We start from the raw sequence: 288358 nt of genomic DNA, 5'->3' as shown, positions 1-288358 counted from the left end.
GGGAGGTTTTTTTTCCTCCTGAAGCTCTCTGTGCTGAACATAACTCACTGTTATTTCAGCTATTCTTAAAAGACATCGCCAGTAACTTTCTGTGACACATTCTACATTTGACTGGCTCTTTCTTTACTATTTTTTGTTCAAATTCTTCTAGTATATTCATTTCTTGAGAGCCCCAGTTGGGGGTGTAAGAAGGATTGTAAATCTTCAGCAGGTTCTGCCCTCAACTTCACTTGCATTTTTCCCAGTAATTTTAGAGAGACAACACAGTCAAGCCAAGCACTGATTACTATGGGACACGGCAAAAACTCATTTTGTGAAAACCATATCCTGCTCTCAAATATATTTATCAATAAAATACTATTTGTCATTAAGTAAACAAAATGAAAAAGCAGTTTCTCTGCCCCAAGCTCTGTTTTAAATGCCCGAAAGGACCATTTCTCAGAGACAGAAGTCACCATGCACTTCAAATTCTGACTGCACTAATCTGAAGCACTGAATTTTGTATCTCACTCCATCAGTGAGCATTTTCTCTACATTCTAGCAATCAACTAAAGTGAAGAGATAGACAGGATCTTTTTATGGCAAGGGAGTGAGTGCACTGGCATTCAGACAGCGAAGCTTAATCTGGAATTAAACTCCGCAAGCGTGCCTTAAATGCCACTTCCACTGCTCATTCACATTATTTTCTCTAAAGGTTTTTCCCCTGAAGCAAATATAATACAATTTTGAATCATCTACCAGAATGTCAGAGCTAGAGTTAAGTGCACTTGTTTTGCATCAGATTTTTTGCTGCTGTTGTGTTCTGATCATTCCAGAGCTCACTAGTGAAACCATCCCAAAATAGCACTGTCAAGAGCTTACAAGGGCAGACGGTCATCTCAGCAATAAAAAGGACCTGTTGAAGAGCATTTTGTGTTGAAACAGAATTCTCAATTTATGCTACACAAAGCACTTAGTTTGATTTGGAGCCACAGGTGCTTAGCACCTGAAAAAATTGTTCCAGTTAAACATATGGGGGAGGGAGATAGCGCATCTTTCATTACCAGATTAAATGGCACACAGGAAAAGATCAACAGTGCTGTCAGACAGCTGAATTTCATTTTAGTTCATGATCAAAATATATCCGACTGTTATTTTTATCACAGAGCCCAGATATGGATTATTTTTTCAGGTCTGGATTTGACGAAATGTCTGATAAATAATACTCTTACATACTTTAATCTATTAGAGCTATGTATTATTTTGTAGGTATTACATCTCATGTATTTTTCAAAAAGTAGATCAGAAGATGGAGATATATGCAATAAACTGTGTTGATTTAATCTACACATATTTAAAATTTTTTTTAATAGAAAATGCTCGGCAAACCATACACTTGCATGAACAAAAGACTGCAAGGCTATAGAAATGTATATGCCATAGTAGGCAGATGAGATTGCAAAATAAATTGCTTTTTTTGGTTATTACAACAGAAATATATCCTAATGCTAATACTAACATTTCCAACTGCAGTGACTGACTTTTTTTTACAGACAGCTTTATTCTGCAAGGCCCTTTCAGAGAGGAGAGACAGATGAAGTTTTAACTAGTTCTTTTCAATAACTTGCATATCAAATATTCTTAATCTGTAAGAAAAATTCTGTGATGTCACATTTAGCAAATAAGCCAAAGAATGAGGTGAGCACTGCTCTAGCTGTTAAGTCTTGGTGCACCTTCAGTATTCTTTCATCTTTACATGAGGCTTCAACTGCTCACTACCACTATAACAGACATGGACTTAAGCACACAGGCAGCCACAAGTGAGCTTAGTACTAACAGACAATTAATACCTCTGTGTTAGCTTTCCAGATCCTTGCAGAAAACCACAATAGGCATGACTTAATTTGACTGTATACAGGGAAGATGTCATTAATAAAAGATATTGCAGCAAAGCAGCTTCACACAACAGAGATTTCCTCTGAAAAGCAAATTAAATACTTCCTCTGCCTATCTGACAGCGAACCCTGCACTCCAGGCACCAGTGTGTTCCTGGGACTGAGCCACAGTTTGTAAAGCTCAGGACTATGATCAAATGGAGATAGAAAATATATTCAAATGCATAGATTTCAAGATAAAAACTTTGTATCTTTAAATTGCATAGATTTGAATGTAACAAATTAGCACATCTGGCTAAAAAAGCAAAGTTTTTGCACAATAATACAGGAAGTTGCATGAGGTCATAAATATAAAAAGATAATGGAATTCAATTGTGATTCCAAATTATTACAACAGGGAATTATAATGGAAATATTTTCTTTTTAGAAACTATATTGTTTAAAATATTTTGATTGTGTTTTTATCTCAATACTAAAACAGATACATAAGACCTGGCAGCATTTTTTTAAACTTCAGTGCATGAACATTCTCTTGTGAGGACCTATTTGCAAAACAGATTTTTTCAGGGTCACATATACAATGTAGAAAAGTTTACTGACTTTGCCACCAGCTACATAATTTTTTCAGCAAATAATTGCCTTCAGAAACACAAGAAAAATGCCAACTGAAATTTTATTCCTACAATTAGAGCTACCACAATTCTTCCATGATACTCACTACTCTGATCTCATGTATTTCAGAAAAGTTAATACATGGAACAAGACTATTTTTCTTTAGCTAATCATAAACCATCATTTCTAAACAATCATAGAGCTCTAAATTAGCCAGGTGGGACCTTCACCCATCATCAAGAGAAATTGAGTTCTGGACTGACAGTGACAACTTGAAGCTTAAAAGACACATTTTAAAAAGTTACAAAAACCAAATACAGGGGATTTATGGAAGTCTCTTGTCCACCCTATTGCACAGATAGCACAGTGTTGCAACTAACACTGTCATTCCAGGCAACGTGCAAAGGAGTTTTGTGCCATAGGCTGAATTGATGTTAAACACACTCACCCAGAGTACACTAATTGGAATTGTAAGAGGTTATAATTGGAGTTCTTGTTCATCTAAAATGAAAACCTATTTCACCCTGTTAAATTCTGACAGTATGACATCTGCATGTACAGAGATGCTGACAGCTGTAACATTAGAACACATCTCAGAGCCCTCCACCTCTGCGCTATTGTGTTATTACCTTCATTTTGTATTTCACAGGGAAATTCAATCTCATTTTCATCTTACTAACAAGTGCATGATGTTGTATTTACAAGCACTGCAGAAAATGAGGAGTTTGACATTGCCCTACTCTGGTATTTTACATAGAGAAGCTGCTATTTAGGATTCTGCTTTCACTTCATGGAAATGCAACTTGAACCATTTTTTCCCTCATTGAGGACAATGCCTGCCTTCCAAAGGTTTTTTTGTGAGGACCTGACTGCACCACAGTCCTCAGTGAAGACTTCAGTGGGAGCTAGACAAGATTCTCCTGCGGCATGGAGAGAACTGACAATGCAGAAGGAAAAACACCATAGACAGGATCCACAACGCAGAGTTGCATTACTTGTGTTAAAAGCACACCTCTCTTTTCTAGCTAAGCGCTCCTTAAGCTGGCTTGTGGGAGGAAGCTTGGCCCTGATTTGTCACTGCGTATTGATTATACAATGTTAACATCTGTACCCACAGAGCAGAACTTCATTCCACAGGTCTAAGGAATGAACAGGTACTTCTTTTAAAAATATTGATAAAAATACCACTCAAAATACTTGTAGCAAATACTTACCACAAATTATATTTCAGCTACTCTAGACCATCAGCTTTCCTTTTCTACTGAACATTATCAAACATTACAGTGAGATAGACCTATATGAGGCTATAAACCTATGATATTTTTGCTAGATCACAAGCATTCAGTGGGAAAATAAGAATGAACAGAAGTAAAATTACCCTATCAAATAAAATCAAATAATTAAATCGTGGTGAAACAGAAAAGACCTCAAGAAATACCATAATCTACTCATGGTCTGGTGATGATTCCTGTATTGACAAATATTGCAAGTTTTTCCCTTCATAACGTTTTCTCCCACATCTCACACTCCTTTATTTCTCATCCACTTCTTTTTCCTGTTATGTGTTCTTTCTTTTGCAGCTCCTGCACTAGTCTTCTGGCTTTCCAAACATCTGTAGCTTTTTGTCATTTCTATTTCCTCTTCTGCAGCACTCATCCTGTTCGGAGCTCTGAATAGCTCCAGAACATGCATGCCTGCCTTTCCAAGAGATTGTTCTCCTGGCATTAACAGACGAAGCACAGTGTTGGCAACCAGCCTCTGATGAGTCAATGAAACTGTGTGAAATGATGGCACAGCACATGTAATTCTGAGACAATGTGCTACACAATGAGGAAACCTGGAAACTTGTTATTAGCCTCCTTCTGAAGGCTTCTTGTCAAAGGCCCTCACACAGTAGTGCACTTGATCAGTGACCAGCTTGACTTGTCTTATGCCCAGCCTTAGAAACAAGTTGTCTTTGACTTGAGGCAGGACCATTTCAATCCCGTTCCAGAGGGAGCCATCCCAAGCCAAGGTATGTGTATTGGACAGTAAACTGCACTCCTCATTAAGTTTAAACAAACAAAATAAACAACTGTCATAAACTGAGCCATAAATTGTTCTCTGACAAGTAGATATCTGAGCTGTACACTATGCCTTTTTTTTTACTAACACTGCTTTCCAGCTGGTGATGGAGAGCCTCACAATAAGCCTATACTGATATTAGAGACTGTATTACCAGCTTTTTAACTCCTCATCCATCTTCACTGACCTAAAAGGCATCTCATCCCACTCTGTAACATCTGATGTATTAAAAGCAATATTTAATGAAGATGTCTGCTGTTCTCCATTGTCCATTACAGACCTTTGTGTAAGTTTTCTGAGTACAAAAAGGTCCCTTCTTAAATGCAATATGAGCACATATTTTAAATCTGAAATATGTACTGGATTCTGTGAGAGACCCAAACAGCCAAAGAAATAACAATCCATGTTTATGCAATACTAAGACCAAGTACTCTGATGCCACACAGATCTTCTGTTTTGCTTGATGACTATTCAAATGAGATGTGGAAGCATATTAAGTTCCATTTTTAGCATATTCCATCTCCCGTCTACAAAATAGAATAAAAACCTTTTCATTTGCTGAGAAAAATGCTTTCCCATTCTTACTGCAATCAGTGAATACCTTCTCATTTTATCTCCCAACTGCTACAATCTTCACCTTTGCCAAGTCTGCTACAAATAATTAACTATTAATGAATTACAATACATCTGTGACAGGGAGACAACACAGGATTAAAAATGTCCAGAATCCTAACCACAGACAGGTTTATTCACCAAGTCTTATTCAAAGAAGTCATATTCAAAGTTGGGTAACTACTTTAGGTTTGAGTTCCTATTTGTTTGCAATGATTTAATATCAGTTCCATTAAGGTACAAGAAAATACACAGAGATGTGAAAAATGATAAGAAGATGCTGTCCACAGCCTAGACAGTGTGAAACAAATGGAAACTTAATTAGATAATTCATTTCCATTGAGAGATGTGCAGTTGGGTACTCATAAACTAGACTTATCAGATAGAACTCCATAAAACAAGGTCTACCTTTATCTTAAAGACTGAACTATACCTGCTTGGGTCTTTGCAGAAGAGAAAGCTAACAATTCCAGGTTAGTACTAACCTGGACTTTGAGTTTCAAGCTCTTCACAATTTGGACATGATTTGCAATGTTCAGTTTCTGTGATTAGGTCTGAAGAGCATCTGATGATCTGAAAGCCTTGTGACTATAGGAGGGTAGAGCAGAAAAGCATAATGGTTCTTTGAAGCTACAATGGTGAAGTAGGTAATTATGTACACAAAAGAAATGTCAAAAAAGCCTGTTTCTGATTTTTCATTGAAGTCATAAAGTACAGAAGGAAGATGCATAGAGAGAAAGATGCAGCTTTTAGCCTTGATGAGAAAAGCTTCCTTGAGAAGACTTGCACATCTAGCTCCTTCACATCTGACAGGAGATGACCAGTCATGCAGCTGTCGCATGAAGAATGAGCATGAACTTTGTATGTGCTCCTGAGAATTATGAACATCCTCACCACCACAAAGAAGCCACAGGCAGATTTACCCAACATGTGTTCACAGATTTTCCAGTGTAAGTAACTGTTCTTCCCTGACCTCAGCTGTCTTTCTTTGAGAATCCTCCCCTGCTCCTTAAAACATTTTGGATAGAGAGACGGACATTCTACATTTAGTTCCACCATATGTCAGAATATTACAGCAGTTTCAAGAAGATGCAGCTAATGAAACTGTGCAAGAAGACCAGAGACCACCCTTAGGAAAACCACTAATTAAACATGATCAGGCAAGCACATAGCTAAGAAAGAGAAAATGCATGCCCTGGAACAGTGTGGCTGTGACACGACTTGAAATCACAGTCAGAAGAGAGAGGAAAGAGACAAAGTGAGGGTGAACTGCTAACAGGACAGGAAGTCATCAAGGATATGATAGCTATTCTACAGGAAGAAATGGCTCTGTGGGAACAGGGAATATCATTGGGCCAGCCAACCCACAGGGCATGCCAAGACCTGGAGAGTGGGAAGCTGCAGCTGATGTGACAGAAGTGCTGTCAAAAACCAGTATAAACAGCCTAAGGATGTATGGCAGGAAAGGACTGTGTCAACAGTCTGAGGCTGGAAAGCTGGGGCACACACATTACAATGACAATCCCGCTCCCACATGTAAGTTATTTACATTAATTCCAGGCCCTTGGTCCTCTAACAAAGACATCAGATGGTTTTCTTTAGCCCAAACCATTTCAAACAACATTTCAGTGTACAGAGGATTTAGGTACAGGCCCTTCCTCTAAACTGGAAGTTGAACCCAGGAATGGGAATCCTTTCTCATCTGACCTCAGATTAGGAAGCTGCTAAGGGGCTTTTGAGCTTTGCCTGCACACTGCTTGCTCTATTTTGCAGATGGTGTAATAAAAACAGCTGCACTTGATGCTCAACATAAGACTTAATCCATATGCAGTTCCACCCTCCGCTTTTTTTGGGAACAAGGCCATTTTACAGAGTTTTGGCCCTCCTCACCAAGGGATGCCATTTCTGCCACAGCACTGCCACTCATCAAGCCTTCAGCTAGGCCAGCATGGAACTATTGAACTGCAAGGTGAATCAGGTCTGATAGGGTCTAGAAAACAAACAAGACTAGTTTCTTTTTTAATTTTAAAAGAGTCTTTTTGAAGCCCAACTCATTTTGGAAGAACTAAAAGGGAAGAAAACAGCAAGATGGGAGTGGGAAACAAGTAGCTTGAAGAAAGACAAGGAAGGAAGAGAACAAGAGAGAATGGGGCACTATTACCATCTTCACTGCTTCTCTGTAGAGCCTCCAAAGTTAGAACCATTAGCTTAAAACTGACAATCAGCACCTCACAGCACCTGGCTCCTTATAGAGGGAAGTTTTATGAAGTGCACGAGAGGCACCTGAGGTGGTTTCATTCACATTACAGAAATATATTAATCTCCCCTCCTTAAACTCAATGGGCTGAGTAGTTCTGATCAGGAAGCAGATTTGTAACGCTAATAATCCTGCGGTTCCTTTGATGTGATCCCAATCTAGTAATTGAACCTGTTACAAGTCACAGAAAATACTTTGTAATCATTGAGCCCAATTAAATCATTGCATTTGTATTTTCAAATGCTTTTAAAGTAACAAACTGCACATGGGAAGCCAGCTTCCTAACACTTGCTGCAGAGGAAAACAAAACCAAACCAAACCAAAAAACCCCTGTACTTTTAACCTGGACTTATTGAGCTTTCATTTATAACCCTCCCAAAGAGACCTGGAGGCATCCTCACACTCAGTCATGATCTCTGTCCCAGCCGGCCTTAAAATTAGCCATCCTAGGTGAGTTCATGTGTACCAGATAAATTGCACAAGTATCAGGATATCAGCAGGTGAAACACCATTCAGTGGCTGGGGATGTAAAAAAAAAAAAAAAAAGTTTTATTAAAATATTGTATTTAACATGAAATCTATTATTTCACTAGGAGGGAAGGGGCACAGGGAACAACATTTGGTCCAACTACAGTTTGATATAAGCATGTTTAATGTAATTGCCTGGATTATTCTCCCCCTTCAGAGGTATGTTTTCTTTTTTTTTTTTGAGATTTACAAAACTATGAATTGGTAGATTAAAGCAGAATTTCAGAATGTATATGAAAATGATAACATTTAAAATATTAAATTACAAGAATAGCTCATGAAAGAAGTGAATACAAATGGACTTCAGTTGAAAATGGAGGAAAATTTCAGTCTTATTAGAAAAGAAAACCAAACCAAACCAGTCTTGGTGGGAGTTCAAGCATATGAAATGAGTAAACATATGGAACCAAAACTAGCAAATAGGAAGCCTGGAGGAGCAACGTGTTGTAGGGATGGGAAGGATCTATTCCTACAGAGTGAAGAAGACGCTGGAAGGTTGGAATCCGCTCCTGGCACACGGTAAGGTTTGGCTACTCCACCCTTTTTGCATGTTTCTCCATTCTCAAAATTGAATGTTATTTATTTATCCTTGTAAAGAAAACTATTCAAAACAAAAACAAAATAGCTATTACTAGCAATTTTGAAAGTTACAAATCCTTCTTGCAGAGAGACACCATAAAAAGGTCGTAAGTATTGTATTAATTGTGAAATGTCTACTTAATTAAGTATATTTGTTTGCTACCTGGACTCTTGTCCTGCACTGTGATCTTTAGTGTGAACTGCTGCTCAAACACACAGTCCAGTGAAATTTAAGGAGCACCACCTGGGTAAAAACATACACTGAGTAAAGCTATAAATAGATCAAGCAAATTCATTACATCCATGGTACTTGCCTGTGTAAGTATTTTCAGCATGACGGCCTACAACTGTAAAACTACTCTCTTGTTTTCCTACAAGGAACCTTGTCCTTTTAGATGAGGATTTTAGCTAAGGATCTAAACACGTCTAACAGAATTTTTAAATTTCATATCTGAGTTTACTAGGGAGTACACATGTCCAGACGAAGAAGAACAGAGATTGCTCTCTGACTCATTTCTATTCAAGCAGTTGGAACAAAATGGGAACAACATTTATTTCATTTTTCTTCTCAGAAACTTAGAAACTCTTCTCCAGATGGAATCTCTTGCTTTTAGTATTCTGAAAAGCTAATGAGTAGAAGACAAGTTCCTGTCCCCAATCTGTTACACCTGTGCATATACAAGCTGCAGGATTGTATTATGACTTGTCTGTATCAAATATTTTATTTACATTTCAGGACAACGGATTTTATTTGCATTATAATACCTGAAAGGTTAAGGACTCGAGTTGGCTGAGACATAATTTTTTTTCCTCCCTCTCTCCTGAGTCCCCCCAAATCAGAGAATTGCACAGAAGAGGGGTTTCTTAGAACTGTCTAGACATTTTTAAAAGCTCTTTTTCTTTCTTTTTTTTTTTTCATGTCCTCCAGAACTGCAACTGAAATGAACCCCAAAGCAAACCAGCAAAAGTACTACCACCATGCCATGTGCACTCAAAAATAGGGCTGTTTATGTCTATGTAGATCATTCATTGGCCAAATAATGACATGGGATCTCTACACCCTTGGCTCTTCTGTGAGTTCAATACCAGGTGTGGGTTACCTGCTGTAGCTGATCTCCCTGGAGGAAGTTACCATTTTTTTAGATACATGTATGTGAATAAGGACACACAGACAAACATCTGTACCCACAGGCAAAGGATTCATGCTATCTACCCCTAAGTAAAGGTATTTAGATGCCTGCATGGGAGTCATATGCATCAATGAGTCCAAATCTGCTTTAAACAGGCAGAGTCCTTCCTCTGTACTTTTACAAGAACATGGCAATGCAGAAATAAATTCAGAAATAAATTCCTCTTCAGTCAGAAATACATTCCTCTTAGCACATACTTCTCAGGCAAATTCATGATACTCTGCTGAAACAATCTCTTCAGCGTGTGTTGCACGTGCTCACATTTCTACAACAAAGCTTTTGTCAGAGTTACCTGTCAGTATTTTCAGGCTTCACCAAAGAGTACATTTTTGCCCACACTACATTTTGTACAGCTGTTACTGATTTTATGGCTGATTATATCGTTTTCCTCATTTCTCTCCGAGATTTAGGCATGCTTTGAGGATGATGAAAACAAAAGCACTTAACATAATGCTGATACCATAGTCCATTGCTAATAGATTCTTGCTTTTTAATGCTCAAATGAATACCCATGCAGATCTTTTTACAGTACCTACTGATTATAAGAGTTTTCCATGCTGGATCTATCTGCAATAAATAAGGCAAAGGCTGTATTTCCCTACTGAAATCTCATTATCTGAACATGTACCAGAGCCAGAAGGTTCAGAGTTTGAATATGAATTTCCTAACTCTTTAAATGACTTGAAACAAGAATTTAATATGAAACATTTCAGATCTAAGATGTTCAGAAGCTACATCTTGCCCCAAATTTAGCAAGTTTTAGTATACAAGACAGAGCTGAAGATATCAAGGCATATTTTTAAGTTGCACAGTTGATTCCAAAGCAAGGTTTGTTTTAAGCCAATCTTCAATGGTAGCTTCTAGTTATTCCCTGATGTATCAGATGTTGCATCATGCAGTTTCAGATACTTACATGCTATTTCACATGCCTGTTTCCTCTCATGTTAAAAAAACAAACCGAACCAAACCAACCGAAAAACCAAAACCACCAAACCCAACAAAAAAACCCACCAAACCAAAAACACCCAGTAAAGCCCAACAACAAACAAAACACATGCTGGCTCCCAGGGAGGAATGCTAGTCATAACTATTGAAAATTTTTCTCTGCTGGTAATATTAGTGCTGCTCATGTATTTCTGTGTTTGGATTGCATCAGAGATGAATTCAGCCCATATGTGAGAGGACATAAAAGGCAGGTAATTCTATTTACCTTGGTTCTTGTATGACGGCTTATGTTCTCTCTCCTCATTTACTTTTCTGTCTTGGATGACTCAGTGTCTACATATGAGCAGATCAGAACTACAAGCTGAAATAATGAACTTCAGCTACCCTGTTATTTCCATGCTCAATCACCTATCTGAAACCCTCCTTTGATTTCTCATAGTTTTATGTAATTGTAACATTTCTGTTAAGCATTGCTGTGCATTTGATATTTCTGTCTGAATTCAGCCTCCTACAATTAATCTGGATCAAGAAGATCAAAAGGCAAGATGTCTTTAGGATACAGCAGTGCCTCTACAGAGCGAGAGAGAGTCTCTCATTAGCAACCACCTTGATTAGCAGAGAATTTCACTGTAATATGGCATGCTGAAGACTTACAGAGAGGTTAAACAGTTACAGATTTCCAAAATGAAGGTGTAGTGAAAACTGAAAACAACTCATTTTCAGTACAAAACATCCTTCAGTATCTTGTAATCAGACCCTGAAAAAGAGAGGGTGATCTGAAGCATGTTAGAGAACCCAAATGAGATTAACATAGCAGTGGTTTTGAAAATCCCACAAGCTCTCAAAACAGATCGGCATCACTCAAAACACAGTATGTGTGCCAGGATGAAGGCACTGAAATCACCATGTGGTATTGCCTACATCGTGGTGTCTTCAGCTGAATGGTATTTCCAGAAAACTTAAGGAAAAAAAGAAAAAAAAAAGATTACCAACCAGCCGTGTATTTGAAGATCTAATAACTAATCCTCTGTCTGGAACAAATTCAGCCCATATTGAATGCCATCTCAACTTGGTCAGACAGGAAACAGTTTAGAAATGACCTCTGCTAGGCTCATTGTGGAGAGACGTTGTCTCTGTAACTATTTCTATGACAACTGTCCACATTTATTTGGTATATAGATGGATGGCATAAAACGCAGATTCCACTCCTTCACTGGAGACTGTGAATGCTAATTTTGAGCACTCTCCTAACAACCAGCACGGAAGCACTCCCCTCGTGATGAGGCTGTCATCATTGCCATTCCTTCTTAGTATACCAGTTAGTGAAGAAAGGTGTGAAAACCATACTGTTCTCTCTCTCCAAATTTAGAGCAGGTATTTTTGCAGTGCTTCCAGCCAGTACCTGCTTGAGATTCAGGAGGTTTTATCTTGACTATGACTTTTGTCAGGCAGTACCCTCTCTCCCTGCCCTTGGAGACAAGCTAGCAGGGATGTGCATCTTGCACAGCAAGCTTCTCAGCCTCTTCCAAACACAGCTCTAACAGTACCACACCACCCAATTCCTTTCACTTCATACGAAAGCCATAAGCCTTGTAGGTACCAAATTTTAGCTGTCAGTAGATTTCAGAAAAAAATGTTTTGAAGCCCACTGTCAGAAATACACAGAAGACATGACCTACTATTCTCAAGCTCTTCAAAATGTAAGAAAATTAACTTCTACCTATATAATAAATATAACAATGACTACCTATTTTATACATTCACTTGATGCCAGGTGGACCCTTTTTAAAATGTGCTGGAGAACTACTGCCACTTAATATTTACAGGTTCAAGGCTGACCCATCATTTTACTCAATTACAAAATAATCTTAATGAAGCCCTGGTGTTGTCTACTGTTTTGCCTGGATGGAATCCAACAGATATGTACAATTCATATGAAATGCTGGCTGTTGATACTTCACTGGCAATGCTGGTGAAAGCCTGGTATTATGTTTGTTGGTGGCTCTTCTGTACTTGACAAAGTGTTAAATACTATGAGGGCAGCAGGAGATATTACAATGAGTTCAGGTATTTATTTTCCTGATTTAACTATTTGGCGATGAAATCCTTAGGAAGTTTTGGCATTGACTTCAGCATGGTTAGGATTTCAGAAGTGAGGCTACAAATTAGTGGCATAGGTAAGTGCATTTCTGGAAATCAGCCAGAATCTCAGAATGCTTTTTCTAAGGGAAAGATTAGGGAGTTGGAATTTACAGGACAGTTATTGGAATTCTTTTCATAACATGCAAAAATATAATTAAATTAAATGGGAGCTTTGGAGACCCTTAAATAGTGACTAACCTCAAAGTTCAGAAATCAGCACCTGAGCTTGTCTGAAAGCAGTCTGCATATGGAAAGTATGGCCTGTGAAAAGTCAGCTTAGAGCCCGGTCTAATCCCAATTCTCCATGTATGAACTACTGAGATCAGAATATCGTGGGTGGAGAAATTTTTCCTTCCTATGAACTTCTTGTGACTTTTCCAGCCAAGTCATTTATGTGCTTCTTCAAAGTATCAAGGAAAGCGGACCTAAAATTCACCAACCTATTTAAAATTTCATAAATTCTTTCAGTTTTCATGCTACCAAGGCTGTACAGAGCAGCACCCTTTCCCAAAACAAGGTACAATCTCTTCAGTGCTAGAGTCTGGAGGTGCTTGCAGGCTGTGAGTATTATCCATTTCAGTGACAGGGACATTCTCATTATTAAAGATGGAAACGAAAATAAAAATGTAATTTTTTTTTTTAAGTTGACTTAATATCATGAACTTTATGAATAAAGACTTAATGCATTTTCTCAGATCCTGAAACTCTTGCCCACAAGTGGAGACAACTGTTGGGTAACAGCATGAACATCAGGTTTATTTACAAATTAATCAAACCTGCAGTAATTCACTGATGGATGGATTCCAATTCTGTTTTATTAAACAAGGAGACACAGGAGAAGGTAAAGTATGGCCCAGGCCCGTGAAGAGCACAGCACTCACAAACAGATACTAATCACCTCCACTCACAATGCAGGCCATTCACTTTATGGATTATGAAACATCTTTGAGGTTTGTGGTGATAAATACAGGTTTGCAAAGCACTCAAGACACTACTGAGTGTGGAAGGTATCTTTTCATTGGGCGCCAAATGTGGAAGGTATCTTTTCAGCTTTATACCGGCTAGCGCTTGTATTTCAATGCCTTAGAAAGCCTCGAGCAGCCTTGAGAGGTAGCACGGGCGATCTAGCACTTTAGTAGCTCTAAAATCGGTACCTGGATCAGCTGCAGAGCAAATACCATCAGCAGAAGCAAAGAGGGAGAAATATAGCTCCCTGCTCACTCAATTCCCTGCAGTTAGAAGCTTTCAAATGAGACAGACGACCAGAGATGTTCACAGGAAAGTCGCTGAGCTGAGAGAGGGCATTTGCCTCCCCTCGACCATCTTTATTAGGAGAAGGGGAAAGGGGAGGACTGGGGGTGGACCTGGGGTGAGCGGCCAATCAGACACTGCTGAAGAGCCTGAGTTACATTTGGTTTTGCCCGTGCTTGGAACAAAGGAGCTCGGAGCACGTCTTTGGGAGGGGGGAGGGGAAGCTCGTAACAGGCAGCAACAACTGAGTCACCTCAGGTATTCATTAGTACTTGTGTATCCTACATTAATATTTGCCTGGTCTATCAAGTCTTTCTGTGACATTAACACAGTTGTTGTGGGGCACCCGTATGTACTTAAAGGTTATTAAAAGTAATAATTGCATTATTTCCAGGCAGAGCCCTTTAACTAAATATGGCAGTTAGCTTTTTAGGAATGTCTAAAGGAGGAACATCTGTTAATTTTACACTTCCCTCCTCCTTGGTTACAGTTTCCCATCATCTCAACATAACCCAAACAACTGTCTAAATGGCTAAAACTCCTATCCAAAATTGATATGTACCACTGGGAACATTAAGGAAACCTCTCCTGAATTTCTCAAAACAAAATGAAGCTGACAGACTGGTAAGGCCACAAGGGAGGATGCAAAATTTCATCTCCTGGAACCAAATCTGAAAAACATTACCATTATTATTCCCAAACTGGAATGGGTGTAAGGTAAGGAGCTGCTGTGTATCAGATTGGCCTCAGATATATATGTATTTCCAAATTAGGCAACTCCCTGATTGGCAAAGAAATGCTGTGTGGCTATTCTAAATTACATAAACTCCCCTAGCTGACCTAGCAAGTACAAATGACTGGTTGATACACATCTTTAAGCCATCTGCAAATATCTAAACAGCTGTCCACGCTTCCCACAGCTGTGATTGTTCCTCTGCATGCAATGGTGACACACAACAAGTATAACACAGTGGAGAACAGACAGCAGCTGGGTTTTAAAGGGTTTGGGTGCCCAGCTTTTCCACAGATGGAAGGGGCACAGTGTTCACTGGAAGTTAAGAGGCACCTTTGCTTCTTAGTCAAACTATGTGGAAAAAGGAAAAATAATTAAATCATCTCTTTTAATAGGTATTTATTAAGCATCTCTTTTATTAAATACATAAAGTGTATGTATCTTATTTTTACAATTCCAAATAGAAGTGCTTATTGTAAGGATCTTGAGTATTCACAGTGCTATAGGAGGGCATAAGCTGCACCTGAGGTGACCACAGTAACATTCTTAGTAAAAAGCCTCTGGGCTATGTCAGACACTTCTACATCTTTCACAGATGACATTTCCTCACAGAACCATTTTCAGTGACATTTAGTCAAGGTGCTCAACTTCTAGTCCATTCTCAGCAAGAACTAAATGTGAGCTTAACTATAACCATTTGTGCAAACATTTTCCTCAACTGGGACATGAACTGTTCTCCGAATTAATTTAATGTAATGTATACATAAGAAATAATTTAAAAATACCTACTACTGAGTTTTAAGACAGCCAAATCACTGCCTTAGCAAAGTGAGAAGTGGTTTTTAAGTATTGGTCTCATTTGCAAGGAAGACATTTTAGGAGTTGCTGTATCAGTCCAGTTGAGACCCCATTAAAATTGCCTCCTTGCTATTACTACCAAGGAGTCTATTGCTTTACATACGCACAGTAGCTCCTGTTTTGTGGGCTAACCCACAACAGATTTGGCTAGTCAGAGCCAAAGACAACAGCTTTGTGATAGAATTTGTAGAGCTGTCTTTGCACTGGCAAGAAATACTCCTGGTCTGCGGCTAGAAAATGAAAAGACAACAGTAATCATTGTGCTAATTCAACACAACATTGGTTAAGAACTAAGAACAGATTCTACACTTCAAATGTCCAAGGTACTCAACAGGAGATGTTCTACACTAAAAGTTCAGTGCTTGCTTTGTTATTTTCTGCAAGTCTAACAGAAGAAAGATGGCTACATAAATTAGTTAATGGGAATGAAGCCCTTAATTGTTGCAGAAAGAAGTGATGTCATGCATATTTAGAAACCAGATAACATAAACTCTCTGGCACCAAAAATTTCTTTGAACTAACAACCCTTAGAAAGCATAATTTTGGAAATAAATAGTTATGTAGTCATATTTTTGTTTTAAAAATTGTCTGTGGACTCTCATAACTTGCATCTCGATAAGTTCTGGTTAGTAGACCAGGACAGGAAAAAAAAAGGGGGGAGAAAAAAGGCTGTCTGGGTATTCAATAAAGAAAAGAGAATGTTTCTAGGTGGAAAAAAAAACCCAAACCAAAACCCCACTAACACTGAACAAAGAAATGTTCCTATGTATCTTCTTAAGCAGGGGTCAGTAGGTCAGGGGAGTAAAGATGACAGAGGAGCTCCCTGAAGAATCAATGTGCACTAGATGATCCCGGCTGCCTTAGATAGAGCTCATGGCTTTCACCTGCACTTCAGCTGTTTGGTAGCTTTCCGTATCTAATTCACCTGTGGATCCAACTGGGCAGCACTCTGGGAGCAATGCAACCCGCCATTCCCAAACTGCTAATGGCAACGAGAGAAAAACATACAAGCTCAAACCAGAGCTGACCAAGAACCTCGTCATCTCAAGGAATGATCCCACCACCTGTGAAGCCAGCAAGCAAGGACTGGAACAAACAGCAGTGAGGTAGCAGACAAGAAAATGTCAAAGATCATGACAGTGGCTGCCAGTGAGAAATGGGAATCAGTGCAGAACTGAAATGAGGTTTAAGATATATGGGTTAGTCAAAGACATTTCACAGTCTCTGAGAGGAAAACTTCCCACATGATGGGGAGACCACAGGGGTCACCACCTATTTTAATGTCTTTTCTTATCAACATGAATTCACCTCTCCAGGATTCAGGTTCATCCACATGACTTTTATCTAATGGCTATTTCAGCTGTTTCTCTGGCAAAGCAAATGATGGTACTACTGTCTTTTGAACTATTTCATCCTCACCTGTGATAGTTTTGCTCCTCTAGGTTGCATTCCATCACAATATTCCCTTGTGCTGGCATTAAACAGTTAAATAAAAGTTTTAGAATATAAAGGCTTTCACATCTCTCATGCTGCAAGACAAGCTTGGTCGGTTGGTGGAGGCTTATGGACACCTCTCTGCATTTGTTAGCTATCTTCAGACACAAAAAATAGAAGTGGCTTGGACTGTTTTTATTGCAAGTGCCTTTTCTTGCAGTTTCCTCCTCTATGAGCAACAGTCACAAAGAAATATCAAGCTGACTTTGGTTCATCACTGTCACCCAGCTAAGGGCTTTGCAGAGATCCTGCTGTGAAAAGCTGATGTTTCACTCCAGAGGGTTTATCTTTGCCCACAGTGCAGAGCTTCTGCCAGAGCAGTTTTGAGTCTCCAAGCGTGGAAGAGAGCTGGGTCATAGTTCCAGAGAAGTGTCCTAAAACCGTAAGAACTACTATGAACACCTTCTCTAACCTTCCTTGTACAGATGCCACCATAATTTTCCCAGAGAATGGGGTATTTTTCCCAGGATTTGACATTTAGAGAACTATCCAGTCCCATGCAAATAACATTAAGGTATGGGCAACCATTTAGGAAATTGCATCATACTACAAGCCTGAATTTATCTCACTTCCATTGACAGCTACTGATCCCTGTTATGCCTTTGTGAGAGCAATCTTTATCTCACACTGAGTGTTGTTCCCGTGTGCATCTAGACACAGTGCTGAAATCTGCTAGTGAAGACACAAAGCAAGGGCTAAAGACTCTACACAGCTTAGGGACTGCACTGTGAGAAGACAGAAAGCTGCTGTCACACAGTCACAGGGAAAAGAAATTCAGCACTGCAAACTGAGGTCAGTATCTTTAAATAAAACTGATGATGATCAGATGCATGCATTGATTCCTGGAGAAAAGTGAGTTGGGAAAAAGTCAGGTCTGTGCTCTGGATTGGAACTAGTATCTAAAGCTGGTAGAAGCTGATTAAAATGTAATGTATCATCAAAAAAAAGGAAAAGGGAAACCAAACTGCTTCTGAAACTGAAATTCAGAAACATAAAATATTTACTAAAATAAATTTTTTATTCAAACCAGACCTGTAAGATCTTTTCCAGAGAACAAAAACTTTCCAAAACAGTTTTCTGTTGAAAATCCATTTCACTACCTAAGAAAAACAGTTCTGATAGAAAAAAATCCCATCAGTTTTTCTAGCATCCGGAGAGGGGGAACTTAATCTTCTTCCATAAAAGCATGAAAGAGAGGGGACCATAATTTAGTCCATTAAGAATTCATGAAAAAGACTTAGGAGTGCTCAGCACAAATGCTTCTATGCACAACAAATGTGCTATGCCTGTCCCTCTTCTGATGACTTCCCAGTTGCTGGTGTCCCACTCCTCTGAGCCCACCCTGAGCAGCAGACAGCAGATGCTCTTTAAAACCAGAGTCAGCTGCAAAGGAAAAACCACCCAAAGAGCATAATCCTGCACTGCTTCCTCTTACAGTCAAGGTTTTTGCAAAGCAAATAGCATTTGGCTCCTTTTGTCAACCTGGTAAGGAGTGGGCAGAAAGGAAAAAAAAAAAATTCAAAATAGAAGAGATGAAAAACAGGTGCAGAGCACATAAAGGGAAAGGGAAGAAGGCAAGAAAAAAAAAAAGGGTGAGAAGTCCAAGGAAAAGATTTACAGGAAGCAGGGATAATAAACAAAAAAACCCAACAAACCAAAGGAGAGAAAAAATTAGGCAGAAAATAAAGAGGGTATACGATTGAAGGAAAGATAAGGCAAGGCAAATATATCAAAGGCAGCACTATAAAAAGACATAATGTATTTTACTCAGACAGCTCCTCATTTTCCGGCATGAGAAATTTTGATAAAGTGTTTAGTAAAGGTATGAATTTGATGGACAACCAGATGGTACTTCCAAACACATGGACACATGAAGAACAATAAGAGACCAGGCACAGAGATTGTGTAATCTTGCAAAAGCTGCCTCTGTCAAGGAGCATGATAGTGGCAGGTAAAACTAGGAGACAGCGAGCATATAGCAAAAGCTTAAAAAGGCACAAGAGGGGAAAGCATACTCCGTGCAAGTGTAAAAAGCAATCATGAATGTGACTGCAGCATCAGACTGTCCTGTTTTAAAGACTGATTTATTTTTGAGTACAAACAGTGACATGTACTAGAAATATGGCCGAAGATTTAAGATTCTCTAACACAGAGATTTTCAAAAGGGCAAAGGAAAAGCAGAAACAATTTCTGTCTTCTAACAGAAACTACTGAAATGGAAAAGGAAAAAGAATAGGAACATTTTAGCTAGCATCACAGGATGTAACACCAGAGAGATCTTTATCAGATACTGATAGAGAACTCCTGCCTAATTAGAAAATGCAAGAAATCTTTCATAGTGAAACTTGTTAGACACCCAGAGCTTCGATCCTGAGGACCTGGAAATGCTCTGCTGCTATGAGAATAACAATTAGGTGCAAAAGCTTCTGAAGTGCTCCAAAATCAATTTAACCAAAACAATAAAACCATAGAGCTTATCATGCTGGGTCTGAAACCAGGCAACCCACAACACATATTCAGCTAATGCTGACACATTTTACAGCAATCTTAAGATTAGGCATATACGTTAATTAAAGATTAAATTACCCACTAGGGTCTGGAGTCCATTCTGAACACGGCTGTGTAATGTCAGGCACATTCAGTGTAACATAACAGTGGCCATGCTAAAAAAAATAAGAATTTTTTGACATGGACTGCAAGATGAAAACAACAAATAGAGGAGCACAGTTTAATGATGTGTGATTTATAAAGCTGGAAGCCAGAGATTAATGTGATGTATAATTCCCTTTAAAATACATATATTATCTGGTGAGATATTCTTACAATGACTTTCAGAAAAAAGATGGCTTGTAAGCAGAGTCTGGAACAGTGAGAAGCAAACCAAAGAGCATATAAGAAGGGAGGAAGCCCAAGATACAGAACAAATTACGAGGAAGAGTAAAATCCTGTATCATTAAGTCCATTTCAGTGACAAACGATGATGGTTTGTAGACAAATACGTCAGTAGTAAGGGGTTGTCTTGGCAGAAAACTATACAACAAGAACTGCTTTGTTATGGAGCATCCCACTGCTGAGGTCCTCTCTCAGGATAAAAGCTCACAACACTATGGAATACAAATTAATTTTAAAAAGCTATGTCTCACTAAGTGTGTAGCACAGGAGAGCACTTGCCAACCCACCCTCTTCCATGTATCCCTGGAGGAACTGCATTCCTGTGCAGATGTATCTATGTTGCTTCTATCTGGGTTTAAGAAGTATGCAAGACATACTCAATCCAGGACTCTATGGAGTTACAAGGCTGTAATTTTCGTTTCTGGGGTTTGGGAACTAAAAAGATAAACATTTTTTTCCTTTTAATTTTGTCTCAAGCTGAAAGTACCTCTCCAATTTACAGCAATTTATGTACATAAACACAGTTAAACACATCAAATTCAAGACCAAAGTTCTGACAAGACCCTCAGGTCTAGCAGTATAATTGAATATCACTATGATTATACTGTCAGAGGCAAACGAACAGGCATTTCAATTCATTGACATTATTTATTGGCCACTCTTGAGAGGGAAAAGAAATGAACAATTATTCCTTAAAGCTATTATCTTTGAGTAACACAAAATAAAGTATGCTAGCTTTTCATATTTCAGTGTGGAATAGCAATAAAACAGTTTAATTTTTTCATTGTCTCCTTCATTGCTACTGAGTTCAGTTTTCTAAGGGTTATTTCAAATAATCTATAGGAGACAGAAAGTAAAGAATGCCCTTGTTAGGCCTCTCCTGTAAAACACAGCTGCATAGTATTGTTGTTTCATATGCAAACAATATTTATAACCTATCTATTAGAACTGGTAAAAGGTGTTTCCCTCCCATCCGTTTTTAAACTAAAAACCATTGTTTCCAGCAGGTGGTAAGAATCTAACTCAGTAATTTTCAGCCTAGCCTGGCTGAAGAATTACTTCTGATTACACTAATATGGCCAGTGCATCAGATAGTAGATATAGAGCTGGTAGATTTAATATGGTGAATTTTTTAAGTTAAGGTTTCACCTAACAGGTTTGGGTTTTCTTCTCCAGGTAACAGAAATTGTAGTTCTCAAGAGAATTACATTCTGAGATACTACATCCAAATGCACTCATGAAAAGCAGGATACTCTGAGGGGTCCTTGATCCCTGCTCATCCACATCGAGGACCTGGTCAAACTGTGCAGTGCCTGACCAGACGCTGAACCATCCAGATTTCTTTTCCAGAGAAACCAAAACACTACACAGTGAAATGAGGAGAGCGCTGGTCATGAACAAAGTCCAGGATCACATCCCACTGAGGAATCAAGACATAGCACTGTAAAGCCTGTTTGGACACAACCAGTTGCAAAATATTTTGCCACTTCCTTCTTCTTACAATTGCCATATAACTCCCCTAGACTGTGCGGCACAATGGATACAGTTGGCTTTAAACCTTATTTATCCTTTAGCAGCTATGCCTTTGTAGAAGGTATGAGAATTTAATATTACTGCAAGGTATAGAATTACTCATTAACATTTTCCTACATTTTGTATCGCTTGCCTCAGAACCATTCTCCTTACACAGACTGCATTTGTTTCTGAAGCACCCCGAAATTCTTTCCTTTGCAAGATGCTAAGCAAAAAGCACTGTGATGATACTGGATGGTAACACTATAGGAAGCAGCCCTGCATTAGTAAGGTGGCAGATTACATGGACTACTCAATCTTTTCCATATCTGATTTCTGTGAGTCAATGATTGTATTGTTCACTCCCTTCTGCACCAAAGGAGTCATCAAGTGACTGTTACTCAAATGTAGCTGAAAGGGCAGAAGTGGGGCTTCTCTTGAAATGAATGCTGTTTCTGTGCAGGTTAGCTATGTAGAAATTATTGGGAAGTGGAGAAGTTGTTGGCCTATCTCTTCATAAATGCCTAACTCTTCACCAGCCTGGCTCGTGGTGTACGGAGGCAGACGTCACTTGAAACTCAGTCATCTCACATGACAAAGCACCATGAGCTCCATCAAACAAGTGCTGCACAATAATGGGTTCTTTTAGGCCTTTGCTTACATGAGAAAAGTAGAAAGTGTCCTCCTCTCTCACCAGGAAAAGACTCTTAGGAGTGCCAACACTGAACTAGTTAGTTTTCTCTCCCTTTTTGCTGAAAATGTTCCTGTCCTCTGTGATGTGGAGTGAAGGGAGGTAGCACAGAAATATATCTGCATCAATTAATGTGTTACACTAAGCCACAGACTGCCACAATATTCTAATAACCCAAGCTAACATTACCATTTTAAAGACAAAATACCAATGGAACTAGGACAAACCACTGCTTTCTCAAAAGCAAGCCATTCTCCTAAGGACTATATATCAAAAGGAGGTGCTCCAGATCACCAGTCAGCAGTTAGTGTGGATATGGACACAGTTTTGTTCCTGAGGAAGATTTTCTTCTTGCTGTGTCACTTCTTACTGCAGAGATCTAAGGACAGCATTTGTATGAATGCCACTGTATACAAATGTTGCCGATAACCAAAGCAGAAATCTAACTGCTTTTGCAATCAATAAGCTTGGAGGATCAATGAAATCTTCAATGAATCAATACTTCACCTCTTTGTAGGGAAAGCTGTACTTTATGACTTGATCCAAAGCTCAGTGGACTCTGTGCCCTTCCACTATCTTTCTTCCCACTGTCTGCAGTGGGCTCCGAAGGAGGTACATGACCCAGCCACGAGGGTGAAAGATGGTAGACTCAACATGACAAAAAAGCATCTCATCTAACGACAAAACTCAGTGCCCCAGCTGAAGTGGCTGTCCCAAGTAGTACCAGGGACTAATGGTATTTTGTTGTTCTAGTCCGTGAAGGTCAAATTCATTCCTTTCAATTCAGTTTAAGCTAAACTAGTTACCTAACAGCAAGTGCCCCCTCCACCTGGCATACCTGAACACATGGGCAGTAAAGCAGTCTAGAACCTCACCAGAGCAGAACTAGCAAGCAGAAGTGTGGCTCACTAGGGAATGCAGTGGGACAGCCTGTCAGCTATAAATCCTGAATTTTGATAAACACAGAGAACTAGGTTTTCAAAAACTGCAGAAAGCCAGGCCTACATGATGGATCCAGGAGCCCTTCTAGTTCCTGAGGATGGCAGCACATCCCAGCAATGCCTCAATGGATAGGGCTCAGAGATGCACTAATCTCCATCTCCCTCCCTCACTGAGTTTCTATTAGGAATCAATCTTGGGTGCCTGGAACAGAAAAAAATTATGGCAGACTCTGGAAGGCTGAAATCTCCAGCCCTCAATTAATTCACACTTATCCATATGTAAATTCAGTGTGAATGCTCTCAGCACATTTTCCTCATTAGAATTCCACAGAAGTTTAGGAAAACAATTGTTTTAATAAGGAAACAAATGTAATGTAGCTACAGTACTGAATCAAGTTTGTAAAGAGAGAAATCTTCAACTCTGGTGTTTAATTTGCACATCACTACAAATCTACAGGGTAGCCCAAAGCCCAAACTATTACCATCTTAAAATATGTAAAAGGTAAGACTAGTCACTGATCAAGGAACAAAAATCTGAGTACAAAGGAAGAAACTCTTATTGAGCTGAATGCTCCCAGGTTGAGGCTGGCCCCTTCACAGCACATGTGGAAGGACACATCTGAATTTGCAGTGGGATGGCCATGCCTTCCTCATGCAGTCTAGGACACACACACTGCACCTGAGGGCCAGAGAGGGAGGGGAGAAGTCAGAATCATCTTAGACCACTTATGAGGTTCATGTCTCAAAGGTACAGCTGCTACTTGCTGCTGTGTATATGAGCCATTACAAAAAAATGAGGCATCTGCCCTTAAGGGGCTGTCATAGGTGAGGCACGTGACTTAAAATTTTTCATGGGATGCACTGGAGAAGCAGAATACAGAGAATGCAAACCTGCCTGACTAACACATGTTCCTGGTGCAAAATACATAGGATGCAATTTACTTCACATATTAACAGTATCCATTCTGTGAGATAATCGGATGCACCTCAGAATTCCAACTGAATGTTACAAACTACGTAGAATATTATAGATTTGATTTTTACCCATACATGAATCATGTACCGTCACAGTTAACATTCTTCCCTCACCCCAAGCACCTGACAGGTTCCCAGGCTAGAAGTGGTCCATGTAGGTTCCCTCAAATATGAACTGTAGAGAACGAAGTTCTCACCTTGAATCACTTTCTGGAAGGCTCTCTTACTGTCTCTATTCAGAGCTCAGAGGAAATGTTAGGACATGCTACAACAGGTAGTAAGACTACTTCAAATTAATACTAAGTTAATAAATGTAGACACAGTGACTAGGGCCTTTTCAAACCTAGATAATAGCTAATGTGGTCTGAATAAGAAAAAACTTCAATGAGAAACTCCAGCCAACACCATGGATTATTCTTCTGAAGAAAAAAGAACATCCTCTATATTAGTAGAGTACTTTTCTGCTAGGGAAGTTGATATTGTAGAAGTGCAAAGCACATGAAATAGAAATACTAGATGCTTTTGTTCCTTCTCTGGTTGGATCCTACTTAGTCAAAAAGCAAACGAAGTCATACTCACAGCTCCTACACCATCCTTCAAGCCAACAGAAATAAAGATGCCAGTTTGCACAGGCTGTAGCAAATGATATACAAGCTAGGGACATCCCAGCAGGGGAATCCCAGAGCTCTGCATTCCCTGTGAATGCAGATGTCAGAACTCCACCTCACCCTTCTGGGTGTGCAAGCAGTGACCTCAGTACAAGCTCCCTGAAAACAAAGGCTTTCCATGGGGTGATGGAACTGGTTCAAATTGCACACTTTGTGTTGTATGGGGCTCTATAAATAAATCCTGCAGAGTCATATTTTAAGATTTCCGCAACAAGCCTTGATATAATACTACCCTGGTTTTGATCTGGGGGTGGTGGGAGGGAGATCTATGGACCCTCCTTCAACTTCATGCACAGTATCTTGCTAGAGTTGCCTATAGATTTTAAAATCAGGAGGCACCACATGAGCAAAGGGTCATTGGCATGCACTGTAGCAGAAAACAGGAAATATAATTAAACACAGAGCCATGAGGTAAGTTCTTTGGCAGGAGAAAGACACCATGGGGAAGAAAGTGGCAAGGGCAAAGCACTATGAAATGGCAAAGTAACGTGATTAAGGCAGGGAATGAAGCACAGGGGTAGAGATGAAGAAACAAGGGTGAGAGGAGCAGAAAAAGCAGCACAAAGAGGTAAAGTGACAATAAGAGAAAGAAAGCAAAGCATACAGAAGAGAAGAACATATGTAAGGGAAAAAAAACTGTCTTAGGGGTAGTATTACTCTTAGGAGTAACAGTTATTTAATAAGGGCAGAAGCCACATTGTTATGCAACAGGATACACTTTTCTGTATAGGAAGAGTTTGTTTAAGCATCTATGAAACCTCAAAAAAATCTGTGGGAGGAAAATAAAAAAGTGAGTAACATCATATTTCTTTTGACTTTTAAATTGCTTTTTTGGTCATATTTCACCCTCCTCTCTCAACCTCCAAGTATTTTCCAGGATGGAATTCTCTTCTTCCCACTCCAGGATTTGGCGTGGGCAGAGCACTGCAGATGCTGCTGAACTCAGAAACCAAGAAACTGATTCATTTTTTCCTTGAATCTTGTGCTATCATTTAGACTAGGAACAAGCAAATGTCAAAGGCTGCAAGTTAGAAATTTGCAGCCACAATTTTACACAGCTTGAACATTTGCTTTGTCCCAGAGTAAGAGTCGTACCAGAGGGAGAGTAAAGTTCTGAATCCCTGCTAGATTGCTAAATACCTAAGAATAATTATTTTTCCTTCTGTTCCATCAGACTTGTGCTCTAAAACTCCTCTCAGTTTTGACTATGTGCAGAGGACAGGTCTTCTCTAAGGTAAGCCCAACAACCATTATCCAACTTCGCTGAACAAAAATCCTCAGAATGAGGACAACCTCCTCAAATCAATGAGCAAAGTCCGTCAGTTTCACTGATCATGTTCCACAAGTACAGATTAATTTCTGCAAGTTTCCTTTCATTTCAGCCTCCGGTGCTGTACAAACCCACTGCTAGGTATCAATTCAGTACTCAGAAAGGATTCTCAGAACAAATCCTTTGGAGTCATACGACATAAAAGAAGCTGCTCCCAGGACAACTGATAGTATATTTTTTAAATCGGAGGCCACTTTAGTAAGAAAGTTGCCTTCCCTACTTCATCTTAGACTTTAAAACAAACTAAAACTCTAACATTTGAAAAGGTTAGACACATTTTTTACTCCCACTGTTTCTTAATAAAACACCATTTGTGTGGGAAAACAGCTTAGTGCATACTTTAAAAACAGCCAAACCATTAATTGATCCAACATGTTGGCAGTTTTAGAGAAACTTACTAGAGAAGAATAAACTATGCTGCATCTTAAGTTTTAAAACAGCCTGAGCTTTACTTTGAGGGTGCATAAGTATGCCAAGCTCCTCCTGCTTTATACTGTTTAGTATATAATCTGTGATACCTAAAGTAGGAAGAAGTGTAATCTGAATACTGCTAAACCATGGGCAGATAATAAAGCACAGTTTTAAGAAGCTCAAGAGCTTATGAGTTGCTTGTCTCACAAAACCAAAGGAAAACAATACAAAAAACCCCAGCTTCCACCAACCCTACCAAAGAAACACTAATTTGCTCAATACAAATGGTTAAACTCTGAAACAGGCTGGACATAAGAGCTTCCAAAAGTCCTGCTTTTGCATCAGCAGTATTTTAGCATTATAGTTAGGCAACAAATTGCTTCTCAGCACATCCAAGCCAGCTAGTTTACTGTGGAAATTTTACATGTCATTAGAATAACATCCTGTTTTGCAGCATTTCTGTGTTTCAGTTTACTCCAACTCTACTAAGATTCTACTGGCATGAAACAGCTGGGCATGATTAGTTACTGGAGAGAAACCAAACTGAGATTTCACAATAGGTGGCATTTTATCTTCATGGCATAGAGAGCTGGTATAAAAGACAAGTGACCCCTGGCAAAAAACACTGTCCCTAAATATAAATCTGGCGAACTGTTTTTAAGACGTTTTTTCAGATCAAGCGCTGGTACAAAAGCAGTGGGGGTTTTTTTGTGGTCATAAGCCAAGGTTTAGGCTGTTTCAAATGACTGGATTTTGACTGGGTCCTAGTTGACAAGCAGTATTGGGACCCGACCACGCATGTGCTGACACTGCAAGCACAAACTCCACCAGAACATTCACCTGGGAGAGTGAAACACTGTCCCCATCCCAGTCCTGGACGACATATCTCATGTTCTCACCAAATCAGATACTCGACATTCCTACTTGATCTCACAGCTTTTACACTATCGCAGCCAAGACTGTGGACACCGTGTTCTCTACTTTACTGCACCTCCTGATAAGCCTGCACCACAACATTACAACTTCTCCTCTTCCGAAGCCCTCAATCACACTCGATCCCACACGGCACCTGCCAGAGGACTCTCAGGACACAATGAAACACCGGTGCTTCACAGTGGGATCAGCATCCCATTCTAGACCCAAACTTTACATATTCCAAACTTTTCACCCCTGGAGCACCGGCGTGCATTGCTGTGGATGTGCTGCTAGCACATCCATCCTTTGCCACAGCAGCATGGAGAGGAGCTCCATGTCCTCCACAATGGGCACCCACCACTCAGTGACGCCTACAGCCCATCCGCTCCCTGTCAGGAGGTGCGAGGACAGCTTCCCGCAGTAGCTCCCACCCCAAGAATGTGGGACGGCAGAGCGGACTGGAAAACAGGGTCCATCTGTCTGCCCCTCAGCACACCCCTGGGGGTGGCGCGGCTCACCTGCGTGAGGCATGGTGATGGTCTCGTTGGCGTTGCTGGAGCCCAAGTTATAGATGACGACGGCGGAGGCGTTCTGGGCGGCGGCGTGGCGGATCTTGTCCTTGTAGGTGCAGTTTCCCCGCGGGATTAGGGCCACCCAGCTCTTGCCCGGCGCCGGGGCGTTGAAGCGGGTGCCGGGGTCGCAGGCGTAGCGATCTGCGGGCGAGGCGGAGAGGGCCACCTGCCCGCGGGCGTCCTGCTTGGGCGACTGTTCGCCGTAGCGCCCGCACTCGCTCTTCTCGCTGCGGAGCTCGGCGCTGCCGGCCGCCGGGTCGGCGTAGGTGATGTTGACGAAGGCCGTGTACCACTCTTCCTTCTCGGCCACAGTGAAGTCCAGGCACAGCAGATGCACGAAACAAAAGGACAGCAGCCATGTTGAGAGCGCCAGGCTGCGGCACGCTTGGATCACAGACATTGCCATCTTCATCTGCCGGCCCCCCCGCCCGGCCGCCGCCGGTCCGTGTGTGTGTGCGTGCCCCGAGCCGCCGCTCTGAGCGGGGCGGCGCTGCTCCCGCCGGCACCGTGCGGGGACCAGCGAACGAGGGGGGAGGGGGCCCTCCCCTCTGCAGCCGCTGCCTAATTCATGTCGGGGCCGTTTGATTTCCTCGGGCTGGCCCCGTCTCCGCCCTCCCCTCTCCCTCCTCCCTCCTGCCCCTTCCTCCCCTCCCTCGCCCAGCTCGCACAGCTGCCTCCCCCGCTGCTGGCAGCGCGGCCGGGGACGGCGCGGAGGGGGCGGCGCGGTGCGGGGGGAGGTTCAGACGCGCACACGGTGGCGCGGTTCCCAATACGGACTCGGTCCCGGCCCGGCCCCACGGACAGACGCGCTGCCGGCGGAGGGGGTTCCCGGCGGAAGGGGCTGCCCTCCCCGGCCTTGTGGAGGGGCTGCCGGCGGTGAGGGTTCCTGGCAGAAGGGGCTCCCGGCGGAGGGTGTTCCTGGCGGAGGGGGATCCTGGCAGAGGGGGCTCCTGGCAGAGGGGCTGCACTGCCCGGCCCCGCGGAGGGGGAAGCGCCGGCGGCGGGAGCGGCGCGGCGGCGCCACCTGGCGGGAGCACGGGGGCCGGTCCCAGGGCCGCCCGTGCCGGGATCCCGGCATCTCCCAGGAGCGTAGCCTGGCACCTGTGAGCGCCCGCTTCAACTGTTTTGCTCTGGTTTTCCCACTTTTCCTGACTGCTGCAGGCGACGCTAAGGAATTTGCAAATGTCAGTGTTAGAGTGTAACGATGGGGCGCGGCTCAGAGGGGTGCTCGCTTATACAGAGGTTTTTAAATACACACCCAGTGCGTTTCCGGCTGTACTTTCCGGAATGGAAAGGACAGGCGCGTTTAATAAAATCAGGTGTGACTGACAGGAGCACAGAAAGCCTCAAAGAACGATGGAGCTGCTCCCTGGAGGTAGTTAAACTATGTGTTTAATTTTGGTTCGGTGAAAGCCCAGACTTGGGGATTTTTAGTGTATGAAACACCCCAAAAGAATTTTGGCCATGACTTGACACCTTTCAGAAGGATCAAAACACAGCTGGACTCTATGTCTGTCCATACTAGTGCAAACGATGGCCAAAATTCCACTTTCCTATCACTATGTTTCTATCACTTCTGTTCAGTAACAGAAGAATTTCTTACAAGATTTATAGATAGTGCCTATTTTAGCCCGTGAGTAAAACCTGCCACTGGAAATGCCATTCACTTTCATTCAATTGTACCTGAGTATCTCACTGGCGTCAATATTTGCCTCTTTCCAGTTTATGTTCATAGCTGCCCATGATTCAAGCAAACAAGCCTTAACCATGTTTTACACACACACCTGCTGCTTTGAAAAAGTTAATTCCCCAAAGCTGAAAAAAAGTGCATTTGGGAGAAAAATGTGAATAGGGGAATAAAAGAGAGAAGTTTACAGGGAAATACGGTAATTTTACATCAAGCAAGAGGAAAACTTTCCTTGAAAGCCCATTCTTGAAAAAGCAAAGTCAGCAAATGAGAAGAAAATATTACCATGTAGAACTAACATTGAAAGGCAAAAGTAGATTGCAATCAACATTTATTAGAAAGTGTTGAGATTTCATCTGGGAAGCAAAAACCCTAAGGGGAAAATCCATGCCTGGAAGGGCTATGGGCAATAAAGCATTTGTATACTTAGAAGTGTAAGGAGTATTATTAGAAGAGAAGGCTAAAAAAAGTTGTACTAGTTTGAAAACAAGCTAGTGGGAGACACCAAGTCAGAATAACAATTTAATAGGAAAACAAAAATAAAGGCAGAAAACACTGGTTCAAACTGACAGAGTCAAGATACAACCTGACTCTCTGTTAATCAGGGTGGTGGTAGCAGTCCGATAGAATGGTGGCTGCAGTCTTCTGAAGTGGTGATCCTGTAGAAAAAGGGTCTGCTCTTCCTCAGAAGGTCCAGTGGTGGCTGTGTCGCTCCTGTCCTCTGGAAATCCAGTGGGAAGGTTGCCTCTGGTGTTCAGAGTCTCAGATTATATCCACGATAGAATGCTTGATTCCTCCCTCTTCTGGGTGGAGCATCTCACAATGGGGTAATGAGTCATGAGGCCAAGTGTTGATTAGGCTCATTAACAGAAGATAGTCCGGAGGGAGTTATCTCTGAGTCATGTGGCAGGACAATGATAGGCCATTAACAGAAAGATAGTCTGGGGCCAGGAGGCAAGGAAACACTGCCCCACCTGATTTCAACAGCTCATGAGGATGGTAATAGAATACACTGCAACCCAGGACAAAAGTACATATTTTTAATAAATGCTTCAGGATTGTATTTGGAAAGAAAGGGAGGACATGTTTGCTAGATAATGGACTCAGAAGAAGCATCTCCTAGGGACACATGAAAAACAGCAGACCCAGAAAAATGGCACACATGTACCAATACAATACCAAAAGAATGGGCCATGATGATTTTTTGCCTTTTCTTTTATACCCCTTTTATATACCTTTTTATAACTCTTTGTATTCTTAGTGGTTTTTAGCCTACATTCTTAGACTTATTTGTCAAGCTAGGAGACTAAACATCTTGTAGTTAGGGATCAGAAAGCCCCAGACACCAAGGTCCTCTCCAGAACACTTTTTGCTAACTAAGATAGAACCATCGGGGGGAAGGTTCCTTGGGGGGGGGGGGTCACTCAAACCTCTCACTGGGGAATCTTTGAGAGATATGCTAATTAGTAAGACCTATAATGTTATACCCGATCTGTTGTGAGTGCGCATTTTGGCGCATTCCACCTGGATGTGGCACACCTGAGGATCCTTAGAATAAATAGAGGTAAATCCCCATTCTCCCTTCTAGCGATGTTTGATTCTTGATTTTAAGACCAGGAAAAGGCATCAGCAGGAAGACTTAGAGAGTAGCTATCTTTCTGACACTACTTTAAGTAAATATTGGCATAACAGGAAAATCTTGAAAGATTTAGTGTTCAGTTTCCTGATAAGATCCAGAAAAACTAATTATGGCGACCAGTTAGTTGCAGGCTGATTAGGCTGACATGAACCAACCCCAAGAAAAACAAGAGAGAAAAAAATCCAATGTATGGACAAAGTGTTTTTATGGGAAGTGGCCTGCCAAGCAAACTTGATTCATGTTTTTGTGAGGAAGTTATCAGTGTGGTTAGTAAAGTTACACAGCCACGTCCATAACAAGTTTTTGAAAAGTGTGCTATTAAATGATATGTTCTCATTACACTGTAACCTATTAGGGACCAGATAAGATGAACTTAGTTGAAACAGAATGTGCTTTAATAGAGCTTCATGTAAAAACACATCTCCAGGTGACAAAGTGCCAGCCACTTTGGAGCAGTACTGGAGAGTGCGTGGTTTACTCTGCACACAGGGAAGGGTTTGGGAGTCAGAGTAGGAAAGAAATGTCCTATATTCCTAGGGAAAAGGGGCCTAAAGAGGATACAGCTATCCTTGGATGTTTCAGAGGAGCAACAAGTAGGAAGTAGTAGATTTTTGCTCTCCCTGAAACAGCAGTGAAACAAATGTTGAAAGCTGTCCAGTTTTGGTATCTGCATTTTAAAAAAAGATATTGAAATGCTTGAGAAGGTTAAGAAAGGAACCCTAGAAATAATTTGAAGTAGTTCCTCTCTGGGGAGAGATTTCAGGTGCCCAATCTATTCAGCTTTTCAAGAAAAGAGGTGATGTGATTATGTTGTGTAAGTACCATCACAGGGATGTAACAGCAGGTACTAATAGGCTCTTTAAGCTAGTGGATAAAACATAACAGGAAACAAAGTTTAAACTAGACAGTGTAGCTCAGAGAAAAAGTAGCTGATTAAACAGTACTTGTCTACGGGAGAAAATTCAGAAGTGAGATGGTCCTGGGAAGTGAAAGACAAACTGCTCTTATATTCAAATTAAACAAACTAACACCGATCGAAAGCATGCTTCATGTGCAAGATGTGAAATTCTTCACAATCAATCTAGTGATCACTTCTCACCTTGAAAATACTTCTGAATAAAAAACCCAAGAATACTTGATTACTTTTGTTGCTGAAAGCTGAACTACAATTAACTAGGTCAGTGCTTTGCCTTAAAATCACCCAGTGTGGTGTCATAGTTGATGGTGGTTCTTCCCATGTTGTTTCTGTTCATGGAAATACCTGAGGCTCCCCAGAGTTCTGTTCTGGTCCTGGCACAAGAAAACTATGCTTTCAAGAACAGCTGTAAATGTTTCTTCTCAGGTGTACTAGTTTGAAAACAAACTAGTGGGAGACACCAAGTCAGAATAACAATTTAATAGGGAAATAAAAGGAGGGGGGAAAAAAAATAAAGGTGGATAACACTGGGTTAAACTGAGAGTCAAGATACAACCTGACACCCTGTTAGAGTGGTGGTAGCAGTCGGGTAGAATGGTGGCTGCCATCCTCCTGAAGCGGTGATCCTGTAGAAAAAGGGTCTGCTCTTCCTCAGAAGGTCCAGTGGTGGCTGTGTCGCTCCTGTCCTCTGGAAATCCAGTGGGAAGGTTGCCTCTGGTGTTCAGAGTCTCAGCTTATATCCACGATGGGATGCTTGGTTCCTCCCTCTTCTGGGTGGAGCATCTCACAATGGGGTAATGAGTCATGAGGCCAAGTGTTGATAAGGCTCATTAACAGAAGATAGTCCGGAGGGAGTTATCTCTGAGTCATGTGGCAGGACAATGATGGGCAATTAACAGAAAGATAGTCTGGGGCCAGGAGGCAAGGAAACACTGCCTCACCTGATTTCAACGGCTCATGAGGATGGTAATAGAATACACTGCAACCCAGGACATCAGGCCAGCCAGACATTTGCCACCACTCTACCCTATGTTCTCTCCTTCAAAAAAACCCAAACCCATAGAAGCATACAAGGCATTGTCACAAATCTCGTTGCCTGAACACAGAGAAAATCACAATCTCTACTTTTATGTGCTACTGAAAATAATTTTACAGTATCAGTAGCATTGGTATGAGGGGTGTGTTTCTGGATTTGGAATGTTAACAACATATTACAAATTCTCCTCCCCATTTTCCATGTTTCTGAAGTGACAATAACTCCAGCTGAACTATACCTTGCAGAAAGCTACAAGACCATCATATTCAAACTTGAGTGTGTGAAATAGGGTTAATAAGTAGAACGGAAGTGGCACGTGGGGAACTCCAGCTCCAGATCCTTGATATATAGAAACTCAGAAGCTGGATTTAGGCAACAGCTGATAATGAGCAAAGGACACATTGAAATTCACTGCATGACTACCTCTAGCATATGCCACAACAGTTTGCCCTTTCACAATGTAAAATTTGTTAGTTTATACCCTTTTTGGTTTATACCCTTTTTTCTATGCTTACATTGTGCTGGATTGTGTGCCTGTACCAAATCCCAAATGATCTCAAAGGAAATAGCAGAAATTTCTTCAGTTAAAAGTGAGGAATCTCCACCAGGTTACTAATCCCCTCTGTAATGGAATCCCATAGTGTTTTGTGGACCTCTATCTGAGCTTCTTGGCACAGTCATCACCAAGAGGTAAAATGGCAAAAGGTTTAAAAAGTAGGCATTAAAAGACTAGGCTGCCTAAATTCCGGTGAATTAGCAGTTTACCTGGAATTTAGGATTCTTTATCCAGAAGAATACTGAAGGTGGCATTGCAGGATATTGAAAAAGCCTGTATTAGGTGTGTTGGCTGTCTTTATCACTAGAGGGAAGATAATCCAGGCAGCAATACAGAGCGTGCAAACTTGATGCCTTATTGTATATAGGACCTATATAGTCCCAAAATAGAGTCAGTGATTCTGTGTTGAACTGGGCATAGCAAAATTTATGGAAAATACACACCACAGGGTAGGTGAGAAGTCCCTCCTCTCGCTCCTCTCAGGAGGTTCTGGTCAGTTCCCTCTGTCTTGGGTGTGACAGTCCCCACGCGGTTAGGGGCCTAGCAGGTGTGACTGGGAGAGGCTTGGGGTTAGTGCTAACTTCAGTGCAGCCTGAAGGTTTCTTGATGCTGATGGACAGCAGGAAAGCTGACTGAAATATGATCTCTCTGCAGGTGCTCAGGAAAAGAAGTTCTTTTGCCTTCCCTGGCTATGAGACTGAAATTGATTATTTTTTTACTGGAGAAGAGTAGATGTTAACATTGGGAGACCATGCAAAGGATAAAGCAGTACCATCCCCTCACCCATTTGCTGCCAATACTGTGCTCTGAGTTACAAACCCCACTGTGTCAGTTCATTTAGAGAGTTAATTGAGCAATATATCTTTTCTTGTCCTAACTGACATTGATAATACTCCATCCATCTTCCTATTCATATGCTAATAGCTGTATTACCTGTCACTTTATTCCAGAATCTTGCCTTAGATTGGGATTCTGCTTCATTCTACTGTAATATTCTCTGAATTACTACAGTTGCCACTGTAGTTCTGGTTTCATTTACTTAGGTAAATTTGAAGTGTTCTTGAGAATGCTTTGACACTCTAAACAAAGTTTCCGAGTAAAGTCCCAGAAAAAAAAGATCTGTGTTACAGCCAAAATAAACTGCTCACTGGAGCTATAGGAAAACTTCAATAGAATTTATAGGGAAAGTGATATTTTCATTTAGACACTATGAAAAGAGTTTAAAGGAGCCTTAACTTCTTTGATCTCTATTAGGTTTTCATAGTGAGATAGTGCTCCCTGTGTTCCAAAGGCAAAACCTGCCATGTCTCATCATATTTGTTTAGTGTCTTGCTTTCATTAGAGACTTTTTTGGTGAAGTACAACACCCCAGGAGATGGCTACTGATGAACACTTTTCTGCCTGTTCCTTATACTATTGTAGCTTCCTAAAAATATACAGCATTTGAAAGAAACAGTCACCTTTCTGCGATTTCTTTCTCTTTGTGATAGCTCATTCAGCTCCCTTAAATTTTCAGCATTTTCCACATTTCTCATTAATCTCATCTAGAGGCTTATTCAGCCCTTAGTCAAAATATTGTCTTTTCCTTTGCAATGTAAAAATATCAAAATGTTAGTTTTCTCCTGTTATTAGATTATTTCCCTTGCTCTCCTATAAAGAGAGGTATTTAAATGTCTCACAGAAAAGGTGAACAGACCCAGGTCTGCAGGGCAGCCAAGGTGGCACTTCCTGCCATCCCGGCCAGGTGGTTTCTCCTGCAGGACACAAGGAACTTGATTATAAGTTCTCACTTTACGTACTGCTCCTTTCCTATTTGTCTCCCTCTAAGGCAGAGCATGTGTAATCAAAAATATCAAAGGTTGACCAGGACCCCCCAAGCTTCTGTTATTAAGCTTAACATCTTCCACAGTCCACAGCATGAAAGAAAATGAGGAAACTACTGTGATGAGCATCTCCCTTAAACAGTCACCCTGACCATCTGAAGACAGCGCTTAGCTTAAGTGTGGAATGGTGCTCAAATTTATATTTCTGAATCTATGCTGACTGCTCTGGTGCTGACAGACACAAAGAGAGTGAAGCACAGTCCTGCTGAGGCAGAATATCTTAACACACAGCTCCAAAATGGTGTCAGTTTCTAGTGTTTTAATCATCTTCCAGGGGAAATATTGTGAAGAACCTAAACCAAAATGTAACCAATAAAAGAGATTCTTTTGTAAAAAACAGACAAATTGGAAATGTATTAATCAAGACTGTGTAATGAGTAGAACCTGCTGCAGAAGCTGCAGAGAAATGTGTGATTAGAGATGATCATGCTGGAAGTTCATGGGATCTGAAAAGAAGAGGGTCATGCTAAGTGCTCATTAGGTGGTAGTACAATGATAAATCTTGGAAACAGAGGTTGCCAGCTTCATGCAATTCTCTAATGCCTAAAACAAACACAGAACTGAGTCTCTGTGCAGAAAAACCACACTGTCTATTGTGGACAATATATATTAAATATTACTGCAGTTTTCAAATTAGTGGCAGAATCGTGCTTTGCACTATTTTTGTTGAAACATATCAGTGAATATGCTGTAGGACACTAGTCACACAGACAAAGCTACTTGCTCAACAGACATCCTGCATCTGGCCCCTTAAGCAATGACCAACAAGCCTCTGAATGCAAAAATGAAAAATAGGTGTATCCAGGATAATGGTGGGAAGGATTTTATGGGGCAGTTCAAATATATGCAGACATTCCTGGTTTTGCTTGAGAAACAGGACGCATATACCTGAATTAATTGGGCATTCTGTACTAAGTCTGCTTATGACCTTAAACAGAGGATTTAAACAGTGTCACAGACACTTGGCCAAGTGGAAGACAGTAATACGTTCTCCTGAAAACAGATGTGTGAGGTTACTAACAGATTTTCCCAGGAGAGATTCGTGGGACTGATCACCGTTGACATGATTGTAAATGACCACTGTGCCTACAAACAAAATGGAAAATTAATTGACAACATAAAATAAGGTGCCACTGGCAATAGAAAGGTGTGTATTATTGATCCAACCGAGAGAGATGTGATGAAATTCAATAGCGCATAATGCCAGGTCATAAATTTACAGACTGAAAACACATATTTCTGCTCTTAACTGGAAGCTTCTTGGTTGGGATACTGGTTCATGAAGACGACAATGTCACAAAGATCCCATTAACACCCCCTCCCCCTTCAAATGTGGCCTTAAAATGCATTAGCAGACAGGATCAGCAGTGATGGGGGGCATGCAAACCTTTTCACATGAGGCCTCAAGAAAACCCACCTGGAGCTACCCTTGTAGAAGATGCAGAAAAGGGCAGGTAGGAGACTGAGGGAGTAAAGAATTATTTATGAGAAAGTTAAAATCTTGACAACAAGGGGAAAACTGAACAGGATTTGATACTCTCTGTTGGCATATCAGGAAGACTAAATGCAGTGGAAGGAAAACACCAGTTTAGGACTTGGCCCTTAAGAAAAAGACTGCAAGTTAATCATATATAAATGGATACAGAAGAAAAGAAAAAGAGGAAAGCTGTGAAATTTTCTCATTACCTAACTGGAATTAAAGATGATGTGATAAACTGATGTGAAAGAATTATTAAATGATTGCATGCAATAGCAAGGTTTGGACTAGATGATCCAGGAAATCCCCTTTTTCTATATCCAAATTTAGCTTTAAAGGTTGTAAGGATATTTCTTTCCTTCCCCTAAAAACAGCATAAATAGCCTTATTGGAAGACACCAGACGGTGCTGTCACAGAGAATTTTACAAGCTCTGTACTTCCAGACTTTCACATCTGTAGGTTATGGTCAAAATGCTGTGGCACATTAAGCATAATTTATGATGTTCCCACATATGCTACTAAAGATTGTTTGCTGGTCAGAGCTATGACTGAACAGGTTCTTAGAAGCAGTGCTACTGCTCAAGGGAAGCACTTTCATATGTAGATATTAAAATTCCTCTTCAAATGGTATTTTTACCACCAGTTTGAATGAAAATGGCTCTGAATCCTAGGGATGCCAAGCCCATGAAAAAAATGAGAGCCTACGATTTTGCTGTCTCCTTTTCTTATTTCCTTCCTCGGATCTTTCTTTAAATTATGTGGAAGGGTATTTTTTTACCTGGACTGTGGCTCAGAATACAGCCTACGGAGACTTTGAACTGAATTAAAGGAAAAAGCGTGCAGAGTGTTTACTTAAAAATTGATAGAGCTCAGATTTTTGATTTTGGGCTATTGCCACTTCTCATCCTCTTTGTGCTTTAGATTTCTGCCCTCCTGTAAGGCTAGTTTTCAAAAGTAAGTGTTCTGAACTCATCACTCAGATACTTCAGACACTGCATTTTGGGTTTAGATAATAGCCTTATACTTTGTATTGCCTCCTCTTACCTCATACATTTATAAACTGTTTAGCGCAACAATTACAGTGCCAGAGAAATGGTCCATGCTGGAGTGACAGAGAAATGGCCCATGCAGGGGAAGAACTGATGAATGATTTATAAGTACACTTTCAGCAAATAAGTCATTCAAGGAAGTTTGCTATTCAAGTTCTAGTTCTAATCTCTGATGTGGACCTTTTTTTAAATAAAGGATTGAGCACAGCAGTTTGCAGTAACATTGCTGTTTGTCTGACAGAGTTAAATTACTCAAATCCCTTTATTACATTACACCTTTATTTGGCATATGCCTTAGTCAATATCTTGTCTAAAAGCTGCTTTTTGTGAAGAGACTGAAAGTTTTGTTGTCATATGAGTCAATGTAATGGTTCATTATAACATCGCCTTGGGAGAAGAAAAGGCTTTTTTGGAGTCAGTAAGGGTTTGTTTGTTTTTGCTACAGATAGCAAAGACTAATTAGGGCTCCTGTAAGAGAGTCCATTATGATCACCTACTCTGATTTCCTACAACGCTAATGATGTTATTAACATTTAAACTGTTAACATTGTTTTTAATATCAGGTGTCATTCCTAGCTCCATGTTTTATGAGGCATTAAGAAAAAAAAAAAGGTAAATTTTCAACATGTTTGCATCTCAAGAATGTATATAGAGGTTTATATTTCACTATGCTTCTCAAATTTTGCAAACTAATTTTTGATCTTCAAAGTAAGTTTGCAGAAATTCATTAGTTGACTCCTAAGCTACCCACGAACATAGAAAAACTTACTTCCACTATAAATCACTTTCCTCCTGCTATCCGCACCATCAATAAAAACTAGCAAGATATTTCAGTAGGTGGCAAAGCTGCCCCACCTGTACTGTGATTACAAGAAGTAGACACGCATGCAAAACATGCATTTAGTAAAAAATTGTTGTTCTTTTCTCTAGGCACAGCATAGCCTTGTTCTGGTTTCTCTACCTTAAATACTTCAGTTCTAAACAGAGTGCTTGGTTTAGTACTAGTGGCAGCTACCTGTCCTGCTGCATGTTAGCCAACAAGAAGTTTTCTCCCCAAATGCCTTCTTGCTTCCAAATAGTCCAGAGAGTTCTAAGAGAAATATTTTACCGTCAAGCCTTCTAGGTTTTAGAAAAGCAGCCTTTAGGCAAGTTTTTGAAGACAAAAGGCTGAAATTATTTTTCATGAAGCCCTCACCCCTTTATCTTGTTAGGACATCCAGAGAAGTCAGAGAAAGCACAGGGACTTCCTCTCCATCTTGAGGCAGGAGAAGCCTCCAGCCTCCTCTCCTCACCACGTGGGGACAAGTCAGGGCTCTGCACTACAGAAGGGAAGGAAGGCTGTGGCTGAGAAACATTACTTTCCACTCTTGAGAGTGGTGGAAGATCCTGCGATTGGAAATCCGTATGTTTGCATGCAATTTTTACAGAGATAGATATATATACTTGTGTTTTTCTGCTAATGTTCTGTTTTTATTAATAATAATAGCTATTCTTATTTTTATCATCATCATCATCGTTGAGGAACAGGAGATTAATTGGGCACCTCTCATGTTGCTGAAAGGTCTTCTGGGTAAGTGGCCTCTCTTGGAGCAGGTATCACCTGCATCTTCCTTCTCTTTTTTAAAGCAGAAAGAGAAAGCATACCAAAAAGAAAATGCTCTATTTCCTCTGTAAGCATATGAAAAACTTTATTTATTTATTTAGTTATTTACTTAATTATTTATATTTAAAACTTTTAAGACAGTCTGTGGTACTTGGTAGGTAGCTGTATTGGTTTTGCATGGCCTGGTTTTTGGTAGAGGTGGGGCCACAGAGGTGGCTTCTGTCAGAAGCTCCTGGAAGCTTCCACCATGTCCAGCAGAGTCAGTCTCCGATGGCTCTGAAAGATGGACACTCTGCTGGCCAGAACTGGGCCAATGAGAGAGGTTGGTAACGCCTCTGTGATGACATATTTAAGAAGAAAATCAAAATGAAATGGGGCACAGTTTTTTTTCTAGTCAGAGAAGAGGAGGAGGTGAGAACGTGTGAGGGAAACAACATGGAGACACCAAGGTCAGTGAAGAAGGAGGGGGAGGAGGTGCTCCAGACACTGGAGCTGAGATTTCCCTGCAGGCTGTGGTGCAGCCCATGGTGCAGCAGCTGTGCCCCTGCAGCCCATGGATCCATGGGGGATGCAGAGATCCACCCACAGCCCATGGGGGAGGTGCCCGTGCCGGAGTGGGTGGATGCCTGGAGGAGGCTGTGATCCAGTGGGAGTCCCAGTGGAGGGAGAGGGTCCTGCTTCCAGGCTGGAGCAGCCTGTCCTTGGAGCACTGCACCCCGTGGAAAGAGAGACCCATGGCGCAGCAGTTTTGGGAGGACTGTTTGCCCATGGGGGGGAATTCACATTGCAGCAGTTTTGGGAGGACTGCTGCTCGTGAGAGTGGACCCACGATGGATAAGTTCACAGAGAACTGTGTCCCGTGGGAGGCACCCCACAGTCTCACAGGGGAAGGACTCCTCTCCCTCAGCAGTAGCGGAAGAACTCAGGTGATGAACTGACCAAACACCCACACCCCATCTCCCTGCACTGTTGGTGGGAAGGAGGGAGGGGTTGGGGGAAAAAAGGTGTTTTCTTAAGGGCTTATTTTACTTCTCATTATCCTCCTCTGACTCTGTTAGTAATAAATTCACTTTGTGCCTCTAAGCTGAGCCTGTTTTGCCCTTGGAGTGTTTTCTCCTGGTCCTTATCTCAACTCATGGACTCTTTGTTATTTTTTTTCTCTCCTCTGCCCAGCTGTGGCAGGGGAGGGTGAGTGAGCAGCTTTCGTGGGTGCCTGGCATTTGGCCAGTGTCAAACCACAACACTAGCCAATCCCTCAGCACAAGGAAGCACTTGATTTTTCCTCCCATTACTGCCTCCAGCTCATACTACACTGCCTGCCAGAAATGACTGGCTTAGATACCAAAGCGTAAGATCTTTGCTTTGTGCTAACATCAACCATCAGATGAACGCAGCCTGAAACACCTCACACTGCAGTCTCTGAGTTTTCCAAGACTCTCAGTTACAATGACATCTCATGGTAATGAAGTCTCTCTGTTTTTAATCAAGCCTTCCCAAGGTTATTGAGAAGTTTAGATGTGCTCCTTCACTGATATAGTGAGTTTAGAAATTTTTTTTGTACTGACTTCCCAATCTTCAAGATACAGATTTGACAGTAACATTGGCAACACATACCCAAAGAGAACAACAAACCACAGGTTTGTCCACAGGCACTGAGGACTTCTTGCACATCACATTTCACAGCATTTTGCACTACCTAGCAGAAGCAAAAAGGAGGTCTAGCAAAGATTTTGATGTTCTACAAAAGACAAATTGTTCCCTCTCTCAAACGCACAAGCAGGTCAGTCAATAGATTTTGAATTTCCAGACTATGGTCAAACATAAACAATACAATCTTTAAGTTTTTACATGACTAGAGATAGTGGTAACTTTAGAAGAACCTTTTCAGCATGCAGTATCGTTGAAAACACTAGCCAGTGTGAAAGCAAATTAGATTACTTATAAGCAAGACATTTTAGAAATAAATTTTTCTCCAGCTGATGCAGAATATTTAGTCTCTCCCTCAGCATAAACAGCGAAAATATGGTACTTTCCTGTATAGCACTACAGTGCCACAACTTCTGTGTTGTACCCATTTAGACTGACAGGAACATTTACCTGGAAGGCTTTAATTACACAAAGTTTATTTACTTTTTTGTTTTATTTTTATGGATTATTAAAAAAAAAGCCATTTCAGCTTGGAACATTAACCTCAACATGACTGAAATTCCAGCAAAGAGGCAAAACCACCCTCTCTGACAGTATGTTCATACTCCCCACTTAAATAAAAGATTGCTATAGGAATAGTTAGTGTATGTTGTAACTCTCCCTCATTCAATAGAATCCAAACTCCTTTAGGCATGGGCCAAGTCTGAATCCTTACCAGGGAACTAACCACAAGAGGTCATCCTTGCTCCATGAGAACCCTTTCTCTGCAGTCTAGGAGAAAAACTGTCTTCACTTATGTACTGGATTTACCCAATATTTTCAGGAGTTATAGAACTGAGCATAAAACTGACACAACTGGGATAGTTTGCTTTCTTTATTTAAAAAAAAAAAAAAATCAAGTAAATTCAAAGCAATTTAAAAAAATATGTACCTTTAATACATCTTTTCTCACTTTCCTTAAATGTCTTTCTTGAACCTTTCTACACGCTCATAGTTCAGCTTTAACACAGGGATCAAGGAAGGGGATATTGTTTGGGACATTTTTCTTGCTAGGAGAAACAGCTACTTATCAGTCCAAAAAAAGAGATAGTACAAATCACAGCTCGCATCCTTCCTTAAGAGATCTTTTGACCTTCAACAATCAATCTTGTCCCTTGTCTTGTTCTCAACTTCAAAAGACTGTTGAAATATTACAAAAATGCTTCTTACCTACTGTTATCTGATCCAAGACTGTCTCACTGGAATAAGAAGGTAGAAAAGTTTGAAAACTGTTTTTTACTTCAAAGATTCTCTTACCCTGATTACTTCCAAAACTTGCTATTTCTTTTCACATAATGTCTTGAAAATGATAGACTTTCTTAACCACACTTGCACATTAAAAGTCTTACCTAGGAACCCATTTCATGTCCTAACAGGAGCTTCACCCATGTCATATAGCTTCCTTCACCCATCTCATCAGCTTCCTTTTGTCTTGTCCTGGCACTTGCCATGTTTAGGCCAATTCAGAGTACTGTTAAAATGAGATCATCATCTTATCTTGGCCCCTTTCCTCCGTTTCTCTATATTCACCCACTAGCTCTTCCTTATTGTTCATGCCATACTTTTGCTTCCAACTTCCCCTTAAAATGAGCACTGCAATCCCTCTCAAGTTTGCCACTGCTGCATCCTCACCCACCGTGCCACCCTCTGCCTGCTCAATTCCCAAAAAGCACTGCCATGCTTTCTTCCACCTGCTTCACACAGAAGAGCAAATCCTTTTGCCTTCCTTCAAAAGCCTCCTTAAAACCAGTGTCAATTATTCAACTGGCAACATATCAACCTCAATGTAGCCAGGCAACCGATTTGCTTTGATCGCTGCCAATTCTCCTTTCCCTCTTCTTTCCCAGTCTTTCTCAGAAGCCCATCCATATCAAGATGCAAGCTCTTTGAAAAGAGAACCATCTTCTGTACTTTCATGATCCCTTACACCATATTGTCCCACTCCATTCAGAGGGCTTCCATGCAACTGAATCAAATTATCCCAGAGGGCTTAAGTTGTGAGGGAAATGGCTTGCATAGCTTATTTAATGTGGAGGGATGGTCAGTCTGGGAGTGGGTTTGAATGCCAGCAAATCCCATCTGGTTTCAAGCAACACAGTGAACAGTTGAAACCAGAAGTATTATCTTGACTACAGACTGCCTTCACTTGTGACCTGTATGATTCCAGAGTGGTTTCCAGACCCAGTCACGATAGAGACAACACAAAATTCACTGAAGTCAACAGCAAACTCACACTGATTCAGCAGAGCTGGGATTTCATCCTCAGCTAGGTGGGCACTTCAGAATCACATCAGCACAAATAAATTGTAGTGGCCATAGTATCATCTGCAGATGTCACCATGGAAACTTCATCACAGATCAAACCTAACAATCCAGGAACATTCAATTAGCACCAGTTGCAGGCTATCCTCATAAGCAGCTACAGTTTATTGAAATACTAGAAGCTTGCAGGACAAATACTGCAAAAGGAAAGAAACCCAATTCAATTACTTCATGGAAATATTACATGCCAATCTTCTAGATATAGAGTTTATATGTCACTGTACTTTAAATTAATTTTTAAATAAAGAATTCCACAATTAATATTTACTTCATGTTTTATCCACAACTGTCCTCATCTCACTTTTTGTTAGCAGCATTGATGTTAATTAACGTTAGAGAAGCAGACTGTCAAACTGAAAAAAGAATTATGTTGGGGGAATAAAGACAAAATATGTTAAATATTCTTAATAATTGCACACAAGTACTGTATAAGGAAATCACTGTACTGTGGCTTACACTTGGACACTGCAATACACTGAGTATCTCTACCAAACAGATGACTTTCTGCTCGTGTAGAAAGTTATTTTTTTATACTACATGAATCATAGTCCAATTTTCAACTACTCTGAATATTCTAACTAGATTACTAGGCCTGAAAAAATCCATTTTTATGTTGTATCTAGAGGAAAGTGATAAAAATATACCATATAAAATTTTTGAACTTATTATGGCTACTTTGTGTAGAGTAAAAAACCAACTCTGATTGTTTTAGATTTCTATTGTATTTCCCATGAAAATTGCAACATACTTTATGCAGGCAAAGTTCTCTTAATTCTTATACCAAATATTAGCCTTAATATAAGATTTCATATCTTCCATCAAATGAACTTCGTCTGCTAAATAATATTATGCATATGCAAAGATATTCTATTAATTAATGCCCACAGGTTACACCAGCATGCCAGCTTTCGTTTGTCTGCTGAATCAGTTATTTTATAGCCAGACAGATGAATCCAGCATAACTGGGCAATCAGTAGCAAATCCAGGCCCTTTTAGGAAGCTCAAAGTTCAACATACCCTGTAACTTTCATGAAATTAGGAAAAATTGATGAAAGAATTTTCACTCCTTTTTATCCACAAACTTCGTACAAAACCTATTACAGTATCCCGCAGCTGTAGGGAGGAGAGGAGAGATCCAACAGGCAGGAATTGTGCAGCAAGATTGAGTTATTTAATTATTTTACAAACTCTTTTATAGACTTTTTTCTTCATCGTCTAATTGGTCAAAGGATCAGCCACCCCTTGGGGTGATTGGCTAAAATCCTAAAACATCCATTGTCAAAATATTTTCCTACTGTACCATAAACAAAGGTTTGCAAGGTCGCCGGTGTTCATAGTTTATAGAACTCTGCTATTATCTTCGTGAGAGAGAAAAATATCTCACGGGACTGGAAAGAAGCAAGAGAAATTCTTGCTAACAGCAATATTGTATCCACAAAAACCTTGATTCCATCTGTGTTCATGGGAATCTCCTTTCCCCAAATTTCTCTGCTCATGGTTTCAACCCAGCATTTCAGCCCTACCCAAAGTCACTGCCTTTCCTGTAACTGTGTGTAGTAATCCTTTGTGATATCTTCTCTCAGCTTACCTGTTCTGACTGCTGATTCCCCACAGATGGCCAGGTAAAGAGCCAAAAAGCATAGCTGGGGTTCTCTCTTTAAGCTACACAAGCTTTTCCTGCACTATACAGTTTTACAGGTGTAACCACACCAGGGAATGTGTTACAGCCATACTGCACTAAACCACCTAGAATATTCTTGGGACTTCCTTCTCTCCCCTCCTGCTCCCCCTCCTCTCACAGTTTTATTTTGCTCACTTTTGTTGAACGAGATCCTATTTCAAAGCAAAATAATACTAATATGAGATATTTAGCAATTTGAATTTCTGGCATAATAAGGACTGCAATTTTACTTTTTCTCCAGTTTATAGGAAGCAGCTCCGAAACAGCATGAAAGGTATGAAAAACTACAAGAGGAAAGGCAAGTGCCAAAAACACAGAAAAAAGATTAGGTGTGCAGGCCAACAATTCTGACCAACAAGGGACCAGGGACTACAACCCTGTGATATGTGGGCTGAGAGGGGATTGAAGAGCCGACCTTAAGCTGTGCAACCATCTTGGCTCATCTCAAGGTCCTTGTCCACTTGTCCACTTGTCCACTTGTTAGGGCCAAGGGCTGGAGCAAGGATGTATCTCTGAGGACCAGAAACAAGATAACAGTCAACTCCCACAAGCTCAGGACAGACACCAGAATGTGAGCCAAGAGATATGTCACAGCCACCACCAGCTCCAGCAGCTGCCCAGCCAGGACATCCCTACAGCCTGCCCTGTAAGAGCCAGACACAGGGGGGACACTCCAGGATTACCTAGGGCTGGCCAAGAGGCTTTTCTTATCCATCAATTGCCAACAAGCCTCCACCAGGGCAAACCTTGCAGCCTTGCCCGTCAGTGATCGAGTGGGCAGCAAGGATGCTGTCTTTCAGTTCATAATGAACAAAAACTTGTGAGGGCTCCTAATGTGTATGAGACTATGGAAGGTGCCACCTTCTATCACAGGATGAAAGTGGAAAGTCTGTGTCTGCAAAATTCCTCAAAGGAAAGGCAGTAAGAGCTGTGTAGCAACCTATTTCCAAGCTGGATAATTGTAGTTTATGTTTGCCTGCATTTATCTCCTCATCCTTCTTTCCCAAGGATTTCTGTAGTACTCCCACTCCCTATTTATGAGCTGCAATTGCTCCACAAGAGGGGTAGCTGCACAACAGAGATAGGGAAACAAACTCTCTGAGGATAATATTTGACTAGCTTCCAATAACTGCTTTTATTTTAGCACCTCAGCTCCAGCTCTGTTCTTAGATGGGCTGTATCACACTGCATTTGTTGTGAGCCTCTGGTGGGCATTGCTACACAGCAAGGATAAAATATCAGCAATTAAAAATCACTCCAAACTTTACATCCACTTCACCTCAGATGCAAACAATGCTATCTGCTACATACCCACCCGTTTGGGTGAGATCAGCACCAGGCTGAAGAGCAACTGTTGAAGCTGAATCCAGAGAAGTCTGATGTAATGGCAGATTGGGTTAATCAGAGGGAAGAATGTGTAATTTCTCTAGCTTTCTTTCAGAACAACTTTCCAGTGCTTCCACTGCTCTTTAAGAGATGCAGGGCACAGATATTCCCTGAGACTCCTTATGGTTGTGACTGTCCAACTGTGAAATGAAGAAATTGTACCACTATCTAACAAGGACCATTGCCCCATTCTGTTCAAGACCTTCTCAAGGTCAAACTCAGGCTCACTCACCAACTTCGTGGTGAAAAAAATAGCCTTTTAGAAAGGTCCTGGTAACTCCATAGCATTCCTGGAATGTCTTTATATTCATTCAGAGAATGACACACTCACCTCATTTGCCTTCGTTTGTGCCCCACCGGGGGTGTGGCAGCATCTGAGAGATTGAGATGAAAGAACAGACCTGCAAGTGGGGGAGGCTGTAACACAAATGTTCCCCTGGGTGCCAGCATGGAGCAGAGGTAGGGTGAGGCCAGGGTGACAGTGGGGGCAGTGGGACGCAGGGGCAGCCCAGGTGAGTGTCTTGCTGAAAGTGCCAGACTCAGCAGGTCCATGTGAAAACGTGTACCTTTACCTTATGTTCAATGAGGAAGCTCCAAAATTCTGTCCCTTCCCTTCTCCCAGCACCTTCAGCAAGTACGTTCAGGCTGTCTTTCCCATTTTACATGCTCTCTCCTCATTGCCAAGTACCTTCAATCCCCAGTCAACACCCGGTGCTGTGCAAAACTCGACAGATCCACCAGTGACCACAGAGGCACTTGTTGAGCTTGAAAGCATCCCACAAGAGGGGAAATGTGCACAGCACTCTGAACACATCACTTCCACCTTTCATACAAGTGATCCCATTTGGGCTTCACATTTTCAAAGATCTTAATTAGAGGTCTTCCTTTGATCTTTCTGGGAACTTTAAAAGACCCAGGAGAAACTGCTGGGATGCTGAATTTACTTTAGTCCCTGAAACCTCATGAATAAATGCAGCAAGTGATGTTTTTTGACAATCCAGTTATTTAATAGCCTTGATTAAACCTTTTTAGAATGTCTAGAGGCTCTGAGTGTTATTTGTTCATATCCGAGCAGAGAAACAGTCACTCATGCATAGAAATCCTCAGTGACTCATGAAATGACAGCAATGCATTCGATATGCGCAGCAATCCTCAGTCAGTGACACACTCCTGCCCAGATATACTTGGTAACATGCACAGTGACAGCCTGGCTGAGAGCACTGATTTTAGAGGTCCTTGCAGGCTCCCACAAGGGCCTCCTCTCCCTTGAAGCTGAAAACAAAACTCCCCAATGACTCCAGCCAATGGTGTCAAAAGAGGCTCATCTACCTTCTCCTCTGAGCTAAGCCTTTTCTCACCACTGTGGCATTTCCCTACTGAGGGTTCCCCTACGGTCACTAATGCAGTTATGAAACGAAATCTCATTTTCATTACCTTCACATTTTAGTATCTGAATGGAAAAGAGCTGCTGTTCGGCATTTCGGGTTTTATTTTGTTTGGCTTTATATGGAAATTTTACATTAAACAAACATTACACAACAGTAAAGGGGATGAGATGGCTCAGGGGATCAGTAATGGGCTGCGAAGCCTTTCCTTTCTAGGCCAGTGCTCCAGTTCATTCTAGGCTGTTTTAGCTGGATTTAACATAGGAAAACAGTGAGCTCATTTAAAAGGTCTGAGCTCTCTAAAACAAAATAGATTTTAAATTAACTGACCAGTGACAAAAATACCACTACGCAAATAAACTCCACCAGGCAGCCACTTGCAAAGAACAAATGCAAGCAGCATTTTACTTTACCTGGGTAATGATACAAATGAAAATGCTCTGGAAACATACTGGCTGCCAGGGGCATCCCATCCATCTTCCAGCCCAAATCTGTTACACAACTAGCTTTTGTAGGATGCCTGGAAGGTCTTCAGGCTCAGAGTGGGTCAGACCAAGAGAAGCAGGCAGTGACCAAAAATTATTCCTTTCTAACTTCACTCATCATCATGCAAATTGCAAATTCATAGCCTCAAGGCCCTTGTAGACAAATATTTAACTTCATATAAAATACATAGGCACATCCTAGCTGCAGATGACAAGTCTGTCCAGAGACATGACACCAACAAGAAACATGATAAAACACACTTAAACATCTTGGTACTTCCAGTGACCCATCAGACACACACTCAATGCAGGGACTGCACATCTACAGTGAGTTAGAGAGAACTCTATCTTGTCAAAAAGAGATATAGCCTAGTAAAAATGAGCAAAGAAACCAGCTCCCAGCCCAGAATGCTGTTTTCAGAAACTGCTTGCTTTTTTTCTGTCCTTAGGTACAATGGTGTTGCAGTTTTCACTAGTGTTTTAAATAACATGTAAATACAGTAAAATAACTGGAACAAACTCTTCAATTCCCCCTCATACTCCATCAAAAAAGCTTTTGCTCAGCTTTTTAACAGCACTATGCTTGAAACAGCTATTATAAAAATGGAAATGTATTTCACAATACATCACCAGTTGATAAGCTCTAGCTCAGAGTAGGACTACAGATTCATTACTCCACAACAAATAAAATAAGGAGTTTAGTGAACATGGTGAGCACATGTCTATTTATAGTGACATTTCAATAAGTCTAAATGTACAGGTACTTGAGAAGCAATAGAACTGTTATTACAACTTTGCACTATAAATGAAATCTAATAAAACACAGATGAGAATGAATAGAAACTATTTTCAGAACATCAACTAACAGTAGTGGAACATAAACAAATGGGTTTTCTAAATCAATCACAATACTGAGGACTGATGCCCACACCTAGAAATGGTTCTAAGTGTCATTTTTCATAGTGCCATAATCATCTGATTTGACACTCGATTACCTGCATTCAAACATCTTATTTATAATACAGGTATTATATCACCTACACTGTGAAATTCAGTATATGATGAATTGCTGCACAATGCTATGCTACACTGGGTGCAATCCTGTTCTTTATCCACAATGCTTTTCAAAAACACAGTGAGGGCAAATAAGATGGGAGCTCATTAATTTTGTGAAAGAGATGACAAGAGAGAGCTCCTTACAATGTCAGGGAAGAGAACACTTGATGCAAAAATTCTCTTTCAGTCCTCTGAATCAACAGCTAAGCCACCCATGTTGTATGCCATAAAACAAACGATCTGTCCTTCAGCTTTCATTAGCTGAATAAATTCAGTATTTAATTCAGCCAGTGCTCAGTGCCACTGATATTAATGCCATCTAAATGGAGCTGTAATTAGACAGGAAAACCATTCAGTTCATATTTGCATAAGATTTCTACAAACAAATTCTACTGAACAAGGAAAAGCCATAATTAAAGGAGAAAAATTGCTACCTAGATAAGAAGTGACACCAAAGAGGAACATGTCACACAGCTTGATAACAGAAGAAAAACATGGAACAGCTGAAATGTTGAATTTGTTAGAACAGTTATTTCAGAAAAATATGGCAAACAAATATTCTACCTCATCTAGGACACAGTCCAGCTGCCTTTGAAATCAGTAGGATCCTCCTCTTCAGGATCTTTGCAGGCAGGGTTGTTAATCCTGGGAAAAGGGTGTCCAGAGCAGTTGCACAATCCCCATCCATGGCAACATTTAAGATTAGACAAGGCCTTGACCAGCTTTATTTGATGTGGAAACTTGCTTCAGGACGCTTGGATAGGTGACCTCTAGAGGTCCCTTTCTACTTAATTCATTATTTTAATAATGTCCATTCTATACACAAGAGAGTTTCTTGACATCAATGCTTGGGGCTCCAGCACAGATTTTCCATTGCTTAACCACTCTCGCTTCAAATAACTTTTTTCTGTATATCAGCTGTAATTCCTCTTGCTGCAGCTTGTGACTGTTGCCTGTCATGTTGTCACTGGGTACCCTTGAGAAGAGCCTGGCTCTGTTTTCTCTATAAATTCCCTTTAGGTCCTCGAAGACAGCAATTAGATCTTCTCAGCCTTCCCTTCTCCAGATTAATCTGTGTCAGCTCTCTTCATACATCACAAAACTATGTCCCCTGAACCTTGAAGCTCTCCCACGGTTGTTCTCTCTCTCTCCCCATGTGGCCCCAGGCTATAAAGTTTCATACCCATTTGCTCTTGTGCCACAATAGGCATTTTGCTCACCGCCCCCCTCCCCCCCCCAACTGGGCACACTGATAGAAACCCCACTCTCCCATTCTAACCTTTCATTTAGCCAGATGCAGCACATCCTTTTGGCCTCCTCCTATGGGACTGGCTCCTCAGTTTCCTGATCACCTTGGCAGTCTCCTGATCACCTATGTGAATTACTCTCATATCCTGTGACCAATTAAAACAATCACATTTTTCATTCTCCTCTGCCACTTCCACCTGACAAGCCTCCAGCACTGAGAGAGAAAATCTTGTCATCAGTCATCCTCTGTCTGACCTTGTTTTTTTTTTCTTTTTACCTTTTTCATTTTTGTCACACAGGTGCTGCCATTTATCAGGCATCTCCCTCCTCTTCTTCACAAATGATGCCTCCCAGTGTCACCTATGCAGCAAATGTATCACTGTGTGCCAGCCTTTTGATGGGATCAGAGGGATGAGAAACAAGGTAATTTATAATATTACAATCTCATCATGGAAAAACAATACTAATAACTTGCCACCAGACAAAAAGTTCTTTCTCCATAACAAAAATTTATAGCTTCCCCCTTTTGTTATAAAATGAGTAACTGATCAGTCTTGCATTATCCCCTCACCTCAGCAATCTTAATTAAAATATGGTAATTAACATATGATGACACATTAATTGTGCACATAAATAAAGTATTACCTTTACTGCATATCTTTCATCTCAAAAAACAAAATGAAAAAGCCCCAGTAAAATACCATGATAAAAATGCTCTTCAGTATTTTGTTGAAGTCATGGAAGAAATGTGAAAAAATGCAACTTGAATATCATAGGAAAGATTAATAGATTTTAATGAAGAAGATGACAACTGAGTGAGCTCCCTGAATCAAGACTCTAATCACTTAACAGAAAAATCTCTCTTTTTGTTTTATCTCTTATGTTTCTTTTCTCTCTTGATACATTCCACAAACATTGACCAGACAAAATAACCATCTAGAAACTTCTTGGGGAATGACTTTCCAGGGCTAAGATTAATGACTGCAAGTATCAGGTATAATAGCAGGGGGAAACAAAAACACACACACAAAAAATCTTTACAACATCTAATTCTAGGAGGCCTACTTTAAAATATTATATTTGAACGTGCCAATTCAGGAGACGTCAGTAAAGATTTTTGCCTCAAGTTATTTTCTTTGCTTCCCATTTCTTTATGTAGTTAAATCATCAAGTATAAATGTCTTCAGACAAAATTATCTTACATCAAACAAATATTGACATGACTTTTAAGGTCAGTTGCTGCAAGGCCAGGATTTAAAAACAAATTAAATTTGATGTATGCTGTTTCAAAGGTCATTTAGAAAGGTATATGCTGCACCTATTTTACAATGCAATCCCCATGGAGGCAAACATATTGAATGCTGCAAGGAGACATTGCAATAAGGAAGATAATTATGGTAAAAGGCAGGTAGGTAATAGAGGCTTAATTAGATCAGAACAAGCGTATTATTTAGAGAAAAAGAAATTTCAGTTCATTCAATTGAAAGTAAATGACAACAACTCAGGTCAGTATTTATTTCAAGTTGAGAGATAATATGCTTTCTTGTATCTTTAAAGGGACTGAGACATCACAGCAAAAGGCAGTAAAAATATTTCATTGTCATCCAGCATAGTCCAGTGTCACTGCATATGAAGGTCTTATCTGCCCCAGAATATTGCCATTCTGATAGAGGCTGTGCACACACCTAATTTCCTGATTTTGCTTTCTGATCTCAATAATTTTCTGTAGTAGAAGTGAGAAGGCATGAATCCTTTGTTATTACGTGAATAGCTGAAGGAATAAATAAATATCCATTCCTGAAATGTCCCCTCGCAGCAAAGGAAGAATTTTTATGACATGAGCAGGGGAAGAAGTGAGCACAACAACTCTGAAGATGGTCAGTGTCCATGTGAGCTGGTACACGGTGCTGCAGTGGCACTACTCAGCTTTGCCACTGGAAAAAGCAGGCCCACCTTCCATCAGACAACTGTTCGCAACACTCTTTTGCTGAATTATTCCCATATGTGAATTAACTGCCTTAAAAACATATGTCTGACCAGCAACCAGTATGTAATCCATAGTGCCACTGCTCTGCCTTGCCACATGACTCTGAAAGGTGAACAAAAAAGAGAGTGAGGTGGAAAGATATTGCTCAAAATTTCATTGTTCTGTACCCCAGACATCCATTTATTTTTGAGAGATTCTGATTTATTGGTATCCTCTGGCCCTTTGTATAGGCAAAACTAACTTTATGAGATGTATGATGACACTGCAGAGTGGAACAGAAGAGAAAACCAGTACATGCTGCTGCAGGGTTATGCCTTTAGCATGGGAAGACTATTACCGCAGGCCTGGTTCCTACGGTATATCACCATGTCCCGCAGCCATAGGGAGGAGGAGGAGAGAAGATCCAGCAGGCAGGAACTGTGCAGCAAGATTGAGTTATTTAATTATTTTACAAACTCTTTTATAGACTTTTTTCTTCATAGTCTAATTGGACAAAGGACCAGCCACCCCTTGGGGGTGATTGGCTAAAATCCTAAAACGTCCATTGTCAAAATATTTTCTACTATACCATAAACAAGACTTTTCAAGGTTGCAGGTGGCTTGGTTGCTTACATTCCCTGCTACCTCTTCTGTGAGAGAGAAAAGTCTCTCACGGACTTAGAAAATAGCAAGAAAATCCTTGCTAGCAGCATTTTTGTATCTACAGAAGACCAACAGCTCTGCTGTCATTGCATCATTTACTTTACGGAAGTGACTTTCACTTTTCTCTCTAGTGACATCTGAAGGTAGCTCAGCTTAGAGTTAAGACAGTCACCAATAAATGTGCTGTCTTGAAAGCTCTTGACTAGACAAACACCGTTTTCAGGCAGTGAAGGGCGGCACACACAGAGTCTTGTCCTGTTATCTTGGCCAGCCAGACAGTAGGCATTAAGCAAAGACATGACAGTTCTGGTCCTCTGTAAGGTAATGTGGAATGATAACAGTTCAGAGACACACTCACTGTCCTTCCACTGCTTCTCTCACAAAGGTAACTGAAAATTCCTCTAAAAATGAAGCTGACTCTTGTAACTTTCTGCATTTTCTTTGAAACAAGTCTGCAACAACTCCCCAGAGACTAGTTCAGTACTGCTAATGGAAATTCTGTAAGCTCTAAATTGGCTATTCTCATCTAATTTTTTTTTTTTAATTCACTTGTATTACAGCCCTAGGCCACTCTATTGGTTCTGAAAATAAGATGTTTACTGTTTTACTGCTCATGAATGAAGTGACAGACTCCTGCCATCTAGAGGGTGGTTCCTGGAACATATTCGAGGCAGATACTGTTTCACAGGGTAAAATAAACCTAAGATAAATATCTTAGTGTCCACATATCTCCTTGGGGTTTTTCCAGATTTCTCCTTCTTTTTCATTCATGAGGTTGTGTAAAAATGCCCAGTTACATCTGTGTATGTATACTAGTCCTTCAACAGCTCCATTCATTCATGAGAGCAGGTTAGCTGATGAGGCTAATGATTATAAAATAGATTAAGACTTTCTGTTCGTATTTTTTTCCAATGCTACAACATTTATCCTCATTGTCTTCTTGCATTCATGGCTGCCTAAAACAGACTATGATGGTCACAAGCAGAATACAAGAATATTGGTGATAAGTGGCATTCATTAAGAAAAGTGAGGCTTACACAAAACCCCTTCTAACATCTCTGAAAAGATGGTATTTTCTACTTAGGTTGTTAGTTAAACAGTGTGTGGCCATGGCTACTGACAATAATTAAAAATTACTTCTCCCCACACTTTCGCACGAAGAAGTGTCCCATTAAGTGACCACAATGATTTTTTTGTCTCTAAACAATAATGCTGTTTTCTGTGCATCCCACTAACCTGCTGTGAAGATCACTTCTTGAAGGAAAAGTGTGACAAGAAAACAAATTGTTGTGGGAGAGTCAACAGTGGCCTCACGAAAGTTAAGTGTGTCTTCCTGGAGAGGCAATGATGGCCCATGAAAACCTGTGTCTCTCATTAAGCCAAAATCACATTCCATAACCAGCAGCCAACTTTCAGGAAGAATTACATGACCAAGTACAATGTGAAGCAACACAACCTCCTCACTCGAGTGAATCGGTGATCAAAGCACACAAAGCAATGCCCTAGGTCTTACTTATAGGAAATAATGTATCAAACCCTTCCTAGGTGAAAGACTACGAAATACACTGGAATGCGATCCATGCACTCATCTTCCATTAAATATATCTATACAATACATCTTATAATGATTTTCACAGAGTGAAATATTTCTAGGCAATATACATCTGTGACAGTGACTTGCATAACCTCAGATGAGACAGAGCTGTGTGCAGGGTTTTTTAATAGCTCGGGTATAATTTCCCTTTTTAAGCTATATTGTATTCCTACCATTAAGATTAATCAATACTTCATTTTAAAAACAGCTCAAGCCACAGATGGAAAGATTTCAGAGATAACTTTGCAGGTGCCAATTACAATCACAACTAATTGTTGCAATTACTCTGCCCAAAATTTGGTCTCTTGACAAGTGAAAGCTGAGGTGCAGTTGCCTCGAAAGCAAACAAAATTTGAGGATGGGCCATCCGCTGAGCAGTAGCACCCATGCAAACAGCTCGTAAAAGACCTTTCTTGATGCCCACGCCGCAGCTCCCTGAGGAGAAAGGGGCAGAATCGTGCTCGGAACGTTCCCGTCGGGCGGCGCGGGCCGGGCGGGCAGCGCACTGCGGCGCATCGCCGCTTCCGGCTTCCGCGCGGCCGCCCGAGCCAGGTGGGAGCGGGGGCGGGCATGGGGGGGGGGGGGGGGGGGGGGGCCGGGGGCGCGGAGGGGGGGGCGGGGCCTCACGGGGGCCGGGTTGGGGTGCTGGGGGTCCCTGTCCCTTGCGGCTTCCGTGCTCGAGCAACCGAAGCGGTGTCCAGCTTCCCCCATAGCCAAGTGCCGGGAAACGCGGAGCACGGCGATCCAGGTTGGCAGCGTGATGCGGCACGGTTTGGGGGGCGAAAATACTGAAGATGAGGGAAAGCGCTAAAAGCTGAACACTGGCAGTGTGCGTGTGCACGCGAAGAGCAGCCCTGCTGTCGGCGCTTCACCTTACAGCCTCGGAGCAGGTGTCGTCCGGCTCCCGGCGGGACGACGTGCCGTTCCTGAGGAGGGAGTGGGTCAGAGGGGCGCCTGAGGAAAGCCCCGCACACCTGGGCACTTACAGCACAGCAGCTCCCAGATGCTGCGGGCCCACAGTGCAGTTCTTAGCCACCTTACTTCCAAAAGATGGAGTAAGTCATGGGCATCACAGTGCCTGGAAACTGATTATTGCATAATTAGGGCGTTCAGTCCATGATCCTTTTAAGTATGAACTACTGTTAATACAGTTCGTTGGTTTTGGTTTTTTGGTTTTTTTTTTAAGTTGTGGTTTTGTACGAGTGGTGAAACAGATTTTGAATACACGTAGGGTAGAAGCTGTTTGATGGTCAAGCACAAGAAACCTTGAAATATGGAAAGCCTCTTCTGGGTGTTGGTATCTGTGGCCTGACAAGGGTAGCCCTACAGTTCCCTGCCCTGCAGTGAATAGCTCGTTCCAGCTGTTGACGATGTCTGTGACAGCAGGGTGGGCTGTGTACCAGCTAATAAGGCAAGGCACTGTCCTGCTCAGCACAGAAGATCCAGGAACCTGCTGGTGCAGTCAGGGTGGGTCTTTGGGACCTCACCAAGGACAAGAAGCTGTGACTTCAGCAGAACTTAGATGCCAGGCATTGTTAATGCACTTCACATAGTACAACCACCAGTTAAAATCCACCAGCAGTCTTTGGAGCTCTGGTGGGAAGTTTGTGGTCTTTTCCCATAGTTGCCTTAACAAATAATGCAGCAGGAGACGAACAGGAGGTGAAAATTTACAGAATAGAATGCAGTGGTGCTGACCCAGTACTCACATAACATGTTTTAGGGCTTTTCCTTTGAACTGCTGTTCACCTCATTCCTCCACAGCCTCCTGATATCTGAACTCTGCTTCCTTGTGCCACAGCATCAGCCATTAAGTTGGAGAGCCACGCTCACTCCTGCTGCTGTGACCCAGGCATGCTGCAGCATTTCACTCCTGAGTAGGAAACTTCAAATGGAGAAACAGCCCTCATGCAGAATGGTCCCAGTTCAGGAGCTCCAGTGCTCTGGAGGGCAGCACAGTTGTACCCTCTGGAGCTGAGGAGGGAACCAGGCATGGACCTACAACCTCTTATTTTAAGTCCTCCAGGTGCATTTTTCTCTCCCACACACCCTTCAGGCAAGCTGGACTGCAGGCAGATTCCACTGGGTCTTTCCTGCCTGAGCATTTGGTAACAGTGTGCCAAAGGTGGAGGTAGAACACACTGCAGAGGCATTTGAATACTAATTAGTGGTTTCAAAGGGGGTGATACTCTGATTTGAAAGGAATTGAAGGTAGACAGGGTTTATGCTGTCGTAATTTCTGGAATCATAACTGTTAAACTGTAATCCAAAAATTAAAAAGATGGTAAATTTCTTAAAAAATTTGAGCTGAGGATGGAGACAACAAACAATTTAAATGAAAGCCCAGAGGGAAAGAGTGATAAGAATATTGATCTCTAGGATGTTGTTATTATTGGATGGTGTTTGAAAGCATGGAGTTACTCAACAGCTTTGCTAAAAGGACCTGACATTGCAGTTCTGTCGTTACTTAGTTTAGTGTGACTTTCTGAAAAGTGCCATCTAAAATTACTCGTAATCTGTGTCCTCAGTAGGCACTGGGGCAGTGCTTTTCCTGAAAACAGTTTGTCATTTTGGTGCTTTCCATTATGAGGGAATGTGAAGAAGTCAAGGTATAAATACTAATCATTAGATTCTGCTGTTAAATCAGCATTTGAGTGGTTTGAAAATTAGTGTGGAGCCTCATATTGGACTCCCAGTGTCAGGAATGTCACACTCTAGAATAATGACCGTTGCCAGTAGGCAGCACAGCAATACAATTTTGACTACAAAATATGACACTAATACAATTTAAACGGTGCAAAATGCTGCAGGATAAAAGAACTGATTTATGTGTGCTATCAAAAGCAAATTTTAGTATCTGGTCAGGACAATATATTTGTGTTCAGAAAAGTTAGGATTCTTTGATTTTTAAGACCTTTTGAATGAAGATACAAATTTTTCTTCTAAGTTGAAGCTGCTAGAATTGACTGCTAGAATTGATGCTGCAATTGTCCTTACAGATGCTTATTAAACAGGCAAGGCAGACCAAAACCAGAGGTCCATCACAAATAAACCTACAGATGTAATGGTTTCATTTTTTAAAGGCAAAACGCTTCAAAGATCGTTAAACACAAAGTTCAGGACAGCAAAGTTTTCCAGATCACAAGATTCTTTATGGTTCATCACATGGCTCTTCCTCGTGGATTGTCCCCTTATTCTACATTTCAAAAGAAACTTTCAGGCAAGGTGATGAATGGAGATGAAGGACAATTAGCGTAAGATCCAGGTTTAGTGCTGGATGTGTCATGTGTATCCATGTATTTACACACAGTTTTGTGTGCATTCATTCCATACCTACTTTTCTCCCCACAGATAGTGAAATATGCCTAAAAAAAAGACTGGTGCTCGTAAGAAAGCTGAGAACCGTCGGGAACGTGAGAAGCAGATAAGGGCTTCAAGAGCCAACATAGACTTGGCCAAACATCCTTGTAATGCTTCAATGGTAAATGAACCTAAAGTATTCTGTATTAAAATACCTAATTTTCAATTATGTAAAACCAGTGGTAATACCTTGACTGCATTTAATGCCGCTAAAATATCATTCTTCCCACTATCCTTCCTTTATATTTAAGGTTATGTTTGCACCAGACAGAATATTGATTAAAAGGTTTGGATCCTAATTGTAACTCCCTGTGGAGGTCTGTGAATTTTATATATTTTACCTAGAATGAAAATAATTACCAGTGTTTTATTTCTTCTCTTTAGGAATGTGATAAGTGCCAAAGGTAAGATTTTTTTACCCTTCTAAAAACCAGAAGTTTAATATTTGTTTCAGACATTTTATAGGTCTTCTTCTTAATACTTTCTTTTAAGCTTAATACTTTCTTTTTGTTTTTTCCCCTCCATGTGCCTAGACGACAGAAGAATAGAGCTTTTTGTTACTTCTGTAATTCTGTTCAGAAATTGCCCATTTGTGCACAATGTGGTGAGTAGAAATAATGAATGGAAACAAGCTGTCCTCAGTCCTGTTTGTGGTGTTAAACTCGCAGTACCCGTGTTACCATAGCTTTATCTTAAAGTACCTCTGTGATGTGGAGCAGGTTCTTTTGAATCTGCTGTGAATATCCTCCTTGAGAAGTGATCTTACTTGAGCAATATATATGTCTCTAACCCCCACAGGTTTGCAAGCCTGGATCATGGCTTGTCTTCTTTGGAAAACTTTGTCTCACTTCCTTTTAGGTTTGAGAAATCTGACTTTTTCCGTAGATTGACCATGTGAAGCGTTGTTTCATAACAGCAGCAAAACTAAAAATGCTCTGACTGTTAGCAAGGCACTAATAAACACTCCTTTTTTAGGGATTATATAATTTCTGATCAATATCAATTAAAGCAACAATATATTATTCACCTTGCATGGGGTTGTAATGTAATCTGCAATATTGTTGTTTATGTGAGCTAGAGGGCTGATGCTTTGAAATTAGTAGAGAAGGACTCCTAGTGACAGAACTTCTCTGAATCAGGCTAAAATGCCCTTTTTTTTAAACAGCTGCTGGCTTGCAGGATATTCATTTCATACTGAGGTGAATTTTGTTCCACTGTTTCAACACATCATTGCAGATTTTCACTTTGTCATTAAGCAGTTTGGCTGTTTTGGAGTTTGACTCTCAGAGCTGCTGACATGCAGCTTCCAGTGCCTTTGTTGTGACCCACAGATACTGAGCATTTCTGGAAGCCAGGCTGTTAGTGTGCAGTGGCAGTGTGTCACCCTTCATAAGTCTCCCTTCTGCCACCATGCAGTGAAGTACTAAAAACATGCTCTCTATCTTATGGTTCATATCTCTGCTGAATTTATCTTAATCTGGAGTATGTTTCTAGAGGAAAAGCATTCCTATCAACAGCCATACTATATTGAGACCCAGGGTTTTCCAAACAAAGACCATTAGAGCTGTTTGATGCTTAATCAAGCATTGGGGATTATAAACCAACAGCATCTTTCTTAGAGGAGCGTGTTAGGGATGGGAGCAAGGTAGCTGTGTTCCTGTGCTCCACACCCAGTAATGCCCCCACCACTTCTCACTGCCCAGCTCAGCTGCTTTTATGGTGGGACAGAACTAGCAGCAGTTTTAAACACAACTCTTTAAGGTGTCATTGCTGGACTTTGACCTTAGTTTTGTTCTTTGTTTTGACATTTGAAATTTTTGCCAGTGCCTCAAAACACAGAGCAAGACCAACATATTGTCTTACTATCAGTCCGGGGGTAAGAGATTTGACTGAAAACAGACAATAATTAATTTAACCTAAGAGAGGTGTGAAGATGGGTTGCAGAATGCAGGAATAATGCAAACATCTTTGTTTGCATTATTTTTACCTAGATTTATGGCTGAGCACAGGCATTTAGTTGAAGTGTTGTTCTTACATGAACATGCATTCTATTTTTTTCTATTTTTACATAGTTTTCTTATGGTTGCTTGCCTTTTTATTTTCAACAGGAAAAACCAAATGCATGATGAAGTCCTCAGACTGTGTTATAAAACATGCTGGTGTGTACAGTACTGGACTAGCTATGGTGGTATGTATAGAAAATTACAGCCTTTTGCACTATGAGGATATTCTGTGCAAATCTTCCTGGAAAAAAGGATAAAACAGATTTATGGAATGACAGCATGTCATTGCCAAGTTTGTTTTTTTCCTTGTTTTTCTGTAAGAAACTGATTTTTCCCTTATACTGAAACCCCCAAGTTTTTCGATTTTGCATTCAGCTCCTGCAAACTCCAACACATGTCCTGGATGCTAATGGATCTGTGTTGGTGGCAGGCCCTAAGCACATGCATGAACAGCACTGGACCCTTACATGTCCCATAGACAATTCTCATGATAATAAGCCTTCATTAAAATGGATTATTCTGCAGAAAGCTGCAGACTTTTGTTGCTGTTGTCTCAGTTACTTCAGAGATCATCAGCATCACAGAGAGGAATCTATTCCATTAGGGGAGAATTTTAATGAACAAAACCCCTCATTTGGGCTCTTAATTAGAAATAATCATAGCGTCAGGCCTTTGAAGTTTTGCCCTTAGAAGGACAAGTTAGTGTCTGCATTCTGGAAAGCAAGGTGTGATATGTCACAGCCTCTGGATTAAATGGACTAAACCTCTGTCCTGTTTCTGCCTGTAGCGGGCTGTCAGCTGTTCTCAGTAACACACCCAGCCTTTACATGCTGGCATTCCCAAACTCATCCCATGCATTCACTGGTGCAAGAGTGAATGCATCAACAGTTAAATTAGGATTCATCATTGTTTTCTAAGCTTTGTGTGCATGTAGTGCTCATGCTAATTAGTTACCTATGGGCTGAGAAGGCTTCTTAAATGCTACAGTTAAGGATAGCTTATATGGAGATCTTGTAATTTAAACAAAGTAAAAGAGTCTAACTTACTTCTAATGAGTTATTCGATCTTTGCTCTCTGCAGAGCTTGTCCTCTAATATAGCAGAGTTTAAAATCCAAATGAGTGATTTCAGCTGTAAGAGTCTAGAGGCATTTTTCAGGTCTTCTTTGAAATTTCATTTTTGTTAGAACATTGTTATTGTTTATGGATCTCAGATTTCATCTGGAGAACAAAACTTTCCATATGCATAATGTGAGATAAGAAATGTAAAAAACCAGAATTGAGATAGATAACTGAATTATTTTGCGTCATACTTAATCCTGCAGAAATGGATAGCAAACAAACATGAACTGTGGAGGAGTTTGGTCAGAGCACAAGTTTGGTTCAAAATTCTCTCACTAAATCAAAACGAGCCCACTGAGAGAATGCATGCTAGGATACATTGAGGATTATGGGATAAATCTCTCTCTTGGTATTGCAGAAGTCCTGAGATGGTATCTTGCTGTGATTGCAGGGTGCAATCTGTGATTTCTGTGAAGCCTGGGTGTGTCACGGGAGGAAGTGTCTCAGCACCCATGCGTGTATGTGCCCTCTGGCAGACGCAGAATGCATTGAGTGTGAAAGAAGTGTCTGGGACCATGGTAGGTTGCTCACATTTAAAAATAAGAAAATATAAATTACACTTCTTTCCTTGCATTGCTTAAGTTAGTGCACCTGTATTGTTAACACAGCCTTTTTAGTCTTCACTGATTAGTCCTTACAGTATGTTTGTTCAAAGCAAGGATTCTCCCTGTTTTAAAAACAGACATTACGCAGTGGGAAAGTAAATGACCTGCTCAAGAACATACAGTGCTCAATTTAGGGATGATTTTGTAATCTAAATTACAATGGTTCTATCAGCTTAATTATTCACATAATTAAGCACTGCATCAAATTGCTAACACAGTTTTCTGCCATTCTCACTCCATTCTTCTGCACTAGCACAGGTATTTGGACTCCCAGTTGCTTAGTGAAACCATACTGGTCTCCATTTGTGGAATCCTTTAAAGTGTTTACTTCAAGTGTGTATCAGAGGTGAGGGGACAAGAGTGGATGAGAATGTGATCTGATTTAAGAAAAATACTTAAGGCTACAGTCAAAATGAAGAAAAGTACTAGAAGTAATACTTGCTTTATAGTTATGCTTCTGTTGTAGGATAGCAGGTATTCAGTGTAAAAATGGATGGCATTGTCTAATTTAGGAGTTTGAAGCATTTGTGACAGAAGGGAGAGCTGGTCTTCAGTCAAAACTACTGCCTAAATTGTTTGCAGAGCAGGACTTGATGTCTGTGCCCATTGTTGATTATTTTGCCTTGATAAATCTTTCAGGAGGCAGAATATTCGCCTGCTCTTTTTGCCATGATTTCCTCTGTGAAGATGATCAGTTTGAACATCAAGCCAGCTGCCAAGTTCTGGAAGCAGAGACATTTAAATGTAAGTTAGTTATTCATACTCCCTTTCACCACAGCCAAGCAGACTTTCTACTTGCCTCCTCTGTGCTCCAGAATACTCTCCATCACCTTTCCCAGGTAGATTTTGCCACTGCTAGAGGGAAGCGCCTGTTTCCTGTGTACTGGCTTTTGGTATCCAGTTACCCAGACTAGAACTTCTTTCTCTTTCATGGACCTTCCTCCATGCCAGAGCTTACATGGCAGTTGTTTTCCTGCCAGGCTCCTACAGGCCTTCCATGGGAAGCTGCCCTTGCAGGAGACAGCATTCTCCAAAGCTGCAGTGTTGGCAGTGGCCAGGACTGCAGCAAAACAACTGGAATTGCTGATGCTGCTTTTTCACTCCACAAAGCTCTGCAGGCAGAAGGAGCTGTCTTACATTCTTCTGACCCAATGATGAGCTAGTTCTAGATACATGTTCCTCCTGGAAAACAGCTGCCCTAAACAATGCCACCTGTCTTAGTCTGGCTAAACTTTCCCACATTGCTGTGGAAGGGCCTGTATGCTGGTGAAAGGTTAGCAGCTGCTTAAGTCCTGAGGAAAGCCATGACTCAGTCGTTATCTGATTCAGTGAGATAGGGTGAGCACAGAAGGAAGTGACAAAAATAGTCCAGAGCATGATTTCAGTGTTCATTTCCTCACTGACCAGTGAACTGTGGACATGTGTGTAAGTAATGTATCAAATGCTCACTCTTTCTGAGTAAAGAACAGGTAGCTGAAGACTTTATGTCCTTTTGAACTTTGATTAATTGTGTGGACAAAACTGAAACTGGTATTTGTAAGAGGGTGTGATGCCTGTGCCTGACTTTGCTCACCTGCTACTCATCTCTGGTTGAAAAACGGAAACTTCAAGGGAAGTTAAAAAAAAACCCCAACAACAAAACAAAACAAGCCAAGACTATGCATATTTGAAATAACTAAATTTTTGTAGCAGTATTTCTTGCCTAGCCACCATTAACTACGATTTAGTTATCACAAGACAAGCATTTGTTTGTCCTTCCCAAAACTTGTATTTATGTATTTTGACTATTACAACATTTTCAGTCCTTATTGTAGAAATTTGAGGTGCTCTTTATCATAAGGCTGTTTTCCTTTGAACTGACTAATCTCTTGTCCTAATAGATTTCTCCTGGTCCAGAATATTTGTGATTTCAATGTTATAATCGGTGTCTTTAGACATCTCTTACCTCGTTTTCATCTCCCAGCCAGCTATTTTTTACACCTTGCTTAGCTTCCCTTGACGTATTCTGCCAGAATATCTTCCTGTGTGGCAATATTGAAGCAGCAAGAGCTGTTCCAAAAGAATGTTTTTTCAATGATTGTTGGAAGCTCTCAATTCACAGATGTGATATCACACCCTGAATTAGAGAGTTTTTTTCAGGGTTTTCATTGTGTTTTGTGGCACAGTGCAGACTTGGTAGAGACAAGATTTTTGTCAGTGTGAGGTAACAAGGTAATAAAACCTGTGCTTTTACAGAATACGTGGACTTTAAATGAAGTCATGCAATTGTAGTCTAAATCCATTCTAGCTGTGAAAAAGATAGCTACTTTCTATCACTATCTGAGAGAGGTTTTTTGAAGTGCAGATACTCAAAAAATCATGAATATATATGCCTCAGCATTTCCAGTTCCATCTTTAAACACGTGTCAGAGCTCTAAATCCCATGTCTGTCCTGCTCATGTGGAGAACTCATGATATTTATTACTTCAGATTCAAAAACTTTGCTGTCACAGGGGTTAGGCAAGGAGGAAAGGAATAAGTACTTGCACAGAAACTGGTAAAGTACATATTACATAGCTTCTTGAGGAGTAGCTATTCACTAAACTTTGTGTTGCTGCCAATTCCTGAGTGTTTGCCTTTACTGTACTCCCTCTAGTGGAATAATAAAAACAATTTGAAGCTCAAGACAAGTTAAATTTTGGGCACTGATTCTGCTCTTTACAGCTTGTGTGCCAGCTCCAGTTCTTTAACACAGGTAGACTCTCTTTTGAATGTTGTGAGAAACGGAAAAGCAAGATGAAACCTTAATACCAAGTTGGTTCTGAAACTTCAGGTTTTAAAAGTTTGAAAACTCAAGAAATAGTTAAACATTTTTCCCCTCTTGAAATTTCATTTTTTGTGTCAAAGTGAGGTTTAGAGTTGAAAAAATCTAGTAAAATGGTACTGTGAGGTAAAATGACTGATTCACATTGCCATACTTGTGTCAGGGAATTAAAAAGAAGTGCCTCAATTATGGTATTGTATACTTTTACAAGGTTTTAAAAACATGACAGGTCTGCAGTTTCCAAGTTCTGAATTTGTCATACTGCTTTTCTCCAACAGGTGTCTCCTGTAACAGACTGGGGCAGCATTCCTGCCTGCGTTGTAAGGTAAAGAGTAAAAACAGTTGTGAGGAGCTGATTTTAGGCTCGTTCTCCTTGGCCTCTAAATCTGGCATCAGGCCTTGTCATGCCTTCCTCTGCATGATTAAAAGGAAATTCATACTTCTGTAGCCTGGGGTCAGACCTGTGAGGGACAAAAGGTCTTGTATCTGTGCTCGCCTGTTGACCACAAGACAGTGTGAGGTGATCTTTGCCCAGCGCTTTAGTTTAAGTTGGGCTTGCACCATGTTGGGGCTTTAAAAAAAACCAAAACAACAAAATAAATCCTTGGTCTTGAACAGAATCTAAGGCTTTGGAATATGCTTTGATCCAATGTGGAACTACAACAATTAGAAAAGTTGTTCTTTTAAACAGTCAGGTGATGATCTGACCAGAAATCTTTGCATCCAAAGGAATAATCTCCACAGCTAATCGTTTTACATATGAACAGGCTGATTTGTTGTCATCAGGCTTATGGTTTTACACACTCAAAAGTAATTTTGTATAAAAAGTTGCACCTGCTTCATCGTCAGCATTGCCCAGATTTCTCCAGGTGCTGGTTCATTGCCTGCTCTTACTCTTTTTACCCTCCATATGTTTTCCCTGCACTCTCCCGTGGTATCGATGGCCTGTTCCAAATCTTTCCTTTTCCCAGGTATTTTCACTGCACCCTGGTGCTCAGCATGTGAACTTCCCACCTCTAATTCTTGCCTTCAGGCCCTGCATAGTTATGTTCTGGCATACATCTCATTATGTGTATTTAAGCTTGTCAACACAAACCCAAGTTTGCCAGGCTCCTTGTGGGCAGCTCTGCAATCCAGCCCTGGAGTATGTTACTTCCTCTGCTTGTTTATTGGCACTTTTATCCAGCCTCTTCCTCAGAAACCCTGGAACCACATTGAATACCAAGTGGTTCCTCTGTACACAGACCCCAAGTCCACTGCAAGAGAGACCTCATTAAATTTTAATCCCAGCCAGAAAACCCTGCTGCTGTTAGACACATTTTTGCTTGCTTCCTGCTGAAGAATGTGCTTCAATGATTAAAACATTTGGCCTTTGTATTCTCCCTTCAACACACAGGCTTGTTTTTGTGATGATCATGTGCGGAGTAAGGTTTTCAAGCAGGAAAAAGGAAAAAAGCCTCCTTGCCCTAAATGTGGCCATGAAACTCAGCAGACAAAGGATCTGAGCATGTCAAGTAAGCCAGTTTCTCTAGCTAACTAGCCATACAAGTGCCATTAGTGACTAATTTCTGCCTAGGAGCACTGAGAAAAATCTGGTTACATTCAATTGTTTTGCACAGTTTTGCTTCATTTATTTTGAGAAAAACTTTGTGTTTCTGAGTTCTGGAATTGAGCAGTTTCATTCTTAACCATTAATTGATTCCAAGAGAGTGAAAGCTTTTGTTTAGTTTGAGATTTTAGTTGTGGAAAAAATGAAAAATAATTGCCATTTAAACTACTCTTCAAGTAGTGAAAGAAAGATAGAAATGAAATGTTGGATTGGTGGGAACATGATGATTTTTCTTTGCCTGCAGCTCGCTCTTTGAAGTTTGGCCGACAGACTGGAGAAGATGCAGATGGAGCTTCTGGTTATGATGCCTACTGGAAAAATCTTTCTTCCAGCAAGACAGGGGATGCAGGTGACCGTGAGGATGAATATGATGAGTATGAAGCAGAAGATGATGATGAAGATGACAATGATGAGCGAGGGAAGGATTCTGATTCTGAGGCCACAGATATATTCAGCAATTTGAATTTAGGAAGGACCTATGCTAGTGGGTATGCACATTATGAGGAATCAGAAGATTAAGCTTAGTATGCTGGCAAGCTAAAAACATTTGGAAGGAGCCAAGCAATGCTTCACTGAGTTGTGTACATGCCAGTAGGATAGCTCTATCAGGTACTTACATATCAGAGTTAGAGAATAAAGAGTGTGGGACTTCTGCAGTAATTTTTCCTATAGATGAACTGATGTTGGGTTTGGGACTGGGGGAGAAAATCAGGATATTTTTATTCCCCTAAACAACAGAATTGTTTTGTCCCCGAGTTACTGAGTATAATGGTTCAATGCCGTTTTCTCCTATCAACACAGGAATGTGGGAAAGCTGTAGAACTTGCTTCCATTTGCCCATCAGAAATTATTTTTTACAGTAATTTTGTTAACTGATTTCATACATTAAGGCAGTGTTGGGTTGGTGACTGCATTTTTTTTTGTCTGCGCAATAAAAGTCAACTTCATTCTCTAATAAACTGTCATAAATATTGATCTCCCTTGAATAGTTGGAAAGCAGGTTGTATACAGTGTAAATTGACACTGAAATGACTTCCTTGTTTATGTCAGTATGGCAGATCAATGTAGTTCTCTGTGTATTTGCACATCACCTTTTCAGCATTTTTGTTATTAGATATTAATTGGTGGGGCTATATATAGTCACTATAAGAGCACCCCAGATAATCAAAACTTTTATGGAAATAAAATATTGGTATCATCTTCTCTGCCACAAAAATCTGTAAGGCAGTTTCCCATTAGATAAAAAGGAGACTAGGCACAGAAGAAACCAGCCTTCAACTCTTTTCCTTGCATATGATATAAAAAAATTAGATAGGAAACAATACTGTATCTGAACTGAGAAGGTGAGAAAACATAGGGGGTTCAAAATGCTGGGTCCAAATACTGTTCTGTGGAAGTCTGCTGGTACAGGGCAAGTGGTCAGCACATCTGAGCTGAGGAGGTGGCACTTGCAGAAGTGTTCGCAGTGGTTCTGATTTGAAAGTGAACATGTTAATTATCCATCTACAGATCTAAGTGATGGCCTTTATTTTCCCTCTGTAGGGGAATGTTTTACAGCAGACAAATCATGATACAAGGGCAGCTACCTAAAGTGTTGCTGCAGCTTTCTAAATGTCATCCTTTAATGCAAGGGAGCCTTTTTTGTTATCTGTTAAATACCTGATTATATCACTACTTGTTTCTGCGGTGTTTGACTCCTCTTTCAGAGCGTACCCTATTGAGAATCATTTTTAATGATGGTATGCTTGCCAATTGAACATGTCCTAGCAAAACAGGATTGGAAAACCTGGTCTTGATACTTCCCTCCTAAACTCATCTCCTACCAAATGCATGAAAGACAAGAGCTGGGATCCATCCAGGACAAAAACAAACTGCCAAAGAGGACAATTTGGTTATGGCAGCTGAGGGAGAAACTCTGTAGGAGAAAGGCGCACAACTGGTCAGTGCATGCCTTCAGAACTGGAGAGGAAACAAATTAATGCACTGTCTGAAAGCCAGATCCCCTTCAAACATTGAAACATCCAGTATCGCATGCAAAAGCCTATCTCAAATTATGTACCTTAGAGGTGTCTTGATTAGTCTTTTGCATAACCAAACTTGAAGTGGTGGAAGTGGGACACTGATTATTTATTTGTGAAATTGGTGCCTGTGAGAGAATTTCTGCTCAGCTTCATGTGGTCCAAAAACTTCCATGTTGAGTCCATCTGTGGCTGGTCAATTCCAGCAACAATTTTTAAATCTTGGCTGATGTTTCAAATGCAAGACACTTATACATCAGTACCAAGTCCTGCACAGAACTGAGGAAAATACATGTGTTTCTGCATATATGTAAAATTATAACTGCTTGTATATCATTTATTAATATTATTACTGAACCACACAAAACCCCTCTTTAAGGTTCTTGGCTCTTGAGTTAGGTTTTTCCCCTCTGGAATCTGCTGCTGTCACTGGCTGTGCCAAAGGCTGCTGACATAAAAGAATTAATCATCATAATCAGAGTAAAGAATTATTCATTTTCTCATTGAAGTGCCCTTGCACTGATCCTTGCTAGATCAATACTCCAGAGCTAATGTGTGTTACTATGGCACATTGGAAGTGAGGGCCACAGCAGTGCCTGCAGCAGATGCTCAAGGTACCTGCCATAAGTCAGCAAGGTCACTACTCAGTGGGCATCGATTTGCTTTTCTTTTGTGCTGCTGTTCAGACCACTGAAAATGCTTGTGCTGTCAGCCTGTCTGGAAATGGGGATCAGAAATTAGCCCTGCAGTGCCTGGCCTTCCAGGGGTCAAAACAGGCAAGCTTAAGCTGTTTTAAGGTAATCTGGTGGATTCAGGCTGGAACAGACAAATGTGTCAATCTGTGGCAGCACAGGCCGGATAGAATGCGATGTGTTGCATTTTCTCTGCTTATTCAGTACAGCTACAAGCACGTGCTCTGTTTGGGATAGGCCTTCAGAGCTTGCTGTCAGAGAAAGTGCATCATTGTGGTTATCTTAAGGTAAATTGCAGGAACAGGATGGAACAAAATTGAACATGTATTCTGACTTCATGAAAACAGGTCAGGGACAAAATCATATTGGCTCCATTTTTCTTCATTGCTGTACATTTCCTTTGAAAACCTTGTCCCTGGTTAAAAGAAGTTCTGATTTGAGAGAGGGACAGTTCTAACATGTAAACAGGAATACCCATGATTTACATGTACTCCAGGAAACCAAGACCTTGATAAAATATTAACCTTAGGTTTTTTAACCTCTGTGATGACCATTTAAACAAAGCTTAAGTAGGATTTGAATTAAAATCACAGCAATACTTATTGTGCCTGTAGAACCTGGTGTCTGGCCACCTCTGTAAGCTCTCTTCTTGCATTTGTTTATGATGATGACAGCACCAGCTGAATTCATTGGTGCTCCTGTAGATTTAATGCATTTTCCTTTATACTCAAGTGTAATTTAGCACCTCTGAGTGGGAGTCTTTTGATCAATCCAGTATTGCTGGTTTTCTTTCCAGAAAATTAATGGGAAGATCATTATAATGTACTGAGCAGCTAAAAAAGTAGCAGGCATGTCACAGAGAGCTAGAGGACAAACTTAGAAGTGCTCAGAGTCCTATTTGTTCAGGCAGAAAGACATTAGCCTGTCTTACAAGATACTACATGCATCTGTCCAGGTCCTGATCGTATTTCCAGAGGAGCCAATGGCAAAGTTCCCATTTACTCAAGTGGGAACAATTCAATAACCTTCAGTATCTACAGTTCATCGTAAATATCAGGAGGTGTTATGGAACACAACATGAGCATAAGCAGAAGAGGGGAAATGAAGCAAAGCTTTTACATGAGGTTAATATGTTACCCATTAGCATGAAAATATTTGTTCTAAATTTCAACAGTTTCACTGGGAAGTGCTCTCAAGACTGAAAGATGAAGCTGCTTAAAGCAGGAAGAGATAAGATTCTACAAGATGCAGAAATGTAATTACTGTAATCTCCTGAAAGTCATCACGTAATTAATAAATATTTGCTAAAAACTCAAAGCACTTGGGACACAGACAAATTTTATTGTCTCTTCTTTGTAGGTACATAAATAGAAAACACGGTAGTTGACAAAATCACGTCCTGAATAGTTCAGTTGGCAGCAGCCCTCTGCATCTTGGACTCTCCATCTCCTACCCATGAAGCTCCAGACTAAACATATTTTATAACTAAGGACAGTTCTTTTTTAAGATAAGTGTGCTGTAATTGGCTACCACACATGGGAAATTTGAAGCAGGGCCTAGCTTTTGGCTTCCATGAGCAGGACAGACAAAAACCAGCAAGACAGTATCCCAGATGTGAAGAATAATCCATGGAAAAGCCACTGGTTTCCCTTTGCTAAACAAACAGTAGGTTCACAAGCCTGTACTTCAATACGGAAGGGGGAAAAATAAATTGCATTTCTGTGTCTCACCAAATTAAGCTGCTACAGATAAGCAGGTTTGCTGAGAAACAACTGCAAAGCATGAGAAAACCTGTTGTAGCTATCCATACTCCTACTATTTTCTAACACTAAGGTAAGCTAAAGTGTTTGCTGCATTCTTTTACACCTCACTTCTGCAGCCTGTGATTCTCTCACAGTGTTCCCCAAACTTAACTGTAATTTGAAATTCACTTTGGTTTCCTTCTGAAATGAGAAATACTGAGTGCCTCAGGGCTTGTTTTCATCTTGATGTTACATCACATCTGTTGAAGATTTTCACATTACAAATCCACTAAGTTTTTAAAAAGAAATTATTACTGTTAGAATGCCAAACCTCCGCAATTTCTTTAACAGGTAATACAAGTATTTTACTGCTATAGTTGCCTGTTGCTGTTCCTACTGTTTTATTTTTGGCATAGAGAAAGAGGTTGATTATTTTGGAAGTGATTCCCTGCTAGTCAGGCACATAAACCCTTGGGATGCCTCCAGTCTGATTTAAATTCAGCACCTTATTTTGATGGCAGAGACAAGGATGAGGCCCTTTGAGATTTTCCCACCATCAGGAGAGGTGTACAGAGACCTCACCCTGGATGTCAACAACAATTCACAGGGTGTGCCAGCTCAAGGTGGTAACAACTGAAACGTGACCTTTCACTAGACTGCTTTGGAAGCCTGCAGAAACCCAAATGCATCCTGCCTGGAAAAACAACTACTGCAAAGCTTCATCCCTTGAGAAGGTATTTGCACTCTGCTTCTTCCTCAGGAATAACAGAATGTGTGCACAAGCTTGTACAGAGCTCATTATTACCATTTTTACCTTATTAAAAAAATAATAGTCTATTGAGTACAGATTAAAGCGAGAAAAAGATGTAGGAAGTTCAATAAAGATGTTCCCCTATCTAGAGCTGAACAACAAAGCTATACTGGGCGCTTTGAAGGAAGGGTATGCAGAGGACAACACCATATGCTCACAGTTGCCTTTTTCAGCACCCTCCTCTTAAGTCTGGCAGAGCAGGCCAAGAAAGCATTATGCAGAGCTTAACCTTGGGGCTTTTGTTTGCCAAAGCATTCACAGTTCCTGTGGAGCACCGTGCAATTCCTTACCAGGCATTTAGCGCATACAACTGCTGCTGCCAGATTTGGAACATTAAGAATAATCCAGAAGTTAGATAATAAATTGCATTCCTTCCACATTCTCCCCACTTTCTTGATGTTACATGCTTTTCACAGATCCCCTCCTGACATTTACCTGCTAGTACTGCACAAGAACACTGCTGTGATCTACTGTCGAAAGCATTTCTGAGCAGACAGGGCCAACATAAAATGTAGCAGGTTCCATCTACACCTTCAGAGAAACACTGCTCTGTTGCTCAACAGTTCACAAAGTCATCAGCAAATTAACAGCTTAAGAAACCTTTTCTGCAAGCAACATTTCTGACCTTGGTTTAAGTCAGTAAGTTTTAGTCAACCAAGGGTAGACCTGTGCCCAACATCCTGCTGGTGTGGGAGCATGGATTCCCGCTATTCCCTGGGCTCTGTCAGGACTGCTGCAGCCTGTGTAGCCACTCCTGCAAGCACCAGAACTCACTCCCAAAGGAAACCACTCACTGCCACAAGCTTTCCCCCTCCTCTCCTTGCCACCAGCTGTGCCTGACCATCACATTTCCCTTGTAGAGAAACCCAAGCTGTCACTCACCCCCAGGTCAAGTGACTCCAGGCCGGCCAAAGCTCCTTGAAACCTCACAGTTCACTCACTGCCTGCTCCCCTTGGTATAACCTCTTTCTACCTGCACCCCTTCAGCAGGGCCCATCTGACTCTGTGTGGGGCAGGTGAGCGTGGCTTCTCTCCTCAGATGGCCTCCAGCATTCCCACACATGGCAATTCCTGCAGCCCTGGACTGTTGCTGTTGGATGAGCTGCTGTGGCCGCTCTGCACATTTGCAGATGCTGCATGATCAAGTACTGAATCCTGCTGTACCTTCCCATTTCTTCAGAAGATAAAATGTTGCAGCATAAAGTATAAATAACATTTATCCTATTTAAGATGTGACAGATCTCCTATGCTATGCTATTTTATTATATCTAAAATGAATTTGCAGATGATGATATATACTTTCTGCTGACCCTGAATGTTTTATCATTAAAATCCTAGCACCCTTATTACAATGCCTTCATAATATATTAATATGACTATCTCAGCTTCTAGAAAAATAAAATATAACCTCATGGTCTTTTATATGCTGTAATTTTTTCTTGGGTATTTAAAAAAATATTACAGCTATATCAGATTATTAACATTGAAAATGAGCCAGAGTCCCTAAAGTGCAATATAAAAATATCTGAAAGTCTGTCCTTTTGGAGATGTTTGGTTCTCAGATAATAACTTGCTTCCAGGTTTGTAGAGAAAGTTAAGAGGTCTTCCCGCTTGCTCCACAGCTGCTCTCATAAGCTGCAGCCCAGCAGGAGAGCATGCCCTGGGGTGACAGGCATTGCTGCAGCTGACAGAGAATTAGCATCAGCCCAAGCAGTGATCTGACCTGTTAAGTTGCAGGACATGGTGTTTTGTTTGCAACTAAGCTCAGGTCCTTTGGTGAAATACCCTAAGGTGAGAACAAAAGCCAAATGATCTGTCATGTTCTTTAGTGGACTAAGTCTAGCATCTGCTTTTTGTTCTATACATGGAATATTGCCAAAATACATTACTAATGAACCTGAGGGTTGTTTTTCTTGTACTTGTCTCTTGTAGCCCTTCAGATCCCCAGGTGCTGAACAGTGCTGTGTGGGCTGTGGTCCTTTGCTCAGCATAACTTCAGCCCTTTTCCCTCCTTCCAAAGCCCCACTGTTGCCCACTCACCTTTAGGGTTAACTGAACTGCAGGAGTTGATGTCTAGTCCAGTAAGCCATGACTGTGTTAGGATGGGCTGTGTGCCAGTGAAATGCAGACTGTGGACTGTCCTTGGACAACCTCCCCCTTGTTCTGAGCCTGCAGGACCTAAGGGGAAACTGCCTGGGTCCTTTCAGAGTTGCTCAGACACACTTGCAACTGTGGCAGGGTCTGCACCATTGTGTTGCCCTTTTCCCAATATTAGAGTTCCTTCTGTCACTAATATTGGCCATTTGGTGTGTGAGATCAAGCCCATGAAGCCTTGGAAGTTGCTTTTGTAGTATGGTAAGTTATGGAGAGCCCAAGCACAACTCACTTCTATTTACCCAGAACTGGCAGCTGGGAACAGCAGTTCTTGTCTCAGGAATCCTAGCCCAGCACCACACACTGATTTGCAGGGAGCCATGTCTGCCTAAAGAATCATGTCTAATCAAGAACCAAGGCAACGAGCACAAGCTCCAGCTGCTTGCAGAGCCCATGCTCCCTCGAGCAATGCCTCTGCTCAGAGCCTTGCACACCCAAGCTAACAGCACACAACATTTCATTCTGAAGCTGAACAGAAAGACCAGCACAGAAAGCTGTTCGTGTGCTTTGGTTCTCTGCAGACAACAGGACTCTCCAATTTCTGAGATTCAAAATTAATGAATACATATATAGAAGTAGTGTCTGTAGTTTAAAAAACCCTCACTGAAGACTCAGGTCAAATTGTCTGTGTTAAGTATAGCAAATCAGTAAACAATAATTTCCTGTCACTTAAATTACAGGAGTTGTTCAATTGATCTTGGGAAAGTTAGAAATGTGCTGAGATAACAAGTATCCACTTGCAATCACAGAATCACAGAATTAATTAGGTTGGAAAAGACCTCTGAGATCATCAAGTCCAACCTTTGACCTTGTCAACCACACCGTGGCACTGAGTGACGTGTCCAGTCATTTTGTGAACACCTCCAGGGATGGTGATTGCACCACCTCCCTGGGCAGCCCGGTCCAATGTTAAACAACCCTTTCTGTTAAGAAATTCCTCCTGATGTCCAACTTGAACCTTTCCTGGTGCAGCCTGAAGCTATTTCCTCTTGTCCTGTTGCTTGTTGCCTGGAAGAAGAAACTGACCCCCATCTGGCCACAACCTCCTGTCAGGGAGTGATAAGGTCCCCCCTGAGCCTCCATTTCTCCAGACTGAACATCCCCAGCTCCCTCAGCTGCCACTCACAGGACTTGTACTCCCTCAGACCCTTCCCAGCTCCATTGCCCTTCTCTGGACACGCTCCAGCACCTCAATGTCTTTCTTGTCGTGAGGGGCCCAGAACTGGACACAGCACTCGAGGTGTGGCCTCATCAGTGCTGAGTACAGAGGGACAATCACGGCCCTGGTCCTGCTGGCTACACTATTGCTGATCCAGGCCAGGATGCCATCGGCCTTCTTGGCCACCTGGGCATAGCTGGCTCATGTTCAACTGGCTGTAGACCAATTGTTACTACATGAAAAATCAAACACCTTATCTTGATTTTAAGAGCCCAGTTTGAAAACAGTTTTTCCAAACTCAGCTTTCACATATCCTGAGACCTCTCTTGCCATCTTAATTGGAAATTTATGGCACACTGGATCAACTGTTTGCTGCTACAGCCACACTCTGCAGGGAAGAGAAAACCAATATAACACTTGAATACCTTTTGAAGGTGTGGAAGATGAAGTAGAAGTTCCAGGAGATGGAATTCCTGGGTCTACTGTATACTGCAATATATTCTGAGGCATTGGAATTGCATGCTATCAGTCACTTCAGATTGATCCTGAGATCTAGTTCCACCAGAAATCTGTGGTTATCATTCTTATTTCTGCCGTGGAAAGAGAAGTCTTTAATTTCACTCTTGCATTTTGTTAGCCACCATGAAATATTCCATCAGGGCTGAAATGGTAAAAGCTGTTTCTTCATCTGTGCCTGTAAGCCACAAAAGCACTAGTTTTTCAATCCGAGTTCTATAACTCTTTGGAGATCCAGAAAGTTTGTAAAATTCTCTGCTTTTACTAATGCCACTACTCCAAATATTTGGATTCCAGGTTTATCCCATTGTGCCTTTATCAGTAGAAAAGTAGCTTCTGACCAGATGGTCTTAAATTTGTGCTTCTAAATATTACAGAACTTGTCAGGAAAAAAGGTCCTTCTGTCACTCGTCCATTTTACACAGAGAACAGTCAGTTACATGATAAATAAACTGTGTCACTGACCAGTTGTCTTGGTTTTGAAAGACAGGTGTCTGCTAAGGAAGGCAGAAGCCTCCCCTGAAGTGGCAGATGTAACCCCTTCCCCTCCGAGTTATCATAATTTTGAAATCAAGGGCCTTTAGGCAAAGATGTGGGAAATAAGAATAACATTTCTTTACTATATATATATAACCAGTCAAACAAAACAACAATAACTATGGCAGTAACAGCAAACAATCACAAACCCAGTCCCAGCCTTCTCGGCGGTCAGACCCTTTTCCCCTCGGGTGCAGTTCTGCTCATGGCCAGCAGGGATCTCCTCCTTCACCTTACCTTTCCCTTCCCTTTACAGTATGGTCCCATTTCATCCCTTGCCTTTGAAGGAAATTGATTTTATTTTTTGGCTGCTGGGGAGGCAGGGGTTGGGGGCAGAACAACAGTGAGGAGAAGGAAAAGCTGAGTTTGTAGGGGAAACAGGACTGCTTTCGTGTCTTCCTTTTCTGTCTGCGCATATAAAATTTAGGCAACGAGTAAACCTTCCCCATCTGTGACTATGCAGAAGTAGGTTACACTGCCTAAAGCAAGTGAAATAACTCATTTGCCACTTTTACAGAGCTCTCTGCTTTATTAGTTTTTTGCTGATAACTTCTCTTTCCAGGCATATAAAAGGTAGGTAATTGAAATCACAAAGGCAGCTTAATACCTGAGCTATCCTATCATCAGTTGGATGGATCTGAAACCAGATTAATACTGTGTTAGTTCTTTCAACTGGTGTTGGGGTTTTAGTTTAGTCCTAGTTTTTTTCCTGTTAAAGGAATTTTTTCCCATATGCATGTTGCTAGGGGACAAATGGCTGTACTTAAGGAAGACAAAAGAGCTGCCCACTGGCGGTAGGGTGGGCCTGGCTACTCCTTTGTTTCACCTGGGTGTGGGGTCAGTTCGCTCTCTGAGTCGGAGAGAGAGAGAAGTCCGCTTGCTTCGGCTACTTTGCTTTCTGCTGGAAACAGAGCCGGGATCCCAAGGCCGCCCTCCCTGCCCCGCTGGAGGCCAGGCTGTGGCCGCCCTGCTCCGCTGTTGCTTCGAGCTTTCGCTGCGTTGTAGCCCTGCTCACCCTGCCTGCCTAGACCTCCGGGGGGGGTTCTCCGTTTGGATAAATGTCGTCTGCCACCCGAGATTTGTGCTCATCCCTGCTGCTCCAGCCTGCCGCTCCAGCCTGCTGTTCCCGAAGCACCAGCCGGACACCGGGGCCAGCTGCCCAGGGGTTTGTGAAGCCTTTGTTCCATCCTTCCCCGGTATCCCAGGGCACCAGTGCCACGTGCTCCCCGAGCTCGCTCCGGAGCGCCCCCTGCAGCCGAGGGGGAACCATCGCACCTGCCCTGCTCACCGGGAGCTACCAGCGATCCCTGCTGGCTGCGAGCAGAACTGCACCCGAGGGGAAAAGGGTCTGACCACCGAGAGAGCCCTTATGCTGGGCAACTGCAGCTTCGTAATTCTGCTGTTTTTTAGATCCCAGTATACCAAATGCAAAGGGAAGGATGGAGAAGCACCTGACTTCAAATGTGTTTCACCTCACCTGCCACTCACAGAACCTGAAGACAGAATACCATGAAAAGTGTATTTGAGGATTGAGTTGACTTTCTTTTCAGCTGCTGCTTTTAATGTTTTACTGCCTGCTTTTAATGTTTGCAAAGCTTTTGGCTATAAAAGATGTATATGGCTGAGAGGTTTCTCTTGGTCTGTAGTCACTGCCACAAAGGACTTCCTCCAGGCTCCTTTGCCTTCCTTCCTTAGCTCCTCAGAGACCTCTGCTGCTGTCCCAGGCAGCAGACCAAGGGGAAGCAGCTTCAGTTAAAGCTCCCCTTGTAGCAACAAAAACCATTGATCAGCCACGTCTGTCAGTGCCAACAACTTTTTGAAGCTGGCACTCTTTTAATGCCTGGCTTCCCTCTGTATTTAAGGTTCAGGTATGCAGTGTAAAGAACCCCCCTGCAGAGTTATTTTCTTTATTTCATCCTATTGAAAAGAAAACCTGCTGCAGCTGACCAGCCCTGAAAACAGCTGTTCAGATCCATTTCAGGCAAGGCACGGGAGGTCGTATTCCTCCCCTCCAGTGAGCTGCTCCTGGCAGGTGCAGAGCATTGGAAACACTAGCTTGGAGACATTCAGGCTGGGATTAGAGGCCCTGGGTTGTCCTCAGCTGCATTGGTACTTATTCATGGCAGTCCCTTTAAGTAAACCAGAGTTATTTTGTATTTATACCTAGGTACTTACTGGGCTGTTGCACTGAAAGATACTAATCTTGCTTTCACCCCTGTAGGATATTGATTTTAGGAAAATACTCAATGCTTCATTTCTCAGGGATGCAACAAAACTTAATGGATCATATACTTAGGGATACACTACCATTAATTTCTAGCTTACATTCTCACTCTTTCACAACACCAAAATGTCAGTGGCTTTATGTTGGGGAGGATGAAAGTTTGGTAAGGTATGTAGGTTTGGCAGAAAGGTCTGTGAATGTAGAAGCTGGGGATGAGGTAGAAATGAAAGCAAGTTTTGATATAGAATAAAAGATGTTTTGCTGAAACAGGGATTGCTGAGTAACTGAGAAGGCAAAGGTTGGAGATGAGTTGGAAGGAGATTTTTAGGAGCAGGACAAAGGTATGTGATTACAAACAAAGACATGTTTTTCACCAAGTAAATAAGTCTCAAAAAGAGGATAAGTCAATAGAAAACATGTCTTTACCAAAAAGAAAGATATGGCAGGCAAACAAGAAATGTTGATGTAGCAAGAAGAAGAAAGGTCTAAGAATTTTCCACTGTAAGCTTAAATTGTAACTTACTCTTGTGATTGGATAATAATGACTATAATATGGTGATGGTAGTAGCTATGTTAGGCTATAGGCAAATGTAAAGGTATTGTGTATGGTGCTTATTGGTTGTTATGTGTTAAGATACTCTGCAAAGGAAAGTATATAATGCTTTGTAACTTGAACAGAAGGTGGCTTCAGGTATGCCTACAGCTGGAGCTGGCAGCTGTAGGGCTGGCTCTGGATACCCACTCCCTGAAATGCTGTAACTTCGTCTATGCAAGAAACAGCTTTCAGGAGAGCCGCCTGAAGTCCAGACATCCTTCGTGAAACTTTCTCCTATAGCTTTAGCCTTTTCAATATAATTTCCTCTGAGAGCACACAAGGAAAAAAGAAGGCAAAAAATAAGCTTTTATCTAAATAACACCATCCACCTTTGAGCATGGAAGAAGAGTCATATAAAGCTCCTTCCACTTACCTTTTCTTTGAGCAGGCTAAAAGCCCCACTTATTCCTTGATGATTGACTTTTGTTTGTTTAGTGTGGCCCTTATTCCCTTCTTGTTCACACATTGAGCAAGCATGAAGGTTTGCTGTAGTTGACATCAGTGGAATTTTATCAGGAGAAAAGCAGACAAAAATGTAAGTACTACTGGCAGAAGAGGCAGCATCTGAAAGCAAAAATATGCATTTGCTGTTACTGAAATGAAAGAAATTAAACTGATACTTGTCTATTTGCAGCTATATTCCTTTGAAGCATTACAAAACCCCCTGAAAATCTAGATGTTAGAGACTGTATAATCACTTAGAAAGTTAATGTGCATAAACATACATAAAATGATTGTTTGCCTTTTTCCTGCACAGCCCTTTTACTGTATTACTGTATAAATCAGACCTACTTTATTATCACTTGCTTAGCTTTGTACTCTTTTTAAAGCATCTCAATGAATGAATACATATTTCTAGATCCTTACAGCCTTAAACCCCAAATTTATTATTGTATTTTCACAGCAAAAAAGGCCTTCCAGACATTTTTCTATGAAGCATATTACTGGAGACAGAACTGGGGAATTTAATGGCTCAAAATATGATTTCCAACCTGGGAGGTGTGTGACAAATCTGAGTGCAAAACGTCATGTCACAGAAGAGTAGAAAGTCTCCACAGGAGAACTGGAAGCTCCCCAGCCCTGTCCTGTTGTGGTGGCAACTGGCATAATGATGGACACAGTTCCCTGAAGATTGTAATATATTTTTTCTTGCTCCTGCTGGTACCCAAGAGCATATGGCCACAGTTGTATGGATGAGACAGCTACAAGTCATAGCCACGCAGAAACCAGGGGAAAAATCACCCTGATCATTGGAAGCGTATGGATCCAGTTGAGGCTTGAAAGCTGGACTACAGCATGCCCTGCTGGCAGTGCATCCCTGCGTGCCTCAGAAAGGGTGATCCTGCAACACAGGGATGGAAAATGATGTTTCTCCCATGCCAAATGAAGTGCTGGTTTAGAGAGAGCAGGACAAACCAGAAAGGGTGGTATGGGAGGTGCTGCCTCAGGATTATGCTCTGAATTTAGCAATCTCACAGGAGAAAAAACACAGACAGGTTAGAGAAATGTTGCAGGGCAGAGGAGAGACATGCTTACCAATTTTTTCTTCTAATTGATCAGATAGATCTGTTAGATAGCAAAGCCCTGGTTGTCTGTGCTGGATGTTGTACACTCAGAGAGATGTTTTGCAGGCACACAGTGTCTCTTGTTGCAGCAATGCCTTTGGCTGTAGTCACATGTGGGACAGGTTCTGGATGCTCAGAAGGGGAAGAAGTATCACCTCCCTCCATGTAAGACAGACAGCCTGATAGGTTTTCCTTGCTGCTCTTACATCAGTCACAGCTTTCTCTGTTGGCCCCTATTTGCATTTTATTACTTACCCAAAAGCCCTGCATGTGCACATTCTGCCCTCAGGGACCACGGAGGTTATGAGCACGAGTGGTGCTGGGACGCAGGGAGCCCACCAGTGTCCAAAAGTGGTCAGTCCTACTTCCGAAAGGGGACTTCAGTGAGAATATGTGTCACAGTGGTCCTTGCCAATGGCGTGATGGCTCTGCCTGTAATGTAGATGTCTGTCTAATGGGCACTGAGCTAAGACCAACAAAATACTACTCATACAGGCCATTGAACAGCTTCTGATGTTAATGATTCTTGATTACCACTGGCCCAAGCTGCATCTGTATTTTATTAACACTGTGTACAGAGTGAGTAGAATTCCAGGTGGAGTACAAAGTACCTTTTCTCTTGTTTTGCCCATAATAGCAAAAGCTTAAGTTGTACTTGTAGCTGTTTTATGATTGACCTTAAACAGCGCATTTGCTATAGTGGAACATTGCAATTTCTAGGGAGTGGAAAGATCACACAGAACTGGTCGATGAGCTCTATGATGCAAATAAAAATACTGCCATGAATGTTCAAATAAATATTTCTTTTCATTTTGTCTTTTCATTTTTATTGCTTCCCCAGGTCAGTTGAAATGAAATTGTCCTTCACAGGTCAAGCTATGGCTGCTTTACAGACAGCAAAAAAGACAGTGCTTTAGATCATTAGAGCCCTGGAGATGTTACAGCAATCCAAATGATTTGCATTTCTGAAGGAAAGGCTTTTATTTCTGAACTGTTCACCTCTTATTGATATAAAAATGTTCCTTTTTTTTCCTCATGAAAATGCCTGTCCTCAGAACTGAAAAAAAAGACATTCCTAACCTTGATGGGCCACCTCTCCATCAGCTCCCTGAGGAGCTGTCCACTGCACTTTCAGTGCAAGTGATGCTGATGGAGGAAATGAGCACTTTGGGCAGTGGAGCTGCACTGGGACTCAACGGATAAAGTGGAGGGAAAGGAGGTGGAAGACTCAGCCCTGGCTCAGGGGCCAGATAGGCCACTTCCTCTCACAGGGAGGGGGCTGCTCCTGCTCTGGCAGCTCCGGAGACCCGGACCTTTTTATGAACTGCCTGCTAGCAGGCAAAGCTGTGCAGCCTTGGCAGAGTTTGAGTCTGAAGTGGATGTTTAGATGAGACTCTCTCATGACCCCATCAGATGGGAGACATGATACCCCCACACCTTGACTCCCTCCTCCGCCACCCTTCAGCGGGGCTGACACAGTGCCACTTCGGGACGTGATGGGGACAGAGCAGATGCTCAAACTGTGAACAAGAACCGCAGATATCAGACTGGTGGCACTTGTAGGGGCTATGCCTCCACTGCATTTTCTTGCTTGAGTCATCTGTGTACCATGTTTTGCTTTCCTGCTTGGTTCCCTTTTGTCCAAGAGGGATCCCTGCCTCTGGGAAGAGGGTGGCTGAGGCTGGATGCTGCCTTTGAGAAGGCTTCCCTTCCCTAGGGTGTCTTTACATGGCTCTTATGTTCAGCCCTTGTGGTGGCTGTCACTGGTGCTGCCAAGAGAGGCCAGGGCCCTGCCTTGGGCAGTGCTGGCCCGTGAAGTTGAAGTCAGGCTCAGGAGACGAATGAGGATGCATGAAAATAGTATATGACAAAAGTTAATAGAAAAGAATGCCTCATTGCCCACAGAGAGGTTATTACATTTTTAAGGTATTTATGAACAAATAAAATGCATCTACAACTGGAGAAAGAGCTTACCCTGCACCTGCCATGTTCCCCTCCCCACCTTCCAGCAATCCTCTCACTTATTAGCATTTCAACACTTCTTTTATTTGAAGTACAAACTGTATTTTACTAATATTATTTCCATTCATGCTGTGGAAATGAAACTTATGACAGTGTTGATTTCTCAGATCTCCTCAGAGTCTTTGAAATTTGCATTAGATTATTCTAATCACTTAGCCTTGTTGTATATATTTACTCAAGTACTTTTGATGTTTAAACAGATCAGGCTGTGATGAGATGTGCAGGGGGAAATATATACCCCAAAGAAAAGGAATGCTCTTTTTTCTCAGAGCACATCTTCAACTAGAAGTTTTCAGATAAAACAGTGGGTCAGTGCCTTCAGGACCTGAGGGAATGACTGCAAGACTGGGAAGATGGAGGGATTGGCTCCGCCTTCAGCAGCAGGCAGCAGAGATGGAGTGGGGCTGGGTCCCTGCAAGTAAGAGAAAGGTGGTGAGGACTCGTCCTCTCGCATCCTTTATCACCAATGTAACCTGTGCTCCCGGCCATTTGGCAGAAGAGATTGTCCAGCCTGAATCCATGATGAATGAACCCATACCTACAGACACAAGGTTCTGGGGACTGAGCAGAAGGAGCAGCTGCCAAATCCCAGCTCCACTGAATTCAGTGGGAATAGTAAAATGTCCATTTTTAGGGACAGCAAAAAGCCTGGGACTGTGGTGCAGTTGTGGTAGCTCTGACCATGACATCCAGGCAAGTCCTGTAGGACCTGTGCTGCTGTGGGCAGAAGGCAGGGGATCTGGGGAGCATTGCAGACATATGTTCAAGTTAATTAATTTGTTTTCAGGGATGGCTCTGTGAGATCCAGAATGAGAGGCAACAGGAGGAGCCTTTACACAGCAAATGTGACCAGGAAAAAGTGGTGGAGCAGGCCAGACAAAGGAGAAACAGATCCCTTGAGGGTTGAAGGAGATAATCTTTCTGGAAGATACAGGATATTGCCAGCTATCTCACATGAAGTTTAGCTTCACAAACAGTGGAGATCATATTTCTATTTGCAATCCTTAAAAGTATTGTAAAGGAAGAATATTCTGCATTATTATCTTAACTTTATTTACAATGAGATCCAGAGAAAATCATCCATTATAATCCCTGTATGGCCATTCAATGAAGAGTTGGACTTTATGATCCTTGTGGGTTCCTTCCAACTGAGAATATTCTGTGATTTTTTGATTCTGTGATTATCCAACATATTACCCTAAAGACTGTAAAACCCATGACAAACTGTTTCAACACAGTTTTGATTCTGTAAATTGAGATGGTGAAGTTTGTGTGTATGTACCCCCCCCCAAAAAAGAGGAGCCTGGTCCAAGAATATGCACTTCCATAAACACAATGAGAGATGAGAGCGGACTTTCTCACTCACACACTGAAATGGATCTATCCACTTAGACATGAAAATAACATGTTTTGAAAGAGTCTAACAGTTTGAATTGTCACCAATGAAGACAGCTTTCTCCAAAGGCAGAAAAGATCTTTTAGCTCTCCTAAGCTTGTAAACCATGTAGAGTCAAGTAAAAAAATACAGAACAAAATTTTAATACTCTGCTTTATGAGGATTCAGAGATCTAAAGAGGTTTTAAAGACAACATTTTCAACTTCATAACCATTTCACAAGCAAAAATTTCTAGAAGCAGTTCTCCCTCCCTTCCTAGGACTACCGAAAACAGGGCGCCCAAGCCTGAGCTGGAAGAGGAACAAGCTCACTGCCAGTGCTGAATGGGCAGTCATAAACTTCCTACTTGTCCTCCGAGGATGCAGCAGAAGTGTTGGGGAAGATGAAACAGGAAAGCCTTATAAATATGATTGCCTGACAAAAGATTTTGGGAATATGAAAACTATAAGCGACATCGAAATGAAGGCCACCTTTGAGATACCAAGTCTTAGTTACTGAACAACTGGAAAACAATGGTATGGCCGACTGAAGGTAATCCCCTTTTGATTGAACAATACCCTCTGCTTGCAGGCAGGTCCAAGGGTCAGAGCAGACCCTACTAGCTCAGCAGAAGGGGTCCAAAGAGTAGTTTTTAGGAGTTAAGATGTAACACTCTATGGTAATATAACAATTCTTATAGGCTGTATGTAAATGCTATAGGATTTGTATCTTGTATTAGATTGGTTAGTGGAAATTAGAATATTCAGTACAGAAGATGATTTATTGTATTGTAACCAGGACTTCACAATCCACTCTACTTACTCCCTTACCCGCTTACTCTCTTACTTACCTCCTCTTCGCTCACTCTTACTCCACTCTTACCTACTTGCTCTTACTTTTACACTCTTGCTCTCTTGGGCCTGCTCCGAGCTGCGGCTGGCAGCTCTAAATGGTGCCCCTGTACCCACGCCCTTTGCAATAAACCGCATGTTCCAAGATCTGACTTCAGAGATCTCTCGTCTCCGTCCGTCCCGACCGTCCAACCCACCTAAGCTCCTACAAGAAGGAACACCTCAGGGCTTTAATTCTGGCTGATTTATTTTGTCCTTCTTCGTAACTCACAAGTTACACGCCTTGCTGCACTGGTAAAGAGATACTGTGGCCCATGTGAGACAGACAGGAGAGAGAGAGAGGCTAATGGCCATTTCTCACCTTAAGGAACAGGAATTTGTGAAGCAATCAGAAACACAATGAGATTCATAACTTTCCTCCCCCACAAAAGTATGTTAGCACACACAGCAATACTCACATGGGGGTTTTTAGCCCCAGAGGAAACCAATTTCAACAGGGCCATTTTGACTTACACCCCAGGTACTGCTTCAGCTCCTCTTCATCTGTAGAGGAAGAAATGCATTTTGGTGCCTATCCAACATTAGTAGAACCTCCCAAGATGGGCAGGCTCATAACATGCATTTGAGATCTAGTTCTATTTGAAGCAAATTCTTTAAACAAATATTTATGAATAGGAGTGAAAGATGTAATGAATGTGCTATGAAAATGGTGCTATGAAATGGCTTCTGAAGTTAGTTTTGCTCAAGTTGCACATTTCTAATGAGGGAACAGATAATGCCTATGCTAAGGAAGAGTGAACAGAATGGTTAGCTTGTGAAGTTTCCAAAAGCATTTTTACTTTTTCCTTAAATAACCTAGACTGATAGAAAAAACTCCTCTCTTCTCTTAAAAAGAAACATATCCAAAGTCCATATTTCAGCATGCTTTCTCCCTCAGGATTTCTCAGTCTAGAAAAAAAAGGATGTTTTTTCTAATGGCTTTCAACATGCTTGTGTGTTGCCAAGTGTTTTGCATCTGACAGTCAAATACTGCTGGTGAGAACTATCTGTTCCTGCAAGGACTTGACACTGCTGCCAGTTTGTATCCCAAGTGACTATAAAAGGAGGTGACTGCAGCCATTATTTTGTTAGATTTAGTCAAAACATTCCCAGAAGAGGCAGGAGGGCATGCTGGGAATTGTCTGATGAGCCTGCTGGGAGAGTAATTATGTGGCCGGCAGTTTGTTCGCATCATCTTTTGTAGCACTTTCTTAGTGGGTTTTGTGTCATTTGAGCACTCAGCTTTTTGAATTAAAGAATCTTTACTGCCATTGTCTCTTTAGCTAATTCCCAGATTATGCAGTCTTGAATGTGCACTCCAGGGCTGCTCCTCTATTACAGGAGGTATTAGAAAACTAAAATACATTTTTCAATATTCCCATTCTTACTTGTGATGAAATTTTCAGCACCATAGCTGTGATTGAATTACAAAGAGTTCCCTGTTCTGAATCCAATGCTTACACAGACATTAGGCCCATTTGTGTTTTAATCCTGCTTCTTTGAGCAGGATGAATATCAAAATTTTCAATACCTTTTTTTTTTGTTGTTAAAAATTGCACATATAAACTTTGCCCTTTTTTGTTTGTTTTTTGTTTTGTTTTTTTGTAATGTAACAAATTACTGGTTAAAAAGCTTGAAAAGCTTTTCAAGAGCAACTTAGGTATCTGGGAAGCAAAGTTCTATTAGAATTTTAATATAACTCAGCATCTTTTGAAAAAAATAAATGGGTATGAGCCCCTGGAAGAGAGTGTGTGAAAGTATTACCAAATATCAATTCTGAGTTGACAGGAAAATGGAAAGCTGTGAAAGGAGCCATGTTAGAACCTGCACTTATTCAACAGACTACAAGGGGTCCATCATAGCTATGAGTGCCTTTTACAGAGCAGCTAGGCAATTAAAGAACCAGCAGTAACAGCAAACCCAATTTAGCAAAACATCCTGCTGAGAGCAGCCTGTCTGACCCTCTCCAGACCAGCTCCCATGCCAGCTGCTGTTCCTGATAAAACAGACCAGCCTCAGAATATCCCGAGCCAGCCCTAGACTCCAGTTTTCTCTGGTGGGTGTAGCACAGGGCCTTCCAGCTCTGGGTTATGAATGCAGATGTACAGCCATGTGTCTCTAGATTTAAATATGTCGAGGGGAATGTGTAGGAAGGAGGAGAAAAGGAAGTAAAGGAGGTGAAAATTACCACACCAGAGCCTTTTGCTCCTGTATATGGATAAAAATGTATTGCTTGTGACTCCACTGAAATGAGAATCTGTAGTTAGAGAGTTTACTACAGTCTGTCTTGTTTGGGCACTTAGGGGACTTCAGAAGACTTTATTGGAATGGAGCTGAAAAAAAATTGGATCATTGGCCAAAGCTTAAAAGACCCATTTTCTTGCTATGGAAAGATTATTAGCATTCTCACAAAGATGACTGAATTGAAACAAGAAACTCCTCTTAAAAGCAAAACTACCTTTGATGAGAATCCTACACAAAGCACAATAAATCATAAAAGGGCCTGTGGGATCCTATTTTCTTCTGTGTGTGCTTCCCAATTCCTCTCTTTGCTAATGAGTCACCTGGGATGTGTCTTCTTTCCAGTAGCTGAACTAGGGCATCTTAGGAGGACAGCAGGGATCCAAAGATTTCCTAAAAGACGTGCTGGTGCTGTAACCGATTTCTTGAAGGGGGAAATCACACCATATCTACTTCACCTTGTGGTCACTTGCACTGCAGAAATATAATTTGACCCACCAGCCAGAAGCAGCCTCAGCAACCTGGGCCTGACAGAAGTTAGCCCTGGAGAAAAATCCCAAGAAATTACCTTACGGACAATGAAGAAATGATAGCTTTATGTAGTGAAAGTTGCTCTTCTTCATTCCATTCATTTGAAATTTGACTTAGCTCTGAAGCATGAGGATTTAAATCCCTTTTAAGTGTTTAGTAAATTAAGGTAATCCATATCTTTTTGAATACCAAATGTCTGTCAGAGGTCAATTGTGTGTTTTGTGATCCATGCATGATTATTTTCTCTTATGATTTTAACTCCTGACCTTTTGAGCTTCCTTTAATTTTACTTTCCATTAAAAAACCCATTCTGGCGCAGGCCTACATTATTTAAAAGTAAATTTCATTATCATTTTATCTAACTTCCTTTATATTGAAGCAAGGCTCACTGATCTTCAATTTGCAGTGATTTTAATTTAAAAATCCCCACCCTAAGTACAACAAAAAGAACCTTTAAAATCCTCTTGTAAATAATAGCTATCCATAGCAGGATTGCAAAGAAAGGTTTGGTGGTGGAAACAAGGATAAATAACCTGGGAGGAATACAGAGAGATTATCTGAGCAGTCCAGTGAAGTTCCCACTAAGAGAAAAAGGAGAAATATAACCCCTTCCCTCCCTCCCTTCTCCGTTTCCTCTGTGAAACCTGCCAATGCAGTCACACACTCTTAAGAGACTATCGCATATCGGGGGCGCTAAGTTGACTTCCTACAGCTCAGTCTTTCCATGTGCTGTGGAGACTCAGTAAGTTACAAAAAGGACACCAATAGGATATGTTTCTCTCAGAAGGCACCATAAACACGTGAAGGAGTGACTTTATCATCTTAACTGTCCTGGGGACAACTTTTCTCTTTCTAAATTCAAAGTTTTTCCAATAAAAGAAGAAAAAATCACAACAGGATAACTTGCATTAATTTTTACTGTATATTTTTCCTAACATTGCCTGACTTATATTACAAATAGCTTTTCTTGGGCTCCAGGCAGAAGAGCTCAGGAGCTCCTAACACATCCCAGATCCAGTGGGCTTCACAAATTATTCATATCTACACACCTCCTCCTATCAAACCAACTAAACACCACCACAGACATACTGAAGAAAGTGAATTAAATTGAAAAAGTTTAACTGTAGTACACAAAATCCATGCTCACTCATACTCTGTTGTTCTGCAGATGCTTTCTTTTACTGCTGGTTTCTTTGTATTATTGTGGCTTGGTCTACACAAGAGACAAAAGGTCCTTCATACATCAAAGTTGTTTTGAAGTGAATCTATGAAAATCTGTGTGCACATATCACCTCCTGATCTGCAATTAGACTTGGGCACAAAGTCTGGATTTATAAATCTGGTGGTTAAATTTATGGCAGCACTCAAAAATGACAGGGTTTTAATAAAATGAAAGATGCTAGGGTGGATTCCGCCTCCCCCCCTCCCTCCCCAGCTTCTTATAGTTTTGTGGCCAGACTGCTGTAATAATTGAGGACTCAGTATCATGATCTTCATCAAAATTATTTTTCTTTTTTTATTGTTCAAACAGCATTTTGTTTCCATCTTCCATTTCATTTTACAGATTTTGATCTTACTTGCAGGCTGGAAAGCCTTGTTTAGTTCTCCTACATGTTGGGACCAAAGAAGAGAACTAATTAAAGAAAAAATGGGAAGTACAAAGAAGATCTGGTGTGGGGAGGTTGGGAATGGGGAGAAGCAGCACAACAACAATAATTGCCAATAAATACACAGCTCGACAGCAAGCAGAGTTATTGAGGTATTATTCCAAGCAGGATTCTCTTACCCCAGTAGTTCTGCCTTTCCTTACTTGGGTTTGGAAAAGAGTTTCTAACTGTATTCTCATGAGGCCCTGATTCATCTAAATTTCCTGTGTGGTAACTTTAGGATATATTGTGCCTGAAAGGAATCCTCACATTATGAATTTGTCCAAACACAGGAATTATTTATGTCACAGATTCCTCTCTTTCCCCCTTTTCACTGAAACTTTTCACCCAGCTTTACAGTGTCTTGCAAGACTAAATCCTTATCATTTAAGGCACTGTGGGAAAGTAAGTGATGCATTAGCAGCTCACGTGTCCCATTCACTTCTTTGCATTCATCTTGTACTAAGAGGGAAAATGATGTTGTATCCAGAGATTTGTTGGTTTTATTTCAATATAAAACAATTCATTTTAAAACAAGCATAAGTTTACGCATTATTTCTCTGAAAATTAAATGGAGTTATTTCCTTTGACTGCACAAAGGCACAAATGATCATGTTGGCCATGCACTTAAACCCCTCTGTGGCAGACAGTTGTTCTTGGCCAGTACTTAACTATTATACAGGTATAAGGTAACCTTATGACCTTTTTTCTGTACCATAACTTTTACATTTTTATCAGCTGTAGCAGCCGTCATTTTACAAGACAGATTTGATACAACATGGAACCAGAGCTGTCTGTTTAAACCACTTCTTACTAAGATGTTTTCCTATTTGTTCACTCACACTCATCTTAAGAAAAGACACAGACCAATTTAAAGAGTGTATAGTCCCTTTTTCTGAACTGAAAACCAATATGAAAGCATTGGTTTCCAGTATGAATTGGTTTTCAGTACAGTATTTTCAATATGAAAATCTATTTATTACAGAAATTACGAATAGCCTGAGTTATCGGAAATAGCACAATCTCTGAGAAATCATGTGCTGCTCAAGGAGAGTGAAGGTAGCAAAAGCAGAAACTTAAGGTTTCTTTTAAGCAAAGTAAAACTTTGTTTTACTAAAACGCGCCCCAGCCTCTGATTAAATAAGTCAGCAGATGATATCCTATTTGTTGAGTTAGAGCTTTCACAGCTCCACCCTTGATTGTTTTCTTGCCTATTCTCACATCTACACTGAAGCGAGAGACATGCACAGCCTTTCTCTAGATACTTCCAAGAAGTTTGAGGACATTTGTTCTGACCTGCAGTAATAGGGAAAGAAATTGGTAACAAAGCCTAGCTGCAAAAATTAACTCTCTCGAGATTAGACACCCCATTTATCACCGTGGTCTGACAGTGATTTCCCAGTAGGTGAGAAGACTAGACCCTGTAAATTGTCAGCTGCATGGTCCTTGGTGAGATCAACAGGACAGAGAGGCAAAGAAAAAGCGAGGGAGACCCTTGTTTAATGCTCCGTTCTCTGCTACAAAGGGCCTCGAGCCCACATGTTCTGTTATCCCTGACAGGCAAGTTTTTCCACTGAGAACCAAGAAAAATTAAATAGAATGAGAGAGATGAGAGTGAGAAATCAAGAAAAGGAAAATTACTTTCTTGCCTGGGGTTAGGGAGTTACTATGCTAAGACTGTTTTTCCTAATATAAAACTAATTGCAAAAATCAAACAGGGAGAAGGAACAAGAGGTTCCCAGAAATTTACCTCTGGCAGGACAAGGAACAACATTTCCCTTGTTTTTCCTTCTGATCAAATCCAGATGGACAATGGGTGAGGATGGTGTGAGTAACCCTGTGCTGCTGGTTCCCATGCAGCATTTTTCACATATTTTGGTCTATAGGGTACCCATATTCATAAGCACTCAAATGACCTAAAAGTAAAAGCAATGAAAATTTCTTTAGAAATATTCCTTTTACCCACAGACAATGTCTGGATTCCAGTAAATCAAACCCATGCCACACTGTAACTAGGGCACATTTCACTTTGACTGGCAGCTTTTTTATTTTTCACTTTCGGAGATTGTTAGATTTTTTTTTTCTTTTTTATGATCTTGGATGTTTTTTATTAGTAACTAAGGAAAAACTTATAATAAAAGCATTATTTATCTTCATTTCATTATGAATTAACTCCTGATTTTTTGTGAAATCTCCCAAGAGGTATTCTTATGTAGTGGGTTACACCAGAAAGCTCTGATTTAGATTCGTATGTGATTAAACACTACATTATATAAACAGAGAAACACAACTTCATTAAAAATATTATTAATAAAATTTCATTATGGAAATTAATTCTCATAGGCATAAAAATCAGATTTTATTGCCACTTAATGAGGATTTCTGCAGACAAAAATTTGTCATCATTCAGCAGTATAAAAGATCACATTTTCTTTCTTGCAAATATAATTTTGAAAACAATGCTGTAGAAATCACTGTCTCATCCAGGATAAGCAACACACTGCATCCAGGGGAAGAAATATCATGCATGTAGCAAAGACAAATATACTTAGCCAAAGGTCAAATCAAAAGGAATAGGGTGGAAATATTCCCTGCTTACCAGCAGAAAGTAAGTTTAATTATTTCATGCCACTGCTCATCTCATTGGAGGTAATGAGCCCAATGACAATTCAGTGGCAGCAAGTGGAAATTCTTTCTTCCAGACAGAAAATTCAGAATGGATAAAAAAGAAATTGCATATATCTAACAGAAAAGAAAAAAAAATGCAGAGAAATATTGATATTAATATTAAATCTTCACCTCAAATGATATTTACTATTTCCTTTGAGAATTTACAAATACAGATAAAGTTATTTCAGACTGAAAGTATTAGATTTATTCTCAAATCATAACCTTGCCAGAAATCCTGCACCAGGAACTAAACTGTAACTCCACATCCTCTAGGTTGATACAAGGTGGGGTGGGGCTGGATGTGCACACATCCTGTGAGTACAGGACGATGGCCAAGTGCTGCCATTCAGGGAGGACAGCCTCATTCTGTAACAGCAACACAGCAAATATGAAAAAGGTGATTTCAGGTAAAGCGAACTGTGAAATAAGCTTTACAAAAAGCAATGTCTGCTTCAGGAGTGTTTGTTTTCAGAGTTTGTTTCAACATACACACTATTCATTACTGCCAATCACCCTGTACCAATTACTGCCTAGCCCAAAACCCTGCATATTTCTATATACATACACACTATATATATCTATAATAGACCCAAAAAGAAGATATGCAGCAAGAGAGTTTTGTGCTGTGACTGCAGCTGAAAACACAATCAGCAAAGTGGTTCTGTATTCTTCAGTTCTGCTGTTGCTCTCCACAGGACTTCCTGAATACTTGGGACTGTGTTACCATCTTGCCTTTATACTAAATAGGAGCATGCCCAGATACCACTTAGCAGACACTACCATTTCCATGGCTTTGATTCCTGATAGAGTCTACTTTTTTTTTTTTTTTGTGGAGTCTTTCCTGCATAATTTAGAAGCATGACCTCCATGAAATATTTAGAAAGGAGCAAAAGAAACTGTGCTTTCAAATGGAGTAGGTTCTTTTGAAATGGAAACTAACCTGGAGTAGGTTGGTTAGAAAAATTACAGGCAGTGGTACAATGCTCTACACCCAGAAAATTGGAAGAATTTGTAGCATAAGAAAAGTTTTTAAAGCTCCTATAGAATTGCACCACTAAGAAGATAAGAAACCCAGATTTTTTCCTTTTTCTTTTTTTTTTTCTTTCTGATGTGAAAATAATAAAAAGAAAAGGTCAGGTATAAGAATGCAATATAAAAGCACTGGAAACACACTTTAGGACCTTTAAATGGACAGCACATTTTTTCCAACCTTCCTAAAAGAGAGTGCTGTAAAGAACACATTCTAAATTCCCCCCAGAATTAATTTCCACATGGCTGTGATATATGAGACAAGTCAAGATAGCATCATAATTGTGAGGCAGACAAACATTCTGTTCTCATAACGGAAAATTCCAATAGCCTGAAACTCTTTAATTAGAGCACTGAATCTCTGCTGCGGTACCAAGTTCCTCCTGCCAGTGCACAGCTGATTTGGTGACTACCCAGGCCCTTCCTGCATTCGTTAAATCAAAGGTAAAGGAATTTTCAGGATTATTACTGAAATTTGATCTATTTAAGGAAAGTAATGGCATTTTCTTCCTCCTCTTTTATTGAATACGGTTTTATAGGTAATTAAATTGAAGTATGATTTTGGACACATTTATGTTACAGTGCTGCTGGCTGCTGTTGTTGCACACAGTGCAAGTGCTGTAGAGGGGAAAGAGATGCAGCTGCTCTATCCACAGAAGCGCTGCGGGGGTGATGACAAATGGGGAATTTTCTCCTAGCCACGGCACAGAACCTGTACATCAATGGCTGCCACGCATTCAAGGAAAGGTTATGCTCAGATGTTTCCTGGGTAGTCCCTACCAAACCCAAATCTGTCTAAGAAAGATAAAAAGATTCTATTATTATTTACTTGATTGATTATTCCATTGCCAGTTAAGCAGCCAGAAACCACAAAACACTTGCCTATCTCCCCAGCATTTGCTCGATTAGCCTTGCAGACTATGAGCCAGAGTGACCCTTTTCTCCCATTTCTGCATGTGAAACCTGAAGCACATTCTCATGGAGAAAAACAAATCCTTCAGCATCCTCTAAATGTAGGTTTAATTGCTTCAATGATTGCCTTCTAATGGAACTATTTCTGAGAAGCTGGGGAAAAACTGGAGTCAGCAAGATCCCATTTTACTTCCTCTAGATTTTTCTTCCAAGAAAGCTTGGGAGGACGAGAGTGACTTATTATAGACTGAAGTAGGTTTTTATGAGGATGGTTGTTTGGGGCATCCTCATCACAGTCTTGGCTACAGATGCATTCAGATTTTATATGAAGCGCTGTAATTCCAGAAACATGGATCTGACTTAACATGAAGAAGCAAAGTAAAAATGTCTTGAATTCACACTTAGGAAAGAACAGGCTTTGTACAAATGTTTGCTTTTCTACATTGCCCTCTGTTAGCAGAATGATGTATTACTGTCTACAGCCTAGTAAGACAGCCTTACTTTTGCTCTGTGGTCTGTTTTACACTTTGCACACCACTTGCAATGGTATCATCGCAGTTTTGTTTTTCCTTAAGTGGAAATTTTTAGCTTAGAATATCTGGAAGTAAAACATAAGTCATGGCTCTGGTATTTCTCAGTTCCTGCCTTCATGATTCTGAACCTCTGCCCAGCTGCAATTCACACACAAGGTCTCTTGTGTGTTATCTTTCTGCATGTTTCATGGAAGTATGTAGGCAGGAAGAAGAGAGGAATGCTATCTGTGCACCAGCTGAGCATCATCTTTCTTCAGACACTGCAGAAATTGTGTGCTAATTCTCCCTGTGGACACTATTGAACAAAAAACTGTGCTCCAGGAACTCCATGTTATTACCGAGGAGTTTGATAGTAAGAGCTGGTCACAGATCAAAGCTGTACTCTGTTGGGTTCTGCACACATTTAATCTCTGCTTCACAACTTTTATAAAACACAAATCAACAGAGGGTGAGAACAAGGGGCAGCAGAGATGAGCAAGGTGGGCAGTACCATGGAACGTGGCCTGCTATCAGTGCTCCTTCAGGCATCATCACTAAAGAAAATGTTTAAAGGGGGTCAAAACCATTTTATTCTCCTTTATAGATGGAAAAAGTTATGGATAGTTAGCAATAGGGTGCACTCCTACATCTGTCCTTTGCAGTCTCTGGATGTTTTGTATGTTGAGAGGCTGTTCCCAAAAAAGCACATCAGCTGGAGACATCACTTCAGGCATTGCCTGAAGAAGCTGGTCAAAGGACTACCATCAAAGAGGTCTGGACATCACCACAAAAAGTGAAAGGGCAGGTGAGGGGTGTGTAGAGATTAGAAGGAAACCAGTTGTCTGAAACTCTCTGAAAGTGACTGAGTTTCAAGAAAGAAAAAAACTGCAAGCAGGGATCAGAAGAACAAATACTTTCCTCAGTTTGATTTAAATTTACTGAATTACTTACAGTGAATAAAAAACTCATGCAAGGCAGTACATAAAAGCAATCTGGAATGATTTCAGATAGTTTCTCTGGATTTGTACCTCTCCTATGCTAATTAGAGAATAATTAGTTGCTGTACCTCTCCTGAAGTCTGTGCATCTGTCTGAGCTGGTGGCATCATGCTCATGAAGATGCGACCTTTGGAGTAAGCACAGTAACAGGACACTTTGGAATCATCAGCAGTGAACAAAGCTGAAGTTCTTTATCCCTATTTCCTGCAGACGGAGCATTCCTACTAAGAAAGGGAGAAAGGCTGGAACTTGCCCCTCAACTGGGTCCTACTGCCAGAGCACAGCAGGGATGGAGGCATGTGGTACCACCACCACGTCCAGGCACTTGGTGTTCTCCAAAACACTCTGGTGTTATGATGGCTGATGTTTATCATCAAATTTATGCAAAAATTGGGTGTAGCGGGTAAGATAAGATTGTCTCAAACACCCTAGTGCTTTGGAAAAAATTAAACTTAGAAGAGAAATTTAACCTATGTACTTAGGGAGTCATACATTACCTTTGTAGCTTTTGCTGCTTTTTACATGCAAGCCAGAGTAATACCCCATTTCCTATCAACGAGTAAGCCTGGACTAACAGAATTAACTAAGGTGGGGAGACCTCATTGCAGGCTGCAATTTCCTCAACAGGGGAAGAGAAGGGGCAGGCATTGATCTCTTCTTTGTGGTAATAGTTACAGAACCTGAGGGAATAGCCTGAAGTTGTCTCAGAGGAGGTTTAGGTAGGATAGCAGGAAAAGATTTTTCAGCCGGGGCACTGAAACAGGCTCCCCAGGGAAGTGGTCACAGCACCAGCCTCAGAGAGTTCAAGGAGTGTTTGGACAACACTCTCAGGCACATAGTGGGATTCTTGGAGTGTCCTGTGCAGGGCCAGGACCTGGACTTTGATGATCATTGTGGGTCCCTTCCAACTCAGGGTATTCTGTAATTCCATGACTCTAAATATAAGGGCAGCCTGTTGTCAAAATGTGCCTCTCCATGTCTTTGGCAGCAGCCTGTGCTTGTGTCAGTGCAGAGACTGCAGAGTCACAGCCTCAGCTTTACTCGCATTCCCCCTTGTATTGTTGGCGAAGAGTAAAAAAGAAACTTCAGCCCATGGCTTGAAGGCATGCCCTCCTGTGTCACCTTCACCTCCATAGGCCCACATGTCAGATTGATGGAAAATATTGAATATTTTAATTAATACTATCATAACATCATAATTTGGATCCTCAGTCTCAAGAGCCTATAACAATAAGAGCAGCAAGGCTGTCTTGTACCATCTTTTCCCTTCCCCAGGTTAGTCTGGTAGCCACTGGGTTTCCATACCTATGCTTTCTGCCAACAAAAATATCAGCACAACCTGGATAATTTCCTTTCTGCCTGAGAGTGAAAAATAACACAAAATACTCTTTTTTTTTTTCTTTTCATTCATGGCCTAAAGTTGACTTCTGTTTTCATCTTGTTAAGGAAACAAACAACTAAACCAAATAAAAGCCAAAGGCATCTTACCTTTCTTCCCTAGGCCAACTTGAGTGTTGACTCCTCTCAGCACTGACTCCTCCAGAAGAAACAAATGGCTCCAGGTGCTTACAATTCCTCTGGCTAATCATCTCCCTCTGGCATGGCATGTGCTATCACCACTCCTGTCCTTTCAATCCAGAGGGGTTATATCTTTCATCATTGGTTACATATCAAAAGCATGAATCTAACACATCTACAGTTCATGCTAAAGAGAGATCCTCAGTAATGTGTGCTGTACAGGAAAACATTACCTCTGTGCAGTATATTGAAATAGGCATTCACAGAATCACAGAATTGTTGGGTTTGGAAGGGACCTCTGGAGATCATCCAGTCCAACCCTCCTGCCAAGGCAAAGACACCCACAGCAGGTGACACAGGAACACACCCAGGTTGGAATGTATCCAGAGAGGGAGACTCCAAAACCTTCCTGGGCAGCCTATTCCAGTGCTCTGCCATCCTCAGTGTAAAGAAGTTCTTCCTCACATTGAGGTGGAACATCTTGTGTTTTAGTTTATGGCCTTTGCTCCTTGTCCTGTTGCTGGGGACTACTGAAAAGAGTCTGGCACCATCTTGTCACCAGTTTTGAGATATTTATGTGCATTAATGAGATCCCCTCTCAGTCTTCTCCAGACTAACCAGGCTCAGCTCCCACAGTCTCTCCTCATAAGAGAGATGCTCCAGACCCCTCATCATATTTGTGCCCCTCCTCTGGACCTTCTTCAGTAGCTCCTTGTCTTTCTTGTCCTAAGGAGCCCAGAAACAAACACAGTACTGCAGGTTGAGCCTCACCAGGGCTGAGTAGAGGGGCAGGATCACCTCCCTGGCCACACTCTTCCTGATGCACCCCAGGGTACCATTGGCCCTCCTGGCCCCAAGAAGGACAATGCTGGCTCATGGTCAGCTTGTCACCCACCAAGATTCACAGGTGCTTTTCCGCAGAGCTGCTTTCCAGCAGGTCAGCCCCCAAACTGTGCTAGGACTTGGGGTTATTCCTCCCCACATGCTGGGACTTGAGGTTATTCCTCCCCACATGCTGGGACTTGCATTTCCCTTTGTTGAACCTCATTAAGTTTCTCTCCACGCAACTCCCCAGTTTATCAAGGTCCCACAGAACAGCAGCAGAGCTTTCATGTATATCAGCCACTCCCGTAGTTTTGCATCACCAGGAAACTTCCTGAGTATTGATCTTTGGTCATATTACAACAATCCTTAATATTCCTGAAGTAATATTGGTATTATCTAGGCTTTAACTTTACTCAGATCATGTTCATTGACATGAAAGGAAGTATTTCTGTGAACATGAGTGGGAGTTAGATGAGGGTTAATTAAAGAACATCCTAGAGTTGTGTGAGCTTTTGCTTTTAGTAGTGACATAAAAAAGAAGATAAAAATTCAGAAACACAGTTTGCATAGTCTTAAAGTTTTAGTCTCCTGAACAAAAATCTTCTCACAGGATTTCAGAACTCTAGAAAAGCGCTGTGCAAGCTGGGAGGATTTTTATGCTGACATAATGGTTACATCGGGAATAACGAGTAAAACAGAAGTTGCAGATTCTAGCAGAGGAACTAATTTCAACAATAAGGGGAACCAAACCAAAGGGAACTGAAATAATTGGATTTCCTTAATTGCAGCTCTTTCTAAATAAGGACAGGCATGGAAATTTTCAGTAATTTTGTAAGAGGAGTAACCTGTGAATGGCAAAAGCAGTGTTCTCTTTAATGCACACAGCTGGAAAGAGAAGAGGCAACCTGTTCAACACAAATCATGTTCATTCTACCTGCAAACTGCCTTAAAATCCACCCCTTTTCCTTTGGTAAAACTCTGGTTCAGGTTTTCATTGTCTCATCTCTCTACATCTGAAGCTTCGTCTTCCTCGTTTCAACACATCCACTTTCTCTCCCTAGAAAACAGTTTAACACATTGCATAAAAACGTATCTTGCTGACTTAGGACCCCTTCAGCATTTTCATACTCTACATCCCTCATCTACCTCTATTGGATCAAATCTGTTCCATGCTATTAACCCCTTCTATCAAAGCACACACTGCTCAGTGCTTGCTTGCAGCTGACCAAGAAGATAAGAGGTCACTCTCTAGCTGCTGGTGCTCTCCAGTACTGCACTACTGCCTTCTTCCTCCTTTATCATATTCCTTTTGAAAATGAGAAGCTTCCTGTAAAGAGAATCTACAGTCACTTCAAATTCCTGCTTAAGTCTTAGTCATGCCTTCCCATAAGCCTAACAGCTGACTCATTGCCCCTATGTTGTGGTTACCCCCTTCACACTTATCCCAAACTCTCAAGCTCAGCTGGATGTTACCTTTGGTTTTACACCTGCTCATTTTCTTATCACGTACTAAGGTTACAAGATCTGTGAGGTGGGGGCAGGGCTTTATTTCCTACAGCTTCAGACACTCCATTACCAGATGAGCAGTTTAAGCTTTTCAGAGGTGTGTGCACAAGATCTCAGTTTATGTAAAGCCTGGGACATACATGGCTGAAATCCAGCTTCCTCCTGTGTCCCAGAGACTGCTGAACCTGTATTTAGTTTTGAAAACATCCCTGGTTTTCCCCTTCAGCTGGGATAAAGTGGTATGCTTCCTGGCCAGCTGCCTGGGGGAGGCGGGAACAGATAACTGTGGTGCCTTCTGCACGCAGTCACTCTTTGATATCCTTTGGCTCATTCTGTGAGGAAAAAAAATAAAGTACTTAAAAGGACCAGGGACCAAAAGTGACAGTACTGCATTACAATCCACTTGATTAAGCTGGTATGTCTCAGGTTTGGTTCCCTTCGACTGTCTTCTGTCATCAGCTGCAGCACTGCAGGGTTCATCACAGTGAGAATGTCTTCAATGCACCTTTTTATTCAGGAAGAATTGTCACAGGGCAACTACGTGGAAAATAAACAGTTGCATAGCTGTACACAGAATACAGGTGTGTGCACCTGGTTTTCTTCCCAAAGCCAAACTGCAGTCCTCAATCTTGTCACCAAGGAAGACAGCCGCGCTGTGGAGTGTGACAGCAGGAACAAAGACATCAATTTGTGGGGTACAGGGGACTAAATTTCTGGGTAGCTTCAGCTTCTCCCTTTGCAATGTTTTCAATTTGGCATGCATATTAAAGGTTGCCTGTAGATATATATAGATATAAATATTGGATTTGTCACCAGGTGAAAATTCTTATGTGACCAAGGCAAATTTCCTAATAAAAGTCAAGATTTTTAATTTAAGTATTCTCACTGTTATTTGTGGGAGGCTCAGTGCAGCTGCACAGCAAACCACTACTCATACATCATCCCCTGACATCAACAGTTTTCAAAGAAACTGTCCCTTGGAAGGTGCTCTCATATCTTTAGGAAAGGAAATAACAAATACACACAACTAAATAAAAAATAATAGGATGAGTGTGTGCATGCTGCTTTGGTGTCATGATCATTTTAATTAGTCAGAGACCAACAGTAGACCACACAACATAGTGAAATCATCAAGAAAAAAGTAGGTCTCTAGCTGTCTACTGCAAGTAGATTTTTCTATTTACTTAAGTTCTCTGTGTGTGTGCATGCACAAATATGTAAAGCCATAACGTGTAAAGAAGGAAAGAGTTAAACAGAGAGCAGAAAATAGCAGAAAAGGGCAGGAGAAGAGGGATGGAGCAAGGCATCACTGCAGAAATGAAAAAGAGGTTCAAAAGCAAGAGAAGAAAGCCCAGAAAGAAAGGACTTGGACATCAACAAGCAAAGGCCACTTCTCAACAAGCAGTGACAAATTGCTCAATCTCCTTCCTTTCAGACTGAAAGGAACTGATGACAGGAAGCACTGGGGAGTAGAAGATACAGCCTGTACAGACCTGACAGAGGCCACAAGATCTTGGTCCAGAGCACTTGCACATGCAGGTCACTGCACAGTGACACACCACTGACAGTCAACAAAAAGAAAACTATTTACTGTAGAGATTAGCCCTGGAAAATGGGAATAACCATCCAGGGACCCAAGGGCCTTTGACAAAAGCAATGTAATTTCTCATTACTTGACTCCACAGAGTAATTAATCTTTTCAGAAAGCTTCTAGGCAGGATACTCTTAGATTCATCTCCCCTTGTCCTCACTGGACAGATTTTCACTGGGCAAGGAGCCCAAGTGATCTGAAAGAGTGCAGCCCCTCAGAAATCACAGGCTGCTCAAGGTGACTGAAGATGGCAGAAGAAAGGTCTTTCTATGCTGAATCCTGCCTGACCTCAGAGAAGCCTCTTCCTTTATAACAGCCTCCTCTTCATTTTCTGAGGCTTAAATTATCACCGTGTCTTTCTTGTTTATGAACATTTTAACACTGACATTATATGACAATGTTAAAATTGGAATGTCATTTCAGGAAAACCTATAGCCAGCCATGAAAGAAAAATATAAACTACTACAAATAAAGAAGTCAACATGAAAAACTCCTTGGGAATAACACAGAGGTGCCTGTAAATAATACAAATAAAGGTTTAATAGAAAATAGCCACAGAGAAAGTAACTATGAGAAAGCTGATAAGGAAAAAAATTGCAAGGCTATATGTGTAAATACTGAGGAAGCACAAGGACCTTATGATGTGACATGCTTAGATAATATGGATTCCAAGCATACTTCTATAGCAGTGAATTCAGTAGCATCTATATTAAACCACCAAGGAGTTTCCCTCTTTACCAACATCTACCCAGTAGCTGCCATTTCACACAAATCTGTTGGTTTCAATGATCTAAATACTAATCAAAACAGTATTATGTTACTTCCTGGAACTGCCCCAAATACCACAAATACACAGTATTTGGAAAAAGATTTTGTTAGGAAAATCTCCTTTCCTCCATCCTCTTTTTCCACTCAGTTTTACCTTTCATGTTTAGTTAGATTTTCTGAAGATCTCTTTTCTCTTGCTGTCAAAAGAACCAACAAAATATTGCATGTAATTTTTCAAAAGACTTTATCAAAGGATATTTCATGCAATTTCTTAGGGAAAAGTGGACTCTTCTCTTCATGCCCGTAAACACTGGGCAGCTGGCAGGACATGGCTGAACACCTGGGCTGCAGTCAGTGCAATCACTTTGCACTTTGAACCAGTTATGTTTCCAGGGCAGGTTGAGGGGCAGTGCTTGGGTGCAGCCCTTGGTTCTCAGGCAAGCGTTGTGTGTTGGGCTCTGCTGAGCAGGTACATTTACTCCTCTGTGTCCCACTATAACAGAGTCTGTAGCTGTGCTGCTGAAGTGTTCCACATAAAATAAGGCACCATATATGGGACAAAATTCAGGAGTTGCTGAGGTCAAGACCACCTTTTGTCATCTTTTCAAGTCACCTGGAAAAACCGCCAGAATTCCCTCTGCTGCATGACACAGACTGAAGATTTCAGCATCAGTGACAATTAATCCCACTTTTACCTGTTTCCTTTAAAGACTGCATCAACTAACATTCCTTGATTCCTTGGCATTTCTTTCTCACAATTAGAGTTCGTCTTTTTCTTTCTTTTTTTTTTTTTTTTTAACAAGATAAGCTGGAGAGAGGGCTCCATTTTAAAACACAGCTACCATTGGGGCAGCGTTTCAGTGTAGGAAGATATAACACACCTCTGCACTGTCCCCCTGTGTATTATTTAATTCTTCAAAAGACCAAAAGGCAGACAGCAGTTGTCTTGGTTTGAAAGACAGGTGTCTGCTAAGGAAGGCAGTAGCCTCCCTTGGAATGGCAGATGCAACCCTCTTCCCTCCAAGTTATTATAACTTTGAAATCAAGGGGCTTTTAGGCAAAGATGTGGGAAATAGGAATAACAGTTCTTTACTACTATATATCTCTATGTGTAGAACCAGTCAAACAAAACAACAATAACTATGGCAGTAACAGCAAACAATCACAAACCCAGTCCCAGCCTTCTCGGCTGTCAGGCCCTTTCCCCTTGGGTGCAGTTCCGCTCGCAGCCGGCAGGGGCGCTGGCGGCTCCCAGTGAGCAGGGCAGGTGCGATGGTTCCCCCGCGGCTGCAGGGGGCGCTCTGGAGCGAGCTCAGGGAGTACACGGCACCAGTGGTCTGGGAGCTTCACAAACCCCTGGGCAGCCGATCCCGGTGTCCAGCCGGACCCTCGGGAACAGCAGGCTGGAACGGCAGGCTGGATCGGCAGGGATGAGCACAAATCTCGGGTGGCAGACGAGATGTATCCAAGCGGGGAACCCCCCGGAGGTCTGGGCAGGCAGGGCGAGCAGGGCTACAACGCAGCGAAGGCTCGAAGCAGCGGCGGGGCAGGGCGGCCACAGCCTGGCCTCCAGCGGGGCAGGGAAGGTGGGCCCCCCGGGGATCCTGGGGACTTTCTCCGCAGAAAGAGAAAACGGCCGCAAAGAACAAGCAGCTTCTCTCTCTCTCGAACCCAGAGAGCGACTGACCCCACACCCAGGTGAAACAAAGGAGTAGCCAAGCCCACCCCACCTCTAGTGGGTAGCTCTTTGTCTTCCTTAAATACCCCAGCGATTTGTTGTCTTAGTAACAGTATGGGGGGAAAATTCCTTTAACAGAAAAAAAAAACTAGAACTCTTAAAACCCCAACAGCAGTATAAGAAGATCAGCTGCACAAACCCATTAGTGACACAAGTTGCTTAGGTGGAGCACTTCTGAGCAATATTTTTTTATGCTCTCTGATTTTGCCTGTTGCCCGGGACAGGCATCTTAATAGTACAGATGCACTTTAATATGATATAATCCATGTCCTCCAAATTGTCCCCTGGAGCTATCCAGGAGGCTAATAAGTGATATGATCATTGAAAGTGTGGGACAGCCTCATTCAAGACAGAATGTTGGGGAATATCAAGACTTGGGGACTGTCTGAACATCCCCCCTGACTTAAAAAGCACAGAGCAGGTGGGTGGAGAAAGGGAAACTAAAGAATCTCCCAGATTTTAATCTTCCTTATTTTGGTCTTTTTAGTTGAATCACTTCTACACATTTTTTATTCACCACCTTAGCTGTTGGCCAAGCCAGGTGACTCCTTTATACATACAAGTGGAAATTAGATGGTTGAAACAAAATTTGAAAAAAATGAACAAATTGCTCTGGCTTAGAGGTTGCCAGAAGAAACTTGGGTGCTCTCAGCAGCACAGAATGCAGCATGGGTGAGGTACCAGCAAGCAGCTCAGGGGAGAATTAAACAGCCTCTTCACTGTGCTTGGGATACAGGTTTTGCCCATCTTACAGGGGTTCTTTCTGCCAGACAAGGCACTTGCATCCCAGATTGGTTCTTCATAACAGTTTGTACTGATAGATCCAACACAGAAAAATCCTGTGCTTCACGGTGGGCACAGCTATTATGGCTTCAGAACAAAAGGCAAAATAAAAGCTGGAAGAAAGTGAAACAAGTTCACCCTAAATGAGATTAATCACATCCACTGCTGATACAATTATTTTCTTACTGTAAGTGCAGCTTTCAAACTTAAAGGCCATCCTTTCTAAACGCTGAGCCATGTATCCTGAGAGCCACTGGACAGGCTTCTGTTCCTTGGAGTGCCTAGAGGAAAAGGAGGACATGGCTCTGTTACAGATCTCAGCTCCATATGTAGCCGGGATCTAAGGTGGCTTTCCATTACTGACCTTCAGTTGCTCCCTTTCTCCTACAAACAGTGGGACTCACCCAGCAGACCCTTTTGACACTGCCCCACTGCATTTGAACTGCATGAGACATTACCAAAAAGCTCTCTCAGCTTTGGAATGAGTCAAAATCACTTTGATTGCTCCAGAAAATTAGCAGCAGGTGTGCAAAGAGATAATACTTTATAATGCATAGCCAAAACTAGGGGGTTTGTAAGATTGACAAAACAGAGTGGCTACATCCTGTGGATTCAAATATCTCTTCCCAACACATAAAACAGAGGAGTAGCCAAAGTAAGGACAGTGCTTATATTTTCACTCTGCAGTGGCACTCAAATTACACCTGTCATTAACATTTGATAATGACTGCTAAATTGTGAAAAATGAAACTTTGAACACATAATAGGTTGTAGGGTTTTGTTTTGTTCTGCTGGGGTTTTTTTTGTTAAAAATTTTTTTTGTTAAAATTTGCTCAGAGTACTGGGCTACTCTGAGGTTTGGCTCTAGTAAAAAAAGAATCTCTTCTCCTCAAAGGATATAGTCAAGGGATTCTTACCATGGGAAAATATAGTTTGAGGGTTTTTTTTGGGGAACAGATTCAGCAGCACACAGTGAGTTAAAATGGAACTATGCGATGTGAGGATGAGAAATGGGGTTGCCTAAGCAATGTTACCTCCTGTGTCTTGTCTTGAGATACTCTTCACTGTAAACAGCGCCTATACATAATGTAAGAATCTCATCTTAACTTTGGTCTGCTCCTCACATGTTCCATCACATGCTCATGAGTGATGCCTGGGAAAAGCTCAGCAACAGGAGCCATTCTTGGAGTGAATTGGTCTTCAAGCGCTGGAAACAGTTAAAGCTACAGAAACAGGAAGGAACAAGCAAGACTCTCCCACAGAGACTAGAGCCAAACAGTCGGCTGGCAAAGCCTGAAGAACAAAGATGTTAACTTATGTAGCCTCAAAGATTTTTGTGGATGTCCAGCTTCCCTTTGTGGCATTAGTCAAGGCTCAGGCAGACTGAAGAGTAACACCTAGAGCCTGAGCTCTGCCAAGAGCTCGAGATAACTTACTGTGTGATCACCTAGATGTACTGCTTTGATCTGAATGAGGCCATGGTGGTTTTGGCAGATTAACCAGAGTACACAGCCCAGGTTTTTATGCTGGTTTTGTGAGAATAAACAATGCTTGATCTGACAGCATGCTAATACACCAGCAGGCTGTTATACCTACTGCTTTTGGACAAATCTGAATCTTCAGGGTGAGTTTACACTGGATCAATGCTGTGTTTCATGCAATCAGGAGCTCTCAGATTTCAATTTAGAAGTTTGAAAGTTGGATTTACTATATAATCAATAGATGGCCTCAGCTGAACTCTTGAAAATGAATCTGCTCAATGTACTGCACACCACCTAGTACACTTCTATTAACTATACCGGTAGAGAAGTATGTTTCAATGACAGCTGGAATTTCCCTAGCCCCTCTCCCTCTTGCTTCAGCAGTAGACAGAATCCCAGTAGGGTGAAAAAGGATGAGCATATGGCTAAATCCATTACTGTTGTTATTACAGCATTTAACTTCTGTCCCTGGGCTTGTTTAAATGCAATTTGTGATGCACCTTCTCTTTTTCCCAGCAAGGACCACTGATATGGAACATGTACACAGGCTAAAGCTAAAAGAGATCCAGTGTAAAAGAGGATGCATGTATCAAGGGCCAGGAAATATTCTATGGAAACATCATGCCTCATAGGAAGATAAACATGCAGCTGAGAGGCAATTTTGTAAGAGCTGTGGGAAACAACAGTTCTGGGGCCTGTACCACAACTACCTCAAGAAAAAAAAAAGAGTGCTCCATATTATGAAACAGTGATAGAAAGGGGACGTTGCTCCTAGTGTGAGTAATGCTTGCAGACACAGTCGGTTCACAAGCAGCCAGGCTGCAGAAGTGTCCTGCTGTTCCTGCAGCTGGGATGGATAAACAATGGGCAGCTGATTGCAGCTGACACTCAATCTCAGGAGACTGGGAGATTCACTGGAAAAGCAGTGGGATTAGAGTACATACGTACACGGATGAATTAGCCTCATTTTGAGGCTAAACAACAAGTGTGGTTGCCAATAAAAGCAAGAAAAAGCAAGTCGTGTATCACTGAGAACATATGGCTGATGTACAGAATGTCAGTCGTGGCTGACCAGCAGGGCAGAACAAGCCATAGGCTTGAAAAATGAATTAAGTACCAGATTTCATTTGAAATACAAGAGGGAAGAGAACAGTAATCAGGAAGTCTCCATTTTGTCCCAAAAAGGATCGCTCTAAAGAGCCTCTATAATTTTAAGGAGTTTCCAGGACAGTAGACTGAGTTTAGAAGAAGTCCCCTCCGTGCCTGCCCACCAGACTATCCCAGCCTGCCCAAGCACAGGATTCATGACATGGAAGCTGGCCAAGGCCAGGCAGAGCTGCAAGGAAAATGCACCACAACCTCTTCTCCAAAGCTGGTGTAAACCCAAAGCCACTGAGCTGTGTAATATAAAAAAACTGAGGCCATTCAACCTGGCCAAATAAGCCCTCCTACTTTAAAAATCTGTGGCTTCTTTGATGTCAGGGAGAGTTTCCACTGTGACAGAAGATACAAATCAGACATTCGAACCTTTGCCACATCTCCAGGTACAATTATTAATGGAAGACAGAACCTCAGCTGCCTGCCAAGGGACCCTGTGTCAACTGAACCAGATCCAGAGAGACTCGTCTCAAACATCATGACACTCCCACCTGAAAAGAGAAGAGGTAAAAAAAAAGGATGCTGAAGTGTGACAACTATTAAATGTGCTGGGAATGGAATATTAGACTGAATATTTACAGGCTGAAGCCAAGAAGAAATTAAATCCCCTAAACACTAGATATCCATTGAAGAAATAAGAGCCATTATTTATATACCTACAAGACCAGCTACTGCGTAAGGCTCACACAACTTGTAAAGCTTTTAAAACAATTGGTTCACGATGAATGCTGTAAGGTGAGGATAGACTCAAGAACTGGAATTTGTAAAACAAAGTAAAAAACATGCTATGAGCAAGACACTGATTTTGAAATACTACATGCTTTGCAACAAGAGCAGCAAAAGTTCTGTGTCCCAATAGGAGTCTGAGGAACAGCAGCACTGTTTTAAAACTAGTGGTCTATAGCATACACGAAAGGCCAGACACACAGGGGTAGAAATGCAGATATAATCTATGCTCTTGGGCATGGAGCAATTCTTTTGCAGCCTAAAGTGGATACACAGTCTGCCCACAACAAAACATCACAAGTGCACCAGGCAGAGACTGTTCACATCAGAGCACTGTATAGAGCACAGTGGCAACAGATCTCTGACTGCAGCAGACACAATGGCAGGCACATTTCCAGGGACAAGCACTGCATCCAGGTGCACTGCTGAAGGCCCTGCAACAATATTTCCCCACTGGACTTTCACTGAGCCAAAACACTCTCAGGAATCATAGTTTAAGGTTGGAAGTGACCACAGTGGGTTGAATTTCAGATGGCTTTTCTCTGCCCATCTCTCCAGCCTGTTGAGGCATTTCTGAAGGGCTGCATAGCCCTTGGAGGTATCAGTCACTCCTCCCAGCTTTGTGTCGTCAGTGAACCTGCTGAGGAGGCCTCTACCCCTTCATACAAGTCATTGATGAGCAGGTTAAACAATACTGGGCCCAGTGTTGAACCTTGGGGGGCTCCATTAGTGACCGGCCTCCAGAGAGACCCTGTGCCACTGATCAGAGTGGGATCTGTCATTCAGTTCTCTATCCACCTCACTGTCCACTCATCTAACCCACTCGCCTTGATTTTTCCTATGTGGATGCTGTGAGAGACAGTGCTGAAAGCCTTGCTAAAGCTGGGGCAGACAATCAGAGTCCAGGGCTGGCCATGTGGTCAGGAGTAATTGCCACACAGGCTGCTTTCTAGGGTGTAAGTAGCTGTCTAAGCAAGGTCAAATTTTCCATTAAAGAGATAAAGTATAATCCAGAAAATTAAAAGTTGGTTACTTCCCCCTTGGCACACCAGCAATTTCTAGGCACACCACCAACAATACGGGACTCAAGACTAATTACTACTTCTTCTCAAAGGAGCAAGGTATTTACTTATAAGGTATATACTTGAAGAATTACTGCTAGCTCTTCAGCTTCATTGTTTTGAAGTTCACATTATCTCAAATATAATTTATCTGAAGAGGCAATCCATTTCCCTCCTGTATTTCTCATAAAGAATCATCAAAAGATTAACACAGAATATCTCAGTTTTAGCAGCTGTTGGCACACGTGTAACCAAAAGAGGACTAAACCCCAAACTTTCCTCTGTCCTTTCAGGTTTCTCACATGATTTTTGAAGTACATTTTTCCTAGTGGATCCCAGCAAGGTATGACACTAATGTTTTTAAAAAGCTTTCCCAACAGCATTTTATGGCAGAGCTGTCCAAGACAAGAAATGGCACATTAGTGATACAAGAAGTTTCTAACTAGGTGAAGTGCTGTTCTACAAAAAATTCCTCTTTTTTCCCCCTTCAGAGAATAGTCTCTGTATCCTTTCTGACTTTTTAGCAGTCTTTTCTTTTTCAAAGTCCATTTATGCAAGGTATTTTTCTAAGCTTGTTTACTTGCTTGCAATCCATGGAAATACAACGTTATTAAAATGAGGTCAACACTGATTTAATAGTCTCTCAGGGAAGTTTTATGTTTGGTATTAATCTCCACCACTGTCTGGCAATAGTAGCCTTATTTAAGATCAGTGCCTGAGGCCAAAAAGGAAGGGAAAGCTCTTTACTCTGGAGACATCTGGAGTGGAGCCTCCCCCATCCTCTACAGAGAGCTTTGCAGTGATATTGAGGAGAGATAAATGAAAGGGCCTAATGAAATGTTAAGGAGAGAATTTTTTTTTGCTTATATAGTTTTGGCAGTCTTTCAGTTTAAATTAGAGCAAACCACCTATTGCCAAACTGGAGACTTACCTTTGAAGAGTCCCTGGGACAATGTGCTGCAATATAAGTATCTCTTCAAAAAGCATAAAGTTGCTGAATTGATGCTTAAAATATTTTAAGTGGGAAAGACGTTACACTCTGCATACTCTTGTGATTAAATATACATTGACGACGTACAATAGACTTGGAGAGGGGTGTATGGATACTATAGCTGCCTTTGTGGGTTTCTTCAAAACAGGAAAAATTTGAAATAACTACATTTCATAAATCAAACATTTATCCCAGTCATCTCCTTGGTTGGTGTTTTTCTGGTTTTGCTTAGCAAGACGTTATTGAGCCGACTGACTCCTGTTTGCATGTTGGAAACATTAACCTATTGCACACCAGGAAATTTGGTTTAATATTACAAAGCTTATGGTTGGAGAGGTTTCAACTCATTTTTCTCTCTTCTCTCTTCAATATGGTATCACCTGCTATTACCAACTGATCTGTTGCTGTCAAAAAAGAGAATCAGCTCATTATGACCAGAAAGCTTAGACTGATTTTCTACATTTCTCAAACTGTGTTTCAGTAATGGCTCATTTAAATTTGCAACTGGTCCCTGTTGTTGCCAGTCTAGTCACACAAGAACAGTTTTTCTTAACTATGCCATTGGCAGCAAGAATAGAAGTGTGTTTCCCAGTGTAAAAATGATCCTATGTAGGCTTCAATGGTCTGGCAACAAAAGTCAGGATCCTGTAGAGAGGCAAACTTCTCAACAAAGAGGCTCCAAAGACAGGGGAAACAGAGAAAGAAAAGGGAATGGCTCAGAAAAAACATCAAGATTATACACTACTCAGTCATGTCTATAAATTGTGTCTGAAACACCTTTGTAAATAGGCCATGACTTCATACCTTCAGTCAGCTCATCTGTAGGTGTGATTGAGACCATCAGATGGGAAGCTTGGCCTGTGTAAAACACACATACATGGGTTTCAATTTGTTTCAAGTATATACAATCTCAATTTTTATTATACCTGGTCCTGCCTATCACTTCTAGCCCTTCAGAGCCATTGACGTCCCCCTTCCTTCTGTTCTCCACATCTTCTTTTTGGCTTTAGCTGAGTGTAGGAAACTATAAAATGGATAGTGGAATAAGTGAAACATAGATACCCAAAGCAGTCCAAGCTGACTGTGCTTCAGCAGCTGAACTGCAGTTTGTTGAACTCCTGCTGAATTTTGTGCAAGGGACTGCTGGAAGTGTGTTTTCTTGCCAAGGAAGGAATATTTTACATGAACCAGATTAACTGCTTATGATGAAATGCAACCATTGTCACACTTGGAAGCATCTTGCTTCTAATGCACCTTGAAGGAAAATTGTTTGAGTTTGAGCTGTGGAGAACTCTATAAGCAAAGCTTTTGCACATGCTTTATCTCAGTTACCTCTTCAGGAATGCAGCTAAACACGAAGACATATCTAAGAATAAAAAAAATCTCCATTTGTAATAGGATTCTTCAGTGGCTCTGACCATTTGCCTCTGATGAAGCAACATTTGGAAAACACTAAGGAATGCCTCAGGGAAAAAGCTCCCTTTCTGGTAACCTTAATTTTCAAAGGGCACAAAAGAGACTCAGGGACTGCCAGAATTTGTTACCTTCAGTGTCTCTGTTCCTCTTAGACTGCTATTGGTTTTTGAAGGTTATATTAAAATGAAGACTCCTTTTGGGGGAAAGCATTCCAATACTTCAGAACTTTAAGCAAACACATGGCAGGGCCTCCCTTGGAGTGGACAGGGCTACCTGAAAGTACAGATGCCACTGTAAAGGAGCTTATTAAAACATTTCAATATGCAACACAGTAGACTGAGAACGACCCAGTTCAGGAAAATGATTCAGTAGTTAGTTCATTACCCTTTTTTTCCACTGAATAGCAACATAAATGCTGTCCTAATGTATAAATAAGACTTATAACATCTGTTTTGAAAGCCACATCCCATATCAATTTTTGCCTGGAATGAGATTAAGATTCACAGGGCTCAAAAGCTCTTGTTATGAGTCAATGAATGTTACCAGTGGCATTTTCTCTATTGTTTCTTCATTTGACAGTTTTCCCTTTTAGGGATGACTTCTCACTGAGACATCAGCCCTTACATTATTATCAAATTGTTAAATGGTTGAGGACATAGTAGACCAATTATGAAAGTGAAAGAGCTATTTTGTTAAGCAGGAAAAATTTGCAAAAAAATCTTAGACTGTTTCCATGGTCTTTGAGACTGCATTAGTGGTTACTATATTAATCTTGGAAAACATTAAAGTATTGTTACTAAACTAACATCTTTAGAATGCAGTACATTTCCTCTAGAAATGAAAATTTTCTCCCAAAATATCATAATTTTTCTTCTTTAGCTTTTTCTTCAGACAGCAAGCAAACAAACTACATTGCAGTAATTGGAAAAGAAGAAATCCAAATACTCCATTTCTGCATCCTGAAGAAATGTAAGCCAAAATTCCTCAAACTTCATCCTGTGGCAGAGTTTGCCAAGAAAATGCAACACAGTGAGGGTTGCAAGATGGGAACCCATAGCTCAGGAAAAATCAGAAAGGTAAGTTCATTTGCTTCAGACTACCAGAAAGTCTTTGGGGTTGTTTTTGGTTTGTTTGTTTTATTTTTTTTTAATTTATTTTTTAAGAGCCTGGTAGTAATAGACTCCCTGATATATTTGATTTGCAAGAGTAAAAGCTCTTGTACTGTGATAGTAAGTTCCTCATTACTAAAATGAATTTGCCTCAAACCCATTAAAATAAGAAAGAAAGGGTGGGGGTGACAAGAGGCAGGCATTCGATCAATTAGGCAGAGAGAAGGCATTGAACTATTAACCAGTAGTCAAGCAATTTTGCTACTTTTACTAATTTCAAGGGCATATTGTCACAACTAGTCTCAGCTTTTACCACCTGCAAGGTAGACTGGACACTTAATCTCCATTCTGGCCTGTACAGAATAAACTAACAGACTACACATTAAATTGCATAATTATGTGCCAAGAGAATTGTGCAAACCTGCTGTAATGTTGGTTTCTTGGAGGATGATAGGGAATGGTGTCTGATTTTGCAGATGCACTGGAATCAGCTGGGCTGATAACACCAGCCAAGGGTCTGGCTGTATGTATGAAGAATACATCTGACTTTGACTTCTGTGAGGGCAGATGTCTCCTTATTCACTCTCACAAGGACTAAAGTTTGTATTATAGTTCTAATAATAGAAGTGAAAGGGAAGATATCACCAGTACTCTTGATAATAACTGTTCTGTTCACATATTGGGTCAAGTTAATTTCTGAGATAATTCTAGCTGAAGCTGTTCAGCCTACAACAGGCATTAATTTAATCCATTAGATTTGTCCATTACTTGCTGTCTTGGGACATTCTTACATTCAGACTGACCAGCATGAGATGTAACACACACTGTTAGGAGAATAGCTGCTAGTAACAATGACTTCAGTGAAGTGAAAACACATGCTAACTGAATTCCAAAGCATGCAAGAAAATACGCTGGCAATTGCAGCAAATAAAACACCACAGTAACTGTGCTACTGGCATCCTGCAATGGCTAGGAATATAAAGAAAAATTATAGATGCCATCCCTGAAGAGGAAATCTAAAGAACAATCCAACTACCTCCATAATGTCATTTTACATCAAAAGCACACAAAAATATCAGGGAAGTAGCACCAGGTACCTCATGTCACCATTTTTTCTCTCAGGCATTGAGAAAAACACTTATAAAGCTCAGGTCATCCATCTGATGAAAGGTCAGAGAGAACTCTGCTCTGAAGGATGGGTGAGGCTTTGAACAAGGCACATGTGTACTACGGAAACCATGAGGCAAAAGGATAAGATGGCACTAAATTTTATCTCTAATTGTCATATTCCACCCTAAACTGAAACTTTAATAAACAATTCTTAAAGAACTCCAAGCTATGCTAGAAAGACAAGCACATGGTAAAAGAATTTTGCCCATAAATATCTCTCCTAGGCTTTAAATAAAACTCGGAAACTTGGTTGACCTGGTCACCAGTAGCAAATTTACTTTAGGTCATTGGTGCTGGCAATCACATCAGCCAAATTTCCGAGCTTTATTTATTGATTTAATTCAGGTCATTTTTGTTGAAACTTTCAAACTATTGGTGCCAGTTTTTTAACATTTTTGTCAAACTTTATAGAAGTAGCTACAAACTACTGGTTTATTCTCACAAATGCTATCAGAACAGGAACAGTAATTGCTAGTAGTGATTATCAGAAAGAGTAGGAACATAGAACTCTAGACTCGGGGCACAACACTGGAAAAGTAAAAAAAAAAGTTTTTATTATCTGCTCTGAGAATTTGTAAAATATGTAAATTTAAAGCAGCTGGAGATGTAGTATCTGTTCTTTCATCTTTGGTACCTGAAAATGGAATCAGCTTTCCCATTAAAAAATGGAAAAATCCAACATATTATATTTCAGCCCTGTTTTGAAAGCACAGACATTTAACCTGTGCTGATTTAGTCTGCTAACCCTTTCCTTGTGGGCATTTGCTCAGCACTTGCACTTGAGTACAAAAGTGCTTATTATATTCTATCACATTTCTAGTACTTGTATTAAAGTACTTTTTTCTCAAATACAGTAGCATCTATTGTCCTTTTGATCAGAGACATTTGCACGGCATGACCCACTTAGGCCTGCAGCTAATACTGTCAAGTATTTTATTTTTTCAACTCTCCAGGGTAAGCAGTTACAGAAGGGCAAGGCTGCCTATACCTCGAAACACTTGCCATGATACTGCAGAACCACCATCTCTCAAGACACTAGGCTGAAGAAAGCAGCAGTAAACATGCAGCATGAAACTGCTCAGAATTGACTGAAAAGCAGTTAAGAAAACATTTCCATCTGTCCTCTCCCTGACACTTGGATTATTGCTAAAGCTTAGAATTCTGAGACTCAGACTTTGCAATCAGTAGCACTATACAGGCTGCACCAGCTCAGCACTTTAACACATCTCCAGTCTTGCCAAGGGAATGCCATCTAGGGCTAAATATCTCTCAGATTTCTTTAAGGTATGTATGAACAGTGAGACAGTGAAAGAGTGAAATAACTTCCAAAAAGGATTCCATTTCGTTTGTCGAGACAGACATAAAATAGCCAGAGCCATATCATGTCACGTTAGTCGTTCCAAAGCCTATTCCCAGAAACGTTGCCACTAGATTGCAAGACTGCTCAGCTTTGTTAGATCTTGGCCAACTTAATGCTATCATGAAAATCTGTCAGCAGGACAAAGTAAATGCAGTACCAATACTCTGATGTCCCATCCCAGAGCTGCAAGGCCATTCACCGCTGTGCTTTCTTAGTTTCCAGTACTTTGGTGACACCAAATCTTCCTGAAAAGCTGCTTCTGGCCAACACAAAGAACCAAGATGATACAATGGATGGCTTCTTGGTGCACAAAGGAAACCTGATGGTAAGAGCAGTGTTTTGGTGTTATTTTTAATGCAGTAATTCCTCTGTTCCAGTGTGCTGGTTCTCATTGCTTCTGAGAAAATAATGGAAGTGCTTTCGGATCAAGACTCCATTCAAGAAAAGTGGCAAGAGTAGAGTTGCTTCAGTCAAGGTGGCCTAACACTGCCTTCCTTTTCTCCTTTTTATTATCCCACTGTTCTCTGCAAGTGCAAAGTTCACTTTTCTTATAAATTACTTCCTCTGGCTCTGGGAGCTGTTTGACTCCCAGGACTTGCTCCTGATCTCTGCTAAGTTGTGTTTGCTGCCTCTGCTTCAGAAGAAAGTGCCTGGAAGCTTGCCCCATCCTTTTACCAGCGGATCTAAGAGGAGATACTGCTCCTTCATGCAAACCTTCCTTCTTTTATTCTGTAATAAGAGTTTCAAACAGGAACTCCTAGGGAAACAGCTTAGACAAGACATGTTCTACAGTATCCCTGGCAAATTATTATAGATTGACTATTTAAAATTAATGATTTATATGTGCAAACTTAGATAGAGATTTTTTAAAGAGGTCTTTTGGTATTAGTTATGCAATAAAATCAAAGACTGCTATTAGTCAATGAAGAAAGCAAAACCCATTACGTAGTTTCTAATTATATTCTATTTAAACAGATCATGATGACAAAATCAGAGGGTCAATTTCTATCTAATCAAGTAAATAAAAATACCCCCTTCCTGAACACAGGAAAACAGTATTTTGTCAGCACAAATATGTCAAAAATAGATGAAAACTTTAGACCTTATTGACTAATATCCATGTTTGTATATCCATTTTTCAGTAGTGATTTCAGACAGTATTTCCAAGAGTAGTGAAATTTTTAAATATATTTTCACCTTGTACCTGTAGCTTTATTTTCCTTTTAGGATGAAAAACAGGAGAAATGTTTTCAAGTGACTAAATAGTTCCTGTGAAACAGCACAAATTGCAAAAATCTTCCAGAGTTTTTCAAGAGAAGAACTAAGTAGGTCAGTACTTACACTTTTCTGAAAATTTGATTTTCTGAAAAAACAGTAGAACAATTGCTCTGTATAAAGGGACAGCATAAGGCAGGCTGAAATTGCATAGAAATAATGAAAGAGAAAAATATTGTCAAGATTTTGGTGGGTGTCTGACAGCTATCATTCCAAACCATTAAATGAGCATCCACTTTGAGAAAGAAGGAGGAACATTTCCTATAGGAAATAGCTTATTCTGAAGCAGCAATATATTTTGTTTGCATTGTTAAAACCCCACCCAGGGACTCCTACTTGAAGGCTGCATTGCAAAGGGATGCTTGAGGCATTTATTTCCAACAGTTGCAGTTCCATACTTGCTAAAATGTCGAAATATCTGAAAGCACAGAAGTTATTAAGCCAGATATGGGTGACAGCAGGAAAGGAAGTCAAAATTTGTTGAGAAGTATGTGCTACCTGTATCCTGTCTCAAACCAGCAGTGTAGCAGCTGATCATGGAGTCTCATCACATAGAAATTTAAAGCCAGTCGTCTGGAAAGACTAGGGGGGAAAAAAATTAAGGCACTATTTGTTGTAGCTAGAAGATAATAAGCAACTTATCAGTGATGGACAGTTTCTCGTCAGCATTTAGACAGAAGAATTCTTCCAATTTTACATGTTATCAAAAAGTGCATGGAGATATTGCTACAATCCTTGAAAAAGGATTTATGAGCAATAAAAAACTAATTTATCTTAAAAAAAAAATCCAAACAAACCCTCACCTTTTATTGCTGCATTGAGTTAATATTGTGCAAGTTCGAGCTGCAATTCACAGAGAGTGATCCGATCCCTGCCCATGGCAAGGGGGTTGGACTAAATGACCTTTAAAGGTCCCTCCCAACACAAACTATCTTATCATTGTGTGATAAACAACAATTCTGGTTTTTTTCTGTACAGAGATGTTTTAAAAGTTTTCAAATATACTTGCAGCTAAGCTTTTGCTTTTTCATTTTTTCACCATTTGGGGTTTTTTTCTTTCTTTTTCAAGTATGAAGATGTATTTCCTAAAATCTTTTCAGCCAGCAGGTTGTACATTGCCCAAAGTTGTCTCCATATGTCTTATTGCTCTGGCTTTGTAGCATCTGGCTTTACAACCATTTCAAAGGTAGCAGAAATAGGTGTTGTGAAAAACCTCAGGTAATTAAAGGAATAGCAAAGAAAGTTCATTTTAAAAAGTCCCATTGCACATCAAATAACAACAGCAACAAATGTAGGACAATTTCTCCTGCTGAATCTGAAAATTATGTTACTATTTCTGCACTGGAAAGTCCCAACATTCTTGGATTAGAGCTGTTGTTTTTTTTGAAAAGTCTAAACAAGCTAACCTGTATTTTAAAAGATCCTACAAATCTTGGCATTTTGTTATACCCCTACTCTTGTCTCTAAGTTTTCCTTCTGACCTATGAATTGTCAGCATCTTTCCTTGAGCTTGATTGTCAGTGCAGTAGCATCCTAAATAATCTGACTAAATTTTCTCCCCAGTGCTCCTGTATTTATGAAGCTGGATTCAAGAAAAGGCTAACATGAACAAGAATGATATGGCAATGTACGTGTTTATGCTCAAAACTGTAATTAATGCTTCCCACCCCTCCTCTTTCCCCCTGCAGGCATGCTGCTGCCAACCAGTATGTTAAACACTAAACTTCACACCTCCTTCTTTTCTTGACTAGACTCGACATTACATTTTTCCAGGCATCTGTAATTAGATTTCCAGACAAACACGAAATTGCCATTCCTAATTCACTCTCTGAGTCGGGTGGGATTTCAAAAGCAAGATGGAAAGTCTCCATCCAGTAGGTGTTCTCCCAGAATTCCCACACCACAAAACCCAGGCCTCTGCAAGATGCTGTGTTAACATCATCCTTTTGAAATTGTACATTTGAGGCTCCCAGCTCTGAGAAGCTCAGGGTTTTTTGCTGTGCTTCCCCTGGCCAGTAGCAGACAGGTTATTTAAGCAAACAGTCTTCCCTCAGTCTGTGCCAAGAGCTGTAGGCAGCAAGGGCATGGGATCAGAAGCAGTCCGTTTTATTCCAGGCATATTCTATTTTCCTCCTTCAGGCAAGAGTCACAAACAATGCCGGACCTCATTTACCCATTAAAATATTCCAGTAGAGCTATTATACCTGTTTCTGGTTACATATTGTAACATATTGCCTTCTAGGAAGGATACAATCAAATGGCAACAGTCTCACAAGGAAAAGGGTCACCTTGATCCCAAACCAGTCCACAGCCAGACCATTAGGCATATTACTCAGAGGCCCAGGAATTCAGCTGAGGGCTCACACTGTACTCTGCATCTGGAGCTATAGTATTAACAGAAATGACAACCAGCTGATTTTTAATAGGAAGGTGGGACACTGTGGTTTCTACCGAAAGGAAGGATGTAATTTAACTCTGTAGGGTTCTAGGCTGTGGATTTGAACAGAGAGAGATGTTGGGAAGGCCAGAATCTTAAAATTCCCAGTTAGTACCTCAACATATGTCCATGCCCAAGAAACCGAAACCAGGAAAAGACATAGATACAAAAAGCCCCTCTGATTTGCAGAGGTTATCCAAACATGGACAGGCCTATTTATACTTAGAGAATCAAAGAGAAGTTATTAGCTGAAAGTTGAATAAGACTGGGTATCTGCACAGAATTTAGGTACACTTGTTGCAACCAAACAGCTTCAGATCTTTGAGGACACCTTTGCTCTGTGCTCCCAAAAAAAGCACAGTTCAGAAGAAATTATAAATGCTTTAATACAATTTCTTTGAACCATTCAGCTGCAAGTTAGAAAGGTCTTGTAGCATCTAGTAAAATCCCTGTAAAAAAGGGTTTTGGAGAGGAATGTTTCTGATCCTTTATTCTACTATTTGTATTAGAAGTCAAAAGGAGAAGAAAAAAACTTCTCCTCTAGCTTGTATTGAAGGAGCTGCCTTTGTAGTAGTGACAGTGAATTTTTTACAGAAAACGTGTTTACAGTCAGTGGAATTTCTCCACGTCAACATTCATCCAGAAGAGAGAACAGGTGAAGCCACATACAAGCTATGCATATGGAAAGGGTTGTGGTAGGCCTGCTTTTACTTATGTTCATTTATAAATCCTAGATTTAAGCCATTTCCATGTCCTCAGTATTTCTCTTGGTAACCAAGGAGGTTCCCCATGAGAGGCAGAGATGCAGAGAATTCTACTTTTAGTTTCCTAGCTTGTTATAATGTCTGTACAGGTGCACTGCATTATCATGCTGCATTGCATGGTCCTCACTGTTCTTGGCTGTCACATCATTTATTGGAATTTAGGGTACTTAACACCTTGAAATACCTGTTTTTCAAAGTATCAATTCTCTTAATGAGTCTGTTTGAAAGACTACACACAATCTGTGTCACCTCAGAATTACACTCTAAAAACCTCAGTTAAATATTCTATTAAATAAGACTGCTTCTGGGCACACTCCACATTAAGAAACAGAAAGAGAAGGGACACTGCAATAAATTTCACGAAAACATACTTCAGGGAGGATTACCCACATTAAACATTTACTGTCCAGTTCTCTGTCCACTTGCATCCCTTGGCTGCAGCTGTTTTACACTCCAGTGTTCTGTGGACTGAACTCCAACTAGATAATGTTCAATTTTTTGCTGCAAACTGTGACAAGTCCTTTGACTCTGTCCTTTAACTGTCAAGCTGTCCTTCATGCACATTCTCATTTCTTTTTAGAAACAGAGGAAAAAAACCATCTAACCATCTATCTGAAAAATTATTCTGAGGGCTGGGTAAAAAATGCCAGAGGTTTCCTAGGCTGGCCAAAACCCCCAAATCTTACAATATACACAAGACAGAGATAGTGATCCATCTTCACATTTTGATTTTGAAGTTTTAAGCAATAAAACATGTTTATAAAACTAGTATGGTTCAAACTGTTCTATTACTTATTGAGTTCAGGCAAACTTAACAGATAGGTATCTATCAAACTGACATCATATTGTAGGATTTTCTTCCCTGCCTGCTTTTTTACAATCCCCAATTCACCTTTATTCCTTCCTTTCATTTGTAATCCTGAAATGTCCTTTTCATTCGTCTCTGAGTTGTACTGAGAATTATTTAAACCTCATCTTAGTTTCTATCTGTCTTTAACTTTCTCAGCTAATTTTCACTTCAATGTGCCTAAAAGCACGTTCTTGTCTCCTGATCCCAGGAAAGGCTTCTGCAATCCCAACTGTCATTTGAAGGGACTTAGTTGTGCAAGATACAAACAGCACCTACAAGTACACTGAGAAACTGCTGCAGTCACAAAGTCGTTCCTCATGAGCCTTTGCTAGGCAAATTTTTCTTAAATGTGCTCCCTTTGGCAGTTAGTGATCTTAAAGGCCTTTTCCAAGCTAAATTTTTCTATGACTACTCACAGGGTCTACTGCAGAGACACATTTTCTTTATTACTGTAAGTTAAGAGAAAACACTCAGTGTTGCAACATGAAAGATCTACTGGGAAGAGGCACTGTAGTAAGATGAGTTTTTCTGTGAAGAAAACATAGAATTACAATTCATATTTAGAATAAATATTGGATGAAAAACTAGTAACCCAAGAGTCTGTGAAGAAAAATTTATTGAAATGGAAATTCCTACAGAACTAAGAGAAAACACAGAATAAGTAGAAGGAACTAAGCCTGTTTAAGGACAGGGTTGGAAGCACAGGGGAGTGATCCATCTGGGTTTTAATGCTTTTGTCCTGCTGCAGCTGCACAGGCAAGCACAGAAAGGATATTCACATTGTTAGTCCTGGACAGCTGACTTAGGGGTAACTCTGACTCATAATTTTCACCCTGCCAGATTCCTACATAGTGCAGGGATACCACTGCAGAAGGATAAGGACACAGATGAATGCTTAGCTTGGGTTTTAATAGACAGAATTTATGAGGACAACTCCCTGTGGAAAAGACTATGGAGCAATGATACTTCAGCCCGCCTTCACAATCCAACAGGAGTGATGCAGCTGTGCCAGCTTCCCAGACAGATAAAGTGAGCCCAGGGAGAGCTATGGAATAATTGTGTCTGGTACGTGAGTCAGCCCACTTAGCGCAGGATCCGCATTGGTGCCACGCAGCCACATTCCTGAGCCTTCCCTGCCTGTCTGTCAAAGGTAATAGGCACCCCCTTTGCACAACAGCCACAACACTACTGCCCAGTGCACCCCTCCTCCTTCAGCCCTTTTCAGCCTTATTTTCAGGCAGATAAAAAGGAAGGCATAATAATTTCATACTAGGACTAAAGGTATGAAACTTATGAGATGCTCTTCTCATTATCCACCCATTCCATTTTACTTTCAGGTGACAAAATTTCAAAGTATTCCTATTACCTCAGTAGTCAAGAATAGTTTCTTCTAGTGGTCATCCAAATTATCTTGGTTGTCATATGCAATCTATAAAAAGGAGAGCTATAGGTCCTACTTTAAAAATGATGTGATCTAATAATGGGATCATTGTCTGTCAGCATTGGGTGAATTTCTGGTGACCAAATAGATGGAAGAGTGTGCACTGAGATATCCACTGAAACTACTGGTGGAGCATACAGAATGGAGTCTTCTCATCTGGTCATTCCTGTGTAAACTGGTACTGTCCTGCATCCTGCCCCTTTCACCATTTGATGCTGCAACTTGGACCAGAAAAGTCCATGGCCCTGCCAAGGTTCTGCTACTTCAGGGTAAGGAAGTCTCTCCTAAGATTTTCTGCATACCAGCTAACCCCGCACAGTCCAAAAATCTATATTTGCGCAGACAAATTATTCCTGTAGCTTCAATTTTATACAGAACAAAAAGCAGTAACCCATTTTCCCGTGATTTTCAGGAAGTTACTTAGGAAAAACCAGATGGGAAAAATTTCAGGTGCAGAGAAAGGATACACCCTGCATTCAGGCCTGCAATGATGAAAAATTCTTGTTACCCCCACTCAGTTACTTCTGCTAGTGGGAAGGCTTCATGTTCTTGAAGAAAATCATAGCTTAAGTGAAAGCAGAGTAGCACAAAGGACACTTCACAGTTCTGTGAGAGCAAACAGCAAAGTCCTTTCAGTAATAGAGGAAGATGCAAGAAACTTAACCCATCACAGCTGATATACACAAGCTACAAACACAGGGCTAAGCTCATAATTTCCAAAGAGGAAATTCATTAATTGTGTGAAGCTGAGAAGAAGCCAGACACATGGCAGTACTTGCAAGACTGAGGGTTTTCGGCATCTTATATTAGGAAAGCAAGAGTTGTTGTTGTGTCTATTTAGAGAAACAGAACTTTTTTGTAAAAACGGGTCTGAGGGAGCAAAAGTCTGAAGTGGAGCATCTGAGGGAGCTGGGCTTGTTCAGTCTGGAGAAAAGGAGGCTCAGGGGCGACCTTATCACTCTCTACAATTCCCTGAAAGGAGGTTACGTCTGGGTGGAGGTTGGTCTCTTCTCCCACCTAATAAGCAAAATAAGTGGAAAGCGGTTCAAGTTGCACCAGGAAAGATTTAGACTGGATGTTAGGAATTTTTTTTTCACTAAAAATGTGGTCAAGCATTGGAACAGGCTGCCCGGGGAAGTGGTTAAATCACCATCCCTGCAGGTATTTGAAAGATGTGTTGATGTGGCACTTGGGGACCTGGTTTAGTGGTGGATTGGCAGTGTTGGATTAATGGTTGGACTCGATGCTTTAAAGACCTTTTCCAACCTAAATGATTCCATGATTCTATGAAACTCTTGTCCAGATCTAACGGTGAGTTATGACCCTAATGGCAAGGTTTAGAGAAGTTGGTAAAGCTGAGCAGAAGCTGCCTGTTACACCTTTGTGGTGTGTAATAAACACACAAATTCTTATCATAATAGGACTGTAAGGTCTAGCAAACTTTTATTCAGAAATGGTATTGGTTTAGACAGACTTCTTGAGAAGGAGGATGGACTAGGTGACTGTAGCGGGTTCAGTTTGTAACCGGGCAGAAACACCAATTTAGTGTAGTGGTTTGGTCCAAAATACTCATTACTATTTACCTTCTGTAAGATAAGAATTAGGAGAAAAACAAAGTAGGCACTAAACTTGAAAGAATAAAAAGAAGTTTATTAAGACCTAAAAGAGCGAAAAAGAAAAAAATAAAATCATACCACACCTTCAGAACTCTTCTCCTCCCCCCACCTTTCTCCCTTCTCCCACTGACAATGTAAAAAGACAACCCTTGAGATGTTCAGTCTGTTTACCACTGCCATAATAGCCTTGTTCAGTTCATTTAGGAAGAGGAGTCTCTCTTGCTCATGCTATGGAGAAACTATCACAACGAGACAGCCGCCCAGGTCGGTTCTCTGCTTGCATCATGTGAAAGTCCCTTCCCACGACTTGCAGCTTTTCCCACAACTGCTTTTGAAGGTCCAATCTTGAGCTACTGGAGCACCATTTTAAGGTTGAGCCGTTCAGAAACAAAAGTTCTCTTCACCCATCTCTGGAAGCATTTCATCTCTACGAATAGAGGCCCTTCTCCTTCCCTGGGAGCAAAGAGTCCTCCTCATCTTCATCTCTAGGACTATCTCTGGGAGCACCTCTAGGAACTGAGGTCTTCTCCTTTCCATTTGAAGCAAAAGTCCTCATCGCTTCCATCTTTCCCTGTTCAAACTTCTCATGAAATTACAGCTGCTTCAGCATCTGCCTATCTCAGCGCAGGTGCTTTTGCTCACAAGTATAAGTTGAACGCTCCACCCCCCATGCCTTCATGAAATTACAACGGGATACTCTGATACATCATAGCTTTACAACAGAATTTCAGCTTTAAGCATCTCCTCTCTCTTCCCTCAGGTTTTCAGCTCTTCACAGCACTAAAAGGGTTAACCTCACCCAGGCCTTGCAGCTGGAATGTCACTTATCGCTGTTGCTCACATGATCTTTGCTGGGCAGTGGTGGGCAGCTTTCAGCTGAATCTTGGCCACACTGGAGAGGGGGAGCCGAGCTGCTCCGGCTGCCCACAGAGCAGGGCTGGGGGCGGGGGGGGGGGGGGGGCCCCGGGGGGAACAGGGCCCATCGGCTCCAGGATGGCCGTGGCCCAGCCCGGCCTGGCCTGAGCAGGGCCTGGGTCGGGCCCGCTGGCCCCCGCACGGGGCCCACAGCCACCTGTCCCAGTGCCGGAAATGAGACAGAGCCTCTGCCTCGGGGTTTGTCTATTCTTAAATGTGGACCACAGAGGCAGTCACAATTTTAAGTGGCTTAAAGAATTGTCCATATTCAAACTGGCCAGCTGATAGGTTCTGTCAGGTCATAGAGGAGCTGTAAGAACCCCTTTGCAAGAACATCACTTCCGGGACTATGCTTGCTAACCCATGACAGTGACCTCTAGCATCTCTTTCAATCTATTTTTCTGTCATTTTCTGTAATCTCCTGGAAAGATTCTCTGAAGTGCTTTAAATTTACATAGGCTAAAAAGATAATTATTTTTAATGAGAACCATGATTTTAGTCTCACGGTGCAACTTCAAGGGTGCTGCATAATGTTAAGCATATTATTCAGGCCCTGTGGAGCTTTCCCAAGATAAAAAATGCCGCAACCATTCCCTACCTGAAATTTGGTCTGAATGGCAATACTGAGTCACTAATGACACTGACAGCTTTTTCACCCTTTCCTCCTCTATTAAAACAAACAAAAGTTATGGCTTCCTTCTTTATATTAGTGCTTTAGTGTTTCTTGATATTGTTGATTTTTTAATGTATCTTCATTGTACTTAGAAAACCCCCTAATGTTTCTACATATTTGCACAGGTAGGGAGTTTGACCTTTCATGGTGATTTTGCCTTAATTAAAATAATCTGAAAAGTGAAGTTTGCTCCTTTTAAAAGTAATTGGATTAATGCAAACATTTTCAGTGCCTACTTCAAACTAGTATAAATGGTCTGACATTAAATGAGGTTAAAAAGTCCCCTATAAACTACCACTACTGTTATTAAATTTAATTAAGATAAAACAGCAGGCAGTTTGAATGGGAAAGTGTTGCACAAAAATGGCAGCACAGAAAAATTATTCTGATGTTGTCATTAAAGCTAATTGGAAGCAAGGGTTTCTAAATGACAATATAATTAACAGGCTAATGAATACCAGATTAAGATTGTTATTAACAATGAAATTTGCAAATATACTTGGAAAACTAGTTAGGGGTATCACACCATTAGAGCTATTACAAGGTAAAACTCTACAAATTATACAGCACTTCATCTGATGATGGTACAGAGCTCCAGCCATGTATCAGCAATTAAACCTTTTGCCCTCACACCCTCTTCTTCTCCAAATTAAGTTAGAATTATCACAGATTAGCTATAAAATGTGTGTTTTGAGAAATTATGCTAAAACCGTGCATAGAGCTCATGAAAATAGCATTGTTTGATAAGGCAATGATCAAAGTCGGGAGAAGGCCAATGGTTATGTGCAGCCTATGGCCTGAGGCTAAAAACCAGCCACTGCTGGGATTCACCACTGAACAAAGTCTCCACACATTGAGGAACAAGGGGTCTGCTAAATAAGGCTAATGTGGTTTTACGCAGAAATGAAATTATTTCTACTTTTAATTGGAGCATTTGGGCTGCCCCCTTTTCCATGAACCCCTGCTAAACAGCAGATGGAACCGTGGTGGCTCAGATCTAGGAGACTGTCCTTTGTGTGTCAGTTTGTCACCATTTCAGTGCTTGAAGTGAAACCTCAAGGACAGGGCAGGAATGATGAGGGCTCTTAGTGAGGAGGACACCATAATAAACAACATAAAACGTGACAAAGTGAACAAATTACAGAAGAGCCTGATGGTCGCTTTCCTTGTTCCAAAAGATCTTGGCTGTGTTTGCAGTGCTGTAAGGATCCCGGTATTCTTGCTGGCTTGAGATAGTATCTGTAGAAGATATTATAGTTGAACAGGTATTAGGTATAGTATACTCTTCTCACCAGGCATGGTTTAGGTTTCATTCTGTTGCTGAAGAATGTGTCACAATTTTTTTGCACGTTAAAACCACATTTGCAAGTTTGGGCTCAGGCATGAACTTGCTTGTCCTGAGTCTAATTGTTAACAACTGCTATTATTACTTTCAGTAAGGAACGCAGGCTCTAGAAAGCAGTGTTTTGATTTTATAGGTCTTTCAATAATGCAAAGAGAATCGGTGAATAAGAGAGTAATTAAGCAGACTTGTGACAGATCTTTGCCTCTGGTTAGTTTCTGCAACATTGTCATTTGTATATGTATTTTACAATACCTCCATAGCAAGATGAGTTTGTCTTCTGCAAAATTTGTTAACATGAAGGACAGAGCTAAAAGAGCTGACAGACAAATATAACCTCAAATGGCCTAGCATGTTCAAATAAGTGAATGTTATTTTCTCAGAAGCTGCAAAAGGACAAAAAAAGGCCTGAAAAGAATACAGAATATGCCACAAAACAAAAAAGTGCTGGATTTGGGTTATGGTGGTACATGTGCCAAAATTGCAGGAGTTTTTAAGAAATCTGAGAGGGAAAAAGTGAAGTGCTGAATAAAAACTTAAAAGCAGAATTTTAAAGAAAGATTTTACTTAACTAGCAACTACTAGATGAGAAAATATTCTACATGAGTAAAGGTGTGAGTAAAAAAAGGAAGGAAGAAAATTATAAGAAGCACTTTACTGCAATTGTACCAGACTGATTTTCTTAGAAGACTTTGCAAACTTCTGTTTATAAGCATTTTTACAGGTCAGAAAGGTTCAACTTTTGTCATGGAAGAGAATTGTTCAAATCTGAAGATTCTGGCTTCTAAGCTAGAATATAAAACAGTATCATAAACAACAAACTACACAATTTCCTTTGCCTCTACAACTAAGCATATCTAGATAAACACATATTTCACCCTTAACTGGGGCATCCAAACAAAATGAAGTGCATTCAAAAAATTCATCCCAAAACTATTTAGTGAAAAACTAAAAACATCTGGAGGAGACAACATAAGAACAAGCACAATGACAAACTGTAAGAAGAGATGATCTGAAAAAACCCAAGATTGATCTCATATCCGTTGACTCAAAAATTAAATTTCCCTAGAAGTCAAGATTCTTTTCTTCACAGTAACCATTGGGAACCAAAGAAAATTTTTTATCAACTACTCTTTTGCCAAGACTGAAATAATTCACATCCTTTAAATACAACTCTTTATGTAATCCTTGCTTCACAGTACTTGGCAGAGCCAATAAGGTCCAAGTCATACACAGTTGTGTGGACAGAATGAAACTCTTAAAACATCAGTAAAATTGATCATATTGAACCCTGACAGGGACTGCATCTTGCAAGATAAAAAGTGGATTATTTCAGCAGTTACCAAAATGACATCATATCAAAAGATGAAAATCTTTGTCTGAAAGAGACATTTCTTACCTGTAATCCCCTGGAAGGGAAAGGTACACCTTTACTTTTAGGTTGGCATTGAAATGACCTCAGCTAAAGTCACTTTATTCCCAAATGAAGGCAACACAACACAGATGTTAAAACTGTTCTTTATACATATCACTCTTTTTGCTTGGCCTGAGTTCTTCTAAATTGTTTTGTGTGGAAAAGCTCTTACATGAGTTAACATTAAAGCTGTTATGATATGTTCACACTTATGTAACACACTTTTCAGTTGTTGATGGGAATATTATAAAAAAACACATTCATGCTAGTGTGAAACATGGCCTTAGAGAATCTTCCTGAAATTGGCAGCAAAAGCAGAACTCATAACTGAAAGAACAATGTTTTGTTATTGAGTCTTGAAGCTCCTCAAAACAAGCAGGGAAAAAATCACTACTTGTTTCATCAGACTATAAAAAAATACTCCCTATCTTTACCCTTGAGTAAAGCACCAGCATAATCATGCTATTGATAGAAACAAGATAAGGTTTTATTTGAAGTAATCCATCCTGTTTCTGTTCTGCTGCTGATTGTTATCATTTTCTGTGAGAGGATGCCTTCTGTGTGGTCCAGAAAGTACATGCACACATTGTTTTTAGATGCTGTAGTTGCTGAAGTCCAGCTGGCTTTCTGGCAGACATGGCACTTCTTAGCAAACTTCTGTCTACACTGGGTTATAAGCATTATATCATATCTACAGGAAGAGTGGTGCTGGTTTTCAAATCACAGTATGCCCCACTACTGATGGCAGTGTTTGTCTTGGGAATGAACACAGCATTATGTCGAGAGACTGAGCTCTTCTAAAGGGTCACTGGGTGGGAATTGCCCTGTGCAACTTCAGTTTCCACAGCTCTTGAGTGTGTAAAGCCCCTGGCTTTTAAGCATGGTGAGAAAGGGTCGGGGGGGATGGAAAAGGGACTAAGTCAGTGCTCTGCAGCCAGAAACCTTTCCCTGTATGAGTCAGCAAATAGACACAGTAGTGAGTTCTGGACCTCACCAGTACAACAGTTAATGCTTACACTTTCTTCACACTGTTGACTGGCTTGAAAAATCACTATTAAAAAAGTAGAGGTCACACAATTATTATTTTGTTCAGAACACTTTAGCTGCTGAACAATATCCTATAAGTCACATCTAATAATGAAAAGTTCTCCACACAAACCTTTGGGCTTTAAAGGATGGGGGGAAAAAAAAGCTTAAATTCTGTAGAATAAATCTCCATTTACTGCAGAAAAATATCCCCAGTGTATGGATGTAAGCTGAGCAAGCAGTGAATTTTTCAACTATGTACTTTTTTGGTTTAGTATTCATTAATATTCTCCATCTGACAGTGGTTTCATTTACAGGTGTGCAAGAGAAAACTGAATTCTAAGATTTATTTAGTTGAGAAGAGAAAGCTTATAAAGGTCAGCTCATGCAAAGAGGAGACATTTTCACATAATTTCACATACTGCTCACTATGAATATCATACAGTAAATAAATAGTAATTCCTAGCTTTTATATAGTGCTTTTCAGTTACATATAAAACAAAGCTAACACTTGAATTTGCATTGCTAACTCCAAGTGCATAAAAGAATGCAATTTTAACAAAGCCAAGATTTGTTCACAAACTGCAGAATAATTGATTTATGATGCTGGTCTTCCATGGCCATTATAAATTAATTTTTCATTCAAAAGGTTAAGAAACAATTTGCTCCATCTCCATAATAAACATACCACTTTCTAACTTTAATTAGTTGGAGAGTTTTTGTCCGTGAATACCAGGCTTTTTAACGATTCATACCCATGTGCTTCTGGCCAGTGGATGGCAGGCAGGCTGCATCCTGGGATAACAGGTCTTTGGTTTGACTCAGTGGGGACTTCCTATTGCCTTCCTGAAGATCTGACTGATGTGTTGGGGTCCAAGCTGATAAAAAACAGGCTCAGAATGACTGTCCTTGAGATATGGGGGCAGAAAGAGTGAGTGCATCAGTCTAGATAGGTAATCTCCCATGCCTGAAAACCTACCACCAGAAGCACTTGCAGAAAATGGAAATTGGAGGAGGAATAAGCCCACATATTTCATTGTGGACAAATTATGACAAATTATTACTTTTGTGACAGGATAAAAAGTCTAAATTATACAGGAGAAGCAGTAGCTGTCACATCATCCTGACTTCAGTAAGATTTTTGACATCCTGTCCTGTGAAATTAATATAAGCAACCAAGGAATCTGCCAGCATGAGGGGGCACAACTTGTTGGAGAGGTGGACTCAGGAGTGCTGCGCACTCATGTAATTGAGAGAGGAACTCATGTAATTGAGAGAAAGGAAAATGGGTAGGTCATCCAGGTTTGTTCAAGCAGTTTCGCTTCTGATGCAGCTATCAAATGAAAGCTCTGTTCACAAATCCTCAGGCAGTACTAAACAGAAGGAATGAAATGTTTTGGAAGGGAAAAGCAGACCACAAAATAATATTGAAAAACTTTTTCATGCATTTGCCACAGGATCCCCCCTTTACTGTTCACCTTCCTTGCATGTCCTATTATGCCATATTCCTGTAAAGTTCTTCAGCACACTGAACATTTTGAAGAGAACTTCAATAAAATATCCACCAGGTATGGTTTAGGCACACGTGCTCACACTTTAGGGCAGAAGGATAGACTAGCCATTATCAAAAATCCTTTTCAACTCAGTTTTTGATCTATTTTAACAAAGGTAACTCCCAAATTGTATTATCCACACAACTGAAGAACACTCCATATAAACACTAGAACATATAAACAACAAGAAATCATAATGATGACAAGAAAAACAGCTTTTCTCCTTCTCAAGTGAGGAAGTAGTATTCTTTAATTATCAGATAAAAATAATAATATTTCTAGTACTTTTAAAACCTCAGGTTATACTACCTGTCTCTCAGGAATCACACAGTGGCTATTTATATTCATGAAGCAGCCTTGAGAAGTTCACCAGTTTCATATATTCACCCTACTTCTGAGAAATGTACAAATTAGCCCAAAACCCTCATTTTAAGCTAAACTTGTTACTTCAGCCAGAGCACAGAGGACTTGATTTAAAGTTGCTGAATATAGCTTTTGCTAATTGCAGTGACTGGCAATGAAAAAGGCCTCCAAGACCTTGTAGTTTAGGATAATATGAACTTGCACCATCATCAGTTTCAATTCACTTTTTCATACATTCAGTGCAAAGACATATTCCTTCCCGCTTGCCAAAGATTAAATGGATCTCTTGCTCCTCTGGGATGCCAGAAGACTGTGTTTATCAGATTCTTAGGTCTAAGATTCTATTGACACGTGTATGAGAGTAAGTTAGATTTCATGCAGTCACCCAGAAATGAAACAAGTAAATGCAATTTTAAGGACCAGCTCCATGTAATGTAAATCTTAGAAATCACAGAGTCTCCACCAGCATAAATACATGGAAGGGTTTGCAAGAAAGTGTTATATCAGCATGAATTCAATTCTATCCCTCCCCTAAGCCACACAACATTGATTTTTAAAGATGGGAAACTAGCTACCATGGGAGCTGTACAAAAATAGATGCTCTCTGGTACACAGTGGGAGTCACTTCAGAAGGAATCCTGTGGTTAGAAAAAGCAAATGACAAGATGTTGCCAGTAATGTAGGTATCTGGGAAGTGACAAGAAATACCATGGTCTTTCATATCTGAGGTTTTGGACAGGTTTTATTATTATTTATTTCTCAGGGGACATCACATCCACTGTCTTCTGGACCATGCCTACCAGTCATCCATGCCTTGCAAGTTCACTATGTACTGTCTTCATTACACAGGAATAGACTAGCATTACTATGTGTAGTTGCACTCTAACAAACTGAAATCTTTTTGAGGAAATGTATTTTCCTGAGTTTAAACTTGATTTAATTCCTTGATTTGCTTTCTTTCCGAAGAGCCACCTATCAATACTTGAATTCTCACTTGTCCTCTACAATCTCTTTAGCTCTTTCATAGTGCTAAAGTCTCAACTTTGTTCCAGTGAATAAACATCTTTGCCTCTATTGATTAAAATTCACAATATGTGATTTTTATTTATATTTCAAATATTTCTGGATGCTACTCTTTGGTTATATTTGACAAAGTACTGTACAAGTACACAAGACAAAAAAAGGCAAAGCAACCATGGGTGCTTTGAGTCTCACCTCTTCAATAACATATTTTTACAAAAACCTGCTTTTTTCCCCCACAATTTCAACTCTTCAGAGAATATAATAATCTGTTGACATCGTTCATCTATTATTTTAATACACACAAACTCTGATCCAACCATAGGGACAAAAAGTTTTAGTTTATTGTGTTTCCCTAATTTCGCCAGAGTTGCCGCAGCAATTTAAAGAGCTGCTGCTGCTTTACACTCCATGCTAGGACACAGCCCAGAAGTTTGTCTTTTGTTTTTCTCTATTTGGAACAATCTGGAGCAGATTTCAAAGCCCATAGAAGAGTAACAAGAACATCAAGTCATATATTGAATTGTTAAAAACCCGATATTCACGGACAAAAACTCTAACTAAATAAAGTTAGAAAGTGGTATGTTTATTATGCAGGTGGGCAGCATGGGAGTCACCTCCTAGAGATGTGCCAGCCCCTTACACGGTTATTTGCCCACTGTTTATTTCACAAAGTGCTACATATTAATCATATACGTACCTCCAGCACCTCCCATTGCTGCTTCCTGTTAAAATGAGGTTACTAGTCCTTTGCACATGCACAATTCTTTTCTTGATTTGGGTCGGTGGTCTTGAAAGATGAAGTCAGGGATCTCTTCATCACCATGAACTTCCTACCTTCTATTGTGGCAAGCCTTGGCAAGCCTTCTGGAGATGGTCCATACCTCCCCCCTGTATTTGATCATGCAATCTAGGTGCTAGCTATAATTCTATCAGCTTCTTTTGTCCTTATGACAGTTCATTTACTATAAGCAAAGTTTCAGACAGGTACATAATAGTGAATAGCACTATACTTCTTGGCTAAATTTCTAACTCTTCATTAACTTACCCTTTGGTTCAATCAGTACAAATTGCTTCTAACTCCTAGGTAAAGTTTAACTCTTCATAATCTTGACTCAATATCAGGGATAGCTAGTCATACCAGTATTAGTAAACACTGTTTGCACCTGCAAGCCAGCCCCATTTTGGACATTCATATAGACAATTCACGGAAGCTGCTCACTGGACAAGCAGGGTTCAGTGGTGTGATACTAGAGAGCCTGCCTATAAACACTTTGTCTGGTTTTGGGGTACATGAAGTACACACAGATAAATTATCAGGGTAACAGAGAGGACTGGAAACGCTCTGTACATTTCTCCTGCTCCTTGCTACTGTGTGATCCTACAATGAATTTCAGTCACCTAGCCTAGACAGTCACAAGGCAGAGGGTGGGAGAGTTCAGAGTGAGCAGGGGAGGTTAAAAATGGGGAATCTCCATTCCTCTGCATGTTGAACATTTCTGTGTCCCTTGTGGCCCCACTGAAAGCAAAGCCACAGCATTCAGAGGAAGCTGCTGCTCCTGAATAACAAGTGCTCTGGGGAGAGGTAAGAAGAAGCAGATGGGGAAAATCACTGGTCTGAGGACAATAAACTATGGTAAAACCCAGGTCTGAAATCAAAAATGAGCAATTATTGATGGTAAATTTCAAACTACCACCTTTTCATCAACTCCTCAAAATTTTGCCAGCTCCCAGAGCATTCACTCCTTCTGTACATAGTGTGCCACATGTTAAGATTACCTACAGAAAGCACATTGATTTTTTTATGTAAAGGAGTGATCCTGTGGGGTGAGGGAGTTCAATATTCCACAAGTGTCATAATATATAAAAAGTCTCTTTATGTACCCTAGAAATCTGAAAGCAATGTGACAAAACTAAAGACAACTTTGAATTTGGTATGACTCCTAATTTAAACTAGTTGGAGAAATACCTTTCCTCCCTTTTGGCTAAATACACTATGTTGTGCAGAGTCTCTTAAATTTTTAGGGTTTAAAATACATTCTGTCCACGTGGTAGCTAAATATCTTGTTTTCTCTGTTTATTCAGAAATTACTTTTCAAGAAGTGTTTTATACTTTTGTCACAAAAGCTCTCAGCATTAAAGAGACAGTTGTATTACAGCATAAAGGAACCATAAAACAGTAATATGAGAAAATTGATACATATATCACGGTTATTTTATTTTAGTATTAAAGAGAAAAAAAAAAAGAAATGATGTTGATGGAATGCACATCATTACTCAGTTGCATTCCTCTTTCATCTCTCCAGTTTATCAATCTCTCTCATGTTATTTCTTTCTAGTAGGACTTACTTGTATCATCATATGGGTCAGGATCAAATTTTCCTGTGTTTCTTAAAGCTTCAACTACAAATGGCAAAGTGAGCCACAAAGCAGGCTGCTAACCTCAGAGAGGGTGTCTACATGGACTGAGACTGAGAGATCTTGGGAAAATGTGTTAACAAATAGTTAGCTGAGAGGAAAGGAATCCATCCTCCCTCTCCCAGGAGACTCAGTTTCACTGTTATAATGTAAAATTTTGATTCTTCAACTCACTGTTCTGGAATTTCTGCTGAGAAACACTTACAAAATGCTTGTTTAGAAAAAAAAAGAAAATAATTGACTGACATGTTTTGGATGCTGTGCTTTATAGTGCATAAAGGCACTGCTTTCAGGGGAGGATGCTGAGCTACAGACCCTGGTTGGAGGCAGTACCAGTGCAACCTCAAAAGGCCCTTCTCAGCCCTGCTGCTTGGCTAATTTAGACATTGCTCTTCAGCATTTGCAAGCTAACACGGAAACGTGCCTGCTTCCCCAAGGCACTGCTTTGGGCTCCAGGTACCCAGTGCAGAAGGTGTCCAGGCACCTGAGGTCAAGTAGCACAGCACCTAATTTCAAAGAAGCGCTTGAGTAGAGAACTGTTCCTGTGGGAACTATCTCGGAATGTAAGGATTAGAGTCATCAACAATTTTGTGGATTTGGCATGTAGTTCCCTGTATCAGAGAGTGTGAACTGCAAGAGCTTTGTGCTCTGGTCACTCCACTCAAGGCTGATTATCAGAGAGAGAAATAACACAAGTGTAATCTGAGAAAACCTCTACAGTGAAGACATTCCTTTTGGGATGTTAGCCAGCTTTTTAAAAATTCATATAATTATTTTATATGTAGAATTCTCCTATCGTGCAATTTGAAGAGCAACTTCCTTAGGAAAACTTGTAGGCTGTAATACTGCAAGTATTTTGTCTCAGTAGAGTAGAACTTGTCCACCAGGCATTTAGAATTCTATGCTCCTCACACAACTCCAGCTAAGCACATTTCTCTGTGCTTTTTTCCCAGACTCAGAAACACATTTCTACACATTTTATGCATTAAATGCCTTTCCCTTTGTTTTGCTTTTGCTGACTTAGCAATTGATCTGGTTTTGCTTGGAAACACTGTCTCTTTAAATAGGAATAGCTCATTCTTAGTGGCTACAGTTGGTAAATTATAACATGCCAGAAATATTGTGCATGCTTCTGAAAGGTGTAATAATAATGTCTCTCCAGATGTGTCTAGAAATTAAATAGCAGTTTTGCAATGCCAGTTTTTAATAAGCAATCTGAAGAGTCTATAATTTAGGGAACATTATAATTTAGTATGAAAAAAAGAGAGACAGATTATAGCCCTGTATGAGCCATGAAGCAGAAGTTGTCTAGATTTTCAGAGGGCACACATTCCCAACTAGTAAACATGTTTAGTACATTACATGTTCTGTTACAGCAGTAATTCCTCCATAGAATTATTTCTGTCCTGAATAATGGTGTGTGTGGTTACAGCACTGGTGCAGAACAGGTACCAAATTCAGTTCTGTGTATGAAGATCATAATTTCCAGAAATGCACCTTCCTACCTCATCTGAAAGAAAGATTTACATGACTCCCTCATCATACAAGCTCCCCTCTGTCCTGTCCTTCTCAGTAGTAAGGCACTCACTATCACTAGAATCAAGGCCCCTATCACTAGAATCAAGGCTCACCTTTGCTGAACTGCCATGGAGTAATGATGAATGCTGATGGGATGATTGGGATGTCACTTCTCACAGGCAAAAGGCTGTTTCCCCTGGAACTACCTCCTCTGGCTGCAACACTGGCAATGGTGGAGGGAGCCAGAGGTGTACATCCTTATCAGCACTTTATATCCACTCTGTCACCTAGAGGAAGAAAACAACAGTTCTTTCATTTTCCTATGCAGAAATTCATAGGGTTGGTAATTGATGGTGTCATAGTTCAGCTCTGCAGCAAAAATTCAAAGACAGCAGGAACACTATAGCAAAAAAAAATGTACTTGGGAAGAGGTACATTTTAAATTGCAATTATTGTCTTCTGCATGCGCCTGTATATTTGGGTTCAGCTTCTCTAAAATTTTTGGAATTCATTTAAAGAAAATTAAAATCATTATAGACCATAATGTCTTATCAGAGTTGATAATTTATCAGTGAAGATGTCCATTTCAAGACCTTTTACTAAAATGACTGATACTGAGACAGTAGGTGACAAGAGCATAGTGCACTCCCTTCTTTAAGCATTCAGAAATTTAGCAAAGAAGTTGAATTTGGGCTGAGTCAGCTGGGGCCATCCTAAAGGGGTCTGTGTTTGCTAGAACTGCTGGTGTTTGTGTACCCACCCAATCACACAGACTGCTCTGAAAAAGCCTTCTTCCCTCCCATTTCTTCACTCCTGCTCCTGTAGTAATACTTCCTCTCCTGGTGTTCAGCAACAAAACTAACACCAGTTCCAAAGGAATTCCATGAGAATATGGACAGACTTCTAGGAGCAGAGGAAGCACAAGCTTGTTGTTGAGTCACACACCTGCACAAAACATTTGGGTGATATTGCTTCAAATCAGGATGGTCATGTTTGAGTTCTCAGTTTTCCTGCTTTATTTTCAAAATGACAGTAATGCATTTGTTTTCACTTCACTGTTTGCATTCACATTCTTTGTCACTGCACTTAAAACACTGAATTACAATTTAGCTGCTCTTTAGTGAGAATAATTGCCAGTATCTTGCCAAACAGCGTGTGTCCACTATAAATGAAACCTGCATAAATTAGAAAGGAGTATTTTGCTTGTTAAGAGACTCTGAGAATAATTTATGCTATAAAAAAACACCCTGATATGGCTAGTAGCAAGTAGATGATTATAAAATTATAAAATTATAAAATTAGGGAGCACGTTTTTGTGTAATTAAGAAAATGAATGAGAACTAAATTTTGAGGAGTGCTGATGGTATTGCCACCATACTGTAATATAGTACATACTGACACATGCATTACTTTTATATACAACTACTGTAATTTTTAGGAATAGTTATTATATTAAGCTAGAAATATATTTTAAACTTCAGAAATGCCAACAAAACACAGTGCTTAAAAAAAGAAAAAACCCAAACACTCAGAGAGATAGTGTCATACATGAAATCCCTATTTGTGCTTGGTCTTTGCATATTAAGTGCTTTAATTAATTAATTCTGAGTTAAATATTTTTAAATTGAATGTTAAAATTAACCCATCAGCCCAGGTACAAAAATCAAGTTCCATTATCAGTGTTTTCAGTTGTTCAAAGTAGTTTATTAAGAGAGTTGCACCCTTCCCAGTTAAAAATTCCCAACTTATGCTCCCTTTTCAAACTTCAAACCACCTTTACACCATAAGAGTTGTCTTTCCTGTGTTTACTGTATACTTTTACAAGTGTTTTAAGATGGGTTGGATGTATTTTAACACTTTTTTAGGTGTTTTTACTTGCACTTTGGTTCCAAGGCTAACTCCAAAAAACCCAGTTCTAACAGCCAGCAGCTATTTTTAGCCCCATAGCCAGTTACCCTGTAGGCAAGCTCCACGGCGACCCGAATTTTAATGAAGGCATTTTAGCACCCTTACCTCAACTGATACCACCCCTCTGACAACGACGAGCCATTGGTGGACGGAGATGATCTGTCAAAGGGAAAGCACCAATCACTTTAAACTGAAGGGGCGGGCTGTGGGTGGCTGTGGGTGGGCTGTGGGCGGACTGGGGCGGAGCAAAGGCACTATAAAACAACGAGACAGGCTTCAAAAAAACAGATCGAGAGAGTGTCCCCTGCTGGTTAGCTATGGTGGGTGTCAGTGCTGGGCATTAAAAGCCTTACTCCTATTAAGGAGCCTTTAGTAACTTTGCTTTTGGACCAGCCAAAAGCCAGCCCAGCACTGCAAGTCCTTTTTCTCTACCTGAGGTCCAGTGCTGTCTCAGTTGGAAGATCTCAAATCCCGGCGCTCCTGGGGCATACCATCTACTGAGCCATAGGATCCCAAATTTTTATATTTTTCTAATTTCTGTAATTTTTCAATTTTTCTGTTTTCAATAAATTATTTTAATTTTTTTTAACTAAGATTTGTCTCATTTCTCACAGATAGCGAAAAAAAATCCACTGTATATGTAATGATTCCATTTTGATGTGTTGAAAGGAAACTGTTGGGAAAGTGATTTTTCAAAAAAAAGTAAGCAAGTTATTCTTCCCCTCTTCTAACATAATTACTTAATACCTAGAGCTTGGGTGCTTGTTTTTTGTCTGTTCGCTTATAAATTTCTCCTAGTTTAGAAAATTCTGTCAAATTTAGCATAGCAAAGGTATCACATGAAAGAGAAAAACAAATGGAAAACACTCCATTTTTTTTCAGATTGAAACAGTGGCAAATATGAGAGACTTTGGGATCCAAGTTCAAGTACATACGTGTACACACATGTACACCTGATACCATTTATTCTCACTCTTTGAGCTGGAGTGAGCTGAAGAAACAGATCTTTATGACCAATTTTGTCTGAAAATAAGTGTTCTGATCATAAGACAGTTAATGAATGGGTATGTTCCTTTGGACTAAATATTTATTCAATCTGATGTTTTTCCTGCAATGCTGGTACTTCTTTTTATAATCTGTCACTAGCTGTGGAAAATCTGTATTTTTATTTTTGCTTTTAAATCCTGCCCAGGTTTCTAACAGTTGCCAGGTGAAGCAGATTTCACCTCTCATGTCTGTACACCTGCTTAAAAAGTGACAATCACCCCGTGCATTGAGGCAAAGTACAGGGCATGGAAGTAGCTGCTTTTCTGGAGGCACAGGTAAGGTATCATGTGAGAGAGCCAAGAGTCCCTGGCAAGCATGAAATTGTGAGTTCTGTATTTTTTTTTAGTTCTTTGCAGTGGCAGTGACTGCAAACCTGATCCCATGCAGGAGGTAATTAACATGGTGGTTTTTCATTCCAGTGCCTTCTCTGCAGAATGGATGCTGGACCCAATGTTGGACCTCAGGACACTGGGGTGCTAAGAAATGGCAGCAAGCTGTCCCATGCAATGAATTTGTCATGCAGCCACCTGTAACTACTCTCTGGAAACATTCAGTCCCAGGCCCTGTTTCTCTCACTTGTACAACTACTGTTGAATATACGGAAATCTTAACTTACCTTCATAAATAAATTTTTGGAATCTCTCTGTAAGAGAATATGCCAGCACAGTGAACTGACTGGTACTGTTTTATAAGTAGTGTTCCTGAAAAAATGTTATTTCACTGAGAAACAAGAAAGAAATGCCCAACTCCACATACTCATTTCTTCAGTAAGGAGACAGTGTAATGTCTAAAACCCTGTCGTTTAGCTGCAGAATATTTTTACCGCCTTTTAGTGTAACATGCACAGAATAACAACCAGCACCCAGAACAGCACAGATGAGGACATAAAGAAGATTACACAGAGATCAAGTACTGTTTACGCTGCTGTCTCTTGAGTGCATGAACCTTACACAGGTAAGTGACGGTTCCTGGAAACCTGACAGTACTCCTGGGGAGCTGCTCAGTCTCATCTTCAAGACATTCAAGTTTATCTCAAGGAAGAAAAGTTTTTATGATGAGGTGTCTAAGCAGGACTTTAGGATTACAGCTGGCATTCCTGGTGATTATTATAGACACTAAACTTTCACTTTTCTTAACAGCTGAAAATCCCAAACTACTGATTTCAATGCAATTTTCAGGTTATTCTTTTCAGCTCCTTTATAAGGATCCCCTTCTGCCAGCCTATGCCACCTCTCTGCACTGTTGTTCCGCAGCAAGCCAGATGTGGAAGCCTCTTTTCTGTCTTCACAACCCTCTTGCACGGCTTCTTTGTGTTGTCATGAAAGGCCACTGTTTTTTCCATCTGGAGGTGGCTGCCCCAGTAAAAAAACACTGTTTGGGCTGCAAAGAGGAGGAGTCACAGCTACAGTGTCTGCTACCAAGGTAAACAGCTCTGCCGAGCCCTGGCTGGGAGGTTACACTTAAGCTACAAGATGCAGCAACAAGGGCACAAAACATGAGCTTTCTTGCCTTTAGGGAATGGTAAAAGGGAATGTCCAGGAATGTCCATGCTTTGGATAGCAAGCAGTCAGCTGCCTTTCATGTTTGGCAGTCACTTGCCTGCCTTCTAAATTGTAGGCATATGTATTTCCCCACAGGGTTTTTTTGTGTTGTTTTGTTTAGGTTTTTTTCCCCCAAGTTTGAAAGTTGCTGGAAATGGCATCAGGAAATCCCTACTGTCTGCTGTCATGAGAATGATTTCCACGTTATCAGGTTCAAATTTATTTATACAACAACTGAAAGTAAAACAGAATGGAGGAGGGGGTGGAGCATTTGCTACTGTCACTCGTGCAAACCTTATCCTAACTTCTGTGTTGACGTGCTGCTCAGCATTCTGAGACTTGTGAGTATTTCAGAATTTTTGACATCCTCTTGTTTTTCTTTTCTCTTCATTGTATTAAAAATATGAGGGAACTTAGAGATTAGCTTCAAATTATTGAATACTTTCAAAAACTGTCTCATAAGATTTCTTATAAAAGATACAGTTTACGTATTGTGTTTAACGTTGCACTGGGATCTTGTTTCTCTGTTTCTATTGTGTTAGAGAAATCAGCAAATAGAGAAAACTGGTGCTAGCTCTTGAAAATCTGTCATTGTTTGGCAACAAATTCACACAGCAAAAATGAGGAGAAAACAAAGCTACTGCTCTGAGCCTAGTTAACACACTAAGGACAGAGACAAAAAAAAGAGAAAAGTTATTTACATACTAGTGTATACAGTTGAAAGAGCATTAAATGCAGGCAGAGAACAGAAAATCTGCGGTCAGTGGAATCCTACTGAAAACAGTGACAGAGTTTCTGTACGTGATAGCAGTGTAATAGGAAGGTTTTAATCAGTAGCAAACAAGAGTAAACAAATGCATTGATGAGTCTTGTTAAAAATAACACTTTCTACCTAGTCATGGAATCACATATTCATTTAGGTTGGAAAAGAGGGAAAAGATGTGTAGGACAGAAACTTGTCAAGGATTGTATTGTCAAAATCTGCAAGATATATCTGTGTAAGTCTAACAGGAAGTCCCCATTCCTGTGCATAACCACTACCTTGTGATTCCTTCTGTATACAGAAGATATTTTTAGGCAGCTTACTTTTAAGAGAGTCTGATGCTGCAGAACAAACTCCTGATGATAATTATCACAACACGTTTGGCTATACTTTCCAAGTAGTAAATCGTGCAGCCCTTCCTTTTTCTCTCAGGATTGTGTTTATTTCCATTTACAGTTAGTTACCAGTTTATTTGACATGTACCAGTTAAATGGAAAGGTAACGCTTGGTTATTTTGTCTTGGAAGGAGATAATTATAGATCAACATAGTGTAAACAAACAATATTTATACCTCAATAGAGGTGTTAAATTTGGGCATCTACTGGGCTGTTCTAAGCTTAAGAGTATGACTTTATAGCTGTGCCCTGCTCTGCACCCGCACCAGAGGGCAGCAGTAGGAAACACCTGGTACAAGAACCAGCACTCTGGGAATGGGGATATCCGGGAACGTGAGAGAGACAGACTGCGGGAATTACACCCTGTGCCAGAGTTTCAGGAACGAGGATATCCAGGGGTGTGAGAGAGACAAGCTACTGGAATTGCACCCCAAGACCGTCCCTGTATGACACAGGGGATTCCTGGTCCTCTCTCTGCCTGGCTCAGCACAGTGACTGAAGGGCTAGAGGAATGCTGTCATGCTCCTGCATGTCCCACCTGTGACTGCCCCAGCACTCCTGGTGACCTGGCACATTAGGTGGGAGGTTCTGCAACTGGAATGGAACAATAACAAGGAGGATGGTCCAGCTGGCTTGGAGCTGTCACTGAGGTTAATTCAGTCTATACCCTGTCTCAAAAATTTCTTCCATAAAGAGAAAGAAGATTCTTTCCTAAGGGAACAGAAAGCCCCATATGCAGATCAGGCATGCTTCTTCAGGAAGTCGACTTCCTTCCTGGGGCATGGGTTAAAGATGTGAAGTGTCCTCCTGTGGCACAACCCTCCGATTATTATCCATTTTCTGTTTCTTCAGGTAGGCAGTGATAAAGTTGCAACAAGAAGTTCAAGGGCAATTAAGAGACTCCAGGGCCTTGGGTAACTGTTAAGGGGTCAGGAGCACAGCTGTTGCTCTCCTCTATCCATCCAGTTGCAGGGAATGACTGGTACAATCCAGCAGACCCATACCTGGCTCCAAGCCTGGTGTCACCTGCAGAATGTAGGGATTTTGATCATGATTTGGCCTGCTCAACACCAGACCTGCTGGCAATGGATGGGATACACTTGTCCCAAAGGAGGAAAAGCATCTTTGCACAGAACTTAGCAGGGCTTAGCGAAACAACTTTAAACTAAAATGGAGAGAGGGGTAAAACCAGGCTCACTAGAGGCAAACTTGAAGGTAGCTCACCAGTTTCTGAGTGACTATGTGCTAGCAAGTTTTTTCTGTCTTCCACTAGAGGTGGGGGATGGAGATCTACATGGCAACAAAGACACAAGGGTCAGTGATGTTTTAGAAACCATGGAAGTACCTGAGAATGGTCGTGTAGGAATTAGAGCTTCTTTCCCAAGGAGGTGGTAGAATCAACAGCTCAACTGAAGTGCATCTACACCAATGCACACAACATGAGCAACAAACAGGAGGTTAAGCAGGAAGAAAATTAGGAGGGCTAAAGCCCAACTGAAGCTTTATCTGGCTACTGCCCTAAAAGACATAGAAAATTGTTTCTTTGAATACATAAGCAATGGGACCAGGGCTGTCAGCCTGACTGTGCTGCTGGGTGAAGGTCATGGAGCAGATCATCTTGAGTGCTATCCTATGGCAAGTACAGAACAACCAGAGGATCAGGCCCAGTCAGCAAGGGCATAAGGCAAGTCCTGCTTGTCTTATCTGATTTCCCTCCACAGCACTCTTCTGGAGAAACTGGATGGTCATGTGGACTGGTGTACTCTTTGCTGGGTGAAAAACTGGCTGCTTACCCAAGCCCAGAGTGGTGGTGAATGGAGTTAAATCCAGCTGGCAGCCAGTCACCAGTGGTGTTCCCCAGGGTTCAGTGCTGGGGCCAGCCTTGTTCAGTGTCTTTATCAATGATCTGGATGAAGGTGTCAAGTGCACCCTCAGTCAGTTTGCAGATGACAAGTCGGGTGGGAGTGCTGACCTCTCCTGAAGGGTGGGAAGGCTCTGCAGAGATCTGGACAGGCTGGACAGGCCCAAGGACAACTGTTTGACTTTCAACAAGGCCAAGTGCCGAAGTTCAACCCCATGCAAAGCTACAAACTTGGGGCAGAGTGGCTGGAGAACTTCCCAGTGGAAAAGGACCTGGGGGTGCTGGTCAACAGCAGCTGAACATAAGCCAGCTGTGCCCAGGTGGCCAAGAAGGCCGATGGCATCCTGGCCTGGATCAGCAATAGTGTGGCCAGCAGGACCACGGCCGTGATTGTCCCTCTGTACTCAGCACTGGTGAGGCCACACCTCGAGTGCTGTGTCCTGTTCCGGGCCCCTCATGACAAGAAAGACATTGAGGTGCTGGAGCGTGTCCAGAGAAGGGCAGTGGAGCTGGAGAAGAGTCTGGAGCACAAATCCTGTGAGGAGCAGCTGAAAGAGCTGGAGAAATTTAGTCTGGAGAAATGGAGGCTCAGGGCATGACCCTATCACTCTCTAGAAGTCCCTGAATTGAGGTTGTAGCCAGGTGGAGATTGATTTTTTTCCCCAAGTAACAAGTGATAAGACAAGATGAAATAGCCTCATGCTGTGCCAGGAAAAGTTTAGATTGCATACTACAAAAAATTTCTTCACTGAAAGAGTGCTCCAGCATTGGAACAGGCTGTCCAGGGAAGTGGTAGAGTTACCAACACTGAAGATTTTTAAAGGACACATAGGTGTGGTGCTCAGGTTAATGGCTGGACTCAATGATCCTGAAGGTCTTTTCCAACCTAAAAAATTCCGTGATGTCATTATGAATGTTTGAATTCTCTGGGAAAAATAAGATTATGGTCAGATCCATTCTAAGGCTGCCTAAGTGTTCACTGAAAGGGGTCACAGGGAACAGATGTACAGGCTGATGCGGAGTAGTTGGACAGTATAGATAATATAATAGATTTTTTCTTATAAGTGAAGAGTTCATTCTCAGCTTGCAGTGTCTTTCAGGCCATGGACAGTGATACATTTGACACAAACCTGCCAATGTCAGGTTCAGGGTTCTGTCAGAACAATGTTTCTCTTCTCTGTGCTCGGAGAGTTCAGCTTGTGCAGCCAGCAGGGAACAAAGCAGTCTGGAACAGCTCACTGTGAGACATTCTGTTCTGTCCAAACAGTGTGGTTGGTGGCATAGAGTGGGTCACTGCAGGCCAGCACAGTGCTGCTGCTTGCAGGGATCAGGGAAGCACAGCAGCCCATACTCAGTTTTTGGAACAAACTTGTTAGTCTGCACAAAAGTACAGATTTTATTCCTCTTGCTTTTTTACTTGACTCAGTCTTGTTGCTATACTATTTCAACACTGCACCATCAGTAGGAGCTAAAACCCAGGAGAGTGAATACTCATGCATTCCTGGTTTTTATGAGGCTTTTCTGTGCACTTGAACACTTATAATGGAAAATAGTGACTTTAAAGGTTATTTTAATACAGGATGGTAATTCACTGCCAATTCTCATTATTATAATACATTCCCAATTCTTTACACCGAATTATAGTGTTAGGCAAAACAAGAACATCCCAAACATGTCCATTTGCTCTCCATGCATGCTAAAATCTTTCTAATTTTCAGAAGTGTTTTAAAAGTAATTGCTTAGAAATTGAGGGAGGAAATCCCTACTATCAGTTACTTATTATCAGCTACTTATTTCTCAGAGAAACATGTATGAAGCAAAATCTCATTTTCTTCAAGCAGTTCCCAAATTTAAAGACATGTTCTCACTCAGCTGAGGTGTCTGATTCCCATTTTACAGGTTTTGATAGGACAGAAATTAATTCCAAGAATGAATGCTGACATATTAACAAACAAGGTGATAGAGTTTGTCTCTGCAAAGAGCAAACTATTGTGGAAAGCACTATTAATAGTTCCTCATGGGAATATATGCTCAGAACTCCTTTTTGAGCTGATGTTTAATGGGACAGAGCCATGTTGGAGGTCCCTGGTACCTACACAAACAGATTATTCTTTCACAGAGGAAAGGAGTTCTGGTTTCGTATCATTAATCCCAGATCAGTTTACCTTATCACTGCCTCTGTGCCCAACAGAGAAGGTTCCTGCACACTGAAGGTTCCTCTGCTCTTGCTGGTCCACTGCTGTTCCCAAGATCCCATGCTCAGAATGAACCTGAAGGTAGGACCAGAAGAGAAAGACATTTCATGCAAGCTGCCTGTACTATATCAGTGTAAACAGAGATCCATCCCACTTGTCCAGGGCTGTGTCACCTTTGAGATAATATTCTGCACAACTCTCTGAGAAGTCTTGTCTAGGATTTCATCCACATCCTTTAAACAACTAGGGGCCTGTTCTCCATCGTCTATCAGGATTTATGGATGGCTGGGGCTAGATTTTTATGTCATGGTGAGAACACAAAGAATTTAGGCACCTTGGCATCTAATAAAAGCTTTCTGTGTTCCATTCATGAATTAATGTACTATTGTAAAATAAGAAAACTGATTCCTATTTATTTATTATTTACCTTAGAAATTAGTGACAAACAGCAGAAACATTTGGAAGTCAGCAGGAGATGTACTATATAATTAAGCTGTTGTCCCTGCTGGTAAGTTATTATAAGCAGGTAACCAGATACATGCATCATTACAAATTATCATGCAGTATTTCCTGGTATAACAAATGAGGTATGCCCTTAGCAGCAGCATAGGGTGATCATTCAGACATTGTTGATACAGCTGCTATAAATTACAACTGAACAGTTTAATAGTTTACCAATTAACTCAAGTGTTAATGCTTAAATATTCTTTACCAAAAAATGGCTAATGGAGTTTTTTTGCCCACCAAGGAACTGCTTTTAAAAGCCTCTTTTATAAAAATACATGTAGACTAAATGGGTTGCACTCTGTCATAGTTAAAAAAATCTTATACCAAAGTTGGTAATCCAGCCCACTCATGACTAAAATTTATCAAATGTATTAGGATGATATAATTTAAGAGAAGAAAATTTACTGACTGCAGTTTATTTTTGAGTAGATGGATCACCATATTCTAAACAGCTAGTCAGAAATGATGCCCTGCAGTCTCTGCCAGAAGGCTGTGAATGTCAGGTGTTGGTAATTTTCTTCCCTAGAGTTTAAGCTGTAAATAAGTACAGTGTGGGAAAGTTTATTGTCTCTGCTGGAGAAAGGACCTGATCTCATTGACAATGTCGGGTCACCATCTGCCACAGACTGTGTTTGTGCAGATACAAATTGGACAATGCAGTTGTCGAGCTAAAGATCTTGTGAACAACGTGTACAGTAGAAGACCCATTTTTTGTAAAAGAATAACAACAGTGACAAGGTTTTACTTCACATATCTTAAAATGAATTTTAGCTGTTAATACGTTGTTAACATATTATTAACATTGGTTCTTGTTGGTTGATAAACAACATGATAGAAAGTTGGGCATGAACTCTTTCGCTGCTGCATTGGCTAATTAAGAGTTATGGCACTTCTACCAGTGGGGCCTGCATATATTCTGGCAAATGACAAAGCTGCTGTCTGTCTTCCTGTAAGGGGAAGTGGGACCCTTACCTGCCCTTCCAGGACTAAGGAGAGGTTTTGCCGGGACTCTATGGAAATCTATGTGCCTGACTTCTGAAAGCTGCAGCTGGTTACTGCCATCAACCTACTTGTAAGAGGAGAAGCTGTCAACATGAGCACACTTGCTCAAAAATAACCGATTATATCTGTTAGTATAAGCCATACAGTCAAGTAACCTTGGGCTGAATGTCATATTAACCTCAGGCTGAATGCCATGAAAATAATAGACACAGAAGAGGCATACCTATAAGAACCAAGGGTTTGTAGTGTGCTTGTAAGAACACAGGAGTGGGAGTCACAGTGGCTCTCGAAGGCTCATCTACTGTAACCTGTGGCAGAAAAACAAGGAGTACAGTTTGTTCAGCAATGGTGTAGTTCCTAGAGTGTTGCGGTGGGGATTTCTGCAACATGTATAGGCAGCGAGGCCCTTGGACAAGAAATAGGGAGCGATTCTTGATAGATGTTTCGGAGATGTTTATTTTCCAGCCACATGGCTGGGGTCCTGCTGAAGAACTCTGCAGTCACGGCACCAGCAGGGTCCTTCCCAGGCAGGGAACACAAAACAACCAATGGGGAATGAGGTTGACCAGGGGGTAGGGAAAGCTCGTAGGCTGTGTCTCTACTCCAGGGTCCCCTCCCCCTGGACCCCATGCCAGGGGGGAGGAACCCCAATACTAGAGTTTTTCTTTATGCTGCTTCTTGGCAGAGTAAATAGGTCAATTGGTGTTTCACATTCCTGGGGTTTAATTAATGCTGATACTATGATCAGTTGTACTCAGGGCTGTCATGTGCAGTGGAGAGGCTGGGCAGCAGAGGGGATGGGAGGAGGGTAGCACTGGGAGCCCACCTGGGATTGCACTGGTGCCTGTTCTCAGCCTGGGAATTCCAAGGGTAAACCTGGCCTGCAAAGACCAAAACTGGATACTGGTGATGGCCAAAGTCATCAGATTGGGGTTCACGTATGCTGCCTCACTGCTTACAGCTTTCTTTCACTAATTTTATTTTATTTTCGGCCATTTTTATTGAATAAAAAAATGTCTACAGCCTTAGCTACACTATCTTACAGTAATTACTTACATGGCCACAAGACATGTGATTTTATACTGGCTGGAATATATATATATGTATATTTATGTGTGTATGTATACATATATATATACACACATATATATGTATATATATATATATATGCTGCTTACCAGTATATTATCCAGTTTCTTCTTGATCATGGATTAGTTAATTTTTCTCAAAAGTTCTGAAGGATAAGAAAAGAGGAATTTCACTCTACAAATGCAAAAATATTGGAAGAACCTAAGTATTTTGGGCCCAGTATGTGATATCTGGAGATGAATTTTTATTTTTGTTTTAACTGATTGTTCAGTGTTCTCTAGGATTGTCTGTGTTCACTTTAGCCCCCAGTGTGTTCCTGTGCAGCTGTAAGGACTCGCAGCCATTTTGAACTAAGCCCTGCAAGGGCACTTTTTCTTCAAGCTGTAGCATCTACCCTGGAGAAACCTGAGCTAGCATCTGACCTAGCTGACTATAGCAACTAGAAATATTTACTTGGGGAGCATGAAGCATCCCATCTTAGGGGCAGATATGCAAAGCAACCAAAAGGTAGGATTTCTTGTAAGAGGGAACTCAGAAAATTATTGTTGCTTGTGAAAAAATCTGTGTTAAGGAGCTTGCCCAAATCACAGGGAGTTGGTGAGATGAAGGCAAGGACAAGACTCAGGGCTGCATCCTGCTGCCTTTGTCGTTGAACCCAAGTTTTCTTTTTGTGATCTTGTGTCTCCTTTTCTACACATCTTTTTTTCAAACAAGGACATTTATACAGGGGTTTGCTTTGGTTTGTTTGTTTTCCAGGAGCTTGGTCCACTCAGTGAAAACAATCCATCTGGCTCACAAACTCTGTAAAAGAAAAAGGAAATCATTACATCATACTTTGAATAAAGATGTAATACCTTTTTATAATTATGAATTCATGGGAAGGTAGTGAGCATGGGATTGAGTTTCAAGTTCTTGAATACAGTATGCTTTAGTGTTCATAAATCCTCCTACTTCTGCTACACTCAACCTTTCTCCTACCTTTCACCTCCACCATGTCTTAATTCTTTGCTGTGCTCTCCATCCAGTCATACAACTCAAATTCCACTGCTGTGCACCAGCAGCATCACTGATTTCTGTTCCTAAGCCTTCACAATGCTGTTCCTGTAGAAAGCCTTTTTTATATCTATATACACATATACAAAAAGTTCTGCTTGCCTTGGAAGCTCTGAGATGGAATATGTCCACGAAGAGACTGCTGGAGACCATCTACGCAATGCCAAAAAATCTATTCTGCAATTATGTAAATAAATTAAGTCACTCAGGACTTGGCCAGGTTTATGCAGGTTTTCTAGGCTGCCAAACTTGAAAACACTACCAAAAAGCACAGCTTTAATTAAATACTTAAAAACATTATATGAAAGAAAGGCATATTTTCTGCTAATTTGTTTCTGGAAATGAGTGAATTACTCTTAAGGGGACTTAAAAGAAAATCACTCGCCTGAGTAAATGACTCGGTGCAGGAAATTCCAGCTCCAACAAGTGCATTGTGACCAAAATAAAGGTAACTGAAAACTGTCTTATTGTTTGAGACCCAGCTGCTGAAGGGCTACAAAACTGGCAACAGTGCCTTTACACATTACAGAAACAACACTATTCTCAGCCCATATCTCTGAAATTCTCGATACTTAATTTTCTATGAAGACAGTGCTTATGCAGTCACACATCTGTATTTTCGTATTTCCATCCTCCACCACATTTCTTTTAATTCAAGGCCTAATTTCATTCTATAATTCACATTGGAAGAGGCACCTACAGGACCCTTCTTCAAGCCTCCCACCTAAAGCAGGGCTAACTTTGACATCACAGCGGGTTGCTCCAGGCTTGGTTGATTTTTCAATTATCTCTGAGGATGGAGCTTCTACAGCTTCTGTAGGCAGCCTCCTTCACAAACTGATTTTCTTGCAGATTATGTTGGGACTGCTTTTATAAAAAAATGCTAATATTAATGTCCAAATAAACTGTTCTGTGTTAACATGCTTTTGTTTTCTGCTGTATCTCTTCAAGGTCTTGCTATGAGTACAAAACCAGTTGCTTGAACGAAAATTTGCTTGTTTCTTCAACCACAACCCTTGCAAGATTTGAACAAAAATCTAGGGAAAAAAATTTATAGAAGGGAAGTTAAACATTCCAATTGTATTTTATTGTGTTACCTGTAGAAAGGTAACAAAAAGGGCAAAAAGAACTGGTTAGACAGTCACCATGACTGTCATGAGAAATCACAAAAAATTATCCTTTGCTGAGAATATGCATTTTCCAGGGACCCCCCCTTTATCCTGCAAAATTCAAAGATGGGATTCTATTATCTAAATAAAAGTAACCTTTTCAGAAAGTCTGTCTTGTGTTTTCCATTTATTTAGAATATGTACAGGGGAATTGGAAAAGTTACTCATGAAATTTCAGCAGCTTCCTGCTTTCAATGATCTTAAGGATGGGCTAAGAGACACTCAGAAATCTACTGTGGCTTTATACTTGCATGTTTTTCTCCCACATGTAGGTCCTGAAATGTAGTTTCCTGATCCAGATGCAGTGCTTCTCTTCTGAGTAATGGTCCAGCGGGCAGGATGCTGGGGACGGCACGGCCAACACAAAACTCTGCTGGAGCATTGAGCAGCCTGCAAAGACAGGTAACAGTCACTTAATGTGACATGTGGAGGGCTGGGAGCCCTTGGTACAAGAGCCCTCTGCACTCCCTTGGAGGAGAGAGGGCTGAGGGCAAAAAGACTTTCCCCAGAGATAAGCAACCTTCCTCTGGGTCACGGTGAGAAAGTGAACCACCCCCAGCATGCCTTGTTTCTATATGGTAATAGCCTGTACCCAGTTGGCTAGTTGGTTTCTACCCCACCCTCTGCCTTCCCCATATAACCTCCGTCCCCAAGCCGTGATGGGAGGGAGTCTTTGTCCCTGGCCTTCCCTTCACAGAGGCTGCGGGACAATAAAAGCCACCTCTGTGGAATTGCCATACGAGGCTGCTGTCTCTCTGTCCCCGCGTTCGCCTTGGGTGGTTTCACAAAGAGCTGAATCACACGAGCTGGAATCACTTGAAGCTGAGAAATGCTGAAATCACTTGCTGCCCAGGGAGGCTTGCCACGCCTCTGGAAGAGACACTCTCTCTAGGAAGGCTGTGGCACTCCGGGTTGTCCACCCCCAGCCTCCTGAATAGCAACAAAGACATTTTTGGAAATTTCAGCAAAGCTCTTAATGTTATTTTGCAACCCAACATGAGAAGTAGGTAACAGAGCAAATTTAAGGCTTGGAAACATCTCCAGTATTTTAGATTAAATCCCTACACTCTGTGATTTTCTACTTTGATTTTCCCACTCCTTGTTGTTCAGTTGTACAGAATTACATCATAAATACATCTGGGGTTTTTTTCACTTTCATATTTTTCAGTTGATTTGTGGCACAGCAAGTTCTAGCCAACTTTTCTGCTTGGACCTAATCCCTATATCTGGCTGATATTTCACAACACTGGAGGTCAAAACCCCTGATTCTCAAGGGTGTTTAGTACAGGGGGAAAGTCCTTTAAAGTGTCCAGCCTCTGTATCACTCTTCAGAGCTCCCCACACATCTCCTAGATGACTCAGTAGCAGTTGCATTTCCAGTAGGCACTGTGGCCAGGTGACCTTTTTATAACCCCAAAGTCATTAGCATTTGGTGTCATCCCAAAACAGGTTGTGCAAGAGGCAGATCCTCGCACAGAGCTGAGGTATTTGACTAATTTACAGTTCTGCCCAGAAATGGAGGCTGGATGGCACCTCCACAAAGCCAGAACAACGGTTAGCAAAACTTTTCACTATTTATAAAATTTTAGTGAACAAAGGCATTAATGTTCATTGGCTACAAGTCACATAGTTCTCTTATTCATATTAATTCTTCTACTGGTTGATGATTCTTATGTTAATGAGTCTCATGCTCGGTCTTTCTCATCTTTTCTGCTGGCTTTCCAGTTGTTTTTCTGCAGAAATCACAGAACAAATTAATCATCTCAAATTTGAGTTAATTATTGATTGCCCAATAGCTTTGTAGGATTTATGCAAAGTGCCAGAGTGATTGCATCAGTCTTAGCTTTTATTAAAAGCAAGAAAATAAAGACCCCCTGATTTTGGAGAAAAATTTGGAACTCAAGTGTCACCAGTGAAGGCTATGGAAAACTGGGAGCAGGTCATGAATCAGTCTTGAGCATGCCAGTTCTTCCACAGTGATTGTCAGTAGTACATGTGAGTCAACCTAAGGTTATTTACTCTTCCAAGGCTATGAAAAATCAAGTGCACCACAAGCAAGTCTTTATTTATGCTGAGCATTTCAAATACAAATTCAGCCAATGTTGTTTTGACTACAGATTTTCCTCAACAGCTCTTAAAAGAATATAAAAAGCCATTACTCTTGTAGCAAGAGGCAGACACAGGATTATGCGACCATCAGTAAGCAAGCTTGTTTTGCCCTCTGGTCATACTAATGTTGCTGCTGTTGTGACTTACCTATTTAAAAGCCTTCACTCTTCACGATAACTTAAAGTAATTCTCATATGTTCTGGAAGAAATTCTGTTTGCTTCCAAAGCCAGTGAACATTTTTAAATACAACTGTACCACTACCTCTTTTAAAGATATATATAAGTTTAGTCATCTGTTATTTTTGCTATTACTTTATCATCTCTTAAATTAATAATTTTATTCTGTTTCTTGTGTTTATACACAGTGAATGGTGTAGCTATGAAGGTGCAAATGAAAAGTCAACATCCTTCTCTATAAGGCTTAGTATCTAAAAACAGGTGTAACATACAGCCAGGTGTAACATACAGGTGTAACATCTATATTGGGCCCCTCGAAAGGATTAAAAAGTGCAGATAAGTTGAAAATATAAATCATAGTAGAATAATCTACTATTAGGAATAAAGCTGAGGGGATTCCAGCCACTAAGAATAAATATATTGTTGTGCACTCTGTGATTGTTTTCTACAGGTTCTTTTCCTTTAAATCTTTAATAATCATTAAGGACTTGAACTATATGATGCTTTTCTAGATAAGCTATGTTTTCGCTTGTTTTTAACAGAGATTGTTTATAAAATAGTCTTAAAAACTACTGCACAAAAGCTAACTTAAGCACATTCTGCTCATGTCAGAAGTTTCAGAACAGTTTCCAGAGGTCAGCTCAAAGAGGTATCACTCCCTGCAGAACAGACAGGTAGTTACAACATAACCAGAAATTTAGGAACCAAGGTTCACAGTCAGTTTCCCAGAAATCAGATCAGCCTTCCATTACCACCATTACTGAGTAAGAGAATCTCTGTCTGTTGGCCACTTTACTATGAGTTATCTTCATATACCTGAAGAAAAGAGGCTATAAACAAAAAGTTAGTAAGTAGCTAGTCCTTGGGAACTTGACAGGCAAGCAGTCAAAGAAGATACTAATCTATAGGCTCACAAATAACCCCTTACCCTTAGCATATGCAGGGCACTGAAGAAGCTCCTGTTCAGTGCCAGTCTGTGAGCTGTGATGCTCTTCAGTGGTTCTAGAACGTCATTGTTAAGGATATTGCTGAATGAAAGTTTTCCCCTGACATGTTTTAGTATTAACCACCAAACTAACACAAAAATGAGACCAAATTTTAAAAAGAGTGAGGAGATGTATGTTTCATCTGGTGTCTTGCTTCACTGATTCTAAGAGCCACTAGTGCAAGGATTTTTCTCCTGTCCATGTTCCAATGACTTCAGTCCTCTGACATCCCTGGCCTAAGCTGGAATCAGACCTTTTTTGCAAAGCTGAATGAAAATGTGTTCTGTCTCCAAGTTTTCCAGATGGTAGTGGGAACAAGGGGAAGACCATGAAACAACCATTCCAAAACTTACGAAAAATACAATTTTCATTATTGGCACAAAGGAGAAATGGATGTTATATTTTCTGTTCCCTAGCTCCCAAGTGAGGATAATAAACAAAGTCTCTTCCATTGGTCATTCTACAATTTCTCGAGATTCTCCTGCCTAGGCATTTTGTCTGGTGACTGAATCACAGGCAGGGTAGTGGAGTGACACCACATCAGTGTCCAGCACAGACTTGTGAATCACTGTTCTTTCACAGCATTCAATAGTGGTTTCCTAAGCCAAGAAATAATACTTTCCTGAATGAAGTTATTCTGGGAAAAGTTTATTCACAGCTGGTTTTTCTTTTTTTTTCCCTCGAGGAAAGAGAGAAAAATGTCAGTATGGCAACTTACTTTCAAATGAAAGTGTCTTTGAGTGGCAGTATATTAGCACTTTTTTTTAAATTAAGAAAAGCTCTTCCTCTAAATACAATCTAGAAGTTTCACTTCACCTCAAGACAGGTGATTCATTAAGTCCTTTCAGAGGGAATGTGGAATTTTGTTGAACTGACTACAATCAAAATCCCCCAGTAGTTTCTAACAGAGCTTCTGGGGAGGTCGGGCAGCAGTTGAGGGAGAAAAAGACCTCACAATGCCATTTGTATGTACTGATTTAAGGAATGCAGGTACAGAAATAACAGTTATTTTGATGAATTCTGTTAGTTATAAAAAACGTGCAGTTTATATTAAAAAAATATTTTTCATGCAATTCTCTTTTCTGTGCTATCAGACAGCTTCCAACTAAACTTATAAAGAAAAGGCTGCTATAAATGCAGCTGTTTCTCCTGCAACATAACACAATGCACCAGATGATTTCTGTCCCACAATACTCTTTGCAAAGTGGAGTTGCTAACCTTTATATTGACATTGACATGGCTGAATTCTTGTGTAGGTATCTCCCCTCTCTCTTGAATCCTAAGTATGCTTTTCTTCACATCTCCTTGTCTTACTTTCAAGCAAACTTTTCAGCAGAGAGCCTTGATTTGCATGATTTGTACTCTTTGCTTCTCTGTCCTTAATTGCTCTGCAATTTTTGTCATTTAACCAGTTGTTTGTGTTCCCCAGAAATCCCTAGCTACATACAAGTAGCTGTGACTTCCCATTTTCTACAGAAAACAAGATAATGACATGATTTTACTTTTTAATTTTGTTTTATTACAATTCCAGACAAACACAGTATTATTTAATGGACTATGGCTTTGCGCCTGCAGTTATGCTCATTTTGTTTCATACAAAAGAGATGTTTCTCACTTCATTATCCTGTTCTACACAGTTAGAGACTAACCCCATTTGCCTGTTCCCTTGCTTCTATTCAGAATGAGAGGTTGTACCATAATTTGCCTTATCTTAGACTTTTCAAGCATATTTTGGTGGATTTAGTTGTTCAAAGCTACAACTCTCTGGGCTTCTAAAGAGGCCTTATTTTAAAGTTTTCTGTAGTAGGTGATGTGAATTTCATTTTGCATTGCGATACCAATGCAAAGGGGAGATGATAAAACAATATAGCTACATTAAGGTCTGGAATCATATGAATCAGCTACAAAATTTCTCATTCTTATCTGCTGTTGATTTGAAAGTCCATTTAGCTTGAGAGGTATGCTATGGCATTTTAGACTTAAGTTTCTGTCTTCATGTCCTTCTCACTGGGATAGAGTTTTCTTCCTAGTACCTGGTACAATGGTGTTTTGGAATTGAGATGAGAATAATGATGATAACACTCAGGTTTTAGTTGTTGCAAAGTAGAGCTTATGCTAATATGAGGACATTTTATCCTAAGATTGGCCATTCTTGCTACCAGTCTTTAATAAAAAAAATTCTCAAAGTGCCAAATAAATTAGGACCAAATTTTTGTTTAGTCTGTAGAAAACAACTGATTCAACCAAGGTCAGGCATAATCCAAATTCAGTGGTATCTTTTACTTGCCCATTCTGACCAGCAGCTCCCCCTTCAGAGGCTCTTACAAATATGATGGCAAAAGGCAGTATTCAGATGTCCTGAAAGGTCTTTCCTCTTCTTTTCCATATCCTTTTCCATTTTGAGAAGAGTCCACATGCTGTTACTACAAGAGATTAGTCTGTGATATGCAGTTGCAGATGTGTTATGAGACAAATAGCTCCCCCAAAATGTTGAAGAATCTTTTTAGAAGCATAATATAAGTAGCACTGAAGTTCTAAGTGCAAAGTATGTGGTTTAGTAGCCAATCTCTCAAGAACAATTTCACGGTGTAGGCACAGAGGAGAAACTAAGGGAACTTCTAAGGAGGAGGATGGTTGTTTACATGAAAATCTTCACTGGCATTCAGAAGCGTGGGTATAAACCCAGTTGAAAACTGCTGTGGGTACCTGCTGCTACCATTTGCGTTGTCTCTAGATGATCAGAACACAAAGTGTAGCTCGCATGTATAGCATTTAAATTCAACTTTTCTCATGTTTTACTTTTGAAAGAGATCAAACTCACAAAGACTTTTTCAGTCTTTTTTACTCTTGCGGTTTTTTTTTTGAAGGACAAAAGCCGCACTCATCTCCTGCCGGCATATAACGGAAAATGTCTCTCAGATTCATAAGATTTTATGGTTGCTGTAGATTATTTTGCATAATTTAAATGACACATGAATATTTCAGGTCTCATTTTAAACTGTGAGCAATTTCAGGATATATGGGTCACAGTGAGGACAAAGTAGTTTTCTAGTAGTTTTCATCCAGCTAAAGACGAACAATTTGACAATAATGCACATTTATGTGCTGTGAATGTGTGATAACTTTTAACGAGAAAATAATAATTTCACTAACACTCAGAGAAAGAGAGTGTTGAGAGTGAATCCTAACCCTAACCCAACCCTAACCCTAACCCCAAACCCTAACCCTAACCTGAACCCTAACCCTAACCCTAACCTCTGTATTACCCTTAGTAAAAGTGACTTTTCAACAACAACGTGGTTCAATAAGATGAAGGGCTACAAGTGATACTCAGCCCTCTTTAGGATGTGAGGGGTTTTGCCAGTACCTTTCCTAACAGCTTAGTGCTCAAGCCAATATCGAAAGTATGGAGCAGCCAAACACTGGGACTGAGTGATTTATCTCAAAGCAACCTATGACACCTGTTTTGTCCTGACTAAAATATCAGAAAATAAAATATCCTTCATTTAAGTCATGAAAATTAATTTTTATTTCTGTTTATACTTATTTCCTAAGGATCATTTTCTCTAATTCATATAACCAATTAAAATTTTTGCAAATGAAAAAACCTCTATTTAAACATCCTACTTGGTGTTTCTAACCAGTAAGAAACCATAATGCCATATTTTAAGCAATTTTTAAAGTTATACATTCAGGTTCTCAAAATTGTAAATGACAACTTTTTGCTTTCTGGTTTGTTTTCTAGTTTACTTACAGTTTTTGTCAGTCTGGATGCCAAAGAAATGGGACTGGAAATAACATGATCAAAGAATATTTGAATCTTGTGTGAGTTAAATGTGACTACCTAAACTATTTCTGACACAGAAGAAAAAAAGGAGCATTCTCAAAGTAACAGTTACTCTTTTTGTTTGCTGTTCTTCAGATTTTCTGAAGGACAGGGAAGCACCTTTGGGAAAAATATGCTAAGCATTCGAGTAGTATAAATGCTTCCCTCTTACTGAAATCAATAGAATGAACTGGTATTTATCATCCCTTCAGCTGACCACAAACTTGGGTTGGTGGGGTGCAACTTTGCTATGTGCTCTGAAAAATTCTACACATTCCTGCCTTGGTGTAAAATGTAATCTTGAATGTATGCTACATAGTCCCATGTATTTAGAATTAATAAACAGAAGCCTATGTTTTTTGTAATTCATAGTTTAAAACTAAGAGAGAAGAAATTTGTTTTCTCTTTCTCAGCTAGATTGTTCAGTTTTGAAATGATGAAAATGTTCCCAGAGTGCCTGGTGAACTGAAAGAAAAATAAAGAGATCAAACTCACAAAGAAATAAAACACCTCTTTTCAGAAAAAGGGTATCAATATTTGCTCCATTGTAATGTCTGAAAGTAATATGTATGTTTATTCAAGACATTGTGACATTGTGACTTACAGAAAACTCAATCTGACCTAAAACCCAAAAGCTATGTTCTCTTAGGTTACATATGCTTGTAAAACCAGTGCTCTTCAGAAAATAACATTATGAAGAGGCCTCCTTAATGTAACATTTTGCATTTTTAAATTACTTGCCATCATATTTTATGTTTAGAACTCAACAGTGGCTGTAAAAATTGAAACATAAGCTGAAAATATATTTGCACAGAAGAAATTTTTACATAAAATTCCAAGAAATTAATTAAAAAGCAAATATTTATCTATGCTGTAAACAGCAGGGGGAAAAGGGCTAGAGAAGTTATAAACTTGAAAATGCTAGCCCCAAATGTTACAAGCTTCATTATCAGTCTCTTTTGTTGGAAAACAAGGATATAAGAGGGAGGTATCAATAAGCTAGCTCTTCCCTTGGTATTCTCAGCTGGAAGCAGCTGGAGACATCAGGCCTTTACTTGCAGTCAGCTCTGCTATTCCTAAATTTTGTGTGCTTCTCTAATTCATATCAGCAGCATGTACCTATTTTAACCATAAGGAATATAACCTCATCCTATTACCCATAAGGTATATACTACAGGAGACCAGCACAGGCTAATGAAATGTCATTATATGGGAAATAATTCATCCAGCAGGGTTTTCTGCAGACCTTTGAATGTGCAGAAGCTGTGTAAAGAAGTTATAATAGGAAACAGGTCATCAGCAAGATGACTTCTGTGGCCACTCTGATGCAAAACTGTTGCTGGCTGTTCATACAGATACAAGATAACGATCAGTAATGTCCTTCAGGCTCTAAAAGCAAAAGGTTGAAAACCCAGTGGGACAAGAGCAGACACAGCAACTTGCAGGCTCAATGTCCAAGTGTAAAACAAATAATAGCATTAAATCTGGCCTTATCAATTTGCAACAATGACTTTCTGAGACAGCATACAGTAGTGACAGGAAAGCCTAATGAAAAAATCAAGCACGTAAAATTTTGAAAATGAATTAGGAAGAACATTTTGTTTCCTGGGTCTGAAATGCTGCTGGACCTGTTCTTGCAAAACCTGGGAAAACTTCAAGGTGTGTGTTCTCAGGAGGAGGAGTCTAGTGCAATAGTTTGGAAATTCAGCTGCTGGAGAGGGAGCAAAATCAGTAAGCTTAGAAATGTAGAAGTTCCTGGTTTTAGGGAAGGAAAGTATTAAATTCTTCAGCATGCGCATTTCAGCCGTACTCTCTGCTATGCTGATTACCCAGTTTACATGTCCTATGGAGAGGGCACAAGTAACATTGGAGAAAGTTTGTGCTCTCTCGTGCCTTAAAATAAATGTTTTTTTTGCCTTGACAACAGCTCTGGTTTTCATTTGGGAGTTGGTATAATCTATCAAAGTAGCAAGAATGTGCTGATGTGTTCACTCTGACCCAAAACAGATGCAAGACAACTACATTTTGTTCTGATTTTGTTCCCCTTGTGGAAACAGGCAACCAATGCTATCAGTTAAGTCTTAAAAAAACCCTCAAAGAATAATGCTCACATGGACAGAGTCAGCTGGCTCCTTGGCCCCTAGAGGTCCCACACTGAAATGCCCAGAGATTTATTATGAGCAGCATGTCATAGAGAATGCAGTCATAAGACTCTGGTATAGAGCTAAGTCTAAACATTCTCCAGCATACAGTCAGGGAAGTTTCAGGAGCCAGGTGGCAGGTTGGGACTCATCTGTGATAGTTCCCATGAATTTTCCCTGCTGCCTTCAGTTGTGTTTTGGCATGTGTCTCTATGGGCATGATGCCTATTTTGGCTTTCCACCAAAAGGTGCCAGGCTGTATGTGAATGGCCAAATATATTTGGTGACTTTTGATTACCAACCATGAGGACCTTACATGGTATTTGGGTAAGTATCTGCCAAAATCCAACTCTGTTAGCTGTTCTTTGCAAGACAGGAAAGTAAATTAGTTTGCAATGTTGGGCTTCCATTCAGGATGAGCAGATACCTTGCTGTGGTGGCAGGGAAGCGGTAAGCTGTTGGGAAAGCAAAAAAAAACCTATATAAGACAGCAGGGTTGTATTGCCTTCAGCACACTGAGTTGTGTTCAGGCACGCAGTATGACACACAGTTATTAATATCACCAGTAATTTTTTTATTCTTAAATAGAGACCATGACTGTGAGACAGATAAAACACTGTATCAGTCCTTGTTTAGAATGACATAAGTGTGATTTCTAGCTTTACCATTCAAAAGTGATGAAAAAACTTGCTTGAAAGAAAATATTATGGAGAAATCTGATCTTTAACTTAACCCGTTCATATGCCTTACCACAATGTGGATGTGGCGCATACACTAAACCAGTTACCTACAGCTGAATCCAGCATTTGTGTCAGTGGGAGCTATGGAAAGCAGTCTGATTTGAAAATGAGGTTTTTTTTATTATAGATGCTAATCTGAAGATGTGCACTTTCCAATTTATAAGAAGTATCAATTTTTGTGGCAGATTACATTATACCCCAAATTTTTCTTTTACTTATCAAGACTAATCATGATTCTGTAAGTAATAGACACATATATGGGTAGAAAACTAATAGAATTGATTGGCTTTTTGCAATGTGGTCATGGTTTATACTTACAATGTGTATTTCATCTCTTACAGTTTATCTTGCTTCTTGTATGAGCACATCAGAATCATGAATTTTCTCTGAATTACTCTCAATGAAGTGAGTTGCTTCTGGCTTGACATTTTGTATGTTAAACCCATGAAGTAAGCAATCCTACAGTGCAGACCTGTAATTTTAGCCAAGAGTTTCCCCTGTTTCAATAGTATCAGTCCACACAGCTTTAGAATACAAAGGCATCCAGGGATTCATTTGTGCTTTGCAGTGTTGCCAATTATTTTATATACTGCTACATTTAACACCCTTTTCCCAATCTTTTTAAAAATACTTTTGTTTAAATGAATGTTCTCACTTGTACCGTCATGTCACCCCTTCTGAAAGAAAATTTAAAATTTTCTGGATGAGTGCTGTGCTGCACTGGTAAGAACTATGACTACCACTTACGGTTTTTTGAGAGCTACAGTACAGAAACCAGCTTAATATAATTTAGTGTTGCATTAGGTCTCATTATTTTGCAAACACGCAGCTTCTTCCATTCCTCTATTCATTTTGAGTTTGGCTGCCAGGAAGTAAAGGGAAAATCATCATCCATATAAATTGAAGAAATCTCAAATATTGAGACCTACTGTATTGCACTCAGCCCCTGTTACATATAGAAAAAAGTGGACCAGTGTGCAAGCTCACAGTGGCTACATTCCACAAAAATACATTCAAAATTTACATGAAAGGGGGAGGTTTCTGTAGCACACACACTAAAGCTTTTCCAATAATAGTTTCTCCTGTATCCAAAGACAAGAGACTAAGAATGATTGTCCTGTTGCTGTAAATCCTATTACATTGTTATTTGTACGTGATTTAAAGTAACATAAAGCAGAAATAATTGGTTTTCCAAATTTTCTTCTCTTTTCTCTGCCTATCCTATGAAATAAACCTGTAGTAGTGATACTTTGTTCTTCTTAGAATCCTGATTCTGTTTTTTTCTGCCTGTTGATCTGCTAACAGTGGTTTGTGTGCTGCTTCCTCAGTTGTTCAATGAATCTGTTTTTCTTTGGTTAATATTTTGGTCAAATTCTCAACAACTCTGGAAATTAAAATTTCATTGGTTTCAGGAAAGCTATGGCAATTGTCACATATTAGGATTCCATTCTGCTCTTTAAAGAAGATTAAGAGCGGAAGAAAAAGTAGAGTGTTTCAAACTGCATCCTGCCTCTTTAATTCAGGATCCAGCAAATTCCAGTAGAAGTATCACTGTAAGAGAGGGCCACAGATTATAATTCTTGTTTTTAAAAAAGCTCTGAAAATACTGCCTTACTTCACAATTTTGAGAATTCCATTTGCTATTTTTAGTCTTTTATCTATTACAAGTGTGTTATGGACCTCTATTAGTATATGGTATTATTCACAGTGTTTAAGCTGAGTATTTTGCTAAGGATGAAATATTATTTGTCTGTAGAGGGATTCCTTGTGGAATATAGGATACCCCAGGAGAGCTTGGGCATCCCAGGGCTGCTGCAGAAGTAACCCTGATGGGGCCTCAGGCTGAAAACAGGCTTGCAAGGCACCTGCTAGCCGGCAGCCTTGAACAGCCTTGGGAAAAGGTATACACTGGTCAGCTCCCCCGCTGCTTAGAGGCTTTCTGATGGGAAAGGGGCATGAACTTTGGAAAAAAAGTATAACTTAGTGTAACTGAATAATAAAATGGGGGCACGATGCTCAAATCGTATTGGTGTTCGTATCGTGACTCTGGCTGGATTCTCCTGCTCCCGGGACTCCCCCCCCCCTCCCCCGCTACATTTGTCCAGCAGTTGTTCCTGTAATAACTATTTTTATGGTCTCAGAGTTTCCAATTATATGCATCAGTATGACATCATTTATATTTTTTTGCTGTTTAAGTTTCCATGTTTAATACTGTTTTAGATGTTAACATGTTACCCCTAAAGGCACAAAAATTTCCTCCATAATTGTGTGCTCATTCCCTGTTGGGTATTTGTTGTTACGATAAAAATATCACAAGTAATATTTACAAGGAGTGCCTAATAGCAAACATATAGATCAGGACACATTTTGCTAAACAAACTTTAGTTCTGGCTCTATTTTGTGTGTTTTATTAATGTCCTTTACACTTTGAATCTCCTGTTATTTTCACTGCTTATTAATCTGTGAGAACTTACTCTGAAAGGCCTTTTAACTAATTATTGCATATTGCATCCTGAAGGGTATAATTTGGGGATAAATCGTCAAATCTAACCATCTGTGCCCTACAAATGAGTTTTTTGCTATGTACGTTTTCTTTACTGTGTGTTTGAGCTAAATTAATTTTTCCTCTAGAAAAACTTGGGGAGTCTTCTGTGTCAATCATCGTGTTTGTCAAGCTAACCTAGCATTAATATCAAATATCCTTGCATCAAGAAAACATTAAATTGATCTTTCACAATTTGAGGAGTGATTGATACCTTGAAAAGACTGACATTGCATGGAAGGAGGTAAAGAGAAAGAAGCATTCTTTTCTGGCTGGATTTTGCCATCTGGCAAATATAAGGCCTATAGTCAGGTACCGGACACACCTTCACTAGGCAATGGTCTGAGCTCTGGGCCTGAAGCCTGTTTTGCAGGAAAAAAAAGGCCAAAGGAAATATTTAACTTCTTAAATTTCAGGTTCTGATGTTTAAGTTACTGAGTGGAATAGCAATGACTCTGTGACCTTTTGGCAAAATTTTCAAACAGGCATTGTAAACTTTACTCTCTAGTGTAAATGCCAATTAGCAAGAGCATACAGGAGAAGGAAGGACTGTCAGGAGGAAGAACTACTTAAGCAAACAAAGAACATATAAATACAAAATGTGATTAAACTGAGAGAGTCTCCTGCCATGCTGACTACTGAGAATACTCTTGAAGGTTAGCACTACTCTAATACAAGCAGAATAAACCATGTAGGATAGTACTCCACAAGACAGTCACCACTATACAACAAAAACAAGGAAAGCTGTAGTTCTCGGGGGAGGGAGGTGAAAGGGAAGTAACCGAATAGGAATCATATTTAAAGAATAACCAGTTTTAATGCTGAGAAAAATGCTTTAGCCAGCCTAACTCTAGCTAAATACAAAACTTCTAAAAAAGCACTTAATGTCATAAAAGCTTGAAGACTTAACAATCCAAGGCATGGTTTGGCTCTTAGCCAGACAAGCATGCAGCCATATGATTCAGTTTAAGACCTAGTAATTCCACTGTCCTCCTTTCTGGATCAGTAAGTAAAAGCCAGACAGAAGCATGGAAAGCTCACTCTTCGCCTTCAAACCTTGAGGCGAAGAGCTGCTGATAACACCTGGTGGAGCTTGAGGGCAGATTTCCTAGGCTTCTGTGCAAAGATTGGTAGGAAGAGAGAAGAGGAACTAAATGGATTCAGGCACCATGATAGCATAGAAGCAACTCTTCAGTAGCTGTGGCATCAAATGGTATTCAGAAGTAACCAGAGATGTAAAATAAGTTTCTTTGGTAGATGGAACTAATCTGTAGAAATTGGAAAAGAATTTAAGGTCCTGGTACTAGATCCCATCATAAGTAAATATTACTTGTATTACTTCTTTCTGTTGATATAAAAAATTCCTGATACGCAAATAAATTCACCCTCAAAGTGTGTTTGAGGGCTGTACCTATAGGTAGCATCTGTGCCAGAGTTTCTCATTGTCTCAGAGAACATTAGTGTGGTTCTCTGTCTTTATCTCTGAATTCGATTTGAATAATTACATTCTGATACTAATTCACATTCAGGGCTTTTCTTGTTTGTTTCCCTTTGGTTGTTTCCTGTAAGAAGCCTAAAGGAACTTAGGAATGAAAGAGCAGAGAGATTCTTCAGTGAGTCTGCTCCTTTGACTTTCAGTGTTTTCCAGCATTTACTCCATGACAAGGCACTAAGAACATGTCTTTCCTCTAAAACTTACCCATGAAAATTTGATTTCAAAATTACTTATTTAAGAGCTCAATATGGAAACATCTGTCTACTTCGGAAGTACTGCTTTCTTTATGGGCTCCATTCCTCTTCCAGTCACTTCCATTAGTTTATGAAATCTTTTCTCTCCTTGGCTTCTCCCCTGAAAAAAAGTAAAAAAGAATGTTCTTTTGGTACAAGACTAGGGAAAAAAAGTCTGATTTTCTTCACAGTCTTATGGACTCTGACATTCTGTATGCTTCTGAGCAGAGAGAATGTGCTCTAGTATTAAGCACAATGCACAACCTTAAACAGATACAGTGCTCTAGTTGTGCAGCTACTTGGCACTTGTCCCCTTGAAGGTAATTAATTGTACTAGAGCAAGACGACAGAACAATTAGTTAGTAGAGCCAACAAGCAGAGGACAGCAGAACAAGAGCCACAGGGTGAGATTTTGATGGGGGAGGAGGCAGAGTTCTCTAAAGGAGGTTCTAATTATTGTGACAAAAGAAACACTGAAGAAGAATTGCTGCAACAATTCAAATGAGTGGGTGTAAAACTCAGCTCTGCATGATGTAGACAGTACTTGAATAGGGATCTAAAAAGACCCCTACTTTATGCATGAGATGTTGCTCAGTAAAATGTCAAAGGACTGGAGAGAGCTGGAGGTGAGGGTACAATTTTAGAGGGAAATTTGCAGCAGTAACAGAGAAAAGAAGATTTGAAGTACTTTGCTGCACAAGAAGCCGAAGAGAAAATGCTGAGGACACGTATTTGTAGAACAGGGGAGAAGACGAGACTGACTAAAATGGGGTAAATAATGTGTAAGAAGTCTATTGCACTACAGAATGAAGACAAGAAATGGGAAAATAGGTTGTTACGAGAGAGGTTTTTGAGAAGGCTGATTTGCCCATGGGAACAAGGAAAGGAAAGGGCTGATCAAGAAAAAAAGCTGTGTGCTAGAAGTCAGGAAGTTACAGAAAATCTGAGAGTAGCCAAAAATTAAGAAGGTTAGACTTCAGGGCTCTGGGGTTTTTTATAGGCGAGAGTTTTCTGCAAATAGTGAAAGGTTGTCAGGACATACAAGGATTTTGAAGGAAGTGGACATAAAGTTCTAGCAGGGGAACATATTGAGGTCTGAGCCACGTGTGTGATACAGTCATGAAGAAAACACTGGCAGTAGACAGTTCCCTTTTTCCCATAGAAACTGAAAATATTATCACCAGTTTCTAAATCCCTCATAAGATCTAAGTACATTGTATGTTTCCGCTCACTTGTTTTCAAGAACAAGGAAGCAGATGAGGAATAAAGATATAAATAAAGAATAAAAATCAGTTCAAAATAAGGAGAGAAAAGAGAAGACCTTTGCCAATAGCACCAAATGGCATGGCCAGGAAATAAACTTTCTTACTTATGAATATCTCATCTCAAGGATTCAAGGAGAAATTTATAAGCAAATATTAATAAAGAAGTTTAGACATGTGGTGTATAGGCAGAAACATGTAATTTTAGCTGTCTCTATTTTCCATCACATGTGACTTAAATACTGTAAAAAGCCATGAGTATTTTCTTTTGACTAACTTAGATTATTGTTTCTGTGACAGCTAAACCAGCAAAATCATTGGCTGTTTTCTGCTTTGTTAAAGACAAGTTTTTTCATTTGCTTATACATTTGCTTCTTTAAAGAGAAGAACAATAGCACTGTATCTTAGATATCACTCAGAGGTAACTGCTCTTAAAGTGCTTAATTTAAATTAGTTATTAAAAACCAGCATTCCTTTCCCAAACATTACTGTGTATATCATAATTGATTTTTTTGGAAGAGCATATATTCATTTCCAAAGGCTTTAATCTTTAGAGTAGCAAGTAATCAGGACACAAGCTACAGATAAAAATATTTATGTCCATAAATATGAGCTACTCCCTTTTCCAATGTTCACATGGGTAAATACCAGAGGTGTAATGAAGACAGAGAGTAATTGGTTAATGATTACACAGAGTAAGAAATCAAAACCAGACATTATGCAAAGAGAATTTTTACATTACAACATTATGTTTTCAAGGCAGGAGAGCAATTTGTCAAAGCTTCTAAGCCGGCTAGCAATGCTTCTGTAGTTGAATAATAGTTTGGATGAAAGAATCAAGAAATTCAAGTAGAAAATGGCCCTGCATTTATGAAAGGAATGTGTTGGGGGATGTAGTTGAAATTAAAGCCTCTTTATGAACAAATGGAGTACCCTTTAGAGTATGCATGTAGTATATTTTTCACATATTTATAATCAGTACAAGATTTCTATTACTCCTAAAAACTAAGCATCTATTTTACGTTAGCAATTATAATTTTATTAGTTACCTACCACATTTAAGAAAACCAAAGATGCAGACAATGACATTTAATCATTAAGAACACAGTGTTCTGGTGTCATTACAATGAACAATTATTAAAAACAGGACAGAAATAACAAACTACTGATAACCCTGGTCCGTTATTCACTAGATATTATAATATATTATTTCCTCACCATGAACACTTTGTTCTGCAGCATAAACTTGACAATGCATTTGGACTGGGACTCCCTCTCAAAGCTGCTTTTTAAGGACCCATAACACTAATTATAAATTACAAAGTTGGTTTGTGTTTATGGACCCATCTTTCATATTTTAATTTGTTGCCACCTCATCTCATTTGATAAAAACTGGCTTGTAGAATGATAAAAATGTTTAGCTACTGTAAAATATTTCTAGTATACTTAAAAGTATTTTCGTAGAATTTGGGGTTAAAACATGTTTTCTTCAGCTGTGTCCACCAACCAGGTGTAAAATTTCTTTAAATGCACTTGGAGTTTCCCCATAGGGCTATTTCTGAACTTCACTTAAATAATAATAATAAAAAATACCCCAAATCCAACAAAAATAGGATATTTTCTAAGGATGAGCGTATCAAATCAAAGCAGTTAGTATGCATATTTAACAAAAAAACCCAAACAAAACCCAAACCCAAAAGAAATAACATGGCAATTTCAAATCAATTTTAACTGTAGAAAGGTTAAAGCCTTTCTGTCATACTGTAGCAAAATGATTTAGCTCTTTTGACCATATCCAAGAAGTTAATAATTACTTTCCATTGCTTTCCTGTACATTTGAAAAATATATGTGTATAAGTACTTAATATTTTGAGTTTAGTATTCACATATTTTCAATTTCCTTTCATTGTGGAAGCAGTGACAGGTTTAGCCTTGCTTGTGGACCTACTTTGGCTGACCATAACACAGCATCCTCCATATGGAAATTGTTCAGAAGATGTAGGAGGTGTTACTTGCTCCGTCCTTACTGCAGTTTAGATTGTCATACAATCATTCATTTACATAGCTCTTATTTAACAGATTTTGGACAAGCAAAGGGGATAAAAGGGGCTGACACTGCTTCGCATTATGGGATGTGGAAATTTATGTAGGATTAGGTAACTATGCTATTTCAGCTATATCTTTGGGACTTGGAAACACAGTAATTACAATGTATTTAAAGCATTTTCTGTTTAAAAGAGTAGCAAATATTTGTTACAAATACTCTCCAGGTGTCCTGTCACACATGATCATTATTCTCCTGGGTCTGCTTTACTAAGGTGGCTTTCAGCAAGTGAGCTGCAATACTGACAGTGCATGGATCAACCTCCCATTTGGATATTTTTACCACTACAGAGTGCTAGCTCTTGTTTTATTATGTTCTCTGGTCCATTTAAAAATATTTACTTGCAAGTTTGCATGTAAATAAACAGCTGCTAAAGAACTTTGAGTCAGTTATAAAGTATTGCGTGTATATTAAGGAATAAAATCTTGGATCAAAACCACTGCACTGCAGTAGATAATTAACCTAAGCCTGTGAGGGAACTTAATCAGCTTAAATCAAAGGGCTTGTGACTTTGCAACAAAGGTTACCAGGCTGTGCACAGGGAAATGTTTCTTGGTGGACAATGCACAGCTTCTCACAGCTTCTCCTTATTTCCAGTTGCCAAACTCCACTGAGGAAATTCTTAAATGCATCACTGCCCACTATTAGACACACATACACTGTGTAAAGAAATGTAAGTATATACTCTATCTAAATATTATATTTAATAATTATACACATAACTATAGCATTTGATGCATTCAATGCAGAGTCTCACATATATGCAACCACAATATTGGAATTAATGTTGTAGGTAATTCATTGAATTTGGGTGACAAATGGTAGCCAGGGGAGAGGTGGAAAACAAAAGTTCTTTAATACTGCCTCTGCATTGAACTGCAGCCTGCAGTATGAACAGACAAATAAATAGGGAGCCCAGAATGAGTTCAGGTTTTCGCAGTGTGCCTTCAGCATGATTTTCTACCAGCTCTTTGGTAGAGATTATGTATTTCTCCAAGCTACAAATCACTTGGTCTTTCCAGCTACACACAACAGTGTCTTGTCTTTATTGGATGTCTTGGCAAATTGGTTAAGTCAGTACTAAAGCAAAATTCTGTGCAATCAGATTGTGACAAGGTATCACCTTGGTTGTGTCTTTCAGAATACACACCTGAAAAGTGCTTTTCTGCAGTATCAGCTGTATCGGCTTCTGAACAGCCATTGCTTTTGCCTTTTAAAGAATGGGATGGGACTAATCATCTTCTTCCTGTGGTAACTACAAAGTCAATGTCAATCAGACAGTAACTACAAATGATTTATGTTTACTATCACAGCTGTCATTTGTCTCCAGTCACTTCAGAGAGTGGATTTAGAATTTTATTTTTACACTTTAAAAAAATTTTAGGTATTTTACATCACGTAATTGAACTTTTCTCTTGCATTATGTTCTATAAATCTGGCATTTTAAAAACCCCACATTGTTTATACAGTGTGTGACGTGAGATGCAGTTTTTATGTATCTATGTGATTTTATGATTTGTCAAATATGCTTGCTTGCCCCAAACATTTACCATATGTATCTACACATGTAAACAATGTATCTGTAGTACCTTAGAATGCTGACTCTCTTTTTCAGCATAAACATGGTAGACACCTCCTGTTTAGCCTAATGGTCACTGTTTCTCTTCTGTTCTAGTGCTTATGTACCAAAGACAGAAGCAGGTCGTTGCAAGTGGGCAGCAGTTCTGGAAGATTTGGAGAGGATCAAGACATCCAAAGTAAGTTCATAAAACAGTCAGCATTTAATCATAGAAGAAGATAATCAAATATTTAGCGCTGTACTCAGCTAAGAAGTGCGAGTGAGAGGGAGAGGGAAAGGGATGGTGTTTGTTAGCTAATGTTCCTAATTCCAAATCTTGTTTTCTTGTAGGATATTGATGTCAGTTTATACACTGCAAACGCAGATGAGGATGTAAGTAAACTTCACTTATGACCACAAGTAATGTTTAATGTCATGGCTTCATTTCCTTACTAGAAAATTTCTCCTAAACCAGACTTGTTCTAATTTGATAACTGTGTCTAAAATCAAATAAATTGCCTTGGAATAAATAGTTTTTCTAACCAAAGTGCCTATGATAAATTATGCAAGCAGGTATTAATTATTTTCATTTAGTCATCTGCTACTAAAATTAATCAATTAAAAAAGATGATCAAGGCCATGTTGGACAGGGCTTTGAGCAACCTGGCCTACAGAAAGGAGTCCCTGGGCATAGCAGAGAGATTGGAAGTACAGTATCTTTAAGGTCCCTTCCAACCCAAACTATTCTGTGATTGCATGATTCAAAAATATTTTATCAAATGCTAAAATAATGCTGGTATTCATTTGTAATTTAAGGGAGCATGACCTCCTTACCCATTCTGAATTCAGATCTCTGAGTTAAAGTGTTAAAACTACTAAGAATAATATCAATTTAATTCCACTATGTTTAGTTATATGCCAGGTTCCTATCCTAATTAATTATTTTCCTATGTTCTTCACTAAGACACTGTTTCACCTCATCTTAGCAAACTGCTTGGCCTTTTTGTTCTTAGCTTTCACAGTGCATCTCTGCAGATATTCAAATGTATTTGAACAGTAAGAAAAGATGCCCAGTAAGTAAAATTCAGCCACTTTGTGGCTGATTTTATCTTAGATTATATCTCACTTATATCATACTTGTGTTTTAAATTATATCATAAATTATGTCCTACATTCGCTTATTGCTTTTTAATCATAAAACTATTGCAACTGCATTTTTTTTTTTCAGGAAGAATGCCAAGAACTTGTAATGAGGTGCTTTTTCTTAGAGACAGCAGTGATTATTCAAGAATGTCGTATCAAAAATTGTAGTAAAACACAGGATGTATGGAACATATGGAAAAATGGAAATGAAAGCTTTGAAAAAAATAAGGTAAGTAACACCAACAGTCTGGAAAAAAGGCAGAAATACCTCTTTTTTACATAAAGAGTGGGATGGTAGAGATGAAAACTAGTGAGATTCCAGTAACCTGCACATGTAACAATGAAAAATCAGACATAAGTGGTTTTTAGAAAAGCACTTTCAGGATTCCCATCAAAGCAAATACTTTTGTGCATGCATACATATGCCAGGGTGTTCGAATGTGTGTGTATAAATGACAGTTTGCAGTTCAGTACCTGAAGTCAGATATATTAGACATATGCAGAAAAGTATCCTAATTTTCAGAGGGACAGTCATTTGCATCCTTCACTGAAGTGATGCACATCTCAAAGATGATCCTATTCAAAAAGTAAGCCAGGAACTGCACAGACCATAATGACCATGGAAACCTCCACTAATGATTTCTGCAGCCATTATCTGCATTGGAATTCTTCCCAAAAAGAAGGCAAAAAAATTAATTCTCTGTCAGGACAAATGGATCAGTATCCTGCTTTATTATTTGCATTTTGTTTTTCAGTTGACTTCCACAAAATCAGAAAAATGCAAAGAATGTGAAGAATATGAAGAAAAAAATTTTGCAGAATTTGTACAGAATTTTGTAAAGGTTATACAGAGGGATTGCAAACACTGACCAAAAGACGCAAGCTGGGAAACAAGATTCTTACATGAACATCTTCAGAGAAATTAGATTATCACCAAAAATAAACTGGAAAAAGAGCACAATTTACAATCCTCTTGGCTATCTCTTAGTATATCTATTTCCATTGTGGTTTTCAGGTAAAATCAATTACTTCTTCTACTCAAGAACTCAAAGTCAAAAGTTAGAATATTTATTTAAAGACTCTTCCTTGCCCTTTCCCCCTTTGGTACAATGCTAGCATAAGGGCATTAAAAATTATCTCCAGTCTTCTCACAGAAGGTAAAGCTGGTGCTTGGTTCTGCTGTCCAATGACAACATGTTTTGTTCCTTCATTTGTTACGTCTAACATGACTTTATTCATTAATGTAATGACTACAACTCCTTTATCAGTTACCAAAGATTTCAATTGAAATTTCAACCAAAGGAATGTTAATTTCATTCTCTGAACAAAGGAGGTGACCAAGTCTTTTATGCACTTAAAAAAACCCCAAAACTATGTGGTAGAAATCTTTCCTGTGAAGTAGGGTTCGTAACTTTAGTCTCCTTTTGGGAAAGAACTTTGAAGGCACAAATCACTTTTGACCAGTTACTGGAAATCTTAACTATATTTCTATGACTCAATGCAGTCAGCTGTCCTCTGGTATCTCTGCTATGTTTCCCAGTCTTCTTTGGGCTCTTTCTAAACTAACTGCTTTCCTCATGATTCATATCCATGTCATACCAGCTGCCATCCATAATAAGTAATTATTTTCTCCAGGCACTTCCATTTCTCTATCTTCAACTGATAAATGGCTGAGTCATTCAGCTGTCCACTTACCAGGAAGGAAGTCTCAATCTCATTATGGCAGCAAACACACTGTCTGCTTCTCTCTTATTGTTGGGATGCTCCCAACAGTTAATCTTTAGCACTCTGAGGAGATGAATCTCCAGTAAACTGCAAGAGGAAGAACATAAATGTGAGCATGTGGGATGTCATCTTCCAGGGGACTTGTAGACAGACAGGTTGGTAAATTTATAAGCACATTGATGTCAGCATTAATCACTAGTAGACATATCACAAAATAAATAAATTATTTGCCACCACAAAACATCAACAACGGAAGTGTTTATTACGTAGTTTGGATGAGATAAAATGGTCCTACATTTTAAATTTTTCCTTAATTCAGTATGCACTGAATATGATTTCCCTTCCTGATGTCATATGCACAGGAAAGGTAACACCAAGTTACAACTTCAGTCAAAGAGATAAAGGGACTTTCCTTATTTCTAGCTTTGAGAGAGCAGCATTATACTCATGATGGGAGAACCAAAGAGCTGCTTTGCTCAGAGTTTTCTTTATCTTGACCATTTTGAAAATAAATTTACTGATTAATTTTATTTTGTTTTTCACTAACGTATTTACCAGTGGCAAATATTTTAAATACTGTGAATTTGTCTTTTCAAAAAATATTGCTAAGTCTGTGACCCCTCAGCTTGTCACCCTGTTAGCCACTTTCTGTTGGACACTGGCCATATCCCTTTTATTTCATTTTACCTCCACCTGGTCCAGGTGCATATTCTGGAATGAAAAGAGGCCATTTTCTAATCTGCCCAACATTTCTCCTAGGGCTTACTTTTTCCTGAGAGCTAAGCAGCCAGCTTTACTACATCCTGAATCCAATGGTTACAATAAATTGTCTGATTGATATAAAGGCTGGTCTAAATTAAGGCCAGCTTGTTATTTGTTTGGGGTTTTGTTTGGTTTTTTTTAATTAGGAAATTCATATGTATTCCAGAGGAAAAACATGGACGTATCTGATCTGACTTCTTAGTCCTGTAGGCAGAACAGTAAAAACTGATTCAGAATGGCTACTTTTGAAGTAAACATCCCCAGATTGAAGAAGGTATTTCTTCTATACAAGTTTGAGTTATTTGTGTGGCATTTACTAACTAATACTTTCCAACTGCTGTTGGCAAAAAGTAAGGAAAAGATTAATACTGTATTTTCTCCAATTAATCCTGCTCAATTTGGGGACTAAGGTGACTCACAGCAGACTGTTTCTATGTACAGAAAGAACAATAACTCTACCTTTTGACATTAGAAGAGAAGAAAAAAGCTCTTCCACAGAAGTTTTGGACTACATAGTTCTGTGTTCCTGACTTTGCAATAATTTAAAATCTGCTTTTCCTTTCCATTCCTACTATTTGGTATCCACATTTCTTTTCTATATCCTAACAGGACAATGCAAGTAGCATTATCCTGTCTGACGTCCTCTGCCTTCTTGTTTTATTGGACCCTGAAGATAAATATGAGTTGTTCATCCATAGAATGTTGCCTCTAGTGGCTCCCAAATGTTCAAGCACCTGTTGATCGTGTACTGCTCAGATGATTTCACAGACATTTTAAATTCTGAACTACAGATACATTTCTTGTTGGGACCTTCACTGTTTTGAGGAAAATATAAAAGAAGGAATTCTTTACATGCAGTGAGATAGCTGGGGGATCAACAGCAATTTCAGATTATCCATCTTGTTCATATGGTTATGTGAGCAAAATAATACTAAAAAAATGTACTTTAAGCAGCTCCATGTGGCAAAAGCTCAGAGAGACAATGAATATTTGAGTCAGCCAGCCCAATGTACAGTGGTAACACTTACAAAGGAGGGCAAACAGTGTATTTGAGATCTATATATCTATATAGTATATATAGATATCAACAGGCATTCTCCATGGATAAAGCACTGTTTCAGCTGCTTCAACCTTCAACCAAGGGTTCAGGTTCAACGTTAATAGCACCCAAGGTGGGTAGTTACTGTAGAAACCACAACATTCCAAGTACATCAATTACACACACAGTTGTTGTTAACTCATTTGTCCAGGCAGCTGCATCATAGTTACTGTGGCTCTGCTGCCCACTAACCCCAAACTAAGAGCCCTGTCATCCTAGTGAATCTTTGACTCTAAACCCTTTTCTATTTTAATGTGGGCAACACCCCAACAAAATGAAGCTCTTAATATTTAGTTGCATTTCTCATAGGAATAATACAGAACAAATATATAGGAACAATATGATAATAAAGTAACCTGAGATTAGCCTAGTTGTATTATCAACAACTCCTGTATCACAAGACTTGCCCTCATCACAGTTATACTGACAGGTGACTGAGCTGCCAACCCCTTCCTTGTAGTATCAGAAACACACGGAACATGAAACATCCACTACAGGAATGAGAGCAAAAAGGAGGAAGGAAAATGAGTGCAAGCCACCTTAAATGATAACAGTGAAAGCAAAATTATTCCAACCCACTGTGAATCAACTGCACCAGATCTTTCTGAGCAGCAGAATTCAGCAAGGGGCTGGATGAAAATAAGGAAATTTGCCTGCAATTGGAAAGTTCAACAGTAAATTTCAAAGAGTACTTCCCAGAACTGCAGTCAAATCATTCATGTCTTCATCTTAACAGGAGCTAAAGGCAGCTTTCTTTGGACATTCCTGTCCTGAGTCTCTGAGTCAAGGTCATAATAGGGTATCTTGGCAGGAGAATTAAAATGTGAGAATGAATTTGCTGCTCAGAACAAGTGGATCAAATCAAAGCAAGAGACACAAATTTCATTGTATCTTCAAGTCGATATTGGTGTTCTTGAGAAGAGAAATAATATTAATTTTTATCCAAAGTGGCCTTCACTTGCAGCTTATACATATGAAGGCAAAACTTAGTAGCAATAGGAACAGCATCACATGCTGGAATTCCTGTACAGCATCAGGAGACTGATCAGCATGACACCGAGCCATACTTGAAAGGGACATTCTGTAATGTCTTAAAGGGTTATATCTTCTCTAGAGGCAGAGAAGAAACAAACTTTGCTCATATGAACTCTGTGGCATTTTACTCTCATGCACTTAGGGAGGAAAAGAAAGCAATAAATGAGCAAGCTAAGCATTTTTTCAACAAAAAGTTAAAATCAGCACCTTGAAACCATCTCCTTCCAAATAGTTTCCTTCAAACAATGTCAGAGAATCCACCTCTTCTTATCAAAAGGCTTAATTAAGCCAATAATCAACACCTTAAATAAAGACAAAAGGAAATAAATACATTTCATAACCTCACCCTCTTCTACATGCTTATTAGATGTGGTATTTTCTTGACCAAGTCAAGCCAACCAGGAATCAATTGGCTTTCTAAAAATGAGGGAAAAGATGAGGCAATACAGTAAAGAATGAAAAATCTGCTTAGATGACTGACTTACCTCTGCCATGACATAAGCACCTCACTACCTCTAAAAGTTAAAAACATATAGGAGGAAAAGGAGTGAAGTTAGAACATAAACAGAAAGCAGGGGTTTTCTGGGAATTTTCTTGAGAAATACCAAAGGCTAAAAAAGTTTATTTTAACTTTAACATACAAATTACTATCTTATACTGCTTCTCTTCCTTCTGAGTCTGAATCAGATTTTCAGAGATGAATGGTGACTACTGGGTTAAAGCTTTAAAATCTCAGGCAGATGATGAATTGGGAGGGAAGCAGCCAAAGAAATATCAGGAGTTATCTAATGTGTGAGGCATAATCTTTAGAACGTGTTCTCATAAACAAAAGAAGAGAATTGAGTCATCCTGGTTTAATTGATTATAGTCCCTTTATAAAAACATATCCAACAGGAATGCATCATGACAGTTCCTATCAATTCTGATGCTATGTCACCTAAGGAAAGAATTGAATCTTTCATCCTATTCCTTCAAAATCTGATACTAATAGGGAACATAAAAGTGTTTATATTCCAGTGGGATGTGTCCACAGTTCCTTCAAATTTCTAAACCTGAATATTTATTTAAGATTTATCTTGTAACACAGTCTCTCATTGTATTCGAATTCCCTAGGCAAGGAAAAACAACAGCGTGGTTTCACCTCCAGACTGTAATTCCACAAAGTCCTCAGCCATACAAATTTTGCCCCTTTTTTTCTTTTCCTAGTGGGACTTAATACTCCTCAGGGCTTTCCTGTACATTAGAACTGTTTCTAATGTACTGCTTTTACAAGTTTTAGTAAAGGAAAACAAAGAACTGCAAGCAACTTCTTCTAAGTCAAGATGCTTTCTTGAAATCAAATTTTAAAATACATTGACAGTGTTGCTGAAAGAACCTTCATTAGACCGAAATACAGTATTTTGTTGTCAGGTGAACAGAAGCCATCAGCTTGCAGGTTTTTTTTATTTAAAGTCTTTCAGGAAACAACTGCATTCAGCTTTTCAAGATGAAATATTGTATATCAGTAATCCTTACAGAACCTTAATGGCCGCTCTACCACACACGACAGACCTCGATAAAGTGACAAAAGAGAATTTAAGAGAAATTTAAAATATACTTATGTTGTTGAAATATGACACAAACAATGATAACATTAATTGAGTGTATCTGTGCCACAGATAAAACTGAGAAATCATTCTTTTTAAAAGTTGCCTTTCCCAGCTCTTCTAAGAGTCACATACTCCCTGCAGTTAACTGGAAATCTATAGTCTTGCAGTAATACAGGACATATTAGTAATCCCAGCTCGGGGGTCTTTTGAGCCATTAGTTTCCCAATGAGCCAGAATTTTCTGTATCAAGAAAAGAAAAAATCTAGTATTTCTTATGATTGGTAGAATCTACTGTTTTTCAATGCAGTACTGAGAAGTGAAACCATACTTTTGGTCAATCTCAAGGCATTCAGGTCAGTGTATTCAGTCTGTAGTACCTGAAATTCCCCTGTCCTCTGAGGCAGTGATACTGAATAGCAGTTGTTAATCATAATCCATTATAACAGCTGGGAATTTCTTCTCCTCGTTAACCTTAATTGTGGCTTTTAAAATCGTATTTTCCAAAAATCTTCTTTTTAATTTATTAGTTGAAGATAACAAATGAGAAATTACATTTCCTTTGGTTGTTCCTTTGGCAAGCTTGCTACAACTAATTCAAAGAAAATTAGATCATTATGAATAATTTCTGCAACTTTTTTCTATAACAAGCTTCATGCTTTCATGCATCATTTGACATTTTAAAGTTTTAACTGAAGTCTTCAGACAACATTTCTCTCTCTTATAATTCCTACTGCAGGACAGTGACCGGGCTTTATTTTACCCCAGACAATCTTCCTAGCAGTAGGTATCAGTCATTTGGATAAGTTAACTTAACCAAAATCCCTTGGCTGTAGGGTAGTTTTATCAAATTGCATAATTCCTTTTTAGGACCTCATCTTCCAGTATTTTATACCACTAATAAATTATGAAGATCTATCTGGGACAACTTAGACAGAATTCAGTGAATTTCTGAAGTTGTTTGTAAGTTTTAAGTTCTCCAGCTACAACAGATAAGATGCAGATGTTAAGCACTGTCTTAAAGACCTAAATGGGGGGGGGGGGTTCAGTTTTTTGTCCCCTTTTTTCCCCATCGTGACCTTCTGGGATCTTCTGAAAGCACAGATAATTCTGGATAGTCAGTGACTTATTTCAGCAGTGGTGAAGGAATCTTAAGCAGACAAACTTCCACAAAGGGGGCATCAGAGCTGGGACATAAGCTTCCGCAGATAACGTGCTTGTATAGGGTCTCAGTTATCTGGTGACTGACAGTTAAGTCAAGCTACAGAAATGATGCCCTGTCCTCCTCAGTGCACAGGGAAAGGCACCATCACCAGCAGCCAGTGGCTCTTTGGAAACAGCTATTGAGAAGCCATAATTTCTGTCTCTGTGCAGCAGAGCTCCTGGAAGTCCCACTGCCAGCCAAGTAGGATGGTGATGATAGCTGTGAAACTATCTTGGAACATGGTGTTTATACAGAACATTTTCTTCCAGGAAAGCTGCCTTAAAATAAAAATTTCAAAGCTGTGTTCTCTGGACTTTATGAAAGGCCTCTATGCATATACAAATAAAAAGAAAGGCTGGGGAGGCCAACAGGCACAGCACAGCCTATTTGGGCTTGGCCACATGAATTAATGAGTCTGCATTTAGTCCCAGAAAGCAAGGAGCAATTTTAAGCTGCATTGACCTAAAGGGACAGGACACAAATAATAGCATTGTTGACAAATATGCTATAAGATAGGATGAAGGCATAGAAAGTATTCTTTTTCCCTCTGGTCCTTGAAGTTATTCCAAACACTAAATATTAAAGTTGACAATATTTGGAATTTAACACTCAGATATCTGTGACTCCTCTCACTAAGCTGTTACCTGCATCTTCCAAGTCTGCACACCATGACCAACTCAAGGAGTACTGTATGTTGAAACCAGAGCATTCTTTCTCCCTGACCAGCTACAAGTAGCATTTCAAGTGCAAACCAACTCAGTAATGGTAATCTCTAACACCTAAAGTACTTTGTAACCACCACAATCATCCAAACTCTGGGAAACTGAGGAGGAAGATAATGCACAGCTGTTTTCTTAGCTGCATATCATGCCCCTGAATGCTGACACTAGCAAATCTCAAGGTTCTGAGATAAAGGAAGTAAGAACTAAGTAACATATTCACTGTTTACAATGCCAACCCGTGCTGGGAACACTTTTGTTTATTAATGATAAAAAAGAAGATCTGCCTTTTCCCTTCCCACCTTCTTGATTCATGGTAAAAAGCATTGTATGTGCTTCCTTCTACAGCCCTCTTCTCTTTAAGGGAGTTACACTTCACACAATAGTTAGGACATGGGGACATATGTTGTAACTTGTAACTTGAACAGTGCAGCTGGACAATATTTCTGCAAAGAAAAGGTGTTTACTTCAAACAATATTCTCTCACAGCTGTTGCTACAACAAAAGCATTTCAAGAGAGCTCAGAAATCTAATCATGCTTCATCACTGGTTGTTTTCTGGTTTGTAAGCAGAGTTGCAAATAATTTTTTTTACTTGAAAATATTTTCTACCAGAAACATACTGCATCTTCAGAAACAGTGTTTGAAGCAACTTAAGCTGAAGGTTTATTATAAGTCTACTGATGTTATTGTAAAAAGAGAATAAATATTTTTTGTCAAAAATCCTGTAGCGAAGTAGTTTGCATTTTTCGCAATTCCTAGGAAAATACCTTGTGGCATATAAAGAGTATAGATTACATTCTCAAACTTTCTCAGTACTTGAGGGAAATTTACAGTGGTTTTTATTCTCTACTCCAAAAAGTCTTACTGGCATTTTCAACTTTCACTATCTTCAAACAAACAAAAAAAGGCAACTTTAAGTCAATAATGGTTCTCAGTCAATCCAGAAAAACCGGCTCAACAGTAAAAATCTTGGCTGTATCTAAAGCCGTTAAGAATTTTCCATTCCTTGTGTAAATGTAAAACTCAATCTCCTTTGAATACAAGTGTTTCTTGTAGATTTTTTCCAAGATTGCTCAAATACTATCTGATATGTACCTTTGGCAATAGTTCTACAATGAATTGTAAACTCATTCTTGTTTTGCAAATATAATGGTAAAATCCACATTGTGCTTGAAATTTCTTGTATTTTTCCTTGATGAAAGACCTGGAAGTGCTTTTTACTAATTAAAATCAGAGATGTGAGTTGTCCAAAATATATACAAGTGCTTTTAGAATCAAAGGAGATTTAACTCCATTTTTATTCCACATACAAATACTCAAAACTTTCCCAGAATATATTCTAACAGGGCAACATTACTGTAAAACGTCTGAATTTTTATAACTTCTCTATAATCATTTCAAGAGTTAGAAATTCAATAACACCCTTGCTGAGGGTAGAGGGTTAAATAAAGAATAAAGAGAAAATTTTTAAAAATTGATAAGCAAAATAAATTATTTGAACATGAGCCAGATGACTATAATTTAATTTTAGTTTTGTATATTACTAATTTTTTTGTCTTATCATCTTCCTTATAGTCTCCCTTCCAGCATTTCTTTGAGTTAGGCTTTAGGCTTTTAAAGAAATCCCTTAAAGCATATGGTTACACCTTCAGGGTTAGATCATGCCTCCAGGACACAGCCTTTCATTTGGGTTGTGAGAATGGCATTATCCTGCTTAGAACAAGGAAGTTGAGGAGCAGTGAGATGACAACTCCTTGGGATGAGAAGCAGAATTTACAGAAGTCTGTGCATCACCAGCCTTCTGCTGTGGACAGCTATCAATGCTGTACTGTTTAGATGCCTTCTTTTCAGGAATTTGAAAGAATTTTATAAAAGCAAAAGAAAATGAGAAAGGTAACTGAGACGAGTCACTGGTAGCAACTCCTCTGCTGTAAGGGTCAAATTTCAGACTGATATACAACTTTCAGCTAAAAGGATATTCCCAACTACAGCAAAGTGGTAAACTCACTCATGGCCAGGCACTTGATTGCAGGATCAAAAGAAAGAACAACTAATATTTTCTCTAAATAAATTAGTTCCTTTTTCCTTGCTATTTAACCTCGAATATATTTATAAATAAGTCAAAATTAGTAATCTTTCTATGCCTGCTGACATAAATATGTAATTTGCCTCCTTACCCTCACAGTCCTTCTTTAAACATAGAGTTGCTAGAGGTGTAATCTTTCTTAGGGACTCATGTGAACATACATAAGATCCAATGTTAAATGGCAAAAAGCAGACAATGCACATACGAAAAGTTCTTGTCAGCTGTGCACTGTAATCAGCCAACAAAGAACCCCTGAACATCTCTTATCCCCTGCTACTGAAAATATCTAACTAGCTGTCCAGCCATCCACCTGTCTTGCAGGTAAACACTTTTGGAAGTCCCCCTGCTGAGGAGGGGAGTGAGTGGAAAGATGGGGATGTGTTTGGCCCAGAGGTCAACCCACAGTACTCATTCTGTGCACTGTCAGTACAGAGCTATTGCCCTTTTGAGCTCAGAGGCCTGCAAATTACAGAGATCCCTAATCACACTTCACTGCACACAAATGACCTCTCAATTTATTGTTCCATCCTCAACATGCACTACTCAGCATATTCAGTGCACTAAGCACTTTTTGGAGTTGCTGTGGATTAAAGATTAACTGTGACAAACTGAACTTTTCAACCAAGTATCCAAAGGGAACATACCAATTAAGCAATGCTGAAGTTCCATGCAGACAAAGCACACGTTCTAGTAATAGCTTTCCAAACTACATGGCCAGGAGTAATTTGTAAGCTTTACAACCAGGTTAACAAACTGGATATGGATTCTCTTGTGCTCCCATTTCTATGTCTGTGTGGTCCCAGAGAGGGTTTCTTACCAAAGTGAGGGTTAATGAACAAATGTATGCAGTCCTTTCCTCCCTGCAGAGCCATCACACTACCACAGAAGAAAACACAAATGAGTTTTGACTGTGAATGTCCTCAGACCATCAAAAGGAAACCTACTCTGAAAGATTAATCTGAGCTCTCAAGAGCATTGCAGGCTTAAGCTGCATATCAGTGTTTAGTATTTCACTAGAACAGTTAAAAAAACACCAAAAGTGAAAATCTTTGCTGCATTCTGGCCCTTCATGTTGGAGGATTTCCCAAACAACTTCTAAGAAATTAAAGGGGTATTTATTGTTATTATTACTGCAACAGTAATAGTTGACATAAATAGAATCTGTCTAGCTCAGTGAACTATATAACCTCTTCTTGGAAGTGTTCAAGTAACACCAAGTTTATTAAAAAAAAATTCTTGAAACACATGCAGTTGTACAACTTCTTTCACGGAACAGACAGCAGATGATAAAATTATAACCATTAGACTAAATCACAACAATATCTCTCTTTAAATCTTAGACATCCATGATACACTTACTAGAGTACCTGTAAATTAAAAAAATAAAAAGAAAAAAAGTAGCACTAACAAAACCAGAAACAAAAAAGGCATGACTGGGCTGCTGATCTAGCAATAGGATGAAGGAATGAGTAATAAAAATCTCTCTTTCAAGCATATTTTTCTAGTAAGCTTGCAAAGTAGACAGCTCATGAGTGCCAGGTTGATTTGGAGGGAGATATATTGTTGGGGGTAAATGCACAATTTCTACGAAGGGATCAAAATTATCCTTGAACTGACAGCTGTAGCTGAAAGACTGAAAATAACCCTTGTGTTTTCAGTGCTCACACACTTCGTCCTTTCCTACGATTTCATTTTTAGCACATGCTTTATATACCTCGTGATTAGTCATGAACACCCAAAGGTGTTTGTAGTGCTGTACTTAGTAGAAGTAACTTTAGAAATTCCATTACTAGACTGGGTTTTTGCTGGATCAAAGTTCTAATGAAAACTCATTTAAGATAATAAAAAACTTTATACCTATATTTTTCTAGCAAATTTTGATTAAATTTAATAAAAATAGATGTGAGATGAGATTTTTTTCAGTCATAATGGGCAGGCAATTTAGTTGCGAGTGTTCTTTAGCAATGTGCAAGGCATATAGTTCTGCAGGTGTAAGTCAGGCACAGACCTGAATCTTTTTTTTTTTTTGGTCTATAGAGAAGCATGTAAAGATATTGTCCATCTATTAAAGTATGCAAAGGAAATGGATAACTGTCATGGGATTGCACAGAGAAGATTTACATCTTCACTAAAGAATTTGGAAATGCCATGAAACATTTGTCTGTTCGTGTCCGAGCATATAAAACACTTGTCTTGGAATTCCATTTAGGTAAAGGCTTCATAAGCTCTGGTTTAGAAATCACCAGATGGTTGAGATTGAAGGGACTTCTAAAGGTCATCTGGTCCAACCAACTCTGGTCAGGCAGAGTCATCTAGAGGAGGTTGGCCACAACCATGTCCAGTTGGCTTTTGAGTGTCAGTTTTCTTAAACTATAGAATGACAGATAATAGTAATGGATGGTGTCATGCTTTCGTTCTGTGCTGTTCACCAGGAAATTAAGCTCCTTGTGAAGAACATAAAAACAATTAGTTAGTTATACTTTATGTTAAGTTTGTCCTGATTCCTATAGCATCCTGGAAACAGCAGTCTGACTCATGGTGTTTTTAACTCAGCCCACTAGGAACAATATGCCAATAGTACTTATGAGAGTGGACATGATAGTGGGGGTGTGTATAAATAAGATCAGTGTTCTGAACCTTAAAAAATGGCTTTAAAGAGAATTTTTTTTTTCATATTGTATTCTGTGCATTTTAACTGCATTACACATCTGCTTGATGGTCAATAAAAGCTATTATAAAGAATTTCAGATTTTAATTATCACTCCTGGATTAATATTTTCATAGAAAACAGCAACATTTTCAATTTAAGGATAGATTGGAAGTTTTGCATGTAATTGCTTAGTGTACTCCTTCCAGATTAAGCCAAATGCCTTGGCTCTCTTAGGTACTTAGCAACACTATAGACAATTAAAACAGAAAAGCACAGACAAAAGAGCTCACTGTGCATTGAAACACAGCACAGAAATCAGACAGACTGATCTGTAGTTTCAAGAGGGTTTATTCCTATAATGCAACCAACCAACAGTTGACACTTTACATCTGATTTTACCTTGGCATATGCTCCTCTAGCTAGGCACTGGGAAGAGTTTTCTTTCAGATCACACTTAATACTGCTCCCTTTTATGAAGTACTTCCCTTTGAACAAGTAATTGAAAATACTTGAGTGCATTTCATTATAGGATTATCTCCCAGTCACATTCTAATAGAAATATATTTATTGTTCTGCAAAGACTTGTTGAGCAAACAAGAAAAGCCCTTGCCCTTCACTAGTATTCTATTTACCTGAAGTCTGATTTAAAGAATTTTGATGGCATGGGCATCTCTGTGCAGCATTATTTTTTCAAGATGCCTATTTAGAACTTGTTCAGCATTAAAGTTAAGTCAATTGGTTACTTTCAGTAAGATTATAATAATTTCCTACCATGCACATTAACAACAAGATGATTCCACACTATTGGACTACCTTATAGCACAGAAGACTAGAAGTTATATAGCAATGAAAACAAAATTGAATGTGAGGCAGAAAAAGGATTGTATTTTTCAGGGTTGGAAGAGATAGCATGGGGAGCTGGGAGAGGGAAAAGGCTGGTAGAAGGCAAAAGAGTATTAAGCAGGTTTAACTGAGAAGGCCTGGAAGCAAGCTGTCCATGAAAAATATGGCAGCTTAGGTCTTGTGTCTGAAAGACACTTTGAAAGGTACCATGAGGAACAGGAATTTTTCATTTCCCCCTTCCCCTGTTCCTCTGCTGACATGTTTTCTCTCCACCTCATCCCGTACTCCACAACCCATCCTAGACCAAGAACTCCACCCTCCTCCCCACCGCCAAAGGCATCGTAACATCCATCCCCCATTCCCTGCCTCTGATTAACCTGCTTTTCTTCCCTGCCCTTCTGGGCAAGGAGAAACTCCTGAAAATGTGAGTTGAAGACAAGACAGAACCAGAAGCCGAACCCAAAGATCTGTGGATCTCAGAGAATAAAGCTTTCTGACCTTTTTCTGGCAGACCTGAGGCAGATGTGTTGGTAGGACAATATCTGCTTTGGATTTGGGCTATTTATATGGGCTGCCATTGCCTTCCTCATCCTCACATAAGCAGCAGCATGTGGGGCAAAGATGGATTCTTTAGACCACAGCAGTCCGTCTTTGCCCACTCAGGCACAAGCTAAACATGCAATTTGCAGCACCTACAGACGGACGCTGAAGAAAACCAAGCAAGTTGTATGCATATACAAGGCACTGTTTGCATCCTACAATCCTGTTAAGTGTCCTCAACAGAAGAGGCTGACTGGGTAGGCAGTAGTGCATGGAAATTTGAGAGCAGCTGTATGACATTTCAGGCCTCGAAGGCAAGCGTGTATACAAGTGCTGTTATCCATATCTTAGAGACTTCACCTAGGACAGATATCATACTCATCAGGGCTGCAGAGAGCTCCAGGTGAATCCAACCTGTCCCCCAGTTTTTGCCCTGTTTTTCAGTTTTCCTGCTTAGGGAATCAGTTGATTCACCCCAAACACAAGAGGATGTGTAGGTAAAACATGTTGGTTCCTAATTCTCTCAGATCTCGTTTCCCACCTGTTCATATTTTGAGTGTTGCCCTCCTGTCTCTGGCACTTCCAGCTCTGCTTCATAATCTGCCATTCCCCAGTCTGTCCAAGCACAGTTTCAGGACAGGCAGAGAAAGATCTCATCAAATCTGAAGCAGGAGTTAGTCAGGCATTAACTTGAGAGACCCTGGAAATTCTCAGTATTCATCACTGAACATAACACTTCACTGAAGGGGAAAAAAGACATTGAGAAGTAAGAAATTATTCTTTTTGGGGGGGGATAAAAGGGGAAAAATTATCAGTAATGACTCTACAGTACTTTGAATATTTAAAATGCTATATACTTTATGCATTTATGAGGTTGATTACAAAAATCACAATCACGAGAACAAGTAATGGGAATGTGGTGTGCAGACTAATCTTAAAATTTGGGAGTCAAATTCCAAATGCCTAGAAATGAATTTCCACTCAGTCCCCTATGAATTTACTCACCACAGTACCAACAGGACTACTTGAACAAAGGAATGTTCTCCTATTTAATAGTGATTACATATTATGTATTGTAATTATTGCTGCTCTTACTTCTATAATTATGGAGGCTTATTCATGAATATAAAATTCACAGTTTGGGGTGATGATCTATTTTGAGCTAATAGGCTAAATTCAAACATAGCTGTGTCCAGGTTTCCACTATAACCTTCTAAACTTCAGTGTCAGTAGAACTTATGGTTCATTACCTACTAATGCCCACAACTCATTTAACTCACATAATGATATAGATGTTAAGACATTACTCTCCTCTATTCGAAGACTGTACTACCTGCCACAGAGCCACATAAATCATAAATTGTAGTTGGTCTTTCAAAGGTCTTAAATTCTACTTTTATCAGGGACTCCCTTTCAGAATAAAGAATAGTGTTTCTTGCTGCGGTCAGTTCTAATATTATAGCTAAGAGTCTTGGTGGTGTTATTTTTTGTATTGTGACAGGCCTGATTACAAGAAGGAAATACAATGGAATCATAATGATGTTACTTATTTTGTATTGAAAAAAAGTTGAGGCATGTTCTGCTAGGCATTGCACAAACACAGCATAGTAGACAGTGACTGCCCTGAGGAGATTACAGTCCCAGTAAGATTTACAAAGAGTAGGGAGTAAATGACATCCAGTACTAGGATTCTCTTTCTTGGTTTACTGATACATGACTGCATATCCCACCTAAATTATTTTATTTGATGAAGAGATATTTCAAATCACTAATGCAAAGGAAGGAATTTTGATAATCCAACAAATCCTAAACTTCAAGCCTCAGACAACATCTATTAGTAAAGATGCTGTTTCTCACACAGAACAATTACTGTATCTTCTGGCTTACATTCAGTGATGAATACCTGGGAGCTGTGCTTAAAGCAACTTGTTTAGCACCATCACCTACCTTGCATGCCTTCCGTGTTTAGCAGACTAGAAGGGGCCCAACATGAAAAAGTTAATAGCCCATTCCATGCATCCCTGACCTAAAGAGACAAAATCAAGCCAAAAGGAATACTGCTAGTCCTAGCAATGCACATATATCTCTATAAAGAAGTCTTCTATCCCTTTTTTGTTACATCTAGTGTTAAAAACAGCACTGCTAGTACAATAAAGGCCATGGGTTTTTTAAAAGTGCAAATAGAGAAAGGTCAGGTATTTTTTGTACAGAGAATTCCATCAAACTCCTGTGTAAAGGAAAATGGCCAATACTGCAGCTGCAGTGAGATTCCAATGCTGTTAAACTTCTTGAGGCTCACTATTACCCCAAGGAAATTTTTGTTTTTCCAGTTTCATAAATCTCTGTTTTCTTTATGAACAAAAACCAAACAACAATGTGAGCAGTTGGGCCTGAGCGTGTGACTTTATGGTCAGCAGGAGCTTTGCCAATGACCTTAGTGATCCCAGGAGGAGTAAAGCCAATGCACACATGAATTCTGGTGCTTTTCACTCTTCACTTCTGGATCTGCTTGTATGTCCTTAAATGCTGTACAAACCAGAAACATTGATTTCCCTTAATGCCTAGGTCAGCATCTGTAATGATTTAATTAAAAGCTTGCTCTCTGAGGGGGTTTCTCTCCGTGATGATATCCGTCCACTCAGTTATTTTGTTTCTCACTTCTTGAACTGAATAAAGTAGTAACCTTCATATTTTTGAAAATAAAATTTTCTATTAATTTCATCATTATTAAATCAGATTTAATTTTCTACATATGTTGACTTATCTCAGTTGGTCCAAATCCTTACTGAGGAGTAAGGTTTCTTCCTCTGACTTACCTGCTTCTGATACCTACACACAGCTTAGTCACATTTAAGGGTAATTAAAAATATTCCGGTCTCATTCTGTGGCACTGTGCAGTTTGTGAAACATGAAAAATTTCCAATTTGTACTATTTTATCTCTCAACTCAGTTGCTTTTTTTATTTTAAAATATGTTTGACCATTTTACTGGTATCAAATCATCATATCAAAGCATCAGATTCAAAAGAGTGATGATGCTGTGAATAAGCTGCATTGCTTTGCTTTTCATATGCCCACAGCTGAATTCTTTAGAAGGTCCCAATTTCAGTCAGGCTTAACCTCTGCCCTCATTTATGCCATCAAACACAGCTGGGCAAAATTCAGCATAAAATCTTTGGTTTATCCCTTTTGAAAAAGCGATGTGTGAGAAAATTAGAGGATGGTTTAACTTAAGTTATAACCTAAGATTTCTCAGTAAGACAAGCTGCCAGAAAGTTGTATAGTCAAAGCAAAAATCAAGCTACCAAAATATGTCATACTCATTCTTTTGGAATGTTGTCACCTGAAGCAAAGAGAAACCATGATTTTCAACACAGTTACATTTTAAAAAAAAATAACACAAAATATTTTAAACTGAAATGTAAGAGAAAACCCACAACATCTCTCTACCCCATTGCCAAATGTTTTAATTAAAGGTTTTAGAACAAATTATAGAAGGACAATTTTGTAAAAAAAAGGAATTGTTTTGTTTGGAAGTCTTATGAAATGGTGTGGAACCAGATAGCAATTTTTGGTGTGTGTTGGTTGTTCTACCACAAGTGTTACTTTTTCTCTGTCACTAAAACAAATCAATTAATGGAAGTGTACTATCTTGCATGTTTGAAAGACTGTTCTTGCTTAATAAATACTCTTCTGCAATCCAGAAAAAAACCAAAAAGGTTTTAAAAGAAATTAATTCTTTTGTCATGTCATGGTCTGGGGTTTTGTTAGTAGTTTGTAACGAATATAGTTTTAGTAGTCTATAAAACATATTAACTGTGTGTGTCTGTGTGTTACTACATACATATTATAATGTGCTTAAACCCACCTGCATGATAATATACAGTAGCATGTCTGTATATGTAATGCACATGGAGTAGTGTGGATAGATAGACAGCAAAACATGTAAACCGCTGCAATGTTTTGAAGTATTGGCAATTAAGCCTGTTTCTTCCTGAAACAAAATCACAGATACAATTCTAAAATATGCAGAGACATGCATATCTACACAAAAACTAGAATACTTTTTGCATTATGACTCCTATTTGTTCAAATGTTCCCAAACATGAAGTCCTCAGGACACACAAAGCCCTAGAACACACCTAGGTTATGTCAAAAGGGGAATTATAAAAGTTAAATATCTGCTCAAAGTATAGTTAGCAGTCCACTACTATTTTCAGAATGCTTAAGTCACTGGACTGCATGAAAGAACTATTCTTATTAACCTTAACACACTTAATCTAACAAAAAATAATTACCATAAATTTAGCTCTCTGACCCTTTCAGAGCCTAAGCTTAATCATAGCCCTATCTGCCCAGATGGTTTTATCAGACTTGGAAAATGGTATCATTTATACCACCAGGTTCAGGCAGAACCTCTTGATTCTTCCAACCTCTCCTGTCTCCAGCCAGTGTTCAGCAGTAGCTACAGGTGTCAATACTAATCCCAATCCTAACAGCATCCTTAACCTTATGAAAACCCATCAGGAACCACATCCACGCCTAACCAGACAGCCTATGTCAGGTCTGCTCTGAATTTAGCCCAGAAGCTTCTTCCAGACCATAAATTTACCTTTGGTTTTCTTGGAGACCTACCCCTAGAGGGGTGGTGCAAAACAGGCAAAAAGTATTCAAATGGGATGTTCCTAATTATGAAAGTAAGAGAACTCTTATTGGAGGTAAATGGATATTTTTTACTCAGTCGTACATGTCAAATCCCTTTTATCCCTTGCCCTTTTTGTTGTGGAAAGAGGCAAAGTATTTTAAGGAGAAAAGCAGTCCTTTAAATAAAGTTGAAGGACCAGTAAAGTACCTTCTTGGGAATTTTGCAATTAAATTTTATCACAGCAAAAAGAGGTTATGATGAAAAATTAGGTCATTGGTGAATCAAGTAAGCATGCAAAAGCAGAAATGAAGTGAAGAGGAAATAATGTAAATCAACTTCAATTTATCTACGGAGAGAAGCTAAAGAACCCAGCTACAGCAGGAGATGTGTTCAAAAGTTGGTTTGGCCTGTCCACCAAACACTTGGGATCTCAAGCTGATGGGACAACACAGACAAAGTCTCTATTTCCAGCACAGCTGTTCCGTCCTTTTGTTTTCACTGTCTGGAATACGATTCTGAGCAGAAGCTACTGCCATTCTTTGTAACAAAAAGAGCAGATAAGTGTGGACACTGTTCATCCTTTAGCACATTTAAAACATGACTGCAGACAAAGAAGCACATGTGAATGAATGCATGTTGATATTGCTTAAATTCTTCCAACATTTTTTCCAATAAACTGAGCAAGAACAAACTGAGACCTCATAGAGTAGTAGTCTCAGTTTGAGAATTTTTCAAGCTGACATTTGAAACTTCAGATCTAGTCCAAACTGCCAAACAAAACTTATTCTGTCAAAAATACATTTAACATTGCTATTTTTTTGCCAAAAATATTTTGGAAAAAAAATGGTCTTCTATGTTGTTTTTTAAAACTTATTTACAATATTTCAGTGTTTGAAACCACATTATACAACTGAACTTCAAATACTTTATGTGAAAACTGAAAGCACACATATGTCAGAACCATCCATCACTGGAATTCATTAAAATGAAATCAAGATTGGTATTTAGCATTTTGTCATTTTACTTTACTTGAAACATGTTTTAGTTGCTCAAATCATGAATGTGATGTAGTGGACCTGTTCCAGTCTACTTCAATGAGGCTTCCACTGGATCTCATATCCTGTGGAATTATGAGATGTTTTAATTGCTCAAACATAAAAAACTATGAAAGGGTTTCATTTTCTTAATTTGAAGGTTTCGTTTTCTGCCATAGACAACTCAAAGCATAGCCTAATTTTAGTTCTGTGACTGAATAGAAATCCTCACTTTGTACTTTACACATTCTACACTTTATAAGTACAACCCTTGGCACAATTACACATTAATTGACTCATTCTCATTGGTATTTGTAAGATAATAACAGAACTTTTTTGCACTGCATTTATATTCTATGGAGACTGCTTATAATTTTTAAAATAACAAAAATAGGAACTTTTCTTTCCTAGTATTCTTCAAATTCCTCTGTGTCTCAAACAAATTATTTTCACTGATGATGTTTCAAAAAAAACCCTCCCAACACAAAAATCCCCACATCAACATGTGAGCAGGAAGGACCTGAATTAGCTACCATTCTCCCAGAACTGCTAGTCTCTTGTGATAATGGTATTTACCTGCCTGCAACTACATATCAAGACATCAGTAGTCCAAAAAAAGTGAGTTGTAAACTACATTAATTGTGCATTTCCTCTTTTTTTTTTTCGTGAAACACATAGTGAGACACAGCCTTCTCCATCCCTAGAAAATGGCAAGGAACATTTCTACATTAGTGGAAAAGGTTATTCACCTTGCATTCTTTTATGAGACAGTAATTGCTTCTCTGAGTTATTGCCAAATGGTGCTGGAAACACTGGTTATGTGATCTCTGAAGTCTTCACAGACTGGCATCCACAGGCCTCTTTGACTTAGCTGATCAAATTCATTCACCGGATCCCTGCTAAAACACAAGATTTGCCCCCACGTCAGAGAGGGGAGTGAATGGCAAGCCCAGCTTCTTTTTAGTCAGGTATCAGATCTGAGAGGAGAAGCAGTAGCTCCCACATGAGGGGCAGTTAAACTATACCTAGAGGATGCAGTTTGCATGGACTACATGAAATCACTCAAAGAAAAGGCAATCATTTGCAGCCTGATGCCTGCTTCAGAAACTCGGTAGCAGAGAGGATCAAGAATGTGTCCAGCATACCAGTCTTTCACTTTCTTACCCCCACAGCAGGAAATCTGTCTTCAGGCAGATGGCTAATATCACCCAACTCTCTTTCTCCTCCAATACTCACTGAAACACCTGTTCTCCCTGGGTAAGGAGAAAGCAGAACACAGGGCCTAGAGGACTCCCCTTTTTTCTCCTGGGAACTGCAGTTCTTTATGCTCTATCTTTAGGATCACAATGTGTTCTAGGTTAAAATTCTCGAACTCCCTGAGTCCTTTGACTCTTCCTTGCCTAGAGGTTGGGAAGAATATCACATTACAGAGAAGTCTGAAGTTGTACAGCAGACTCACAGATCATAAAGTGACTCTGCAAATATATTCCCCACTTCTAACAATGACTGTGCTGATTCTGTGCTGCCTTTCAAGTAGAAGAGTGATGACATTTCAGAAATAATGTGATTTCACTGTTCTGAATGAATGAAAAAAACCCTCATGGAAACCAGAGGCTTTAGATCAAGATCATCTCAATTATTTGGAGGCCATTTTTATCCTTTGCAACTTTCCAAGATAAAGAGAGTAGGATTGAGACCTATCCAGCCTCAGACACTCTATCCTGCTTACACTGATCATTTGAGCCTCTGAGAATCTGGACTCCCATCTCTTTCAACTGCCTTTAAAAATAAAATATTGTTTTTATCTCACAAGGAAGAAAATGGATATGATTATTTACACCCTCTAGGGATCTAGCACAACATTTTTGTCTAAAAAGTTCACTCAGTTCTGCCATGTTTGAAAACACTGTCAATCTAAATTAGCTCCAATTTTCCTGGTTATTTCACTGTTTAATATAATTTTCCATGAAGCTATTCTTTTGGGGCACGGATTTTTTTTTTCTTTGTTCAACTGAGTTTTTGCTAATAGAAAAATATCTCTTCCATCTGGTGAGAACCTCCGGAGGCTATAGACATTAATAAAGACAAGGGTCACAAGCTTATGCAACAATTTTATTTTTAAGAAAATATTTCTCCTGGAGTTGTCTTCTAAAAATTAATACATATCAAATATGATTGCTGAGGGAAATAAGGAACATTTCTTGAATAACACCAGTTTCTCCTCATTTCTGTTTTACCCTTAAATGTAATGCCCTCTGACACCATTATCTTTGAATTGCATTTCTGTAGTATATTATAGAAAAGTCATTTAATGATGAAGGTTTAAGCTGCCTTGTGAAAAAAGGACTATTTTCATGAAAGTGAAGGGGGTCTTTTAAAAGGAAGGTTAAAAAGACATTGTGTTATGCTCCAGAATAATCTTAATAATCTTAATTCTTACCATGCTAGTGCAGATCTTGAAAATCTTACACTTTCTTCCCCATTCCCTCTTCTCAAAATTACTCCTTCCTGTGAGTTTCAGAGTCCTGCAGTGTTTTATCTTCTACAATATCCACTTTTCCCCACAAAATTCTGTTCCAGAATTTGCTTCAAATAGGTAAGCTTATTTTCAGAGCATAATTAACAGTATCAGGATAACAAGTACATAGATCTCAGCAAGACAGATACTGTACCAGAGCTGCCCATCAGAAACCTTATCTAATTTTCCAAATTAAATTTTTCTTTACTTTTCATAAAAGTAAAAACCTTGATGCATTGAGGACATGAAAACTGTGGGATTTTCACTCCCAGAAGCCCTCAAGCAGAATGGTCTCAGTCCTGTTTAAGTCATTCTTTAAAGGAGTTAATATTTAGTCGACACCAGTCAGATCCTTTCCTAAGATAACTACAGTATTCCGTCCAGGAGGATGACTTGGGAATGCCTCTGCCAGTTCTCCTTGCAAGAAAATATTTTCATTTATTCCTTGCAATTTCAGAAGGCAAGGAGCAGCCTTTCTGAAAGATACCTGATATCTGTTCCTCTTGGGACCCCAAATGGTGGGGTTTTTTCAAAATTTCTCCATTTCAAGATTTGTGCGGCCAACAGTGGGAAGATGGCTAAGTCTGAAGCTGCACCTCAGATCCCTTCATTGTACTTGAAGAAAATTTTCTCAAACACAGGAAGGAGATGTAGCAACAGCTTAATTTGCCAGCTAGAGGTAGAATAAAGTGAAAGGCAAATTTCCAAATCCAAGTCTTAAGTAAAGTAATATGAGCTGTAATTCAAGTCTCCTGAAGACTTTACAGGAAGCACTGAAAGCTTGCTTTCCTACCTAGATGGTAGATAGATCTAAGAATAGAAGAGTTAACAATCTGTCATTTATCAGATAGAAAATGGATATTGACACTGTGACTTTTTGTATTACAAAAATCTCCAAACCAAAGTAAGAATCACCTGCTAATTAATTTATATTACAGCTGGTTATGTTAGGCTTCCAGAAAAGACCAAGCTTTTCTTGGACTGTTTTTCACTCTCTTTATTTACAACCTAAGCAGACACTAATGGAACTGCAACAGCAATCTGACGACATCCTGACAGTCCCACGCTGCCAGCCAATTCTAAGAAAAACTTTACCTGCAACATATGGCTAAAAGCCTACTACCATTTTGCTGTAAGTTGTGGCAAGTCTCTTCTCTTTCAGATGATCTCAACTTCTAACATCCTACCTCCCCCATTAAAATTCTAACTGACACAGTCATTGTCACTTTCTGACATGAAGGGGTCCATGGAGCCAGTGAGGCATTCATTGGTGACCTACATAGAAAACCTGTGGAGCCAGTGTAAGGGTGCTGCTGAATGCCCTGAGATGTCAGTTCGTGTAAAGGAATTCCTGGTGTTACCACTTCATATGGAGTTAATGTTTTGCAGGAGAGAAGGTGCACACACTATGCAGAACTGGGACCAATTTCTGTGGTAAATTATTATTATTCGCCTTTGCTTGCCTTCACTGAAAATCCTTGCTTGATGGCCTGCTGGCACCTACACAGAAAAAGAATGTAGGGCAAGACCTCATTCAGCCATCCCTCTTCAGAATCAGGCGTGCTTTAGATTGTCGGGAAGAGCAGACCTCTGTCGACAGCTACAAAAATCTAAATTGAATCTTTAGTGGACCTTTTCCCTTTCTGACAGGCACACAGGAATGCTAGTGTGGGCTATTCTTTTCCAACGACATTATTTGCGTGACACTTCTTTTCCAGTTGTCAGCTCCTTGTGTGTCAGAGGCAGTACCATACATGCACGGGCTGTACATTGGTGTGGGATTTGGGCTGCCCCCTTTGCTTTAATGCTTTTCAAGAATGGGTATTTATTTTTGGAATATTCACCAGACTTGGGAAAATCCAAAACTGACAGTGCCTTCAACATCTGCACTGAAATACTGCTTTCCTCTGTAAACTAGTTTCTACATGAAAAAGTCTGATGAAACTGAAATCCTGAAAATACATACTAAGCCCTGAAACACATATCACAATTGAAAGGAGAATGTTTTCTTTGTTATCCTTTTATTGATTACCAAACTTCACCATTAACCTAATCTAGATAATTCTTGTGTTATTCTGAGGGGCCACCGGCAGAAATTCTTGAGCACTGGTCAGACATAACTACTTTTGAAAATCTGTGGTAAAACCATGCTGGGAAAAGAGGCTACCCATAAAATAAAAATACTTTTTCTACTCCTTTAGGTGAAGAAAGATGGATTTTTATGCCATCAACATGGAATCCTTTCTAAAATCAGTGGGTATTGGAGAAACACACAGATTTTGTTGCACAGATATAGTATCGAAATGGAGTCCCAAGGCTCCACTTGAGAAAGGAAAACATGTTTTTTTCTGACTGTTGCTCCACTTTGAGTCCTTATTAATTAGTAAGGAGAAATACAGCATTTTTCATATATGTTTCATTAAAAATTGTTACCAAGATTTCTGTAGTGATGCTTTTTTCTCTTTACATCAGTAGCTTTTGCAGCCCATGTGTTGTATTGATTTTCTCCTGAGAATATTTATGGTATGTTTGGTTCCCTGAAAAAGTAAACCATTGACAATTTATTTACACATTATCTTCAAAATCAGTGCAGTGAAATGTCATAGCCAAAGTTGAACAACTTGCTGGTCTTACTAGGATTCAGAAAAAATCTGATGTAATGTGCTGAGTGATAATTTTCTGGAACATATTACCTGACATTTTCTCACCCATGTTCTTTGATACAAAGAAAATCATATTTTCTAGACAGTGAAAATTAGATTTTCTGTATCAGTTTGGCATGTTTTGTGAAAACAGGCAGATTAAAAAGTTATCAGTCTAGTAAGCAATAATAATAAATTAATCTCATCCAGAAAGATAACTGGTATCATTCAAAGAGAAATTAACACAATAAATAATTTTTAAATGAGCATTTGAATAGCCAAAATTGCCATTATAGAGTTGGCTGCAGAAAAGAAGAGGAATGAATAAAATATATGTGTTTAAAATATAATAGGGTCACAGAGTAAATTTGAAAACTGGATTGAAAAACTAGTGAAACACAGTCAGTGAATAAGACAAAGATTTTTTATGAACCTGCTTCTTTTTACTTCGGTTTTGCACATAAAACCCACAGCTCTTCAGCTGATTAGTTTTCATTAGATGATCAAAAGCAGCACCTTGTATGACTTTCACAATTATTTTGTCCTCTCAGTTGTAGACATGGTACTAAATGATGTTTTTAGCTCCTTGATAGATCCAAGCCTTTTTAGTGTAGCACATTTTCCTTTCAAGTGTGGCAATATTTGAGGCATTATTGAACACCAACAAACAAAAAGCCCAAACAAAAAACAGACCTCATTCTTCTTTGGGAAAATAGATTATTATGTTTACTATATTTCAGGACCACAAGATGGATATTACTCCAAGAACCGGCTTTGTTACCTTCATGAGAAAGTTGCATTGTGTAACCAATGGTGCAGAGCCAGGGTAAATTGCATAGGAGAGCTTTCCCTTCAAGTTAAATAAAGCTTGAGGACAATGTCAGACCATCACGGCTGACCCCTTCACATGCCAGTGAATTACCCATTGCCGAAATGATCAGTGACCTGTCTAAGTCTTCCAGCTAAAGCAAGAATGTTAGTTCTTAAAAAGAGAGCCTGGCCATGCTGTTGAAAGACCATGGAAGATGAGACCTGAAAGCCATGAAAGATTAGGAATTTACTTGAGATATGCCAAGATAATCTCAGAAAAGCTACTGCATGAAAGCCAAGAAGAAATGAGTAGCTCTCTGGATATTCCAAGGATTTTTAGACATGTATCTGTTGTATGTATTCCTCGGTGTCTGCTCCAGTGTCTGTCACAGAGCAAGTTCTCACTGCTGAACACAACTTCTGCCATGGCCATTAACCCTGTTGCCTCAAACCCATGGAAGATTAATGCCACTGACACTAAAATTTTTCCTGCCATTTCATTAAAATTAGCCAACAATTTCTGAGTTTATTGGAGGACAAAATCAGACATGACTATATAAATCTTGTTTTCTTAGGAAAGTGGATTAAAAAAAATTTAAAGGTGCCTGGCACTGACCTGCAGAAAAAAATCATAGCCCAGGCATTCAATGTCACCATGAACATATTAGTAGGGCATGAAAGGCAGTGGAGAGGGGTCTCTGTCGCACCTCCCACCTTGCTTGGGATTCCCTATGTGATCTACAACTCTAAGTTGTCTTGGGTGTTTGAGAGAAAGAAAAATATAAATAAAAATGCCAGAAACCAAATTAGCATGAGAGAAAGGATTGCCTCAGGCACCTGACTGAAGTCCTGATACATGACACTTAACTGCAGTCATTATTTCAATGTGAAGATGTCACTCTGCCACCCCCAGATACTGACAGGCTCCTGCTGAGATCAAAACCCCCACCATTATCCCTTGTCCTATTATAAAATATCTCCTATCTTCATATTCAAAGACATCTACATATAATAAAGCTCTCTACAGCCTTATTGACTGATCTATTGAAAAATAATGCAAATGGAATGCTGTAAATTCACATAGCTTGTTTTCTGCCTAATCTACATAGCCCACTGTTTAAGCCCTCCTTTCTATTAATTTCCATTTCATACAGAAACCAGAACTGAGCACCGTTTCTATCTGAAAATTCTGTATGTGTTCATTCCAGGATGGCAACCAATCTTTTCCCAGAGCATCATGCTGAAAGCAAATGTTGAGGCAATCATCTACAATGTATTTAAAAAAAAAAAATCATAAAAAAGCATAGCCAAAACCAGACAAAATATTTCCACACACTCTTTTGCACAGTTTAACACTGCAGTTTTATAAGCTGATTCAAGTAATCCATGTAGGACATTCTTGTTCAGACAAGCCCTTCTCAAGTCCATGATTTCAGAACAGTACAAGTGAATGTGAACAAATGACAAACTGAAGCAAGATTCAAACCTGCACAAAGCATGTCTGCGAGCATCAATCCATTCATTACCACCAGCTTCCCCTCCAAGCCAACATACTTGATTTTCAGTACCATCATCTTTACAGCACCTACCAGAGGCCAAATCCCACTGGAGAGCCTGAACTTTATTCTGCCATGTGTTGTACTGAAATCAGTCTATTTCCAGGACACACACTTTCAAGAAGAAAATGTACTGAAATGAAATGAAAGGAATGAAATAAATGTGCTGGCATTTAGCGGTCAAAGGGGAAAATGTGTTAAACATTTCATCTCTATACATGAAAATTTTGTAGTATTTTTAAAATTTTAATTCCTCTGTTTGGAATCTATCCCAGCTACTTACACACATTCCCTATGTCAGTATCTGGGAGTCCACCCCACCCCTAGAGCTTTCATCTTAAAAGCCCTCTGAGAGCAACAGGAGAGTCATGCCAATAGGAATGCTGGCACAGAAAAGGCTGCCTGGCCTAAACTTGCAAATAGGAACAAAACATTTCAACCCAATGCACAGGCTGGGGCCACAGTGGCAGGATATAGTGACAGAGGCAAGAAAATCAAGGCTGAGCATCTGTGAATGAAGGATAATGCTGTACTGCTGCATATTTCTTATAGCTTTGGAGGCTAGACATGGGAAATGCTCTTTCCTCTCAGCTCAGTTAGATCAACACTGAACAGTGCAATTGCCTGAGCTGTAAAACAGTCCTTTTGTCACTTTCCACTAATCGCTAGTCTGCCAAAAATGCATTGCTCATTCTGTCCTTTGCCAGATGTAATTGAGGCAAATTCAGGTGCATACCAAAGTATTTTTTGCGTATCTTTTGTCACATCTCAGTTTGACAGCATACTATTAAATAACATGGCCCATGGTATAAAAGGAAAGGCTGTAGTGAGTATTCATAACTTTTGTACAAACTTATCATTTCTGATGTCTTATATTTTAGAGGACATGTTTAGAGGACATGAAAGTTGTCTTCTTTCACCTTCCAGCAAACAGAAGTCTGAGCTAGGTAAGAGTCAAACCCCTGCCATGCCTTGTCAGGGCGGCTAATGGACTGCAGGGCACAGGGATGGCTCCTTGCTCTCAGCTGACTGTGCTGTGAGGGCTGTCACCTGGGGAGTGTGCTCAGCATGCCAGGGCACTGCAGCCCTTCCTGCTTGGCTGGGGATTGCTGCCCTCCTCAGAGCAGGCTGGGGACGCTTCCTAGAGCATCCTGCTCTCCTCTCTGCCATGACTCTGGGACTGGCCTGCCCTTTATTATTCTAGGTCTGTTCTTAATCTCTCTGTAGCTATTCCTGTCCCATGACTTAAAACCTTAATCTTTTTCTAGCACCCGCATTTGATTTTAAAATGTTCTACTTGGCGCTTGACATCTTTTGAAGAATTTCACCTGCACTGCCTACAGCCTTCTCATGCCTGTTTTATTTTATGTATCACCTTCCACTCCAGAGAGTAATATCATTAGCGCACTGTCTGCATAAAGCTTCACTTTGACATCAAATACAATGTTTTATTATACTGTAATTTTGTCAATTTCTCTGCGGCACTTAACAGTGAAGAGATATCTTTTTTAAATCTTAGTGTTGTCTGAACCGTCAGAGCTTATCAAGCCCCCTGAGTGCCAACATGGGTCTTTTTTATGCTGTTATTTCTTGGCTGAGTAATTTCAATATTCTGTGTTTTCCTAGTTGCAGTCACTTGATCTTCTTGACATTTATAGTAAGTACAGTAATCCAACTACATGGATTTAATTTCCAAGTTGAATCTCGTTTTCTAAGAATTATCACAACCAATTAAATGTGTCTCCCTCTTAGGGATTGTCCAGCTTTGGTAACTGGAATAGAAGGCTAGAAAGAGAGGAGAGTGTAACCTGAGTTCCTCGCTGGTGGAGAATTTCATGCAGTGAGGCCTGAGAATGTGGTAAAATACAGAGTTATATATTTTGCTTTAGAAAATGAGGGTGTATGCATGCACAGTAACTAGAACAGCTCTGCTGTTACCAGTGAAAAGAATGTCTATGTAATCTGAGTTGAATATGTTGTAATAGTGTTCAATGTGTTCAATAAATAGAGATTTATTAGTTCATCCAGTGCTGCATTGTCTAACTTACCCACATTTCTCTCTATCCAATTGGAAAATCCAGGTTCTAATATCAGTGAAAATCCAAGTTCTAATATCCTATCAGGTAAGATTATATCACATCAAACTTTTCAGGTCTTAACTGCTTTTCCCCTTTGTGGTAGCCCTGCAGTTATTGCTTTTATTTTCTTTATAGCAGTAGTTTTCTATATGCAGAAAACACACCACTGCATTGTTAGTTCCATAACATTTCCCTCTTGATTTGAAGAGCATCCAGGGAAACCATGAAGACAGCAAATACCTTAATATTCATTCTCACTTTTAATCCCATTCAGATCATGACTCTGCATTGTCTCTGTACCTTCCCCCTCAATAAAAAGAATAACTCCTTGATAATAACATTCCTAATTTTTACAATATTAATACTGTACTATAAAGACAGATGCCTGTGCAACTTGCATCACAATCAACTTTTTGCAGTTAGTACAAAATATGCCTTTATTTATGCTATCCACTACTACTTCCCAATTTTTACCTTTTTTAATTTCCTGAATCCTTTATACCTTTTTTCAAAGGTGTTATGTTTGCTACAGTCTAATAGCAAGGTTCCATTCCTGCAATTCATCAGCCTCCATCAGACATTCATAATCTGGGCTTCTGGTTTCATCACAGGAAGCAGTGGATTTGAGGAGAAGGAGTAAAATCAAAACCACAAGCAGGTACATATGATGCAGTGCTTCCCCAATATTTATCTAAGAGGCTTTTAAAAATTCAGCTGTTGTGTTCTTGCCCTGTATCGGCTCTGGTGAAGCAAACTCTTTGGTTTCTTTGCAGTTTTGCACAATGTTTGAGGAACTTTCACTGCCTCAGGAATGCTCTTTATCCATTATTTGTAAGCTTTCTTCCCCTGTTGCTTCCTGTGCTGTATGTTGTGTTGGACTGCACGTTTTTGTAACAATGCTTGTGTTGAGGGCAATGAGTGAGGCTTTAACAAGATAATACTCACAATGTCTGTGTCCTGCTGGAGGCTAAATAGGCATCCCCCTCTGCAAGGGAGGCAGTGCAGATGCCGAACTTGGGCTGGAAGGTGATAAGCCACACCCTACACAGAGTGGAGAGTGGAAGAGGAAGAGAATTTGGAACCTCTTGGCTTCCAGCTGCCTGTTCTAACAAGCCACAGGACTGGAAGCTATACTGGATTACTGTAAATGGATTCTTTAAATGACCTTAAAACACTCATTCATGACACTCTGGGGAGACTGAATGGCACTGTTAAATTGTGTGCAGTTGAAGCAACCATGGGCCAATTAGCCTCAGCTGCCGAATCTTCCAGTAGAGCACTTCCTATCAGCATCAGTGCTCACTTTAGCAAGTTCCCAGGAATAAATCTTTTGACACATTATGTCCCAAAAGAGAAAGGGGTGGGGACTTAGGGCACTCTGAGCACCTCACTCTCCCAACAAAAAACCTCAAAAGTTAATCTGAAAAGGAAGGTTGTTAAAGTAATTTTGACCCTTGAAGAATACAGGCTGTCAATACAATCTCATCTAACTGAAAGCATCAAATATAGTTTATACCAGAAATTGTAATTCCACTTCACAAAGTGTTATCTCTCAGCAATACAAAATGGACAAGTAATTAACCTGTCATTTTTTAAATTGAAAAGTATGTACTAGGCAATTGCTTCATTTAATTAAAAAATACAATGTTGAAAAAAAATAAAAGCAATAAAATAATTAGTCTTAAAAATTAGTCTTAAAAGGTTATTTATTGAATACCTGCTACCCCCCTGCCCAAAAAAAACCCTCAAACCTCACCATGAGATCCACCAGAATTTTGTTCTTTATTTAAGGCAGAAAAGTTGTAGTCCATTCAGAAAATAGTATAAGAGTTTGTTCAAGACATGCAGAAAGTCTACAAAAAGCATAAACATGATCATTTTCTACATATCCCCAGGGATACTTTCAAACAAATGTATTGATTCATCTGTAGTGAATTCTATAAGAAAATTAACAGAGACAGAAGCTTGAAAGAGTCCTACTTGCCACTGATTTTTCATCAAACCAAATGAAGGAAAGTAGAAATAATTGTACCTGCTGCTGTGTTGTTTCTCATCATAAAGGTCCAACAAAGAAAAAGAGGTTTCCTGTGAAACAACTACAATGTACAAAAAGGATAAGCCACTGAGTGGACACTGCCAACAAAAGCAGTTTGCTTGAGGTAATGATAATGTCAGGAAACCATAATTAATATCAAATGTCTAGACTTAAATACAGCCTGATCAACACTGCTTCTCTCCAGGTATTTAATTTAGAGAAAATACTTGCTCATAATATTAACCTTGGGTTATTATTTTATGCAGAGCAGTCAGCCAGGAAGTCCAAAGAGCCACATTTCTCATAAGGAAAAATCCACCTTTTGCATTCTTACCTCTTGAAGCTCTGCTTCCTTTTCAGTTTAGATAGGCTAGGTAGAGACGGAGGAAGATACATGAGGAGTGTCACCGATGAACTTTCAAGTTGTTTATGCAGATCCTCAAGAAGAGGTAACTTCTCAGCTGGCTCTTGTTGAGGGAGAACACTTGTGTGTCAAACAGAGCATTATGGTACTGAACAGTTTCTGAGGTAAGGATGAAGTCCTTGAAAACCTTCTGTCCATTTAGCTGCATAAAAACTAATTCCTACTGTGGGAAAGAAGATAGACTGTTGCTTTCTCCAGTGCTACAAAGAAGATAAGACACAGCTCCTTGATTGACTGAAAATTGCCAATGCAGCAATTAATCTACTGCCAGTCCTACTTTGTCCAAGAAGTTGAATCAGAGGAGGCTTAGGTTGGATATCAGGAAAAGGTTGTTCACTTAGAGGGTGGTTGGCACTGGAACAGTCTCCCTGGGGAAGTGGTCACAGCATCAAGCCTGACAGAGTTCAAGAAGCATTTGGACTATCCTCTCAGGCACATGGTGTGACTCTTGGGGATGTCCTGTGCAGCGCCAGGGGTTGGACTCGATGATCCTTGCCTGTCTCTTCCAACGCAGGGTATTCTGTGATTCTAAAATAAGGGAAAAAATTCCTTATAGCTCAATGTAAGTTTGGGACAGATCAAGTCCTGAAATCATCATTGTGAAAACATAAGGTTTTAATTGTCCAGCATCAAAGGTACGATTTCTTCTCAGAAAATGTTTGGTAGAGACCTGCAAGCTCAAGAGACTAAAGTTCCTTGGCATTTCCAAATACTGGAAGTCAGGGAAACAGTTTCAGTTACACCATGGATTCCTTCACCTCTTTGTCCCTTGTACACTGTGGCTTGCAAGTGATTCTTTGGAATGGTCTCTTAATCCTCCTGTCTTTTAAAGTACAATTGACTCCACAGGGAAATTGAGAGGGGTAAATTAAAAAGTTCTGTGCAAATATCTGTTTTATAAGATTGTTAAAGGCACATTCACCTTTGAAGTTATTTCAAACACAGAAATATCCGGAGCTGGAAGTTAAGCAGGATATTTTGATAAGCCACCATGTCCTTTCCGCTGGCATCACCCATGCAGTGGAAAAGCAATTGTTATTTTATAACTTTCATGGAAAGGCAGTGTTACTGAAGTGAAGGCCATCTCTGACACCACTTACTGTCAGCTAGAGATGGGGCCATGGCCAGCCCCAGGACATTTGCACTCTGACACTCTCAAATCTCTAATTCCTGCATGTACTCCTCAGATCTCATGAAAGGTTTCAAGCTGCACTCAGGCACTGAGTTTTCAGCTCAGACTGAAAAGCTTATTATTTCAAGAGGATTAATTTGGTATTAAGACCATGATTACTCCTTGGATAGTTTTCCTTTTCAGTATGCTATCTGTTTGTGGATTAGCCTGATTCTTTATTACTATTGTTGTTGCTATGGACAGCACTATTTAATTATTTTTATTAAGTCTCTGTCTAAAAACCCCAGAGAATACTGCTATAAACAAATGACACAATAATAGTAAATCCATATACTGTTGGGAGTACATGATACAAGTTTGGTTTATGTCAGAAGCATATTACTAATAACAATTCAATTCTGAGCTTCTTTTCTAATAGTTTCAGGGAAACTATTAAAAATGGGGTTAATTTATAAGTACAGTTACCGCACTTTATGTATTTCAGTTGGTATAAGTTACATCTGACAGCTCACAAATGGTCAGTTACATTGACTGATCCATTGCATGAGATTTACAGTTTACTCTTTTCCCTTCTTGGTAAAATTCAAGACTTCTGAAAAGAGTCCCTATGTTTATTTATTAATCGATAATTCATATGGAAACTATAAGTTCTCATAAAAGCTTCTGGACAAGGCTACAAGGCTACAAGACATCTTGTAAAAGTCCACAGCTGTATGAACTTTTCACCCCTCATTCCCCTAACTTTTCAATGAGTATCTCAATATTAGCACAACATATCTCCCATGTGAATAAGAACTTAGTTTCATGAATGTTGAGAAATTAAGGAACCAGCACTTGATAGAAAGGCACTACCTACTCATGCTAAATTGCATGAACTCATTGTAATTGGTCTTTAAGAAAAAGACACTTTATATAGAGAAAAAAAGCCAGATTAGCCGAATGATGCTAAACTGTCCATAGCCCAATCCTGGTTTACACAGTTTCATATTGTTTGATGGAGACACTCTCAAATCATACTACAAATATCCTTCCCTGCAAGGAAAAGTCATCACAGCACTTTGATGAAAGGAGTTCTGAATTTGGTACTTATATCACACCAATTCTCTGACACAAATTTTTTTTTTTTTTTTTTGAGGGAGTGAGGAAGGAAAATTCAGCAACATTAGTTATTTGGGTTAGTTACGCTCCTTCTGGGAATTTTTACATCTAGTCAGTCTCTTCACTGTGGAAATCCACCCTCCAAGTGCTTAAAAAAGAAGTGGGGAGGTCTGTAATACCAAAAAAGTGCCTGTCAAACCACTGCCAATTAGTTTTTCTTGCGACTAAACAGAAAGTCATGCACAAGCAGGGTGGTGGTCTTTGCCATGGATTCATTGCCAAGTGTATGGTTGTATAAAAAACCAATGCCTTCAATTCCCAACTCAGAGCTAGGGAAGTAGCTTTTAGAGGTTAAATCTAATATGTGTCACTTTCAAAACAAATGTTTTGAAAACAAAAATTTACAGAAGAATTACAATATTTCCTTCTATCATAAAATGTCAACATAGACTGAAAAAGAAGAAGCCTTCAGCCCAGTTTTGGAAAGTTTGACCAGTCAAGTCACTTTGAACCTGGCCTCAAAATCCATTTTGTTTTAGTATCATGTCTGCATGCACCTTGGTACAAGGGCTCTCTCTTCAGTGAGCTTAATTTTCAACTGATAGGGAAAGAATGATCTTAATTTCTGAGCAGGGTCAGTAGGAGTTATCACAATACAAATTAAAGCAGCTGATTCAGGGGAAGAATGGTGGAATATTTTTCTGGAGTTCATGAAATGGTTTAATGCTGGCACATCTGAAATTCAGAATCAAAGAATTTTCAACTGGGCACTGCTCAGACCTGGCTACAGATAGAGGGCTTTTTTTATGGTCTCCTTGTGTGGATTCAACAGACTCTTGTATCAGGCTTCACTGACCACCATGTAGCCAGTTTAACATCCATGTATCTCCAGAGGTTTGGCTCTATGTCCACAGATTCTGGGAATTCTGAATTTATATTTTTGACTCCTGAGAAATTACACCATACTCTAAATAAAAATCCTAGTTCCAGAAAAATAAAGAGAAAATTCTATATGGCAAATGAAAAGCCACGTTTTGCAGGTGGTAATAGACTGAAAATGCTGCCCTGAGGGGCAGACTGGATGGGACCTGCGGTAGGTTTAAACTTGGTTTCATGGGTGAGTTGTTAAACCAATGAGAAAACTGGTAACGCCTCTACGGTCTGCATATTTAGAGAAAGCGCAAGCGCGGGCTTTTTTCCCTCTGTGTTCGGGCTCCCCCGCCGAGGGTGGGGGAGTGCCCCCAGGCTGTGTCCTGGAGCGGGCCCGGGTTTCTGGGAGAGCTACTCCGGAGCCGCAGGCTACCAGAAGCAGCCGTGAGCTGTGGCGCAGCAGGGCCCGCGCGGCCTCTGGGGTCAGCGTGGGCCGGTGGGGCCCTTCCACACAGCCAGCACCGCCCGCGCCGAACCGAAAAACACCACACGCAGCCGACGGTGAGAGACAGGACTGGTCTTTCCCCAGTGCCAGGCCCGAGTAAGATCAACTTCTCAGCTGAAGGCTTGCAAATGCCAGCTTTTATTCCAAGTGAGAAATAAGGGAAAGTTAAGAGTTATGTGAAGGAGGCTAGCATGGCGACTCCAAGGTCAGTTGTGAAGGAAGGGAAAGAGAGCGGAGGCACTTCCAGCACCAGAGCTTAAATTTTTCTTGCAAGCCGTGGCGAGGACTGTAATATTACAAACTGTTTCTCTATAATTCATTGAAGTACATGGGGGGATGGAAAAAATCCACATGCAGCTCATGAAAAGGGCTCAATGCCAGAGCCCATAGATGTTGTGAAAGACTTTTAGAGATTGAGGAAGAGAGCCTTTGCTTTAAGGATGGAGTAGCTCATCCTTAAAAGACCAAACCCCATGGCTACTATGGCCCATGATTGGCAGTGTGGGAAGACTGCAAAATTCATGGGAGGGATATTTTTTCACTGACGCAGATTTTTCCAGGCGGACTGTTGGTTTGTGAAAGTTTGAACCATGCTAAAGAAGTTTGTAGAGAGCTATCTCTCGTGGGAAGAATCCCATGGCACAGCAGAAGAAACTCTTTTCCTTAAACATAAAGAAAGACTCTTAAAATGAAACACTGACCAAACCCCATGTTTTGTTTTCCCTTGTGCGGGTTGGTGGGAAAAAAAGGAGGTACTGGAGGAAAAAGTGGTTTTGAAGTTTTGCTTTTATTTCTTATTCTCTTTACCTTTAATTCTGTTAGTAATAAATCTTCTTTATACTGTAACTGTTCAAGTGTGGATCTGTTTTGCCTTGAAGGTTTTATTCCATTTTCCTCAATAATCCTTATTTCACCTTATGAAAAATGAAGTTTTAATGTCCCATTCTCTGCTCAACTATAACAGAAGTAAATAAGATTTTGTGTGCCCGGCACTTAACCAGTGTCAAACCACAACAGACCCTAAGCAACCTGATCCAGTAAAAGGTGTCCTTGCCCATGGCAAAGAGGTTGGAACAAGATGATCTTTAAGGTCCCCTTCCAAACCAAACCATTATATGACTCTATGAAGCTGCAGTTGATAATAGAACACTAAAGACTGTGGGAAATAAAGTGGAGTAAAAGGACCCAAAGACAGCACTGGCATTACAAATTTTCAAAACATGGAAACTTCACTGCACAAAGACATTAGTTGCCAAAGTGAACAACTTTCTGTTGACAAGGGATTTCCTGAAGCACACATTAGCATCTCATAAAGGCACAGTCCTTTTCCAATCTCCTTTCTCACCTTCCTCCCTCTTACTAGAACTCTGCTAAATCATCAGGGGTGTGGGGAGGCAGGAGTAAATCAAGAGAATATACTTGTCATATATGCTCTTATCTTTCTTTTTTACCCTTGGACAACATTAATAAAAGAAAGTTTGTAATTGTTCCAATAACAGCAGCACTGCAGAGAAGTATCCAATGGTTCTGCTTTGTCAAGTGGAATGTGTTGACATTCTAAAAGGCTGTCTGGGCACAGGTCTCCACAAAACCTTTGATAATGCTGTCCATTCCATACAGACCACTAAGACTCTTGATTGTCAAATCATAGAGAACCTTCAAAGACAGTGTTTCTTCGTAACTAAAAATATTTAACCACTTAGCTTATTGTGTGATTTGATTTCTGCTGGTCATCCTCACTCCCAAGATAAGTCATTAAAAAGCATGGTAAGTTCACATTTAAGCTATAAAGGTAAAAGGTTAGATCTTGATGCCTTTAACAAATTTTTGTTCAGACTTTATTCAATAAGGTCACTTATCCATTTGTGCACCAGAAAATAATCTGAAACCAGAATTAAATAAACCAGAGGAATCCCTGTACAGAAACTCCTACTTCATTGAAAACTGTTCTGCTTTTGCCTCTGTTTTTATTTACTGATCTGAAACAAAAATAAGTGTGGCTTATACTGAGAGTCCATACAGGCTTTACAAAGGCTGTCTGTATTAGTTAAAGCACAGCATGTACTTTTAAAATAATTTTCAGCAATACAACCTGTGCAGGAATAAGTGCTTAGGAGAGCATGTTTGAAAGTGAATGTGACACCTGAGGAAAAGAATGTATCAGCCGTCACAGTTTCAGCAACATCAGGAACCTGCCTGGTTCTATCTGTGAGCACGTTTAAGCTTGCACTCAACAATGTAACTGGTGAAGGAAGTCTAGTTCCACCAACAACTCACTGCTCTGACATGATGGTAGGTTCCTATTTTGTTCTAACCTGGAATCTGACTTTTTTCCTCTGGCATACTTAGGTCCTAAAAATGGCTTGATTGCTTTGTGCCATGCTAGGTTTGTGTATTGACCTCCCTCAGTGTAGACTAACAGGGAGGGGGAATCAGTTGTGCCCATAGAAAAAGTTGCATTTGCATTTTACAAGGAAACATTGCCATTTGCTGATTATGAGGGCTTATGCACTGAGGAGTAATAAAAAACATAAAGAATACAGTTGGAACACATTTAAAGCAGTTTAGTTAGTGCAGAGAAACCCAACTTAAATTGTTTATTCAGAAAAAGCTGTCAGGAAATAAAACACTTAACTGTGTGCGCCATTAGCAAATACCTTTTAACCAGCTCCAGTTGACGGCAGCTATAGAATACCAGGGATATTTTTGTTGCCATTGTTTATTCCTTTAAGGGAACCAGGAAGCTCAGAATGCATCCTGTCCCAGTCGTGTCTCCTTTTATCCTCCAGAAAGCCAGAGTGAACTTTTCTTGCAACATATTTTTTAAGCTTTGGGCATCTGTGTAGCAACATGGCATATGACCTCCAGTGATATATTCTCCCTCCAAACATCTTTCCCAGCCCATTCTGCTGTAGCCCATTTGTTTTCTGAAAGATTCACTGTCTGCAGCATTGCAGGAAGATTCAGATGAACATCAGGAAAATCTTTCCAAGATTAAACATTGAAAGTCACAGGGAAAATTTGACTGGATTTCTGGGGGGCAGAGGAAGGATGCACTGTTTTTTCTTCTGTCTGAAGTCCCAATGGTGTGCCAGCAAGATAAATATCACTCAAGAGTGAAAGAAGGAGGGAGATGGGCTCTATAAGCCCCAGTTTTCTATGATTCAGTGCTCTCCCATCAAAATGAGAAGTTATTTAAGGATAATTCACAGCTGCTTAGGAAGGATAAAAATAGGTCCTATCTGCAAAACTCAGATCCATGATTTACATACTGCAAAAACTAAAATGGACAAAGATTCAGAGATCTTTTCAGGGATGCTGCCCTAAGAAAACTTGGTTGTTATATAATATGAACTCCCACAAATACTAGTATCAGTTCAGTGAAAAAACCTGAAAGTTGCAGGTAATGGATGTATTTTTATGGCCCAGAACCAAGATGGTAGAAAAATCAAACCATTCCCAGTGGTCCTAAGTATAAACAACAAATGAGCTGTACTAATTAGCTTTCACTTACAAGTGCAAATCAGGTTAATTAAAAATAAACTTTACTACATTACTGCACTGAAGACACCCCTCTCCGTAATTCAAGTACAGATGAATGGGTACAGAAAATTTGATCTATATGTGTTCACTGGGTTAATTAAAAGTCAGGCATGCATCTGTAGAACCAGATGAATTTTTTTATTTCTACAATGTCTGTTGGCAACCTGGGATTAAGAAAAAGATGAAGAAAAAAAAAGCATCTGATATCCGTTGAAGTTGAAAGATTCTTTACACTAGGAAATCTAAAACACTGCTGATGTGAGAAATGTTGACTCTCAAGCAAAGCATTCCACACCCTGTCCTCTGCATGGCCTTTTTTTTTTCTATGAAGACTACTGTGTCTATGGTACAAACAAGCCCAAAAGCATGAACTCATTCTGAATTAGTTTACTGTCAGCCTCTTGTTTAGAAATGTCAGCAGCACTGAAAGCAAAATGACTAAGTAAATCTCTGTCTAATTCTTAAGATGATCTTGTTGACAGAGACTTTAAATACACCTTCAGAAGTCCTGGGGTCTCTCTCACCTTTCCTGGAATATTCTTTGAAGAGATCACAAATGATGCATTCCCTAATGTGGTACATAATCTCTTCAAATGGAAACTGTGTGTCAGGAAGAAATGTTACGCAGATCTCCTCTATTTGGGGAATCCCATAAATCACCTCATTCACTAAAAATTCAAGCACAGCCATGACTTAACCTGCCTCACAGGTTTATTGTGCTTTATATTCCTCCTCCTTTCCTCTTCAGTGGCACGAAATAGTAACTTAGATGCAAGAAAACACAATGTGCATGAGGAAATATTTTTCAAGAATGCTTCCTCCACTACACTTTTGACAAACAAATGGTTGTGCTCTCACACCGGCAGCCTCCAAGGCAGCACCAAGCAGGACATCGGAATATCTGAACATTGCTGGACAAAGAGGCTGAAGATGGGAGGACAAACAGTTCTACTGCCCAGGGACCCCTCAGTCACCTTCAGTCCAAGGAACTCAATGCGATACCAAAATGGCAACATTCACACCTAGAACTGGACAAGATCAATTCTTGCTGGATTTCTGCCATCACAATGTGAAAGGACGTTAAAAGTAGATGAGAACTGCAGAAGGTGAATCCAGTGCAAGAGCAAGAACCTGGCACTTGTAAACTCCATGCCAATCTTAGTTATTCCAGTGAACTATGAAATACAGTCAAGGATGACGAGGCCTCTGTCCCAACAAGGCTAAAAAGTCTCTGCTGTCTTATTCATAAAGCTGAGATAATTAAGCAATAATTCTACTTATGTTTCAGCCGCTACTTTTCCTGTAAAACCTGCTGAGTAATTTAACATACCCCAGAATGAAAACAAAGCAGTGAAAAATATGCTTATTTGAAGTTGCACTCTTCACTTAAAGAAAAACTCTTGGGGAGTATAAAACTAATTCTTAGTACTATCGCAAGTATATGAGAAGAATAAACTTTAATTATCTCACTGTTACAATTTTCAATAAAGATTTATTAGCAATCAGTTCCAACTGACAGCAGTTCGAAATCTTTCAATGCTGAACTTAGGATGAGGAAATATAACATCTATTTGATTCCAAGGGAAAGAAGATATTTTTAAACAAAACCATAGGTGCAGAATACCCTGCATAGCCACAAGATTAATCTTTCTGAAACAAAACAATAATTAAAAAGGCATGTATAAAACAACATAATCTAAATACAAGTACCTTAATCATGAGTATAGTTTAATTGTGTATTTATCATTAACAACCTAAGGTTGGCAGTCTAAAGCTTAGTAACCTAAAGAAAAATTCGTATGTGTTTTTCCAGCACCTGTTTTAAGGAAGAGTCAAACTTTCTGAATGTCAGCTGTATCATATTTGGGAAACAGATCAGATCACGGCTTCGGATAAAATCTGTCCTCATCAGAAAGCACCTGACATTCCAAATCAACTTTGTCTCAGATTACAGCAGCTCAGCATTCAGTGCTGAATTTTGAGTTGAACAGAACTCATCACTTTAATGCCAAAACAAAATCACCCAGCTGGCTTCCTACTCGCAAGTGAGCAAGGCTGAAACTGTTCTGAAATTTCACTGTTAGCGTATTTTGGTATTAACAGTCATCTCTTGTTGAGGATATTCTAATTTCCCTCCTCACTACTCTCTTGATTTCATGTCAGAGGAAGAAATATGCCACTGATGTAGTCAGATTGGTAACAGCAACTTTGTTTTGGAGGGAGTGAATGCACCTAAAATCAGAGTGAAAAGCCTTCTTTTTCTTCACATCAAGCTTCTAAAAGACAGAGAAGCTGCAGGAACCTACATTGTCTTGCCACACTACCTGCAAAATCTATAAAGAAGCAAGTGTTGCAATTTCTTCAGGTGACAGAATAATAAATATGTGAGAAGTGAGCTATTCTGCCATGCTTTTCTCTAAACAGATTCTTATTTACCTTTTGATATGAAGTCATTTGGAACTGAAAGATGGAAGACTCACTCAGCTTGGGTATGGTGCACTAGCTGAGATCTGATTATGAGTAGGAGAAAAGTAGGGGGGAATCATATATGTTCTCCTCCTCCATCTCTTGAAAGTTTGAACACATATTTTAACACTTGAATAAAATATTACTCTGTTTTTATTATACTTGCAGTGCTGTGCTGAGCAGTTTCATTTGAATATTCCACAGATGGTGTTACCTCTCAAAGTATCAAAGTATCACCAAGGATTTTGCTATTATTAAGACACTGGAAAAGGGTTCAGTATCATTTCAGCCAGCTGGTTGGGAAAGGCAAAAGGAAGTTTACTCCTCCGATTACTGTCTCTTTCCCAAATGATTTGATCTTACTGAAAGGCTGGAGTCCCCCTAAATTTTCTCCTGCTGGAGACAACGTCATAAGGTCAAATGAGAATCAATCATAGGAAAAATCTTTCTTCCACCCAACTCCCTCTCTGCAACACACAGACCCACCTTGCTCCTCTGCTCTGCTCCAGCACATGGTCCAAAGAGTGGGGTGTGCTTTCAGATGGCAGAACAGCAAAGATGGAGCACAACCTATCAGAATTCCCCTTACAGATCCACTGCTGGAGTGGAGAAGACAGACATACAAGCAGCATCGCCCTCCTCTGAAAAGGAAGGGGTCAAGGAAAAGGCAGAGAACAAACAGGCAGTGAAAAGCAGGGACAAGAAATGGATATCTGTAACACCGGCTGCACCTGTGTAGCAGGAAGCTCTTCCTAGAGCGGGACAATGTGGATACAAAAATGCTGTTAGCAAGGAATTTTCCTGCTTCTTTCTAAGCCCGTGAAATACTTTTCTCTCTCACGGAAGATAGTAGCAGAGTTCTATAAACTATGAACACCTGCGACCTTGCAGAGCCTTGTTTATGGTACCGTAGAAAAATATTTTGACAATGGATGTTTTAGGATTTTAGCCAATCACCCCCAAGGGGTGGCTGGTCCTTTGTCCAATTAGACTATGAAGAAAAAAGTCTATAAAAGAGTTTGTAAAATAATTAAATTAATCAATCTTGCTGCACAATTCCTGCCTGCTGGATCTTCTCTCCTCTCCTCCCTATGGCTGCGGGATACAGTAATAGGGCAAAATCACTTGAACAATACCCTGTCTGCAAAGCTAACAGTGCTGGATGGAGGAGGGGGTGTCATGCTGCTTTTGGTGCTGAATAATGCTGAAACCTGCCTGACTCATCAACCCCAAAGTTAAACATCCTGGCAGTGAGGTGGACACGTGGCAGACCTCATAAAGGAACAAACAAGTGACACTACTGGTGACATATCTAAATGATACTGCTGGCCCAGAAATATATGACTGATAGACAATCACTTTATATTGACATTATACATATATATATAAGGTATCTTTTTTATATATACATATATGTACACACATAAAAATATGTAACAGTGATATGTTCTATCTATCTATCTATCTATCTATCTCTATCTCACAATAAAAGCCCAGTCCCACTTTTTAATGGAGAGGTTTCCTAATAAATCCCTTCTCAGGGTGTATGTGGAGATTGCTCCCTGGAGTGGGGACACCCCTCAAGGTTACTCCTTGAGGCTGCATGAAAGAGATTGCCACCATAGCAAGAGATTGCCATGGGTGAGTAACATCAATCTCTTCTTAATAATTGGTTTGCTGGCTTTAATATAATTGCTTCAAGATAATTGCTTTAATATAATTGCTCCAATATTGCTTCAAAAGTAGTGCACTATACTTCTAGTTATAGCTACCTATACTGTGTGGTAAATAATTCTGATTAAGATCTTCTAGTCTAATCATGTTCATAATAAATAATTTATTTTTATATAAATTTGGTTTGCCACCCTTAATCCTGCTGGACAAAGTTGCATAAAGGCTCAGTTAGACCTGTATAATCCTTTGGACATAAACCATTGACTAAGTCTGGGGCCAAGATTGGCTCCAGCTGCATGTAGGCTCCTCTGTGAGAAGGAGTTTGGAATGCAAGGGGATTCTTTCCACACCTTGTGGCTCAAGAGAATTGTGTGAAGCCAGACAAACATGAAAATTCTGATTCTACTAGAGTTAAGGATTCTAAATTCAGACTTTACAAGTCTAGATTTTGTTCTTGATTGAAATATTTGGAAAGACACTGGAAGAGAGAAACACATTTAAAATTACATAATCTTCTTTTTTTCCCCAACAGAAAGAAATCTCAGGTAAGAGAGAGACAGTTCTGTGGGGCTCACTATTGCTCTATCACTGTTACTTATGCCCAATTCTGTTTTAAAATTTGAGAAGGGTGTGAGAGAACTGGCAGCAGTTACTCTGTTTTAAAACAGCAGTATAAAATTTTATTACACTAAAGATCCTGATAGATTTATACACCACATTCACATTTATTTCTTAAAGTATTTCTTTGCCAGGCAAGTTTTCTTCTACTCTAATGAGGACCTCAGAAACAGTTACACCATTTTATGGATGTTTTAAGGAGAGGAGAAATGCCAGGAAAAGTAAAGTAATTAGGTCCTTGGTGTGAAATTAGCTGCTAGACTGCAGGCATGGAAAAAAAAGGAAAAAGTAAAAGTCCTAGACAAAATTAATTGTCTCATATGCAGGATATGATCTCCATAGCACCAGGTGACAGAAAACCTCAAGCTAGTGAGAGCGAGAAATATAATGATCATAACTGTTAATGCCATGTCCATGAAACAGAAGTCAGAGAAATCACTGCCTTAATAACAGCTCCCTCTAAGGAGGAACAATCAATACCCAACTACACTACATGTCAATTATCTGCTTAATTGTCCTATATGTGTCACTACATACACCCTTTAAAGGGCTGCAAACAGATTTTTGCCAGTGGTTTTCCTAAGCAAACAGATCTGTCTACACTTATGATGCATTTTCCCATTTTCACTGCCTTGTGAATCTAATAGTTAAATTTTGTCTCTCAGGTGACTGCTTCTAATTTTTTCTCTCCTCCATGGCTAAGAGAAAAATCTTCATTACTTATACTTGATAACTGAACAAGCATCTACATGCTACTGTCTGTTAAGTACAGCAACACATATTGATCCATAATTGAATTAAATGAGCATTTGTACATATAAGCAGAACAGAGAACTCTTATGAGAAAAGCAGAAAATATTTTTTAAAGCAATGAGAAAAACAGTTAAAAGTGGCCCCTCAGGAGACACTGCAGCTTCAGAAAACACTTTTGCATTGCTAAACTGAATAGAATGCTTTCACAGATCTCTGCACAGGCTCCATGAATTTTTGGCTGTGTAGTCTCAGGCTAGTCTGTGCACGGAGTATGGAGAGTGAACAAAACAAAGGCTACACCAACACATCTAATACATTTGGTGAAAGCTACTTTACAGATGCCACTTCTGGAATTCAGTGCACAGACTACATTTAACATGCACTTCCATTTTCCCAACATGTCTGTACTTCCACCTGAAAAAAACTGGCCATCATAAATTTCTGTGTTTGGTTTGCATCTCTGGACCAGAGGCTGCTCTATCCTCCACTCCAAATCCTGATGTTGCAGTATCAGTGCTGTACAGCAATCGTTCTTGTGTCCATTAGTGTCAGACACGCTGTAAAGACCCACATATCCTACAGCACAGTGAGTCAAGTGCTTTGGGCACACAGAGTTCACTGCACACACATGATCAAATTGGTTTATCTGATAAGCTGGCTAAGCATGACACAGTGTCAAAAGGAGACAGTCACTGACAAATACTAACTGTAAAATACCATAACTTGGCACTATAAACCTGGTGGCATTAAGGGACTATTTCATTCCCATGAAAAATCATGGTGTTGTACAGAGTTCTCAGAACCCAGGTGCCTGAGGAATCTTCTCATTCCGTGGTGAACTCTGGTGATAGATGACTAAAAGCCATTTCAGAACCTTGGTAGTGTCACACATCAATTGATCCTAGCTAACTGCAGATGTTCAAGCATTTCTGTTCTTTTCTGCAGCCTCAAATTCCTCAACAAAGGAGTACCCTGTCCCGGGGTGATGTGATGAGGCTGCTTGTCCCTTAGCCGTCCTCTCAGTGCCCAAGGCCGCTGTATCTTTAAGACGGACCCGGGGAACGGGACCGGAGCCGCAGGACCGGGTTCGGGTCGGTTCAGCGGCTCGGTCCAGCGGCTCTGGCTGCAGCGGCGCTCCGCCGTGCTCTGCAGGGAGGGCACCGGGGCCAGGGCACTGCTTCTTGGTGGTTTTTCGTTCCCGCTAGCTTGGGAAAAGGTTTTTTTTTTTCTTTCCTTCCCCTGGCCTCCCTACCTTCCTTCCCTTCTCTCTGGTCCGGGGAGCTGCGGGGTGGCCCCGGCTGGTCCGAACCCCGAGGAAGGCCAGGCCATTGAGCGAGGGGGCACACAGGTCTGCCAGCTTCGCCTGCTGCGAGGAGGAGGACCGGCGCCGGAGAGGCAGCGGGTTTTTTCCATCTGTTCTCCAGTTTCGCCTGCTGTGGGGAGGAGGACCGGCACCGGAGAGTCGAGAGGTTTTTTTCCATCTGCCCTGCTCCAGGCTGCTGTGTGGACTCCCCTTCCCCTTCTTGTAGACTGGGGGGACCAGTTGCAAGCCCGTGTGTTTTTTCCTTCTCTGGGCATTTGTTGTATTTTGAAGGTTTTTTTCTATTCTGCCCTGTTTTGTTCTGTGTTAATAAACTGTTCAGTTTTTTTCCACTTTCACCTGCTGTTATCAATTTTTCTCATTGGCGGAGGAAAGGGGGTGGCCCTTTCCCTTTGGAGGAGGTGCTCATTCCGCAGCGCTTCCTCCTAAAATTTTGTGTCCAAAAACTGAGACAACCCATAATCTTCAGTATATTAAAGTTCTTGGAACAACTTAAAGATTGCTTCCAGATCAGCTGAGTTTTGCAGTCATTTTAAGGGAGGATAAATAGGTAGCACCATTTTGTTGAATTTACCATCAAACTGCAAATTCATTTTTATCAAGTAGTCCAACAGTGATTTGAAACACAAGAACCTTAACTCATAAGGGTGCCTAACTTGTATGATAACCGTTGTCTAACTACAGTGAATTATTTGTGCTTTTGTAGGCTTGATTCATGGTCTGGGAATAACAATAATCAACAGTCAGCATAAGAAACTTTCCATGCATTGCTGTACAGTCCACTAGAATACAAACTGGCCTCCAGCTTTGGCAAAAGTTCATCTTATTTTAAGAAAACAAACATGAAACCTTAAGTATTTTTTTTAGGTCCCATATTTGTCAGGTCACTAGAGCTTGTAAGTCATAGAGTGATTTAATAGACTATATACAAAAAAAAAAAAGGCACTGCTACACAGAGGTAATTCTAGTGCCTGAACAAACATTTTGTGTGAGTTTTATATTTGATATAAATACATGTGTATTCACCTGAGGCTGTAAGCCCAGAAAATGTGAAAAAACAACACAATAGTGTTCAAAGTCCACATATCTTGTGGTATCATTAATTTCATAAACAGGCTTACAAGGAACTGAAATCTGAGGACCATTATTGCCTGAAGAGACAGATACAGGTATTTAAATCTCACACACCAATTTGGCTCCTGACCAAGAGGTGTCAGAAAGGTAGCAGTAAGGTAACCTTGTCCTCTACAGTGCTTGCTGAACGATATTGTAAAGCTGCAGAACAAGTGGTTACAAGCAGCAGGAAAAAAACCCATGCAATAGTCTGATCCAGAAAAATTGCATGCCAGTGTTAACTTTTCCTTACCTTGCTTGATATCTAAATGCTATCCCACCCTCACACTCAAAGGAAAAATATTATTCAAATAACAGCCACAATAAGTGCTCCCATCAGCTCTAGGGTATGAAATCAGTTTGGGAGAAAGAGTTATAAATCTCTTATTTTTAAGCATTTTCTAATTCTTAACAGTAGTTTCCTTTGCCATTTTGTATCTAATATTTGGTGGGTAAACCAAATATTTAAAAATCAGGGCACAGGCAAAGCAATTTTCAGCTTTCACCTCCTGATGTAGCATATTTGTAGGAAAAGAGCCCATGGAGCCTGGAAGAACAAGCTGACAGGTTCTGCTGCCAGAGCCAGCAGGGAGAGATTGCAGTAGTGCAAGGAATTTCAATGCCACTGGGTTTGTAGGCAAAAACAACTACCCACCAGTACATACCCTGCAATCTGTCACAGGCAGCTTGCTCTCAATTGTTCTTTTTCATTCTGTAAGCAGTTTTTAAAAACAGAAAGACAATTAAAGGTACTAACTTTTACATGCTGTTAGGTTACAAAATGAAGGCTTCTGAAGTTGTGAAGCTCCTGAGTTTTCCTCACAGTGTTGCCATCCATGGCTGTACTGCACAAGCAGGTTTGATGCAATCCCCCTTGGAAATACTAATTCCGTGCAATGATCCTCCAATCATGGACCCTGAAATGCTCCATGCTCTGAGACCATGGGGAAGGCACGATCCCCTCAGGGACCCCACCCTGACCCTGTCATGGCTCTGAGGGGAAGCCGCCTGTGTCTTCTCTCCAAACACTTACCACAGCAGTAGTGGGAAGATCCTTGTCACAAGTTTCACTTGAGAAAGCTGATTTCTTTTCTTTCTTTTTTTTTTAATAGATCTCCCCTTCCTGCCCAGCTTGTCCTGACAAGATGGAGCCTTTATTTCGTGGAGGGTTCTCCTCACCTCACTGATAAATGGCAGCTTCCTCAGAAGGAAAATCACCATCACCACACAAACCCTCCGGCTCCTCCAGGAAGAGGCCTCATGCCCATCCTGGCCTCAGAGGCTCTCACTGTGTGTCCCCAGGGCTCCCGCAGCCCCTCCGTGGGGCTCTGACACCATTTGGAGGAGCTGCCTTCCTCAAACACACTCTCCAGAGCTTCCCAAAAGTCCCCCTTCTCTCCCCACACCTTCCAGAGCGTTCTCCTGCCCCATGCAGGAGATAGCCCCAAGGAGCTTTGGCAGGAGGGTCACAGACAGCTGTGCCTGCCTGCAGGTGTCCCCACTGTGGACAGTAACACAGAGCTCTGGAAAACCCTCCCTGGAAAACACAGACAGTCTGGCTTTCCAGAAGGTGGTTCTTGGAGTAGGATGGTGGTACAGAGGAAGGTGAGATGCTGGCTCTTGCTGGGAGCTTTTATTCCCCATGTATCTGTCTCCCTTTCAAACTACAAATTAACTTACCAAGATTCATCCAAAAGACACCATTTTTCTGGATGTTAACAACATTCCTGCCTGCTCATTTATGATGCCTACGACGAAGCATGTCTCTGTGCGGAATTGAGGGAAGCACCTGGATTGATTGTTTTCCTCCATGGTGCTGCTTCCTCTGGACCCAGACCCAGGGAGCTATCAGAGGGTTTACACTCAGGGCTGCTTTCATTAGTGATTACCCCTGAAATGTATCTCGAAGGGTTGACAGAGAAACAAAAACCCCAAACCCTACCTCAACAAAACCCAACCCTTCAGTATTCAGTCCCAAGATGTTTAATATTCCCAGGGAGATCTGATTTTGTTTGGAATGATTGCTAAACCCATCTGTTTAAATAGATAATTCTGTTCCAATGACTGAGAAGTAGGTGCCATTAAAAGAGCTTTTCTGGAAGTGCTGACTCTGAAGGCAGAATCTCCTCATTTATCTTTCTTCAAGACAATGGGAAGCCATTTTGGCAGGGAGGAGACCAAGGGCCATTTGGGGCAGCCAGTGTATTGCTGTATATTTGAATGGCATTGCTTTTTATGGCCGTGCAGATGTGAAAACTGCCAACAAATTTCTTGTCAGCACTGCTGTGATTATTATGGAATTTCAGTGCAAGTCTCAGCAACTCCTTACATTTCCTCCAAGCTCAGAGAAGCATGTCTCTGCAGAGAGGAATTCAGGATGTGGTATTCAAGCTCCTGCTTTATTTGTCAGCTTAATCTCATAATCCAGATGCTTAAAGCAATGTGGCTGTTGGTTCTTTCCCTTGAAATGGCAGTCTTGCATTCCCTCCTACTGCTGCTCGGGTCACAGGGCTGGCAGGTATTCCACTTGCGGCCATACCTGCTGTGCTGTCTGCCTTGCTTTCAGTAACAATGATTTCCAACCTTTGCAGGTTAAAAAGCTTGGTCTTATGGTTCAGCACGGCTTTGTTATCGAATTACCACACAGAGAGAGAGAGACATTAAGTCTCTACATGTAGCTGAAAAGTATTTTATTTACCTTTCATTTTGAAACTTCCTTTCACCAAGTAAAAAAATTAAAGTTGATAAGCAGTTTGACCAATAGGCAACTTTCAATATTACTGTCCTGTCTGCAAATAGATTAAGGGCTAGAATCATAAATTACTTACTTACTTTTAATGTCACTGCAGAGTAAATGTTGTTGTTGGCTAAATTCAAGATGTGCTTCCTGATTATTAAAAAGGATCTTTGGTACTGAATTTTTGCAGACTGGCAACATAGTGCAGACATATCCATACAACCCCATGTTCACTTCCTTAAAACAGCTTTTATCTTGCTTTGCCATACCTTGAGGATTCTTGAAAATACTTTTTCTAACACATCTTAGGCTCCTCTGAGCTTTTTAAAAAACAGCTTCCTTTTCCTTTCCTCAGCAGAACAACACTGACAGCTGGCAGCTGCTGTGGCTAGGATTCAGAAATCCTAACTTTGGCTATAGGTGTCTAATTTAAACTCCTTTTCAGAACTCCCTATTTAGTCCCTTCTTAACTTAGATAAAGACTAGTATCTTTAGAGGACAGTTCACACATTCCTGAAAGAATTGGATTTATGATGTTTCTGGCTGTGTCCATTTTTCTCCTCGGAACGTAAATGACAACTAGACTAAGAATAGACAATAGAAGTGACATAAACCAATGCCCAAGTCTCCACTTTAACATAAAATCTCTGACTATATACTTCAACTTGCTGGTTTTGAATTGCCTGTCCTAAAACTAAGGACTACCTCACATGAACCTGACATGAGCTAAGCTGCAAAGTGCTCCTTCCTTTATCTAAATATGGCCAAGCTTCATCTATTTCTCATGCTGAAGGGTTTGGATTCAGTAGGCAACACTGGATAAAACAACCACTCCTGATGGAGAAGAGCGCATGAGAAAGTTTGCAGGTGATTCCTGCACATGCCGCTAAGGAGTCTGTATGCACATGTGGGGTATCAGTCATGGTCAGATGGGAAACTCTCTGAGAAGAACTGGCAGCAGCCTTGGGATTTGTATTGTTCTCCAGGTATATGGGATTATCTGGGCACACTTTACCTGGTTCGTGTCATACCACAACCAAGGGATTTATGGAAATTTCTGGATTTTGTAAGCAATTAATTATATATTTCTAAAGAGTGAAGTCCTTCAGTCTAATTAAAGTGATCGGGTTTAAAGTAGAAGTACCTCTTATAACATGAAGCACGGAGGAGTTCATAATTTCTTCTGGCCTCAAGTCCTAGGAAATTCTGTTGAATAAAGCAATAGGATCTGACATGCCATAGAAGAAGTGCACAACTATTTTTTCCCATATCCATCTATCTGGACCATTGTTTGTCTTGTTCTCTTTGTTATGGTAAGTTCAGATATAAATAATCTGTTATAAAAGTCTTTACAGGGAAGAGTAACAGTGAATCAGTTATCAACTACCTACAAATAGAACTAATAAAATGTGGACTTATAATAAAGATCCATCTTATAAAACCCACACCATTTTAAAATGTGATAGTCTTAATGATACCTAATTTATCAATGAGAGAAATGCAAAGATTTAATTTTCTTTTGGAAAACATTTTGATGTGTGGAATTCATCACAATTCCTCCAGCAGATCAAGTGAAATAAAGCAGCATTAAATTTAGATTGCAGTCTCAGGACTGTGATGGCAATGTATTACATCTTGCATCATTTGCAAAATCCCAATGCAGTTAGCAACTTGGAAAACTGTGATCAATAGCATTTTCACTGCTGAAGTCTACATCTCAAACTCAAGAATATATCACCACAGTGATGGTAATTTGCTGGAGAATAAGGCACAGAGAAAAAATGCATTATGTCTCTGTATTCCCACTGGTGCACAATATATATATACATATACATAGTTTTGAAGAAAAATACATATTACTGTGCACTACACTTTTGCCCTTTTGCTTCATGTCCTTTACTAGACAGTGGAAGAGGATGAAAATATCAGCCAATAAAAATTGTAGCAAATACCAGACAAAGAAATAGAGAAGTTTAACATACTGAGAGCATTCCAAGGTCAAGCTCCTGTGACATGGATTTCTTTAGGGAAGCAGAGACGTGTAAGAACTGATGCCTTGAAATGGCTACCTGAACATCCAGCTGCCTCAAATAGTAATAGATATAATACTTTCCTGTCTGCCTTGTGTGCTGAACTGGAATTTAAGTTGCCGTAATTGCTATTAATCTTCATTTTTCTGTTTGAATAACACGTTACAGAAGTAGGAGGTATTACGACACATTTCTGTGTCAAACCCAGTCATGTACTGAGCACTGCACAGGGAGAAAATGACTGAGGAAACTGTTGAAGTAGGATAAAGTTTTTAGTACCATTGTCATGGGTTAGCTAGCCTAGTCTCAGAAGTGATGTTCTCGCAAAGGAGTGCTTACAGTTTTCCCCATGACCTGACAGAACCTATCAGCTGGCCAGTTTGAATATGGACAATTCTTTAAGCCACTTAAAGTTGTGACCGCCTCTGTGATAAACACTTAAGAATGGACAAACTCCCCCCCCTGCCAGTCTCTCTCTCATTTCCGGCGCTGGGACAGGTGGCTGCGGGGCCCATGCGGGGGCCCAGTGGGCCCAGCCCAGGCCCTGCTTGGGCCAGGCCGGGCCGGGCCACGGCCATCCGAGAGCTGATGCCCTGGTCCACCCGCCGAACCCCTCCCTCCACAGCCCTGCTGTGGGCAGCCGGAGCGGCCCGGCTCTCCCCCCTCTCCACTTCGATAAGCCACATTCCAGCTGCAAGGCCGAGGTGAGATTAACCCTTTTATTGCTGTGAAGAGCTGAAAACCTGAGGGAAGAGAGAGAGAGGAGGTGCTTAAAGCTGAAATTCTGTTGTGAAGCTATGATATATCAGAGTATTCCGTTGTAATTTCATGAAGATATGGGGGGTGGAGTGTTCAACTCGTAAGCAAAAGCACCTGCGCTGAGATAGGCAGATGCTGACACAGCTGTAATTTCATGAGAAGTTTGGACAGGGATAGATGGAAGCGATGAGGACTTTTGCTCCAAATGGGAAAGGAGAAAACCTCAGTTCCTAGAGATGCTCCCAGAGATAGTCCTAAAGATGAAGATGAGGAAGACCCTTTGCTCCCAGGGAAGGAGAAGGGCCTCTGTTCTTAGAGATGAAATGCTCCCAGAGATGGGTGAAGAGAACTTTTGTTTTCTGAACAGCTCAACCTTAAAATTGTACCCCAAAAAACTTCAAGAGTGGACCCTCGAAAGCAGTTGCGGGAAAAGCTGCAAGTTGGGGGAAGGGACTCACATGCAGGCAGAGAGACTCCTCTTCCTAAATGGACTGAACAAAGTTATTTGGAAGTGGGCGGCTGGCTCGTTGTGATAATGTTTTCATAGCACGAGCAAGAAGAGACTTCTCTTTCTAAATGGACTGAACAAGGTTATTATGGAAGTGGTAAACAGACTGAACATCTCAAGGGTTGTCTTTTTACATTGGCAGTGGGAGAAGGGAGGAAGGTGGGGGGAGGAGGAGAGTTCTGAAGGTGTGGTATGATTTTTTTTTCCTCTCCTTTAGGTCTGTTAATAAACTTCTTTATATTCTTTCAAGTTTGGTGCCTGCTTTGCATTTCTCCTAATTCTTATCTCACAGAAGATAAACAGTAATGAGTATTTTGGACCAAACCACTACAACCATGCAAGAGCGCTGAGCTTGCTATTCTAGTTTTTAAGTTTGAAGCTGATCAAAAAAGCCAACACTCAGGATACTTAGTTTTCCTGACAGGTTTGGCTAATTTTCATAACTTTTTTCATTTGTGCAATATCTAATTTCAGATGGAATGAAAAGTATTTTTGTCTTCCAAATAAGAATTACATTAGGTATAAATTCTCCACTGACCTATGGCCCTAGCCCAACCTGAAAATAAGGACTGTACCAGAAAAACTGTATTAGTTATTCCCCAACTGCAACCCCCATCAAAACATCAAACCAAACCTTCCAAAAGGAAATTTAGGACTAATATACAATATTGAAGAGTGACATACCATGTGTTCCAATTAATCAGTTATTTGCTTGATCAGCTGATTTTAAATATACATAAATACTCCACCCAAATCCTGGTTTTGATTGAATTATGAATAACATAGTCAGAATGTTATTTCTAAAGCTTATTTTTTGTTTTCTTGCTGTCAAATGTATTATTTGTGTTCCCTAAACATAGATTAACTTCATATTTGTGGGTGTCCACTTTATTCTTACAGCAGATGATACTTCAAAACTTTATTGAAGGATCAGATCATTTTCTATTAAAGAGTAAATTAAATGTGCACCCACAAATGTCAAGTTTATCTACATTCATCCTGCCTTGGATGAAAAACACAAGCCCAAGTTAAAGAAATGGAACACAAGTCAGAACAAAATGTGTTCTATACCTGATAGATGAAACAAATGTGCACTTTGAAGAAGGTAAGTGGGAATTACACCTGACATTTCCTGAACTGCATTTGATTATCCTGCAGAAGATTAGGTGGGTAGTGGCTGATCCTTTTGCCTCATGATTAGAATAATTTTGTTACAGGTTCCAGGCTTTGGTTCTCTCACTGTGAATGGTGAATCCACACCATAACTTTGTCTTCTTAACAAGTTTAGTGAAAACTCACTTTAAGACATAAATTTTCCAAGCCTTGGATAAGGTGTTCTACTTAACCTAGATCCAAAAAGGCTAATCTGCCATATTATCCCTACTGCATAATAAAGTCTGAACTGATCCAAAACTCCTACATTTTACTGAAGTGTTCCCTATTTGCAATTGGCATACCCAAGGCAAAGCTGTCCCGCAGAATTTTCTCCTGGTGGATCTGATTCCTGCTCCTGAGGTGTAACTTGGTAGCATGACTCATACACAGTTTGCTGAACCTGCACATTTGCCTTAATTTTTAAAAGTGTTCTCTGTTGAGCAATTCTGCAAGGGCTCAAAGGGCAAAGCTTGTACAACAGTTCTCCTGACCCAGTTCTCCATCCAGCTTCCCAAGTTACCAGACAACCAATGAATGCAGGAAGCTAGATTGTAAAAAAAATAATTCTGGCAAACTAGGAACTAGGAGATTCCTGTGGTGTCGTAGATCTATATATTGCTGATAGTGGCAGGGATTTATTGAAATAGGGATGATTCAGATCCAGACTCACCAGAGTATCTAATCCATAGAAGGAACTTCTCATGTATCTGGTTATCTTTTGTAATACCATCCTTTCTGAGGACATGAACTCATATCAGCTTAAGTAGGTTATTAATTAAATCATTAATTACTAATGAATTCTTAATTAGATCATTACTTAGAAAGGAGATAAGAGGTGTTAGAACAAGACAAAAGGTCAGGATATTTAGTAGGCCACAGGATTACGACAGTATTTATGATCCATGAGGGTACAATCACAAACAATGAAAATACCCAAAGGTCATTGGATCCACACAGTTCCATTCCCAGCTAAGGTGTCACCATCCTTCTCCCAGACCCACCTCCCTGAAGGAGAGCAATGAGTTAATCTGTGTGTGAGCCCAAGATCTTGTTTATTGCCATTACTGAGGCTCCATGACATCGGTGGCCAAGGGCCCTATGTAATCCATCAGCCTTTGGGGCTACTTAAACTCAGTGCTCAAACCAATGTGGATCTGGCTGCTGCAAGTGGAGCACACCTGGGGGTAAGAAGATCTGTTTGTAGGCCCATCACTAAACATCAGTGAACTACTAGTTTTTGAAGAAAAAGAAATAAAAGTAGTATAATCACAGCATGATTAAATTAAAATATTTAAAACACTTAATGATGCTCCTCACAGAAAGATATAAGGAGCACGAAAACCTTCATGCCAAAGATGTGCATTAGTAGTACAGAAGATACCTTATACTAAGTAGTGGTCAGCTGAAAAAAGAATCCATAATTAGGAAATGTGCCTTTCAGAACACTAATCATAGGAAAGGATAGTTTTGAATTAACGTCATATTGCAATTGAAAGAAAAATCCATTGACTCAGCCCCAAAAGTCTCCATTTAAAACCTGTCACCTCATAGGAGTCTCCTTCTCCAGACACTTAACAGCCATGGGAGCTGGAAGGTGCACCTCAAGCACAGAAATTAGTGGGAGTAATCTGTAATGATGGCTTTGCAAAAGTCAGGATCCTGTATTTTATGTGCTTCATGCTCTTGAACAGAACAGTGGCTCTTTCTTAACTCTACAATTTCACCTCGTGCAAATGGCTGTTTGTCTGTGTGTGTGTGCAGACAGTTAATAACTTGACAGGCATTTCAGTGCCTTAGTACTGCTAGAAGTTGTAATATTTTCATTTTAATGGTGTCCAAACAAATCATATGTTAAAAATAAACTGCATGGTAGCACAGTGGGAAGCAGAATTTAGCAGGCGGAAGATCAAAAGGAATTAAGTGCCAGAGCTCTAGCCTATGTGCTCGTAAAAATTGATTTGACTTAATAAATTTAATGCAAAAGGGAATTGCATGGTGTGCACTGCTTTCCTGTTGATTTTTAAAAAGTGTGGGATCACATCTCCCCTGCTGGTGTCCATTAACTATGCCCATGAATACGTGAATATAAAGTGGGTGCTGCACTTCTTTCATTTTTAAAAATCTTATTCAGCATTTTATGGCCAAGCACACTAACTGGATTCACACAAAAAATCTACTAACAGCTACTACCTCCCACTCATGAAATGATCACTTCTATTTCCCATACTGACATTAAAAAAATAAAAACCCTGATTTTAAATTTTTTTTTAATAACCCTCTCTTTCAACAAAGCGTGGAGGTGGTGTATCATGAGGAGGTAAAGATAGCCATTAAAAGTATTGTTTTATTCTAGCTAATGTTATTTTGTAAGTTTGGGAGTTTGTTTTTATTTCGCACTGAAAATTACCTTGGTTTGTATCAAATATTCCTGTGGAAGAGTGTAAATAATTAACTTATTTAAACTTACTTAACTTAAAGTACTTACAAGCAAGTACTTTCTCTTTGTATCAGGACTTGCAATCAAACTCTAAAAGCTTTCATAATCTTTGGATGTGATTACAATTCTTATCAATCATAAGAGATTGCCTTGATGCATTCTTGCACTCCTTACCTTCTCAGCTGGGCACTGTCCTAGTCCCTTGCTGTTGGGAGAATGTACAAAGTGGTACAACCCTTTTTCCCTCAAAATCATTTTGCCTGTATGGGAATATGTGTGCACCATACCTGTTTGGCCAATCAGCCACAGCTCTTACAACAATCCCATTATTTGTTCAAGGTTATTTTTAATATTTATGTTGATAAATGTGTAGTCTATGTCCATTGTAGCTGCTACCACAGTCACAAAGCAGCAAAAGCTTCCAACTCCAAGAACATCTCAGGTGAAGACAAAAGCTGAATGCAGTCTAAAGTGCAGAGCTTAGACATAACCTTCCTTACCTGTCCTTGACTAGTCTGGACATCTCTTTGCTCCCTGATTTAATGACACATGTTCTTATTTTTATTGCATGTTTATTTGCTGTGTGTTTCACATACATCCCATGAGCTGAACTCTGAGTTCTGACACATAACCACCAGAAAACTGCTGCTCTCTGAACAGAGAACCCATGTGCCATGATACAGTGTTGGGGTGAGGGGAGGCAGTTGTGCTTGCCCATTAATCCCCAGCACTGGAACATAATTCATGGTACTGAGTGGTAAGAAGCCTGGGATTTATTGAGAGGTTTCTTTTGGGATTACTGAGCTCCAGTTGAGCCTGGCTGAGAGCTGCCGTGTTACAGAGCAGGCAGCAGAATTTGGCTGCTGGAAACCAGCCCTGATGTTAACTACAGTAACATCAGTCTCATCTTTGTCACAAAGACTTTGAGTTCCCATCTGGAAACAGAATCAAGTCAGATGACTCAATTTATATACATTGTTTGACACAACCTTGTCACTATTTCCTGGTACTCTGGTCTTGTTTGAAAAATAGTAAGAGCCAGACTGTAATGTTTCGTACCAGAGAGAAGATAAATTCAAATAGAGAGTATTGAGAATCTACCTTGATTTAAGTAGGAAACCAGACTTAAGCTCCTATTTATGTGATGATTTCTAACTGCTGATAAGTGCCCATGAAAGTTAGGTACTACATCTTACTAACAAAACCAGATCCCATTCAGATGCTTTTGAATATTTTACTCCACTAAAAAAGTCCTTCTAAAGAGACTGTGGTGAAGGCATATATTTCCTTCTGTGTGCAGGTTCATTAGTGTCAGCTACTTATTGTAATAACTTACAGGAAACTGCCATCAACTTCCTTGGCATGACCATGCATAAATTCTTCCTGTGTGGGGCCTTGTACAAACAAAATGGTTTTTTCAGTTATGAACCAAAGTTCAGGAATGTTAATGATTCTGAAACCTCTCACAAAATCTGGTCCTTGGAGTTTCTCACCTGAAGTGCCCCATTTCTGATTCTTTGCTTGTGAATGATGACTTCAGGACCAGACTTTAAACTTTCTGTCTCTAAAAGAAAACTTCTGAGGAGTGGTATCACCCAAGGGGTGAATTCTGCTCTGCTTATCTATGACAGTTGTTCTAATTCTGTTCAAGTCAGCAGTTTCAACTGCTTTGCAGTGCATAAATTGCAGCAATCAAAATTATTGTTCCATGAAAAATGGATATATATGTGGCCTTTGCTGGGGAAAGATAGAATGAATACAGCAGTATTCTTTCTTTGTTCTTCTGTTATTCTCCCAGCCTTGCACCTGCAGAGTGGTACTGTTGGGGCAGACACTTAGGAAAGTCAATGCTACTGGGACAGAATTAGCCCCTTCCTTCCTTCTCCTCCTGTCCCCCGACTGAAGCCTTTGGTTTTCATGAGAGACTCAAAGACACACGTGCACCAAGCTCACAACCTGTGAGCAGAGAGAACTCCCCTGACCAAGCCCACTTCAGTCAGTGACGACAGAGTTATGAGGGGGAACAGCCAGCCAGGGCTTGAGATCTTCAAACTCCTGACAGGAATGGCAGACTCCAGCCTGGGAAACACCTTCTCTTTCCCATTTCTCTCCCTCTGTTTTTTCCCCAGAAGCAACTTACCATTAGAGTCAGCACATGCTACCAGACATGCTACAAGCTAAAGCTTTGTTCATGTGAGTCTATCTTTGGTGCCACACTTCCAGTAGCAAAACTGTATTTGACTGCTAGAAATATCACAAGTTCCATTTTTTAACTGATCATATGTCACTGCCTTTTCCTATCCTAAAACATATAAAAAATATTAAAACATAAATACATTATGTATGTATATACATGTAAATAAACACATGGAAGAAATGTTTCCATTCAAATTCTTATCCCTGCTTACTTAGAAGCAGTTTACATCCACTCCTCCAATAATGTCAAGAATCTTCCCTGCAGCAGAGCAAGTGTACTTCTCATTTATGAACTGGGTTAGGACCAGGCACAGACAGCTGTAGTGGTTTGGTCCAAAATACTCATTACTGTTTATCTTCTGTGAGATAAGAATTAGGAGAAATGCAAAACAGGCACCAAACTTGAAAGAATATAAAGAAGTTTATTAACAGACCTAAAAGAAGAAAAAAAAAATTATACCACCTTCAGAACTCTCCTCCTCCCCCCACATTCCTCCCTTCTCCCACTGCCAATGTAAAAAGACAACCCTTGAGATGTTCAGTCTGTTTACCACTTCCATAATAACCTTGTTCAGTCCATTTAGAAAGAGAAGTCTCTTCTTGCTCATGCTATGAAAACATTGTCACAACGAGACAGCCACCCACTTCCAAATATTGTTCAGTCCATTTAGGAAGAGGAGTCTCTCTCTGCCTGCATGTGAGTCCCTTCCCCTGACTTGCAGCTTTTCCCGCAACTGCTTTCAAGGGTCCACTCTTGAAGTTTTTTGGGGTACAATTTTAAGGTTGAGCTGTTCAGAAACAAAAACAGAGGCCCTTCTCCTTCCCTGGGAGCAAAGGGTCTTCATCATCTTCATCGTTAGGACTATCTCTGGGAGCATCTCTAGGGACTGAGGTTTTCTCCTTTCCCGTTTGGAGCCAAAGTCCTCATCTGGTCCATCTCTCCCTGTCCAAACTTCTCATGAAATTACAGCTGTGTCAGCATCTGCCTATCTCAGCGCAGGTGCTTCTGCTCACGAGTTGAACACTCCACCCCCATATCTTCATGAAATTACAATGGGATACTCTGATATATCATAGCTTCACAACAGAATTTCAGCTTTAAGCATCTCCTCTCTCTCTTCCCTAGGGTTTTCAGCTCTTCACAGCAATAAAAGGGTTAATCTCACCTCGGCCTTGTGGCTTTGCAGCTGGAATGTTGAATTTTTCTTATCGCAGTGGAGAGGGGGGAGAGCCGAGCCGCTCCGGCTGCCCACGGCAAGGCAGTGGGGGGGCTCCACGGCTGGAACAGGTCCATCGGCTTCAGGATGGCCGTGGCCCGGCCCGGCCTGGCCCGAGCAGGGCCTGGGCTGGGCCCACTGGGCCCTGCTCGGGCCCTGCAGCCACCTGTCCCAGCGCCGGAAACGAGAGAGAGCTTGGAGGGGGAGTTTGCCTATTCTTAAATGTGGATCACAGAGGCGGTCACAACTTTAAGTGGCTTAGAGAATTGTCCATATTCAAACTGGCCAGCTGATAGGTTCTATCAGTTCCCAGAGGAAACTGTAAGCACCCCTTAGCAAGGACATCCCTTCCGGGACTATGCTTGCTAACCTATGACAACAGCCTACGCAGAAATGCATAGGGTCTGCTTAGCTGGGCAGAGCAAGCAGCACACAATCTAGCTTGTATCTAGAACCTTCTTGTTAATTCCATTAACAGCATCTGTCACATAACTACTGAAGGCTGTGATTTGTACAAGATCTGTCATTAAACTCACAGGAAAGCTCTTGCCTAGCAGAAGCAGCATTTGTGTACACATTCTCCTAGCGGCAGCAATGGTCAGCCCAGTGCAGAACACTGCAGACTGTGGTTCAGGAACATCAGGTCATACACACAAGCACGCCATGAAGTAACATTGTAAAGGGAATTGGTGAAAATATATTTTTACTATCATATTACTCTATCATCTCACTACAGCTGTAGGTTCTTTCTCTTTTTCTCTCTTCCATTGTCATGAGAAGAAAGTGGCTCCCAGCTGACAGACAATAAAATCCATAAGCATGCAAAGTGACACAAAGTAATTTTAAAAGACTTTATTAGTAAGAGACAAAAACCCTAGGCACCTGTTAGTTGAATACTAACAGCTTTTTAACTTATTTCCATAAGAACCATTAATTTCCAGTGTTTACTAAAGGTTATCAAGAACCTTGCAAATAATGAAAATCTCACTGAATATATCTCAGTAAAACTAAAAATGCTAACGTATAAACAGAGATAAAAAATTATGCAACAACCTTCTACTCATAGTACTGATAATACAGACAAGCCACATTTTATCATATACCCAAAAAGAAGATCTGCTTGCTATATTTCAGCCAACGATGGGGAACTTACCTTTCATTGTGGTGAGAGACAGTATAATAAATCTAGACAACAGCAGCTCAAAAAAACAGCACAGAAGTAACCCATACTTATTTCCCAAGGTCCATCACTGAGATGGTGAAGATGTAATACCAGACAAAGCATGGCACATCACCTTTTTAAAAGTCTTCATTATGAAAGGTGTTGATCCCACCTGTATTACAGATCAACAGTTACGTAAAAGGGATTTCCTTACGGGCATGTGAATGTTTTGATTGCTTTGAACTAGAAAATGCATGACCCACTTGATTCTGAGATTAAAGTTGTGGTAAGACTAAGAAGAATAGGAACTATTAATTTTTGCCCATTTCAGGCTTTTAACTGTTGTATCAAACTTTTCTTAAATCCTTGCTCCTAGCAGTGATGAGACCTATGAGTGGGCTTCCACCAACTCCTTTAGGAGGGAACACACTCTCGTCAGCATGGACAATCCTCCTTCTGGGCAACACCACCGCAATGACAATGAAAAATGAATAATAAACAAAAAAGTCAGAAACATAAAAAATAAACATTACATTTATTTAAATAAAAATATACACACAGTGTACAATGGACATGGCTTACAGACAGCAAATGAAACAAAAATGATAAGTCCTGAAATATAAAAAGCATTGGATTGCTATAGCTGTGCTTCATTTCTCTGGAAAAACACATGCTGTGGACTGAAGTCCTGTTAACGTTACTTATACACAGCCCTGTGTGCTCCAGAATGTAAGACAGGAACATCACAAGGGACAGCTGCACAAAAGGAAAACAAGTACCAAAGTAGTTTGGGATTTTAGAAGTTTTAAAGTCAGACCATTCATAAACAGAAGTGCTGAAAACTTTTTAAGCATTTTGCACATATGGAAAGAGTAACCAAACACCACTGCCAACAGTTAGAGATCTAAGTAAGAGCAGCATAGCTCAAATCTCACCACTCTGAACCCTGCATGTCCAGGGCACTCTTTCATCATAGTCAGACTCCTACTGTAACTCTTTCTCTCAGTCAGCACACAAATCCCAAGCCTTATGTTTCAGCTCTTTGGAGTAGGAAGACACTCGTTCACAAATGTCTTCTAGTTTATTTATCCTAAAGTATTTGCTCATATCTGAGCAATGCAAGTTTTCAACCTTGGATCATGAGTATCATGCTGATTCATGGTTGTTATATTACTTATTCAGCAGATGCTATGAAAGAAAGAGGAAATAAATGTCTGAGTGCTGCAGAGTGCAAGCTGAATGCTCTGGCAAAACAACAGGCGAGCTGTTGCATGACTAAGGGAAAAAAACAATGTTTTAAGGACTGAAGTCTAGGAAGTTTTTTTCTCTCTAAAAAAGCATTTGTCTGATTTTTTCTTTTGTAAACATGCATTATACAAGGTAAGTTTGTGTTTTGAAGAGCAGCAAATTTCTTTAAAGCATTTTCATTGTAAACATCTGCTTTTAAGCTGCAAGGAAGTGAAAAGCAAGATGCAAATTCATGTCTCATGGCATTGCCTATACAGTATACTTCTTTACAATAGAGAGCATAAATACAGATACCAATGGTTTCAAGTTTATAACATAAGCAACACAATATACTTTTGAGACTGTTAACTGATTACATACATTCATTCACACAAGTAATTTTGCTGCATAGTTTTTAATGCAATTGCTTTCTCTATTACACTGGTTGATGTTCAGTGCATTTTCTGGTTTTTTTAAATGGACCATAGGATTTCTTGGAACTTGAGTTTAATCTAGAGATAAAAATAAGATTTTCCTGGAACTTTTAATAGGCATATTATAGAGTAGGCTTCAAAATGAAGTGTTGCACTTCTTTATACCTAAATTACTAGGGAAAATTTAGAATACCATTACAATGAGTTCCACTGCAACTAAGTGAATTTTCATCAGGAGAGATTGATTTAGACACAAAAAGTGTTTGTTAATTTCCTTGTTTCACTTATGTAATGGCAAAATTCAGACAGTACAAAAATTAACATTGCAAAGGACTTCATTAAGGCTATTTCTCAGTTAATATTTTGTTTCAGTTGTCCTCCTAAATTATTTGGTTTTTTTATAACACAGACATTGCTAGTATTTCATCAAAACACACAGCTTCACGTAGGAAAAATCATATAACATAATTTAAAATTTTTGTTTCCTAATTGCTCCATAAAAGCCAAAGTATAAACATTAACAAGGATGTATTTTAAATTCCTTAAAAGACTTCAGAAAAAAAGAACATACCTATGACTGACATTAAACAGGTAGGTATGTATTATAACAATATTACAATCATTTCTGGGAAAAAATAACTAACATTCCTTTCCTTATTTTTTAGGCATTTTAGACTAGCTCTCTATTTAGACACTACTCTGTGGTGCAAAACCCCCATGTAAGTGTGTGATGCATTGTACAAATATTGAAAGCTAGAAGCCCTTATTTCAGGATTCCTAAAGACAGATCCTGATTTGATTTCTACAAATAATATCTTCTGTAAGACAAGATTTGGCTTTAGATGCCAGATGTATTTTTGAATTTTCACCTTTTAGCCCTTGAGAACTGCCCTCCCCTAAAAGCAGATTACTTGATACCTTACCAAAGTTTTAAGAGAGCAGGTATGGAACAGTTTCTGCGAAGCCACCACCAAAATCACTATGCTTACCTTATCTCTTTGCAGAACAATAGGATATATAAGCAAACAATGTAGTTTGCTTATAAAAATTAATTTGTTTAGTTTTACTCCTCTGATATCCACAGTGAGCTGCAAGATAATGTACAAGACCCCAGGGATGATTTAACTCCTCTGTTAGGCATTCAAACAATGCACAGGGCTGGAAGCTGCTACAAAGATTAAATGTACTCCAAGTAATGCAACTATCAACCTGCAGGAAACCCTTCTTCGTTTCTTCACAAAAGGCGAACCAGAAAACCCTCAGATTTTGAATCCATGGTCACCTGAAAACTCAGCTGATGGCACAGCCTTTGCTCACAGGGACCACAGTAGCTCCCAGCAGGCAGTGACCAAATAGCAAAACATTTAGGCCTGTTTTGGTACTGAAGCAATGGGGCTTTTCCAGGAGACTTGGAACATTTAATCAGGTTTTACAAAGCTCTCCTGACCTACAAAAAGATGTTCCAATCCAAAAATTAGTGAGAAAAATTTCAGTATTATTTAGCACAAAACCCAGCCAACTCTTTTGTAATGGCCCAAGCACAATGAAGTTTTACTGCAGCCCACTGATGTGGCGTTTGGGGTTTTGTCTTAATTATGTTTAGCAAATATAAGATTATTTAATTTCACAAGAACATACTGTGAATGGCTGTTAAAACAAAAAGGACAGTAATCCAGTGCCAGTTTTTCTTTTTCCTCACCAAATCCATGGCTTCGACGTGAAAAACAACTTCAACACGAAAATAACATGGTAGTGACGATGGCAATTCAGAACCCAGGTAGGATTAAAATGCTGAGGCAAAATCTTGAAAGACCATTTTCCTGACAAGAAAATGTAGATAATTTCATATTTTGAACTTGACAGAATGCCCATGGGACTCAGATAAAGAACTGTAGGTACCTACAGCGCCCAGCAGGGAACACCATCCCCACTGAGATTTTTACAGATAGTTTCAGGATTACTGTACAACAGTTGGCATTCTCTACTGTATACTTCGGGGTTATTTCAGAGGTCCATGAGGAATTTATCACTATCTCTAAACTGCACATGCAGGGCTTTTGGAGCTAATAATAAACATGTATGTAGTGAGGGCTAGTGCAGCAGTCTGACAGAAGAAAACACTATTTTTCTAGGAAGGTTTACGTTCCATAAATCCACAAAAAAGTTTCATACAGATCAGCTACGTTATATTCATAGACCCAAACACTAATTTATGCACATATCCAGCCACTCAATGAGTATTGCCCATTTCTACTGGTACATGACAAGAAGAAATCAAGGCATTATGTTCTCATCTGAGCTTATCTGTGATGCAATGCCAAGTCTTCAGACATCTACTGAAGCAATGCATTCCAAGAACAAGGAAGTAATTAATGATAGCACATTATATAATAGAAATAAAAAACTAATGCACCAAAACACTACTTACATTACCTACTTTTCTTTGGAAAAAAAGTTCCAATTAGTTAATATATTGTATAGGTGAATTTCTGGCTCCACTGAAGTCAATGAATATTAGAACAAGGAAAAGGCTTGTTTTCCTACAAGCTCCAAAGCCTGATCTTGCAAATATACACGATGGATTTCATTTTAGCCAAATGATAGATCAGTTCCATGGGATCACCCAAAAAGAATTTCCAGAATCAGGCTCTTAAATTCTTACTGTTATAGTTACAGATTTATACCCAGTAATGGGTATTAATGGATTAAAAAGAACAAATTATAACTCATGGTGCATAGAGATTTCTTTGACTTCCACAGGAGTGAGCAAACATTACCTTCTTTATCCATGGCAATTACAATTTCCTACAGATGCTCAAATTCCCAGGATATTTTCATTAGGATTAATTTCTCATACTTCTGCTCTAGATATGAAAATAAATGCATTACATAAAGGTCAGTAACCAGAGAATACTTGGGAGTTTTAGTTTGTATTTCTCTCTGGGAGGCAGAAGAAGGTAATAAATAGACACAATTAGAAAACACAAACGTTCTTTGCAAGACAAATTTCAGGGCTAACACAAGCTGGCAGAGCATTAGCATTCATTTTTAAAGCTGATAGTTCTTCATCCTAGAGTGTCTACCTGCAGCATTACAAATTTGATACAAATCAGCTGCAGTGGCTAACCTGTCCTAATACAGCAGTTTACTCATAACATTCATTTTAGGCTCTGTAATAACATACATGTTTTCATAGCCTAAAAATACATTAACTCCTGTGTATACAATTTATTTTCCTTACCATTAAAGAAAATTTACTTTTAAGGGTTTTCACTAAATAGGATCTCAAATTCAGGTCACCTCACTTGTGGAATTAATCTCCCTGATTTCAGTGTGATTTATGTGAAAGTGAAATAAGTGGTATTTGGCTGGGGTACAGAAAACCAAGAGTGATACATCCAAATGAACTGCAGGGAATCAGAATGGAATTACTGACATTATTAAAAACATATTATGAAGTTACTATGCTTACATAAAGAAGCTAAATGTAATTACCAAAATTATATTTAACCCAGGTATTAACATTAGCATCTTTCATAAATACTTCTGTGAAGGATTTAATCATTAGTGATCAAGACCTCAGTGCTCTGCTGGTTCCAGAAAACACCTTTTCCAGTAGTAAGAGACCTCTTAAATCAAGTCTCAGGGTTTGGTTTGGAGTCTGAATGCCACCTTCCAGATTGCTAAACTCTGTTCCTACAGCAAATGCCATTTCCCTTTTTAATCTTTAATCAAATGACCCCAAAAACTAATTCCAGCTGGCTTATGACTCATAGTAAGCTTCAATTTCACAAAGGTAAGTTGAATATATTTGATTTTCAGAATATCCAGTCCATTGCTTTTTCATGGTATTTATTTCATAATGACTAACCAGATTTATTTTACTGTAAAATGATAAAACCTGATAAAAATAGCACCTCCACTGGTTATACATTCCCAATTCACACGTCATAAACAGCAGTTGTTATATTCACTAATTAGCATGATGTATGCTCCTGATTACACTTTTGTTAAACTTAGGTGTCAGCTTTTCCATATGTCCCTTCTGGAGGTCTGTAGTACTTTGGGAAAGCCATCAGCTGTATCATGTTGAATGCATACTTTCTGCATTTGACATTCTTCAGAACATTCTCTATGCGGCATCCTTCTCTAGTGAAAGGGGGAAAAAGTACAACTTCATGAAACACAGAATAAATAAATATGCTTTATTTGTTCATTGCAGAGTTTCAGCAACAGTTGAAGTAAAAATAACAAAGATTCAACTCTACATTTTTGTTTTCCACGAGTGATGATACATCTTACAAAATTAAATCCAAGGCCAGGCCCAGTACAGTTATTGCCCTCAGAAATAGGTGATAAGATTTTCCATCCCCCCTAATATATCTGCCCTTGAGGTTTAAAGTTCAGTAAAAAAAAATTAAATACTTTAAGGATACATTTTGTTCTATTCCAGAAATATATTTGCCTTTTAAACCTTTTCACACCTTTTTTTTTTCAATTTGTTTGCTATATATGTGCGAGTATACGTTGCCCTAAAATGCGCATTCTAGGAATAAGGCATTTTATTAAGTCTGGCCCTAGACATTTGTGAAGGAAAGTTTCATCTCTGCTTCATTTCCTGTATGTTCAGCTTTGCAATGAAAAAAAAGAGAGAATGGCTTTTCAAACAGCCCAATCTACCTCTCTGCTTTATAAAGGAAGGATGTTCATTCACATACAGTACAAAAGTCACGAGTGCCAAAGTGGTGCATCAAGACATAAACAGGACTTTGTTAAAAAGAATACAAAAGTGTCTTGAAAGCAAAAGCAACTAAAGCAACAATTACAAACAGGTTAATTTCATTACAAACCAGAACTTACTCTATTCCATTTAGTTACTCTACAGAAAAGGGTTAGTTGTAGCAAAGTAATAGTCATTTATTAAATGAAAACAATCCCATCAGCTAGTAACAATGAAAAAAACACAATGAAGGATAAGTCTCACAAGCCATCGCCCTGCCAGATTTGTCCAGGGGTTAGATTGTGTTGTGCAAATTCATTTAAAAATTTTTTTTGTCAGACTAATTACTCTGGAACGAGGGGTTCAAGCATTCAGGATTCCACAACTTCTATACAGTGACAGCATTGTAAGTGGGCTTTCTTTGTGCTAATTACAGTGGGAAAGCTTTACCATGAACAGAAAGGCAAATCAGTTCACTCAATGCATAGTATACTTCTCGGAGTTCAGAAAAAAAGCATGAAAACACAGTACATTTCAGACATTGGTATCTTAAAGATGAATCCTTGGGGTCTGAGACTGTAGAAATATTACATCATAATTCCTTTTTTCTAGAGTTAGTTTGTTGCTGTTTGTAGAAAAGAACACAAGTGAAGTTTATTGATATTTGGCTAATAGCAAAGCAAGACTTAAAATAAGCCACACAACCAGCAAGTGTGAGCTGACAAGCAGCAAGGCGACAGGATAGAAGTGTCGAGAAGTTGGCTTGTTATCAGTTAGACAGCCTGTTTCAGGATCATCCGATTCATTCAGTGCTCCCTGGGTTTGTCTGCTGTTAAACAGGGGAAGTTAGGAACAGATAGAACAGCATTTAAGCAGCAAAGAAAGCCAACACACAGGTATTTTGACAAAGTGAAAGTACATAGCCATTTTGATGAAATAGATTTATCTAAGTACTTCCAGTATAACTCTTGTGTTCTACAGCTGACATGGGAAGCACGAGGACTGGGTGGCTACTATGATATTAATCCTGCTAGGTGCCTTGGAGTAGTATTCACAAGTGAACATTAAATAACTTCCACAATGGACTGTACTATCACTAAAATGAACACACACACTGAACAGAAATGAAATATGGAAGTTTAAAAAAAAGTTAAGGAAGCAAAGAAAAAAAGATCATGAGTATGTCACAGTGCAACACTGAAAAAATAGTGTCTCCATGGTGTTCACAGGTTTTTCACGCCTGCTTCAGTATCTATTAGGAAGTTCATTGGCAGAAATAAAAAGGGCTAACACACTAACAGCTATTCTAAAATAGTATTAAATGATGTCAAATTGACTTCAAAAATTCAAAAATGCTGGTGACTCAGTTTCAAAGTCAGTAGCAGTTCTTTTTATTTAAAGGTTTGCACTTACATTCCTGTAAGTAAATCACCTTGTATCTTCTTCAGTCAACTCAGGGAGGAACTAATCTGCTTACAAGGAAGTTCTACTGAATCACTCTAAATTGTGTTGTCACTCTCCTACCAGAGCAACAGGGATACTTTCACTGCCAGGCTTTCCTGTTGTAGTCTTGGCAGCTTCTCTACAAGTAGAATTACTTACACTTCAACCACACTTCCTCAATCCCTCTGAAGATTACTTACATACACTCAGGAGATCTGCTTATAGACTTCCTTTGGGCAGTAAGGACTGGTAAGATTTTTATTTTTCTATTTACTATGAATATCCTGTGATGAAAAAATAACTCCCCATTTTTTTCTGTGGACTTGAGAATATCCAAATATATCAGATGACAACATAGTGCCTTTTCAGAAGCACATGTCCCAAGTATGCTCTTTTTTTCAAGAAAGAAAATGTTGGCAGACATAAAGAGGCTGTGGGACAGTAAAAGGTAATCTCACACAGCCCCAGGTAAGATGCAAAGGGTACTCTGAAGACAGCAGCAGTCACATCACCTTACAGAAAGCCTAGCTTTCTGACTTGTGTATTAAAGGGCAATGTTGCATTTCTTAAGCTTGGATACCAAGAGAAGTGCAAGAACTGCATTTACAGGTGGAATCCTAGGCAACGGGTTGATCAAAACCATTCCTTGCACAATTTCGCTTTTGAACAAGCCTTCCATAATAAATTCTTAATTTTATTCTTTGCTTTGAACATTCAATCTGTATGTCACACTAATAAAGAGGACAACACATGCTATTTCAAATAGCAAAATAAAAGAGAAAAAAATAAAATCCCTACTATTTTCACCTAGGTCAAAGCAATCACTGGTGGCAGCATGTCTACTGCTTTTGGTTTACAGATTTCAAGTGTCCATGGATAGAACTTGGGCAGAACTCAAACTGTACTGTAGATGTTCTCTCAGAAACTGTAAAGGAATGCATGATTTACTACTGGCTTTGTCAACACTGAAATAAGTAATTCTGTGTTTCTCTATCAGACCACCCCAGTTAATGTCTCTGTCCTAGGGTCCACCCCAGAACTTTCTTCCTCTTCTGCTCACAGTGACATTACCATTTGTGATCAGCTGTGAGGATTAACTGTGTTGCTCTGTTAATGTTTTCCTTCACCATGTATTTCTATACAGTTTTAAGAACCTGCTGCTTGCTGGTTTTCCTTTTTTTTTTTAAATCTCCATAGCATCCCACAGGTCTGCCCCTTAGATCCTCTTGCACTGTCCCCTCACTCCCTTCCTACTCTTCAAGGTGAGCCTGCTGGTTTCAGCTTACTCCCCTTATGCCCACAGTTCAGAGCTCTAGCTCAGCCCTCATAGTCCCATCTCTTCCTTCACAGTCAGAGTTCAGGTGATTTTTGTTTGCCCTGTGTCTCTTCCATCACAGATATCATACGTGAGTGATCCTGTGGCAGAGACCAAACTTCTTTTCTCTGGAGAAATCCACCTGAGCAGCAATAAAGTTGAGCATTCAGTAAGTTTGCACAGCCACTGCATTAACCAGATTGATTGAGTACATCAATCTGGAGAGCCTTGGCTTTGCATGCCAATGGTTTATTCCAAGCAGGCTGAGTCACACACTTGCAGGTTGTGCCTACAGGGATGAACCCTCCTACTTCTGTGGTGCTGGACTCCACATCTCAACAGTGTGACTATCTTTTATCTACATTGCTACAAGTCCCATTAGCATCAGTGAGATTTATGCAGGTGTCATGATGGAAATACAGATAAAAGCCATTTGTTCTATTATTTTTTTCAATAGAAAAGCCTACAGTACATTTGTTCTTTGATATGCTGAAAAGAATGATCAGTGTCTTTTAACATAAAAAGTTCTATCTTCCCCCCAGGAAAGTGACTGTGACCAGCTGATGCACAGGGACTTTTGTTCCACAAATTAGTCACATAATTCTATGCATGATTCAATAAGACATCCTCAAAATAGAGCAAGAGGATCCAGCTGCATTATTAGCTACCTAAGAACAGGCTGAGCAGAATAGCTAAATATGCTTTTAATTTAAGAGGAATATTTGATCAGGGTCAGATGTCTTGCTAGGCTCTGCCAGTTTTTTTCAATGCAGTGCAGTGACAGTGCCTTCCAACACACCTTAAAGTGTCCTCTGCAGTGACTATTAAACAAAGCAAGGCCCTACACTCAGCTGTCAGCATCATAACACTTATTTCCCTGGCTCATCCAGCCCTAGAGAAGTTTTACTGCAGACAGCAGGAATCCCACTTCCGCCCTGTCAGCTGGATTTATTTGGCTTCTGACTGACAGCACAATCCAGAACAGAGTGCTACATGTTAAGGTGTGAAGATTCAGTTTCAGATGTTATCTCAATTACAAACTGTACTTTAACACCAAAGGGAAGGAAGAAGACTCCCAAAATAACCAGCAAGCTTGTATTTCACAAACATATACGTAATTTTAAGAGGAGTAGTGAAAGCTTCCAAGGCTGTAACATCTGGAGTCATGAACACCCCACTAACCTATCATACAATTTTTATTCATTTACTCTCAAATTGTTCATTTGAGACTTACAGCACAACACAAATACATTGTAACAGCCAAGGGTGCTGTAAGTTAATGACAATATAACCATTTCAGCCTGCCTTCTATCTCATTTGATGTTTTATCATCTTAAACTCCTATTGGGATAATGCTGCATGCTTATCAAATGAGACAAAGGCAAAACAGCAGGTATTTTCTGTTGTTTTGAAATTCAGATGATAAATTGTTTGAACCTCAAAGCAGTGAAGCAGAGATGATGAAAATGGTGTGAGGAAAAAGCCTCACAAGTCCTTATAGAGTCAAGCGCACACATGAGGACACATTCTGGCTTTTGATTATCAGTCACACTGACACTCCTGTGCAAGGTTTTTGGAGGAGATGATTTTCACACTTTGGGATGTATGCTTCTCTTTTTAGAACTTTTCCAGCTCCAGTTATTAGTGACACTGGAAATGCTGAACTGTCCTACAGCAGTTCTTAAGGTAGAATAAATAGGCAGCTTTCTATCAACATGGGTCCCATGTGCTAGTGGTGACTACAGTTTGAATTCATGTCCTACTGCACTTGTATTTTATGGGAATTTTCCTTTTTTTGCAGACAGACTCAAGCAAGCAGTTTCTGGTCCTGCTGTGTTTTTCTTGTCAAGCTCCAGTGCTGACACAGAAAAATAGCAAAAGTGAGATGCTTCTCTAGAATCCCATCTGACAATAGCAGAGACATTTCTTCAAATAGAAAGGGTTGCTAACAGTTCTCAGTCTTACACAATTGTTATAACTTATCTGTTGTTTATATTTTAAGACAGTCAAATGCAGAACTTTCAAGAAGCAGCTTCTCTAAAGAAGTTTTTGGAATGAAAGCACCTTAATTTCTACACTAAACATGTTACTGGGATTGACTGAAACACTTCAAGAAGGCAGCCTTAACTTTTTCAAAGAGAAAAGGTGGGATCCTTGTGAACATCTCCTAGCCATTACAGAGCTGCTGCATTATAACGTCTAGAAGAATAAAACATGATTCAGAAGGAAATAAACAGGTCTCAGTCTAGTCCTGAAGGATTTCTGTATCAGAGCAGAACTAAGATAAAACATATAAAGGAATATTGGGTAATAAAATTTTATGTTGAAAGATAAAGTTGATATAATAAACCTCCGACAATTTTTAAAAATAAAAAATGGTTCTGCATTGTTTCAAAATGGAAGATACAGGAAGGGAACCATCAGAGACATTTTCTGTATCAATGATCTTTACAATTATTCTTTTTCTGATGCACATTGTTGTCAGTAACTTACATTTTTTCCCCTCAAATCTACATGGCACTAAATAAAGTAGAAGATGCTAGAAATCACTTTTTGCTGCTTACGTCATCCTATAATCTTAGTTCAAAACAACCAACATTATTGAAAATGATGAGTAGTCGTAGATCTAAGAATCCTGAGGAATTCAGTCAGTGATTTAGAGACAGCTGCTACTTCAACATACACCAAAAACCCAGACTGTTTATCAAATTGTCACACTAAACCCCCTCCTCCTGTTTTACCTTCTGTGCTGCAAGTTTTTCCCCACTCTTTGTGCTTGTGCTGGCATCCTCTATTTCCCTACTCCTTTCTTTTCTCATGTGTTACAACACGTAACTTTTCTAATGCATTATTTAGGAAATAAAAAGGAAAGCATATCATATAACATGAGGCTTGACCACTGAGTTGGACTGAGCAGCAGATTCATGGTGTAGTCATGATGATAAGACACCTAGATCTTGAAAAACAGCTATTATGAAATAACTGCAGGTTTTGAGCTCAAAACTACTATGAGGTTTCATTCTGTCCAGAGCTAAAAATTCAATTTTGAGGAAGTGGTCAGAAACAGCAAGCTACTGGAGGCTCAGCTGTGGACAGGGTACAGATTTTAAGCACTATTATGAACAGGCCATAACAGTTCAGCACAGAGCAACAGATTAAAAAAGAAACCCTCTTGCAGCAGAATTTAATAACAAGCAAGAAGACACTTGGTCTTACAGCCACAAACCATATCCAGGAGAACCCTGTTGTCTTATGTGATCACATTGACAGACAGGGATCCTTTGGAAGGAATGCTGAAGTCAAAATTCAATTTACACAGTTCCTCTTTTCCTCCGCTGTGTATGTGTTCTCCTTGAAGTCAAAATAATTATAAATGTGCAAATTTCTGACCTATTTTATCAGCTTAGCTGTGTTTGGATTTCCCAGGGCAAGTGAAAGAGGAACACACCCTGCACTGCAGCCAACAAAACAGCACAATTCACTCCAGCTTTGGGCTATAGAAACATCTCCCAAAATGCTGGTTCACCACAGAACAACACCCCTACTATGTGTCTATGTTTATTTTTAACATACCATTAACTCAGAAGAATAGGTGAAAAAAGGGCAGTTTCAAGCTTTATATCTAACATGCATAAAACATATGCTATATGCTACTGGATAATATACATCTCTACCAGTGTTAATCCTAGCACTTCAGAAAGCTTTGCTGATGGCAGAAGAATTAATATTATACTTTGTGACTAATAAAGAATGCCTGCAAGAATGTTTTTCCCTCAACATTAAGAATATCTATATGGTAAAAATTAACATTGACATAATTATTATTGTGAAAATATAAGAAACATAAAGAAAAAATTCCAGTTAGAATCACAATTTTTGTCACAGTAGAATATGTTTTATGTCACTGGTGCATTTGAGACACCTACATTAGCAGGTTAAATCCACCCTCAGCAGCTGAACAGCAAAACCAAGTTGACTTTCTATGCCTGTGTCTCTTAATCTGCCAAAATGGACAACCAGATACTGCCACACAGGAACAGTACTTGGTCACGCCAACTCGCAAACTGCCCTGGAATCACTTGAGAGTGCACTAAATCTGCCCAAACTGGTCAGGAAACATTTAATAATTTCACTGTATAAAATGACTGAGATGATGTTCTAGACTCTATCCCCAGGGGTTTTTAATTTACAAGTGTGGGCAGAGGCTTCAAGTCCTGCAAAGTCATTGTGGTGACTGTGTGAGAGATTAGCTTCAGAACTGGAAAGTGATGGGTTTCCACAAGAGATTCTTCTTTACCTGTCAAGACAGCTGAGCAGTTTTTGAAACATGATTTTCACCTCTATTATACTCCAAGGAAAGGATTTGCTGTTTCATTCTGCTGTTTACCAATACTGCTCTGTAGTATTACGCATCAATTCTACAAAGGTTTCTCTTTCTATCAAAAAGTATGGTTCTAATAATCTTCCTAGACGCTCTTCTATAAAGTATTAGAATTACATAGATATGGGAATTTCTCAGGACAAAATTACAATACCTTTCCTGACAAACTTCTCTTGCAATTCCGCTTGAATTTCAGTTTGAAATTCAGTCCAATGTACACCCAAAACTAAAGCAAATGTGGTCTATATCTTTGTGCAGGAAAATAACCAAACAAAACCTCACAGGTTTTACCTTCAGGTAAGTTCTGAAAACCTACAACATTTCCCTTCCATGAGGTTATGGCACTGGCATAATTGGTTAGTGAGTCACAGTGATTTCCAGACTATTTCAGTCACAGTAAGAACGTTTTACTGAAGATGTGTTTATATATTTAGGTCACATAGCACAGTGAAACATAAATCCATGATAAATTCTTTCATATGTCTAATCAGGTTTAAATACCTTCTGTTGACCATGAAAATAAATCTTAGTGAATCATCCCTTTTCTTTTGGCAGAGATTTTTTTAGTCTTTTTCTCCATGATGAGGACAAGTAGCAAAGCTGATTTAAGAGGCAGAAAGGGCTTCCTATACTAGTTAACAGACATGCATGAAGGATGATGCTTAAAATCTGTCATTCATTTCTTGGTGTTCAAATCTATGGGTAGGATGACAATTAAGGTCAGAGAACTGTTGGTGTACACAGAAGATCATTTAATCTATGTTGCATCTGTAATTTGGGTATTTTAAGGGAGGAGGGTGCTGAACAGCAGGAATTCTAAATCTGAATGTTGTGACTTGCTGGGTTTTTTTCCCTGCAACTTCAGTTTGAGATATACAAAAGGAGGAATGTGACAGCTTCTGATTAATGACACCAACCCGCATAGTCTCTTCATGGGATTAACCAAAGTGTGAGTCATAAACCACAGGCAAGATCTGAAAACCGCTATTCTGTTCCAGCTAAATAATGCCAGTTCATTAAAACCTTTCACCTAACTCACTGATGTATTTTTTAAAAAACACATTAACAGTTTGAGATCTGATCTGTTCTGACCCCAGCTGTTCTTTGAGCAGCACACACAGTATGTGGGTACATTTATACAAGGGGAATTTGTGCACATTTAGATTCCCCAATCACAAAAATAAATGTACCTAAATCTGATTTTAGCTGCTATCAAGAACAAAAAATGTAGCCTTGCTTTGGTTAGGTAGGGAGCTACTCAAAGCAACCTATCCAAAAATTCATAGGCTGGGATGCCGACTGTAGCAACCTGGAGATTGTATCCCAACAGTTCTACCAATAAACCACCTTCTCTTCTCTTTAGTAGGTAGATTTTAAGAGAACTTCATAAAATGCAAGGAAAATTCTATTTGAATCCCAAACACACTACTTCCATCTACTTCCTTCAGGGCAAATGACAAAGCTGGATAAAATTCTCATTTAAATTCTTTGAATGCATTTGTTGCCTTTTCTGTTAATAGATACAATGTGGAGACTCAGAGGAATAAACCTTTTCTAGAGAAATTAAGAGTGAATATAATTCTTTCATCTTACTTGTTTTGTTTTAGTATCTTTTTAGAAGATGGCTAAAGTTTTTGGAGCCTGTTCTTCAGAAGGAAGCAATTTTCTTTCCCAAGTACCAAGGAGCAGAACTGAAACTGAATATTTTAAACAATATATTGAATACAAGCTTTTTTCTTTGGTTGTTAACTTGCATTTTTATTTGAATGCTACTGCAGATTTGTTAAGAAGTTCATTGTATCTCACAAAGACAATATTAGCACAGACTCACTTTTAAAGCAAAAATAGCACTGCACTGATGGGGAGAATTAAGAGATGAAAACCCATACTGTTTTGCCCCTCGTATCAAGAAAAAAAAGACTTTTGGAAGATTTGAGATCACTAAGGACTAAAAATTCAATAAGCCATGTATTTACCTTCTGCATCCCTAAATCTTTGCTGGCAGCAAGGAGTAAATAATTTATAACACAGGTGCAAATATCTTCCTCTCTGTAATTACGCTACAATTTTTTTTTCTTACTGTTACAAAGAGCTGAAGGATGTGGTTTTGCTCGGTGCACTCGCAGTAATTCTCAGTTTGCCGAAGATGAAAGATGCAGCTCTCAGGATAAGCTCGGTGAACTTATGTTCTGAAGGACTCCCTGAGCAGAAGAGGAGTTCACTATGCTGTCAGCATCACTTAACCATGAGCTAAGTCACTGACAGATGAAAGAAAAATGGTAATTTACTTCCTGACCTGGACTGAACTATCAGATACATACTAAATTTTTAAAAAGTCAGTGTTTCCTGTGTTGCAGACTGTCTTCTCAAACACACAATCAGTAGTGAGGAAACATTCTCACCAGAGTTTTCACTACAATGCCTTGGGACCTTCTACACAAGTCTGCCAATTCCTGAATTGGAATCTCTGGGGTAGAGATATTTTAAGTATGAATGTTCCCAAGCATATGTTCAGCAAGCCACATATGCAAGTGCCAAGCAGAACAGCAATGGGGTTTTCCACTTTTGGTGGTAATTGCAATCACAAGTAAGTGGAATGGATGCTATTTTTAAATGCTTATAATTAGGAAAAGAGGGTGTTTTATTAGGAAAAATCCAAAACATATAAAAAAATTGGAAACATCCAAGATGTTATGGGAAACATTCATCCATTCTTATTTTCTTCTGAAGAAGCAGCAAGCCACTAGCAATGCTGGACTATTTCCTTCCTTCCCCAGGATGGGACACAGAAGGTAGCAAGAGGGTATAAATCTCTCAGTGGGATGGTGGAGAGCTATATCTGTCTACAGAGAATTTTTCTACTCTATTATGTGCACTGCTTATTTTGCACACTGGAAGGAAAACAGTTTAAGAAACATTTCTGTGCTTCATCATCTTGTGGTGCTCCCACTTTAGATAAACACTGCTCCAATTTTCCAGAAAAGCCCTGTATTTTGAAATAATTTCAAAATATTACACAACACTGAGGTTGTGCTGGTGGCAATGCCAGCGCCTCAAATTTTACCCTGTCTTTGTAAGAATACAGTTCTCAACACAGGTCTGAGACACATTATATCCTGGTATTGCTCATGTTTCTGGCCATGTTTTCTTTAACCACTAGGAAAACCAGTAACACTTAATCACATGCTTCAAGTGTTTGAATAAATATGAGCCAGAGGCCAGGTGTTCATACAGAAAAACCTACAGTGCAGCCAAAAAGCACATAGGTTGTTAATGAGAAACATTTCATCCTCTCCAAATGCCCATAATGTCAGGCCTTAAGGAATTCTGCTTCCTTTTAAATTTCTAATAAATGCTAATCCCCTTCAATTATCTTGTAACCCATCCCACATTAACCTCACTGGGAATGATACTGCCTTTCCAGGTGGGTGAGAGGTGTCAGCACTCACAGTCCTCTCTAGCACTTGCTCACGGCCAGTGGACTATTAAAAAGTGCAGACACTGTCCAAAAAAGTCTGAGTAGGCTGATGCTGTCCCTGTTTTTTAGTTAATCCTGAGCTTCTGTAGCTGTTGGACAGCACTTACAGGCTTCTGGTAACTAAACAATTTATCTTTTTTTTAAAAGATCTCAACTATTCTTATTGCTTTACTCTCAATTAACCTTTATTAAAAACTTATCATCAGTTCACATCATCTTATCAGAGCCTAGTATACACATGGAAAGGATTCTGTTTGTCTCTTTTTCAATTCTGAGTGTGTTAAATATGCTATTAATGCATTGCTACTGACAGCTTAAATAAAATCTATAAAACACAAAAGCTGCAATTAAACAGCAAAAGCAATTTTAAAAAGTTATCTCTGCTGAGCTACAGGCATCTCTTGTTATCTCATTAATGTACACAGGGGACAGGGTTGGCTTGTGCACTGTTTATGTACCACGTGGTTCATAATATCCTTCCTACTCTCTTACAATGTAAGAGTTGATTAAAGCAAGCGCTCTGAATTCCCTGAACTACTTTCCTTTGGTTTTGCTCCTTGCATGAATTGTTAATGATGGCAGATATGAGATTCAAACAAAGCTAAAGGCATGTGAGCGCAGGCCAGCAGCTGCACTTGTCAGACAAGAATGCTCGTCAATGCAGACAGAGTATTTTGGTGCTTGAAATAAAAAATGACATTTTCCCAGGTATGGTACACAGTAATGAAACACATGCAGCACGCTGTAGTAAATGTAAAATATTATAATCCACCCTAAGATGGAATTGCTCACAGATAATGGAAATTGCAGTGGAAAAATAATGGGTTTACATTTGACCAATAATGGTCTCTTGAGTACAGAATAATCTAACAACTGAAGAAGTAACAGACAATCTGAGGGCAAGGAAAGAGTTATCTACTGAACACTTGCTTCCATAAAGAGGACATACTTTATTTAGAAAGCTTCCTCTCCCTCCCATTCAAATGATTAGGTGCATATTTTCACTAAGCAACACTGATTATAAGTTCTTTCTCAAAAATAAACACATCAAATCACAATGGTAGAAAAATTACAGCAGCATTTCTGAAATACTGAAAAAGTTTTAAAGAAAAAAACTTCTACACATCTATCTACTCAAAATGGCTAAATATTCGCAGAATTCATAGTGTTGCCAAAATTATGTAAGCTAAAATAACTTTGCCCAGAAGAGTTACCCAGTAAAGTTTTTCTGTGAAAATAGATAATTAGGATAAGGGCATTATAACTACATTGCTTAATGGCTACTGTTCTCTATGTAAACAAGGAAAGTACCCAAAGTGGACTTTTACCCTTATTTCAAAGCATGCAATAGTTATTTTATCATATGAATTGAGCAAAAAAGCAAAGGAGACAGCCAATATATTGTAGCAGCTGAAGTTTAAACAGCAACTTAACAGTGCACTTTTAGCTTCTTACACATTTCTTCTTTTTAATACCTTCTGGCTTCCTTGACCTCATGATAGTGAATAAATTAGTGTCTAGTGACCACTGTATGTCTAAAAGCACAGCAGGTGATGATGCCAGCAAAATTTTCATCATGCTAAGTTTTGCCCTCCTACCTTTATTTCACCTTCAACTGCTTACCATGATAACTACAGAATACACTTCCAAGATCTGATCCAACTCCTTTAAAAGGCAACATTCCCTAACCATGGGTGGCAAGTCTTTGGGTGCCAAATTTAACAGCCTAGGCTTCCCCTACATCTACAGAACAGCCTCAGGAAGATTCAGGGCCCCTAAATCAGGCAACTAACCATCCCCTCCAGGAGAGTACTAGGAACTTGAGTCCTTAACTAGGCATTCATACAATAGATATCTAAAGTTTTATGATAGAAACAGCTTGATTTTAAGTGTTGCACTGAATTCAATGGTCTTTGGAAATAACTTCTCCAGTGGCAATTGCCCAATGTTTTTTTTCCCCCATCTTCACAGAGCTTAATGATCTCCAGCCCATACTTGTATTGCCACTGCATCACCTAAAAAAATGAACCTCACAAGCCTCAGATTTTCTCTCCAGCACCATAAACGTAGTCAAACAATGAGTAACAACATAAACTTTTTAAGCGCACTTGATGACAGAGTATTTCTGAAGGACGGTCTTGATTTTTCTCTATAATGTGAATAGAAGAAAAAACCAAGAGATTTACAAGCAAGCTTGTAAAGTTGTCTGGTTTGGGCTACATTACGATGTGGTACAGAACATTAAGCTTTGCAACAAGATTAAATGTCTTTGTTTCTCTTTCGGTATTCCATACCTAATGGAGTATGGATAGTGAGCTTCAAGTTTTTACTTTTGCCATATAAGATCATTTGACTTTTTCCTCTCCATTGTAATATGTATTTCATTTAATAAACCTTATAATTAAAAAAAACCCAACCCTAGTCTATTCAAGGATTACAATTCAGAGGGGGTTCATTTAATTCCAATAGATTTAACATCTGTGGTTTAAGTTGCAGAGAGCTTCAAAAGTAGCTATTGAAGTATTACATTGCTTCATTTACAAAGGAAATTGGATGCCTAATGCATTTTGTAGTGCAACAATAATGAAGCTGTAGTATTTGCATAAAGCAGCCCACAGTAATACCAGGTGTTGGTCCTGTCTGAAAAAAGGTCTTCAGACTTTTGCTAGCCCAGTGTGGACTCATTATTCCATCTGGTTACACATTAGCAGAAAGATCAGTGAAGTCCTCACTACAGAAAGCCATATTTGGGGAGAATTGATACCTCATCTGTGCCTGAAAAGCCGAATGCATGGGGAGAAGGTGCTTTTTAATTTAACTATTGGCGTGGACTGTTAGTGGAGAGCAGACCAGCCAGAAAGGACTGACCATAGCATCATAAAAATCTGCATTCCTTTCCCTACTTGGGATAGAGCTGGTGCAGCTGCTTGGAGCAGGGCATGGGACAGGACTCACCAGAGACCTCTGACAGCAAATTTCTAGTCAGTGTTTGCTGGTGTCATTCTTCTAACTTTGCTAGAGGTATTCCAGTTTTATTTCAGGTAAAGGTTGTTTGTCCATGAGTGTAATAAGTGTATGGGGCACAAGCCAGTATTTTGGAAAAGACATAAATGTCCAAATTCAAAGCACTTCAGGGAGATGGTGGCTGTTATCAGCACAGTACTTACTGGACTGCACAGCTGGGATTATGAAACATGTTCGAGTTTTGCTTTTTGGTCTGATCTTTCTCTGTTTCAGAGGATCAGTCTCTTTATCTTACCAAAATATTATTTGCTAGAATGATCTCATCCTGATAATCATGATGATCATCTTTTCATCTTTTGGGTATGTATTTATGTAGGTCTAATTCAAACCTAAGAGCTGAACTCCAAATGGTGTTACTGTATTAACTGTAACAACAAGCAAAGCACAATATTTCAGGGTTCAATCTGCTCAAGAGAGAAACACTCTCAGAATAGAACCATGTCTGGAAAATATCTGTCCTGTGTCCAAGCATCCAGATAAGCATGCAGGAGGTATACTGTGCTGTGAGTTCATTACCGCCTCATTGCAGGTTTTCTACATTGGAATTAAATTGAGACTGGAATGAGTTTTGTTATCCCTATTGTGCTGCACGAAAGAAGATTCTTTGTGACAGCAGGAAGAATGATTGCCTTTGGGATAGAAAACATAAAATTTGAGATACATCTGTCACAAAATGATTTTTAAAAAGTCAACTAAGCCTACAAATACTTTTCTAGACTACGGTGCTCAGCACCCTCTTGCCAGTGAATACCCTTGGTGTGAAAGTGAGAAAATGTGTCTGATTTGAAAAATGTTACTGCACTCAAGTTTCCCTGAAAACCAAGAACAAGAGCTTGATCACATTATATGAAATGACCACATTTTCCTAGAGCTTCTATCCCACCAAAATCTTCATCTACAAACAAGGATCAACACATGAAGATAATAAACCTACAGGGCAACACAGGACATGAAAGTCTCAAGTGTTTCAACTTTTAATTAAATCTTTTAATTGCCAATCAAAGAATGCAAAACAAAGCAGAAACCACAGTGATACAGAAAGTACTCTAAAACCAGTTTCCTGTCTTGGAAAAATATTTGCAAAGTTTGTAAGCTATTTTAAATAATTCACTTCATTAAGTCACATAATTAATCAGCAATGTGACAAACAAAAATGTACCAATTCCTACATTCCTATATTTGCATATAATTTTGTGTGTGTGTGCATGTTATGTGCACTCTCACACCGACCAACATCCTAGGGAGACAAAGCTTTGATGTATGCAAGGTTGTCTTATCAAGCATCACCAAAAGATGATTTCAATCCCCTTTAGCCAGAAAAATATTTTATTGACTTTTGATCTACTAGATTGAAATTATGCAAATTACATTCAGACAGACAATAAGCACAGTCACAAAAGAGTATTCTAATACTTCTGTAGAGCAAAGACAGCATGAAGCATAAGGCTATATTCACACTAAGGGCTTCATGGAATTGTGGATGCCCCATCCCTGGGAGTGTTCAACACCAGGTTGGATGGGACTTGGAACAACCTGCTCTAGTGGAAGATGTCCCTGCCTATGGCAGGGGGTTGGAACAAGGTGATCGTTAAGGTCCTTTCCACCTCAAGCCATTCCGTGATTCTATGAAAGAATGTACTTTTCTCTCTGAGAAAGAGCAGAAGGATGTAAGTTGCTACAAGAGCACAACAGTATTTACAGAATGCAACAAGGCAACTTAACAGGGGAAAAACAATCCTACAGAAGCAAAAGCAAAACCCCTCTACCTGGCAGTATGTCTCAGGCTACTTCCACTGCACAAGAGAGAAAATAAGCAACATCATAGTGGTCTGATATGTGCTAGCTCACTTTAAAAATAAATTCAAGACGCATCTTCACATGGCAAATGATCTGCATCTGAGTAACAGAAATGTCAAACTAAGTTTAACATGATTGTCTACAAATTTGCAGATAATACTACTGTGGCAGCAAATTTTTACAGAGAAAGGTGACATAGGGAGCAACCTTCTCCCCGAGGCGACCACGCAGCAGGAAAGTAAGAGAGGACTTTATTCAGGATGATGTTGAGGGAGAACTATCCATCAACACTCAGGAGCTTACACACCAGTTCAGCAGTGTCCAGAAGGCAGAGAGCCTTGAACTGTGCAGCCAGCATTGCTGCATTTGCTATGTCAGCATGAACCCAAGTAGCAAAAGGGAATGTGAAAAGAGAATTAGTAATGTGCAGAATAGTGAATATCAGTAAGGTAATGAACATTATTTACAAGCTTTGCTATTGCACAGTCAAGTACAGCAACAGGACTCTTATTTAAAGCAAAACAGCCTATGAGAAGAAGCTCTTGTAAAGAAAAAGTAGATTCTAATTTAATTTCCAACAAAGGAAGGACTGTGATGTCATAAGGAACTTGGCACCTCTATATTAAGCTTTCTCCCACTTAAGAATTGAAAGAGATACAACTGCATTTCTTTCTCTCACCCTTTGCTTGTGAATTATAAGCTTTTTAAGTCAAGAACATTTGACATTAAAAATTGCAAATGGAATAAATATTCTAACCAATTATAACCAATATTATCAAAGCAGACTCTTGTGGATTTTCAGAATCATTTCATGGACCTTTGAGAATGAGATATTGTTGTAGCTGCTTGCCTCTGCCTGATGCTACTTTGATCACTTCAAAACCAGCCAATAATGCCTCTGCCACAGGGCCAATTTAGCCATTTTTATTTGCTTTTCTAAGGCTTTCAATATAACAGCCATTTAGCTGAAATAAACTTAGAACAGAGACCATGCCAGTCTTGGTTAAACTATCTGAGCTAAAACCCAAAACAAACAAAACCAAAAACATATGAAAAACATTGCACAACAAGCTGTTGTAGACCCTTCCATCTTCTGCTTATCACACCACCACAAGGCAGTTTGCTGGAAGTTGCAAACCTTTCTGTGCTGATTACTTTGTATTCTGTAGATGCCCTGCTGTCAACAGTTTTGAATGAGTTATAAAGGGATTTACATAAAAAAATCACCAGCTTTGGAGCATTGAGGAAAGATTTTTGCAAAATGAATATAAAACCCAACATTATTTTGACAGGAATTACATATTTTCATCAGACTTGTCAGTTCACCCAAGATACAAACTATTAACCAGATGATCCTACAACAGGGTCTTATAAAATACACAACTGTGTGATGAGATTACACCTTAGTCTTTCCAACGCTTTAGTAATCTAAACAAGTTCCTCAAATCTGATAATGCTGACTGGGGTGGGGCTGAGGAGTAAATAATTTTTTTTTTTTAAACCAGGTGTATCTCACTGATATACTGTTGATAATAATCAGCTGATGCCTTCTTAGCCTTTCTCTAGAAGCAAAGGGTACATGTTAGTTCTTGGTGTGAGGGGAAGGAACAGGAATCTGTGCATTCCCTCTGAGCACAGGGACTGAGTTCAGCTACATTGAAATGAGGGATAAGAAGCCTCAAACATTACAATGTCCTCTCGAGTGAAAGGAAATCTGCAGTCAAGGGGGAGGCTGTAGCATTAAATTAAAGCTGATGATATGTCAGGAAACCTGTATGATGAATGAGAGGGGTAGAAAAGAAAGATTTCTTATAAATGTACTACACGATAGTTTCATACAAGGATAAGTGAAGTTCCTGAGCACCACACGTGGAGGCATCTTCTGCCTCACTAACAGGTAACCTAACTAGGAGGCTGGGTCATATACCAAAGTATTTCATCCCATGACAGAAGAGAGAGGGAACAGTGATTCCCTTCTCACCATCTGACCTCCTGGTCTAAGGGATGTTAAAACTTGGCAAAGCCTTGCCTGGAATCACAAGACTCTGCAGAGGTAGAAACTTGCTCTGGCACCTTCCTGGGGCATTAGGAGCATCTCCAAGAGAGGAGAAAAGCCAGGTGCTTTTCTCACTGCTGGAAGACAATACACACGTGGCAACATCCAGGCTGGGGAGAGAAGACAAGCTGCCAGGGAAGTAAGGCCAGAGCAGGGCACAGGAGCAGCACTGAAGATGCACAGCCAAAGCAGTGTCCAGTGATTTTGGCATTAGGGGTATGTTTAGAACCACGGTATGACTGCAGCACCACTAAGTCCCAGGGCTGCAGAAACTACTTTAACTGTTCTAGCAATAGGAGTCAACCATGGAGTTGGCTGTGCATTTTGGGAGGACTCCAACATTTCCTTTGCATTAACTTCCTTATAAACACATGCTTTCTAGTCATACAAATTATAGTAGAGACTTAAGCTATTAAGAATGCAAGTTCCCAAAATTATCTCCCAAATTTATCTCTGGATGATCCAGAGTACAGGATAGCAATATAATGCTGCTAGCTCTATTACTGGGTGTAATTCCAGCTGACTGCAGATAACATCATGAAGGTAGGAAATACATAATAGGTATGTAATAATCCAAATGGAAACTCCTCTGGTGACTCCACTGCAAACAACTACCAGGACTTGCAGGTAAACACTGAGAACGAACTTGTTGCTGCCAGCTATGCCAATGAAAGTTTGCCAGTGGCTGCTGTAATGATAAGGACACGCTTATGAAATGTCAATCGCCAAGCTAGAGCTGCCACAGAAAGCAACAATGAGAAACTACTACTAAAACTAAGTCCCTCAGCTGAGCTGAGAAAGGCTACTGTCAAAAGAGTTCTTCAAAATACCACACACCAAGATGTTACTGAAAGAGAGTAAGAAACAGAGAAATGCTCACTGGAAAAAGAAAACAGCAGCAGACTGAAGGGAGAAAACCCCCATACAACAAAGACAGTTTCTCAGATGATGGTTATAAAATAATGGGGGGGAGGGGGGAGGGGGAAGGGGCAGAATAATGCCTCTCCTTCTATTTTGGTACCCAATATGATTTTAGATTCTTTCCCTAAAGAACCTGAGATAGAAAATTTCAGATCCAGTGGCTGAGGTTGAATAGGACCATAACTATTTGAAAGCAGAACTGTATAACAGAACGTGCCAGGTGGCCTTATGAATACATAATAATAAATGGAAAAAGAGAATATGGAGATGGAATGCCAGATTCTCTCATGTCATGTACGTAACAAGCACCAGGCCAGTCCCCAGAGATGGCGGCTGGCCCTGAGCCTGCACAGCACCCCAAGGGATGGAATTGAAGAAAGAAAACTGAAACCGGGGTGATGGACAAGAAAAGATGATTAGCCAAGCAGGGAGCATTCTGAAAAAAAGAAACTAAATTTATGAAGGGATTAAGGGAGTCTAAAATGAGAGCAAAGATAAACCTCGAAGTGTCTGTTACCTGCTTCCTACATAAGCCACCCAGAGCTGTAGCCTGACACTGCATCATCTTTCTCCTGAAGAAATGCAGAATCTTCTATTACAAAACCACCTTTTTGAAAGAGCAGCTGGTTGTTTCTCCTTTCTGTGCCCCCTCCAACCTTTCGACAGTTTGTAGGTTGCTGGGACCACAGGAAGGAAGTTATGAGCTCTCCCTGCCCAAGTTATATTCTTCTGAAAAGAACATTGTTTTAGAGGTCAATAACTTCTTGAAGAGATTGCACGTTTGATAGCTTTAACCAGCTATTGTATGCTATTACTGCTCTCTTACTCTCATTTCCTGCTTCTTTCTTATCTAAATTTTAGACTCTGCAATGTTCCTCTTCCTGGAATTTAGCTGTACATGGCCAAACCCAGAGTGATTCAGCTGTAGGACTTGAATTTTTAACAGATAACAAGCATATTAAGAATGCAAGTTCTTTTCCCCAGGACTTTTCCCACATGCTCTTCCAGGAAATCTTAATAAAGTGAAATATAACAGGAAGAAACCTGGTATTACTCAGTCTGGCGATTATAATACATCTGATCTTTGATTTCTGGTAAGACCTAGTCTTTCATGGAAGCTCTGAATAGACAATAAAGCACCAAATGAATGAGACAATTAATGAAGTTTTCCATAAACAACTAGAAGAATCTCCAAAGTGAACACCAAACAATATTTTAGGATAATCTAACTGCTTGCATGCTAGATTTGTCTAACCATGACAGGTGAAATCCAGGAGAACTATGGGCCTGCAATATATGTATGGCAGAAGTGACAGAAACACTTTCCATTAGAAGAGGTTTTTAGGAAGCATTTTCCTTTTTAAATTTTTTTTTTTTTGGTAGTTAATCAAATGTAGTCTTTAAATTCCCTTCTGCTCTATTAAGCATCCAAACACAGACTGTGGCACTAAATGGGAAACCAAATTTATTGGATAAGCTTTTTCCATTTGGCTGGTTTTAAAAACTAAGTGACCATAGAGTGCACATGGTAATTAATTACACACATTTCTCACTGTCTATACTGAATAATTAAAACATTCACAGAGAGCAAAGACAAAGCTCTACTCTCTGTACTCTCATTTGGATCAAGACATAACAAATCTAATTTGGGCTACTTAACAGATTGTTTACCTCATCAATATCTCAGTGAGAAATAAAAAGTACAAATCAGAGCAGAACAACTCAGAGCAGGGCAAGTTTTTGATTGGAATTCCATGAATCCAGTTCTTCTTTGGAGAACTCTGGCACACACAACCTGAAGTCAAAGGGCAAAGGGTCTCTTCAGCAAAAAGATCACAGGGAATCAAGGGTCGTTTCTTGTCACAGAGTTGAAACCTAAGCATGGCCCGACATTTTCTTTTTCAACAGAAAAAAACTTTCTAAAAATATAAAATAAAATATTGTACACTGCAATTGATATAGTAATATGTTTTCCTATTATATAAAATTTACTGTCAGGTTCTGAGTCCTCTTGAAGCACTCACCTTCCCTAAGTAGTCACTGAAGGAGGAAGAGGTGAATTTCAAGGACTCACTCACCCAACACTGGTGTCAAAATTTAGACACAATACAGATTTCTAATAGCTCTACCTTCCCATCATGCACTGACAGGAAAACTAAGCATTATTTCAGAATTCTTGCTTACTGCCTGCTACATTGATGTACACTGAGTCACTTCTCTAAATATTCCTTGCAAAGAGTGGCAGAGGTTTTCACTGTTTTCCCTGGAACATGCCTTCCTCCCAAGTGATTGGTCCAATAATATTTATTATAGGTTCCAGAGGAAAGGTAATTATAATTAAGGTTACACAATGCTTTCCTTTAAGAACCTACTCTCAATTGTTAGTTCATTTTGAATGGGAAAATTCCAGCTTACAATGTCATTTAGAGAAGAAAAAAAATACAGCTTTTTTCCCCCATTTTTTTGAGAGAATTACTAATACCTCCATGATGAAGAACAGGATTTGATACTCTGCACCAAGATAATAAAGATGTGAGAGATGCAACTATCAAAAGAGCCTGCTCCTGCAAGACTCTCAAATCTCTTCCTAAAAAAAGCCTTGTTAAAATTCAGCAAGTACATACTTTGAGGATTCAATTTATGCCAGGTCAAGGGGCTGGACAAGGCTTTTCCTTGCTGTTTTTTCCGCTGGCAGAGGATGACCGGTATAACATGAAGCCAAAGCCATAAGGCAGGGGACTGGCTCTGCTGTTCTCTCTGTGCTGTGACTGAGGCTAGTGCCCAAATTCTGAACAGGAGAAGAGGCAGCCACGTGTCACAGAGGAGAAAGGAAGGAAATATTCAAGCAAAAGTCTAGTGAAAAAGAGGAAGATGAGAAAGATCACGTGAGAGAGTTCTCCGGACTCTGACTGGGGTGCTGATTAGAGAGAAGTCTGAAACCAGCACTTAGGAAGAATTTGGAGAAATGAGGTGATGAGGTGGAGAATGAAACTTCTGCAGTCAGCTGGAGAACATCCCCTTGCAAAACATGAACTCAAACATCTGACCCCAGTGAACCAGACAAAACGTGTAAGGCTGTATCATAAAACAACTGCCAATTCTACTTACTTAGTTTGTCCACGTAGAAGTCTGAACCTCAGGACCTTCAAGAGTGCAAATAAAGTGTGCATGGGTTGCCTTTCTTTTATTTTTTTCCTTGGTTTAAGGCTTTAAAACCTGAGAATTGCTTTAAAGATACATTATAACGTTCAATTCTATAAAATTGAGAAGTTGTATTAGAAAAGCCTAGATTTAACATAGCCTTTTCAAGCTACTGTTTGATACTTTGCCCACAGTGATTGTTTATAATCGTCCTCCTCCTTCCAGAAGGATGGTCAGAAATAGACCTTAATTCTAAAAGGCTCCTGCAAGGTGTCAATGGCATTGACTCTCATCACATCTTGTGGTCATCTCTCTCCATTTTGTTTTCTTTTCCTCTGCACCCTGTTGCTTTTAAAAATCTCCAAACCAGTAATTTAGTTTTAGAAAACAAAATTGATGGTGGTTCAATGCACCAAAACTGGACCTGTTACTTAATGCCCAGGCTCCTGTCAGTACATCAGGTGATGCAAATCACTAAAGCTTTTACCTCAAAATATAGATGTTAAGTTTCTAGAGAGCCATAGAATAATGTAAAAATCTATATTGAAAGTCAGGCTCTCCATTTTTAAGTTTTGTTTACACTGTGCTAATACTTTTAGAAGGAAAAAAAAAAAAGATGGAGAATGTCAGATGGGCTGGGAAAAAGGACTGGTTGGAGGAGAACTGTTGGGGTGGATCAGCCTGCTCTCAGGCTGAAACCATCAAATGTCAGTCAAACCAGGGCTATCCACTGGGTGGATTTCCCCACCCAGGACAGTGGATCGGAAGGCGGACCAGACGATATAACTGAGGTCTAGGTTACCTCCCCCTGGGTGGCTCCCAATCCTAAATTACCTCCCCCTGTTCCAGAAAGTTCTCCCTTTTGTAGTTATTAATTGGTTCCCTGTTATGACTCCTGCCTCCCTGTTTTCCCCATTTGTTCTGAAAAATTGTATCCTCCCCTCTGCTTGTACCCCATTGGTTGTTTTCCCTTTCCCTGCCTTACTCCACCCCCCCATAAAGGGGGCTAGCCCGCGTCTCCTCAGCGCTTTTTGCTGGTCCCTGCTCCCTTCTGCAAATAAACGTGTTGGAACTCACACCAGAAGCCCCTCCCGCCTTCTTTGCCTCCGGGCTAACGCCAGCCTGATCATCGGCTGCCCGACGACGTGCTTCCTCTGAGGAGGAGCCAGCGCACGCACCCATCTCACGCTGATTCCACTGAGCCGTCCAGCGAGGACGCTGGGGAGGCTAACGCTGCGTCCCCTCTGCCCGAGGGCACGCTGGGGCTTGTGCTGACAAGCCCCCGGTTGCGTTAGAGAACTTGTGCCTCCTCTTCTGTGTAACCCCTCATGTGCTGCAGCTCTTGCCACAAGCTCACAGGGGCAGGGTGAAAGCTGGGAGATGGGAGAATGGCACAGAGAGATATGCACATGGATCATCCCTGTCTCTAATCCTTTTGTCCCTTTGTTCCTGCTTCCTAGTCCATTTGGCAATTACAGCTCTGGTGTTTGGTACAGGCTCTTCCCTGGCCAAGTCTAGCTCAGCACCCAGAATATCTGAAAATCCCTGATTAAAGAGGTATTACAGCTTTTTCTCCTCCTCAATTCACACATCTTTAAAAAATGCTGTCCTCAAACAGCTCTTTAAAAAAGGAAATATTTTCTTCATAATTGGCTCATCAAAAGCCCAATACCTCTTGCCCAGATCATTCATTCTTGGAACTTGTGCTTCAATGAGATTTTTGATAGGCAGTTTATCTAAAATACCCTGAAATATCCTTAACTGCTATTCCAAGTGGATACAGTGTGTCCCATATGGAGTCAAATTTTGTATTCAATGTCAGAAATATGTGACAGGTGGTGTACCCTGCTAAGAATGAGGATAAGCCTGACAGCATGGAATATTCACCACAGACAGTGGATTTGTCATTTCCTTTGTTTATTGCTACTTTTGAGGCTTTATTGAAAACATGCTCAATGACAGGAGATTCTGAGGTTGTTCACTACCCACAGCCTCCAAAAGGGATCCTGTCACTGAAACAATAAAGCTAAATAGGTTCAGAAAAGAAATAAATTTTAAGAAAGGAAAAAAAAAAAATCAAAATTTTTTTACAGAACTGCTTCATTATGCACTGCCCAGCAGGGTCCATCCTCCCTTAACAGTGGCCAGCTCTAAAGACAAGAAATAGAATCATGTGACAGATACTGCAATGAACTCAGGTAAATCAGTTTTGTGCCCCTACTGTGTCTTGGAATAGAGTTAACATTGAATGAAAGGAAATATTCATGTATTGGTGAAGGGAAAAATAAGAATATTGATGCCTATAAAAAATGACTTGGAAGTGGCAGCGGCATTATAAACAGTAATATGATGTGAATTACAAGCACTTGATACAGAGGAGATGATATATTGATTTTCCTCATTCCACACTATGCATGTCACTAAGATCAATGGAAGTCACATACCTATATCAAGGAAATTATAATATGTGGAATTATTTATAGAATGACTGCTTCAGGTACACACTAATTGCAGCATCATAATGGGCCAACTTATGACTGAGGACAAAGCCATCTATTACATATTGTAAATGATAAATCTTGCATTCCCATCATTGCTTCATTCACCACATTTTTCATAAGTGAAAGGAAGATATAACAGAAGGATTCTTGTATAGCCTTTTTTTTTTTAATAAAGAATCAATAAACATTGTATAGTTTATCACTAAAAGACAACGGTTCCACTTACAAACGAAGTCATTAAAAACCGGCTACTGGCAGTATTTTCCAAAACAGGGTTACGCAATGTACACCAAAGCAAAGATGCTGAAACTTCAGGAATCACTTCTGGATTGCTCAAAATTCTGGGGACCCCAAAGAAGCTGAAAAGCAGCAGCACACAGAAGTTCAGCATCTCCAAACTTCTGACGGCAAGAAAGCAGGGATCTGTAAGCACATGCTTCCCTTTTCCAACAGTCAGCAAAGCTGTGTCAGCACTGGCAGGAAAATAAAAAGCCTTACAGCTACACAGGCACCTTTATAATTTTCATATCTCAAAATGATGGCATTTCCAATAAAGGCTGCTTTTGAATCACCATTTACTTCTACAGCTCACTTAGTTTCACAGCAGTCTCTATCTCCTACTGTTAACTTTTGAAAGAAGCCTTTCAAAGATCAATCCAATCTGTTAGGATTCTGGATGTTAAAATTGAACTTTTCATGTCTACTTGTTCTTTTGAAAGGCTTAAAAGCAATTTATGGCAATCAGCACAAAGGGATTTGATTGACAAAGTTTAACAAAGTGATCTAGAGAAGATTCATTGAGGAAAAACTGCTAAAACTGTAAATTCAATGGCAAATAGTTTTTCTCTGCCTGCCCTTGAAACAAAATAGGTTCTTTTAGATGTGAAAATAATTCTAAAAGCTCCTAAAAGTACCTAATGAAAAGTTTAGAAATGCATAGCATTATCTTTCAAATCTGCAAAAGTAATCAAATAAAATGAAACTACAAAAGGACAAGTACCACAATGGCTACCAAACAAGTCTGTTGACCTCGTTCAAACAAACCTCAAAAACACAGTTGCCAAACTTCCCTCAAGTGAAATACAGGACATTTAGCTGAAACACCTGTGGAAATTAAGGGGTTTTTCTCCTCTCCTTTGCCTATTTGCTCTTTCCTTCCCAGTTTGTTGTCTCAAATTGCCTTTCTCTGCAATTCTGCTTTCCCTGTCTACCGACAGGAGCAGTGCTCAGCTGGAGGGTCCCTGCCAGGCCACCCAGGCAGCAGTGCTGTGTCCCTTCCAACACTGCTCCAGAGGCACTCCAGCAGTGGGCAGTAGTCCCTGCTGAATGTCTGTGGCACCAAAGATACAACCCCCCTCCCCCCCCCCCCAAGATAGATCTTAAACTGCCAGGCCGACTCCCATTGGGAGCACTGTGAAGTACTGTGCTCCCATTTGACATTTTTACTCTTCTGTTCTGAATTTTTGGGCTTGCATTGACCAACTCATGAGGGGAAAAAGAGCAATTTGGGAGGGAAAAAGAGTAATCTGGCTGCTTTTCTTTTTTTTATATTTTATTTTTAAACCTCCAGTTACATGGACAGTGTTACACTGAAAACAACTAGCAGAGTTAAAATATTTATTAATTTATTTATTTATCCTCATGGTGCAAATTATTTTGTATGCTACTGCCACTACTTGCAAGGTCTTTGCTTTAATAATCATGCAATCCTACCACCCGAGTAAAAATTATTGCCTCCCATCAAACACACCTTTCACCTACTTTAGTTCACGTTTGAAATTCATTTACAGGGTAGGAGCAGGATAAAGCTTTTCTCTGTTTGAAACTACAGCATAACCAATAGATTTTACATTTTTGCAATGGTGCTTCAACCTCATACATCCATCTGCTAATTTAATTTTTAAGTATTATTCAGATTTTTTTGTCTTTAGACCGTTCTTTTGTGACTTCAAATTACTGTTATCTGCGAATATAACTAATGTGTTAATCTTCTCAATTTTCAAATCAGTCACATGATATAAACCCACTCAAAATCATTCACATTTTGATCTACAAAAACCTACTAGATTTTTGTACTTGCAAGTTAGGGGTTTTTTAAATTATATTTATGTCTGTGAAAATTTTCCAATCCACTACTCAATGCTATTCTAACATTATGATGTTTTTATATAATTAATTAGTTTTCCTGGTAACTTACTGTAGCTTACACACTTTTATGTTTATTGGAGACATAACAGAAAAAAAAAGCATTTGAAATGCCAACACAAATGAAATTTAACACAGAAAACTCAGAATTCATTAATGATAAAAAATGTAGTTATGGGAGACTGCACACAAGTCATTCACTCACTGAACTACTGCAGAGACTGAGGGATTTATGCAAGGTAACAACACATACAAAACAATACAGCTCAGTTCAACACGCCACATTTCACTGCATTAGCAGCACCTTGTGAACCAAACCTACAACTGAGCCATCTCTGGCCATTTACTCTTTATAAAATTACCTTTTTTCCTTTAGAACAGCTACCTTTGCCAAAGGACAAAAGGACATGTGGGTAAGCCTACAGTATTAATCGAGACATTAAACACCTAATAATAATAATAAATATGAATGGCAATAATAAATATGAAGGTCCAGAATTACCCATTACAGACTGTAAACATGATTGTTTACTTCATATGATCTGTGCAAATCCACCATACAAACAATTTGTGTTTCACTAAAGTCCAAGAAAGATATGATTCAGTTACTTCTGTGCAGGCTGACCAAAAGATTTTCTATCAGTTTTACAGTGACCTTTGTTCTATGTTATTCTAGTGTTGTGGATACATTTTTAAATACTCCTATAGAAAATATGATTAAAATTGTTATGATATGATTAAAATCATATGATTAAGCTCATTAAAACCAATGATGAAAGTTTCTTTGGACAATCTAGCATCTGGATTCATTTTATGATCAAAACTTGTTTGCTCAATAAAGTTTTTTATTCATCAAAGACTCAGGTAATGAGAAATCTTTACATCTTTTAATTACACATTCCTGATAACATCAGCCTCAATTTTCTGTTTAGAATAAAACATCATTTAATTAACTTTTTTTTAAAGCACAGTAATGACTTTATCAGATATTAATGGCAATCACCAATAGTCCAAACTTAGTTGGATGTTTCTTTTCAATAACACAAACTAGGAAGAATTGCCATCTGTAACATATGCTTCTTTTGCTTTCACAGTATTTGTATAAATGTTATACAAATTATTTAATGACTGTGTAAATGTTTTTAAAAAATACCCTCAAAACTGAAAAAACTTTTTTTAAAACCACTGCTGTTCAGACTGCTGCTCAGATTCTACAGTCAGTGAGCTGACACTCTGAAGGTTTCACATCTCTATCTCAGAAACTGTTAATTACTGATAAAACACACAGCTGCAAAGACCCTGCACTCCAGAGGTGACTTACCAGTGGTCAGGCTGCTGCTCAGACTGTGCTCAGCCAGGCCCGGGCTCTGCTGAGCATTTACAACCAGCTTTAGACCCTCTGTGCTTGTGGTCCTGGCCTAGCTCAAAGGGCACTTTGGAGCATTCCACCTACCTCCTCATGCAATCCAGCGCCCGAATGAAGAAGTCTTTGTGCAGCTGATGCTCGTCCCTCAGGATGGAGCACTGCTCCAGTGTCACCGACATGGATGTCCTGTCTTTGGCACTTTTGCAGCAGGTGAAGCGCACTCCGTTCAGCTTCCGGCAAATCTGAAACACAGGCAGGCCCCACAGGTTGGCCCTTCTCACACCAGGCAGGCTGTGCAGCCCCTACAACTCTGCAAGCCCAGAAAGTGCATACAGAAAGCTACAGTATTTCTCAAGAAGCAAGCACCTATTAAAAGTTAGTACCGGTGCATCCAGTTCCTGAACTTGAAATAGGACTTCTGTTAGCCTAGGCTATAAAAAAAACCCAGTTCCTTCACTTAATCTAGTGACCACCCTGCTCAATGAAAGCTGAATTGTCTGAACACCTAATGAATAAAGAAAAACCTTGATAAGTCTTAACTCACGAACATGAATGCAGCAGACTAGCTTCTTGTGAACATATGGATTCAGACACATCTGAACTTAAATAGTTTTTATTTTCAACAGGAAAACTGTTCAATGTGTGACTCACAATTAATAAAGTTTAACACAAATGACTGCCATGGATTGTCTACTTTTACTTACTCTTTGAAAAATTTATAAGAGAAACATGACATTTTTGAGGATAATTTCTCCCCTTAAGAATAACCTGTGGTTGTACCAGTTCATTAGTTTATACTTCGGTTTCAAAGAATATTTGACTAGAAGAAGAAAAATTTGAAGGAGAAATGCCATGCCCAAGTTTGCATCTACCTTTTCACCACATATAATTTGTCCTGAGAAAAGGTAATACTTTGCCTTGCTTACACCTATCCCTGGAGAATCATAGGCATATCAGTATGAAACCCCAAAATATTTATGAGAAACATAAACAAGGCAAGGCAATAAATTAGAGCAGCAATCATCCAAAGGAACTTCCCACATTGGCTATCATGGGAGAGCTTGTAGGATGAAACTGGAACATGATCTCCATAGTGCCACTTCAGCAAATAAGCATTTCTCCATCTGTTAAGTGCATTCTCAGGAATTCTATTAAAATCAATGTCCCAGAAAATACTTAGTCTTTAAGGCCTTTGTGATACCATGGTGAGGACAATCTCAAAAGTTCAATTCAGGGAATCAATTAAGGGAATCATACTTAGAACCTGAAGAGGTACAGAGTAGTGAAGGAGAACCTATGAGTGTTTCTTCCATCCCGTAATTCAAAATTTTAAAAGTGAAATCTGTTTAAAAATTTGCACAGTTGCACTGGGATTTAAATAAAGTACTATACGATAATTTTCTTAAATAATGCTGTGAAAGAAGTGTTTAATTGAAGAGATTAATTCTCTTTACAATAGTGTCTTCGGAAGTCCATGAGTCATGGGGGCTATTCAATGTGAATGAGTCATTAAAAAAATTTAAAAGATAAAAAACCATAAAAAAATAAAGTCATAGAAAATCCCAGGCAATTACTCTGGATGAGTGATGGGCTCTGATGTAGGGAGGACACAGGAGGAGAAGAAACAGACTTAACTTCTATTAGATTTATTCTTACAGTCCTGTTATATCAGGGATTACATGTAGGTCCAGATACATATGTGGAATCTCATATACCTACTGCAATAAAAAAGTGATATTGCACAGCTACTGCACTGACAAAGTTATATTCTTACATCCTTTTCAAAAAATAAATGGAACATAACACAACAGTGTGTAGATCAATGGAACCAGAAATACACATTTGAGAAAGTTAAAGTAAGGGAACCTAAAGAGAAATAGAATTCAGTGAAGGGAAAACCTGAAGCATTTTGTTATATCCAAAGAATGCTTTTTACCCATGAAATTATTTTCAGGAAACCCTGAAGAGATGGTAAAATACAACTTTCTATACCCAAAGATTTTGCACATTCTGGCATATTCTTTGTAACTCATTTTATACTGTTCCTTCTACTTTTTTAAAAGCAATGTTTCATAGTAATTGCAGGACTGGTACTGCAAGAAAACCTTATATTTTTACTTACAAAGGATTTATACTGCAATAGCATGTGATAATATTTATTGACCACATGGCAAAATGTTATTAGTAATGTGAAAGTTACAGCAGTGTTATTAATACAAAGACATAGTTCAAAGACATAGTTAAGATTGTCTTTTCCCCGGTGTTAATAAAAAGTCATGGAATTTGTTATTAATAATTTTGTATCAAATATTTATTTGCCGTGAAGGGTATATACATTTGAAAGTCTCCCAAAACACAAAGCCTTGCTTCACTTTCAGCAGATACCAAAAACTCCCTGCTGGTATAAGACGGCAGAGATACCAAGGGTACTTTTCTAAATATAAGACAACTGCCTGGCTGAATTTCACATTCCTGAAAAGCCTGAGCTCTTTATAAACATCTAAGAGTTCTTTTCCTGGCCTTTTTTTTTAATATGTATGCGCAAACCCCATAGAATTGGGAAACAGAAAGGAATTATGGGAAAAAAGCAAAGTAAGTATTAATCATTGTTAGATAAATAATTTTCTTTGTGTTCTCCCTGTGTCTGATTGTCTGTCCTTTGCATCTCTTTTGCAACAGTTATTTGTGAAATTAATTTAATTACAGAAAATCAAAAGCTGAATGTAGTAATAGTAAAAAAAAGCCAGAGCAAGCAATCATGTCCCACATCATACCTCAAGGACATGACAAAAAAGAAATTATTTGGAGTAATTTTATATTATCAAAGAATGGATATGAATCAAATAGCTTGAAATCTGGCAGGTTCTACCAGTTTAAAAAGTGCAAAAAAGAAATTATCTGCAATTTAAGTGGAGGAAGAAGAGATGCATTTATGAGTGGAATGAGTGACTATGAGAATGGGTATGTTAGAAAATTATTTCAGCACATCTGCCTACTTTAACCAGTGAGTTCTCCAATCATATCCTTAAAATCCATTGCACTTACAATATCAGCAGGCTTATGAAAATTAGTTCATCATCATCAATTTCTTTGGAACAAGAGAGCTTACCGTCGCAGCCAGCCACATGATTTCTACATTCTTTCTCTTTTTGGCCTGGATATTTTGATGAAGACTTCCTAGCAATCCCTTTAAATCATTTTGTTCTTGAAAATGGGGCAGACCTGGAAAAAAAGGATGATAAAGTTGCTCATTATGATAAGGTTGGTGATATGGTTGTCCTGACTAAAGAATGCTCATGGTGAAGAACAGGTCTATTATATACAGCCTTGTTTGGGAACACAGGATGGAAATTACCAGCTAAATATTTAAGGAATAAGCAAACCTTATGTCTGAGTATTGGCTTGTCCTTCCTAAGATACTCATGTGGAAAATTAAAGTGTCTTCAACCTTTATCTTATAAATGGATGGTGAAAAACAAAATCAAATCTCTGCTGTAGTTCTGTTCATCAGCTATTACAGACATTCAATGGAAATCAGAAAAAAAACCCTGAATGTATTACAACCTGCTCTTTGATGGGATGATTTATTTTATTTTAAAGTAAAAAATTTTGGTTTTGTTTTCAAATTGATACATCTCATTTTTGTTTTGAAATGTGCCTTAATTTTGTATATAATGTAACATAAGGTTAAACAGCACTAAGTATCCCCTCTGAGGTTTAACAAAGTGTATTTCTCAGTCTGAAATTAAATGGGACTTTATTTTGAAGTAGAAAATAATTTCAGGTTTAGTTAAGATCAAAAATTTTACCTGTTTGTTCTGGGTATGGCATCTAAGATGAAGTTTAATTTGTCCTACATCTCTAGCAAAAATTCAAGAGTAGGTGATTTAATTTCCTCCTCTGTTTCATATGTATATATAGGAGGGTTTTTTCTAATGTAACTTTTATCTTCACTAGCTTTGAAAATCAGTAGAAACAAGCAGAATCTGTTTTCTGAAATTATTTCTTCTCATGGTGGTGAAGTAAAAAGAAGCTTAATTATAGTTATCACCAAAAAAGAAAGGCTCAGAATCAACTGAGACAAAGTAAAACTAAATTGGTAAATGAATACAGTTTCTTCAAGGAGAGAAAGTAAATTGTCCATCCAGTGAGGGGGGAAAAAACCAACAACCCAGGCCCCAAACCCAAGCCCAAAAGACTTATACTCAATTGAAAGAATAAAAATGAGAGAAGTATTAATGAAGGTCAATATCCATTCTCCTAACCTGATCCAAGCTGGAATGATCCCTCTTATCAACAGGCTTTTAACTTTTACATCTAATAAATTCTGTAGTTTCCCTTATCCATGATTCATAGTAAGAAGTAATTTAAATATATTCAAAAAGAGCGAAGTTGCTTTACTCATACTGTGCTGTCTAAAAACCCCCAAACAAATAAAGAAACAAATGAACAAACAAAAAAAAAAAGGGAGGAAGAAGTACAGTCAAACTTGTTTTGCAATAATGTCAATGTGGATTGTTTTAACTGTATATTACAAGTCCTGATTGTACACTTAGATTATGCAGAACACATAAAAACACATCACAATCTGCTAGACTATTACACTTATGGCTGCATCTGTTTCTTTAAAACACAAAGTACACAGTGACAAAGATACTTCGAGATTATGTAAATGTATCACTAAACACTTTATCGCTTCTAGGCAGCTTTCCTTTGGTCCACAGCAGAAAATGAAGCATCTCTGAGGGGTGATTTCACCACAGGTAAAGCAAGAGTCTCCTAATTTATAGTACTACCCAATCAGTTGCACCTTGACTGGAAATGATCAATTGCTTAAACTCCTTGGGTCCCCCACAGTATTAAACCATCAAATCAGGCTCATCGATTATAAGGGGGAGGAGCCTGGAAGTACCAAACAGCCTTTTTGTTTTCAGTTAATTATCTACTACTGAACAACAATCTAACATTTTTGGACCCTTAGTATCCTTAGCTTTTGTTGGGGTTTTAAGAGGTCTAGGTTTTTTTCTGTTAAAGGAATTTTTTTCCCCATACTGTTATTAAGACGACAAATCCCTGGGTGCTTAAGAGAGACAAAAGACCTGGCTGCTCCTTTTGTTTCACCTGGGTGTGTGGGCATTTGGGTCTCCAGCGTTTGGACAGAGAGGAGTCAGCTTGCTTCGGCTGCTTTTCCTTGTGCTGGAAAGCCCCGGGATCCCAAAGCCGCCTTCCCTGCCCCGCTGGAGGCCGGGCCGTGGCCGCCTTGCCCCGCTGCTGCTTCCAGCCTTCGCTACGCTCGCCCTGCCTGCCCAGACCTCCGGGGGGTTCCCCGCTTGGATACATCACATCTGCCACCTGGGATTTGTGCTCGTCCCTGCCGTTCCAGCCTGCCGTTCCAGCCTGCTGTTCCCGAGAGTCCGGCCAGACACCGGGGCCAGCTGCCCAGGGGTTTGTGAAGCCTTTGTTCCATCCCTTCCCGGGACCCCAGGCCACCAGTGCCACGTGCTCCCCGAGCTTGCTCCGGAGCGCCCCCTGCAGCCGCGGGGGAACCATCGCACCTGCCCTGCTCACCGGGAGCCGCCAGCGCCCCTGCCGGCTGCGAGCGGAACTGCACCCGAGGGGAAAGGGCCTGACAGCCGAGAAGGCTGGGACTGGGTTTGTGATTGTTTGCTGTTACTGCCATAGTTATTGTTGTCTGTTTGACTGGTTATATATATAATAGTAAAGAACTGTTAATCCTATTTCCTACGTCTTTGCCTAAAAGCCCTTGATTTCAAAATTATAATATCTCGGAGGGAAGAGGGTTGCATCTGCCATTCCAAGGGAGGCTTTTCTGCCTTCCTTAGCAGACACCTGTCTTTCAAACCAAGACAGCTTTACTATAAAAGCAGTACCACATGAGTCCCTCAACCAGAGCTATATTTGGCCAGCATTTTGGTAGGAATCTTTCTGGGAACACACTCCTATTTTCAGTTTCTGATAAAAGAACATAAGATATTAAGAAACAGGTGAATGATGGAGTGTATGTTCATCTTAAAGAAGATAGAAAGTCAGTGTTTGCTTAGTTACAAGCAAGAATCTTACTGGCAAGGGAAAATACAGACATGAGAGGAAAACTAATAGCAAAGGTGGCAATACCTTTCTGGGAGTGGAAAATTGAATTTTTTATAGGGAATATATGAATGAAGCAGCAGGCGAGGGAGGCTGCCAAAGGTGGATGCAACAGCCTGGCAAACAGGGCTGTGAGTCCTCAAATTCTGTTGGGCTTTATGACCACCGTCTGGAACTAACAGCTTTGGGAACAGGGTCCTGCATTCATTTTGTAGCACAGATTTGGCACTACAGGAAATTATCCGGAAAGGTGGGACAAAACCATCAAAGAGCCTTCAACACTGAATGCCTCTCACTTGGCTACAGCACCAGGGCTGCTGCCAGCTCTGTATGGAGGTTTGTCCTCCAGAGGTGGGGGAAGAGGGGAGGGATTAAAGTCGTCCCCCAAATGAACAAGTTTGAGGGCTTCACTTTTTTCCCAGCGGGCTGGTTTAAAAGGCACATTCCTCCAAGGCAGAAGAGTGATTCTGTATAATGGCAGGCAACTACTGGGAGGGCAATGGAACCAACAGGTGCTTTGTGTTCTATAAAAATTTGTATAAAGAAGAGACTCAGATCTTTAAGGTAGAGAAAAAAGAAAGAAGAAAGAAGGTTATAATAACCAGAAAAGAGATGATGAACTAGACAAGATTAGTTCTCAAAAGCCTGCACAGTCTGAAAGAAGTCCAGGAACTGTGTGGCTCACTAATAATCCTGCAGGAAGGCAGTACAAGTTTAAATTCTGTTAATGAAAACCGCCAATACTATCTGCATGCAAATTTGTGCATTTATATAATCGAAACAATTTATGAGGTAGCAGATCTACCTTAGTCCTAACTCTAGACGAGGTTAGTTTTTCAAGGATATTTTCTTGGCAAGATTCCCCTGAATTAATTACCCAACTTGTTGTGTGAGTTTCTCTGTAGACATCCTAGAAATACTAGGTCTGTGGGTGGATGGATGGGCATCCTGCCCACCTTTTAGGAACAGAGCTTTTGTTTCTGTCAAAATTATTAACAAATTAAAATAATCTTGATATAAAAGATAAACATGTATTCATACACAGTGACATATCAAAGCTTTACACAGGATTTAAAAATCAGGCTCTTAAATCTGCAACATTTGAGACTATAGTTTGGGCATTAAAACTACTTTAACAGGATTAGATTGATGCAAATGTCTTTTCAGTCCTTGCTTTCGACAATCAGAGTTAAGAGCATAGTAATGTTTATGATATCGAATTTCTATAAAATTGGCATACAGGGCTTAGTCTAATGAAACCTTGTTATTCATATTTTGATGATGTGGCTCTTTGCCTGTATTTGCATCTGCAGATTTCTCAGTGATTCACCAAACCTCAATACATTTTCAGAATAAGAACAGAGGGAATGACCGAAACTGATGACATTTCCCACTGAATATTTCTGTCCAAATACAGTAGATTCAGACTGTCCTTTACTTGAAATATTAAGACACTTATTATTTTAATAACTTAAAATAGCTGTTCAGTTCATCATTACTCTGTTTCATTCTCTCTGTAGTTTCTGCTGTGGCATTGGGCCTGAATTCATTCTTGACATCAGCAGGGCTGTGTACAGATACAAAATGTTTAAATTTATGGAACAAGTTATGTGATTCTGCTAACATTACTGTCTTACAACCTTTTACCCATCAAAGCTTTTCAAAGCCATCTGGATATTGCATTGTTTTGTACTCACAATCAGGAGGCATTTTTTCCGTAAATAACTTGTAATATTCTTTGAGAAGTTCTAAGTTTTCTTGGTTAATGTTTTCCTGCAAAGTGGTATCTCCAAACCTAAGAAAATGCACAATAAATTATGAAAAAGAACCCAAACCCACAAACCAAAACAAAGATAAATTATCCTTCACCATTATCTTTGCATAAAGAAATAACTTTGATTTTATATTGCTTGTTTTATAGTGCTGAATGTATTAGATTTTGTCAAATGTGCAGTAGTTAAGTTCTTGTGTGCTTTGGAACTAATTTTTGGAAATGAGATCATCACTGATGGATAATTCATCCAAAAATTTATTAACATAGTAATCCATTTACAAATGTGCAGTAAGGCACTTATTATTTTTGCCCTCACAAATCCTGAATAAATGAAAAAGCGTCCTGGGGGGATTCCAAATGGGACCATAGGCAGAGAACACCAACTCCTCCATCTCTTACTGCTGCTGTTGCTTAAGTATATGAATTTCTACAAGAGCTGGACAATACTGAAGAGACACAAGATGGAAGAAAAGCTTATCTACAAACTAACTATAGTTATAGCAACAAATATCTTTCTCTCTAAGACCAAGATTTCTACAACAGCCAAGTTTCACCCTCCAAAAAAATAAATCTCATGGTACCTCTCATGGTACTACAGGAGATGTGATTGTAAAGACAGGAATGTCCCCTGGGCAGTTAGGGCCAAGTTTTTGCATTTCATCTTTAGAATAGCTTTGAAATTGAAATGGAGGAGTAAAGGAAGAGAGGCATGGGCAGGTAAGTGAGAAACTCAGGTAGAGAAAAGGGGACACAAACCAGAAGATACCAAATATAGTGCTACATTGTGTACAAGTGAAGCAAATATTTAAATTGGACAAAGAGGGAGAAGACTCGGCTACTTCCTCAGTAGCCACTGCTGCACTGTCACATGAGAATGTTTCCTTTAAATCAGAAATAATCTCAAGTGTATTCTATCAAAAAACAACAAAAAAAGGAGATGTTTTTATCTAATAGAGTAACATTTCCTAGAAATTTGCCACAAAAATGTTTTTATATTCTCATGTTCTATATCCCACAAAAGCCCCCATATTTTTAACCAAAAATCATGTGGAGTTTTCAGTCTCAAAAACAAATGTGCAACTTTAGGAGTTAAGCAATATTTTTAATTAAGACAAAAGCAGACTGTAACTGCATGTAGGAAATCTGCTTCTGCATTGAATTGATTTGCTTGGTAGATATTAGTACATATTCATATTTATAGATATGCGGGTATTATTTTTTCTCTCATGGCTTTCTTTGTGCACAATGTAAAATGACCACTGTGAACAGTACCTCCTGCCACTTCACCTGCAAGCCAGGCATTTTTTCATGCCAACTCCTCTACAAGTCCCCATGTAATCAGGCCATTTTTAAACCTTGTCAAATCTTTCTTCAGAACATTTGTAACACTCAATCCCTCCTGCCTATCCTACCCATGTAAGCTCTCACCAACTTGCTTCTTGGTTACCACATACTGCCTTCTCTCTTATTTTGGAAAATTAGATGTGCCCCACTCACAACTGTCATGCTTTTGCACATTATCACTTTTGCCATGTCACTTCTCTCAGCACTTTCCTCTTTATGGCATCAAGAATAACCTATTTTCATTTTCAAGAAGTTCCCAAATTCTCTAACCAACTACCCAAGTCTTTCACCAGTAAAATGCCAGTTCATACTGTCTTTTCATTCAGTCTATGTCTCCCATTTCAATTTTCTGCCTAAATTTTCTCACATATCACCACTCATCTTGGAAAAGTCTCCAATAAACATCCACAAACATACCTGATGGTCTTCTTTAACAGACTGATTTTACTTGGCTCTCTACAAAGAACAGGAGGTGAAACTCCTGGGGTGCTTAAATTCTTGCCTATTGTGCAGGTTAAGGATTTTCCCTGCCTCCCTCTATTTCTCCAGCTATACTTTTGCTCTTGAGCTTCTAGCAAATGCAATCTAAAGACAAGTATTATGTATTTTGGATGCTATGTTAATAAAAGCAGCTAGAAAAAAAAAGTTTAAAAAAAGTAGCTGTCTGTGTTGACATCTTGACTTCTACCTTGCTGTTTTAGCCCTGCACAAATGTGGTAATTTAACATGACCGACAGATACACTTCTCTTGGAAGAAAAAATTATTACGTTGGTGAAACTTTGACTGTTATTATACTAATTAATTAGTTTCCAGCAATCTGTTGCAGAGGAGTAATAATAAAATATCAGAACTTCATCAGCTTTCATGTTTCTACACACATACTACTAATGCATTCCCTATTATTACCTACCCCTCCACAACCCTGGAAAAAAATGGAAAAAAAAAAACCCTGAGAAAATTTATCTAGCATATGACTTGTCCAGACTCTTCAACCTCACCTTTAAGATATAAGCATTTTTATTTTTCAGACTCTTGTTTGAGAATTTCAAAGTACTACATACAAACAAAATTCTGCATCTGTGAAACAGAAATCCATTTTGCATCTGTGTCCAAGAGAAACATGGCACCAACTCTGTGAAACGAAGCCCTGCTTATGGTCCTATCTTCATTTGGACTTTTTCATTGTTCTGCATTGCTTCACAGCCTGTGATTATTTCCTTTAATGCCTTTTAAAATATACACTAAGTCAATGTGAGATGGTCCAAGAGCAAATAACAAAAAAGATTTCTTTTTAATCCTGAGAGATATCCTGTACCAGCATGTAATACTTGGACAGAAAACAAAACATGACTTTTTCTTACCTCTCTGCCAGTGTTTGCTGTTCATTGATTCCAACATTAAAGAGCACTGGATACATGCGAAGCAGCTTTCCTTCTTTAATCTCTTGTGGCAGCAGCTCAAACATCTTTGCTGGAAGTTGGACTTCTATAATGTAATGTTCACTAGGAAAAATAAAAACAAGAATAAGGATGGGGTTCTTGATTGGTTTGCTTAAAATAATCTTCATAAATTATAGAGAATGTGTAGACTTATAAATCCCTCCCTTTTTCCCTTAATTGAACCATGAAAAAGGATGATTCAGCTTGCTTGTCTTCAGAGCATAACCAAGCTATATGAAGAAAGGCAGGTAACCATACACTAACTTCTTTACTGAAGTGAAAAGAATGAAATTACTAAGACAGAAAGCAGCAAAAAATCCTCTGCTAGCAAAATATCAATAAGAATACCTCAACTCTTAAAATGCATCTTGCTGAGTTACAAAAACAACTTCCTTCCAAAGTAACAACTTGATCTGGTATCTACTCTAAAAGTAATATGAGCAAAAACCTTTCACAAAAACTCAAAGTGAAACTGTTTTCTTCAGTGGCTGGATTTTCTCCCTGGGTGAAGAAAGCATCACCAATAACAAAATTGTCTCCGTGAGCATAATAATTGAAGGCTCATTACACAAACATGAATCCTGTTTTAGGAGAAGGGATATGATATATAGTAGATTATATTTGTGTTTGGTCTGACTTTATGAAAAATGTGCTACTTTGGCTGCCAGGCCAAATTCTGATCACGTGGAAGCCCCAAGTTGGATTTCACCTGCCTTTGAGAATGGATGCCTGACCCCACAACAGAAACAATGGGATGCTGCTAACTTTGCTTTTATTGTTAGAGCAATCAGTCTAATCAAAAAAGAACAGACTAGAAGCAAATCCATTTGTTTCCAGGATCTGGCATTTTAATCAGCGAGGGCTGACTGATAATGGAGACTGAAATTTTCACTCCTGCAGAGAACATTTGGAATACGACACCACCACCAAGGGGTATTATAGCAACAGGAAGGAAGGAAGATCTATCCTGCCTACAGAAGCCAGGCCAAGGAAGTCACACAAGTTTTGTATGTAAATTTAAGATGGATAATTGTTTGCACCTATTTAAATAATCATGAAGTCCCTCCAACTCTTATTTCAATCTTATAATCCAACTCTTATAATCAATCACATACTTGCTAAAGAATAAATATGCCATCTGGATCACTGACATGGAGAATCTGGGTGAGAAAAGACAGAAAACCTTGATGATAAAGGTCAGTTTCTGCAGTAGCTCTGACACCTTTGGCAAGCTTGAGGGACGAGTGGCACCAGCTCAAGTGTTTGGATAAACAGGTTCCACTTGGAAGAGCCAGTGGTCATGTTTAAAGTTTATCCTGCTCATGTATCTGAGAACAAAGTAAAATGGATCCAGTGCAGACCTGTGACTGCAATATAATTGCATTCAGCAAGGACAGCAGCATCTGTTTAGTACAGGCTAGAACTGGCATGCAGTCTTTGAGCAGATGCCAGATGTTCCTGACTGAGAGGGAGTATCAGTCCTGCATGGACAATACATGTCTGGGGGGGGAAACAAAGTAGTTCTACTTCCCAGGTAAGTTTGTGTCTTGTTTAATTAATGTGCAAGAAGTAGAGAGCTAGCTAAAAGGATAGTAAAGAATGTGGTTCCCATGACCTCTCTGGAGGCCAGTGGGCCGGCCTGCTGGACAAGGAATGAAGGGAGTCCTATGGTGGGACAACTCCTAGGTTCCTTTCTACGTTATGCTCTGTTCTGTTATGTTAATGTACCCCAGTCCTGCTTCCCTGGTTGGCTCTGTTGTCCGCTCCACCCCTTGTTACCTTATACGCCCCATTGCCACGCCCTCAGAGTTTCCCTACTGGTTCCCTTACCCTGGCCCTGCCTTTACACCGCCCCCTGCCCTCAGATCATTGGTCCCTGGTGCTCTCTCCGCTCCCCTATATAACCCTGGCCCCCCTCATTGTTCAAGGCCTGCTTCTCTGGAAGCTTGCACAAGCGTGGCTGTCATAAATCTCTCCCATAGAACCCCATGCAAAGACCCTTCCTGCTCCTTCATCATCGGACTGTTTTGCGAGCTATCCGATGTATGTGTGTAGATGTGTGTGCAAGTGTGGTGGCTGCATCGAGCGGCTTCCTCCTGGAGACACTTTTGGGAAGGTTGTGGCACTTTACCATCCAACTCCACCGCGACAGACCTCTACATAGCAGCATTAATTGTCAGCCTGCCTGAGAGCCCTCCTGGCTGCCGTCAAGTGCTACCAGAACACTCCTGTGATGGAGTGCTTTGATGAACTTGAGAATAAATGTTGGTTTAGTCTAATTCAAAGAGCATGCGCTACAGAACCAAAATGCCACCAAATCACTGCATTGTTACATTTCACTACTCCCAAAATCACTACAAATCTCTGCATGTGAAAGAACATTGAGAAATGCTGACCTTTATGCTTGATAAATTAGCATCAGAACAATTTGAGACTTTCCCCTTGTCCTTTCTTTTCTTTTTTTTTTTTCCTTTTCAAAACACTTTTGAAGTCTTAGAGATAATCCTTGGTAATTTTAAAAAGTCTGTTACCAACTGCGCAATGAAAACAATGCATTTCTGACTATGTAACGAAAAGACTATAAAGCTATGACAGAGCTGTTTAGAAAGTCCAGAAATAGGACTGAAGTCAGGTGAAGAAAAAAAAGGAACAATTCAAAGTACTGAAATCCGGAGGACTTGTTTGACATCAGTTTACCAAAGATCTTACAGGTCTATGATTCTACTTAAAGAAGAAAAAGCAATACAACAGTAGATTTTATTATCATATGCTTTCTCTCTTTTATGGCTAGATTCAGTGCAGAGATATTAGGTGATTTTGGCAGGAGATGGATTAGGTGGGTACAACATTTTCCAATGAGATGGAAAAATCAGTACATACTTTTTAACATTTAATGACCTTTCAGGAAAAAAGAGTGGAGAAATCAAGCATGTGTTTTAAGAGACTAAATAATAAATCTTCATCTATTTAAGAAAAAATTCTGTAAGTTTAGGTCTTAAATATTTAAATGTATCTTATTTGCCTAAGCAGGACTGCTTAAAAATATCCCTCTCTAACTTTCTTTGCATTATTCTCTAATATTTGTAATCATCACATATGATGATAGACGAACACTTGTAGTCCTGTTAGAAGACTTCTAAAAAGTAGCCCCCAACACAGCTCGAGGTCATGGATCCTGCAGCTGTTTTGAGTTGGCTGAAATTGCACACCTTTAGCTCATTGCAGCAAACCCAAAACAAGTCATTTACATGGACTTTGCTTTGTAAAAGAAAAAAAATGCACACATGGTCAGTCACAGCAACTCAGCTTGGAGGTTCTTTACCCAGCTCTTCTTTCAGCTGAGTGCAATATTTTAGATCACTTCAGTGTGGTTTTAAGTGCTGGTCCAGTTTTGGGCTTCCTTGAAAACATGGTGTCAGTGACTGATACCTCAGAATTAATGTGCACAACGGTTTGGGCCGGAAGGGACATTAAAGATCATCTTGTTTCAACTCCTCTACTGTGGGCAGGGACACCTTTCATTAGACCAGATTGCTCAGAGCTCCATCCAACCTGGCCATGAGCAGTTCCAAGGATGGGGCATCAATAACTTCATAGTGCAACCTGTCTGAGTCCCTCACCACCCTCACAGCAAAGAATTTTCTCCTAACATCTAATCTAAACCTGCCCTCTTTTAGTTTGAATCCATTCCCCCTTTCCTATCTCTCCATGGCCTTGTAAAAAAGTCCCTCTCCGGCTCTCTTGTAGCCCCATTAGGTACTGGAAGATACTGTAAGGTCTCCCTGGAGCCTTGTTTTCTCCAAGCTGAACAACCCCAAGTCTCTCAGTCTGTCTCCACATGAGAAATGCTCCAGCCCTCTGATCATCTTCATTAAGTCCTCTGGACTCCAATAGGTTGATGTCCTTATGTGGGGTCCCAGAGCTGCACGCTGCAGTACTGCAGGTGGGGTCTCATGAGAGTAGAATAGAGAGGGAAAACCATCTCCCTTGATCTGCTGGCCACACTGCTTGTGATGCAGCTCAGGATATGGTCAGCTTTCAGAGCTGCATTCTATCAAATAAACCCACCTAGTTGATCTAGGAAAGCCAGTAGACATAACCTTTATGGACTTGCGCCATTCTTTTGATACAGTCTCTCACAGTATTCTTTGGGACAAAATGTCCAGCACACAGCTAGATAACTGTGTTATGTGATGGGTGAGCAACTGGCTTACGGGTCGGGCAGAAAGGGTTATAGGGAATGGGGTGACATCAGGCTGGTGTCCAGTGACTAGTGGGGTTCTGCAGGGCTCCATCCTTGGTCCTGTGCTCTTCAACATCTTCATTAATGACCTGGATGCAGAACTCAAAGGAATACTAAGTAAGTTTGCTGATGACAGTAAATTGGGAGGAATTGTCAACTCCCTCAAGGGCAGAGAAGCCTTGCAGAGAGACCTCAACAAATTAGAGAGATGAGCAATCATCAATTGCAGGAAGTTTAACAAGTGAAGGGCCAGATTCTGCACCTGGGATGGGGCAACCCGGGATGTACAGACATACTGGGGAATGAGAGGCTGGAGAGCAGCACTGTGCAAAGGGACCTGGGGGTCCTGGCTGATGGAAAGTTGAATGTGAATCAGCGGTGCCCTGGCAGCCAAGAGGGCCAGCTGTGTCCTGGGGGCATCAGGCACAGCATCGACAGCTGGGCAAGAGAGGGGATTGTCCCGCTCTGCTCTGCACTGGGGCGGCCTCACCTCCAGTGCTGGGAGCAGTTTTGGGTGCCACAATATAAAAAAGACATTAAGCCATTGGAGAGGGTCCAAAGGAGGGCCACGAGGGTGGTGAAGGGGCTTGAGGGAAAGGTGTGTGAGGAGTGGCTGAGGTCACTTGGTCTGTCCAGCCTGGAGAAGATTGAGGGGAGACCTCATTGCAGTTTTAACTTCATCACAAGGGGAAGCAGAGGAGCAGGCACTGAAATCTTCTCTGTGGTGACCAGTGACAGGACCCAAGGGAATTGCATGAAATTCTGTCAGGGGAGGTTTAGGTTGGATATCAGGACAAGGTTCTTCACCCAAAGCAGTTGAGCAGGTTGAACAGGCTCCCCAGGGAAGTGTCACAGCACCAAGCCTGACAGAGTTCAAGAAGTGTTCGAGCAAAGCTCTCAGGCACTGGGTGTGATTCTTGGGGTGTCCTGTGCAGGGCCAGGAGTTGGACTTGATGATGCTTGTGGGACCCTTCCAACTCAAAATATTCTGTGATTTTGTAAAGAATGTTCAAAAAGTGCATATTTTGGCCTCTAATAAAAGAACGTGAGTTCTTGAACAGAACTTCACCTCCCCTGGGTGGCCGGTGTCAGCCACCCACACCAGCAGGTCAGTGCTAGACAGTGCCACACACTTTGGATTGATTTGTTTGTGCACACAGAATCTCAGGCGTAAGTACTTCCCTAGAAAAAACAATTACAAGTGAAAATGCTGACTCTTCAAGATAAGAATTTGTAGCTTGATTTTCTGTCTTGCATTTCTACGGTCTTTTAGTCTCATTTATCGAGCCACACCATGTAACAACCAAACTGATCTAAAAATTGAGGGTTTGTTAAACAATTATTAGAAAATAACTAGGTTTTTCACTATCTTCTCTTTTTATGGTTGACTTCCAATGCTGTCTGATAGGAGCAGTCTCATCACAGCTCTAAGAGGAATGGGACTCCTCCACATAAGCCTTATAGATTTTATTTTTTTCTGATTCCAATCCCATCCAGTGAATACCTGCCAGTAAGTACAGTACAGCAGCTGAAAGCTCAGATCTCCTTCAAATCCAGGACCTCCTGGTGTGACAGTTCAGTGTACCACAGTAATGGCAGCAAGCCAGTAAATGTAGATGCTGGCTATTTCAGGATTTTTGGCTGCTGTGATTTACAAAGGATGTATTTCTTCTGTTTTATCCACACATCCTAATTATTCCTAATTATTCCCAATGTGTTGCCTATCATACTCCAGCCTTCCTGCTATTTACTTCTGTCCTTTCTTGGAAGGCCCATACAATGAGAGTGAATCATCCAGAATAATTAAGTAAATCAGTGGTGAAAGCCCCCTTCAGAGGAAACATATTTTCAAAAAGTTGCTGCTTCTAGCTGAATTTAATTTACAGTCATCTTAAGAATAATGATACTATTAAGGAAGTGATTTCTGCAAAAGTAAAAACATTTGGAGCTTCAGACTAGAATAATAATAATGATGAAAAATCCATTCCAATCTTGTTAACCCTCAAATAGCCAAAATTAGTGGAGTATTGCAGTTTATGTTCTGATATTCAGCAGTACTTATGTGAGATTCATAAAGTATAAGTGACTTTGTGCTAGGATTTCTAAGGTTGTGTATGTCCTGTGCGATTTTCAGCCGCTAAGAAAGTCTTCCTTTTTTTAAACTTGACCAATATGTTTTGGCATCTGAGTTTTTTGGTTTCCACCTTTAAAACAATCAAGGCTCTTGGAATTGCAATTTCATTTGTCACACTGAAATACAAATTCCGGACATTCGAAACCAAAGTTTCTCAGTTAGAGGCAACATTTATAAATAATGACCTTGCCACCTGTCTAGGATTCAGTATCTGTGTATGAATACTGCACCAGCAGCTCTGCGCAACACATTCGTATTAGTAACTGGAACTTTTAGCTTTTAATCAGGAGAGTAACCCAGAGCTTACTAGCCTTTAAAATCCCTACTACCTCACCTTCTGAAAAGTAAAACTGCTGCACTTTCCATAAAATAGAATTCAGCAACAAGAAAACCATTAGTTGGGTTTCATGGGCTACAGATTAAAACTGCAGCTTTGTTTCCTGGGCTCCAGGAAACAAAGTTCTTACCGCCTTCCAGTTATAATAGGCAAAAAATCTTCTGATTTGGCTTCAATGACTTTAAACATTACTTTCTGCAAATCTGAAATGCCCACAGCCATGTCCTCCAGCATCCCTGCTTCTTCACCTACATGAAAAGATTAAAGAGTTTATTAACAGAGTTGGCAGATCAGTCACTGGATAGGTTATAGTAAAGCAATACAAGGATTATATTTTCCAGTTTGTGCATCTAAAAATCACAGTCCTAAATCCACATTAAAGTAACCTACATAAAACCAGACTGATTTCTAGAACTGCTGACAATTCTGTGGCCTAAATGGTAACTATGAGTATTAGGCAACTCTGAAAATCAGCTTGCTCTATATAGGCATAGAATAACCTCAGAAAAGCCTTTTTTTTTTCTATTCTGAAAGTGTTTAAAAGGCTGTCCTGCTGATGGAGGACAAAGGTTTTGAGAATAACAACAATGAGCATCATGCAAAAGGGAGAAGACAGCAATCTCCAAGTGAGCAACTGCATTAAAGAGCTGTACAAATGCTAAATTCCTTTACTTTGATCACAATCTCTGATTTGGGGAATGATGCCAATAGATCTAGCTCAAAGTTTGAAACATAAGGCAACTTGTCCCTCCAAATGTCCTTTTTAATACCTATCAAATAATGGTATCGGTAACAAACTAGGAATTAAACAGTTTTCAGGCTATCCTCACATTATCAGCACTGGTGATCAGGGTTGAGGCTGATACAGGCAGTATCAGCTTTATAAACCTGGTATTTTGGGTCAGGTCTGCATGAAACAATTAGCAGGTCATGTTCTCAGAGGAACTCAGAATAAAATAGATGAATCATTTTTGCTGCAGAATTGACAACACAGTGTCAATGACTTCAGCTGTGCTATTATGTGCAAGTCTACTGTCTCGTAAGGATAATATTTGATTCAACAAGCCAAATTACTGGAAGCAGAGCATAGGTTAAAATAAGGACTTTCTGGCTAAACTTCAGGGCTGGGGACAGAAGGAACTTTGTCCAAGAACAATACTTACTATATGTACTAAGGAGTCCTTCATATTGCACGAGCAATCCAACAGTATGAAGCTGTTGTAAAAATCCTTGATCATGTAAACCTGTGTGCAATTTGATTATGAATCCACAGACCAATCCAGCGAGCTATAATTAAGACACATGCAATTAAGAGGTGTACTGTTACACAACAAATAGTTAAAATGAGGCTTGCTATCGTTATACACAACAGAGGTAACATCTAGATATTTGAGAAAACAGCATAGATATTTCTGTTTAGTGACTATATACATGATTTCACAATAGTATATTATTGATGCTTTTTTTTGGTATATAAAGTAGTGAAATATTCCCTTAATTTATATTAGATAAGAGTAATTTGTTTTGTGGCATTGTGTGTTATTTACTGACATAAATCAGACCAGAACCTCACTTGTCAGGCTTTAAACACATAAGACTGTGAATTATGATGGATTTGAAAGTGGTTCAACATCTAATGCAACTGAATCTCCTTGGAAGTTGCAACACATAACTTATGGGAGAAATTAAATAAAATATTTAGAGAAAAATCTTTCTGAAATACATGATCGACAGGAGAAGATGTAAAGAGCTTCAGTTATTTACCAAGGGAAGACAGTTCTGAGGAGAGACATGCTAATAGTCTTCAAACACTTAAAATACTGTTACAAACTGAAAAAAATTATCTGCTCTCTATTTCCAAGGTCACCAGGAGAAAAAACAATCCCTAGCCTGGATGCTGTCTAGCCAGTGCCTAGTGAGGCCACATCTGGAGTGCTGTGTTCAATTCTGGGCTTATTAGGACAAGAAAGACAAGGAGCTACTGGAGAGGGTCCTTAGGAGGGACACAAAGGTGATGAGGGGTCTGGATCATTTCTCGTATGTGGAGGGACTGCGGGAGCTGGGCTTGTTCAGTCTGGAGAAGACTGAAGGGGATCTCATTAATGCACATAAGTATCACAAAGGTGGGTGCCCAGAGGATGGTGCCAGACTCTTTTCAGTGATGCCCAGTGACAGGACAAGGAGCAAAGGCCATAAACTAAAACACAAGATGTTCCACCTCAATGTGAGGAAGAACTTCTCTCACTGAGGATGGCAGAGCACTGGAATAGGCTGACCAAGGAGATTGTGGAGTCTCCCTCTCTGGATACATTCCAACCCCACCTGGGTGTGTTCCTGTGTCACCTGCTGTGGGTGTCTTTGCCTTGGCAGGGGGGTTGGACTGGATGATCTCCAGAGGTCCCTTCCAACCCTACCTATTCTGTGATTCTGTGATTTTGAATATCAGCAAGACATAATCAAAGCTAGACTTGAGAACTATATAACCTATGAAGTGTAAAAAAAGATTTCTGGAGCTTTCTTTGTGCAAAGGTAAAATTAGGCAACTTTTCCAGTCCCCTGCAGACCTTCTTCTCTGACTCAGTGATAAAAGTACTATGGACTTCTGTTTACTATTTATTTTCCTATCACATTATAAAATATTTAGGTTAATATCATGGAGAATAAATGAAAAAGTTGTGTCAAATTGGAAAAAGGAAAAAAAAACCAACAAAAAAGAAAACCACAAACACTGGCATGAACAGTATGCTTATAATTACAGCAACAGAAGGAAGTAAGTGACACAAGACAACCTACTGCTTGGCTAAAGACGATGTCTCTTCTTAGGGTCAGCATCAAACACTGGGGCAAACCACAGGCAAGTTCCTGGAGCAGGACAAACGCCATGGATTGCTTGGCCCTTGTCACCACCTCTCCCATGCAGTCCTTCAGGGTAATCACCAGCGGGTACAGCTGTTCATACCAGTCACCTAGAACAAGACAGGTCATCCATTCCAAAGTGGAAAACTTGCAGTGAAAAATCCTTTTCCACGAGGAAGGACAGCTGCAGCAATTGTGTGGATCACCCTACCCTTTAAAATGACCCTGCCCACACCATTGCAGGATCAGAAATGCCACTGGAGAACATGCTTATGAGTAGGACTCCATCTTACCACTGGGACTGGGATTAAATCCCTGGCCTGAATCCAACTGCACCATGAAACAATGGCCTTTTTTAACAGTCCTAACATCTCTGTAAAACTTGTATTTAAGTGTCACAAACAGAGCATACAGGCAAACACATAGAATCATTTAGCACAAGATAAATACAGTGGAGATGAAGGTCTCCTGTTCTTTCCAGGACTTACAACTGGCTACATAAGAAATGAAGTAGCATCAAAAACCCAAACCCAGGGAGAATAACCCTATATTTAAGAAAAATAGGTGCTGGAGGGCAAAACAGAATAACAAATAGGTATCTGGAAGGGTATTACCTGCTTAATGTACAAGCTGAAAAGATAATAAGCTTCAGATTGTATTCCTATTTTTTTTTTTAGCTTCTCTCTGTATTGTTCTCTTCCAATATTTAGAGTTATTGAACTCATTTTTTTAGCTACTTCTATCAGAGAGATTTAGAACTAATTTGAAACATGTTTTGCTCTGTTAAAATACATGCTAGGAATATCAGAAAAAACCAAACTAGTGGAATGCTTGAAAAATGGGATTAATACATTACAGGAGTGGAGGAAAATCAGAACAGCTTATACAAACTTGCCCAGTTATCCAAGCTGTTCTTGAATTTTACAGGATTTAATAAAATCAGACCTGCACTGTACTTGCATATGGCTTTGCCTACCCCCTAAGTCAAGCAAATAATAAAAACAAACAAATAAATCCCTCTCCTTCAAAATCTACATTTCAGTTTCATTGTATAGTTTAAAATGAGAGAAATCAGCACTCTAGAAGACTCTATATAAAAGTTGGGAATGCAACTGACTTAATACAGTCCATCATTGGCTTACATTTTCTGTAGATTAGTGTAATTAAGAATCAATGATAATTAAAATGTTGTAATTGGGTGCAAGACAGCAGCATGTTGTTTCAGGTATCATTGTGAGTCAGGCCAGTGAAAACTCATTAATACTGAGGAAGTTCTTTAGGCAGGAAGACACAGCTGCCTGTTGCCAATCAATTTGGCTGAGCTCCAGAAAAACACGTAAATTAATAAAACTGTAGCCAAGAAGACTGGAGAGAACTTTGAAAGCTGGGAGAAACTACAAAAAGTACAGAGCAGGAAAGGGGGAACAAGGACAGAGCAGGAACAGAGAACAACCTGAGTTCCTTTGTTGTCTTTGTGGTCAGACAACATGTGTTTTAACACAGTCATACGTAATTAAACATGAGTAATACAGACCAAGGAAGCTTTCCCTGGAAAACAGTAGTTCTGAAGTGAGTGTCATCCTGACAAAACAGATCATAAGCCAGCCCCAGGTACAAGCTCCAGCAAAAAGAGGTAATTTTATACATGCCATTGACTAACAGAGTGATGACACACCACGTGCCAAGGTCTGGTGTACACGTTTTAAAGAGACTGCTGGAAAAATTGAGAGCTTGCAGAGCAGAGCTACCAAGATTTAATCTCCTTAAACTGATGAAAAAGGCCAAGCAGCAACTTGATTTTCCTCTTTCATGAGGAGAAAATAACAAGGACTAACAGGGGTGTTTATTCTAGAGAATAAAACCAAAAGAACAACCAGAGGCTGCTGCAAAACACAGAGGAATTTATAAATAAGGTAGACAAAAGGGTGTGACGTACTGGAAGTCAGAGTAGACAGACCAGACAATCTAAACTCTCCTTTCAAGTCAAATTACAGTCATTTATTAATTTAATCAATAAACATATGCCAGCAAAAGCAACTGCAGCAAAATAAGCTCAAAAGATAAAATGCACACTGAACCAACAAGCAGGGCCTGTACGTGGTAAGAATAGAGCTTGATGGCTGCTTCTGACTTGAGCAAATAATGGAAAAGATTATACTTGGCCATTTTAAAGTAGACTTGAAGATACAGCAAACAGACATCTGTTCCCCTTCCATGGGAAAGCAGAGCTGGATACAGACACAGCCAAAAATGTGGCAAATACTCTGACAGCCAGGGCAAAAGAAAAAGCAGAATTTCTAAAACTAACCACACTTCTTCAACCTGCTATTAGAATTTCAGGTTACGTGGATAGGGCTAAGGAGCATTTCTAACAGCCTTTTTCATAAAGGAAGAGCATGTAGGGACAGGACAAGGGGGAATGGATTCAAACTGAAAAAGAGTAGGTTTAGGTGAGATATTAGGACAAAATTCTTCACTGTGAGGGTGATGAGGGACTGCCACAGGTTGCCC

The 288358-nt window shown here is 39.8% G+C and overlaps 4 protein-coding genes and 5 long non-coding RNA genes across 27 annotated transcripts in view; 2 read left to right on the top strand and 7 right to left on the bottom strand.

Moving 5' to 3' along the window:
- RNF150 (ring finger protein 150) overlaps positions 1-28669 on the bottom strand; it is a 115575-nt gene extending 86906 nt beyond the window's left edge. Inside the window, exon 1 of the mRNA XM_042051929.1 lies at positions 27993-28669. Within this exon, the coding sequence (XP_041907863.1) occupies positions 27993-28458 (466 nt within the window). The 5' untranslated portion in view covers positions 28459-28669. The remainder of the gene's footprint in view (positions 1-27992) is intronic.
- A 27169-nt stretch (positions 28670-55838) lies between these two features.
- On the top strand, positions 55839-67840 carry ZNF330 (zinc finger protein 330). 3 transcript variants are annotated; one of them, XM_042051940.1, is made up of 10 exons: positions 55839-55917; positions 58717-58846; positions 59110-59129; positions 59259-59329; positions 60834-60913; positions 62240-62366; positions 63093-63197; positions 65535-65581; positions 66653-66770; positions 67110-67840. In XM_042051940.1, exons 2-10 carry the CDS (start codon positions 58727-58729, stop codon positions 67382-67384), a joined length of 963 nt encoding a protein of 320 aa, XP_041907874.1. In that variant the 5' UTR covers positions 55839-55917; positions 58717-58726; the 3' UTR covers positions 67385-67840. The 3 variants fall into 3 exon arrangements, with proteins under 3 accessions (XP_041907874.1, XP_041907873.1, XP_041907875.1); XM_042051939.1 differs by lacking the exon at positions 55839-55917 and adding an exon at positions 55996-56113; XM_042051941.1 differs by lacking the exon at positions 55839-55917 and adding an exon at positions 56295-56420.
- Positions 67841-75637: 7797 nt separating this feature from the next.
- Positions 75638-85671, bottom strand: LOC121676031. Its single transcript, XR_006020339.1, has 3 exons — positions 85585-85671; positions 79687-79877; positions 75638-76135 (listed from the first exon to the last, which is right to left on the bottom strand). It is a non-coding gene; the product is annotated as an uncharacterized LOC121676031 (long non-coding RNA).
- Positions 85672-103447: 17776 nt separating this feature from the next.
- Positions 103448-111535, bottom strand: LOC121676034. The gene is made up of 3 exons (XR_006020340.1): positions 111395-111535; positions 110655-110708; positions 103448-104714 (listed from the first exon to the last, which is right to left on the bottom strand). It is a non-coding gene; the product is annotated as an uncharacterized LOC121676034 (long non-coding RNA).
- Positions 111536-124497: 12962 nt separating this feature from the next.
- Positions 124498-148011, bottom strand: LOC121676020. 4 transcript variants are annotated; one of them, XR_006020336.1, is made up of 6 exons: positions 147928-148011; positions 146973-147057; positions 145211-145315; positions 135644-135817; positions 126888-127007; positions 124498-126115 (listed from the first exon to the last, which is right to left on the bottom strand). It is a non-coding gene; the product is annotated as an uncharacterized LOC121676020 (long non-coding RNA). The 4 variants fall into 4 exon arrangements; XR_006020333.1 differs by having other exon boundaries at positions 124498-127007; XR_006020334.1 differs by lacking the exon at positions 126888-127007.
- Positions 139918-171337, top strand: IL15 (interleukin 15). Of its 7 annotated transcripts, none has more exons than XM_042051922.1 (9): positions 139918-140367; positions 150333-150462; positions 151510-151614; positions 168817-168926; positions 169351-169432; positions 169585-169626; positions 170247-170306; positions 170462-170605; positions 171132-171337. In XM_042051922.1, exons 2-9 carry the CDS (start codon positions 150400-150402, stop codon positions 171243-171245), a joined length of 720 nt encoding a protein of 239 aa, XP_041907856.1. In that variant the 5' UTR covers positions 139918-140367; positions 150333-150399; the 3' UTR covers positions 171246-171337. The 7 variants fall into 7 exon arrangements, 6 of the variants coding, with proteins under 6 accessions (XP_041907856.1, XP_041907860.1, XP_041907859.1 ...); XM_042051923.1 differs by lacking the exon at positions 139918-140367 and adding an exon at positions 145237-145321; XM_042051924.1 differs by lacking the exon at positions 139918-140367 and adding an exon at positions 148609-148685.
- On the bottom strand, positions 152105-156533 carry LOC121676022. Its single transcript, XR_006020338.1, has 2 exons — positions 154551-156533; positions 152105-154011 (listed from the first exon to the last, which is right to left on the bottom strand). It is a non-coding gene; the product is annotated as an uncharacterized LOC121676022 (long non-coding RNA).
- Positions 171338-172128: 791 nt separating the features above from the next.
- LOC121676021 lies at positions 172129-175385 on the bottom strand. The gene is made up of 2 exons (XR_006020337.1): positions 175205-175385; positions 172129-172188 (listed from the first exon to the last, which is right to left on the bottom strand). It is a non-coding gene; the product is annotated as an uncharacterized LOC121676021 (long non-coding RNA).
- Positions 175386-232178: 56793 nt separating this feature from the next.
- Positions 232179-288358, bottom strand: part of INPP4B (inositol polyphosphate-4-phosphatase type II B) — a 315266-nt gene continuing 259086 nt past the window's right edge. For 5 of the 8 annotated variants that reach the window (XM_042051970.1, XM_042051968.1, XM_042051965.1 and 2 more), the window contains 8 exons: positions 285785-285957; positions 284155-284278; positions 283122-283239; positions 276200-276340; positions 273417-273514; positions 268721-268833; positions 265699-265853; positions 237515-238872 (listed from right to left, as the gene is read on the bottom strand). In XM_042051970.1, the coding sequence (XP_041907904.1) occupies positions 238698-238872; positions 265699-265853; positions 268721-268833; positions 273417-273514; positions 276200-276340; positions 283122-283239; positions 284155-284278; positions 285785-285957 (1097 nt within the window). In that variant the 3' untranslated portion in view covers positions 237515-238697. Of the gene's footprint in view, positions 237473-237514; positions 238873-265698; positions 265854-268720; positions 268834-273416; positions 273515-276199; positions 276341-283121; positions 283240-284154; positions 284279-285784; positions 285958-288358 lie in introns of those variants that run through there. The other 3 variants (XM_042051969.1, XM_042051973.1, XM_042051966.1) reach the window with 3 other exon arrangements.

This window comes from Corvus kubaryi, unplaced genomic scaffold (genome assembly GCF_017639235.1).
Source record: "Corvus kubaryi isolate FWS band 111438036 unplaced genomic scaffold, C.kubaryi_AGA036_p1.0 77, whole genome shotgun sequence".
Lineage (NCBI taxonomy): Eukaryota > Metazoa > Chordata > Aves > Passeriformes > Corvidae > Corvus > Corvus kubaryi.
Note: the sequence above shows the minus strand (reverse complement) of the source record. Positions and strands in the feature narration are given on the sequence as shown.

Excerpts from the sequence above, each read along its gene's own strand:
- ZNF330 (XM_042051940.1), top strand. The coding sequence starts at position 58,727 with ATGCCTAAAAAAAAGACTGGTGCTCGTAAGAAAGCTGAGAACCGTCGG. Across the intron at positions 58,847-59,109 it reads ATCCTTGTAATGCTTCAATG|GAATGTGATAAGTGCCAAAG; the intron begins GTAAATGAACCT and ends TCTTCTCTTTAG. Across the intron at positions 65,582-66,652 it reads ATTCCTGCCTGCGTTGTAAG|GCTTGTTTTTGTGATGATCA; the intron begins GTAAAGAGTAAA and ends TTCAACACACAG.
- IL15 (XM_042051922.1), top strand. The coding sequence starts at position 150,400 with ATGCTGGGGACGGCACGGCCAACACAAAACTCTGCTGGAGCATTGAGC. Across the intron at positions 151,615-168,816 it reads TCCACAAAGCCAGAACAACG|AATACACACCTGAAAAGTGC; the intron begins GTTAGCAAAACT and ends TGTGTCTTTCAG. Across the intron at positions 169,433-169,584 it reads AGAGGATCAAGACATCCAAA|GATATTGATGTCAGTTTATA; the intron begins GTAAGTTCATAA and ends GTTTTCTTGTAG.